The sequence below is a fragment of the Mytilus edulis genome, chromosome 12 (assembly GCF_963676685.1).
Source record: "Mytilus edulis chromosome 12, xbMytEdul2.2, whole genome shotgun sequence".
Lineage (NCBI taxonomy): Eukaryota > Metazoa > Mollusca > Bivalvia > Mytilida > Mytilidae > Mytilus > Mytilus edulis.
In genome coordinates this window covers 13,211,049-13,496,654 of record NC_092355.1, presented here as the reverse complement: position 1 = coordinate 13,496,654, position 285,606 = coordinate 13,211,049, and the positions used below count along the sequence as shown (strand labels likewise).

At 32.1% G+C, this 285,606-nt stretch overlaps 6 protein-coding genes and 1 long non-coding RNA gene across 13 annotated transcripts in view; 5 read left to right on the top strand and 2 right to left on the bottom strand.

The window, feature by feature from the left end:
• Nucleotides 1-107,320: 107,320 nt before the first annotated feature.
• On the top strand, nt 107,321-175,375 carry LOC139497182 (uncharacterized). 2 transcript variants are annotated; one of them, XM_071285275.1, is made up of 14 exons: nt 107,321-107,426; nt 111,089-111,190; nt 114,453-114,485; nt 116,186-116,233; nt 165,101-165,157; nt 165,953-166,090; nt 166,834-166,908; nt 167,331-167,387; nt 169,985-170,017; nt 171,074-171,121; nt 172,295-172,387; nt 173,053-173,073; nt 174,084-174,155; nt 175,259-175,375. In XM_071285275.1, the coding sequence occupies exons 1-14, from the start codon at nt 107,393-107,395 to the stop codon at nt 175,288-175,290; spliced, it is 843 nt and encodes a 280-aa protein (XP_071141376.1). In that variant the 5' UTR covers nt 107,321-107,392; the 3' UTR covers nt 175,291-175,375. The 2 variants fall into 2 exon arrangements, with proteins under 2 accessions (XP_071141376.1, XP_071141377.1); XM_071285276.1 differs by lacking the exons at nt 165,101-165,157; nt 165,953-166,090; nt 166,834-166,908; ... (5 more) ...; nt 174,084-174,155; nt 175,259-175,375 and adding exons at nt 116,673-116,726; nt 117,522-117,620; nt 118,364-118,438; ... (5 more) ...; nt 124,067-124,138; nt 125,090-125,164.
• Nucleotides 149,454-152,112, bottom strand: LOC139499189 (uncharacterized). The gene is made up of 3 exons (XR_011658144.1): nt 151,987-152,112; nt 150,456-150,612; nt 149,454-150,105 (listed from the first exon to the last, which is right to left on the bottom strand). It is a non-coding gene; the product is annotated as an uncharacterized lncRNA (long non-coding RNA).
• Nucleotides 175,376-179,436: 4,061 nt separating the features above from the next.
• Nucleotides 179,437-224,880, top strand: LOC139497181 (uncharacterized). 2 transcript variants are annotated; one of them, XM_071285273.1, is made up of 12 exons: nt 179,437-179,488; nt 181,467-181,532; nt 216,523-216,552; nt 217,645-217,677; nt 218,217-218,264; nt 218,852-218,911; nt 219,268-219,333; nt 220,388-220,462; nt 221,213-221,431; nt 222,928-223,094; nt 223,684-223,809; nt 224,747-224,880. In XM_071285273.1, the coding sequence occupies exons 1-12, from the start codon at nt 179,452-179,454 to the stop codon at nt 224,849-224,851; spliced, it is 1,032 nt and encodes a 343-aa protein (XP_071141374.1). In that variant the 5' UTR covers nt 179,437-179,451; the 3' UTR covers nt 224,852-224,880. The 2 variants fall into 2 exon arrangements, with proteins under 2 accessions (XP_071141374.1, XP_071141373.1); XM_071285272.1 differs by lacking the exons at nt 179,437-179,488; nt 181,467-181,532 and adding exons at nt 212,581-212,666; nt 215,295-215,360.
• On the top strand, nt 187,163-203,818 carry LOC139499236 (uncharacterized). Its single transcript, XM_071287911.1, has 12 exons — nt 187,163-187,289; nt 187,983-188,030; nt 188,643-188,702; nt 189,662-189,727; nt 191,083-191,157; nt 192,163-192,327; nt 195,703-195,735; nt 197,539-197,586; nt 198,253-198,312; nt 198,820-198,840; nt 199,861-199,932; nt 203,740-203,818. The coding sequence occupies exons 1-12, from the start codon at nt 187,163-187,165 to the stop codon at nt 203,769-203,771; spliced, it is 807 nt and encodes a 268-aa protein (XP_071144012.1). The 3' UTR covers nt 203,772-203,818.
• Nucleotides 224,881-232,384: 7,504 nt separating the features above from the next.
• On the top strand, nt 232,385-244,857 carry LOC139497166 (bone morphogenetic protein 7-like). Its single transcript, XM_071285259.1, has 6 exons — nt 232,385-233,033; nt 236,689-236,872; nt 238,594-238,745; nt 239,931-240,128; nt 241,309-241,385; nt 243,507-244,857. Exons 1-6 carry the CDS (start codon nt 232,607-232,609, stop codon nt 243,765-243,767), a joined length of 1,299 nt encoding a protein of 432 aa, XP_071141360.1. The 5' UTR covers nt 232,385-232,606; the 3' UTR covers nt 243,768-244,857.
• Nucleotides 244,858-251,407: 6,550 nt separating this feature from the next.
• On the top strand, nt 251,408-262,319 carry LOC139497165 (uncharacterized sodium-dependent transporter YocR-like). Its single transcript, XM_071285258.1, has 12 exons — nt 251,408-251,550; nt 253,184-253,307; nt 254,276-254,459; nt 254,853-254,967; nt 255,517-255,718; nt 256,075-256,237; nt 256,756-256,890; nt 257,338-257,477; nt 258,086-258,177; nt 259,696-259,847; nt 261,311-261,440; nt 261,925-262,319. The coding sequence occupies exons 1-12, from the start codon at nt 251,506-251,508 to the stop codon at nt 262,108-262,110; spliced, it is 1,668 nt and encodes a 555-aa protein (XP_071141359.1). The 5' UTR covers nt 251,408-251,505; the 3' UTR covers nt 262,111-262,319.
• A 17,098-nt stretch (nt 262,320-279,417) lies between these two features.
• Nucleotides 279,418-285,606, bottom strand: part of LOC139497163 (fibrinogen-like protein A) — a 14,029-nt gene continuing 7,840 nt past the window's right edge. For 3 of the 5 annotated variants that reach the window (XM_071285252.1, XM_071285257.1, XM_071285256.1), the window contains 4 exons: nt 285,264-285,403; nt 283,616-283,712; nt 280,378-280,542; nt 279,523-279,930 (listed from right to left, as the gene is read on the bottom strand). In XM_071285252.1, the coding sequence (XP_071141353.1) occupies nt 279,713-279,930; nt 280,378-280,542; nt 283,616-283,712; nt 285,264-285,403 (620 nt within the window). In that variant the 3' untranslated portion in view covers nt 279,523-279,712. Of the gene's footprint in view, nt 279,494-279,522; nt 279,931-280,377; nt 280,543-283,615; nt 283,713-285,263; nt 285,404-285,606 lie in introns of those variants that run through there. The other 2 variants (XM_071285255.1, XM_071285253.1) reach the window with 1 other exon arrangement.

Here is a 285,606-nt window from a genome sequence, read left to right as displayed (position 1 = left end):
TAAAGACAAGGAGATAGATAACTTTACGCTAACTGTCATCCAATCAGAATCCTTGATACAAAATAATTGCATTAGAATAAGCTATACACGCTGGCGTCAATAGTAGGCTGATTAGTTTAGGCGAACTATAATCTGAGTATGATTATTTTTTGTTATGTAGTTGTCAGTATGACATTAATACTCTGCAATATATCATATTATTATACATACATACAATTAGGCACAATACTTACGTGCTGTTAGAACGATAACGTTTATTATTAAAGTATATATCAATCAATCAAATATTAATCATCAAAACAGTAAACTTTAGTGTGAAGTGTAGTTTAACTGATAAAACTCGTTTTGATACAGATTAAGTAATCTTATCTTGGTTTTATAAATTGAATTGTATCAAGTACTTATATATCATTTTATTCTGGTATCACCTAAGTTGGACACAGGTATACAGAAAAACACATTAGTTTACATTACATTGCATATATATGTACATTTGTTGAGGAAGCATTACATATGAGTTTTTCACAACGGTATGATCAGTAAAGCCGACAGGTTAACATCAGAGAGAATCCAGTTGGTCATTTATAATTCTAATAAATTGGCACAATTTTCGAAGTTCAGATTTCTGTTTTTGGTTCATAATAGCATTAAATCTTAAAACATTACAGTTCGTTAGGTATTTCTTGTCAATAAGTAGTGTTCTATCTGTCAGGAGACTGCTGCATTCCATTACATAGTGGTATTCGTCACCAATAGCAAATCTGCACAACGGACACTTTCTCTGTTCTTGGGGAATGTTTTGCCATCTACCATTTTCAATCGGCAAACTATGGTTCATTGTCCTAAACTGCGACATTGTTATTACATCTTTATCATCAAGTACGTTAAGGTAGTGTTCGAAATTGTGTGGTGTTTTGTATAGGCGATAATTCAGGGCTTTAGGCGAATCGTTTACCTTTCCTGACCATGACTCTGTGAACTGATCTTCTAGTCTTTGTTTAATTATCGATTTAATGTTAGGTGATGTGTTTTGGAATGACCATAAGTAAGAGAATCCACAATTGTCTAGAATACTTTTCATCTTGTCTAACGATCGCGATCGAACTGTTGTTTCTTGTGCTAACTTGAAAAGGTATCAAAACATTACAGCAGCGAGCTTACTTAGTTTACCGGTACTTTACTTTGTCCAATAAGATACAATTCTAGTTTTTATATTTATTTCTAGGGGATACCGACCCAGTTCTCCATAAATGAAGTCGTTTTGAATAGATGGCTTAAGATGTAAAAGTAGCTTAAAATTTTTAGTTTGAACTCTTTCTAGTATATCTATGTTTTCGTAACCCCATATTTCGCAACCATATAGCAGAATAGGTTTTACCAGTAAGTCAAACAAATCTACATGGCATTTAATTGATAAATTGTGAATTCTTCCCTTCCTTAAAACTTCGTACATTGCACTTGTTGCTTTGTCCTTTAGATGTTGTTTGCATTGTTTACAGCTGCCTGTTTTGTAAGTAATTTCTATGTAGTTAAAGTGTTTTACAGTTTCAATATGATGATTGTTGAATCGGAAAAGTGTAGGGTTTATAGTTCTTCCTTTTGAAAAAATTACGATTTTAATTTTAGCAATATTTACTCGCATTTTCCAGGCTTCGCAATACCTTTTAAATTTGTTAAGTGAATGTTGCAGTTGGTCAGGTGATTCTGCCATGATTACAGTGTCATCTGCGTAGAGAATTATGAATAATTTCATTAAAGTTTCAAGTTTTTCTTCTATATCTTTACTTATTGTTTTCGTACCTAAAACATTTTCCGAGATGAGATAGTCTTCTAGGTCATTCATGTATAAAGAAAATAAAGACGGTGATAGATTTTTTCCCTGTCTGACACCGATTTCACAGCTGAAAGGTTCACAAATTTTACCATTATAGCTCAAGCTGGATTTAATATTCTGGTACATGCTAAAAATAGTATTAAACATTTCCCCCTTTATATTGTTGTTCAACATTTAAAACCATAAGAAATTACGATTAACCGTATCAAAGGCCTTTTAAAAGTCTACAAATGCGCAAAATAGTTTCTTTTTTGAATATTGTAAAACTTCAATTAGAGAGTTCAAGAGAAACGCGCAATCAATTGTTGAGTATTTTTCTCGAAAACGATCTTTTATATCTGGGCGTCACTGGTAAGTCTTGTGTGGACGAGGCGCGTTTTTGGCGTAATGAATTCAAACCTGATGTTTTTTGTTATCCATTTATCATGTGTTTCTTTGTCTAATACGTTCTCCATTTATTTGTATTGTAGTCCAGTAATATCATGTTGTCATTTCAATGTTATATTTAACATAGCCATTAAAGTGCGAGGTTTGGCATGCCACAAAACCAGGTTCAACCCACCATTTTTTCCTTTAAAAATGTCCTGTACCAAGTCAGGAATATGGCCATTGTTATATTATTGTTCGTTTCTGTGTGTGTTACATTTTAACGTAGCGTCGTTTGTTTTCTCTTATTTTTGAGTGTAATTTGACATTGCGATAAGACGTGTCACGGTACTTGTCTATCCCAAATTCATGTATTTGGTTTTGATGTTATATTTGTTATTCTCGTGGGATTTTGTCTGATGCTTGATCCGTTTCTGTGTGTGTTACATTTTAGTTTGGTGTCGTTGTTCTCCTCTTATATTTAATGCGTTTCCCTCGGTTTTAGTTTGTTACCCCGATTTTGTCTTTTGTCCATGGATTTATGAGTTTTGAACAGCGGTATACTACTGTTGCCTTTATTTGATTTTCTTTAAGAAGAGATGTTTGTTCTGAGAAAATTGTTTAAGGCGTTCATTTAAAACCGTTGTACAGACTTTTCCGAAACAGCTCACAATAGTTATTGGTCTGTAATTTTTGGGGTTGCGTTTGTCACCTTTGTTCCTGTGGACAGGTTTTATCATTCCTTAGACCCATTGTTTAGGGATTTTTCCAGAGTCGAAAACTATTTTCACATATATGTCTATAAGAACATGAGCGGATGCTTTTAAATATTCATTAATCAGTTTGTCTTTGGCGCATGCTTTGTTATTTTTCAGATTTTTTAGCGCTTTAAGAATTTCATCTTTTGTAATTCTGCAATTAAACTCATCGTTTATTTCTTCGTGGGACATATTACTTTCAATTTGTTGCTCTTCTGTATCATCTCTAAGATCACTGTTTAACTCTTTGAAATATGAGACCAATTTGTCGAAATCAATCTTAGGCTGAGCTGTACTTTTGTTTTCATTAAGAAGTCGCCAAAATTCCTCAGCATCCTTTTGCTTTAGATCATCCATTTTCTTTCGGAAATCGCGTCTGTATTTCTTATGAGCTTTGTTCATTGTATTTGTATATCTCTTCTCGGCATCTGACACAAGTGCTCTGTTGAACGGTGACTTATTTTTATTTCGTTTCATCTTACGGAATTCTGACCTAGCGGCTGTGCAGTCATGGTCAAACCATGGTTTATTGTTTCTATGTTCTGACTTCTTTCCTGCACTGACTTTAAACCCCAATGTGTTTCCCGCTGAATTTATTAACACTTTGGCTATTTTACTGATTATCATATCTACTGTTTCTTGCGTCACTACTGTTGTACCATCAATTTCAGAATTAATATTTTCTATTTCTGTAAGGTTCAAGCATACTATATATAAGAATTTGTGTGATTTTTCATTAGTCTAATTGTTTATTTTTTGTTCATTTGTTCTAGTATCATCGCTACATTTGGTACTAACTTCTTGATCTGTTTGTTTCAGCGATATCTCGATTCGGGAATGAACATCTGAATAGAGACTTGAAAAATCGATTACTTTAAAATCGGTAAAATTTTTAAAAAGTTCTGCGCTGCATAGGCAATAATCATGATCAACACCGCTTGAATTACGGCATGTGAATTTTCCATCTATGTCACCTAGATTTCTCCCATTCATAATGAAGAAGTTATTTCCCTTGCAAAATTCTAGTAGTTGATTTCCAAACCTTTTCTTGTTTTTATCTCTACTGTTCCTTTTGCGAGAGAAGTCATACTGGTCTAAATTGCAAACACCATTTATTTGTATATTTTCTATATCTACGACATGAGATTCACTATCGAGAACAAATATAAAATCATCCTCGGACCCGGTTCTTGCGTTAAAATCACCAACAAGTAAACATTTTGAAAACCTATGTGATAGTTCAAATAATTCTATTTCAATTTCGTTTATTGCATCAATGGATGAATATGAAGTATATTCAGGGGGGATGTAAATAATTCCCAAAAGAATTTCATCTGATCTATTTATTACTTTTGGTATTTTACACCACAAACCAAATTACTTTCAGTTTTGATATATTTAATATTATCTTTGAGATGGTTTTTGTACGCTACAGCTAAACCCCCGACCTTCTTTTGCCAAATTTATTTCTGATTTTATAAATCAATTCATATCCCTGTAATTGTATATCATCGATATCGTCTAGTTTTTTTTCTACAATGCCAGCAATATCCGTTTTATACAGCAGTTCCGTAAATTCAGGATATTTGAGTTTTGATTTAATTCCACAACAATTAATACAAGTAAGATTTAAATAATTTAACTGATCATTCTGATTTTTCGAGGACTCTCTCGACTCGTCCTACATCGGCGTGGTTATGGTTTCCTCATTAATGGCGTAATTGTTTCCAGATTCCTGTCGGGACCTTTTAAAAGGGCGTTCATTCACAGTTTTGTTTCTATACGAATTTTGTTGGGCTTGACGTAGTAGAACATCCTTATATTCAGTGCTGTTTGCTTTTGTGTCGAGTGATACATGCGGTTTTCCATGATATATAATTTATCTCTTACCAGTTTAACTTTTTGACCCTTATTCTTAGCCTTCTTCATTACAGAGAAGAGTTCTTTCCGTTTTCTTTCAATTTCAATCGGGAATTGTTCGCTTATCCCAAATTGTTTCCCTTTCAGCTTGAATGTATTTTTAAGTACATCTTCAAGCTCATCTCTGTGGATAAATTTGGCTACAGTAGGACGGGCTCCGTTCAGTCCGGGTTTTCCAAATCGATGAACGCTACCGAGATTTACTATATACGGTATGTCCAGTTCGTTTATTAAAAAGTTCTGAATTTTCAATGATACGCTAACCCGGAGAATACTAGGTTATCGCTCATGCTTCTGCATTTTAGATCTAACACATCGGCTTTTAATTCCTTAATGGCTATGTTTGAGAATGTTCCATTATCCTCCCCTATCGTCTCCATCTTGTCTTTTATCTGAGATATCTCTTCAGCATTTGCTGAATATTTGTCAACTATAGTATGAACGATCTGACCCATTTTTTCAACACTTTCTTCAACTTTCCCATTTCGGTCTTGGATTTCGACAATTGTTTCCTCATTTGTCTGTACTCTTGTAGAGAAATTTGACAGGCCTTCCTTTATACCATCGATTTTCTGTACTTCTTTATCTATTTTCTCGATCCTATCCGTTAGAATCGTAGCGACTTCAGGATTTCCATAAGGATAACTTAGGCATCTTTGTCATATAAGAGGTTTCCCGATAATTCATTGTCGGTTTGTTGGGTATTTGCGGCCATTTTACTAGGAGGGGGGAAGTTGAGTCATATAGCTGGGTGATAACACTATCCACGTTATAGAACAATACCCGAGCTGTAATCCAGACAATAAGCAAATTGATCCAGACAACGAAGTTAATAACTTCATCTTCTGTTTTCATCTTTAGACCAACCGAGATCATTACCAACAACGACAACCACACACATTTTGAGTAATTAATATTGATTCAATATTAATTAAACCAATTCCTTATTTTGAGATCTTGTGAGGATGAGCTCATACCAACGCTATATGTAGAAAATTCCGAATACACGTTATCGTCATAGCTAAGTATATGTTGCACATTGTTCCAGAGTTCTCCTATAATGAAGTTATAATTTTGATTTTTAATTATAATTTTAGGTATATATGTACATTTCTATTTATAGATATACAACAAAACCCATCGTTTTTCTTATCTTCGTAAATTCCTCCGCAATGGGGGTTACACTAAAGACCTGAAAGTGGACCTGAAAAGACCTGAACAGACCTGAAAATATACGACTAAAACCATTCAAATTGCAATAACTTTTTTATTACTGGGTGGAATTTCTTCAAGTTGGAATTTTATAAATTGAAAATATCCAAATTTCATTAAAATTTCAATGTTTTAAATTAAAAACATTTTTTTTATGCTAAAAGTTGGACATTTAGTTTCACAAAATCTAAAGTTGAAAGATAACCAGTGAATATTAAAAAAAGTTATTGAAGTTAGAAATAGTCCGACCATAGATTTTCAGGTCCCTTCAGGTCTTTTCCTTTCTCCGTTCAGGTCCAACTTTTAGCATACAAATTTGTTTTTTCTTATTTAAAACAATCAAGTTTCAATGAAATATGGATATTTACAATTAATAAAATTCCAATTTGAAGAAATTCCATCCAATAATAAAAAAGTAATTGCAATTTAAATAATTTCAGTCGTATACTTTCAGGCCTTTTCAGGTCCTTTCATGTCCACTTTCTGGTCTTTAGTGTAACCCCGCAACGGAGCACCCGTGTCACACGGTAGTGAAATATAGACCTTATATTTATATTAAATGTTGATATAAAAAAGAAGGTGGTGAAGGGATATATTTACAGGCCATTATTTATCTTTTTAGTAAACTTTAAAAACTCTAAAAAACATTAGCTATGTTAAAAAAGATTTAAAAAGGATATTGATAAAAAGATTAAAATACGTAAAATTGGTGCTCAAGAATTTACAGTGTAAATATTTACATCAGTTTAAATAATTGCATTAATTGCATGTATATAGTACCTCATAAAATTTTAAAGTGACTTATTTCAATTGACTAAACCCTTAAAAATTGTTACGAATTTTAATGGATGTAAAAAATTATAATATTGTTTATGATATCTGTAATAGTGTCCTTAATATGTGTTCCTTATCAAGCCTAATATTATATGATTTATAATTTTTTTAAATAATTAAATTCAATGAAATTGAAAATGAAATTTAAAATATAAAATTTAAAGCCATTAGAGTTTGTGTTCATTGGTTGAGGATCAATTTACAAGTCTTAATCTTCTTTTGGAACAGTATTCGATCTGTATGTAGTACATATATAGCATAGATCTCTGCTAAGATGTTCTATTTGAACAGTCGTTTCTGGACTAAAGTTCATTTCCTTGGCTACTGTTTTGCAGTCTATAATTATTTGAATAATTAAGGACTGGTTCCCTTTGAAAGTGTCATTCAATTTGTTATCTCCAACAGACTGTATGATGATTTTTTTTTCAAATCTGAGAAACGTTTTTGCCGTTTATCATGAAGAGCTGGGCACTTAAGTAGGAAGTGTTCTAATGTTTCTATTTCCAGCTGATACAGAGTACAATGTTCTTTTCTTGTCCCCTTTTGAATTTCTGCATTTCACATTCTAAAATGATTTGTGCCTTTTTTACCTCCAAGCTGAGTGAGTCTGGTATATTTTGAGCTCTGTTGTATTGCAGAATTTCAAAGTGAATTTTTCCTATATTTTGGTTTGTAGCTTATTTGTCCATTTATCGGCTATGGCTGTATTAATTTGCTTTTCCATTGAAATTTTGTTGGAAGATTTTCTTTCAGCTCGTGAATTGGCATTAGACTGTAATATTGTAATATTTCTTGCACCCTTGGAAAGAAACTGAGTTGACAATCAGTTGTCGTTTTATTAAAGTTCTAAGTTTGGTGTTTTCACTTGCTAGGATAGAATATAGCAGGCTAAGTTGTCTCTTGTTATGTTCTGCTTCAATTGGTATTGCGCCAATAAGCATATATACAGCAGATGTTGAAGTTATTATTGGAAGGGATTAGAAGCATCTGATAGTTTTGATGTGGAATTGCCTTAATTCTTCTATTTGTGTCAAATTCAGAGGCAGTATTTCAAATTCGTATAGAAGTATAGAAGTCTTGGAAGTACGTAAGCTCGATAGATCGTGTAAGCTGTTTTGGGGTTAAGACCCATCATACTCATTGTTGTATTAAAAAACTAATTTGAACTTGCCAATTATCCGGTTCAAACTAGAAAAAATCTTTCGAAAGAAACACAGAAAGAAACTAGAGGCTCTAAAGAGCCTGTGTCGGTCACCTGTATTTACTGATGCTTTGGAAATCATGTAAAATAAGGTTAAAATCAGAATTTATAGTATAAGATATTATTAGATACTATAATAATATCTAAGATAATAGCAAAGCAGACGATCCAAAGGGCGCAGCTTTATACGACCGCAGAGTTTGGGCAAGTATGGACATAACATTCAAGCTGGATACAGCTCTGAATTTGGTTTGTGATTAAATAGTTGACACAGCATAGGTTTCTGACACAGAATGAATGTGGTCTAATGAACTTATTTTTTTTTGCTTTTGAGCAATTCACTATGCTGTTGAATATTAATCCTAACCCCCCCCCCCAATTTTATTTTGCATCTCTTCCTTCTCCTTCTTCCAAAAATGATCTCAATTCAAATTTCTAATTGAGTTTGCAACAATAACTACTCATTTAAATACATCATAAAATATCAAAATATAAAATGTCATATTAATTAATAGTAACTTCTAAAAAAATAAATGGGGAATGTGTCCAAAGGGACACAGATGATGTCCTCGTTAGCATATAACATTATAAAGGAACATAACTCAAGAACTATAAAAGTGAAGCTGCCAAAAATTGAACTTAAACTGAGTTAAGAGGTAACAAACATTATATACACATTTCATTAAATTGAAATTAAAGTTGAGACAAACTTAAGTTAAGAGAACAGAAACTAAAAAAATCTTAAATGTTTCCACTTGACTTGTAAAGGGGCATAACCCTAGAATGATAATCAAAGCGCATGTAATCATGAATGGTACATATTGCTTTAATTCATCAGTTGGTAGTAAAGTGAATATTGCATTGTATATTGTATATAGCATTGATTTAAGTTGATTCAAATAATATTCTGGACAAAGAAACAAAGCTTGTTTTGGCCCCTTTTTGGCCCTTCATTCCTAGACTGTTTACCCCGTAGCCCTAAAAACTTATCCCAACGTTCTGCTTATGGTATTAAACATTGTGGTACAATTTCAGAACAATTGAAATACTTATACACAACTTATTGTCCTGACACTACATAAATACTTGTTTTGGGCCCCTATGGGCTCATAATTCCTAAACCTTAGGGACCATTACCCCCGAAATCAATCTCAAGCTTCCTTTTGTGATTATTATTTTATTGTGTGTTAAAATTTTATTGATTTATGTTTACTTTTACTAAAGTTATTATCCGGAAACCATCCGTTTTCGGACGACGCTGAAAAATACAGCAAATTTTCAATAAATTACGAACTCACGGGCAGCAAGCCAACAACATTTTGTCGGATTTGTCTGAAAAATTAAGGGTAGATATATCTTAATTTGATGAACATTTTGGCCACCTGTCAGACTTGCTCTAAATGCTTCAGTTTCAGAGATATAAACCAAAAACTGCATTTTACCCTATGTACTATTTTTAGCTATGTCTGCCAACTTCGTTTGCGGTTAGGGTCATCAGGCACATGTTTTAAACTTGATTATCTTATGATGATTGTGGACAAGTTTGGTTACATTTTGACTTGAGAAGAAGATTTTTATAAAAGATTACAAAAATATAAGAAAAATTGGTAAAATTTACTTTAAAGGGCAATAACTTCTGAAGGAGTCAACTGACCATTTTGGTCATTTGACTTACATGTAGATCTTACTTTGCTGAACATTATTGCTGTTTACATTTTATCTCTATCTACAATAATATTCAAGATAATAATAAAAAAACGGCAAAATTTCCTTAAAATTACCAATTAAGGGGTAACAACCCAACAACCGGTTGTCCGATTCATCTGAAAGTTTCAGAGATGATAGATTTTGACTTGATAAACAATTTTAACCCATATCAGATTTGCTCTGAATGCTTTGGTTTTACAGATATAAGCCAAAATCAACATTTTACCCCTATGTTCTATTTTTAGCCAAGACGGCCATCTTGGTTGGTTGTCCGGGTCACTGGACACTATTTTTAAACTAGATACCCCAATGATGATTGCGGCCAAGTTGAGTTTGATTTGGCCCAGTAGTTTAAGAGGATAAGATTTTTGTAAAAGTTACCGACGACAGACGACGACGGATGACGGACGCAAAGTGATGAGAAAAGCTCACTTGGCCCTTCGGGCCAGGTGAGCTAAAAAGGAGGGTCATATACCGAGGTTTATAGAAAAATAATTTTTCTGATGTGTTTTCCTGAACATACTTGTCTTTTGCATCTTCAGATGCCCATCTTCCATGTTTCTTAAATAACCTGTCATTTATACCAGCAGCGGCTGCAGCCGTCGCACCACCTGCTCTCAAACTGTGTTAACCAAAATTAGTTTTTCTAGACCTAAAGATCCAAGATCGTCTAACAACAACAACTCTCTAAGCCCTTGAGCAATTCCTCTTAATACATAAGTGTTTGTATTCTTACTAAAAGATACTGCTCTAAAAATGAATACGTTATAATCGATTGCTATGTTAGTTTGTGATAAATATGTGTGAAACATATATACCAGACATGTTATAGAACAAGTCTTCGCAATCAATCCACTACTACAATGTACCTTATTTGTGTTGGTCAGTCTTACTTATAGTCAAGAGACATATACGTAGGATAACGCTGTATATCTGATCGTTTCAAATTTATGAGTTCGGAAAATCTTAAAAATCGTGATAAACTACTTTTGACGCCTTTGGCAGATTTGAAAATAATATTCATGTAACAAATAATCATCTACAACATTATGATACTTATCTTTCATCTTTTACTGCTGGGTTGTTCCTTGGTGTTAATTGCTTGATGCTTCTGTGGGGACAGTTTGTCCCCCAGTGTTCAAATTGGTGGCATTCATTACACATTTCATAGGAAGTCGCCTCACGGCGACTGTTCCTCCTAAAGGGCGGCTGGTTGTACTGTCATATCTGTAGTATTAGAAGGAGGTCTGAAAACAGTAGCTGAAGGCTTAGTGTAAGGTTTTGTACGACTCTTCTTCTCCTTGATGGTTGTGAGTGCTCTGCTTCACCTTGGCGTAGTCTTTTCTCGTCATCAGAATCTGATGCTTTTTCTTCACTCTTGTACTCATGAACTGTGGTCCAACCAGCAGGAGTTTAATTGGCTATTCTAATGAGCTTATTTCTTTTGTTCGACTTTAAGATTAGTCCAGAAATTAGATTTATAGAAACAAAAGCTTCCTTCGAAAAACGTTTTTGCAGCCTACAAAAATGTATGTAGGTCAGCAAGGACTTCGAAATTGAAAGTAAATTGGATTTAGTTACCTGCATTCTTTAGTTTCACCGACGCTTCCTTTTCCAACTCAGTGGCTAAAGAGTCGTTACCCGACTCTAACTCTTTCTTCTGTGCAGATATTTTAAAATCGAGGTAAGACGTAAACAGTAGAAAGGTGCTGTCACTTAAGTATGGCTGTGGCGCTCTTAAATTTAATTTATATCAAACAAGTAGCACAAAAAACACGAGCCAAAATCAGACGATGCCTAGAATACCTGTTTTAAAGTCGCAATACAACAAATATCGTCCAACGGAATATATTTTAAACATTACACTGTCAGGTAATCTAAAAACATTTGTTGATGTAAAAAAAACACATGTGTTTAATCAAATCAAATGCATGTGCTTCCGTCGTTTTATTTAATATAGTTCGCATTTCTCCTTTTTTCACAGCATATATACAGCTATTCCAGTCATAATTACGTTCAACAACTCTGCATAGAACTGGTTTTATAGTCCAGTTGTCAATTTTATAATTGACACTGTAATTAGAGACCTTTTTTAGTTGTCTCCCTTAAGAGGGACATACATTTTTATTAACAATGAAGAGCTAGCAGAAAGAGGAAATTTACCTGTGCATAATGTGATTAATCTTTAAGGCTTTGAAATTTTTGGATTATACTAATTTGTGGTTTAGTTAAATACTTACGACATCAGAAATTATTTTTGATGAAAAATTAGTTAAACCGCCGATACATCATTTTCAATTCATCATACTTTGCATTGGGAAAAGCCAATGATATATTGTCCGGTATAGAACTAGTCTAAGATTGTTAAAGGGAAGTAATTTGTTTAAAAAGTGTGTAATAACAGAATCAAATCGGTAATTTGCAAATGGACTATTTGAAAAGTGTAATTTGTACTGGTTACCCGTGTGATTATTTAAAAAATTAAAAAATATAGATATTTCATTCATATAAAGTAATACATGTATCACAGTATCATACAATGTTGAAATATAATACCATATATTATTGATCAATCTCTTTATACAAATTATAATAGATTATTTGATAAAATATTTGTAGGAAATTAGTAAAACTTATATGGTCAATATGGTTCCGTACATGACCATGTATTTTTTAAACAAACAATAATAACAGTGGATGTGTAAAAATGATGAAAAAATCCTAATTAGGTCTTTCCACTTTTCCGTGGAAAGACCTATTGGATTTCTTCTGATTATTATTATTAGGTCTTTCAACCTTTCGGGTGAAAGACCTATTGCTTTTGTTCTGATTATTAGGTCTTTCAACCTTTCAGTTGAAAGACCTATAGGTTTTGTTCTGATTATTATTATTATTAGGTCTTTCCACTTTTCCGTGGAAAAGACCTATTGGTTTTCTTCTGATTATTAGGTCTTTCCACTTTTCCGTGGAAAGACCTATTGGTTTTCTTGTTATTATTAGGTCTTTCCACCTTTCGCCTAATTTTTTTCTTGCGGTGTAAAAATGTTTCAAAAGATGTCGCTTTTTTTTTTGTATATGAGATCATACAGTCTATACGCTTTTGAAACTCACCCTGTTTAACCGAACACTTTTCTTTGTAAGAGTTATCTCCCCAAACACTGTTTTTCTTGTATCAGATCTCCTCCGCAACCGTAAAAGAAAGCGACAAATTTATTTTTCCAAATTGCTCGTTATATCCTCAGGATGTTACGTTTTATTTGACCGAAGCTTTACGAAGACCCCATATGAGAGTAATTTCCCCTTTTGTATTGAAATAAGTGAAATAAATTTATAACTTGAAAACCATAAGTGATAGAGTCCTAGGGTCTTTTGATTTGAGGCCCTTGCTCAAAAAGTATGAAAATGAGGTCAAGGTCAAAGGTCAAGGTCATGTTCAAATTTTTGATTTTGGCTTGTTATCTCTTATTTTCAGAAATCATACAAGATATCGACAAAATATTTTCACACAATTGTTAGTTACGACATGTCGTAACACATAAATTTTAGTCGAAAGGGTACGTAGACATTTGACGCGAGTTTCCCCCCTTTTTATATCTAATATCATACGTATGGTAATATAACTCATTAACAATATAAAGTAGAGGACTAGAGTCTTTTGATTTGAGGTCCTTGGTTTATGACCTTGAAATTGAGCTCAAGGTCATATGCTAATTAAACGTTCTAGATTTTGACCTTTGTTTTACCTCATATGGACACATGATAAAGCCATTAGACTTTTTGCATTAAGTTGTAAGCGATGTGACCTTAAAAAACACAACCGGAAGTGACCTTTTGGAAACCGGAAGTAGCTATTTTTTGTACTTAATCAATGTAAAAGTATATAGAACCATATATTTTTGGAATCAGTGTCAAGTAAACTATCAAACAATACCGGAAGTAAACTTTTTAAATCGGAAGTAAAAGATTATCTCCCTTTAATATATATTTTTTTTAAAGAAACCATATATTTTTTTAATAAGCTTTCAAAAGGCTGTCATTTGGCGCTAAAATTGACATTTAAAACCAAATTTTAATATTTTCACATAAAAAAAGGTCTTAACTGGTGGAAAGACCATCAATGGTTCTCTGAACAATTGGTTTTTAATTATTTTTTTTTTCTTCCGCCTAATTTTTTTTCCTTCCCTGTTTTTTTGTTTCGCAAGATGTCGCTTAGATAAAAGAAATATGATATCGAACAGTTTATGCGCTTTTGAAACTGACCCTGCTAAACCGAATACTTTCTCATATAAGAGTTATCTCCCCGAACACTGTTTTTCTTGTTATCGCTTAATCTTCGCAACCGTATAAGAAACCGACAAATTTATTTTACCAAATTGCTCGTTACATCCTCAGGATGATTTGATTCATTTTGACTGAAGCTATCTGGAGACTCCATATGAGAGTTATTTCCCCTTTTATATTTGATATAAGTGATATGCATTTTTAACTGGAAAACCATAAGTGGTAGAGGCCTAGGGTCTTTTGATTTGAGGTCCTTGGTCCAAAAAAATGAAAATGAGGTCAAGGTCAAAGGTCAAGGTCATGATTAAAATTTTGATTTTGGCTTGTTATCTCTAATTTTCAGAAATCATACAAGATATCGACAAAATATTTTCACACAATTGTTAGTTACGACATGTCGTAACACATAAATTTTAGTCGAAAGGCTACGTAGACATTTGACGCGAGTTTTCCCCCTTTTTATATCTAGTATCATAAGTATGGTAATATAACTCATTAACAATATAAAGTAGAGGACTGGAGTCTTTTGATTTGAGGTCCTTGGTTTATGACCTTGAAATTGAGCTCAAGGTCATATGCTAATAAAACGTTCTAGATTTTGACCTTTGCTTTTACCTCATATGTACACATGATAAAGCCATGGGACTTTTTGCATTAAGTTGTAAGCAATGTGACCTTAAAAACACAACCGGAAGTGACCTTTTGTAAACTTAGTAAACCGGAAGTAGCTATTTTTTGTACTAAATCAATGTAAAAGTATATAGAACCATATATTTTTGGAATCAGTGTCAAGTAAACTATCAAACAATACCGGAAGTACACTTTTTAAACCGGAAGTAAAAGATTATCTCCCTTTTCTATATTTTTTTTTATAGAAACCATATATTTTTTGAATAAGCGTTCATTAAGCTGTCATTGGGCGCTAAAATTGACATTAACAACCAAATTTTAATATTTTTATATAAAAAAAGGTCTTAACTGGTGGAAAGACCATCAATGGTTCTCTGAACAATTGGTTTTTAATTATTAGGTCTTTCCACTTTTCCGTGGAAAGACCTATTGGATTTCTTCTGATTATTAGGTCTTTCCACTTTTCCGTGGAAAGACCTATTGGATTTCTTCTGATTATTATTATTTTTTTTTTTTTTTTTTTCTTCCGCCTAATTTTTTTCCTTCGCTGTTTTTTTGTTTCGCAAGTTGTCGCTTAGATTTTTGGAATATGATATCGAACAGTTTATACGCTTTTGAAACCAACTCTGCTTAACCGAATACTTTCCCATATAAGAGTTATCTCCCCAAACACTGTTTTTCTTGTTATCTCTAAGGCTTTGTAACCGTATTAGAAACCGACAAATTTATTTTTCCAAATTGCTCGTTATATCCTCAGGATGTTCTGTTTTATTTTGACCGAAGCCGTATATAGATTCCATATTAGAGTTTTCCTTCCTTTTATGCATTTGATGCCAGTTTTGACCCCTTTTATATTTTATATTTGTTGTTAGGTAATACAACTCATTAACAATATATTGTAGAGGCCTAGAGTCTTTTGATTTGAGGTCCTTGGTTGATGACCTCGAAATTGAGCTCAAGGTCATAGGTAAATGTAACGTTCTAGATTTTGACCTTTGCTTTTACCTCATATGTATACATGTTTAAGACATGGGACTTTTTAAATTAGGTTGCAAGCAATGTGATCTAGAAAAAGACAACCGGAAGTGACCTTTTGTAAACCGGAAGTAGCTATATTTTATACTTAATTAATGAAAAAGTATATAGAACCATATATTTTTGGAATCAGTGCTAAGTAAACAATAAAAAATTACCGGAAGTAACATATTTTAAACCGGAAGTAAAAAATGGTCTCCCTAATTTATATCTTTTTGTATAGAAACCATATATTTTTGGAATAAGCGTTCAATAAGCTGTCATTTGACTCTAAAATAGACATTTAAAATCAAATTTTAATATTTTCATATAAAAAAGGTCTTAACTGGTGGAAAGACCATCAATGGTTTTTAATTAGGTCTTTCCACTTTTCTGTGGAAAGACCTATTGTTTTTCTTCTGATTATTTTTTTTTTTCCGCCTAATTTTGTTCTTGCGATAAACATTTGTTTCGCAATATGTCTCTTAGATATTTGGTATATGATATCGAACAGTTTATGCGCTTTTGAAATTTACCCTGCGTAAACGAATACTTTTCTTTGTAGGAGTTATCTCCCCAAACACTGTTTTCCTTGTTAGCGCATCTCCTTCGCAATTTCTATCTTGTAAACCATAAGTGCTAAAGACCAAGGATCTTTTGATTTGAGGTCCTTGGTCCAAAAAAATAAAAATTAGGTCAAGGTCAAAGGTCAAGGTCATATTCCAATTTTTGAATTTGGCTTATTTCCACTAATTTCCAGAAACTGTATAAGATATCGACAAATTATTTTTTCTAAATTGTTAGTTGCGACATGTCGTAACACGTAAATTTTGATTGCAAGGGTACGTTGAACGTAAAAGTGAGTTTTCTCCCCTCTTGTATTTCATACATGTGACAGAGTTGTCAAGCCACAACCGGAGATTTGGAAATTTTCAGCTGGAGTTTGGGCCTCAAAACTGGAGATTTTTTATCGACCTTTTTATCGACATACGCAAGATTTTTTCGTGTGTGTTTAAACTGCATATCTACCTTTTTTTTTGTTAAAACACAACAATGATTCCATACCTTCAAGCACCTACATAGCCATTTTTAATTAGTAAAATAGAAGATAAGGGGGGTTCAAATATTTATTCATCATAATTTTATATAGTTCAAGATAAAGTGATCAGCCATCATACATAGTTGGCAAAAATTACATATGCTTTAGTTTAGCCACATTGTCAACTTTTGTACCACTACTGAACATGTTTGTAACAGAAGGTGTTGAATTGATAAAGTTGTGGGCTTTCTGGTGGGTAGCTGTCTCCATATTTTTGGTCAAGTAATTAGGGCCACCATAATCAGCTTTGCCTGAAGTGTAGTAAGCATGGTCTTGACCCTTGGCACTTGGCTTGCACCATTTTTTTTAATTTGGCTAGATACTGTGTCTTCTTTAATTTGATGCTGGGGTACAAGTATTTGGTGATAACATACAGTTTGCATTTTGTCAAATTATAAGACAAACATACTTATTTAGGTATTTCATTGGACCAGATAGAAGACATATCATATTTGAGTTGATTTTATTGTCTTTGAGGTTTAGTATAAACTAAGTCTGTTCCATGTTTTCAACAGCATCAAAATTAATTAAAGTCGATGTTTATACAACTGTTCCATTGTCAGTATCACTTTTAATCATCCAGACATGTTTATTTAACTAGCTAGTTGATTACTAGGTAGCCAGTCATCTTTTATTGTTGTATATACAGTCTAATCCTTAGCACCTTCATTGATTACTCGAGGCTATTTTCTATTTACCTTTTTGACACAAATTCCATTACAGGAAACTTCCGATTTTCTCGGACTTTTCCCATATCAATTTAGAGTTTCTCGGACTTTTTCCCTGTCTGTATCTATTTTGTAAACAGAAATGTCTACTGAAATTTTTTCGATTGACATTTTGAAAAAGCGGAAGATTTCAAATTTTAACGGGAGGGACGGAAGAGGGTCTTAAAAGCGGGAGATTTTAACTCCCGCCGGAAGAATCACATGTATGTGTATTTAAAAATACGTGTATGGTGATATAACTGATTAACCAAATATAATTAAGTCCTATGGTCTTTTGATTTGAGGTCCTTGGTTTATGACCTTGAAATTGATCTCAAGGTCATAGATTAATTTGACGTTCTAGTTTTTGACCTTTGCTCTCAGCTCATATTTATACATGATATATCCATGAGACTTTTGGCGAAAGGTATCAAACCATTTAACCTTGAAAAAAAAAACCGGAAGTGACCTTGTGTAAACCGGAAGTAGCTACTTTTGTACTTTATTAATAAAAAAGTATATAGAACCAGATCTTTTTGGAATCAGTGTCAATTAAATATTCAAATATTATCGGAAGTAACATTTTTCAAACCGAAAGTAACAAATTATCTCCCTTATTTAAAAAATATTGTATAGAAACCATATATTTCTGGAATCAGCGTACAATAACCTATCAGTTGACGATTGAAATGACATTTTAAACTTAATTTTACAACTTTCATATTAAAATACATTGTTTTCAGTGGAAAGACCTTCAATTGTTCTCTGAACAATTGGTTTTTAATTAGGTCTTTCCACTTTTCTGTGGAAAGACCTATTGTTTTTCTTCTGATTATTCTTTTTTTTTTTTCTTCCGCCTAATTTTGTTCTTGCGATAAACATTTGTTTCGCAATATGTCGCTTAGATATTTTGTATATGATATCGAATAGTTTATGCGCTTTTGAAATTTACCCTGCGTAAACAAATACTTTTCTTTGTAGGAGTTATCTCCCCAAACACTGTTTTCCTTGTTAGCGAATCTCCTTCGCAACCGTAAAAGATTATGACAAATTTATTTTACAAAATTGCTCGTTATATCCTTGGCATGATTTGTCCTATTTTGGACCGAAGCGATATGACCGCTCAATATGAGAGTTATTTCCCCTTATGCATCTGATATAAGTGATATGAATTTCTATCTTATAAACCATAAGTGATAGAGACCTAGGATCTTTTGATTTGAGGTCCTTGGTCCCAAAAAATGAAAATTAGGTCAAGGTCAAAGGTCAAGGTCATAATTTAATATTTGAATTTGGCTTATTTTCACTTATATCCAAAGACTGTATAAGATATCAACAAATTATTTTTACTAAATTGTTAGTTGCGACATGTCGTAAGATGTAAATTTTGATTGCAAGCGAACGTTAAATGTGAAAGGGAGTTTTCTCCCCTCTTGTATTAAAAAATACGCGTTTGGTGATATAACTCATTAACTAAATATAATTAAGACCTATGGCCTTTTGATTTGAGGTCCTTGGTTTATGACCTTGAAATTGATCTCAAGGTCATAGCTTAATTTGACGTTCTAGATTTTGACCTTTGCTTTTACCCCATCTGTATACATAATAAAGTCATGAGACTTTTTGACAAACGGTATCAAACCATTTAAACTTAAAAAACAACCGGAAGTGACCTTGTGTAAACCGGAAGTAGCTATTTATTGTACTTTATTACATAAAAGTATAAAAGACAAGATATTTTTGGAATCAGTGTCAAGTAAATAGTCAAATATTATCGGAAATAGAGTTTTTCAAACCGGAAGTAAGAAATTATCTCCCTTATCTAAAAAAGTATTGTTTAGAAACCATATATTTTTGGAATCAGCGTACAATAAGCTATCATTTGACGATTGAAATGACATTTTAAACCTATTTTTACACCTTTCATATTAAAATACATTGTTTTGGTTGAAAGACCTTCAATTGTTCTCTGAACAATTGGTTTTTAATTATTATTTTTTTTCTTCCGCCAACTTTTTGTTCCTTCGCAATTTTTCTGTTTCGCAAGATGTCGCTTAGATATATGGTATATGATATCGAACAATTAATACGTTTCTGAAACTGACACTGCGTAACAAAAAACTTTACCTTGTAAGAGTTATCTCCCCGAACACTGTTTTTCTTGTTATCTCTAAGGCTTCACAACCGTATAAGAAACCGACAAATTTATTTTTCCAAATTGTTCGTTAAATCCTCAGGATGTTCTGTTTTATTTTGACCGAAGCTATCCGGAGACTCCATATGAGAGTTATTCCCCCTTTTGTATATGATATAAGTGAAATGCATTTCTAACTGGTAAACCATAAGTGATAGAGACCTAGGGTCTTTTGATTTAAGATCCTTGGTCCAAAAAAATGAAAATTAGGTCAAGGTCAAAGGTCAAGGTCAAATTTTAAATTTTGATTTTGGCTTATTTTCACTTATTTTCATTAACCTTATAAGATATCGACAAATTATTTTTACTAAATTGTTAGTTGCGACATGTCGTAACTTATAAATTTTGGTTGCAAGGGTGCGTAGACAATAAATGGGAGTTTTCGCCCCTCTTATATTTAGAATTATGCGTAAAGTGATATTACTCATGAACCATACATATTAAGGAACTAGTGTCTTTTGATTCGAGATGTTTAGTCTATGACCTTGAAATTGAGGTCAAGGTCAACGGTTAATTGGACGTTCTAGATTTTGACCTTTGCTTAAATTCATATTTATACATCATAAAGCCATAGGAACTGACATTTTCAACTGAATTTTAATATTTTCATATCAAAATAGATCTTTATTAGTTGAAAGACCTTCAATTGTTCTTTGAACAATTGGTTTTTAATTAGGTCTTTCCACTTTTCTGTGGAAAGACCTATTGTTTTTCTTCTGATTATTTTTTTTTTTTCTTCCGCCTAATTTTGTTCTTGCGATAAACATTTGTTTCGCAATATGTCGCTTAGATATTTTGTATATGATATCGAACAGTTTATGCGCTTTTGAAATTTACCCTGCGTAACCGAATACTTTTCTTTGTAGGAGTTATCTCCCCAAACACTGTTTTCCTTGTTAGCGCATCTCCTTCGCAACCGTTAAAGATTATGACAAATTTATTTTACAAAATTGCTCGTTATATCCTTGGCATGATTTGTCCTGTTTTGACCGAAGCGATATGACCGCTCCATATGAGAGTTATTTCCCCTTATGCATCTGATATAAGTGATATGAATTTCTATCTTATAAATCATAAGTGATAGAGACCTAGGATCTTTTGATTTGAGGTCCTTGGTCCCAAAAAATAAAAATTAGGTCAAGGTCAAAGGTCAAGGTCATATTCTAATATTTGAATTTGGCTTATTTTCACTTATATCCAAAGACTGTATAAGATATCAACAAATTATTTTTACTAAATTGTTAGTTGCGACATGTCGTAAGATGTAAATTTTGATTGCAAGCGTACGTTGAATGTAAAAGGGAGTTTTCTCCCCTCTTGTATTTAAAAATACGCGTTTGGTGATATAACACATTAACTAAATATAATTAAAAACCAATTGTTCAGAGAACAATTGAAGGTCTTTCCATCAAAACAATGTATTTTGATATGAAAAGTTGTGAAACTAAGTTTAAAATGTCATTTCAATCGTCAAATGATAGCTCCTGGTAAGCTGATTCCAAAAATATATTGTTTCCATACATTTTTTTTTAAATAAGGGAGATAATTTGTTACTTCCGGTTTGAAAAATGTTACTTCCGATTATATTTGAATATTTACTTGACACTGATTCCAAAAATATCTGGTTCTATATACTTTTATATTAATAAAGTACAAAAAATTAGCTATTTCCGGTTTACAAAAGGTCACTTCCGGTTGTTTTTTACAAGGTTAAATGGTTTGATACCTTTTTCTAAAAGTTGTATATCTTTATCATGTATACATATAGAATAAAAGCAAAGGTCAAAATCTAGAACGTCAAATTAAGCTATGACCTTGAGATCAATTTCAAGGTCATAAACCAAGGACCTCAAATCAAAAGACCATAGGTCTTTATTATATTTAGTTAATGAGTTATATCACCAAACGCGTATTTTTAATACAAGAGGGGAGAAAACTCCCTTTTACATTCAACGTACGCTTGCAATCAAAATTTACATCTTACGACATGTCGCAACTAACAATTTAGTAAAAATAATTTGTTGATATCTTATACAGTCTTTGGATATAAGTGAAAATAAGCCAAATTCAAATATTAGAATATGACCTTGACCTTTGACCTTGACCTAATTTTCATTTTTTGGGACCAAGGACCTCAAATCAAAAAATCCTAGGTCTCTATCACTTATGATTTATAAGATAGAAATTCATATCACTTATATCAGATGCAAAAGGGGAAATAACTCTCATATGGAGCGGTCATATCGCTTCGGTCAAAATAGGACAAATCATGCGAAGGATATAACGAGCAATTTTGTAAAATAAATTTGTCATAATCTTTTACGGTTGCGAAGGAGATGCGCTAACTAGGAAAACAGTGTTTGGGGAGATAACTCCTACAAAGAAAAGTATTCGTTTACGCAGGGTAAATTTCAAAAGCGCATAAACTGTTCGATATCATATACCAAATATCTAAGCGACATATTGCGAAACAAATGTTTATCGCAAGAACAAAATTAGGCGGAAGAAAAAAAAAAAAAAAAAAAAAATAATCAGAAGAAAAACAATAGGTCTTTCCACAGAAAAGTGGAAAAACCTAATTAAGGCCTATGGTCTTTTGATTTGAGGTCCTTGGTTTATGACCTTGAAATTGATCTCAAGGTCATAGCTTAATTTGGCGTTCTAGATTTTGACCTTTGCTTTTATTCTATATGTATACATGATAAAGATATACAACTTTTAGAAAAAGGTATCAAACCATTTAACCTTGAAAAAAACAACCGGAAGTGACCTTTTGTAAACCGGAAGTAGCTATTTTTTTGTACTTTATTAATATAAAAGTATATAGAACCAGATATTTTTGGAATTAGTGTCAAGTAAATATTCAAATATAATCGGAAGTAACATTTTTCAAACCGGAAGTAACAAATTATCTCCCTTATTTAAAAAAAATGTATGGAAACAATATATTTTTGGAATCAGCTTACTAGGAGCTATCATTTGACGATTGAAATGACATTTTAAACTTAGTTTCACAACTTTTCATATCAAAATACATTGTTTTGATGGAAAGACCTTCAATTGTTCTCTGAACAATTGGTTTTTAATTATTATTTTTTTTCTTCCGCCAACTTTTTTTTCCTTCGCAGTTTTTTTGTTTCGCAAGATGTCGCTTAGACATATGGTACATGATATCGAACACTTATTACGCTTTTGTAACTGACACCGCGTAACCAAAATCTTTTCAATGTAAGAGTTATCTACCCGAACACTGTTTTTCTTCTGATCGGTTAATATTCGCAACCGTATAAGAAACCAACAAAGGAGAAGGTCCGGTAAGACCCCTTTTTGGCCCCAAAATATAACAGTTTTACAAAATTGTTAAAATGTAAACTTTTAGTTATTTATTGGACAGTTGAATGCTCCTGCTACATAAATATGGGCTGTTTTTGACAATACAATGCACATATATCGGGTTGTAGCACCATTAAGTCATGCTAAATTACTGAAATCTTCAAAATTCTAGCATTTTATGTAAATTTTAGACGGTTTCCGTGTGAAACGAAAGTGGCCGCATTCGTGTTCATCCTTAATATTGAAATGCAAGTTGTATTTTATGATAATGCATAACATATATAAAGGTTGTGGATGAACACGGATGCGGCCACTTTCATTTTTGACAAAAACCATCTGTAAAGTGACATTTTTCAGCATATTTGGTAGATTTTTCATATTTGAGCTTGAATCGGATCGTTTTTAATGACTAAATCAGTTAAAATCTTTCACATTAACTAATTGAATCAAGTGAAATAGACACTTAAGTGTCTAAAAAGTGGTCAAAATCTTTCGTCAGATGAAACTGAAATTTGAGGCCAAAATGAGTCCTTACCGGATCTACTCCTTTATTTTACCAAATTGCCCGATATATCCTCAGGATGATTTTATTTATTTTGACCGAAGCTATCTGGAGACTCCATATGAGAGTTATTTCCCCTTTTATATTTGATATAAGTGATATGCATTTTAACAGGAAAACCATAAGTGTTAGAGGCCTAGAGTCTTTTGTTTTGAGGTCCTTGGTCCCAAAAAATGAAAATGAGGTCAAGGTCAAAGGTCAAGGTCATGATTAAAATTTTGATTTTGGCTTGTGATCTCTTATTTTCAGAAATCATATAAGATATTGACAAAATATTTTCATAAAATTGTTAGTTACGACATGTAGTAACACATAAATTTTAGTCGAAATGGTACGTAGACATTTGACGCGAGTTTTCCCCCTTTTTATATCTAATATCATACGTATGGTAATATAACTCGTGAACAATATGAGGTAGAGGACTAGAGTCTTTTGATTCGAGGTCCTTGGTTTATGACCTTGAAATTGAGCTCAAGGTCATATGCTAATTCAACGTTCTAGATTTTGACAATACCGGAAGTAAACTTTTTAAACCGGAAGTAAAAGATTATCTCCCTTTTTTATTTTTATTTTTTTATAGAAACCATATATTTTTGGAATAAGCGAACAATAAGCTGTCATTTGACACTAGAATTGACATTTAAAACCAAATTTTAATATTTTAATATAAAAAAAAGGTCTTTACTGGTGGAAAGACCATCAATGGTTCTCTGAACGATTGGTTTTTAATTAGGTCTTTCCACTTTTCCGTGGAAAGACCTATTGGTTTTCTTCTGATTATTATTAGGTCTTTCCACTTTTCCGTGGAAAGACCTATTGGATTTCTTCTGATTATTATTATTATTATTTTTTTTTTTTTTTTTTCTTCCGCCTAATTCTTTTCCTTCGCTGTTTTTTTGTTTCGCAAGATGTCGCTTAGATTTTTGGAATATGATATCGATCAGTTTATACGTTTTTGAAACCAACTCTGCTTAACCCAATACTTTCCCAAATAAGAGTTATCTCCCCGAACACTGTTTTTCTTGTTATCTCTAAGGCTTCGCAACCGTATAAGAAACCGACAAATTTATTTTTCCAAATTGCTCCTTATATCCTCAGGATGTTCTGTTTTAATTTGACCGAAGCCATATATAGATTCCATATGAGAGTTATTCCCCCTTTTATGTTTGATATAAGAATTTGCAGTTCTAACTGGTAAACCATAAGTGATAGAGACCTAGGGTCTTTTGATTTGAGGTCCTTGGTCTAAAAAAATGAAAATAAGGTCAAGGTCAAAGGTCAAGGTCATATTATAAATTTTGATTTTGGCTTATTTTCACTTATTTTCAAAAGCCGTATAACTTATCAACAAATTATTTTTACTAAATTGTTAGTTGCGACATGTCTTAATTTATAAATTTTGGTTGATAGGGTGCGTAGACAATAATGGGAGTTTTCGCCCCTCTTATGTTAAGAAGTATGCGTAAAAGGATATTACTCATGAACCATACATATTAAGCAACTAGTGTCTTTAGGTTTGAGATCCTTAGTCTATGACCTTGAAATTGAGGTCAAGGTCATAGGTTAATTGGACGTTCTAGATTTTGACCTTTGCTCCAAATTCATATTTAAACATCATAAAGTCAAAGGAACTGACATATCAACTGAATTTTTAGTATTTTCACATCAAAATATGTTGTAAGTGGTGGAAAGACCATCAATGGTTCTCTGAACAATTGGTTTTTAATTATTATTATTATTATTATTTTTTTTTTTTTTTTCTTCCGCCTAATTTTTTTCCTTTGCTGTTTTTTTGTTTCGCAAGATGTCGCTTAGATATTTGGAATATGATATCGAACAGTTTATACGCTTTTGAAACATACTCTGCTTAACCGAATACTTTCCCAAAAAAGAGTTATCTCCCCGAACACTGTTTTTCTTGTTATCTGTAAGGCTTCGCAACCGTATAAGAAACCGACAAATTTATTTTTCCAAATTGCTCGTTATATCCTCAGGATGTTCTGTTTTATTTTGACCGAAGCCGTATATAGATTCCATATGAGAGTTATCCCCCCTTTAATGTTTGATATAAGAATTTGCATTTCAAACTGGTAAACCATAAGTGATAGAGACCTAGGGTCTTTTGATTTGAGGTCCTTGGTCCAAAAAAATGAAAATAAGGTCAAGGTCAAAGGTCAAGGTCATATTATAAATTTTGATTTTGGCTTATTTTCACTTATTTTCAAAAGCCGTATAACTTATCGACAAATTATTTTTACTAAATTGTTAGTATCGACATGTCATAACTCATAAATTTTGGTTGAAAGGGTGCGAAGACAATAAATGGGAGTTTTCGCCCTTCTTATGTTTAGAATTATGCGTAAAGTGATATTACTCATAAACCATACATATTAAGGAACTAGTGTCTTAAGGTTTGAGATCCTTAGTCTATGACCTTGAAATTGAGGTCAAGGTCATAGGTTAATGACGTACTAGATTTTGACCTTTGCTCCAAATTCATATTTAGACATCATAAAGTCATAGGAACTGACATATCAACTGAATTTTTAATATTTTCATATCAAAATATGTTGAAAGTGGTGGAAAGACCATCAATGGTTCTCTGAACAATTGGTTTTTAATTTTTTTTTTTTTTCTTCCGCCAAATTTTTTTCCTTCGCTGTTTTTTTGTTTCACAAGATGTCGATTTGATATTTGGAATATGATATCGAACAGTTTATACGCTTTTGAAACCAACTCTGCTTAACCGAATACTTTCCCATATAAGACTTATCTCCCTGAACACTGTTTTTCTTGTTATCGCTAAGGCTTCGCAACCGTATAAGAAACCGACAAATTTATTTTTCCAAATTGCTCGTTATATCCTAAGGATGTTCTGTTTTATTTTGACCAAAGCCGTATTGAGATTCCATATGAGAGTTATTTCCCCTTTTGTATTTGAAATTTTGAAATGTATTTTAAACTGGAAAACCATAAGTGATAGAGACCTAGGGTCTTTTGATTTGAGATCCTTGGTCCAAAATAATGAAAATTAGGTCAAGGTCAAAGGTCAAGGTCATATTCTAAATTTTGATTTTGGCTTATTTTCACTCATTTTCATTAACCTTATAAGATATCGACAAATTATTTTTACTAAATTGTTAGTTGCGGCATGTCATAACTTAATAATTTTGATTGAAAGGGTGCGTAGTCAATAAATGGGAGTTTTAGCCCCTATCATATCTAAAATTATGCGTAAAGTGATATAACTTATTAAGCATACATATTAGAGACCTAGGGTCTTTTGATTTGAGATCCTTGGTCCAAAAAAATGAAAATTAGGTCAAGGTCAAAGGTCAAGGTCATATTCTAAATTTTGATTTTGGCTTATTTTCACTCATTTTCATTAACCTTATAAGATATCGACAAATTATTTTTACTAAATTGTTAGTTGCGGCATGTCATAACTTAATAATTTTGGTTGAAAGGGTGCGTAGTCAATAAATGGGAGTTTTAGCCCCTATCATATCTAAAATTATGCGTAAAGTGATATAACTTATTTACCATACATATTAGAGACCTATGGTCTTTTGATTTAAGATCCTTGGTCCAAAAAAAGTAAAATTCGGTCAAGGTCAAAGGTCAAGGTCATTTTTTTCAATTTTTTGGATTTTGGCTTATTTTCACTCATTTTCATTAACCTTATAAGATATCAACAAATTATTTTTAATAAATTGTTAGTTGCGACATGTAGTAACTTAATAATTTTGGTTGAAAGGGTGCGTAGTCAATAAACGGGAGTTTTAGCCCCTATCATATCTAAAATTATGCGTAAAGTGATATAACTTATTTACCATACATATTAGAGACCTAGGGTCTTTTGATTTGAGATCCTCAGTTTTTGACCTTGAAATTGAGGTCAAGTTCATAGGTAAATTTGACGTTCTAGATTATGACCTTTGCTTAAAATTCATATCTATACATCACAATGCCATAGGAACTGACATTTTAGACTGATTTTTAATAATTTAATATCAAAATAGGTATTTACAGGTGGAAAGACCTTCAATTGTTCTCTGAACAATTGGTTTTTAATTTATATTGAATTTCGTTGGAAATCGCCACATCCATATTTCTACAAATGTTCAACGTTGGTTTAACGTTGTGGTGTTGAGTGCCCGTGTGCATCAAGTAATTACATCTCTCACTGACACTACACCTGGCATACCGAAATTTTTTACATAAAATCATTCAACACAAAGCCAGTGGCCTATGCAACTTCATGCAGGGATAGTATATTTAACAACTTTAAAATATTACAGCTCCTATTCCTACCAGAACTTTTCAGAGATTACTCACAACTTGCTATATTCTATCTGAATATAAACATCCAAATGTCGCACTAGCATACAAGAAAAAAATTCAAGATACATTAATCGTCTTTGTATCAGTAATAAACTTCTGCAAAATGTCATAACAAAACAGTTGTAGTTTACCATTTAAAAAAAACATAATGGTATCAAATATTTTTATCAAACCAAGCTGATACTGCTGAGAAGTAAGTAACAAACTGACTGATGGTTTTCATCCTGGCAAATTATTTCTCATTTCTGTAACGAAGAAATTCAAATATACTGAGTGCCAATGAAAACGCAACACTTGCAAATTTCAAATATTTTTTTTAAATGATTACCTATATCGGTTTGAAAATGAATCGTCAGACTTCTTTCGGCAACTTTACACTTGAATAATTTTAGAAAAAAAAGTTACGTGCAGGCTTATGGAAAAGGGGGATGAGTCGAGTGCACCGCTATTTTACGCACGAGTGATTTTCTCATTGTGTGTTTTGAAAAGCCTCGCTTAAGAATTGAACTTTCCCATCCTTTTTTGTAAGTCACTGCAATAAACTAAGGCGAAGATACCAAAACTTTCAGACAACCAGAGACATGAAGTTTTGGGCATGGTGCAAGGAGGCATTCCAAGTTGTGAAATTGCATGCAAAATGCAATGTTTAGCTTCAACAATTACCAGACTTATCCAAAAACTAAATTAAACTGGGTTTTTGAATGATAGACCATGTATGGGAAGACAGAGAGCAAGTAATGCCCAACAGGACCGATACATTCGTCTTCAGCATCTGGGAGATCGCTTCTGTACGGCTGTACAAACAGCACGGGAGACTGTCCATAAGCGACACATTGGAGCAAACACGGTAAAACGCCGTTTGCGCTGAAGTGGATTAAGGGCATGGAGTCCTTTCGTGGTAACATGCTGACAGCAGTATGACGCCAACATCGCTTTAGATGGACACAACAGCGTCAGAGATGGTCACACAGTCAATGGACAACTGTCTTATAGACGGACGAATCAAGATCCATCTTCGCCGTAGTGATAGACGACCTCGTGTGTGGAGACGAAGAAAACGCTATGCAGATTCGTGTATTCATGAAACAGATCATTGGGGTGGTGGTAGTGTCATGATATGGGGAGGAATATCATTTAACCACAAAACTACGCGCATCACTATCAATGGCAATTTAAAAGCTGAACGCTACATTGATGAGGTTTTACAGCCGACCGTTATACCGTTTATGGCTAGGCATCAAGATTTTAATATTTGACAGCAAGATAACGCTCGTGCACACTCCGCACGACTCGGAACTGCATTCTTCAACAACAACCATGTTCAGACATTACCATGGTCAGCCTTTTCGCCAGATTTGAGTCCAATTGAACATTTATGGGATCAAATTGGACAAGCCGTAAAACTACGACAGCCTCCACCAGTTACGCTGCGCCAACTTGAAATTCATTACGGGAAGAATGGACAAACATTCCACAACACCGTATCCGACGTCTAGTCAAGTCAATGCCACGTCGTTTTGGAAATTGCGTTGCAGCACGCGCTTGACACATTCGTTATTGAGACTGTGAGTTAGTGAATTGTAGCGTTGTGTTGCATACAAGTATTGCATTCGAATCGTGGTAATTGAACATTTGTGTTCGACTTTTATCTTTAGACAAACCCTTTAACTGTCATTAACAATTACTGTATAGCAATTTGTGTTTTGTATAAAAATGATATTTCTAAAAAAATTAGTGTTGCGTTTTCATTGGCACTCAGTTTACTATTAAAAAGTAAATTGGTCATGAACAATTGAAAGGTCTTTCCTTTTTTTCTTTTTCTTGATAGCCTTCTTAGTTCAAAAATACATGGTTGCTAAAGACTTTTATGTTCATAATAAGTGGTTTCTAAGGACAAAATTCAATCATAGGATAAAAATATAACTTCCAGTTTTAAAAATGTCATATGTACTATTCATATTCTGTAAAGTTAAAAAAGTAAGTGATTTCTTAGGACTTATATGTCGTTGTTAGGGACAAAATTGTCATTTCCAGTATTAAAAATTTCATATCTATATTATTCATAACCTTCTAAATTCAAAAGTATATGCTTGCTAAGGTGTTTTATGTCGTTACTAGGGACTTTGACCTCTGACCTTGACCTAAATTTGTAGATCCTATTATGCTGAATAGATTTTGCAATTCAAAGTTTCCTTTTATCTATTACCTCTTTTGAGTTATAAGGAAAAAATCATCATTTCGGGCCCCGAAACACAGTTTTGGTTCCCTGTGTCCATAATAGTTGGTTTATTAATTTTGGACCCAACATAACAAACGTAGATCCCATCAAGACACACATATCCTTCACTACATTTCATCAGCCATCTTTTGACGGTTTTTGAGTTAATCCAATAACAAGCTACAATCAAAATCTAGGTCATGACCTTGACCTTTGACCTTAAGTCAATTTTCTTGGTCACGTAAATTAATAATCATTGGTGAAGATCCTAGGTGGCTACAACTTACGGTTTCTGAGTTTTAGTGCCCAACCGACATCGGTTAATTTTCGAAGGGGAATAATCCTACCAATGACGTTGAATCTTTTCAGTTAACGAAGAACCAGGGTTTACTCTTGAACGAATTCCACCCTTCGTTTTTTTCTATCTAATATGGTTATGAAGTAAGAATGATAACAAGGTGTTTAGTATTAGGGGAGATAAGCACTAGAAAAGCTATGTAACTGGGTCGTGCCCTAACCAAAAGATAGCTTTTGGTCAACCGATACTAGATACCTAATATCATTTTAATATGTCGCGTACTATTATCGGGAAATGTCGTTAAAAATTGGCGGAAATAATAATGATAATAAATCAAAAAAAAAATTCTTCAGAGAACAATTGAAGGCCTTTCCACCTCGATAATAAAAATTGAATTTAAAAAGATGTTAGAAAATGTCACTACTTGTTTATGTAATTTGGTACTTATTTGGTACTTCAAACTGATATGAAAAAATAAGATTAATAGGTGTATGCAGAAGACATAATTGTTTTATAATGAACAAGAAAGAAATTTTAGCAAAGGTCAAAATTTAGAACGTCAAATTGACCATACACCTAGACCTAAATTTCAAGGTCATAGGTCAATGATCTCAAATCAAAAGACCCCAGGTCAATCACTTGTATGGTTGTGGAAAAATACCGATTTCAAATACAAAAGAGAAGGAAATTCATATAAGGGTTAAACCAAAACACTTCGACTATAGGTTGCACTTTGTAAATACAGCTGTTTCTCAAAAACACGCCTCTTTTGGGGAGTAATTGAATATTCATAGAAAATTAATTTTGTTTACATACTGGTTCCCAGTTATGCTCTCTGTGTTCCATATCGCAGAGACAGAACTTGGGAATGTTACCAGTAAATAAACACGTGCATATTGTTTACATTGAAATCTGTGGTAACCTTTCATTCGAGGTAGGGGTAGTTAAGAAAATTAGTGTAAGTTTAAACTCTGAGAAGTTCAGGGCATATAAACGTTGAAAATATGCCGCACAGCCCTATATTTTGACCTTTGAAAAAAATTGTGGTGCATATGAACTTTCAATTCTAGGATAAGATTTTTTTCAAAACTTCATAGTAAAAGTGGTACAGTTTTAGCCGTAAAAGGAGTTCCTATGGGAAATTGCATTGCCAATATTTACAAAAATGCAACCTATATAGGGTGAAAAAGGGGAACATTCAGAATTTAACCAAATTTGCTTTATTTCACAGATTTTAAAGAAATTAACTCAAATAAGAAGTTTTATAAATATTTAATGAAGATTGATAGAATCCTGGACCTTAAATATGATGACTCAGCATAAATTAACAGTTTACAGTATGCATAGTTTACTTAAAGTCCTGGATACAAAATTAAATCATAATATTTGCATATTTGTAAGTTAAATTGTTAAGAAATGCTATATTAACTCTTCGCAGTCATTGAAACTCATAGATCCTTCCGGAATATTATTTATGGGGTATTTGTGTCCTTTCGATAACCCAAAAGTAAGCCGCAACACCTAAATCTGCTTTTTTGTCACCACGGCATAATAAATACAAGCTAGAAAAACAAAAATATCTCAAGAAAACTCACAATAGTGTGTTCTATCCTGAATATGTACTAAATATTCAAAATTGCTAGAAACAGCAGAATGATTTAGGAAATTTAAGGCCCCAGGGGCAAAAAACATAGAAAATTGCCTACCCCCTGGATCATAAAACAAATAATTTAACTTGTAAATGCTATGATTTTATGATTTTAAAGTTTTTGATATAGAAAACAATAACTATGCTTAGAAGTTATGCAAAAATCAGATGTTAGCAGTCATCTCTACAACATTTTAAGTGAATTTATATCTCAGACTGGTATCTGCATACATACAACTATTGCAAATATGGCTTTGTTTGAACACTTCTAGTATATATAGTAGCTAAATTGTGTCAGATATATGGTTATAGATGATACTGTTGTGACAAGAATTCTAAATTGACCATTTGAGGCAGAAAATGTGTTCTTTAATTGACAAATAGGCATACAGTAAGATGTGGACTGGAGATAGAGGCTGGATTGGATACTTTATATAATCTTGAATATTGTAATGCTTGACTGCTAAACATTACATTTATGATATTCTGATATGCTTTCAATATGTTATCAAAACAGTTTTTAACAGGTTCTAGGCATTTTTTATCAGAAAATGTGCAAATAGGGTAAGCTGGCAATAATTAAAGTCTTGTTTTCAAATTCTTTAAAATATTGATACAGGGGAGGGGGTATAAGATGTATAGTAAAGAAAAAATTAGAGCATACACAGTGATTTCTTTAAGACTTTAATTCTGATAAATGAGTATTAATGTGAGAAAAACTGATTTTAGAGAGTTTTCTATTTGAATAAATGTCTGTATAGGTTGCACTTTGTAAATACAGCTGTTTCTCAAAAACACGCCTCTTTTGGGGAGTAATTGAATATTCATAGAAAATTAATTTTGTTTACATACTGGTTCCCAGTTATGCTCTCTGTGTTCCATATCGCAGAGACAGAACTTGGGAATGTTACCAGTAAATAAACACGTGCATATTGTTTACATTGAAATCTGTGGTAACCTTTCATTCGAGGTAGGGGTAGTTAAGAAAATTAGTGTAAGTTTAAACTCTGAGAAGTTCAGGGCATATAAACGTTGAAAATATGCCGCACAGCCCTATATTTTGACCTTTGAAAAAAATTGTGGTGCATATGAACTTTCAATTCTAGGATAAGATTTTTTTCAAAACTTCATAGTAAAAGTGGTACAGTTTTAGCCGTAAAAGGAGTTCCTATGGGAAATTGCATTGCCAATATTTACAAAAATGCAACCTATATTAAGTAGGTTAAAGTTACGCCTTATCTGTTATCATGAACTGTTACGGTTTCTTTTGAATAAAGATAAAAAGCAAAATTCTAAATTTAGAACATGATCTTGACCTTTGACCTTGATCTCAATTTCCGCCAAATGGACCAAGCACTTTATATCAAAAGACTTTAGGCCTCTACAACTTGAATTTATCCAACATATCGCCTATCTTGAATTTTCAAAAGGAAATAACTCCCATAAGATGTTATCCGATCACTCTGTTCAAAATAAACCAACTCATTCTTAAGAGTAGACTAACAAGTTGAAAAAAAGACCTTAATAATAATGATAATAATAAAATTATTCAGAAGAATTCGGAGTACTTCATCTGCCCCCTAAACAAAAATATATACTAGCTCAGTGATAATGTACGTCATACTTAACTCCAACAGCACTATATCAAATAAAGTTAACAAAAAACTTCTACAGACCGATATTCGAATAGATTGCTACATTACATAAGAGGGAAAGGATAACATGCTATAGAAAATTTAGTTTTCTTGTAATTTTTTACTTTATACTGAAACATTTTCTTTTGGACGTATGACTAGTAGCGTGCCCATGGAAAACGAGTAAAACATCGAAGAGTGAAATTTTGCACATTCGGTCAAGTGTTTTGGGTTTGAGAATTAACCTGTATAATTTTTTGTTTGCATTTGTTGACGTCTTATTGTTAACAAAAGTCACATGTTTCAATATTTGTATGTGTCCATAGTTATAAACAGGGGAAATGGACAGTAAATCATAGGGTAAGATAAGTAAAGCATACCAATATTGTAAAGATCAATAGAAATAGGCGGGTTAATCTATTAACTTTTCATGACTGGGTCAGACTATCTATCTGTATTTCAAGTACATGCCTTTTTCAAACAGTATACTCTTTATTTGATAAAATCTGTTAGTTCTGGTCACTCTAACCGATTCTGTCTTTTTGGAGTGATTACATACAGGCGGGTGGGTTTGCTAGAAATGAACAGGGTTAGCCCAACATTTTCTTCCAGGAATGCCTGTGCCAAGCCAGGAATATGTTCCTTTATTTACCCGTTCAGATGGTTGATAATGTTTTCTCATTAATAATTGAAATGAGTTTTTCAAATTGATCCGGATTTTTTTGTTCCGTCTTACACATTAAAGTTGAGTTCGCTTCTTATGAATTTCACAGGCATAGGTTTAATTTAAATACCTTAGCATGGATATTTCAATAATACCACCACCTTACAGGAATTTTTTTGTAAAATGTAGGATACTTAATCTGCATGCAACTGACCACAATCATTTATACTCTGGTGTAGAAATGTCTAAATGGTAATCACCATGCTTTGTAATTGACAGCATACTATATAACATGATCATGAGAAGAATACAAAACAACTTCAAGCCTAACATTTTCGTGTTAGACTATTATTAATCTCCCCTTATTGATTCCAGTTCTATATAGTATTAATGATATGACTACTAACTTCCATAGCTGCAGTGTGACCAAATAAAAAAAAATAATATTGTATTCACATGAATGTATTTCACTATGAGTTCATAAATTTAAATATGAAGATATATGTATTACTTTGTCTATTTTTAGAAATGTACAGTATCATTTTTTTAATTCTCTTATTTATTATTATTATTGGCAGGTTAAAAGAGTCAAAATTGTTGAATGTGGTAAGTTTTTGTAAATTAAATTACAAAACACAGAAAAATTTCAATTTTTTAGGGCAATACATACAGATGTGGGGTAAATTTCACTCATTTATGATAAAAAGTTATTTATTATAGCTGAATGAACCATCCATATTAAAGTTTACTGTCTCCAAGGAGGTTTCATTAAGTAAGACTTAAACTTACGAAGCGTCACGGAGAGGGACATTAAAAGCTTCTCTTTTAATCCAAATTATTTGTTATTACTGCTTTAAAAAAATATCATTTACTTATTACTATATATTCATTAAAGTATTATTTAGGTGTCATGTGTACTATTGTTTGTCTGTTTGTCTTTTTTTGTTTAGCCTTGGCGTTGTCAGTTTATTTTAGATTTTGAGTTTGACTGTCCCTTTGGTATCTTTCGTCCCTCTTTTAGGCACATTCTCCTATTATAACAGAATACAAAACAAAAGGAGAAATTAACTCCCTAAAACACAAAGTATAGCTTGTTATGTGTACTATTATTCATGATAGTGTCCTATTTCAAGGAAATCTTTGCAGAAAATGTGTTTCAGAAAGAATTATTTGATCAACTATTGGTCCTCGCTATAAATTTATCATGATGGGGCTTTATATGGATTTTTCGAAGAAATATTATGAAATCGCTGTAGATATCGTCCGATTATGACAATCCTTGACAGTCAGACATGAAATATACAGTATTCCAAAGTAAAAAAAAGTCTTTTGTTATATATGCATGATATGCATGATATATGTCACTAATAAAGGTATCGGAGGTTTAGCCATGATTTGAATAGAAATTAATTAATTAAATCTTTAAAATTAACAGATATATGGCGTGAAAAAAACAGAGATAAAACTCACTTCACATGGTGTAAAAGAAATAAAACAGAAGCCACTAGAATTGATTACTTCCTTGTTAGTACTGAAATTAAAAAAAATTGCTCCTCTTGTGATATTAGACCAATTGTTATTCAATACACTGACCATAATAGTGTATCTTTAAAATTACAAATATCAAGAAATAATAAAGGACGCGGATACTGGAAATTAAATAGTAGCGTTTTAAACGACGAAATCTACCTAAAAATAATATACAATCTAATTAACAACTATAAAATTAAAGCAAATGATTCAATAAATCTAGCTACTTTATGGGACACTTTTAAAATAGAGGTTCGAGATTGTACAATTCAATTCTGTAAATTAAAAGCCCTCAACAAAAAAGATTCAATCAATGTGTTAGAAAATCAACTTAAGCAACTTAATAATGAAATTCATACAACTAACATCAGAGTTAATGATTATGAAACAAATACCTCCCTGATTGAAAAAATAGAGAAAGTAGAACAAGAGTTAGGAAATCTATATAATGAAAAAATTAAAGGCAATCAAATAAGATCAAGGGTGAAATGGATTGAAGAAGGAGAAAAAAATACTTCTTACTTCTTAGGTCTTGAAAAAGCTAGGCAGTGCAAAAAAACCATTACTAGATTGTATGATGTAAACAATAATATAATTACTGATCAAGAAAAAATACTTAACCTTGAAGTTAACTATTATAAAACATTATATTCCTCAACTAAGCCTGATGTGGAAGATACTAAAAAGTACTTTAACAATATTAAAAAATGTCCAAAATTAAGTGATAGTGAAAGTGATTTATGTGAAGGAAAAATAACAGTGCAGGAATGCACAGATGCAATATTCAAAATGAAACTAAATAAAGCCCCAGGTCTAGATGGACTTAATGTTGAATTTTACAGAAAATTTTGGGAAAAAATAAAAGATTTAATTGTATCAGTATTTAATTTTTGCTATAAAAAAGGAGAATTATCAACTTCACAAAAAATTGGAGCAATATCATTAATATATAAAAAAGAAGATCCACTTTCTTTAAATAATTATCGTCCAATAACTCTGTTAAATTATGATGTAAAATTGTTGGCTTATGCACTTGCTCAAAGATTAAAACAAGTATTACCAAAAATAATTCATACTGATCAAAAAGGCTATATAAAAAATAGATACATAGGCTTCAATATAAGGCAAATACAAGATATTATTAATTACTCAGAGAACTTTAAAGTAGATGGTGCTATACTTTTTGTTGATTTCTCTAAGGCATTTGACTCCCTCGAATGGAAATTTATGTCAGAAACCTTGGTAAAATTTGGCTTTAAAAGTAGTTTTATAAGATGGATTCAAACAATGTACACAGACATAAAAGGTTGTATACTCAACAACGGTTGGGTGTCCAGCAGTTTTAACATTTTTCGTGGAATTCGACAAGGATGTCCAATTTCTTCGTTAGCCTTCGTATTAGTAGTTGAAATTATGGCAATTAAACTAAGAGAAGATAATAATCTCAAAGGTTTGGAGGTGAAACTAGATGGTAGAAATTGCTCACTTAAAATATGTCAACTTGCAGATGATACAACACTATTTCTTAAATCACCAAAAGATGTTAGTTTAGCAATGAATATAATTGAAACTTTTGGAAGTTTATCAGGATTACAGCTAAACAGAAATAAAACAGAGGGATTTTGGTTGGGAAAACTTAAACATAGCAGAGACAAATTTGAAAACATAAATTGGAAAACAGATAATATTAAAAGTCTTGGCTTTTACTTTGGTTATAACAATCAAGACTGTCAAAAACTAAACACTGATAAACAGCTTAAAAAATGTGAACTTATTATATCAAACTGGATGAAAAGAAATTTAACATTAATAGGTAAAATAATAGTAGTAAAATCACTAATTCTTCCAAATTTAACTTATATTGCATCAAATATGTACATATCAAAAGAAATAATACAAAAGTTTAAAACTCTAGTATATAATTTCATATGGAATGGGAAAAAAGATAAAGTCAAACGTGCAACTCTTTGTAAAAACTATCTAGAAGGTGGGTTAAAAATGATCGACATAGACTTATATCTCAAAGCTCTTCAAATACGGTGGATTTTAAAACTTAAACAAAATTCTGGTGATAATTGGTCAATCATACCCCAAGCTTACTTAAACAAATATGGTAAAAACCTCTTAATATTTCGAATGAATATTAAAAATGTTAATATGTTAGACAAAAAAATATTTAAATCCCTTCCCCAGTTCTATCAGCAATTGATTAAAACTTGGATTAATGTTAAGGGAGGACAGACAAAGATCCCACAATCGTTTCTAGACATAAGAAAGCAGATTTTATGGGGCAATCATAACATACAAACAAAAGGAAAACACTTATTATTTACTAAATGGATTGAACATAATATTCTGTATGTAAATGACATACTTGATGAAAGAGGTCATATATCAGAAAAGAAAATATTACTTAAATTAAAAGATAAACGGGATTGGATTAGAGAATTATCATTATTAAAGAAAGCTATTCCAAAACATTGGCAGAATATTTTAAAGCAAGAAAGCTCATTTAAAACAAAAGTAAATATAAAGAAAACAAAAAATCTGCAAATACTACTCAATCATAATATCTATCCAGAAATGGGTAATAAAGAAATATATTCAATACTAATTGCCCCTTATAAGCAAGAAAAACCTGTAGGTATTCTGAAGTGGGAAAGAATTTTTGAAGAAAATTTAAATATGAAATTTAAAAGCACTCTTAATTTTATATTTAATTACCTAGAAAACAACAAATTTAAAATGTTTAAATGGAAATTACTCAACTTTATTCTTCCATGCAACGACTTATTAGCACAGTGGAAAGTATTAGAAAACAATTCTTGCAATTTTTGCAAAGAAATTGACAATTATAAACATTTTTTTATTACATGCCCTTATAATAATACTTACTGGCAAGAAATATACAAGTTATTACTTTATCTTCAAATAGATAGACATATTTTAAGGCTAGAAAATTTAATAACTGGCTATAAAATGGCAGATGTAAAATATTTTGATATAAACACCCTGATAACAGTTATATTCTTCTCAATATATAAGGCACATTTTGTTTCAAACAAAAAAGAAACAAAGATAGAAATCTTTAAAATCTTCAAAAAGGAAATATATGACATTATAAGATTAAATGCGATAAGAAATATAGAAACCGGGAATATGTTATTAAAGACATCAGTATATTGTAACCTGTAAGTAAAGGTATAGTTTGTTTTTAACAAATAAACATATGCTAACTTCCCTTGGCCTTGTATAAATATTTTACCACGTGGGGCCAAAATAAACCCGCATAGCAAATAACCTTTTGATTTGAATTTAAAATAGTTTTATAAACTTACCTAGTTATGTTTTACACTAGCATAGTCAAGCAAATAAGCTTAGACAAAATAAATCCTTCAAAACATAAAAGAATATGAAAGTAACTCCAATACACATACTACACAGGTAACCTGTGAGAAAGTAAACATACATAATAATTACAAAACGAAACGGTGTAGATCCGTTATTTTTCCCGATTTGTAAGCAGACAATTTTTTTTTCATTATTAATGACTGAATCAATGTATATTGATGTTAATTTAATTTAATTTATGTATTATGTCTAATTGTATAATACTAACATTTATATAATATTTTATTATATATTCTCCCTGGATGTATAATAACTGATATACAGGGATACTTAGCCTAATGCTGTAAGCTAGGTAAATTGTTAAACAGCATTTAGTGCAATAAAGATGATTTAATTGTTTCAAAAAAAAAAAAAAAATGATTTGAATAGAATATAATAATATTGAGATGTGGTATCATTGTCACTGAGACAACTCTCCCAGAGACCAAAATGATATAAACGTTATCAGCTTCTAGTCAACATGTGGTCTTGAAAAATACGACACACAGTCTGTTTCACTTTCAACTACAACGTTATCAAATGCATTCATTTATTTAGAATGTGTTTGACAATATGACCTTTTGGATATTTATATGGTAAAACTGATGTTGCAAAAAGTACATCGTCTATGAATAAATGCATACTCAAGTTCACTAATCTAAACTGTTCTGTTGATCTTCAGTTTTTTCGAACTTCGTTTCCATGGCTGTATGACATGCATTTCTTTATGATTTTGATTAAAGCGCATACAAAGTTAAAAGTTCAAATCCAATAAAAATGTGTTAATGGGACACATTTCACCAGTTTCCCAAGTATAACAAACAGTTATAAGGTTAAGTTTGCAACTACATGCAAAGAAGCTAATACTTTTCTTCAAAATATCGAAGAAATAACATTCAGCAATCACACATTATTTGTTAAAATGTTAAAATAAAAGTATAATAATTATATGTTAATTGCATATAAAGCTTGTAAATCTAAATTCTATTAAACCAATAATTCCAAATGATGAAGTTGAAATCATCCCTTCGAATGTTTTACGGATGCCATCACGAGTTTGTTGGCCGTTATGTAATATCCGTTTCACAGTTGATATCAGATATGTTCCTTATGTCATAACTTCAATCCCGTTCCTTTTCCCGAATGTGACCTATTGAATAAGACTATTTACCGGGTTGGTAATAACAATAAGCAACATGACGGGTGCCACATGTGGAGCAGGATCTGCTACCCTTCCGGAGCACCTGGGATCCACCCTTTTTTTGGGGGGGTTCGTGTTGCATAGTCTTTAGTTTTCTTTGTTGTGTCATGTGTACTATTATTTGTCTTTTGTCTTTATTTTTATAGCTATGACGTTGTCAGTTTATTTTCGTTATATGAGTTTGACCGTCCCTCTGGTATCTTTCGTCCCTCTTCTATTACCAATGTTCCACGTAACCCAATTAACAATGGGGCCATGTAACAATTTCCCCAAATACATCTAATTCTCATTTCTAATATTTGAATGCCGTTCTGTTATTGTCATATGTACATTCCTTATAAGATATTGTCTTTTTAGTGAATTTAACAGTTTTTGATGTCGTGCCTGTTCAAAACTTCAAACGTTAAAAATTTTAAGATTGCTGCGTGTCTGTGCAAACTTTCAAAATTTAAAAATTTCAAGATTGCTTTGAAAGTGTTAATCTTTACTACATATTAATCGATTCCTTAGATGTTTTTCACCCGAACGTCTATAATGTACATGTAGCTGTCGATATATAAAAATGATTTACAGGTTGTAGAGAGTTCTGCAATCAGTTTTTTTTTAACTTTGTTCATCCGGAATTTTATTCGAATGCGAACTGTGGCCTTTCGTCTTTTGCTTTTCAAGGGAGGAAATGATATTCAAAAATAGTTTTTTTCAGTTATATTTATTCTTAATATTTGTTATAACGTTTGCCTGTGAATTTACAATATAAAGCATCTTGATAAACGTAAAAACAATTTGAATAGATGAATATTCTGTATATACATAATATGCTCTAATGTATTGTTTCTAGATTTCTAATTGGGTTCCTTCGTTTTACCCCTAATTATTGAGTAGACACAACCTATACATGATAGATCTGCAAAACGTTATTATGATCTCTTGTCACCTCTCTACGCATGACTGTTTGGACTCATTGGCACTCATATCACATCTTCTTTATCTGTTTAAGATACTCTTTTGTAACATCACAAAGAGAACCAAATTTACCTTAGCATGCTGCTGCAAAAGAGGGGCGAAAGATACCAGAGGGACAGTCAAGCTCATAAACCGAAAATAAATTGACAACGCCATGGCTAAAAATGAAAAAGAACCAAATAGACAAACAATGGTACACGTTCTATCTTTTTATAGACACCATCACAAACTTGTTGACCGTTATGTGATATTTTTTCACAGATAACGACAGATATATTTCAATTGTCGTAACCAAAATTCCGTTCTCTTTTCTTCGAATAAGACCTAACGAATTATCAGGGTTGTACATAAATGAGTAACAAGATAGATGCCATATGGGGATCTGTATATGTTTTATTTATCCTGATACCACCACTAGTGCTTGTTTTGATTAATGTAGTTAAGTCTTTTAATTAAGGTCTATTTCCTGTTGTCTGTCGATTTCATTGTCTGACGATCTTATTATTTTTATTGTTTCACCAATAGTGAATCCTTTGAATACAGCTTTAGGATGAGAGAAGGTTTTGTCTAGGTATTGGAAGGTATCTGTAGGTTTCCGGTTTAGTTTAACATCCAAAATGTTGACTTCCAAGAATCTCTTCCCCTTATATATTGTTACGTCTACGAAATGTATTTCCGTATTTAAAATGGTGTGTGTGAACTAAATGAGTGGATGAATGCTTTTAGCAATTTTTATAAATTCCATAAAATGTCTTTCAGATTTATTAAAAATAATAAACCCATCGTCCCTGTAAATTGAAATCATTAAGATGTTCTCCGAATATTGGAATCGATTTAGTGTGTTTTATATTATTTCAAATATTCTCAGATCTGTTACGCATGGTGCGGCTGATAGTCCCATTGGGACACCAACTCTCTGCCGAAAAATATTTTCGTGAAATTCAAAATATTATTTTGAAGAACTATTTTAGTAATTCCAAAATTTATGTTTTAGGTGGAAGTTTGATTTCATATACAGATTTATTTAGTTTTGGCCAATCACTATCCACAGCCTCAATTATATCTTCATGATGCTTCATGTGTACATAGAAGACATATTAAATGAACACATAATTATTTCATGAGGAAGTTTGATTTTTTTCTAGTTTGTTAATAAAGTCAATGGTGTCTTTGGTGTGAGTCCATTGTTGTTTTACCACCGGGTGAATGAAATAATCGAGAATTTTCCCTACTTTTTCAAATGGGCTATTGCATAATGATACAGTAGGTCTTCCCGTAATATTAATATTGTCTAACCACTCTCTGTTAACTTTAAGTTTATCTTCCAAGTCTTGTATTTATAGGAATTGATAGATATTGTAGAGTAGTATCGTCAATGTAAGATTTCCGGTACAGATTGTTTATTTTTCCATTGATAATCTTTAGAAGTTCTTCAAAGTCGGCTTTATCCACCTGTTCATTGTGAATTGGGTCATTCAAATGATCTATGGCTAATTTTTCATATTTATCTTTGTCAAGTATCAATGTCAGTGAATTTTTGTCTGCTTTTTAAATTATGATATTCTACTTATTCCTCAAAGTCGATAATTTTTCATTTTCATTAATGGACATGTTTGATTTGATTTTTTCAGTATTTATTTTTCAATTTCAATCTTAGTAGCAAATATGTAGTCTTCAATTGCATTATTAGTAGGATAAGGATTATATCCTGTTTTCTGTTGAAATGGGTGAGGGATACACTTATTTGATCCATCGTCAAACTGATATTTGCATCGCATTTTTCGGGCTAGTTCTTCAAAATCAATGAGAAGATTAGCTTTTGCATTTTTTATGCGTGGCCTAGGAACGAATTTTAACCCTTTAGCAAGGATTGATATTTCGTTTTCGTTAAATTTTATTTGGTATACATATCAATTTATTTTAAATTATTTATGCTTTTTTTTGCAGTTTCTTTCAGGTTTCTTTTGTGAGATTTCCTACGTTTGTTGTTTTTGTATTTCCTTTGTTTGTTTTTCAAAAGTTTCCTGTTCTTATCCTGTTTTCTCATGCGTCTTCTTTTTCTATTAGGCATATTATGTAAAGTAGCACAGATGCGGAAAAGTCTTTCGCTTTTCAATGCCTTTTATTATATAAATATATTCTATATTTAACTTATCTGTATATTTTGTATATGTACTTCAGTTAATAGATAAAGGAAGGTTTACAATGTATTCTTAAACCCACGTACTCTTTTCTTCAATATTTTCCTTTTAATATCGCTTTGTAAGATTTATACAAATAGCTATATATTTTGATAGCTTAGTGATTGCTTGAGGATTTTTTTTTCTTTTAAAACACCTCTGTCTGTATACAATATTTAGTCCGGGATGTTTTCTGTAGCGCTATATCTAAGAAGATATTAAAATATTGGCAGAGCACCTGATGAAAATGAATGACTTTGGTTCGAGTGTGACCTTAATTGATATCCGAAACACAATGCGGAATAAAAACTATAAAACAATAAAGCCAACAAAATAGAAAAAATACTTAAATGATTATATGACACCAATACACTTGGAAACACACTGATTATATGACACCAATACACTTGGAAACACACTGATTATATGACACCAATACACTTGGAAACAAACTGATTATATGACACCAATACACTTGGAAACAAACTTCCAGTGTCAAAATTAAGCCCTCATTACAAATTATAATGATTAGAAAACTGCCAAATTACTTTAAAAAAACCAAAGACATTAAAGAAATACTTGATTACTCCTTGGATTGGTGTATACACGTGTAATAATTTAATTGTGTAATCAGAAGTGATGACATTAATTAACATGAAATGGAATGTTTGACAGATTACTATAAAGGTGTCAATTGCGCCGAAAACATGTATCTAAAGGCATTTACAGTTGCATAAAATGCTTAGAATTGTAGAATTAATTCTTATCATATAAAAAAGCCAGCCAAATATCAAATGAATAAATGTGTCTTAATTCTGACTACATTTTGTATACGCCCGTCAAATTTGGACGGGACGTATTATGTTATACAAATGTCCGGTGTCCGTCCGTCTGTCTATCCGTCCGTCTGTCCGTCCGTCTATCCGTCTGTCCGTCTATCCGTCCGTCCGTCTGTCTGTCCGGCGTAAACATGTCGCACCGTAACTTGAGAACGACTTATCTAAATTTCATGAAACTTAATATAGTTGTTTCTTATGATGATCAAATGATCTGTATACTTTTTGGTGAAAATAAGATTTAAACTTTTTGAGTTACGGCACTTTGTAACTTAAACAGGGGTGTGTTTTTTTTTCACATGTCGCACCATACCTTAAAAAACGCTTCTTGATTATTGCTTAAAGCTTTACACACTCCTTAGTTATATTAATCTTACTATCTGTATACTTTTTGGTGATGAATCAAAATTTCATTTTTGAGTTATTGAGTATTTTGTCAAAAAGGGGGAGGGTTTTGTTTACATGTCGCGCCGTATCTCAAAAATGATTTATGAGTATTGCTTTAACGTTTACACACTTCTTTGTTTTATTAATCTAAAGATCTGTATACTTTTTGGTGATGATTCAAAATTTCATTTTTGAGTAATGGAGTATTTTGTAAAAAAGGGGGAGGGGTTTTTACATGTCGTGCCATATATCTCAAAAACCATTTATGATTATTGCTTTAAACTTTACACACTTCTTTGTTATATTAATCTAAAGATATGTATACTTTTTGGTATTGACTCAAAATTTTATATTTGAGTTATTGAGTATTTTGTAAAAAAAGGGAGTTTTTTTTTTACATGTCGCGCTGTATCTCAAAAACAATTTATGATTACTGCTTGAAACTGTAAACACGTCTTTTTTATATTAATCTAAAGATCTGTATACTATTTGGTTTCATTCAAAATTTTATTTTAATGATATTTAGTTTTTTGTAAAAAAAAAACAGGGTGGGGAGGGGGGGGGGGGGGGGGTTCACATGTCCCGCCGTGTCTGAAAAACAATAAATGGTTATTTCTAAAAACTTTCTCAGAAACTATTTATGATTATTGCATAAAACTTCCACACAAATCCTCGGGCGTATGATGCGCTCATGACGCAGCTGATCGGCCACTAAAATTCGTGGATACAACCGTCTTCGAAAACCACAATAATTGGTATCCCACGAATAAAAGTCCTTTCACAGTATACCAACGGCGGCACCTATAAATATTGATACATATCAAACACCCATGGGTGGTTCTTCAAATGAAACTTATAATCCTTCGGTTACATTTCCACCAAACTGTATTACATGAACTAAATATGTAGTATACCGCGGTTAATAAGTAATAAATCGATTGAGAGAAAACCGGGTTACAATCTAAAATCAAAGGAAACACATCAACTATAAGAAGAAATCAACGAAACGCCAAAAACAATGAAGTGCAACAATAACAAAAAAAAAAAAAAAAACATCCGACTATGCAAGATACATAGAAAAGAATTACGAGATAACAACTGCCACAGTCCTGATTTGATAAAGGATATTTAAAAAAAAAATGGTGGAAACCCATTTTTTTCGCTAGCCAAACCTCTTGCTTTATCGCAATGTTAAATATTCCGCTTAAATGACTTCAGTGCATGCCATGATTACAGAACAAATAAATACAAGAACTCTCAGGACAGAGAAATAAATAAATAAATAATATAATAGTGCCTTACGATAAGGTTACCACAGAATAACAACGAATTCCTAAAATAAATTTAGGACAGTTAACAAAAGCAGCATAAAAGAATAACAAGCCGTGCCTCACACGAATATATAAACATCACAAAAAGCGTGAAGTTACAGGTAAAATCTTAGAATTGGATATAAATCGCAATTAGGTTTGTAATTATGTTATTTGATGTAATTTATAACATTTACAAAACTATCAATATCGAATTGTGTTAGTAATGTATATATATAGTATTATCTAACTATATCGCTTTGACTTCTAAATCAAACTGTGAAAAACAAATAAATCCTGTGAATATAATTGCTATAAACTAAATTTTATAAATGAAGTGGGTTATTAATTGTCTTTAATTTTATATTCAAATAAACAATAATAGATAGAATTGCAGCTACACACGATAACATATAAAACCAGGTTCAATCCACCATTTTCTACATTAGAAAATGCCTGTACCAAGTCAGGAATATGACAGTTGTTATCCATTCGTTTGATGTGTTTGGACTTTTGATTTTGCCTTTTGATTTTTGATTTTCCTTTTTGAATTTTCCTCGGAGTTCAGTATTTTTGTGTTTTTACTTTTTATCAAGCAATATGTGATCAGAATTAGAAATAACACATCATAAAACAAAAACATGAAAGTTTGATAAATAAATACCGAAACACATATTATAGCAATGCGAATTCAGACTTAGCAAAACTGTCACATTCCAAAATGGGTCACGCTCGGTATTTAAAAAGTAAAATCACAAAAATACTGAATTCTGAGGAAAATTCAATCGGAAAGTTCCTAATCACATGGCAAAATCGAATGACAAAACACATCAAACGAATGGACAACAACTGTATTATTCCTGACTTGGTACAAGCTTTTTCAAATGTAGAAAATGGTGGATTGATCCTGGTTTTATAGCGCAAAATCTCTCACTTTTACGACAGTCTCATCAAATTCCGTTATGTTTACAACGATGCGTGAACAAAAACAGACATAATAAGTAAAATAGTCAAAATATGGGTACAGCAGTTATCACTGTGTTACAATCACTACTAAAGTCTAAAAGTCTGAAAAGACCAATTTTTGTTTTAATCTGCATACACCTTTACTCGACATTCTCGAAAAGTATGACTTGTGTCTTAATTTTCTTGACAAATTATCAATCAAATTAAATTTGTATGAAATCTACTCGACATATTTTTGACATTCTGAATATGGTCTTAACATGTCTTGACAAATTCTTGACATTTGAATACTGTCTTGAAATTTCTCGACATATTCTCGACATTTTTATTTTTTCTCAGTATGGCTTTACATATTCTTAACATTTTGAATTGTGTATTAAATTTACTTGACAATGCTGAGTTTTACAAATCATGACCAATATTCATGATATTACTTTAATCTTTATTTCTCTTCATATAATATACAGCTGTTTCAAGTTGCACTTCTTACAACAACAAAAAAGGTTGTAGAATAATTGAAAATTTTGATATATAAATATTTTTACAAATACAAAAATGGCTATGAAATCTAAAGTAACAACAACAAATGGAAGTGTTTAACGACTTTGACTGGCTATACAGCCTTGCACGGTCGGTCTAAAGTAGTAACAATAAAAATGTGGGTATGTTGTTTTAAAACATTTTTAATGTAGGTTTTAAATAACTACAAATTTTGATTCCTAAATCTTTAAATAACTCCTAAATGATTAAAAACAAATTGAATAATTCCCAAAGATTTAAAAAAGAATAATTTCTACTCCAGGCATAATAAAATAAACTATTTATAAAGGGTCCAATCAAAGATTGCTATAGAAATCAGCGGTCCTTTGAAATGGATCTTAAACAGACATGCATAATATAGATCTAAACATTTTTTTCTTTTCAGGAAGGATTTTAAGAATTATGAAATTTAACACACAAATTTGAATAACAAATGTTTTTGGTTGTTCTAAGAAATGAATAAGGTTTTTGGATGAATATGGGTACAAGTTATTTTACCTAAACGGAAGCCCCCTTTTTTATAACCACACAAACGCAAAAGATGAATTGTGGGGTCCAAAAGAGACACATGGTCACATTTTAAAACTGCCTCATGTCACCTATTCTAGTGAAGCAAATTTGACTGGCAGTTTTGCGAACGGCAAACATCTAAATGCTGTTATCGGTAACTTTGACATATATTCCAAGTGAAAATAATTAATGAAATGTTTAATAAATATAAATCAAAATTAAACAACACGGGGGGAGTATTCAGGGTATTCCAACTTAGTTGCACCCAAAGGGTATCTTACTCGACAAAATTGATCCTTGATTGTTCACAGACAAGTTTAGCCATAATAAAAAGGGGTATATAACAGCAATATAAAGTCATAAACAGTGCAGAACCAGTCTGTTCACATTTCAGGCGAAATTTATACTGTTGAGATAGTGTAAAGACATATTCATATGCTGTTGTCTGCTTTATGGTCGGGTTGTTGTCCCTTTGGCACATTCCCCATTTCCATTTTCAAATTTATCAATAACTGTCAAGAATGTGTCGAGATATATTCAGACAGCTTTAAGACTGTTAAGAATGTGTCAAGACATATTCAGACTTTATTTAGAATGTCAAAAATATGTCAAAACATATTCAGACATTATTAAGAATGTCAAGAATATGTCAAGACTGATCTAGACAAGTTTAAGACAGTCAAGAATTGGTCGAAACTAATCCAGTCTTTTATCAGATATTACAGGAAGTGTCAAGATATTTTTAGACAATGTTCATACTGTCTATACATCTGTCAAGAAAAATCCTGAACCGTATTAGACAAATTCATACTAAATCAAGATTTTTTAAAAGATTATTCAGACAAATAAAGAATGGAGAGTAAATATTCATTCAAATTCTGACATAAAGTGCACTCTTCAGACTTTTGACTTTTGTAGTAAATCTTACAGCAAACAATTTTACAAAAAAGTACAAAAGCATCTATCAGATTAAAAACTCATAAAAGACCAATAAACATCATCTTGTAGAAATATTAATGATTAGTTAAGACACAGGCACATTGTATGATCAACCAATTCATGATGATCTCCATAAAATTTATGAAGCGTCATTTTTAATCTTTCCTTCATATAATTTTGTTGGGGCAGTTTTCGCGAAAGAAGCACACTCATGAATATAAAGTCCGTATATTGTGTATATACGTAAGCACAACGTATCAACTGGAATTTGAAACATTATACGATGAAGCTTAGGGATGTTTCCGACTACGAATGGGAAATTGATTATTGGGAAGTTGAAATAGTCCATCTGTGTCAATATTTGATGTAAGTACTGTCTAAAATATGGATTATTTAGTGATCGGACATCATCGATATATCTGCAATTGAAATTAAAGAATTTTGCAAGGTGCTTTTTCTTTTTGTCTTTTACACATACAGCTTGTACAGTGAGAGTTTAAATGCAAGGCATCTCGAGTCGACCGCTGATTGTTGCCCAGAATAATGATAACATGGATAACAAATGACAAAAATGTGACGAGAAATATTTGTAGAAAATAGAAGGTGATGAATCCACGCTCTTCTGTTATAGAACAGCTGAAATATTAAACGGCACAATTAAAGAGAACGACGATAAACAAGTATTACAATTTGATTTATTTGAAAAATTCACCAAAAGGGAGAACAGTACAATATAAGGTTACAGTCATAAAATAAAGACGAACAAATAGCAATAAGTATACAAATACCAACAAAGACACACATGTTTTTTTCGATGGAATTTATGTGTGTATGCTGTATGTGCCTGTTTTCTCTTTCGAATTTCTGTTAAGTTTTCTTGCACAGATGTATGTTACAACACAATGCAGGAGCATGCTATGGTTTGTTAATTCTTTTTTATATCTTATTGTCAAAAAGTATAGTGAAAAGCATAGAATTAATACAGATAAATTCCTAAGAAATCATTGTCTTTGTCCTCAATGGAGACATGTGATCATGACTGAGAAGAGCAATTGAAAATTCTTTTATTTGAAATACATTTATTTCGCCTCTTAGGTCTGAGGAAGTCTGTATGTTTTTGTGTGAATTTACGTTTGGGGCCCTATACAAAACAATTTGATATTTTTCTAAATTTTTTGTTCGTTTATTAAAGATGACTTTTTTTTAAAGAATCGAAACAGTCTCAGTTATGTCAATTGCATAAAACATCAAATATATAAAGGCCAGGTCGATATATGTACACATTGTCAAAACTTACAACCTTAGAGAATAGTTATGTGATTTAGTATCTCTTTGAAAGAACATGTTTGTCATTTAGTTTTATTCTTTTAAATGTCAAAAGAAAATTACAAAAATCGTTTTAAAAGTCATTTAAACCATTTGTTTGTATGATAAATCAAATGTTCATATTCTTATCTATTCAGAGGCCTTGTGGTTTCCATTGATGATCTGTCATGAACTAATGACAAAATATGCTACATATCTAGTTAATACAATAGTCATGTTCACAACATACGTTTACGACGCCATGACATTATCGCTAAATGGTAATTTTCGCACTGTAAGAAACACAACACCGTTCATTATTCCACCTGCTGCACCAATAATTACTGAAGCATATCGAAGACCCATTGGTGGTTCTTCAACTGAAATCCATAGTCCTGCGATTGCATTTTCACCAAACTGAATTACATGAACTAACACAAACAGAGATAGTTTAAACGCAAGATATCTCGAGTTGACCGCTGATTGTTGGCCAAAAGATATATTTATCGATATTCTCTGTCTTTTGATATATATCACCATCTGATCGAGTATATGGCTATTTCATGACACATGACAAAAAGGTATATTTCACTCAATAATCTTAGATTATCAAAATAAAAATTGCAAAGACCAATTGAATGACATCTTTTTTTCAGATAATTTAAATGTCATATTCTTATATATATATATCCAACTCGTCTAAACATCAACCCAACAATGTTAGATCTGTAAATTTGCTTTCGCAAATTTTTGGTTCTTCCCTCGCCGGGATTCGAACCCATGCTACTGTGATATCGTGACACCAAATCGCCTGCACTGCAGCCGTCCCGCTAGACCACACGACCACCTGGGCTCTCATAAAAGAGCTTTCGCTGGCCGTGTGTTACCTTTCCTCGTCAATTTTAATCTAGCGGCGTACTACAGTACATGATATATAAGGCATGAAGATGTTATTGTTACAGATCAGCTAAATTATCTATAGTAAAGGATCCTACAAATTAATGTAATATACAGTCAGAGAAAATAATTATATTTATAAGTAGTCATATATGCATATGCTTCGTGATGTTAAACGGTCATATGGACTGAAATTTGCTACAAAATCATCGAAGACAACAGTCATATTCACAACAAAGTTTACAAAGCCATGACATTAACCAAATGTTATTTAAGTTTTTCAACGTCAAAAGAGAATTACAAACACCGTTTTAAAGTCATTTAAACCATTTGTTTGTATTATAAATCAAATGTTCATATTTTTATCTATTCATAGGCTTTGTGGTTTCAATTGATGATCAGTCATGAACTAACGACAAAATATGCTACACAACTATTTAATACAACAGTCATGTTCACAACAAAATTTACAAAGCCATGACATTATCGCTAAATCTTTATTTACGCACTGTTAGAAACACAAAACCGTTCATTATTCCACCTGCTGCACCAATAATAACTGATGCATATCGAAGACCCATTGGTGGTTCTTCAACTGAAATCCATAGTCCTTCGATTGCATTTGCACCAAACTGAATTACATGAACTAACACAAACAGGGATAGTTTAAACGCAAGACGTCTCGAGTTGACCGCTGATTGTTGGCCAAAAGATATATTTATCGCTTTTGTCTGTCTTTTGATATAACACCATATGATCAAGTACAGGGTTATTACAATGACAAATGACAAAAATGTAACGAGACATATTTGTAGGAAATGAAAAGTGATGAACCCACGCTCTTCTCTTATAGAACAGCTGAAAAAAATAAACGGGATAAATAAGAAAAAACGAAGATTTGAACGCATTACAATTTGATTTATGAGTAATATATTACGAAAGGGGAAAACAATACAATAATGAAGATGGCAACCACAAAATATAGAAAAATAATTCATCAAAGACACCAATATTTTTTAAACTTCAATATGTGCTTGTATGTTGCATGTGCTTGTTTACTCTTTCCAGACTTCTGGTTTTTTCTTATGTTCAAACACCATAATGATGCATACGATTTCCTGCATACATATATGTTCTTAAACAAGCATGCGATTTTTGCAAAGTTGGTTTATCTAATGGACGAAAAGTATAGTGGAAAACATAAAATTAATAAAAAAAAATAAAGTCGTAACAAATCCCTGTGCTTCTACTCAAATTAAAGGAGGAATATAACTGAGAAAGTGAAATTGGAAATCCTTAATCTACTGAAATGAACGTATTTCACCTCTACTGTCTGAGGAAATAAAACGACAGTTGTGTAATGCCACGATTGGAGCACTACATAGTGAGTCTCATAGGGGTCTTAGTGTGACGTGGGATTGGTCGATTTTTTGTAAGCGTTACTTATGAAAGTCAAATGGTAATGCGTGAAAACGGGAAACGAAGTCGGTCGGGACACGTGCAATTACAAACGTTATTATAACAATGATAAGTTAGATACGGGAATCTGAAAAAACATTAAGCGGGACCCGGGATCAACCCTCCCCCCCACACCCCAAATGAGACCCCCTACTTATAAACTGTTAACATTTGTTTAATTTCCTGATTTCCTGTCTTTTTTTTTCATTACAAAATAACTTTTTTTTCACAAGTGGTTTCTTAAGACATGAATAAGTGTAAGTTAGCAGTGTTATATCAATTGCTTTTAAATACATGATATTTTTGTGAAAGCAGATTCATGAATCGCCGTAACGTCGATCTTCGAAGTTTTCAAATTCTTTGCTTTATAAAATATAATTACATGTTTAACGCCACCGCATTTTTTGCGCCTGTCCCAAGTCAGGAGCCTCTGGCCTTTCTTAATCTTTGTAATTTTTAATTTTAGTTTCTTGTGTATAATTTGGAGTTTAGTATGACGTCCATTATCACTGAACTACTATATATATTGGTTTAGTGGCCAGCTGAAGGCCTCCGGGTGTGGGAGTTGCTCGCTGCATTGAAGACCTATTGGTGACCTTCTGTTGTTGTCTGTTCTATGGTCGGGTTTTTATCTCTTTGACACATTCCCCATTTCCATTCTCAATTGTATAATACTTTCATTCCAGACAAATTTACATTTAGTTGCAAGATATGAACAAACATGACACTACACATATACAAGCTATACAATTGTTGTGAGTGACTTAATTCGTTATGCTTTTTCTTTTTAATTAAGGAGGCTCGCGGGTACAAAAATTTCAGGAAAAAATAAAAAAATTGTTTTGTCATAAAAAATTATATTTATTACACTATTAGCTATTACTTTATGATATGATACAAAAATTAACAAAACAAATCGATTCGGTTTCGCCCCAGATGACTTTTAAAATAAAATGTTTATATCATTGAAAAAGCTCCAAATTATCTCCCTTTGGTGAAAAAAATGCTAATTTTTGGCATTACAATTGAAATATCTTTTTTTACTCATTGGTGACCTATATATTTTATTATTGTTTTCAAATAAGCTTTACATTAACTAAATTACTGTAAAATTTAAGCGATTTCTGTTATTAAGTTCTTTTTTTATTTCGATATTACCTCTTTTGCTCCTATTAGTTCAACAGAAAAAAAGTACCTGTACAAAAATGTATGCTTCTTTCGAAGAAAGATTGTGAGCGTAAATGATCGGTGACCGCTTTTTTTATTTTATTTTTCTATTAGGTATAAGATAAAGTTCATTTATAGAAAAAAAAATAGCGAAATCTTATATTAAATAAAAAAATGATTTAGACCCGCGAGCTCCCTTAAGTGATACTTGTTTTTATAACAATATGTTATGTTTTTATTGTTTACAAAACAGTAAAGTTTGCATTAAGTACAAGTACTACTTACTATACTGGGTTTTTAGAAAACTTGTCGAAGGCTGCTACTGTTGTCAGTTCAACCAAAGGAATTAAAATGGTAGGAAACAGTATAAAAACATCCCACTTGCCTAACGGTAAATTCTGACTTCTTATTACAAGGTTGAAAGCATAAATGGCTATCGTAATGGTTAGAAAAATTTGTGCAAATGCGAACTCCAGTGTTAATACTCCGTAAATTGAACAAGCTAATTGGTTAATGTTCGCATATTTACCAAAACGTTGATGAATTCCAAATGCTGATTGAACGGCATAAAAGAGAAGATCATATACAACCGTATACAGACTGAATCTATCAATGACTTTCCATTTGAAGAAATTTTCACTTTTTGACCTAATGAGGTAAATAATGACGATGGAAGAAACGACGATACTGCACACTGTCACAATGATTATTGGTACACCAATTACTGATGGTAATGTTCTAAAACCATATGGTGATACTGTAGTGGTGATGTTTTCTGTATCATTTGTGTGTGGCTTCATCATTCCTCAATGCGAGTAGAAATTGATGTGTCGACTGTATTTGCACTGGTTATAACCATATTATAGTGCACCAATCGCTGATGATGGTGTTCTAAAACCATATGGTGATACTGACGTGGTGATGTTTTCTGTATCATTTATCTGCGGCTTCATCATCCCTCAATGCAATTCAGAAAATGATATGTTTTCTGTGTTTGCGCTGGTTTATATTACTATATTAAGGATGATGATGATAAGTCAGTGTTTATTACACATTAATCGTGTTTATCAGTAGTACGTGTTTAAAGAATCTAAAGAATTGACTATTTGTCATTATTATTGAACTGTTATTGCGCTCAAATGAGGCTAACCATTAGATCTAGATACGTATTATTAATGGAATGACGACTTGATCGCTAACCAAAACTCATTAATATTTCGATTTGCTTTATCTGTATTTTGGTTCTTTACTTTTACATTATACACAGATAATCACAAACAAATCTGTGTTCATCTTGTTTCTTCATGATTTTTTTCTGTCTACTAAGAAATAACATAAAAAAATGTGGTGCACAATGAATCATCAACGTAGTGCGTTATTTAAAAGTAAAATCACAAAAAAATAATGAACTCCGAGGAAAATTTATAACGGAAAGTCCCTAGAAAAGTGTGAACTAAATTTAATTCGAAATAACAGAAAACAATAACATTCCGTCATTTTGATTTTATTCTGAATTACATTCTTTAGGAGTTAATCATGAAAATTAGTAAGCAAACGTATTCGATATTGACTGCTTATATGTGACCTACCGATTTAGACTTACTATCGGGTTTGTATTCGCATGAGCAACAAGTAATTCTAATGCAATTAGTTCGTAACGATAATTTTCATTGGACGTTGACAAATATTTTGAGGGGTTAGATCTCACGTTCTTCCAGTCCGTAACTAAGAAAGCCACCATTTTGAATTCCGATTTTTTTGGGTGTGTAATTCTCAAAAAATTAACACGATAGTTACATTTTGAGCCTCAAAATCTTCTTTTTGTCTATATTGAAGCCATTCTGAAGTGTACAAAAAGTAAAAATACGTTTAGTATTCATCTTTGACACCCAGAGTATACATATGATGTAACATTGTTTAGATGCTAAAGACGATGCAACAGTTTCGCGGACTTTTTCATTTATGCCATTTCTAAGCCAAAAAATGTGGCATTATAATGGAGATAACTGTATTGTTTTTTTAGCTTGACCTTCGTATAACTTAATTTTACTGTCGCAAATATCCGTTTACCTATGTCGGCTCCGCGTTGATAGCCAGCAAACACACAACATTTTAGACACATTTGGACGTCTCTCACAAAATATTTCAATAAGATATCATTTAAACATCGAAAAAATGTTTATTTTATTGTTTTTGAAATGTTTTTTTTTCTAACATTAAAGTAAAATGTTTTTTTTCTAACATTAAAGTATTATGTTTTTATAACATTAAAGTAAAATGTTTTTATAACATTAAAGTAAAATGTTTTTATAACATTAAAGTAAAATGTTTTTATAACATTAAAGTAACATGTTTTTATAACATTAACGAAATATTATTTGCTTATATCTTTTATTCATGTTCTCAAACATTGTTCTAAAATATCCTGGAGATATTTTTTTAATATAAGAAAATAACATTTTCTTAAATTAACTTTTTATATTATTACAACATTTAAAATATTCTGCAAAAAATGTTATACAGAAAGTGTAGTTTTGCTATTTGCATAAAATGTTTTATAAAGTAAAATTAAAATGTTTTTCATAAAACATCTGAAAAACATCAGCTAAATGTTTTTCTATAAAATATTTTGACATGTACATTATTTAATAGTCTTACTGATGTTTTATTCAACATTTTATGGATATAAGAATAACATTTTATCTAAACTTTGTTCAAAACCCAACACACATCGTTTGGAATTAGCTCGTTTTTTTCAGGATATAAGATATAGTACCTTTCATCATTATCATGACAAGCACGATACATGTACTATACCATTGTAATCCTTGAATGATCGATAGATGGAAGGAGTCAGATTTTATTCCTTCTTACAAATATATATTTAAATTCAACATTTAACATTAAATTAAGCAATAATGTATTAATAAACAATTATATTTCTTTAATATTTTTTTTCTTTTCATTTCGTTCGGGTATATTTCAGAAATTAAAAGAAATGAAAACTCGTAACTGTAGTAATTTCGTTTTCGTATCGTTTATATGCATTACGGAAAACCGATCATTTCCGGAATTATAATATTATAATAAATTATTTTTTGGTGACAAAATAGATGTTATTTGGATAGAGAGTTGTCTCATTGGCAGTCATACCATCATCCTATATCTATAAGTTATTCATTTAATTAAATCTTTTAATCCAAAAGTTTGCTTTCATAAATAACATGTTTGCTTTCCTTTGAAGTATTTAAAATACATATAAACAACTCATTCAATGACATCTGTGTGTTTCTCGGAAGTTGTTATATCATCATTGTGAAAACAATGCGTAACACTTCGATAGGTTATAATTATTATGTGCCTATACTGACTACAGTATACAACTAGGACTGTATCGTATGCCCTTAGATACAAATGACAAATTATAAACTATGTCACTCTGCAGTTAAACACTTTAAAAGGACAATGATATGTTTAATGTAGCAGGGTTTTTAAAGGCCTCTACACATCTACATTATACAATGTAATTAATGAAAACTATAAAATAAGAAAAAACTAAAATAAAACATCAAAATCAACAGCCTAATTTAAACAAAACAATAATAAAAAAAAAATATGATAAACAACAATCAACGAGTATGATGAAATAAGACTCTTGACTGGACACATTTCTAGTTTAAAGTTTTTTATGTTTTTTTTTTTTTTAACTAAACAAGGTTCAGCGTGGCATATTGCTCTTGCATAACAAGGTCAGCCATTTATCGTCCCATTCCGATAGACTAACATTGTTATTTGTTTCAAAACTTTAAAGGGGAGGGGATGTATATCCTTCTGGTAACATGAATCGTTTTCTAATAAAGGAATGCGCAAGAAGTTTATATATATATGAATGTAAGATTGATATTTTTTTTAAAAGCATGACCTAGCAAGAAAAAGATATAAGACACTACAAGAAGATATTCCAAGTGATTTTGAATAAGACAATTGATTGACTTTTTCAATGTACGAATGTATTCTTTAATAAATCAAATAGTTGATGTAAAATGGTGTTTTGTTTTCATCTCTAAATGATAATTGACTCAAGATGTAACCCTATTAGAAGTGTAACGTTTTAGTTTAGAAAGAGAAGGTTATATTGGAAAATCTTAATTTGGGACACACATTTTAGTCAAGGTAACTTCAACTTATAAATTTATGTGTATAATGTTTGTATAATGTCCAATGGCATATATGTCATACATGTTCATGTTGACATATGCATGATATGTATATAAGATAGTAAGTACACGTTGAGAGTGAAAAACTAAAAATTATACCATTGTTGTAGGAATGTAAGCTTTCTAGCACTGTCTGTCGTCTGTCCACCTAAATTTGTTTGATTTTGTCCAACAAATATTTTCATTACTGTGTTTTTCATAACTGCTAATCAAAATGAGTTCAAATATGATGAGCTGCCTGATAGTGATGAACTGTGATGTGTGACCATTTTTGTATCTGGCACCTGTTTCCTGTTTGCTTATGAGTTTTTGTCAAAATGTTGAATGCTCTCAAATTTTTCATTACTTTTATTAGTAATGCTGCTGAACAGAATGACTTCATATTTGGTTAGTGACTTGACCATGATGAGTTGTGTCTGCCATTTTGGACGTGTCAAAATTTGTAGAAACTTCTTGTTTTTAGATACTTTGCATGATGTTTTCAATTGTGAATTTTCATATGCTCAGCAAAACAACTGATTAATTCTTGTTTGTATAATGAATGAATCATTGTATATCAATTAAACTAATGATTTGTTGCTTAAAAAGCAGGAAACTCAATCAAAAGTACAGATATTTTAATATTGATATGATCAAGATATCAACCAAAAACATCATCTTAAAACATTTTTAAAACATTTTTTAGGCACAGTCGCACTTAATAGAAAACATCACAAAAACATTTTTATAACATTATTTGATGTTCATGATGTTTTTAAACGTTCAGAAAATATTTCTAGAAAATATTTTTTAAAAGATTATCAAAATGTTTATACGCCATTGATTTTCACATCATCATGATATTTCTTGACAACATCTTAATAATATTGTGCAAATATTTTAGAAAATATTTTAGAAAACAATTTAATGATATATATTCTACCATACAATTCATGTTTTTCTCATATTTTTTTATGATATTTTCATGACATTAGACACAACATTTTAATATCATTTTAAGGATGTTTTTGTGTTCGCTGGGTAGGTAAACTCAATTTTCGAAAGTAAAATCTACGTTTTACGAAGGCAAACTGAAAATACAATACAGTTATCTCCTAAGTTGGCACATATGGGGCATGATATGACAGTTTTTTTTCTAATACAAGTACTTTATCGATTAGACATGATAAAATCTAAAATATCCCACTAATAATAATCACCAAAAAGAACCCGAAACTATATAACGTAACCTTAACTTTCATTTAAAACTCATCATTAATTTACTGTTAATTACTTATAACCTAATCCAAGATCTTTTTCTATGATATCGGACATATTCCTTATGTCGTAACTACAATCCCGTTCCCTTTTCATGAATTTGACCTACCGAATTATTAAACAGGTTTGTAGTAGCATGAGATACACGGCGGGTGCAACATATGATGCAAGATCTGCCTACCCTTCCTGAGCACCTGAGATGACTTTCAGTTTTTGGTGGAATTCGTGTTGCTCAGTCTTTATCTTTCTATGTAATGTTTTGTGTGCTATTGTTTGTCTGTTTTGGTTTTCTCTTTTGTAGCCATGGCGTTGTCAGTTTGTTTTTGATCTATGACTTTTGATTTCCCTCTGGTATCTCTCGCCCCTCTTTTCTAACGTAGTGTGTTAATTTCACATTGTAAGGTATGATTTTTTTCATGCATGTGATTTTTGCGAGAGAATTTTGTAGCCATGGCATTGTCAGTTCGTTTTTCATCTATGACCTTTGAAGTCCCTCTGGTATTTTTGGCCCCTCTTTTAGAACATAGTGTGTTAATTTCACATTGTGAAGGATGATTTTTTCATGCATGTGATTTTTGCAAGAGAGATTTGTGTATTACTGCAAAAATTATTACAGCAGGGTTTTTTGATATCATAACTAGTCAAAACATTTACTAAACAATATCATCGGTACAAGGACATTAATCAGAAATATATTTCAACATGCAGACATCTTATACGTTCAGGTATTTCAAATCAAATATTTTTATGGTAACATTCTTTACAAAGCACAAAAATGTCGGCATTCATTTCAAAAGCTAACAAAACCTTCAAATAGACTTATTAATATGGAATATAATTATGATACTGTTGTCATGTAAAACAAATTGCATCTTTTGGCTTTAGTATTAATTCACATATAGGTTACAATTTTTAAATACAACTATTTCTCAAACCACGCCTCTTTTGGGGAGCTACATGTATACTATTCATAGAACATAAATTTTGGTTCCATACATGTACTGGTTCCCAGTTCTGATCTGTATGTTACATCTCATAGAGAAATGACTTGGGAATGTTACCAGTAATCCTTCATTCGAGGTAGGGGTAGTTAAGAAAATTAGTGTTAGTTTGAAATCTGAGAAGTTCAGGGCATATAAACGTTAAAAATATGCCGCACAGCACTATATTTTGACCTTTGGAAAAAATTGTAGTGAATATGAACTTTTAATTCTAGGATAAGATTTTTTTCAAAACTTCATAGTAAAAGTGGTGGAGTTTTAGCCGTAAAAGGAGTTCCTATGGGAAATTGCATTGTCAATATTTATTTGTTGCCATGATATAGGTTATGCTCTACTCATATATTTTATGTTGATATAATACTAAACCTTTCACAGGAGGGATTGTACTTGATATGAATATTACAAAGACACAATCTTTCAATCAGTTTAAATGAGGTCTGGAGCTGGCATTTCAGTAACTGTTAGTTGTCCTTTTTATTTTTTATTTTTTATTATCATTGTAATTTTGTTTTGTTTGATTTCTTTTGTTACCTAGATTCTAACATCGGATTCGGACTTCTTAAGAACTGAGATTTACTGTGCGTATAATTGTGAGTTCTTCTACATTGGACAGAGGTATAGGGGAAGGGTTGAGATCTCATAAAACATGTTTAACGCCGCCTCATTTTTGCGCCTGTCCCAAGTCAAGAGCGCCACCGGGTGCGGGAGTTTCTCGCTACATAAACGACCCATGGGTGACCTTCGGCTGTTGTCCGCTCTTTGGTCGGGTTGTTGTCTTTAAGGCACATTCCTCATTTCAATTCCCAATTTTATCGAAATAATAAAAGAAGATTTGGTATAACTGCCAACGAGACAAAACTTCACAAGGGATCTAATGTTCTATAATTTAACAACTTTAGGTTTCCGTACGGCTTTCAAGAATTAGCAAAGCCCTTACCTCATAATCAGCTACAATGTATAACAGGCCCCGAAATTTCAACCGTGACCAATATATCACCAATCCTACAAACGTAGAAAAAGAATATTTGAATGAAGGAACCGATTTGACCAATGAGACAGATCGGACCTCCTTGCAAATTAAACTCTTTTACGACATGATTGACCTTTTGTATATTGTCGTCGCTGCGTCCTGCCATTTCTTTATCACGGCTGTCTGAACAATCACTTAATTTCTGTAAACAGTTATATACAATCCTCATCATCACAAAACAGTCTATACTACGTGAATCCTGCATCTGTACATGCTGTATGAGAAAGCTGACCCACGTATATCTACAAACTGGGGCCATCCATTCCCTTAATACATTGAGACTAGTTTTTGAGTATTTATTTAATCTCGTCATCGTTTTTTATTGTTTACATCAAACTTATATGTTTCTCTAATTTTTTAGTGTAATTTCACATTGTGATAAGACGTGTCACGATACTTGTCTATCCCAAACTCATGTATTTGGTTTTGATGTTATATTTGTTATTCTCGTGGGATTTTGTCTGATGCTTGGTCCGTTTCTGAGTGTGTTACATTTTAGTGTTGTGTCGTTGTTCTCCTCTTATATTTAATGCATTCCCTTGGTTTAAGTTGTGATCTCGATTTTGTTTTTTTGTCCGTGGATTTATGAGTTTTGAACAGCGGTATACCACTGTTGCCTTTATTTATATTTGAAAACACTATCGTATTGTCAAAGATGGTGGATAGTTGTCTATAAATTAATAGTTTGAAACCAAAGTTTTGACATGCAGACTTTGATAATAGAAGGTAGGTAAATTCCTAATTTGTTAAACTTGAGATGTTTGAGAAGTGTCTGTAATTCAGTATCCTCATGATTGTTACCTGGGTTTTCCTTTTGCTTCTTTGTAATAAGTTTCATCAGATCGAGATGTCTTGTACTAGTATTTAATTACGTTTCTTATTTAGAAAGTACGTTATATTTTCCCGTAAAAAGAACCACAACCATTGTCACATGATGTTTGAACTTATATAAATTGAATGAATGGTGGTGTGGTGAACTAAAATTATTGTCTTATGATGTTTGAACTTATGTATAAATTGAACGAATGAAGGTTTAATGAACTTTTCCTTGTAATAGGACGACATTTTCGAGCTACGCAAACAATGAATGCGATAAACATATTATCAAATTAAAAACCAAACTGCGTCATTTAAAATAGATGGCAATAATTTCAGTTGAAAATTATATGTAAATATTAATTATATAACAGATTCAAGAAAAATAAAATAATCACTAATTGTCACCAGCGAAACATCTTACATTTGATATACGTTGTATCAGTATCAACAGACATTAATTACCCATTCTAGTCAGTATCAACAGACATTAAGTACCCACTCTAGACAGTATCTACTTTCTATTCAGCAGCACTTACCATAATATACTAATGTTAGATTTGTTATTGGGGTACGTGTTGTTTAGGTCTCAGTTTTGAATGTTGTGTTTCGTAAAATTGTTTGTCTTTTCGTCCTATTCTGTTGTTATTTTTTGCTAAGTTAGTGTTGGGTTATTTTGTTTACTTTTGAGAGTGAATATCACTTTTGAAAGCAACTTTTGTTTAATTTTAAAACACATATTTAATGCAATTGTAGTTGTTATTTAGAATCTCCGGGGGTATAGGCTTATATTCTCTGGAGTATTTTGTTGTTTTCTCTTATAGCTGATTTGTTTCCATCATTTTTAGTTTGTTACCTGGATTTGTTTTCTCTTATTCGATGTATGTCTGTTGAACAGCGGTATACAGCTGTTGCATTTATTAAATCCCATGTGAAGCCCAGAAAAACTGTATCGCCTGATTTTAGCCTACAATTTAGAATTGGAATCGAGAATATTTCAAAGAGACAACAACCCGACTAAAGAGCAAACGACAGCCGAATGTCACCAATGGGTGTCAGCGAGACAATTCCACCACCGGAGGTGGTCATCAGCTGGCACCTTGAAAACAAATTGTGTACTAATTCAGTTAAAATAGACGTCACACTTAACTCAAAACATAGTAATGAACTAATATAAAAACACATACAAGACTAAAAAAGGCAAGAGATAAAATGCGACAGTGTTAAACATGTTTTGGAGTTTTCAACCCTCTCCTTTTAAATCTATCCAGTGTAGGATGAACACATAGCAATACGCACAGTCAAACTCAGTTTAAAAGAAGTTCAGGTCACATGTCAGAATAGGTAACAAAAGAAACTAAGCAAAATGACAATGATGCGTACATGAACAAAGGACTACTAGCAGTAACTGACATGCCAGCTCAAGACCTCAATTAAACTAAATGAAAATTATGTCTTCATTATGAAAATCAAGTCCGTTTGTATCATTCGAAATAAATATCTGAGAAGAAAATAACTTGTGTCATGCAAATAACCGGTTTTAGAATAAATTCGTTTATTTCCGATGCACCTTTTTTGCTCTACGATTTTTTTGTCGTGTCACAGTCTTGTGTCTGTCGTAATAGTGTCTTACCACAGTCATGCGACTGTCGTGCGATGAACACGTTACGTGGGTACCAACATAAAACATTTATACAAATCAATCGTACGACTGTCGCACGACACCGCTGTTGGTGGGTTAGGCCATGGATCGAACGATGCCTGATGTTTGGGCAGTATAGTACGTACACTGATACAAGAAAGTTAAAGTCATTCCTTTAAGAATATTATGGACGTCAACATGAGTTGATTGACTGTTATGAAATATTCGTTTCACAGATAATGAAGGATATGTTGTTATTGTAGAAACGACACTCCCGTTCCCTTTTCAATCTATTGTATACCGACATAGACTTATTACTTGCTTCGTACTTTAACCATCAACACGACGGATGCCACAGACGGAGTAGTATATCCTGAACCTTTTGGAGCATTTGAAACCGACTCCTGTTCTTGTTGGGTTCGCTTGAATATATTTTAGTTTGCTTAATGATTTGTGGACGGTTGCGTGTTATTTTGGTTGTTTTTCGCTTTTTGCACGGCATTGTCAGTTTGACTTTGACTATTTTGTTTTTCATCTTTCTTTGATCTATATATTGAATAGGCCAAAAATTCAACATAAATGAAAAGGACAAAACAGTTGTACATAGGTACAAGTTGTCTAGAATAAAATTCAATATGGCCTTATAAGAAATTTAAGGCTTATACAGGAAGCAAGTGAAGCTTGAGTTCTGAAATCAATATCATTCACTGACATTCTATTATATTGACAGCTGTTATTTTTGTATTGTATACAAAAAGTGAGAAAAAAAAACCAGTACGTGCGTCGTAAATATATATGAATGTTTTTTTCCATTATTCAGATGTGCTTAAGATTTTAATTTTGTCATGTTATAAAGGACTTTTCGTTTTGAATTTCCCATAAAGTTCAGTATTTTTGTTATTCTACTTATTTTTCAATAGTTCAATTTACAAAATATGGTCAAAGTTATGAATTATACATTATACATGTTCCAAAACAAAACTTACAATTTGAAGAGACTGACCCCCTTTTTTTTCAATATTTCACTGTGATTCCGAATGCAACTATTAACATTTTCAATGCTTCATTATCTTTAAAACAAACTTTTCTACGTGCAATTTTTTTTGCGATCCTCTTGCAGGGAATATTATGCAAACTCAAACACAATGTTAACCTTATTATTTCTCTGTTACTGCAATGGACCATTCCGTTTAATATTTTCAAAGGGGGATGGATATTTTCATTTCTTAAAGGTAGCATAAGTCATTTCTTAAGGGTTTCAATTGGCTCATAAAAAATCTGAGAGGTACACATTTGTTTATTCTGTTTTGTCTTTTCTTGACCAAATATTTAACAATGAGGGGTTGATGACAAAATTTTGAATCTGCGGGTTTTGACCAAGGACCTTAGCGATTCTCAAGTAGGTTTTTGACAAGTAATCATCCACTACCCCTATTAAGTTATTTAATGGAATGCCCCAGTTTTTTTTTAAATAGCTGCTCGACCATGGCTAATTACACACAATCTACTATGAAGATGCATAATTCAGCTGCTGTGAAAGATAAACTGAACATGAAAACGTACCACGATATATCCGAAAATAATCAATTAATTTTATTCTACCTGAAATTAAAGAAACACAAGTTCTAGTAGAATTTTAAGAATTTACACATGAAACGTTTTTAATTTTGTAAATGCACGGGCTACAAAACTAGTTTGACATGTACAACATTGTGTTCATGTAGCTGTTAGATCTTAATACATCAAAGTGTATGGTAGAATAATACATCAATCGACCTTCCGGCTTGTCTTCAATAATTAACAATATACCAAACGGACATTTTCAAAGCATATCCTTACCACTATTTTTTTACAATCCTAAAGGATAATTTTTATTTTTACATTTTGCTGTCTGTTAGGCATATTTTCATGTCATTTTGTTGTATTCAAAAAAGTTATTATGACCTTTATAAGATTATAAAAGGTGTGTATCTGTTTTCAAGTTTCTAATATTTAGCAAAATTATGTCAATTTTGAATTCAATATGGCTACCATGAATATGTTGGCTACCCCTCTAAATTGCTAAAGTACACCCTAAAGAGTGTATGTGCAAATTCCTATGCTTGTATCAACCTTTGCATGCTTTTGCCGAATTTTCGTACTAAGCCGCCCCACTAAATAAAAAGAAATATAATAAACGGTGATAACAGATAGGTTGATATACGACGGCAATTTATCAAAAAAACATTCTTTTCTGCCAGCATTTTTGTAACATACATTTGTATCAACATACACATGACTTTTTTGCCAGATTAACAGAAATTTGGCATTCCTACTACATTTAAAAATGGTCACAACAAAAATATTTTACAACCTCAGTACCTTCACCCTTGCAGGCAGTGATAAGCTTTACACATTTCTTAGGGATGTACTCAGGTGATATTTAAAATAAAATAAAATAAAATCGAAAATTGATATCATAAGTCGGAAGAGTTCTACGTTGTATTTCCATTGATACTATTTGGGTGAAAAATCGAAAAAGTTTGGTAAATTACCAATTATGAACTATTGAAGTCTTATATCTAAAGAACAATATGTGATGTTGGCTAAAATGTTTTACCCTGGAAAAAACAAATGAGTCCGTATATCTGACAAAAATTCCTTGACCTCACATACGTACATCCTAATTTTCTAAAACTAGTTAATGTAAGTGCACGCAACGGAATACTCTTATCTTGTAACAGATATAACATAACAATATGGAAATACTGTAACCGAATTTTAGCTAGAACTTAAGTCCGATTTGAACAAACTAGAACATTCCGCTATATTTTCGTCATTGTCGTGTACATAAAACGGTCAATTGCATGCCTTATCAACTATATGTATAACAGCTATTTGCATATTTGTCCAAGTTGAACAGGTGAAATCTTACACTCGATTTATAAATTGTATATTATTTGGAATTAACAAAAACAGTCTTGATATTTTTAACATCAAGTGAGTACATATTTTCATCGTAAATGTTTGAAATCTGCAATAGTCAAAGTGTCATGACAATGAACACTAAATGATAAAACATCAAAATTACTATACTTGAATTTTCAATGTCCGTAGGATTTCAATACATAAACGTTTGTATAAAGTAACGATAATAGGTATGTGAAAACGATTTTCAATGATATATTTGAAAAATTTTATAAATAAAGATAAATAAAGGCAACAGTAGTATACCGCTGTTCGAAAGTCCTAAATCGATTGAGATAAAACAAATATTGGTAACAACCAAAACCGAGGGAAACACTTTCAACAACAAAAGGGAAACAACGAAACAACAGCAACACTAATGTGCAACAAAAAAAAAACCCAAACAAACGAAAATCTAACACACATAGAAATCAACTATAAGGTAACAACATTTTCCTGACTTGGTACAAGACATTTTAGAAACAAAATGGTGGATTGAACTAGGTTCTGTGGCTGTCCACACCTCGCGCTGTGATTGCAATGTGAAATATAACAATAAAAGGACAACATTACATGACAGGACTACAGTATAAATAAATGCAAGAACATTCAGAACATAGAAATACACATATAAACAATATCCATTAATACATTGTGACAAGCTAATAGTTTTCAAAGGTACCAGGCTTATCATTTAATACGCCAGATGCGCGTGTCATAAGGAAGATCCATTCTAAATTTTACACCCTCAAAAGAAATTAGAAAATGGAAAACAACACAAGGAACTTTAGGAAAAATCAAATAAGGCAACTAATCACATACACTTTATCTAAAATGTCGACCAGAATATACAATAGGGCTGTACTGGTACCTGGATTATTTTCTTTGTGGACAATCATATTTTTGTCACATATGACCAGCTATATGAAGAAAAACAGATCGAAAATCATTCTTTCGACATGACCTAAACGCCGACACCGTAAAGTAAATTTAGTCCATAAGTTGAAAAAAGTATCAACGGAAGTAATCAACGATAGTTTGTTTATAGCACAGCGCGCGTCTGGCGTATATACAAAATTCAGTCCTGGTATCTATGATGAGTTTAATTATACACAAACAATTTATTCTTTGTTGAAAAGCATGCATATATTGACAACAGTATCACTTCAATTGGAAATGTATGCAGAAAACTGGAATGTTGCACAAGCTCATGATGAACATCGACATATAAACAATCAATTAAATAGATCTTACAAAGTAAAAAATCGAATATCTTGTATTAATAAGGTCGGCATATAAGGGAGGCAATAACAAACAAATAAACATTTTAACACACGAGTTTAATACAAACGCCATAAATGCTATTTCGCTGTATAAACATCTTACAATCACTTATTTCCAACAACGTTTATTACTGTTTTAATGAAGGCAACTTGAAAGAGAATGCAACACTATCAAGTAAAATAACAAAAACACCAAGGAAAAAAAAAAATTAAAGTTCATTTTCAAACGGCAAAAAATAAAACTCAAACACATCAAACTAATTAAACCTGGTTTTATGGCTACCCAAAACCTCTAACCTGTATATGAAGGTCTTGTTTTTTCATTTTTTCATTTTTCTTTTTTGGCTTTTTGGGACCAATTTCCAGTTATTATATCACAAATGTTAAGTGAAATGATGGTCCCTTTCGATACAACACTATATGTCAAGGAATATTGCCAATCAAACATCTATAATTGTTATCCAAAACGCGCTATTGGCCATTTAAAGGTATTTTTAATGTAACAGTTTATAAAATTATATAAAAACATCATTAATTCTGGTAAAGTATTCTTTTTTTTTAGCTACTCAGAATGGTATTGTTGTTTCTGTTGTCAATTGTGTTTCTTCTTTCAAATCAATTTTTGATAGAACGTTCGACCAGCGTTCCGTCCAAAAATGCAGCGTTTTTGACCGATACACATTACTACCGGCTATTAGATATGATCAACGAGGAAAGCCATGCACGACAAAAACAAACCACTGCATTTGAGCAGTACATACGTCAACTTCAAAATATTCAACGGGTGGTACTGGAACTAAAAAGTCAGATAACAAATAAAGTTACCGATTCAAAGGAGATAGGGTATTTAAAAAGTGAAACTTCAAGGTTGAAAATTGACAATGAAAATCTCCGTACAATGCTCAACGAATTTAAAGTAGATGTCGACCAACTTAAGATCGATTGTAATATATCAAAGAATCAAACTGGCTTGATTGATAAAATTTCGAAACTGGAGGAATCGAAACATATTCAATATTTAAATGCAATTGCTTCAGTGGAAAACAAAACCATCATTTTGGAAAATGCTATCAAATCAACAAATAGTCGTGTTGATGCAATAACTTCTGAAAATAAAGCGAGAAAAGACGATTTCATAGCACTTTACAACAAAACTTTGTCAGTTGAGTCAAATGCTGTCAAGAAGCAACATGCCATCGAATATCACCACAACACTAGTATGACTATGCTTACACACAAGTTAAAGGATGTGTCGCAAAACTTTACAAACACGTTAATATTGATGGACAAAAATATGAATGACAGAATTGAGGCAGTCCAGGGACATAATAATGGGACACAAGGTGGTTTTAATACAAACACCAAAAATCGTAAGTAGTAACTCTGAGTGTAATACATATGTTTGAACTACGATGAACGGTATCAATAACCAAATTGAAATGTACGTCTTTTAAACTTTGAAAATTTCGGCTAAACTGAAATTGTTATCATGTTTACCCCTTGTAGATTTATGTATCATATAAAACGATAACATTGTCATATTCTGCTGTAATAAGATAGAAAAAACAACTTGTTTAGATAGGTAGGAGTGCCCAATGACATTTTGATTATGATCTTAACTTACATTATAATCCAAACTTTAGTGTATTCATTTGCACATACTTATAACATGTATAAAGATGAACATTATTCGTCCTTTCATATTTTCTATTACTTTCTGTTGCTGTAGTGCATCAATTTGAAGATCCTACACCCGGAGTCGTGATACAGCTGTCCCCTTACAAAAATGTGTACTAGTTAGTGATAATTAATGGCATACTAAACTCCGAAATATATATATATATATATATATATATATATACAACATGTACAAGAAACTAAAATTAAAAATCATACAAGACTAACAGAGATCAGAGGCTCATGACTTGGAACATGAACCAAAATGAAGCGGAGTTAAACATGTGATTCATAGCATGACATTGATATTGTTATGTTATCGTAAAATTAAAATAGTCATGAGATTTTGATGACATTTATGCAAGATATTTGCCTATGAATAATTATAACATTTCTTTTTTATTACTTAAAATACTAGTACATCAAATGTCTTTAAAGTCTGATTAGTAATGCAACATTACTTCAAAAGACAAGTTATTTGTTTGGAATTTAATGACCCCATTGAGCCCGTTTTTGGGGTTGTTCATTGGAGATTTGTAATGTACGCTTGATGGACCTTCATTTGATTTGCAAAAAAAATCTGTGTTAGAAGTTTTTTTTTGCACTAAATGACCTAATTGGGATTAAAGGGGTTCGATATTTTCAGTTTTGAGTAGAACTTTTTTAAACGATCAATTTAATATACCAATTGCCCCATCTGGCAAAGTGCAGAAATTGATGCAAAATCAATTAAATGTATGGACAGAACCTACAAAGTAAATAAAAAACATGAACATTTCAATTTTTTATTTTTAAATCGAATGCTCTCGTTATTTAGTCAAACATGTAACAATTTTATAAATTAGAACGAGTGTAAGAAATGCAGTTCTGGTAAATTAGTAAGTCAGGGATTTCATTACCATATGTTCTTTTCTATAAACAGGAGTAATAGCTCGCTGATGTTTGCATTGCATTTATTTATTAATCTCATACAAATATAGCTGATATTTAAAGATACTAAACAGTTATTGTATGCGTACATAATCTTTGTAGAGAAAGAAAAAATAAAGAATAATGCAAAGCAGTTAAACAGTGAACGTGGTAAACACTTGATTATCCTTTTATCAATCTTTAATTTTTTTTCATTGCAAAATTATTATGTTACATTTTACATTGTCTTAGGACGTTTAAATTTTATCTGAACTTATGTAATAAACTAACTGTAAATGCATGACACCTGGTAGTCGTGTTTCGTCGTCAATTTTAGGAAAATATATATTTTCCATATATTCATTTCAGTTTACTCTACTGTTTGTGCTAATGGGTCGAATGGAATGGACGTTGTGTTTAACTCATCCAATGATGATTATTTCATGGATATGATAAATTTAAAATGCAATATACCTGGATTTTATCTCATGTTTCTGTGGCTAGAAACGATAGACACAGTCAATTATATTGGATTATATAAAAACAACAAGTTGCTCTCTTTTGCTCAACCATGGCTGAGCGTAAACGATATACAAGACCTTACAAATTTCAAAGGACCAAGGTATCAAGTGTCAATAATGGCAGCTGCAGAGCTTCAAACAGGTGATGAAGTTGAAACGGATTCAGTACCGTATGGAAACTCGTTTGATGGAGTTGCAGGTTGTTTAACCATGATAAGAATAAAATGATGATTTATTGGCTTATACTATAAGTATGTTTTGGGATATATTGTTTATGCTCACATCTGTTTTCTGTTTATTTCGTATTTGAATCTATTAATTAGTGTTCTAGTATGCATTGATTTGTTCATGTTTTTGTCTTTTCGCATTCACGTTATTTGGGTTTGTCAGATTGTCTTTGACGTATGATTTTATATTGTCACCTTAGTATGTTTTGCCTCACAACAGTGTTTATTTAAAAGCATACAGTACATTGATTTTATTGTATGGTCACTGTAAAATAGAGAATGGAAATGGGGAATGTGTCAAAGAGACAACGACCCGACCAAAGAGCAGAAAAAAGCTGATGGCAACCTATTGGTCATCAATACAATATTGAAACTCTGCATCTGGAGGCGTGCTTCAACAGAAATATAAAATAGTTTAGTGATAATGGACTTCATACTAAAATTCGAAATATATTAAAGAAATAAGAATAAAAATCATACAAGATTAAAAAAGGCCAGAGACTCCTGAGTTATTATATCTGTATAAAGTATAGCAGAAGAAAATAGCTCGTATCATGACAACAATTGGTTTTAGAATAAATGTGTTTATTTCCGATGCAAATACCCCATAAGTGGATCAATATTAAAGCCAAGATATGCCATCTTTAATGATCTGACAACAATTTCGTAACTATATCATGTATACCCCTTTTTGATAAGTCTGTTTCAAGGTTCTGTTAGCTTATATGGTGATTGCTGGCATGTTTCTGCTTGGTAAAAAATATTACCAGAAAACTATTGAATGTGAAATTCCTGAACGTATAATGTCTACATGTTGATTTATATTTACGAATGATGTTCTTGTACCGATGATAACATTTGGTTAATGTTTTGACAAACCCAGGTGTTATATTTTTTTCGGGGAAACACAGATTTCTATCGCTAAAATCTATTACGTAGTTACACACACGAGTGAATGCATTCATTTCTTTAATAAATAAAGAATTTCTTTAATAACCGAATGGTTTAAAATGCATAACATATTTTTAACACTCCCAAACGTGTCCAATTCCCCAAAACGTGTCTATTCTCCCCAAACGTGTCCATAATATTCAATACTCCCCAAACGTGTCCATAATATTCAATACTCCCCAAACGTGTCTGATTTTATTACCCCCAAACGTGTCCAATAATTCTTATTCGCCCAAACGGGTCCACTTTTAAACGCCAGAACGTCTGGCGTCTTTAAGCGCTACTACATGTCTTAAACGCGACATCAATAACGTTCACGGCAGTTCTATGATAGGGGCCACAGTTAATGAAGTTGAGATTCTGCACACCTTTACTCGAAGATAAGCATACTATTTCATGACCAACAGAACATATGGTAAAGTCCAATACACTTCCAAAACAACTTCAATTGAAAGAGACGAAACATCATTTAATCCATAACTTACTTAGTTATGATATTTCATAATTTACATCATTGTTCAGCAACTCACCAAAACATTAAGAAAGAGAGTGAAACAAATATTTAGAGGTCATCGTATATATATAATGGAGAACAGACCAAGGTATATAACACTAATGAATGACACTCATAACACGAAGATAACTGTTAAAGGGAACTGAATTTATCAAGTGTAAAAGAAAATTGCAAAAAGGCAATATATTGCATGAACCAAATACACTCCAAATATCTAAAAGCAAAATATGATAGACATCGATCGAATGCAATCAATGAATTGCAAGCTTTGCACTAAGTACATACACAAACATACTATGATGGGGTGTTCAGATGATGGATCCTCCGTGGTTTTGTTGGAAATTTGCTCTACACCGATATATGATAGTCAACCAAATCATGATGCCGTCCATAAGACTCAAATTGAGTTTAATGCGTTATATTTTGACATTTGTATAAACGAAATCGTGTAACGTCCCAAATTTTGAATGAACGATTTGACAACCAAATAAAATTGAGAAAGAAAATGGGGAACGTGTCAAAGCGACAACAACCCGACAATGGAGCAGACAACAGCCGAAGGCCACCAATGAGTCTTCAATGTAGCGAGAAACTCCCGCACCCGTAGGCGTCCTTCAGCTGGCCTCTTAAAAATATGTATACCAGTACAGTGATAATGGACGTCATACTTAACTCCGAATTATATACAAGAAACTAAAATTAAAAATCATACAAGACTAACAAAGACCAGAGGCTCCTGACTTAGGACAGGCGCAAAATTGCGGCGGGGTTAGACATGTTAATGAGATCTCAACCCTCCCCATATACCTCTGGCCAATGAAAAAAATTAAACGCATAACAATACGCACATTAAAATTCAGTTCAAGAGAAGTCCGAGTCCGATGTCAGAAGATGTAACAAAGCAAAATAAATAAAATGACAATAATACATAAATAACAATAGACTACTAGCATGCCAGCTTCAGACCTAAATTAAACTGATTGAAAGATTATGTCGTCATCATATGAATATCAGTGTCCAATTCCTTAAAACGTGTCTATTCTCCCCAAACGTGTCCATAATATTCAATATTCCCCAAACGTGTCTGATTTTATTACCCCCAAACGTGTCCGATAATTCTTATTCGCCCAAACGGGTCCACTTTTAAACGCCAGAACGTCTGGCGTCTTTAAGCGCTACTACATGTCTTAAACGCGACATCAATAACGTTCACGGCAGTTCTATGATAGGGGACACAGTTAATGAAGTTGAGATTCTGCACACCTTTACTCGAAGATAAGCATACTATTTCTTGACCAACAGAACATATGGTAAAGTCCAATACACTTCCAAAACAACTTCAATTGAAAGAGACGAAACATCATTTAATTCATAACTTACTTAGTTATGATATTTCATAATTTACATCATTGTTCAGCAACTCACCAAAACATTAAAAAAGAGAGTGAAACAAATATTTAGAGGTCATCGTATATATATAATGGAAAACAGACCAAGGTATATAACACTAATGAATGACACTCATAACACGAAGATAACTGTTAAAGGGAACTGAATTTATCAAGTGTGAAAGAAAATTGCAAAAAGGCAATATATTGCATGAACCAAATACACTCCAAATATCTAAAAGCAAAATATGATAGACATCGATCGAATGCAATCAATGAATTGCAAGCTTTGCACTAAGTACATACACAAACATACTATGACGGGGTGTTCAAATGATGGATCCTCCGTGGTTTTGTTAGAAATTTGCTCTACACCGATATATGATGATCAACCAAATCATGATGCCGTCCATAAGACTCAAATTGAGTTTAATGCGTTATATTTTGACATTTGTATAAACGAAATCGTGTAACGTCCCAAATTTTGAATGAACGATTTGACAACCAAATAAAATTGAGAAAGAAAATGGGGAACGTGTCAAAGCGACAACAACCCGACAATGGAGCAGACAACAGCCGAAGGCCACCAATGAGTCTTCAATGTAGCGGGAAAGTCCCGCACCCGTAGGCGTCCTTTAGCTGGCCTCTTAAAAATATGTATACCAGTACAGTGATAATGGACGTCATACTTAACTCCGAATTATATACAAGAAACTAAAATTAAAAATCATACAAGACTAACAAAGACCAGAGGCTCCTGACTTAGGACAGGCGCAAAATTGCGGCGGGGTTAGACATGTTAATGAGATCTCAACCCTCCCCATATACCTCTGGCCAATGAAAAAAATTAAACGCATAACAATACGCACATTAAAATTCAGTTCAAGAGAAGTCCGAGTCCGATGTCAGAAGATGTAACAAAGCAAAATAAATAAAATGACAATAATACATAAATAACAATAGACTACTAGCATGCCAGCTTCAGACCTAAATTAAACTGATTGAAAGATTATGTCGTCATCATATGAATATCAGGCACAATCCCTGCCGTTAGGGAATTAGTATCATACTATCATAAAACATATGAGAAGAACATAACCCGTGTCATGCCAACAACTGTTTTTTTAAATAAATGTGTTTAGTTCCGATGCAAAGTATGCTTCACGTAGTACATCAAGTGTAACGAGCCTGTTATTCTGACAATAAGAGGATCTTGATTCAAGATCCAGAATACTATCTATTACAACTATGCCACTCTTTTCGAAAACACATGTTTTTGATACACGCAAAACGTTCAAAACGCAAAAAAAGGAAGGGTTTTTCCATATAATCTTAATTTAATTTAATTTTTCTTTTTGTTAAATTAGAACATTTGGAATACCTTTGTTAGAATGCATGCATGTACTTTATGATTCTCGGTTAATACTTTAACGAAGGGTTTTGGAGGATGTTCTATCGTTTAAATATAACAAAGCTGCGCAACTATACTAAATTGTACAAATATGCATCCAATTTTATTCAGATGACGTTTTTTTAATATGCTATATATAGTATAGATTTCTGTCAGTTCGTTTTGGCATACAATGTCTGCTTTTCCTGAACGAAACTTTACTATTGCATGTGCACACTTATTAAACAAAAATAGTGACAAAGTTGGATTGATTGAAGAGGAAAAAGAAAAGTTGGAACAATCGTCAAATATATGTTATGTGTTATGCCTCTTTTGTCCAAAAACAACCAAAGTGAACATATCTTAACATATCTAAATAGGAAGTCCATTGGAGAAAATCTAGCAAAAGCAGTGACAATACTATACGAATAACGTAAGCTTATTTACATTTCAAATTTTTCTGTGTCAAGCCAGGAGCCTTTAATTCAGTGGTTGTCGTTTGTTGATGTTTTACATGTTTTTGTTTGTTAATTTTTTAATTCAAAGACTCGATCATTAGTTTTCTCGTTTGAATTGTTTTTCCTTTTATAGTCATAGCCTTTTATATCTGACTATGCGGTAAGGGGAACATGAATTAGGCCGTAATTTTTCTCGTTTGAATTGTTTTACATTTGTCATGTGGAGGCCTTCTATAGCTGAATATGCGGTATGGGATTTGCTCATTGTTGAAGGCCGCACGAGGAACTATAGTTGTTAAATTATGTGTCATTTGGTCTCTTTTTTATATTTGTCTATATCATACACCTTGATATTTTTAAAATCACCTAAAGTCTATTGTAAAGTTGGTTTTTTTAACACAAAAACGAAAATTGATTCCAGTGAGTTCATCCTTCGAGCAAATGGCAATTGAACTTGAATTTTATGTCATTTATAATGATTGGTTTTATCTAAAATGGTCTCTTTATAATGCCCGGTTGCTAAAAAAAAAACCCATACCGATTTAAGTAAATGTCTAAAAGAGTTTTTAAACAATCATTTACTTAGTTGGTCCATATCAATTCTAAAAAAAAAAAAATGAGAAAGGAAATGGGGAATGCGACAACAACTCAACCATAGAGAAGACACCAGCCGATACTTATATTATAACAAACATGAATGGAATAATAACAGATGCAATAATAAAATGCTGCCAATCCTTAAATCATTACGGTATTAGTGAAAATGCAGATTTGGTCGCAAACAGAAACCCCACATGAATGGATTAGTATGTCAATTTACGGAAACTCCTTTATAGACAATACAATAAAAGAGGGGCAACAGATTCCAGAGGAATAAGAAATACTCCAGAATATGTCAGTTTATTACAAAACAGTATTATCATTCCTTATTAAACTATTATTAAACCTGTTTAAGAAATTTACATGAACACATCAGTCATATCATAGATATAGGAGGATGTGGTGTGAGTGCCAATGAGACAACTCTCCATACAAATAACAATTTAAAAAGTAAACCATTATAGGTTAAAGTACGGCCTTCAACACGGAGCCTTGGCTCACACCGAACAACAAGCTATAAAAGGCCCCAAAATTACTAGTGTAAAACCATTCAAACGGGAAAACCAACGGTCTAATCTATATAAACAAAACGAGAAACGAGAAACACGTATATATTACATAAACAAACGACAACTACTGTACATCAGATTCCTGACTTAGGACAGGTGCAAACATTTGCAGCGGGATTAAACGTTTTAATGGATCCAAACCTTCTCCCTTTTTCTGAAACAATAGCATAACATCACAACAAAGAAAAACATACGATAAAATATCAATTGGCAGACTTAACTCAATCAAAAAACGTATGATTAAACAATGAACGAATAAATTTGATCTGCGATATCTGAATACAAATGCACAGTTAATTAAATATTAGAGACAAACATTCATGACCAAAAAGCTAACAAACAAATTCAAACACAGGACATGACTGAGAAATATTTAACCAATCAATGTTCACTTAGAAAAAAACCGTTTTTTTTTTATAATCTTGAAGTTTATACAAATGTTGTAAGAATAAGTAAAAAATTGAAGATATTACAAATAATCAAAGCTGGTGTACAGACAAGATCCATATAAATAAAAAAAAATAACAAAAAAGCATTATAAACAGTATCAACAGGTCGAATTAACAAGAAAATACGATTTGAGAGTACTCGCAGTTACTGACAGCTAGTTAAAAGCCAAAACCAATTAATAATAAAAAATCATGCATCAGAGACTAAAATCGACTAAAACACATCACAGGGATTTAGTATTTTAACGTCATTAATAGTCAAAGAAGACATGACTTGTGCAATGCCAAAAATAAATGTATCGACAGGTAGTAGTATAGTGAAGAGCGACTTCTATAGAAATAAAAGTTAACGTGTCTGTGTCTCTATACATCTCGCCTCAAAAGATAATGAAATTTAGTTATGTTTTAATTTACTAATGACAATATCAATATTAGTGCCAATGTGAACAGAGATCTTATTACAATATCATGCATACAATAACTGTTTTCATCTTTCAATTGTTATCAATAGAAGTAGTGTTTGTCGGGTTGTATTGTTTAGATTGTTTTATCTGAAAGATATTGATAGAAATACCGATCTTCTGGAATCTAGTTATTGCAATCATGGCTAAACTTTAGAAGTTTCAAGAGCGTAATGTCTTTTACTCTATGAGGTTTTGTGCCTGTAGCCTTCACACTAAATTAAGATAATTACCATGTTTCAGAGAGTGTACAACCATTTTAAAAATGCATTGCTGTTGGTACTACTGGATTTTTTTCTCTCGCTTATAAACATTTTAGACCAATTTCAAACAAATCTCATACGGCATACTGTACTCGTTGTTTGTTTTTGAGAAGAAAAAAATGATAACATTGAATGAAAAAAAAGTTCTTAATTGGATCAATATTTTTCTGAAAAAAAAACAAAGATTTTAACGGATTACAGTTTGTTTCAGGTCTAATCTGATAGGGGACCATGATACAAAAATAATGGTTGCAATCCAAAAATATATAGAGAAAAAAATAAGTAGAATACAAACCATTAATACACAAATCTTTCCTTTCAATTTCAATGAGTGTATATATATTGTATGTGATTGTTAACTCTTTCCGGATTTCAAATACCATACATATGTGCATGTGATATATTATAGTGTGTCTTTCTATGTTGCGATGTTGTACTATAGTTTCAGAAAACGGAGAAGGTTTGGTACCATTAAAACGTTTAATCCTGCTGCTATTGTTTGCACCTGTCCTAAGTCAGGAATCTGATGTTTAGTGGTTGTCGTCTGTTTATGTGGTTCATAAGTGTTTCCTGTTTCTTATTTTTTATATAGATTAGACCGTTGGTTTTCGGGTTTGTATGGTTTTACACTTGTAATTTTAAGGACCCTTTATAGCTTGGTGTTTGGTGTGAGCCTAGGCTTCGTGTTGAAGACCGTACCTTGGCCTATAATGGTTAACTTTAATAAATTGTGACTTGGATGGAGAGTTGTCTCATTGGCACTCCTACCGCATCTTCTCATATGTATGTATACTATTTCCTGCACATATGTTTGATATAGCTCATGCAGTATGGAGCATGCAGTATTTCGCAAAATATGTGTATATCTAGTTTACGAATAGTATAGCGTAAAAGCAATAATAAAAATGGTTGACTATCCGGATCCTGTTAACTAGGTTGTATGTTTGTCCTCTATGAAAACATGTTATTGCAAAAGCGAGAAGAACATGCTTATGGATGTAAATAGGAGAGGTTTTGCAGTTTGTGTCAGATATTCGAACTCCTTGGTTTTTTCCTTCGATATAAGGTAAAATATTTTTGCCCCATAACACCAATTTATCTTTTCATATCAGACTTAATAGCTCATAAAGGTCGTTTACCAAAATTGAAGCAGAATCACGATTTCTTTTTTTTAATTTTAGACCCAAAAAGTACCAATGCAAATACTATCTAAAACGTCTTTTCCCGCAATATTTTAAAAATCTAATATTTCAGAACTATTTTCAGCTTATTTTGTTCCTTAACTGATGCTTTACCGACGTATAGTATAAATTTCAAGTTTTTGATTGTTTTAATTTCATCTAAATACATCCTTTTTTTAAGGGGGCTCGCGGGTATAAATCTTTTTTTTTTAAATATAGGATTTTGCTATATTTTTTTTATAAATGAAATATATCATATACCTAAGAGAAAAATAAAATAAAAAAAATGGGGTCACCGCTCATTTAAGCTCACAATCTGCCTCCGAAAGAAGCATACATTCTGTTAACGTCATTGTTTCTGTTGAACTAAAAGGAGAAATAGAGGTAATATCGAAATAAAAAAAGAAATTAATTACATACATCTCTTTAATTTTACAATTATTTAGTTCATGAACAGCTTATTAGAAAACAATTATAAAAATATAGGTCACCGATGAGTTTAAAAAGATACTTCAATTTTAAAGCAAAAAAATGGCATTTTTTCACCAAAGGGAGATCATTTGGAGCTTTTTCAATGATATAAACATTTATAAGTCATCAGGAGCCAAACCGAATCGATTGTTTTGCTTGTTTTTTTTGTACCATATCATAAAGTTATAACTTATAGTGTAATAGATATAATTTGTAATGGAAAAAAAACCAAATGTTTAATTTTTCGCTCCGATTTTTGTACACGCGATCCTTAATACAAATGCAAGTATTTAACCTATCTGGTCCGAGACAAATTATGAAGGGTTGTGTAAGACTATCCTTCGAATTTCTTGTTTTTGTTTTGTTCATTTCGAAATAAATTTTTCGAAGAAGATTTGAAACCGTATCAGTTAACAGTGTGATACCAATTGCTGAAAACATGAGATTTTAGTGAATACAGATTCATAAAAAAATAAATAAAACGTTGATCTTCGAAGTTTTCATTTTTTTTTTTGCAATATGAAATCTGATCATACTGTGAATGAATATATTCGTTGGATACCAATTTGTGTGGGTTTCGTGGATTTAGGTGTACCACGAATTTAAATATTCAAAGAATTACAAGTATACTATAGGCTTTGTATGCAAAGATTAGCAAAACCACGAAATTAAATATCCACGAAAATGCAAGTTCTACCCATCTACGAAAATTGATACCCACGAAAATAAATGAATCCACGGAATAATACTTTCATTTGAGAACAAAGTTAAATTTAGATATGACAAAAGCTCAATCAGCTAAACAACATCTGTTTACACAAGTATAAGGCCGTGTTCACATTGATCTAAACTCGGTGTTGTGTAAGTGTAACCCACACGTTAAATAAACACAATTACGTTCACATTGATAAAACTCGATGTTTACATGTAGTTTGAATCATGGTTTGTCTACATGCAGTCGATAGCCGATGTAAGCCTTGTGAAGGTTAAGTGTACTCAAAACTAGGCATTTAGAATATTATATTATTTTAACTTTATTTATTTAAGGAAAAACGATTTTTTTAATAAAATTGATATTCATAACAATTATTAATAAAGTTCTTGAAAGAATTATTTGTCTAAACTTGATATATGTATTTGTTTACAAAAAAACTTAAGATATCTTTATCAACCCTTTATCAAGACTCAAAGCATCATTATTGCCGAACACATAATTCATTTGAACAGGTCTCCCGAATCGACTGGACGTACACGGAAATATTTGCCACTGGTGTTTACGCAAACAAAGATTCACTCATAAATACATTACTAAAAAAGTGCGAGGTAAATTGTATTGTTTGTCTAGTATCTCAGATCCGTTTACATACAATTAGAAATAATAATAAAAAAAAAAAAACATTACCCCCTCCCTTTGCCAAATACTTCTTAGAGAAGATATACCATTCAAAACAAATATTAGAATATTTTTAAAGGAAAATCCACCCCTTTTTTGAAGTCAAATAGTCGTACTTTAACTGCTAGACAAGTCGTCCGAAAAAAAAAAGCATTAGGTTGTACGTAATGAACATTTAAATGACATACATTTTACAAATGTGAACAAATCTTATGTACAGGTAATTAAACAAGGTGTATAAATGTGAACAAATTTAATGTGAAACGAGTGTACATTACATTAAACTAATTGTAAACATGTTTACTTTACATGGCGTTTGATGTGAAAACCACCTTAGACATACGATACACTAACTGTTTACAAATAAATTAATGTATGAAGTTATAAGGCTTTTCTACCTCATGAATAGTTGACCCTAGTTGTATTTGGCAAAACCTTTAGACCTTTTGGGTCCTCAATGCTCTTCAACTTTGTACTTTTTTTTGCCGTTTTAACTTATTTTAGATTCAAGTGTCACTAATAAGTCTTTTGTATACGAAACATGCATCTGGTGCAAATACTAGATTTTAAAGCTGGTATCTATGATGAGTTTATTCACACAAGTATGAGACTTAAGATGCGTTTACAATGTTTTATATTTGTTTGTAAACCGGAGCACACACATAACTAAATGTTATACATGCTATACAATTTTTGCAAGTTATTGCATTCTTTATGCTTTTTTTATTGATGACCAAAAAGATTCAGACCTAAGTAACCTTCATTGATGACCAAAAATATTTAGACCTAAGTTACTTTCATTGATGACAAAAAAGATTCAGACCTAATTTACCTTTTTATTTTAGAACAAAAGTTATTGTGATATGTGTGCATGTTATTTATTGCTTTTACTGTTAACAAATCAGAATAGTTTGCCTTAAGTACAAGTACTACTTTCTATTATACTGGGTTTTGAGAAAACTTGTCAAAGACTGCTGCTGTTGTCAGTTCAACCAAATGAATTCCAATGGTAGGGAAAAGTACAAAAATATCCCACTTGCCTAACGGCAAGTTCCGACTTCTTATAAAAAGGTTGAAAGCATAAATGGCTATCGCCGTGGTCAGAAAAATTTGTGCAAATGCGAACTCCAGTGTTAATACTCCGTAAATAGAACAAGCAAATTGGTTAATGTTCGCATATTTGCCAATACTTTGATGAATTCCAAATGCTTATTGAACGGCATAAAAGAGAAGATCACATACAACCGCACAAAGACTGAATCTATCAATGACTTTCCATTTGAAGAAATTTTCACTTTTTGACCTTATGAGGTAAATAACAACAATTGAGGAAACAATGATGATGCACACTGTTATAATGATTATTGGTACACCAATTACTGAAGGTAATGTTCTAAAACCATATGGTGATACTGTAGTGGTGATGTTTTCTGTATCATTTGTGTGTAGCTTCATCCTTCCTCAATGCGATTCAGAAATTGATGTGTCGACTGTGTTTGCACTGGTTATAACCATATTATAGTGCACCAATCGCTGATGATGGTGTTTTAAAACCATATGGTGATACTGACGTGGTGATGTTTTCTGTATCATTTATCTGCGGCTTCATCATCCCTCAATGCAATTCAGAAAATGATATGTTTTCTGTGTTTGCGCTGGTTTATATAACTATATTAAGGATGATTGATGATGATAAGTCAGTGTTTATTACACATTAATCTTGTTTATCAGTAGTACGTGTTTAAAGAAGCTAAAGAATTGACCATTTGTCATTATTAATGAACTGTTATTGCGCTCAAATGAGGCTAACCATTAGATCTAGATACGTATTATTAAATGGAATGACGACTTGATCGCTAACCAAAACTCTGTGTTCATCTTGTTTCTTCATGATTTTTTTCTGTCTACTAAGAAATAACATAAAAAAATGTGGTGCACAATGAATCATCAACGTAGTGCGTTATTTAAAAGTAAAATCACAAAAAATAATGAACTCCGAGGAAAATTTATAACGGAAAGTCCCTAGAAAAGTGTGAACTAAATTTAATTCGAAATAACAGAAAACAATAACATTCCGTCATTTTGATTTTATTCTGAATTACATTCTTTAGGAGTTAATCATGAAAATTAGTAAGCAAACGTATTCGATATTGACTGCATTTTCTGCAGCTTGTTGTACCCATTTGACAAAGCTTATATGTGACCTACCGATTTAGACTTACTACCGGGTTTGTATTCGCATGAGCAACGAGTAATTCTAATGCAATTAGTTTGTAACGATAATTTTCATTGGACGTTGACAAATATTTTGAGGGGTTGAATTCCACGTTCTTCCAGTCCGTAACTAAGAAAGCCACCATTTTGAATTCTAATTTTTTTGGGGTATGTAATTCTCAAAAAATAAACACGATAGTTACATTTTGAGTCCCAAAATCTTCTTTTTGTCTATATTGAAGCCATTTTGAAGCGTACAAAAAGTCAAAATACGTTTAGTATTCATGTTTGACATCCAGAGTATACATATGATGCCATATTGTTTAGATGCTAAAGACGATGCAACAGTTTCGCGGACTTTTTCATTTATGCCATTTCTAAGCCAAAATATTCACTAAATTACATTTATTTTAATATGTGGCATTATAATGGAGATAACTGTATTGTATTTTAAGCTTGGCATTCGTATAACTTGATTTTATTGTCGCAAATATCCGTTTACCTATCTCCGCTCCGCGTCGCTAGCCAGCAAACACACAACATTGTAACAACATTTTTCAAATGTCATATGGACGTCTCTCACAAAATATTTCAATAAGATATCATTTAAACATCGAAAAAGTGTTTATTTTAATGTTTTGAAATGTTTTATTTCTAACATTAAAGTAAAATGGTTTTTGATAACATTAACAAAATATTATTTGCTAATATCTTTTATTCATGTTCTCAAACATTGTTCTAAATTATCCTGGAGATATTTTTTTAATATAAAAAAAAAAAATTTTCTTCAATTGATATTTTATATTATTACAACATTTAAAGTAAATATTTTCCAAATACCCAAAAACATTCTGCAAAAAAATGTTTTACAGAAAATGTAGTTTTGCTATTTGCATAAAATGTTTTATAAAGTAAAATTAAAATGTTTTACGTTATACTTCTGAAAAACATCAGCTAAATGTTTTCTATAAAATATTTTGACATGCACATTATTTAATAGTTTTACTGATATTTTATTCAACATCTTACGGATATATATATAACATTTTATCTAAACTTTATTCAAAACCCCACACACATCGTCTTGTGGAATTAACTCGTTTTTTTTTCAGGATATAAGATATAGTACTACATTTCATCAATACATGTATCATGACAAGCAAGATACATGTACTATACCATTGTTATCCTTGAATGGTATCTGGAAGGAGTTAGATTTTATTCCTTCTTACAAATGTATATTAAAATTCAAAAGATTCAACATTAAATTAAGCAATAATGTATTAATAAACAATTATCTTTCTTTAATATTTTTTCTTTTCATTTCGTTCGTGTATATTTCAGAAATTAAATGAAATGAAAACTCGTAACTGTAGTAATTCCATTTGTGTATCGTTTATATGCATGACGGAAAACCGATCATTTCCGGAATCGACTTTTGTTTTATCACCGGAAATGACACTGAATTTGAATTTTGAAACGAAGAGGAAAGTAAGAGAGCAAAGAAAATTGTTTGTTACGCGATATATACTCACTTGGTAAAAATGATTAATCTTTCAAGACGAAACATGTGCATTCAATTGTGTGTTCAATCATTATCGGAACCAATACATCTGTCTCTAGAACTGCGTTTCGAGGTATTTAAAAAAAGGGGGGCTGTCCGAGGCAAGCAATCGTTTGGTCTTTTTGAGTGATTCTTGTAAATAGTCTATGCATTTGTCTTATATGTAGCTCCATAAGGGGGTCTATGCCCTAAATCCGCCAATGTTCCAGCATTTACATACCCAAATTATGCGATTCAGAGGCACTTGTTTCTATCCATTGGAAGACCCACTATCCACGTTTATTCACAGTTACATGTTTCTATCTATGGGAAGCTCCACTATCACATATATTTATGTATCTACAGACTATACGATAGTGAACCACTTGGTCTTCCCATGAATAGAAACAAGTACATGTGGTTTGATTGCCAATACACCTTATCGCTATTCGTCCGTCAGCACTGGCCATTGACATCACAAAAGTTCCTGTAAAATGTTGACGTCATAATAGAAACTATTTGACACACATTATTGCTATTTGTCCGCCACTAATAGATAACACTCAACTGTCACAACATCCCATACATTTTATGACATAATAAAAATATCTGACGCCAAAATGGAAAAGTGATTGTTGTTTGACATCAAAAGTTAAAGCAGGACAGATTCTCAGGTCAAGCGGGAATAGTGATACGGTGTATTATTGTATGAAGTTAAGCGATAAGGTGTGTGAGACAGCTATCAATCAGAATTCAAATGACTTGGATAAAAGAAATTATAGGTCACTGTACAGCTTTGGACACTGAGAAACACAATAACATATAGTTCACTTTAAATCAGCCTTTAAAAGGCCTTGACAAACAAATGTCAATTTTTTTCTCAACACTATTGAAACATATCAACTAACCGTCTACATTAAATACACATTATGAAAAACAAATATGACAGACTTAAACAAAAAAAAACTATTGCAATAAGCATGACTCAATACCTTGTTCTAAGTCACACAAACAAGTTACAATAACACTAATATAAGCGCCACGTGAATATGGAAATTATTTTCTAGTAAAATCAGTGTACGTATGTATTTGCAAAACAGTAAATTAAATTTCCCTTAACAGCTTAATGAACATGCAAAAAGACTATGTAAGACTTCAGTACAAACAAGATAACATAAACTATTGCTTAAAATTATATTTATTGATTTATATAAGCAATGTACGTATATCTATAATTTTTTAACAGGAGATAAAAGAAAAGCCACAAAGGACAAACTCAATATGCAGGGTTACAATTTAGAAGGTTCTTTGGAATGAAGACAACCTTTCAGGAGGATTTTTTTTAAGTAAGATTTCCATACAGAATTACTGTTATTCCATATTTAATTCAAATATTTAGCATAAACATTACATTGCATTCAAGATTAAGGACACAATACAGAAAAAATATCTGGATATTTGAATAAATTATTTTTTTGGTGACAAAATAGATGTTATTTGGATAGACAGTTGTCTCATTGGCACTCATACCATCATCCTATTCTATAAGTTATTTATTTAAATAAATCTTTTAATCCATAAGTTTGCTTTCATAAATAACATATATTTTGCTTTACTTTGAAGTATTTAAAATACATATAAACAACTCATTTAATGACATATGTGTGTTTCCCGGAAGTTGTTATATCATCATTGTGAAAACAATGCGTAACATTCCGATATGTTATAATTATTATGTGCCTATATACTGACTATAGTATATTACTAGGACTGTATCGTATGCCCTTAGATACAAATGACAAATTATAAACTATGTCACTCTGTAGTTAAACACTTAAAAAGGACAATGATATGTTTATTGTAGCAGGGCTTTTAAAGGACTCTACACATGTACATTATACAATGTATTTAATGAAAACTATAAAATAAGAAAAAACTAAAATAAAACATCAAAATCAACAGCCTAATTTAAACAAAACAATAATAAAAAAAAAATATGATAAACAACAATCAACGAGTATGATGAAATAAGACTCTTGACTGGACACATTTCTAGTTTAAAGTTTTTTATGTTTTTTTTTTTTTTAACTAAACAAGGTTCAGCGTGGCATATTGCTCTTGCATAACAAGGTCAGCCATTTATCGTCCCATTCCGATAGACTAACATTGTTATTTGTTTCAAAACTTTAAAGGGGAGGGGATGTATATATCCTTCTGGCAACATGAATCGTTTTCTAATAAAGGAATGCGCAAGAAGTTTATATATATATGAATGTAAGATTGATATTTTTTTTAAAAGCATGGCCTAGCAAGAAAAAGATATAAGACACTACAAGAAGATATTCCAAGTGATTTTAAATAAGACAATTGATTGACTTTTTCAATGTACAAATGTATTCTTTAATAAATCAAATAGTTGATGTAAAATGGTGTTTTGTTTTCATCTCTTAATGATTATTGACTCAAGATGTAACCCTATCAGAAGTGTTACGTTTTAGTTTAGAAAGAGAAGGTTATATTGGAAAATCTTAATTTGGGACACAAGTTTTAGTCAATGTAACTTCAATTTATAATTGTATATGTATAATGTTTGTACATGTTCATGTTGACATATGCATGATGTGTATATAAGATAGTTGAGAGTGAAAAACTAAACATTATACCATTGTCGTAGGAATGTAAGCTTTCTTGCACTGTCTGTCGTCTGTCCACCTAAATTTGTTTGATTTTGTTCAACAAATATTTCATTACCAAAACTGCTGATGAAGATGAGTTCAAATTTGATGAGCTGCCTGATAGTGATGAACTGTGATGTGTGACCATTTTTGTATCTGGCACCTGTTTCCTGTTTGCTTATGTATTTTTTTCAAAATGTTGAATGTTCTTAAATTTTTCATTACTTTTATTAGTATTGCTGCTGAACAGAATGACTTCATATTTGATAAGTTTTTATAACCTTATTTGATGTTCATGATGTTTTTCAAACGTTCAGAAAATATTTCTAGAAAATATTTTTTAAAAGATTATCAAAATGTTTATACGTCATTGGTTTTCACATTATCATGATATTTCTTGACAACATTTTAATATTGTGGAAATATTTTAGAAAATATTTTAGAAAATATTTTAGAAAACGTATTAAAGATATATATTCTACCATACAATTCATGTTTTTCTCATATGTTTTTATGATATTTTCATGACATTATGCACAACATTTTAATAACATTTTAAGGATGTTTTTGTGTTTGCTGGGTAGGTAAATTCAATTTGCGACAGTAAGATCTACGTTTTACGAAGACCAAGCTTAAAATACAATACAGGTATCTCCTAAGTTGGCACATATGCAGCATAATATGACAGTTTTTTCTAATACAAGTACTTTATCGATTAGTAAGGATAAATTCTAAAATATCCCACTAACAATAATCACCAAAAAAGAACCCGAAACTATATAACGTAACCTTAACTTTCATTTAAAACTCATCATCGATTTATTGTTAGTTACTTATCACCTAATCCAAGATCTTTTCCCATGATATCAGACATATTCCTTATGTCGTAGCTGCAATCCTATTCCCTTTCATGAATTTGACCTACCGAATTATTAAACAGGTTTGTAATAGCATGAGAAACACGGTGGGTGCAACATATGATGCAAGATCTGCTTACCCTTCCTGAGCACCTGAGATCACTTCCAGGTTTTGGTGGAATTCGTGTTGCTCAGTCTTTATCTTTCCATGTAATGTTTTGTTTGCTATTGTTTGTCTGTTTTGGTTTTCCCTTTTGTAGCCATGGCGTTGTCAGTTTGTTTTTGATCTATGACTTTTGATGTCCCTCTGGTATCTCTAGCCCCTCTTTTCTAAGGTAGTGTGTTAATTTCTCATTATGAGGAATGATTTTTGTCATGCATGTGATTTTTGCGAAAGAATTTTGTAGCCATGGCGTTGTCAGTTCGTTTTTGATCTATGACTTTTGAAGTCCCTCTGGTATCTTTGGCTCCTCTTTTATAACATAGTGTGTTAATTTCACATTGTGAGAGATGATATTTTCATGCATGTGACATTTATCCGAAATATATTTCAACATGCAGACATCTAATACCTTCAGGTATTTCAAATCAAATATTTTAATGGTAACATTCTTTACAAAGCACAAAAATGTCGACATTCATTTCAAAAGCTAACAAAACCTTCAAATAGACTGATCAATATGGAATATAGTTATGATACTGTTGTCATGTAAACAAATTGCATCTTTTGCCTTTAATATTGGTTGTAATTTGTAAATACAACTGTTTCTCAAACCACGCCTCTTTTGGGGAGCTATAATATTCATAGAACATAAATTTTGGTTACATACTGGTTCCCAGTTCTGATCTGTATCTTGCATTTCATAGAGACATAACTTGGGAATGTTACCAGTAAATATACATGTGCATATTGTTTATATTGAAATCTCTGTTAATCCTTCATTCGAGGTAGGGGTAGTTAAGAAAATTAGTGTTAGTTTAAAATCTGAAAAGTTCAGGCCATATAAACGTTAAAAATATGCAGCACAGCACTATATTTTGGCCTTTGGAACAAATTGTAGTGAATATGAACTTTCAATTCTAGGATAAGATTTTTTTCAAAACTTCATAGTAAAAGCGGTGGAGTTTTAGCCGAAAAAGGAGTTCCTATGGGAAATTACTTTGTCAATATTTACAGAAATGCAACCTCTAGGGTCTTTGCATCGGAAATTAACACATTTATTTAAAATCCAATTGTTGGCATGATGTAGGTTATGTTCTACTCATTTATTTTATTTTGATATAATACTGAACCCTTCACAGGAGGGATTGTACTTGATATTAATATTATAAAGACACAATCTTTCTATCAGTTTAATTGAGGTCTGGAGCTGGCATTTCAGTAACTGTTAGTTGTCCTTTTTATTTTTTATTTTTTATTATAATTGTAATTTTGTTTTGTTCAGTTTCTTTTGTTACCTATTCTAACATCGGATTCGGACTTCTTAAGAACTGAGTTTTACTGTGCGTATAGTTGTGGGTTTGTTCTTCTACATTGGACAGAGGTACAGGGAAAGGGTTGAGATCTCATAAAACATGTTTAACGCCGCCTCAATTTTGCGCCTGTCCCAAGTTAGGAGCGCCTTCGGGTGCGGGAGTTTCTCACTGCATGAAAGACCCATGGGTAACCTTCGGCTTTTGTCCGCTCTTTGGTCGGGTTGTTGTCTTTATGGCACATTCCTCATTTCCATTCCCAATTTTATCGAAATAATATAAGAAGATATGGTATGAGTTACAATTTATGACTAAAATTAGCAAAGACCCATCAAAACAACATTTGATACAAAAATTTAACAATACTTTTAGATATTTGGATGATATATTGGCTCTAAATAATGACGACTTCAGTATGTATACTAAAGAAATTTATCCTGTAGAACTTACTTTAAATAAAGCTAATGATAACAATGACCACTGCCCTTTCCTCGATCTTGATATATATATCATAAACGGGAAGCTTAATACAAAAATTTATGATAAAAGAGATGATTTTTCATTTCCTATTGTTAATTATCCATTTTTAGATGGTGACGTTCCCTTGTCACCATCTTATGGTGTTTATATATCTCAACTTGTACGATTCGCTCGTGTATGTAACAATGTATTAGATTTTAGCGAGAGAAATTTATGTATTACTGAAAAATTATTACACCAGGGTTTTCGATATCACAAACTGGTCAAAACATTTACTAAATTTTATCACCGGTATAAGGAAATAATTCGTAAATATAACTCAACATGCAGACATCTTATACGTTCAGGTATTTCACATCCAAAATTTTATGGAAATATTCTTTATAAAGCACAAAAATGTCAGTATTCTCCTCAGAAACTAACAAAACCTTTAAATAGACTTATTAAAAGGGGATATAGTTACGATACTGTTGTCAGGTCATTAAAGATTGCATATTTTGGCTTTAACATTGATTCACTGATAGGGTCTTTGCATCGGAACTAAACACATTTATTTCTAAAAAAACAGTTGTTGGCATGACACGGGTTATGTTCTTCTCATATATTTTATGATAGTATGATACTAAACCCCTAACGGGAGGGATTGTACCTGATATTCATATGATGAAGACATAATCTTTCAATCAGTTTAATTGAGGTCTGGAGCTGGCATGTCAGTTAACTGCTAGTAGTCTGTTGTTATTTATGTATTATTGTCATTTTATTTATTTTCTTTTGTTACATCTTTTGATATCAGACTCGGACTTCTCTTGAACTGAATTTTAATGTGCGTATTGTTATTCTTTTACTTTTCTACATTGGCTAGAGGTATAGGGGGAGGGTTGAGATCTCATAAACATGTTTAACCCCGCCGCAATTTTGCGCCTGTCCCAAGTCAGGAGCCTCTGGCCTTTGTTAGTCTTGTATGATTTTAAATTTTAGTTTCTTGTGTATAATTCGGAGTTTAGTATGACGTCCATTATCACTGTACTATTATGCATATTTTAGGGGCCAGCTGAAGGACACCTACGGGTGCGGGAATTCTCGCTACATTGAAGACCCATTGGTTGCCTTCGGCTGTTGTTTGCTCTATGGTCGGGTGGTTGTCGCTTTGACATATTCACCATTTCCTTTCTCAATTTTATAATTGCCAACGAGACAAAACTTCAAAAGGGACCTAATGTTCTATAATTTAACAACTATAGGTTTCCGTACGGCTTTCAAGAATTAGCAAAGCCCATACCTTATAATCAGCTACAATGTATAACAGGCCCCGAAATTTCAACCGTGACCAATATATCACAAATCCGACAAACGTAGAATGAGAATGTTTGAATGATGGAACCGATTTGACCAATGAGACAGGTCGGACCTCCTTGCAAATTGAACTCTTTTACGACATGATTGACCTTTTGTATATTGTCGTCGCTGCGTCCTGCCATTTCTTTATCACGGCTGTCCGAACAATCACTTAATTTCTGTAAACAGTTATATACAATTCTCATAATCACCAAAAAGTCTATACTACGGGAATCCTGCATCTGTATGAGGAAACTGACCCACGTATATCTACAAACTGGGGCCATCCATTCCCTTAATACATTTAGACTAGTTGTTGAGTATTTATTTAATTTCGTCATCGTTTTTTCTTGTTTACATCAAACTTATAATTTGAAAACACTTTCGTATTGTCAAAGATGGTGGATAGTTGTCTGTAAATTAATAGTTTGAAACCAAAGTTTTGACATGCAGACTTTGATAATGGAAGGTAGGGAAATTTCTAATTTGTTAAACTTGAGATGTTTGATAAGTGTCTGTAATTCAGTATCATCATGATTGTTACCATGGTATTCCGTTTGCTTCTTTGTAATAAGTTTCATCAGATCGAGATTTCCTGTACTAGTATTTAATTACGTTTCTTATTAAGAAAGTACGTCATATTTTCCCGAAGAAAGAACTACAGCTATTGTCATATGATGTTTGAACTTATATAAATTGAATGAATGGTGGTGTGGTAAACTAAAATTATTGTCTTATGATGTTTGAACTTATATATAAATTGAACGAATGAAGGTTTAATGAACTATTCCTTGTAATAGGACGACATTTTCGAGCTACGCAAACAATGAATGCGATAAACATATTATCAAATTAAAAACCAAACTGCGTCATTTAAAATAGATGGCAATAATTTCAGTTGGAAATTATATGTAAATATTAATTATATAACAGATTCAAGAAAAATAAAATAATCACTAATTGTCACCAGCGAAACATCTTACATTTGATATACGTTGTATCAGTATCAACAGACATTAATTACCCCTTCTAGTCAGTATCAACAGACATTAGTACCCACTCTAGTCAGTATCTACTTTCTATTCAGCAGCACTTACCTTAATATACTAATGTTAGATTTTTTATTGGGGTACGTGTTGTTTAGTCCTCAGTTTTGAATGATATGTTTTGTAAAATTGTTTGTCTTTTCGTCCTTTTCTGTTTTTATTTTTTGCTAAGTCAGTGTTGGGTTATTTTTTTGACTTTTGAGAGTGAATATCGTTTTTATTTGCTCACTATTTATCTTTCTATGTTGTGTTTGTTGTACTAATGAATGTCTGTTTGGGTTTATTTACCTTTGTAGCCATGGCGTTGTCAGTTTGCTTTTGGTCTTTGACTTTTATGTCCCTCTGGTATATTTCGCCCCTCTTTTTAAACGTAATGTGTAAATTGTATAATGTGAGGGATTATTCTTGTCATACATGTTCGATATAAAAAAAAGAATATTATTGGTTACATAGTGTGCTAGTGACCTAATATGGTATATATAGGGGTCAGTAAATTCCATATGGGGTGAGAGCGAAGCTCGAATCCCCATATGGAATTTACTGACCCCATATATACCGTATTACTTCACTAGCACACTATGTAACGAATTTATCTTACCGACTACCTGAACGTGTGAAATTAAGACTAGTGATTCTCAAAATGAGCAAGTCTTCAATACCATTAAGAAAATACTTCCATTGATCCTACAAAAACAGATGCCAACAATAACGACTTGTAATGTTTAAATGTGTTTAATGAACTTATTTCAATCTTTATCATCAATTTCTTCGTCTGTTGGAACTTTTAAGATTTTTTCTCAGTTTTTATAAAGGGACATAACACCATTACTAACCGTGTATGAAATAAGCCCCGCCCCCTTCTTACCTAATATGGAATAAAAAGGGACGTAACTCCACTACTAACCGTGTATGAGATAAGCCCCGCCTCCCTACTAACCTAATATCAAATATATACGGTTTGCACGCGGACGCTTTTAAGCAATCATATTCCTGGAAATGTATAGGGGGTAAGATAAGTGGTTTTATTGCCAATCTGACAAATTATCATAAGAGACCTAATGTCATATAAATTAACAGCTATAGAAGAAGAAGAAGAAGAAGAAGAAGAAGAAGAAGAAGAAGAAGAAGAAGAAGAAGAAGAAGAAGAAGAAGAAGAAGAAAAAGAAGTGCAACCTGAATATACAAATAAGTACATGTTTTAAAATGCAAAATAACAGGGGCGGATGCAGGAATTTTCGAAAGGGGGGGGGTGCTAACCCAGGGCAAAGGGGGGTGCAGGGGGGTGCAAAACATATGTCCCGATACAAATGCATTGATCGGCAAAAATAAAGGGGGGGTGCGCACCCCCGGAACCCCCCCCCCCCCCCCCCCTGGATCCGCCACTGAATAATCAGCCAGCCAAATAGGCTTATGATGCACTTTCTGATGATAATAATCTATTCTGAATCATAAAAATGATTTTTTAAATCAAAATTTAAATTTGTTTCTAACATGACTGAAACATTTAACGCATTTACAACTATAGGTTTCTGTACGGCTTTTAACAATGGGCAAAGCTCATACCTCATAGTCAGCAATAACAGGCCCCGAAATGTCAACCGTCAACAATATATTACCAATCCAAAAAACGTAGAATGATTAGATTTGAATGATGGAACCAATTGGACCAATGAGACAGTCGGACATCCTAGCAAACTGAACTCGTTTACGACATGATTGACCTTTTGTATATTGTAATCGTTGTTTCCTGTCATATACAATATATGTATGTTGTCGGAAAATATGGAATTTATTTGTATGAGCTTTATACACAAGACGAGCCTTTCTCCTGTTTCGTAACGAGTACAAATACATTTTAAATTTTTCGACAATGTATATACATGTATATTGTGTTTATCCTGAAATAACTCCCAACACTTGAATTTAGTTATTAAAATCTAAATCGTTGTCTCATATTTCTCAAAGAAGTCGACATAGTTGAAACGAGGATCGCAAAAAGGACCCCAAAATGAACTGTTTTTGAAAACAGAAATATGCATATTACCGCTTGCTCAACATGGAAGTGGGTTAACAGGAGAATATTTTGGTAGAAGTACAAATAAAGCAAAAAATTACTCGTATACCTGTTATTTGTACATTAGTAGGCTAATTGCAGGATACATTCGTTATTCACGGCTGTCCGAACAATCACTTTATGGAAACAGTTATATACAAGGCTTTATATAATCAGAAAACGGTCTATTCTACGGGAATCCTGCATCTGTATGAGTAAAATGACTTAGGCATATGTGGTTCAAAGACTAGTTTTTTTGTTTTTTTTCATCGTCTCTTCTTAGTTATTAAAATCAAACCTATGTGTAGAACACACTATCGTATTGTCAACGATGGTGAATTGCTGTCTGTTCACTTATAGCTTGATACTTAAGTTTTGACATGCAGACTTAGATAATAGAAGGTAAGGTAATTCCTTATTTGTTAACCTTGAGATGCACGGTTAGTGTCTGTAATACAGTATAAACATCATGCATGTTACCACGGTTTGTTTTCCGTTTGCTTCTTTGAAATAAGTTTCATCAGATTCGTTTATTTAATTACAATAACTATTTCGAAGGAACGTCATATATTTCCGTAAAATGAACTAAAGCTATTATCATATGATATTTGAACTTATATAAATTGAACGAATAGAGGTTTGATGAACGACGGCTATTGTCATATGATGTTTCAACTTATATATTAATGGAATGAATGGAGGTTTGATGTATTTAAACTATTGTTATATGATGTTGAACTTATATATAAATTGAATGAATGGCGGTTTGATGAACTATTCCTTGTAATCTGATGATATTTTCGTGCTATGCAAACAATGAATCCTAGAAAGATATTATCCGATTAAAGAACCAAACTGCGTCAGTAAAAAAAGATGGCATTAATATGATTTCAGTTGGGATTTATATGTAAATAATAAATTTATTTCTACAAAATAATGCAGTTTATTTTCAAATAATATCAACTTCAACAGAATCAGGAAAAATTTTAAAAAACCCAATTGTTCAGAAAACAAATGAAGGTCTTTCCACATCAATTTTATAAATTATTGATGGGAAGCTATTTTGGTTTAACTCAAAGTTACTTTTGGCATCCAAACATAGGTATTTGCATATTGATTTAATGAGTTAATTTTTCGATATATTTTAGTCTGTTATAAGGGAAATAATTGTCGACTTCCGCTTAAAAAATATCAATTCTGGTCTCAAATGGAAGCTGTATGTACACTGATTTCCAAAAATATATGGTTTCTATATACTGTTGCCTGTAGTACATGTATTGTGGGAGATATCAGGTACTTCCAGTTTAGTAAAATTCATTTCCGGTCTCAAATGATAGGTTCATGTACGCATATATAACAGTTTCTAGGTACTTTTTCCAAGAAATAATTGCACAAACAGCTACTTCCGGTTTACTTAAGGTCACTTCTGGTTGATATTTATCAAGGTCATATAGCAACCAACAGTGTGCAAACGACCCTATGGCTTTATCATGTACGCTTTATTTTACGGTTACGGGGGAGATCTGACCACAACAGTGTTCTGGGAGATAACTCTTACACTAATAAGGGTTAAATTTATTTGTTCATATATAGTGTGTGAATTTACGTTTTTTGATTGAGTTAAGCCAATTGATATTTTATCGTGTGTTTTGTGATGTTATGCTATTGTTTCGGAAAAAGTGAGAAGGTTTGGTACCATTAAAACGTTAAATCCCGCTGCAAATAATTGCACCTGTCCTAAGTCAGGAATCTGATATACAGTAGCTGTTGTTTATTTATGTAATTTATACGTGTTTCTCGTTTCTCGATTTTTATATAGATTAGACCGTTGGTTTTCCCGTTTGAAGGGTTTTACATTAGTTATTTTAGAATCCTTTATAGCTTGTTGTTCGGTGTGAGCCAAGTCTCAATGTTGAAGGCCGTACTTTGACCTATAATGGTTTACTTTTATAAATTGTTATTTGAATGGAGAGTTGTCTCATTGGCACTCACACCACATCTTCCTATATCTAATTAGTCACAAAAAAAAACAATAGCCGTTCGATATAATATGTAAAAAATCAAAGCGAGATCTTGCGAAACCACAACACAAGTTTTAAAATTTGGCGGAACAAGAAAAAAAAAAAAATAATCAGAACAAATACAATATGTTATTCCACAGAAAAAGTGGAGACACCAAATAGAATAATCAATTATTGTCACCAGCAAAACATTTCAACTTGGTGATACTACATTTTATAGACGTTGTATCATTATCAACATAAATATTGTACGCCAACTAGCTAGTATTTACTTACCCTTCCGGAGAACTTACCATAATATCCGATTGTTAGATTTTTTACTGGGGTACGTGTGGTTTAGTCCTCAGTTTTGAATGTTGTGTTTTGTAAAATTGTTTGTCCTTTCTTATTTTTCTGTTTATTTTTTGCTAAGTCATTTTTGGATTTTTTTCGACTATTGAGAGTGAATATCATTTTTGAAAGATGCCTTTGTCTATCTTTTAAAACAGGTACTGAATATAATTGTAATTGTTAGTCCTTGGAAGGTGTTAATTTCTCACTAACAACATACACCATTACACCATTCACCATACCCTGTTACACCTTACACCTTATACCTTACACCTTTGCACCATACACCGTACACATTCTATCTACACCATTAGAAATTAATCATAATGCAAATTTATATCAACGAAAGTGTGCGACTACAAAATTATTTATTGATTAAAAAAAAATGTATTTTGATCACAATATTGTAAATAAATGAATAAAATTAAACATCAGTTCGTATCAATATTTTGTATAGTTTTAGACTTTAATTCTCAAATTGTATATACACGTTACACAATCACACCATTCCTCACTCACAATTTAATTATTTCTCTTACACCATACAACAGGTTGTTTAGTTGTTTTTCTCTTATAGTTGCTGTGTTTCCCTCGGTTTTAGTTTGTAACCGGATTTGTTTTCTCTCAATCGATGTATGACTTACGAACAGCGGTATACTAATGTTGCCTCTATTTAGTACGGTATCCAAACACCAAGTTTTGGAACATGAAACCTACAACCATGCATATATATATTGAGATGGCGTTAATTCATTACACTTAAATGATATGTGCAAAATAACACTGTATTAACGTATTTTCAATAGAAAATTGCTAAAATATATGTATAGGGCAAAATAACAATTACACCTGAGATCACCCCTAGTTTTTTGTGGGTTTCGTGTTGCTTATTCTTTAGTTTTCTATGTTGTGTCATGTGTACTATTGTTTGTCTGTTTGTCGTTTTCGTTTTTAGCCATGCCGTTGTCAGTGTATTTTCGATTTATGAGTTTGACTGTCCCTTTTGGTATCTTTCGTCCCTCTTTGAAATGATAGTTACAACAGCTTCTGAGCTTTTATATGCCAGCGCTAGCTGTATAGGTAAATTTAGGCCTTATTATTGGTTCCAAAAATATTCTCCTTACTCTACTAATTACGTGACCATCACTTTTTATGTTATTGTATCTTTGTACATTTGTATTTATGTAACATTGAATCAAAATTATAAAAAAAGTTTATTAATAAAGCTATATAGTTTGTCAGATTCGTGGTTTGAAGTGTATATAGCTCCAAACCGAAACTTTCTTATCGATAAACTTGAAGCATTGTGAAGCTATCTAGGTGCCTAGTAACAACATCAAGAAGAAGTAGTATAAGAAGCAAGTATTTGGCTTCCTCTACAAATCATGTGAAACTAAAAATGACCTCGAGGACCTCAATATTTGCTGTTCTAAACCAAATACAATATTACAAACAACAACGACCATATCCTGATGATTGTTACGATATTAAGTAAGCATATACCCAGACAAAATGAGTATGTTGGTCCAACATTGGCATAACGTATATCATTACATTGGCCCATCATAGTATTTTAACGTTGGCCCAACGTTTAAGTGCAAAGTGGACCTACGTTGGCCCAACATGATGGCTTCATGTTGGCCCAACATTGTACGGTTATATGCAATACATAGAGCCAACGTTGGCCCATTGTATGAAAAACGAAGTCCATGTTGGCACAACGTTGGTCCAACGTAAATATGTCTTATTTCTGTGTTGGCACTATGTTGGTCCAAGTGTAGATATTTCTCATTTTTATGTTGGCAATACGTTGGTCCATTGTATCAAACAAATCACAATGGATGCTGCATGAGGAGCTAGATATGATAAATACTCCGGAGCACATGATATTTGATCTTGTTATGTGTTCCTTACTGCCAAAGTTTAAGTTAGCAATTCTGTATTTGTGTATTACCCGTTGTTGTTACTGTCCTTGTATTTTCATGATTTTGCCTCTTTAATTTGATTTATTGTGTGACACTAAAATATTTCTTTGACAATGTCTGATGGATCGACCAAATAAACTCTGTGTCATTTGGTCTCTTGTAAAATGTGGTCTCATTAGCAATCATACCACATCTTCTTTTTTCATATCAATTGCATTTATTTCGTTAACAGCAAAAATGACGTATTGCTTATGGTAAGTCGCTCATACAAATAATTTTGTATGAGATGTAATTTTAGTTGTATTGGTTCCAGATCCAGATTGAAAAGCAAATAATTCAGATGATGAAAAATTTATCTTAAATTTGATATCATTGGTCGTCACCACGAGTATTGTCCTCCTCAATTTGAATTTCAACAGTGTCATTATTATTTATGTTATTCTTTCTTTCCCTTCTCTGTTTCCTGTCACCTTCTCTGTCAAGGCTAAACCGCAGCCAATCTTTAGCTGCAGCCTCTATCTCCTTATCTGAAGACTCTTTACAGCTACGTTTATTTCTAACCGAATAAAGTTATAAGTAAACTTGAACTGTATTTGCCTAATGCATGAGTGCGTTATCTCCCTACTAGATATGTCATATGAATTAATGTATATTCTTAATATTTAAAAAAAACTATTTAATATAAAATAAAATCTTAAATAACCAATCTTTTTTTGCAATTTCCTATATAGATTCCAGATGATGGTCAGTTATTGAAATATTTTAATTCTATCTCAATAATTACACAAATTGTGTATCGATATAGTATTTGTTTATACTGTGGATTTGGAAAAGATATGAGATGTGTACTTTTAATACGCATGTAAAAGATTCATAGATAATCTGTACTACACGTACGTTAATTTACAACTGAATTAATGATAACTCTTTTTTTTCGCATACCTGATGATTTTTATTAGTTTTGAACAATTTGTCTCTTTTATTGTTTCAGAGAAATGGTCTGCATTTAGTCAGAGACTCAGACATGTATATATATATGTCTCTGATTTAGTAAAGAAACTTTTAACTTAAGCAATTTTATGATAGTATTACGTTATTGTATTAAAAATAAATAATTCGGAAAGAGAAAAAGCAGATACAAATATATATCTATATACGTACAATTTGCAAACGTTACAAATTATACATTATCATGACTTCGTAATATTGGTACTTTTAAAATACGTTGCTATGATTAGTTTACAACTGTTATTTGCAAAATATATATCACTATGGGTTATATTTTAACTTTCATAAACGTTTTTCTTCTACTTCTGTCATCTTGAAGTAAAATTAACCCCGGTAATAACCACGCTCTCATGAAAACTTCATACAAAAAAAATGTACGATATTAACTTTACGCATACAACGAAAATATAACAATTTTGTATAAATGATAATTGTTTAGAAATAAGTAGAAATTAACAACTCACATGTTTTATTTTCTTTTTTCCTGAAGACAATTCTCTTTTTTGTATTATTACTGCTCTGCAAGGCAGGAAATGAGCACAATTCTGACCATCCCATTAAACTTATATTACCATAGCAACTATCATTTGACAGATTGTTACTTGTATTCAACCTTATCAAAATGTTGCAGCTGTATATATATTGCTTACGTCTCAACTATATACTAATTGATTAATAATAATGTTTAAAGTTATTAAAATCGGTGAATAGTACAAGTAGCAGTGGTAATAGTAATAAAAGTAACATTAATGACACTTTAAATAGCAACTAAAACAAATAATAAGTAATAATTGTAAACAATATAATTTTATCGAGTCACCACATTGCAAAAATTAGGTGTTTTATGGGTAATCAAGATAAGTATACCCAACCGATATCCGAAGTACCATTGACGAAATTGGCGTTTTAGTGTGACATACAGTGTTACGTGGAACAACCAAAGTCATCTTATAATAGATTTTCAACATAGGCCCAACATTGACCCAGCAATGGCCCAACAAACTTTAACAAATGTACAAATATAATTTTTCTTATCATTTTTTCTCATCGTTGATATAGACCAAATTTCCGAGGGAATGGAGCAATAACTTAGACTACAGTAGCCCTAATACGATTCGGAAGGATATAGCAAAGCCACCAACCTTTTCTGACCTGACATTGGGGTAACGTTGGGCCAACGTTGCCATAGAACAGTTGCCAACACCGACGGATGGTCTTGTAAATATCACAATCACAAAAAAATCAAACGAATAGATAACAACGGTCATCTTCCGGCCTTGGTTTTTCTTATGTAAAACATGGTGGATAAACCTTATCTTATAGCTATCTGATGGAAGTACATACATACATGTATGTTTGAACAGATTCTATCTTGGAAAGTCGATTCGAAGTGCAAAGTCTTAGATGTATTTTGTGGATAAAATCTGGTGTTTATTCGTAATTCTATAAACATATATTTCTTTATCTTTATCCCTTTCGAGCAAATTTGAAATTTAAAACACTGTTTTTTGTTTGTTTTCAAAATCATTCTATCAAATGCACACCAAAATTTTAACTAATAACACAATGAAAGTGCAGAGATCGAAAAAGGATTTTTCTGTCGAAACAACTACATAGACATGATAGAAAAAAAGACAACATTATCTTGTATTTGTAACCTTGAAATTTCCATTTGTCTCACCATGTATTTCCTACTGTTGTGTATTATATATTTCTAAAGAAATGTATAGCAGCATACTGACAGATTGATTAATATATGATCTTTCGTGTCGCTTTACAGGTGATTAATATATGATCTTTTGTGTCGTTTTACAGTTGATTAATATATTTCTCTTATTCTTGTCCCATTCATTCTTATCCTAATTCTTATTTAATCAACGTTTGATCTCAGTTTTTCATTTGTCAAAATTTAATAATGACATCAAATGTTCATTAAAAAAAATAATTGTTTCCTTAAAAAATGACTTGTCGTATTATTCTCAACAACTAAAGAAAAGAACATATAGATATGTTAGAAAAAACAAATATGAGATGTGTGGTTTCCAGTGAGACGAGTATAAATAAAACAACGATTTATATGAAGTAGATTCAATGGAAACAGGGGATGGTTAAATGTAAATGAAGATGACACATATGAATTATAACTGTGACTGAATCGAATTAACTTTATTAAGGATATGTTTTTAAACAACGACTAACCGTATAGTGGGTTATGATCGCAAGGTGTAAATTTTCGCTTATTTTCGCGGATAGAACAAAATCGTTAAAGTGAATTCCAACAATTCAAAAGTTCACATGCAAATGTATAAATAAAAGTTTGAAATCCGCCAAAAAAATAAACGCAGAAATATGTCGTATATCTTATTCCATGAAAATCGCGAAATTTTACACCCGCGAAAATAACCCGCTATACGGTATATCAGCTTAACAAACAGATTTATTAGTTGATATTTATTTTCACACTCACTGTTTATACAGATTTTGAGTCGTATTTAATTTTAAAAGTGTTTTATGTTAAAAAAAACCAACCATGATCATTTAGATTAACGATCTATGGAACGCCACAGCTGTCTTATGTGCAACTCTGATATTACGTTATGTTATCTTACTATTACTTGATGATATTTTGTCTTTACTTAATATGGTTTTGACAGTACGTAATGATGTTAAGATATTACACGATATGGTTTCGTATTGACTTGATATAATTTTGTCATTACTCAATATGGTTTTGTCCCTACTCGATGTGGTTTCATCATTATTTAATGTGGTTGTGTCATAAGTCAATTTGGTTTTAACATAACTTGATGTGAATGTAACTTTACGTTATGTAGTTGTTTCATTACATGATGTGTTTTTGTTATTTCGTAATGATGATTTGCCTATTCTTTATGTGTTTTTAATATTACGTGATGATGTTTCAAAATTTTACGATTTTACACTACATGATGTGTTTGCTTTATAATTTGATGTGGTCCTGTCATTCCTTGATGTGGTTATCCCATTACTTGATGAGGTAAAATCACGTGATCATTTCGGAAAAATATGTTCTATTCTTAAACAGATTTAAATATGTCGTTTGTTTTATGTCCTTTTGGATGGGTATCGCTATCCATTGAGTAAAAGTTCAAATTAATGTTCGAATGGTTGTTCATATTATTTGATATGAAAAAAGGGGAATGACAGACAATAATAAGAAAATAGTACTAAAAGTTTACAACATTTTGGACATATCCCCAAACCACTTGGTCCTGCCGTTTTCCTCTTAGTTCTTTAATAGAAGCAGTATTATATAATTTTGTAAAATATTCCGCGGAACACTGTCCCTCGACTGATATTGCTGCTGTCGGTGTAAAACGTAATGTTGACCGGCTGTTCATTTATAGATACATTTATCGGTAAAAACAAAATTAAAATAAAATGTGTTTTTTTTTTTGTAGATGCTTTTTTTGATATTGAGGGCTCGGACTAACCGACAAAGCATCAGTACTATAAAATAAGAAGTCTCCTATTTTTTTGTTTTTACGAAAATGATCATTTGAACATATACGAATGTCAATCTTTTTACAACGGATGACCGTGAGGTCATTCCGATGTATTGCTATCGCCTAGATTTCAATTAAGTAATATTCGTTTTTGGATTTTAACCGATCTATAAACATGATGATACGTAGACATCATCAAGTGCAAACGAATTTTCCTTATCGATTGTTATAAATTAATTTCTTCAATGAATACTCTTCAAATACTTTTTAAAGAAAATAAATTAATACTATTAAAATGTTTTGTTAAATGTATATACATATAAGTGTAAAATCATTAATATATATGCACACACATGCGGAAGTATATCTCAAGAACGTAAGCATATCTCAATGAAACGATAACCCTGCATGGATAGTTAAACATTTTTTGCGGGAAACTGTGAATGCCTACTCAAATTCATTCTATTAGAAAAATCAAATCATAAAGTTCAACTCCAAACTCAATGCTAACTAGAACTTTAATTCTATAATAATGTCTTGAATTCGAAATCGAAGACTAACTCAAAGTTTTAATTGAACAGTAACCCGAACTTTAATTTGAATTTTAATTCGATTGATGGCCACACTCATCCAAGGCATATTGTATACAACATTGAAATCTATCTAAAAATAGAACAGGTTTTTCCGAATTGGTCACGTCGTTTTACCTCATCTAGTAATGGCATAACCACATCAAAGAATGACAGGACCACACCAAATAATGAAACAAACACATTATGTAGTGTAAAATCGTCAAATTGTGAAACATCATTACGTAATGTTAAAACCATATAAAGAATAGGCAAATCATCATTACGAAATAACAAAACCACATCATGTAATGAAACAACTACATAACGTTAAGTCACCTTCACATCAAGTAATGTTAAAACCACATTGACTAATGACACAACCACATTTAATAATGATGAAACCACATTGAATAATGACAAAACCGTATTGAGTAGTGACAAAACTATATCAAGTCAATACGAAACCATGTCGTGTAATATCAAATTATCATTAAGTAATGACTATTCCATATTGAGTTATATCAAAACATCATTACGTAATGTCAAAACCATATTAAGTAAAGACAAAATATAATCAAGTTATAGTAAGACAACATAACGTAATATCAGAGTTCCACATAAGACAGCTGTGGCGTTCCATATCATGACAATGCATTTATTTGATATTTAGCAAATAAATTGTTTTTCCAATTTTCATATTAGCATAATACACTCAACTAAATTTTTTCTCTTTTTATTCTAAAAATGTTTATTTCCAAAATATGATTCAGACGTAAAATTATATTGTTATTTATTCATTTTATCCTCTGATTGCTACAATGTTGTTATTTAGTTGGTTTTTTTCTCGTTTGCTTGATCATCTTTGAGACCACTAGAATCGACTGTATATATAAATGAGTTATGATAAACATGATCGTATATTGAAGTACAACCTACCTTATTTTATCATAAAATTATGTACATACATTTCTTTGAATTCAAAACGATATAATAATAAACACATGATATTCAGATAGCAACAAAAGAGGGGCCCAAGATACCAGAGGGACATTCAAACTCATATATAAGAAAAAACTAGCTGACAATACCATGGCTAAAAAAGAAAAATTCCAGACAAACAGACAAATTAAGGTAGACAAAACACAGCATAGAAAAAAAAGGATGAGCAACACAAATCCCACCAATCACGGAGATGATCACATGTGCTCCGGAAGGGTAGGCAATTTTTGTTTCATATGTGGCAAATTTCGTGTTGTTCATGCTTATAATAACCCAGTAAATAGTATAATTTGGTAGGTCACAGTCGTGAAAAGGGAACGGAATTGTAGTAAAGTCATTAGGAACAATATATATGAACAATTCAAATAAATTTCCTAAAATTTGTTTCAAATCTTTTTTAGTTATAGTCCAACATGTGTACGACGGACTGACGGACGAACAAGCGGGCGAATAAAGGTAGACCATAAAACGTCCAGGAAACGAGCTTATAAACAGAAACGGAAGACACCGATAGAGCAATCAAAATAACGAATTAAAGGGACAACGCCTTTGCAAGAACATAGCAAGTGGACATAAACACACTGCTACACGTATCTTACTAAAATAAAGAGGGTGATCACATATGCTCTTCAAGAGTTAGCCGATCCTGTCCAACAAGTGATGCCAATTATTTTGTTAATTGGAATCACAAGTAACAGATGGAGTCTTTGATATCTGTTAATGACTTAATTATCTCATTCGAAAGGGTATTGCAATAGACGCTCAAACAAGCTAATTCTTCCCTTATTGTGATATTTTTCATTACTGTTTCTTTGCTTCAGAATATTATCAACTGCAAAATTAATAAGCATGAAGCCAAAACATGAATAAAATATCTTTTAGCTAAACTAGCTTAAGTGTTTTTTATATAAATTTCTAATAAGCTATTGAAGAGTTATATCGAACTTTACTTGTTGATTTTGCGACAAAAGAATCTTGAGCTCATGGCGAAGCACTTTCTTGTATACTTTTTGTCGTTTTCTTATATGTTTAATTTTATTTATGTTTTGGCTTCATGCTTATTTGTTTTGTTACACATTAATGTGATCCTAAATTTGGTACTTAATCAGCAGTAATTGTTAAGTTAATCAGAACCATTCATGTTTTCTTTGCTTTTACTTCTCTTGGTCAAGTCGTACCAGAATGTTTGATTTCATAGAAATTAAAACAGTTATGATAAATAGGAACAGTTATATGAAAAAAAACTTAACTAATCCTTAAATAAAAAAAATGCATAGTTTTACTACAGTACAAAGATGTGCTTTCGCTATGTTACGGCATCAGACATGGTCGCTTTTTTTTCACACTAAGAAATTCAGAAAAAAGCAACACAGTTTGACGTCATAATCGAATTTTTACCAATGAAGAACTGAGATTAAACGAACCAAACGTTGATTTAATACAAATTATCAACAGGTTGGGAAATGAAAAAATCGGGTAAGAATTATAGAAAAGATGTTATATCGGGATTATTAGCAACTTTTTATATCGCCTCAAAAGTGTAACATCCCTACAAAAATAACTAGCTCATATGTTCACGATTGAACAAATAACGAGATAGAACGCAGAGATAATTATGAATATTGAAAATGTAATGACTGATATGTCAAGGCCTCATAATTTATCTCATTTACAATCGTGACAATGGTGCATACTATTTAGTTGTTCTACAGACGGAGAATAATGTGTACCGTTCAATTGTGGTTTCTTGTGTCTGGTAAGATTTTGTGCTCTATGCTTATTTGTATTTTAATAACAGGTTTAAACGAAGGTGGAACTAGTCAAAATAGACATTCATTTGATAATTGGCGTTTAAAGTACTGTTTGCAAATTTGTTTACTCGAAAACGTTATATTTATTGTCGTATACAAATCAATCATCTGCAGTAAAAACACATGAATTGGACGATTTGACTCTTATAACATATACGAATGCTACTGCTACTGTTAGTATTGGTTAAAAGTTGTAAATAGAATTATATACACTATAACTGGCCATGGTTTCTTTTACTGTTTCTTCTTGTCCGTCAGGGCCAACATAATCCATTACCCTTTGGCGATTATCGTATATAAGATCGAATGTGATTTTAATTTAAAAAGATAATGGTCAGTTTCTTCCCTGTTAAAAAAAGTCATCAATTTGTAGAAAGTTTATAAAAAGTGATAAGGGAATTGCGTCATTAACCTTGAAACTTTTAAAACTATACTACAACCGACAATATGCAATGATAAGAAATGTGGAACAATGTGGAATGAGGGTCACCGATCGTACTCTGTATATTATAGATAAACCAAGCTTATAAGAATGTAAACCAAGGATTTCTGCATCATTAAATATTTTCTGTAATAAACTAGCGATTGTTTTAAATATAACTCGTTTGCCGCAAGTGCATACAAATGATATGTTCAGAGGTAAACAAACAATACAGAACATATATAGTTAAACAAAAGAAGAGTTATGAGTGTATTCTCTAGCAGATTTAGCATTAATTGAAAAATAAACTAAAGTGATTTCTCTGGAAATCAATAACCAATCAAGACGTAAAGACCTTTTATTTTTTATTTTTAACAATCATAGAAATTACAACATGACATGGAGGCGAAACATTGTGCCTTTGACATCTGCTATCTTTACGAAAAATGTAACGAGTTAACAATTAGTTTATTTTGTTGTTTTTCTGCAAACAATATAAAACAATGGCCGGTTAGCACTTATCACATTATATTGAGCGTTTTATTTTTAGTTATTTCACATGTCTATCAGAACAAGCCTGATTTTCAAACATAAACCGATTAGCAATCACATATGACAGCAATGTATTGTAGTTTGCATATCCCTAATAGTTCATACTTATAAAATGCAGATGCATAATGCTGTACGCAAGACCGGTGTTTCGTGTTTACTAGACCCATGAGTTACGCTCGAATCAACGCATGTAGATTGCCAACTAAAAACATAGCTGATAGCATTGTAGGCAACTTGTTATTGATGGCAGAAAGTGTTACTGCTAAAGAAATGTAATATTAAACGTCAAAAATATAGTTATCCTCCTTTGACTATTTTCTTTTCTCTTTGCTTTGTTTTTAATAATTTATATCAGTAGAAATTTGCATGTTTACTAGCATAGTAATTTGCCTGGGATTGTGTTTGAACATTTGTATATTGTAAGTGTGCAATTGTTGTGTATTGTTGTGTGTATCAGTTAACAAATAGCATGCTCTAAATAGATCAGATTTAATTACTTGACGTTTAGTTCACATTTCCGTATACCGCATAACGATAAGGAAAGATGTATTGTCATTATATTGTGCACAACTTATTCATTTTGACAAATTGACAACGTTATATGAAAAATTAAATGTTATCCTACTATTTTTGATATGAACCAAACTATTACCCCAAAGTGCACGTTAAAAACTTAGAGAACTAACATGACTAGCAAATGCGTAAATCTGCAAGAAGAATTCCAACGTTATGAGTTATACTACAACAATTAACGACACCACGGTATTGGTTATCACATTATATTAAGCCTTTGTCGTGCATGTTCTGGTCGGTACCATTTCGGAAAGCCTTATGGCTGACTGTAGCTAATTACATCCAATTCAGTTAATTTCAGTGGATAGGTTTCTCATTGCCAATCACACCACATCTCCTTCCTTTCATTTTACCATTTTTAATCGAACTCAATCCATAACATGTCCGAAAAATACGTTCAAAAATCTATATCGATTGAAGCTATAATGATTGAGTCGAATTATGATTGACTTTTATGTGAAATTGACTTTCCATCGAGTGTAATGTTTATGGATAACAGTTGGTTCGACATTGCAATGTGAGCAGGAGATTTGTATATTTTCACTTTTTTTCTCACCAGAAGATGTTGATCTCAAAACTAATTCTGTATATTCCAAAAAAATCCATCGATAAATACGTTGCTTTAATCTGATATTATTTAGCTAAATGGAAAAATATAATAGAAGTCAAGTCGGTGTACGATATTTATATTTTGTGTTTTGAAATCGTGTACGGAAATCTATTTGAGTATCTATTTCATTTCTAGAGTTTGCCTATTTAAGATTTGGTAACTTGGCGTTCGTCTTTTGATTTTATCTTATAAAACAGACTTCCTTGTCGTATATTAATTAACAAAGCACCTCATCGTACCTCATTGTTTTAATGAAAGTAATACTCAGTTCCGTCCGTCCAGTAAAAAAATAAAAAAAAATAACGTACCTTTACCTATTATGTCTGTTTATTTGTTTTCGCACCTCGTTGTCAATATCATTGATTTTTTTTTTGGTGATAACCATACAAGTGAGAGGTTTCGTTAGCTATAACACCAAGTTTAGCACACATGAGAAAATGCCTGTGACAAGGCAGTAAAATGCCGGTTGTTATCTGTTCGTTTGAAAAAAAAGTAAAATCACAAAAATACTGAACTCCGAGGAAAATTCAAAAAGGAAAGTCCACAATCAAATGGCAAAATCAAAAGCTCAAACACATCTAACGAGTAGATAACAACTGTCATATTCCTGACTTACTGGCATTTTCTTATGTAGAAAATAATGGATTGAACCTGGTTTTATAGCTAGCTAAACCCTTCACTTGTATGACAGTCGCATCAAATTCCATTATATTGTCAACGATGCGTGAACAAAACAAACAGACACAATAGGTAAATAAGTCAAAAATAGGGGTACAACAGTCAACATTGTGTTATCATCTTAATCACTATAAAAACAACAAATGTAACGAAGAAGCACAAAAGGCATACATTAAATTTAACATCCTCATTTTGTTTATATTAAACGATGTTAATTATCTATTTTAAATCCACCCATAGCGGATGAAAAGTTTAAAGTTCTGGTGTAAAAATTGCGCGTTTGAAATTCGCACAGGTAGACATGAAATAATGTTGTCGTTCAAAGTATGACGGGATACATAAATACATAGTCACGTAAAATATATATAACAAAAAACAGACTTAACAGTAGAAGTAATTTTGAAGTGTTTCAGCGTTTAAATGTGTCATTTGATAAGGGATTTTCACTTTTGAATAGATCAAACTGAGGATGAACAATATTTACAATGAATAAATAACTACAAAAAAAAAGTACGACATTTGGTCAAGAGACAATCAGTATGCACTCATGTTAAGTTTCACAACAAATTGTACGACTAAACTTCATCGAAAGTTACGAACAATTCAGTATACTTACAGAAGTTATGTCGTAAACTTATTTATAAAATTGATTACAGATATTTCTGTTTTGTTTTTCTTGTCAAATATATTCCTGGTTAAAGACATGTTATATCGCTTTGAACGGATTGTAATTTGATGGTGCAATTCAATTTCCTTTTAATAATTTCATTCAGGACTGATTGCTATTTCACCAGCTAAACATCATCACGAAACGACTATCAAGCACACCACAAAGCCTCCTACTACAACCACCCATCGTTCATTTTTTTTTCAAAGTAAGTATGGATATTTTATTTTTAATCTTTATTAACTTGAAGGCTATTAAAATTGTAAAACTAATGATGATTGTTTTGTGCTTATTATATATTATTTCTAATAACTGAGCAAACGTTTTGACTTATACGTAAACTTGTGGTTCAGAAGTGTTTCTTGTTTCTCGTTCTTTATATAGATTAGACCGTTGGTTTTCCCGTTTGAATGGTTTTACACTAGTATTTTGTTAGGCCCTTTAGAGCTTGGTGTTCGGTGTGATCTAAGGCTCCGTGTTGAAGACCGTACTTTGTTTTTTGTCCATGGATTTATGAGTTTTGAACAGCGGTATACTAATGTTGCCTTTATTTGACCTATAATGGTTTACTAATATAACTTGTGACTTGGAGGTAGAGGTGTCTCATTGAAACTCATACCAAATATTCTTATATCTTTCTACTAATTCGTGTTTATCAGTCATTTATTGATGCATAGAGACTTGCTTTTTTATCTAGATTTATTTAATTCTTTAATTTGACATCAATACACCAAACTACGTAACGACTTGTGATTGAGTAAGATCAATTTATTACTAAGATAGTTGCATAGTTTGATGAAAATCCAAGCTGATTTGAAAAAGTTATAAAAGGAATAAAAGTGTACTATCTGAATATAGTCCGAACTGCAAATACACTTTTTTCCCCCTAGATTCCAAATATTCTTATATCTTTCTACTAATTCGTGTTTATCAGTCATTTATTGATGCATAGAGACTTGCTTTTTTATCTAGATTTATTTAATTCTTAAATTTTACAACAATACACCAAACTTCATAACCACCTGGGATTCAGTAAGATCAATATATTACCAAGGTAGCTGTATAGTTTGATGAAAATCCAAGTTGATTTGAAAAAAGCTATAAAAAAAATAAAGTGTACTATCTGAATTTTGTCTGAACTGCAAATCCAAGCTTTTTTTTACCTATATTAATTTTAAATCTTTAATATGACATTAATACATCTGACTACATAATGACCTGGTATTTAGTAAGATTAATATATTACCAAGGTAGCTGTATAGTTTGATTAAATTCCAAGTTGATTTGAAAAAGTTATAAAAAGAATTAAAGTGTACTATCTTATTAATTTTGTCCAAAATTACAAATCCTAGCTTTTTTTGACATAGATTAATTTAATTCTTAAATTTGACAGCAATACACCAAACTACATAGTGACCGGGGATTCAGTACTATCAATATATTACTAAGATAGCTGCATAATTTGATGAAAATCCAAGTTGATTTGAAAAAGTCATAAAAAAACTTAAAGATGCCTATCTGAATTTAATCAGCTTTGTTTACCTAGTAATTGAATTGGATATCTTATACTTAATACTAAAATTTACGATAAAAAAAAATGACTTTTGAATTCATATTGAGAACGCCTAAGAGAGTTAACTTTTAAAAATCAGCTGAACATTTAAATCACATACTATTAGTAAGGAAATATCAAGCTTTTCATCGATCAAAATTAACGTCTGTCAAACTGCTATATATCCAACAAAATTATTCCTATAAATTGTGTGGTTCTAATTTTTATAAATTGTATTTTTGTCAACAGATCAGAGTAAAAATTTTGTTTAAACTTTATAAAAAAAAAAAAACACGACCCAAATCAAATACAGCAAAAGTGTTGGGTACCCTTTAAAATGCTTTCCTGTAAATGAATCAAACATCGGAAATAAAAAATTTTCTTTAAAATTGCTCAAATCATATAATTTTTTTAGTTTATTTTGGTTGTTCGGAATTGAATAGTACCAGGATGTCCTACCACGTATAAGGTAACCTGTCTAACAATTTAAGAACCCGGAGTCAAAAGTCGGTAATATGGAAATGGTCTATTGATGCCATTTAAAGCTTGTTGTTTCGTGTGAGAAAACTTTTACTTGGATGATGAGTTGTCTAAATTGGCATTCATACCAAATCTTCTTATATCTAGCAAAAGCAGACAGTTCAATAACTGCTAGTTGGTCTTTGTTACTAATACATTAAAAAAAAATAAAAATTCGAGTTCAAATTATTGCGATTATAACCCTGTCACAGTTTTCGCAACAATTAAAACATCGCAATAATTTTTGAATAAACAGTAATGAAAATCGACTATAGTATTTACATTGTATCTTCTTTTTACTATTCTAACTCGTATTTCTATGTGCATATCGCTTCATGTTTGTTTATTCTATATGAAATGATTATTTATTTCTTAATTTTATATTTACTAGCAATATGACATGCCTTTTCTGAAGGATAGTATGCAAAACTTTCCCATATATGTAACTTTGAATTTGATGTAGATTATCTAATTAGTTATACTCGCCTTATATTCGGTTATTATTAACTTAATCATAGTGAGGTATGAAGGTTAATCAGTAATGGTAAACTCAGCAAAAAAAAAACCCATAGATTCCTACCAAAAATAATAATAAAACATGCACAAACATATTTGTTGGTACTAGTTGACGAAATATAGGACAATAATCTATAATATTCCTACTTATTTACCAAAGGAAATAGATTTTATTGGCTGATAAAGAAAATTTAAAGCAGTTAGATACCAAAATACAAATTATACACCATAGCACAATTTGAAGAAATTGAGTATTGCAAATGCTAACATTACAGTAAAATTATTAAGACTAGATACGAACATGTATTTCGAATTACCAAAAAAAATGAACAGAGGGTACTATATAACTAGTCAAGTTGTCAGCACTTCTGTGTTGGCATGTATTATCATTGAGATGGTCATAATTGTAAATTAACTGTTTATAAATCTTTACATTTTGAAAATACTAAGGCTTGTCGTTGCCAATAATAGATAAACAAAGCTTTACAATGAGGTATTTGGCTAAACTTTAAGGAATTTGTGGTCCTCATTGCTATTCAACTTCGTACTTTATTTGGACTTTTTAACCTTTTTTTTATTCCAGCATCACTATTCGGTCTTTTGTAGACTACACGCTGGCGCAAATGCAACCTTTCAACCTGGTATCTATGATGAATTAATCTACGATTCAATGTTAAAAAAGACAAAACGACATATTAATTTTAAACCATTATTTGTATTCCCACATTAAGAATTACTTGCAGATTGTTAGATAGCACATACTTGTATGGATGACACATATAAATTAATAGAGTGTATGCACATAAACAAATTATATATAAAATATATAAGTTAACTCCATTTTTTTTTCAATTTTAATAAAGTATAATATTTCTTTTTACAGGTAGCACATGCCATAGTGTTAGACGTAAACAGCGTAAGTAAACATATTGAACTTAATGGTCATGATGTTGTCAAGTATTTAAACGTCAAATAAAACAAATGATTTCTCAGTTGACGATAACATATTTACACTTTGTAAGTGTTTGCTTTTCCTAATTTTTGCAGCAATCATTGTAAAGGTTTATAGAGCTATTGTTACTCACATCCTATAAAATCGAAAGCCTTGTGAAAAGAGATTGTCATGCTCTTTGCATACAAAGAACGCATGCAACAACTCTTTGAGTGGTCTATATGGCCTGTTGCAACTCAAAACTTATGTCCCTTGTCCAATATACCCTCCTTTTACCGTGACAGTCCAAATTTCCCCGACCATCATCCCGGATGGCCGCATTTACTAGACCTACCTGTTGTATTTATTGTTAACCTTTTCTCGTCCTGAGCATGCATGTAATATTTACCACTGGACGTTAACCAACCAACAATCAATCATTCAACCATATCTTATAAATCGTGATATCTTTTGCCGTACTCCCGCGTCTACTTATGCATACAATATAGACTAATAACAAAAAATAACGTACTCAAAACTCATATATTTCTAAAAATGCATTCTGAAATTATCACTGACCAAAGTCATTCTGAGAGTTATCATCTCAAATTGGTGGTTCTTAACAGGCACTTTGGCTTTCTCGACGTAATAACATAAATAATGAATATAATTAGCAATAACCCTACTCTATGTATTACTGTTCAATGTTTTTTTCTCGTAGTAATCACTAAACAATAGCATCATAGAAAACTCTCTAAACTCTGGTTTCATTTGAATCGTCAATGAGCAATGGTCTTTTCAGTGAAAGCATTGAAAACTGACCAATTAGTAGAATTTTTAATTTATCCATAACTTACGTTTATAGTTATACAGTCCATTTACAAATATTTATAGATATTTTTGTGTCGTCTTTAGTCAGATTCAAACCGAATTAGACTAATTACCGGATTTGTAATAACATAAGCTTTTTACGCAATCAAACGTGAATAAAACGTTCAGCTGATTTTACAGACTTATCTCCCTGTAATCTGATGTACCACCTTAGGGTGCAGTAAACCAGCTAAATGTTGTGAGCGATTTATTTTCACGATTTCGCGATAAGAAAAATAACGCGAATTTAAATGGCCGCGACCATGTACTAAACTGCATCAATTAAATTTGAAAATTGCAATTTAGAATCGCCGCAAAATGCGACCAAAATAGCTAAACGGAAATGAGAGTATCTGTTAAAATAAGTGCAAAAAATCGTTAATGTACAGGTTGGATAGATGCAAACGCAAAGTATGGCACACGAAATAAAGATGTATTTACAGAGGAATGGATAACAATTGTCATATTCTTGACTTGGTACAAACATTTTCTTATGTAGAAAATAGTAGATTAAACCTCTTTTTAAACCTAGCTAAACCTCGCCTTTGTATGACAATCGCATCAAATTTAATTATTTAAACACTGATGTGTTAACAAAACGCACAGACATAATTGGTAAAAATATCAAAAATAGGGGTACAGCAGTAAAAATTGTTTTATAATCTTAATCACCATAAAACATTTTGGTGCAAGTCACTCTTGAAAAGCTCTTCTGACGCACGCAATCTATAAAGTGATATTATTATTTTTAAGGATCTTTTAAATTGATAGAAAAGCAAAATAACAATATGACACATATTTTCGTTTATTTATAGATGCAATTCTGTTGTTAGAAGAATGGGTTAAGCACGATAATTATAATGGTATGTTAGTTGTGATATGAATGAGCAGTTTATATAACAAAAATTATCTTAAATGAATTTTACAAACTAGTTTAAATTTTCAATGCATAAGTTATGTATATTTGCCATCTTTGAATTTCGCTTTAATTCATTTCTGTTATCAGACAGCTATATGATGGAATCAGACGTAATAAGTTTTTAAAGGACAGACAAATCATACTTTCAAATGCTACATTTTTTTGTAATTCATTTCGTATAATGCCACGACTATGCAAATTGAAAAAAATCAGGTTGTTTTGTCATACGATACAACAAAGGAACAATGCAAATACTTTTGTCGACTGGTGTATATAAATACATTCTAATCATTGGGAAAAAAATGTTTTAGTCCTTTTCATTTCCAAGTCATGAAAATATGTATGATAATTCTAATGTTTGTTTTTTCCACTATTTCTTTCAGCTGTAGAAAGATTATATCATGATATATACCATAAATCATTACAAGATAGAAAACGTAAGTACGCATAACTATTTTGTAGCCCCTAATTTTTATTGCAAACTAAATTTTTATAAAAATATCATGTAGAAAAAAAATATTATTCTTAGTCATGAGGTTAACAAGTCAAAGTTCCCGTTATTTACTTAACTGACGGAAAACATATTAAATGGAATAGGTGACAATCAAAATTGAAAATTCCTGAGACAGTTAAAACAGATTCTGTCATTTTAGCAATGAGAAAATATATTCGATCAGAAATTCATTATATGTCAAAGTACGTATATATGTACATGTATTGAAACGCGTGAATATCTATATTTCAAAAAGGGTTCTAAAAATGATAGCTATATTCTTCAAACATGTCAAAGGTTTACATTGCGTGAAAGAGTTCCTGTTTAGATATTGAAATATCAACGGACAATCGGAGAAAAAAAGTTAACCATGCCAGTATCTCAACCCTGAAACGTACCTTTTAACTCGGTGTAGCTAAATTCAATCCTTATATGATTTATGAATAGCTTCATTCTTAAGGATGAGCATCTATAAGGAGCCAAAAATTTCAAGAATTAAACTTTTTTTCTTTACCTTATTTTTGGTTGATTTTTATTTTTTAATATACGAACTCCAACTTAAAGCAAAAGATTCAAAATTATGCTTGTTGTTATTTTGCCAACGATAACATCACGTGCATTTAAGACATGTATTATTTGTTAACTATTGGTGTCCCATTCAAATTAAACAAACATATTGTTAAAAAAAATTAAATAAAACAAAACATCTAAAATGGTCTTTTTTCTTCATTTTTTACAGGGTTCTTTCTGGATAATGTTGGAAGTCATCCTTCCAACCAATTAGTTCACAGCTATACGAGTGTTTATGATGAAGCTTTCTTGAATGGAAATCCGGACTGTAATTATGAAAAAATCTATATAAAAGAGTTGTATGACAATTGTGTGCTTATTTCGGTGGTCAATATTTCAAGAATATTATTGTCGATGAATATGAAGAAATTTGGAGCCTTACTTATATAACATGTATAAGACAGTAACCAAACAATTGCAATAATCGAAATTTATATGAGTTAACGTGCAAATTAAACCCAGTCTGAAATTTTGTTTACAAACACAACTTTCTCGGGTCACGTATGTAGGAAAATTCTTACACTACATGTATGTACATCTAAAACAAAATAAGTACGCGTTTTCCCAACCTTTAAGAGAGACATAAATGTTATTTTCTTATATAGCCAACTGTCATACAAGTAAGAAGCTTACCTGGCCATAAAACTAGCTTTAACCCTGCACTTTTTCATAGAAATATGGTATTGTTTTTCGTGTGTTCCGTTGATTGACAGCGTTTGATTTTTCCTAGTTTTTTTTACTTTTTCGTCTTGAAATGTGCTTTAGAGTTGGCTATTTACTAAACCTATTGGAAGTATCAAATTTTTGTAAACTTCACAAATCAAACGTTATACAGTGTATACTTTCTAATCCGACACCTGAGTATTTCAAGATCCTGTTTTAACCAATACATGTACATGGTCCCAAAATATGTATATCCTTACACAGGTTCAACTGTAATTGTAATGCACAATGTACCACATAATGTCATAGATACACATCAAATTTCGTTTTTCATCAATATTTTTGTAGATACTCATGTTGAAAGCTACATAAACACACACATGAATGCAGAATGCCGAAGACAAATCATGATCTGGATTGAAGGTAAGAATGATGTTTGGGGCTAACAGATAGGTTTAGTACCATTAAAATGTTACGTCAGGAATATGATGTTCAGTAGTGTTTTGTTGATGTGGTTCATAATTGTTTCTCGGTTCTCGTTTTCTATAGAGATTATACTGTTGGTTTTCCCGTTTAAATGGTTTGACACCAGTAATATGTAGGGGACCTTTATAGCTTGTTGTTCGGTGTAAGTCAAGGCTCTGTGTTGAAGACCGTACCTTGAACTAGTTTACTTTTATAAATTGTGACTTGGATGGAGAGTTGTCTCATTGACACTCTTACTACATCTTCCCATCTTCTATGCGTTTCCCTCGGTTTTAGTTTGTTATCCCGATTTTGTTTTTTGTCCATGGATTTATGAGTTTTGAACAGCGGTATACTACTGTTGCCTTTATCTATCATGAACGCAGTTATAATACCATATATTCGGGGGAGGGGGAAACCAGTTATAATTAGTATGTAGTATGTGCATCAGTTCAAAGATGTCTATCAAAGTATAATCTTGCTTGATAAATTGAAGAGTTCATGAACTAAATTGTTTTCTAATGTATTGTTTCATGGTATTGTTAGTTTGTTACGACTTATGACTTTAAATGTATCTTTGGTATCGTTCGCACCTCTTTCAGATATATTGCAAAAAAAAAAATAATAATAGGGAACTACATTACATTGAGTAAATTGAATAAGAAGTTACAAAGGATAATATATGCTAGTCTTACTTAAAGTTATATACAGAGCAAAAAAGCACATAAATCTTTTTTTTTTGCATTAGAGGATGTATCAAAATAGTAAGCTAAAATCATCGACTAAGTATGTATTACGATGTGTAAAAATATCTTAAAGCAGACCCGTTATTTGTTGATTACAACATACAGTGCTTATATGATTGTGTCATAATATGTTTAAAATATGTGAAAAATGTTAAAGATATGCGTTAACGTTAAATTTCATATTATTATCTCAGGTCTGAATTTTCGTTAAACCGAAGAACTATGAATACAAAACGACTAAAGCATTGTTAGTGAACTATTAGTAGAAATTGGTACTTACAGGATTAAATTTATATTTTTTATAAATGTTCCAAACATGAGTACATTTTAATTGTCATTAAACTTACTAAACTATTCAAACATTTTTCCTAAAGAGGTTTTGATTTTTAAATATCTGACTTGGGCATCACTGAAGAGACATGTATTGCCCTAAAAAAGTAAAATAAAAAATACCGAACTAGGAAAATTCAAAACGGAAATTCCGCAATGAACATGATGAAATGACAAAATGAAAAAAACTGAAACACATCAAGCGTATGGAAAACAAATATTATTTTTCTAACTTGTAACAGGCATTTTTTGATGTAGAATGGTTGATTTAACCTGGTTTTAATTATAACTAAACCTCTCACATGTATGACATTCGAATACAATTACATTATGATGACAAAGATGGGTGAACAAAACAAACAGACATAATAGTTAAAAATGTCAAAATTAGGGGAACAGCAGTCAACATTGTGTTATAATCTTAATCGCTTTAAAAAAAATGCCAAAAACAAGGGTACGGAAGTCATACAATGTTGATCGCTATAAATAGAAAAACATTGCTAAAAAAGAAATACAAAAAGGCATATAGACAAGACACAGCTGGTGCAGTACAGTGTGTACTGTTTATGTTATTTATGTTATTTACTAGACTTGTGTGATTGATATTTTTATAAATGTAATCAACAGATCTTGCAAAACATGACACGAAAAGTCCTACAGAAACTGGTATGTTATATTATTTGAAGAAATAAAACACATACTGTAACTAAAAGCTTAAAAGTTGTATAGAAATGCGTCTTCGAACAATAGGTGGCGATTTGTTTTTAAATTATTGACCTTATTAACACTGAGCACATCAGACGTTGTATTTTACTCAATGATGTATCATTCATTAACAACCGGTATATATGATTCATCCTAATCATGTTTATTGCCGCATGTGAAGCATAATTTGCTTACACGTACAGACCACTAAAGATCATACCGGGTTTTGATGGAATTTGTTTTGCTGAGTCTTTATTTTTCAATTGTGTTGTCTTTTAGCCTTATTGTTAAGAAATGGCCTTATCAAATAATTTCCAACTAAAACGGTCGAATGTCATTTTACGATCCTTAGATTATTTTCTATAGAAAAACGTAAAAGTGTATTAAACGATGTTTAAGAATTTTCTGATTTAAACCCTAGTTATGTTTAAAAATATTCAAGCGCAAGTGCTTTTGTTTCGCCTTGTTTTATTTTTAGGAGAACACTGTACTGACTTACGAGATGCTAACCGTAAGTAAAGAGAACTCTTATGAAATAAAAAGCTAATTGATAATTCCTTTATTTATTTTATTTCGGTCTTTTAACAAGCATCGTTGACCTATATCATATTGCTTTATTTTGTATATTTTTCTAGTAAAAGGTATGATTACTCTATGTCAGCTTGTATTGATATGTGGCCGACAAAGGCAGACAAGAAGTTTTGTGATTTGTAATGATTTACATTTCCCTTCTCATTTTAGTTCTGTTTCTGTGTTTGTATATCTATTAATCACAATTTTTCTTATCTATATTTTTTTTATAAATATTTATTTATTAGTATGCTTTGTTTTCTTTTGATGGAATATAAAACCTATATTACTCAATTACAAAGTCAAACAGGCGACTTCCGCTACTACATGCCTTGATCATGCTATCAAAAAGAAGCTTTTGATGGAATATAAAACATCTATTACTCAATTACAAAGTCAAACAGGCGACTTCCGCTACTACATGCCTTGATCATACTATCAAAAAGAAGCTTTTGATGGAATATAAAACCTCTATTACGCACTTACAAAGTCAAATAGGCGACTTCCGCTACTACATGCCTTGATCATACTATCAAAAAGAAGCTTTTGATGGAATATAAAACCTCTATTACTCAATTACAAAGTCAAATAGGCGACTTCCGCTACTACATGCCTTTATCATACTATCAAAAAGAAGCTTTTGATGGAATATAAAACCTATATTACTCACTTACAAAGTCAAATAGGCGACTTCCGCTACTACATGCCTTGATCATGCTATCAAAAAGAAGCTTTTGATGGAATATAAAACCTATTTTACTCAATTACAAACTCAAATTGGCGACTTCCGCTACTACATGCCTTGATCATGCTATCAAAAAGAAGCTTCCTTCTTTCTTAATCGAAGTTCTACGGCATCCAAAAATACAAATACTCCATAAATTAGAGTACATAAGTCAGTGTCTAACATATAATCCTGTGAAAATATTGACATCGGGTTTATGTTCTGTGTACATTGTTGTTACTAGACTGGTAAAATTATAACTAATACAGCCAAATCTTATTTTAGATGTCATAAGTTTATTAAACGGATGGGAAAGGCATCATCATTTCGCAGGTAAGTGTGAGTTTAACAAATGTATGGTTCATAATGGAAGAAATATAAAAGAAAGGGTCAGCGTATGTCAATTTTTGGGCAATAACTGATGTCGTCAATATGTTTAGTATGAACATATAATTGTCGATTTAAATTTGCATACGCCGTAAAAGTCATTCCAATCGAGGTTTCATTTTTTTTTATATTCGATTGAAAACATACGTAAACGATTATCAAACACATAAACAAGTCTAAAAACCAAATGTGTTGATAATAATCATGATTTATTATATGTATCAGCTTTAAGTGTGAATTTTAGTCTGAAACACATCTAACTGGTCATCTCTCAAAAATAATAAACCGATGTAAACATAATCATGATAAATCTGTTTTATTTTGTCAGAATTGAACAAAATTGGCTGCCAAAAGCACTATTTTATTTCTTAAATGATTGAACTAAACAAATCATTTTTTATATAAATATCTCGTATATAATACCCCTTTAAACCTACAACAGGTATATTAAAACATATTCTATTATTAAACATAAACATGATAAACATACATTATACATGTATTTGAAATAAAGAAGTCGAGGTGAAAGTATCTGTAAAATCGGCATTTATTGTAAATCGCATTTTGTCTATTTTTAGATGTCCAAAGATTGTACTTAGAAGTAGCCCTGGGTTTCCATGCTTTAACCGAGACGAATGGGGATAAGGAAATGGAACACGATAGGCTACATGGTAAGGTTAAAAAAGAAACAATAAAAAAATCCACTATTTCCAGCAAATAAGTTTTTTTTTAACTACGTAAAAACTAAAAAACCGAAAAGAACACGTAAAAAATGCCAGTCGTCTGAAGCGTTTTTTTTATTAACATTAACAAATAATGCTCAAATCCGAATATTTGAAAGCCATTAACGTGTAAGAACCGATACAATTAAGGGAATATATGATACAAAAATGACATAAAAAAAACTTTGACTGAGGTAATTGAGACATACGTTATATTATAATTGCATAATTCATTTACGGGCAATATAAAAGATGTATTATCAAACATGACATCACCGGAGTACTGACTACTGAGGTGATGATAACCACCGGGGACTGAACAGACGAGCTAAGACTTCATGTATATTCTTTACACGGACAGGTTTATATATGTTTTTTCTGCAGGTTTCAGTTTCGTTTAAAACCATGAAATACAGGAACGTACAATCCGATTCTAAATAACAGCCATGCCATCACAATTTGATTAGAAATTGGGTTGTAAAAATATAAAGCTAAATCTACATGAACTTTTTGAGTCCTTATTCTTTCATAACTTTTTTCAGATGACGATTCGGTCTCGGATTGTAAGTAAATCATTGTATCGTTTATAAATAAATACATTCCACATTTTTTTTCTAAAACATATTGCTGGAAAAAGCTGTCTCCATTACAAACACCAACTTGGTTAGTTTAATATTAACTGATTGGGTTAACCCTACTTACATATTTTGAATTTTCCAAGGTAAATATAAACAGTGTAAAGCCGTAAAAATGACTTTATAAACCAACGTAACGATTGGTACAGCTGTTTTAGATTTGTTTTCCTATCCGTATATAAAAGTGAACTTACATGTATCCCGAACACTCAGGTTACTTAAAAAGAGGGTAGTCCATAAAACACAATTTAACGTTGGATTGTAATAACTTACAAACAAATATAAAGCAACAGCATGTGGTAGGGTACACCTAGTTTATTACTAGCTTAACCTCCCGCTTAAATTACAGTTGTGAGTTATAAGCGATATTTTGTTCATTTGAGTTGCAACAGAACCCCGCCAAATTATTTATGTATGTGTCTGTCCCAAGTAAGGAGCCTGTAATTCAGTGGTTGTCGTTTGTTTATGTGTTACATATTTGTTTTTCTTTCATTTTTTTATATAAATAAGGTCGTTATTCTCGTTTGAATTGTTTTACATTGTCTAATCGGGGCCTTTTATAGCTGACTATGCGGTATGGACTTTGCTCATTGTTGAAGGCCATACGGTGACCTATAGTTGTTAATGTCTGTGTCATTTTGGTGCATTGTGGACAGTTGGCTCATTGGCAATCATATCACATCTTCTTTTTTATATTGTATAGCTTTTTTAAATATACATGTATGTTAATCCGATAGTATTAGTATAGCCTTTTTTCCTGTTCAAAGATACGCATGTACGATTACGTCTGGTGAGACTGAGTAGTTACTGTAGACAGATTGTTTTTGCCTGGATTGAAGGTAGGTAAAGTGTACCAAATATAGTAAAACTCATCAATCGAAAATAAACTGATAATGCCATGGCTAAAAATGAAAAATACAAACAATAGTACAAATGACACAACATATACAACTAAAGAATAAGCAACACAAACCCAACCAAATGGGTGATATCTAGGGCTCCGGAATGGTAAGCAGATCCTGCTCCATATGTGGCACCCGTACCAAATATAGATGATTGTTATGTATGTTCAACTTAATGATCTAAAACGTTTTTTTTTTTTTCGATCGTGTGTTTGTTTTCGTTCGGTATATGGTTGCAGAATTAGTTGCAGACATTTCCCCTTAAGGTCGAGGTCATACTGTAACTTGAAACATAGGATAAATGTCCTAAAAGCATAATTTTTAAAAAAATATATCAAATAAGGGTCTTCATCTAAATTTGCAAATACCTAACATATACAAATAATATTAACGCGATACTGTGTATAAAGCTTTCAATTATTTGCTGATTTCTCATGTTGATTTCAATGTTAATTGTTCATCAGAATGTGATTAAAGTAGGATTTTCTGATTTCTGAAAAGATACTTATGTTCAATCATTTTTATAACCCTATTTGATATGTCTCTGATATGTGGAACGAACTCTTGTTAATGAAATCAGTTAAACATTGCAAAGCTGCTTCAGATCTTTATAGATCTATAATACCATTTTATCTAATATACTGTAAACCATCTTTCATTAGGAAACTTGAGTTCGCGATTTATCCTTTCTAGATTACTTCACGGCTATTATGTTTCGCGATTTTCTGAAAAGTTTAACATTTTCGCGACGATTTATATTCGAGTTATTTTCCTTCTCGCGAAAGTCACAAAAATAAAACGCTCGCGAAAATAAGTTGGTTTACAGTTCTCTATTTCACGAAGTCGTCTCTACCATAACTTCGTAATAACATTTGTGTATTGTTGTAGATGATGCCAGGAAGCACACAGCCCCAGCCTAATCATACATAATGTAGTTGGCATAATAAAAGACGACCAACAAGATCTTTTTTTTTAATACATGACACGTATTTCCATTGCCACTTTCAGACCGAAATACTCTTTTTGGTGTTTACGTAGTAAGGTATATATCATATGGATCAATGATAAAATAATGCAAAATAATATATACTGATATGATATCCAGTATTGAAAATCGTAACTGTGACTTTGAACCAAATCAAAACTCAATGGTGAACAATAATTAAAATTCACCATGATGATAATTTCTTGGTTTAAATATTCCAGATATAACTTAAGATTAACTTTGTTTCAAAGCACCTTTGTCAGTTCATTCAAGATGAAACAAAAAAAGGGTAAAAACTTATAATGATACCAAGCTGTTCTTATTAAATGTTGACCTCCATATATTTTCAAGTTTTTTTTTCTGTAGCTTTAAGTATATTGGAGTATTTTTGGCTCCTTGATGCTTGTAACTGTTTATTACAATATAGATTACCTTAGCTGTATTTGGCAAAACTTTCAGGAATTTTTGTCTCCAATGCTCTTCAACTTCGTTCTTTATTTGGCCTTTTTAACGTTTTTGGATTCGAGCGTCACTGATGAGTCTTTTGAAGACGAATCGCGCGTCTGGCGTATGTATATACAAAATTTAGTCCTGGTATCTATCATTAGTTTATTTATCATACCTTTGACCATTGATCTTAATGGATACCTGTATTATTTAATTAGTATCAGCATCTTCCTATAAATATATCATGCTCGAAATAGTAATACAAATACTTGAAAGGACATATTTTTCTTTAAAATGGGTCTGAAGCACATATCTTTTTTTTATAAGTTGATAACGGCTCGTGGCACATATTGTTTTTGTATTAGACTTGAAATAGATGAAAACGGATCAATGTCATGTGAAGATGCAAATACAAACTATTTGTGTATTGCATTGATTTCATCATTCTCATCAAGCTTGCTTACGATAACTTAGCTTTTGTTCAACTGATCATACTCGGACAAGTTAAGGTCAGTGCTACTTTTCGAATTACTCAATAAGTTGATCCATGACTAATCGTACATATGCAGGCATAACATTTATTCGTTTAGCATGTTCAGTGTATGTATATTTGTTTTTGTTAATTGTCTTTTGATTGAGTTTATTTCCATTTCAATTGATTTTTTATAGTGTGTCTTTCTATGCTGTGATGTTAAACTGTTATGTCAGGTTAGGGTAAATATTGGTTTAAACCCGCTGCATTGTTTTGCACCTATCTTAAGTCAGGAACTCTGTCGTTTGTTGATGTGGTTCATATGTGTTCCTCGTTCCTTGTTTTTATTTCGATTAGACCGTTGGTTTTTCTATTTGAATTATTTACTAGTACACTAGTTATTGTTGGGTACTTTATATTTGTATTTCGGTTTGAGCCAATGTCCCAGTCACGAACGCCGTATTTTGGCTCATGTAGAAGAAGCGTTTGTCTGGCGTATCAATTGAAAGTCAGGTATTTTTCATAGATAATTGCAATTGCAAAAAAATAATGTATATCAATCTGGAATCTATGAAACATAATCCTTGTCCTAGTTTCGTCACTGGCCTAGACAAATTTCCTTAACTTAAAGGAAGAATGATTTCGCCCTGTTTAATGTATAAAATAATATGGAAGCTTGAGTATGTGTGAAATCCGTTTTGAAAGAAACACAAATAATATCCTATCATGTTTAAACTATAGAAAGAGGATTTGTTTATGTTTGGTTAGATTTTACTACCTTAATAGAAGCACAGTTAGGTATATAATCCTATTGTTGTTGTTCCATTTATACGGACAATGAAGAAAAATGATATCATTGAATATCGGTGTGTTAAAAACTATTACATTGAATATATATGTGTTCCTAAGTAATTACATCTGCATAGCAAAAGAATACAGATAAACGGTGGTTAGATAAAAAGAAAATGACCAGCAATGATTTTATTTATTAACAGAAATTTTCGACTTTCGTCTTACGGGCGTTATTACCTTTTATAAAATGATATGATCAAATAATCCCTGATACGGTTAAATGACAAAATATGCAATTATGATGACTTCGCCCGGTTAATATTGATACAGCGTCTCTATCTGGTTGAACACGCGAAAGACGTGTTAGCACATTGGCGTGTTTAAGCAACTACTATTTATCAAATTATGTTTTAAGAGAAAATAATTGAAAAAAACGGAGAAGCAACTGAATATACACATACAAGTTCTGTTGACCACATGGACATGAACGTTTATTTTCTGACTTTGATTGTTACACTCTGCTATTACCATTTTTTTTCATGTTACAGGATGTATAAATAAAATATCAGCATGACCAGGAGCAAAACTCTCGACAAGTCACTTTAAAAGTCGTTGCTATCATCGAATACAAATATGTCGATAAGGTAGCAATACAAGAACGATATCAATTGTTGTAAACATTTTTGAATTGTTGGTTATTATAATAAACTAGGAACCTTATAACCTCGGCTGCCTTGGGAAGTTTCTTATCACACCATTTATCCTAATTCGACACCAAATCGTGATCTCATATACAGATAATTACCTTATTGATAGAAACATGACCTTTAGTACGGTTATACTTATATGTGACGAAATTTAATGTACGTAAATATCAATCGTGAACTTTTTTGTCTGTATCATGTGTATTATGAAGAAACAAATTGTAATGTGCATAACTAACAAATCAAACTGCTATGGCAGAGTTTAAATTGCCGGTGAGGTTATCTACAAAACAAATATATAGCTTGTTTTACATCCAATGAAAAATAATTAAGAATTAGAGGATCGAATTTACCTAGGGGGGAGCCAAAATATTTTCTCCTCCTCATTGAATGCCCTATACCGCTAGCTTAATTTAGCATAGCTCAGTGGTAAACTTTTCAGTTAAGATTGCAATTGAATGAATCACATAAAGAATATTTTATAAATGACTCCTGAAATTAAATGACTTGAAATTGAGATCAAGGTAAAGTAAAACCTGCCAACCTTATAACATGCACATCTTAAAATCATTGCATAGTACATTTGGTCTATTGATTAAAGTGTCTGAGTAGTACCATTACCCATTAACATTTAATGTTGATCAATAAACAATGAAAATAATGTCAAGGTCAAATGCAATCTACAAGACAGACAGGAACGTCTTGTGATCGTAAACCAAATAGGTGGCCTTTTTAATCGTCTCTCCAAAACAAATATAGGTACATTTGTAATACAGTTTGGCATTGATCAATGGAACATGCACATTAGGTAACCGTGACATGTACAATAATTCCTGGCATCCAATATGTAGTGTATCTATTTCTTATAAAAACTATGCAACGATCAAATCGATGAGGACTCAGCATTGATGAATGAACAGTAAAATGATGTATATTTTCCTTACGTAGAAAATGTCAATTTTAACCTGGATTTAACACTCGTTATACCTTTCACTTGCATTAAATTCTAGTAAAATGTGTTACAATGTGCGAACACAGAAAACGAGATAAGAGGTAAAAAATGTGAAAAAAGTTTGTACAGCAGTAAACATTGTATTCTTATCTGAATCACCATACATTTTCTATAAGAACACTACGTCAACTAAAAAAAAAAAAAAACAAATGGCTTGTAAACAATTTATAAACAAAGCACTTACGCAAAAATGAATACCAAAATGACCATACTAAAACAACACAATGGCGGAATTTATAAATACCGCGCCACACCATAATTATATTACCAAAAAAGGCAAGAAATATACAAAGACAAATAAAAGTAGAACTTTAACACGTAATGGGGATGAATAACAACGTCAGTACATATAATCAATACTTCAGGAGTGTTATGTATTTATGTGAAGTTGATACTGACTATTTATCATCCAATGAACTTTGGTGACGCGGGTAACGTTTATTGAAGTTTAAGTAGCCGGTGCAACCTTGAATAACGAATGAGTTTGGAAACATTTATCCCACATGCAGGTGAAATTGTTATATTGCTCTTAAACAAGGGTAAATTTATTAAAATATCGGATTGTGAAATGAAATGATCTGGCTTTTTTGGTCTTCTTGTGTTTTGGCAAGTGTCTGAAGGAACTCCGACTCATATTAAAATAAGTTTACAATTTATTCCAGCATACTGGTCACTTTTTTCTCGGTGTAGCATGTTTTACCTTTTTGATCACTATCAAGAAAATATGTCGTATGGTATCCCACAGCTAAACATTTATAGCATTTTCATATTCTACCATTACTATATTAGAAAGCATTGTGGATTATTTCTCTTAGATTAAGCAATTATAAATGGGGAAGGAAAGGTATACAGGGTTGAATAATCAAAGGTATAAAAGAACATTTCGCAGAAAATCGATATTTAAAACCATCAACAAGTTCTTTAAAGTTCTCGAATCCACATCACATATATAGTTGACCTATAGATATACCTTATAGTATCTCAGAAAGGGACGGAACTGTGAACTCAAAATTCAAAATTCCCAAAAAAACACTACATAAAAGTGAGTTCGAGGTCAGAAAAAAAACTGGCATATTGATTTTTAACTTAGTGCTGATATTATATGACGGGTCTTACCTAGAATACTTAATAATAATTACTCATCCATGAAATATGGTGCAGGTAAGAAAACCTGTGTTTGAAAGAAACGAATACCTCACAAGGATTCAAAACCCATTTTACATTTTGAATAATCTCATATTTTCACAATAAATTCATTTTGGTGATGTAAATTCTTTTAAATTGAATTAATTGACGTGAAAAATTTCTTCAGTTTAAATGAAACTTGTGCGTATACCATGTATACTCATGCGAAATTCAGATAATAGTTTACTTCATTTTTATGTTCCTGTGTTTGATAAGACCGCAGAACTGTCGAACGTTTTTTTCTTAAGTAAACCTCACGTTGTCTGATATGTGATCCACATATATATCGTTATCTACATTCATTCACGTACCTTTCCACAGCCTAGTAAACAATATGAAATGAGTAAGCATACTAATCATATGTGAATTTGGTACGTATTTTGAAAATAAAATAGTATATGTTTTAAAAGCTAACTGTAAACCGACACGATGAATGGCTGTACTCATAACTTCTCATGACTCTCACAGTGTATAAATGCCTCTTGAGACAAATGTGTGTCTTTATACACATTGAAATGGATTACGAGTCTCTAAAACCATTACTGTTGTAAAACACGGGGTTTATTCGAGACATCACAAGACATTGATGATCATTTGCTACGTTGTTTTTATGAAACTAGATTACCTATACCAATATATTCTTTTATGAACAAATTAATGAATATTTTTAGAATCGTACAGTTAGCATGGTTAGTACGATATGGCGTTTCGTTCGCTGTCATCAACACTTTATATGGAATAACATAGAGTAAAGATTCAAATTGAATTAAGACGTTTCGTCAATACTTCGGAGGACCAATGTGAGTTGGTTGAAAGTATTGGAATCTTTGTGTCCATGGACAAGTAGTTGTACTTTAGGAAACCAAATTTCTAATCTGCTACGTCGATTGTGACATAAAGCGATCTATCACTGAAACAGTGCTGGTACGAACATCAATACAGGAATTTAAGAAGAGCAAGATCTGTTCACCTTTCCAGAGCACATAACTTCACCACGGTGCCTTGGAGGTTTTGTATTGCTTAATTCTTAGCTAACTTTAAACTGATTTCCCATAATTGTTTTTGTCGTCGATTTTGATTTTGGTTTTGGCAATGAGGTTCCTGTTTTCTTAGATTCGGGATATTTAGTTGCATCCTAAGACGACATTCCTAGTACACATGTTATCGGTTTTAAGAGATCGCAAACAGGTAATACTATTGCTACATCAGCTGATCACCCCTTATTATGAAAACAAATGTAAATTCTATTTTGAAAATTATATAAACGCTGAAAAGGTCGAAAATGCATGTTAAAATGCAAACGTTCATTTGTACTTAGACAAAACTATTTTCATACACATATCTTTGAACCTGTATAAATGGTATTCAATAAACTTATTTTTTCATTAATCTTGCACATTTTTTTGTATTTTTTTTTCTAAATTGACTGAGAGACAATTTGTCCAATGCTCAACAGTTTCAGGGTTAAGGAATTTTTATAAACACAGTTGTGTTGACATAAATTACCATTGATATGGTCATAAATCTAAATAAACTGTTACAAAAACTTTGATGTTTTTTTTTAATACCAAGACTTTCATGTTTACCTCAGGAATATATAACTTTAGCTGTTTTTGGCAAAACTGTTGGGAATTGTTGATCCTCAATATTTTTCAACTTCGTACTGAAATTGCCTTTTATTTTTTTTTTATTCGAGCGTCACCGATGAGCCTTTTGTAGACGAAACGTTCATCAGGTGTAAATACACATTTTCAATCCTGGTACAAATGATGAGTTTAGTTGCTCGTGTGTGCTCACAAATGCATGCATGTTCCACTATATTGCATTATTTTAAATACAGCTTTTATAGGCTGTGCCTGTTGCTCAATCCTTTTCATATCTTAATCAATAAAATATGTTTAAAATCAAGCATATTTAAAAAACATTTAGTTTCTAGGTACTTTTTCCAAGAAATAATTGCGCAAATAGCTACTTCCGGTTTACTTAGGGTCACTTCCGTTTTCTATTTATTAAGGTCATATAGCAACAAACAGTTTTAAAAAGACCCTATGGTTTTATCATGTACGCTTTATTTTACGGTGACAGGGGAGGAGATAACACTAAAAATCTTCAACTAAACAAGGTCAGTCACAAAAAAAAGCAAACAATCTACGCGACATCTTGCGAAAACACAACACAAGTTTAAAAATTTGGCGGAAGAAGAAAAAAATAATCAGAACAATTACAATAGGTTATTCCACAGAAAAAGTGGAAAGACCTAATCAAATAATCATTTATTGTCACCAGCAAAACATATTTACTTGCTGATACTACATTTGATAGACGTTGCATCAGTATCAACATAAATTAAGTACGACTTCTAGTTAGTATTTACTTACCCTTCCGGAGCACTTACCAGAATATCTTATTGTTCAATTTTTCAGTGGGGTTCGTGTTGTTCAGTCTTCAGTTTTGAATGTTGTGTTTTGTAAAGTTGTTTGTCTTTTCATCATTTTCTGTTTATTTTTTGCTTAGTCATTTAAGGATTATTTGCGACTTATGAGATTGAATATCACTTTTGAAAGATGTCTTTGCCTATCTTTTAAAACACGAACTGAATGTAATTGTAATTGTCAGTCCTTGGAAGGTGTAAATTTCCCACTAACAACATACACCATTACACCATTCACCATACAACGTTTACACCTTACACATTACAACTTTGCACCATACACCTAACACATTCTATGTACCCCATTAGAAATTAATCATAATGCAATTTAATATCAACGAAAACGTGCGACTACAAAACTTTTTATTGATTTAAAAAAATGTATTTTGATCACAATATTGTAAATTAATGTATAAAATTTAACATCAGTTCGTATCAATAATTTGCATAGTTTTAAACTTTGATTCCCACACTTTATATACACGTTACACAATCACACCATTCCTCATTCACAATTACATTATTTCCGTTACACCATACACCAGAGCACCATACACCTCCTACCATTACACCATAGTACCATATACCTTTTACCATTGCACCATACACCTTTACCATCCCACCATATGCCATACGTCTTCTACCATTGCACCATATGCCATACACCTTCTACTATTGCACCATATGCCATACGTTTTCTATCATTGCACCATATGCTATACACCGTCTACCATGCATTGCACCATATGCCATACGTCGTCTACCATTGCACCATATGCCATACACCTTCTACCATTGCACCATATGCCATACACCATTACACCATACACGTTATTTAGGGAAGTTTGCACCATCAAGGGCTATATTCAGGATCTCCACAGGGGGTATATGATCATATTCTACGATAGTGTTTCCGCCTTCCAACTGTTTGAGTTTGTAACCCAAATTAAGTGATACTGTATCGCTTGATTTCAACATAAAATTCAAAATGAAAATCGGGAATTTGTAAAAGAGACAACAACCCGACCAAAGAGCAGACAACATCCGGAGGCGACCAATTGGTCTTCAAAGCAGCAAGAAAATCGTGCCATAGCTGGCCCTTAAAAAAATGTGTACTTAATCAGTAACAATGGATGTATCACTCAACTCCATAACATAATTTAAAAAAAAAAAGATACAAGACTAACAAAGGCCAGAGACTCCTGACGCAAAAATGCGGCGGGGTCAAACATGTTTTGTGAGATCTCAACCCTTTACCTATACCTCTAACCAATGTAGAACAAGGAAACATATAGCAATACGTAGCAGTAAAATTCAGTTGAAAAGTCAAGGTCCGATATTAGAAAAGGTAACAAATGAAATTAAGCAAAATGACAATGATACATAAATGAACAAAGGAATACTAGCAGTGACTGACATGCCAGCTCCAGACTCCAGACAAGTATATCGTAAGTATATTCTTCCCGAAATAGTCTGTGTAAAGGTTTGGTTACCGTTTGAGGTGAATGTCGACATTTGTAAATAATATTACCATAACATATTCGTTGTGAAATACACGGACGTATTAGATGTCTTGCATGCTGATTTATATTTTCGAATGATGTCTTTGTACCGATGATAAAATTTAGTAAATATTTTGACTACTTTGTGATATCGAAAACTCTAGTGAAATGCGATGTTACATACACGACCGAATCGAAGAAGTGGAGATATATAAACACCATAGTATTGTGACAAAGGAATGTCAACATCTAAAAATGGATAATTAACAATAGGAAGTAAAAAAAATCACATGCATAAGAGTATAAATTACCAGTTCGCTATTTTGTGATGCCTCATCATTTTGGAGAACTTTAAAACATATTTAGTTGTGTTGTTCGACTGATGGCACATGTGGAACAAGATCTGGGTACCCTTTCGAAGAACCTTTGATCACCAAAGATGTTTCTTATACGTGTAATTTTTATAATTAAATGATGTGATGCACTAAAATATTATTTATACAGCAGCTAGCTGTGTTTATTTCCTAAATATTGTAACATAGCTATATCTTGTATAATGTTAATTTCATCATAGAACACTTTCTCCACAATCAGGGGTTCATTAAGGGATTACAATAAGTTTGACATTTGTGTTACGATTTAAAAATCTATCAATGTATTAATTTAAGTTGCCGTATAAAAACAATATTAGATCAATATAATAAATATATAATCTTTTTTGTACTGGGCGCAAAATTGAGGAAGGGCCCGGTAGAACCTTGTCCTTCCCCAGTTTCTCAGACTCATACAAAAAAGTTTACCTGACATTTACCCAATATTATATATTCATTTATTTATTTTTCTGTCCTGGCTGTGTTTATTTGTACTATTTTCGTGTCAGGTTATGTTGCAATTTTGGCGGTATTTGTTTAACATTGCCAGAAAACCAAGCCACTAGTGTTTCTTTAACTGTCCTGCACCAAGTTCGGTATATGACAGTTGTAATCAAAAAGTCAGGTTTTATGTATGTTTGCTTTTGTTTTTGTTGCAGTTTAGTGTTCATGTTGTTCCGTTGTTTTCTTCTAATAGTTTATATATATTTCCTCTCTTCAAGTATGCAATCCAGATATAATTTCGCTTAATCGATATATGATATTATATGTTTATACACGTATAAAGTAAAATCACAAAAATACTGAACTCTGAGGAAAATTCAAAACGGAAAGTCCCTAATCAAATGGCAAAATCAACACTCAAACACATTTAACGAATGAATCACAACTGTCATATTCCTGACTTGGTAAATACTACTGTTACAGTTATCAAATATTCAGTTACAATAAATGAATGAACAAAAATGAACAAATTACAACCACTTACTAACAGGTTCCTGACTATAAACAAAAATATAACGAATATGGTGGGGTTTATATATCTGCGGGCGTCCAACCATTTTTCCAACCCGGTTTGACTGTGTAAATCTAAGAGTACTCACAATTGATGCAAGCTAGTTTAACACTACTACATACAAGGTTTGCCAAATTTGTTTCACGGCGAGATAAATAAAGGCAACAGTAGTAAACCGCTGTTCTAAACTCAGAAATCGATAGAGAAAAAAAAGACAAATCCGGGTTACATACTAAAACTGAAGGAAACGCATTAAATATAAGAGGAGAACAACGACACAACAGAAACACACCATTAAAATGTAAGACACACAGCAACGAACTATAATATAACGATGATTATTATCCTGACTGGGCACAGCACATTTTAAGACAAAAATGGTGGGTTGAACCTGGTTTTTTGGCATGCCAAACCTCTCGCTTTTATGGCAATGTTAAATATAACATTAAAATGACAACATTACATGACAAGACTACAATACAAATATATGGGAGAACATATAGGACAGAGAAGCAAACGAATAATAGCTAACAAAAGGTATCAGGTTTAAAATGTAATACGCCAGACGTGCGTTTCGTCCACACAAGACTAACTAGTGACGCTCGGATGAAAACAGTTCGAGAGCCAAAACAAGTAAGAAGATGGTAGCTAGATTTAGTAATTTCTTTAAAGTATCAAGAAATCGATGATAAAGACTTTTGGTATTGATAATCTCAAACAGTTAGTTGGTGACGGGGCTTCTTATTTAATTTTTGAAAACGAAGCTGTAGAATATGTACATGATGATCCATTCAAAGGAAAAGAAATGCGATTTTTACAGCACTTTTGTTCTTGTCCGCAAGAAAACAGGGGACATGAGACCAGTAATAAATATAAAACCCTCAACAAGTATCTCCTAAAATAACAGTTCAAAATGTATTTCCCTTCTACGGTTCAACAAGGAGATTGGGGTTTCTGTTTGGACTTAAAGGATGCATATTTTCACGTCCCAATTTACAAAACGCACAAGAATTGTCTGCGGCTTTGTCTAAAAAACAGAAGAGCTCTTAAAAATAAGGCACTATAATAAGGTTTGAAGACGCGAAATAAATCAATATTTGTAAGGAGGATTGTGCATATTATGAAGCCAGTACATAGTTTCATTGTATTTGGTTCTGCTTGTAAAGAGGTAGCTAAAAGTTAATACAATTGGAAATTGAAATGGGGACTTTTTTGTTACAGATGGCATTTTCCGAAAATGAAGTCAGTTGTTATATTGGTGATATCGTGATTTATAACTTCAATGTACAGTTGTGGTCAAACCATTATGATATTTTTAACAGCATTATCAGCCGGGACAAAAACAGATTCATAGGGCTATTATGGTTGTTGTTATGGGATTAAGATGATATTTAAAATGCTGAATTCGTATATCAACTATGTTCATTGACGAATTAAAAAAGGAATCTAATGATGTCTTATCAGATTTTTATCGTTTTATTCATTAAGAGCAGTAAGTACGGAGTGTGTCGTGGATGGTGTTACCACACTCATTCCAATTAAAAATTGACAAGGGACGGTATTTAGGTCCTTTACTGAGGAATGATTTCAGCTCTCGGTCACAAACAATGTTATGGTATTCTGTTATACCCCTGGAATTTTGGTGTATTACCATTTATATCTTTGTTTGCCCAGACAATGAACCCTGTTTAGTAAATCATTAAACATTTTGCAAGGTTTTCTGTAAAAATAATTTGAAAAAAACAAGGATTCCCAAAAATTGCTTTTTTTTAACTATGTGTAATAAAATAGTGACAAGAAATAATAGGTAAGCGGGATTTTTTTTTTATCAAGGCTACATTGATAAAACCTGAGGATTCCGAATATATGTCAAAACCTGACTATTAGCAGCGAACATCATTAAAAAAGTATTGTACTCCAGTATAATATACGTTTATTCTCATCGGTAATCTGATCATATATATAAAAAAACCAGATCATTTTCTATCGTGCGTTGAAGAATGATGGAGCAACACAATAATGATACATTTCAAATCACCACAACATTATCACCATATGATTTTAAAGGATTACCATTAGAAATTGGTATACCAATAATTTTTATAACATTTTGCAGCATCATTATTTCTTCAATTGTCTTGATTTATCTCATCAGATCAAGCAAGGGTAATTTCTTCAAATGGAAAGTCATCGAAAGATTCAGTCTTTATACGGTGGTATGTGATCTTCTATTTTATGCAGCTCAAACAGCATTTGGAATTCATCAAGGAATTGCTAAATATGTCAGAATTACTAATTTGGCATGTTCAATTTACGGAATGTTAATACTTGAATTTGCATTTTCGCAAGTTTTTCTAAGTACCGTGATAGCAATTAATGCTTTCAATCTTGTGATTAGAAGTCGGAATTTACCGTTAGGCAAGTGGGATGTTTTTCTACTTTGTCCTGCAATTGGATTTCCTGTAATTGAACTGACAACATTAGCCTTCTTTGGGAAGTTTTCACCAAACCCAGCATTGTAAGTAGTATTTGTACTAAATATGATAAAAGCAAACTGCTGTAAACAAGCAAAATACTGAACAAAACGCAGGTAGCACATATAAAAAAAAACTTTATTTGTAATACAAAGTATAAATTTTGTAAAGAAAGGCATTATGACATACATTCAGAATGTTTAAAACAAGAATGTGTCCATAGTACACGGATGCAACACTCGCACTATAACTTTCCATGTTCAGTGGACCGTGAAATTGGGGTCAATACTTTAATTTGAAATTAAATTTAGACAGATCATATCATAGGAAACATGTATACTAAGTTTCAAGTTGGTTGGACTTTAACTTCATAAAAAATTATCTTGACCAAAAACTTTAACCTGAGCTTTGCACTATCATTTTCTATGTTCAGTGGACCGTGAAATTGGGGTCAAAACTATAATTTGGCATTAAAATTAGAAAGATCATATCATGGGGAACATGTGTAGTAAGTTTCAAGTTGATTGAACTTCAACTTCATCAAAAACTACCTTGACTAAAGACTTTAACCTGAGCAGGACGAACGGACACACGGACGGACGAACGGAGGCACAGACCAGAAAACATAATGCCCCTCTACTATCGAAGGTGGGGCATAAAAATTGAGTCATCCGAAACAATTGTATAGATGTATAGTGTGCGTATGTCCATGTATGCTCCTGTATATACTAAATCGTATACTTCTGTATTTATATGTTGCAGAGCTGATTAAGATTTTTAATTCACAGAACTTGTCGTAAGATTGTTTCGAAACTGTTAAAATCATTGAAAAAGTTTTTAAATCATCTGTTATGTATGTGTACATGTGGTATGACACGAAATATGATTCTTTGTGAAATATAAAAGTGAATCATATTAAATAAATTCATGTTTCTGATATGCCAACATATCACCTATTATTTCTGTTTACTTATAACATGACAGCAATTCAATATTACAGGGATAATATAATATAACAAAAAAAACCGAAAGGAGTTTACTTAAACATGCAACATACAAACTTAAACAAAATTGGAACAATATAATTGTGTCTTCGGTAAATATTTGTTCTATCTACTATTCCTTTTTTTATATAATTTTGTGATTGTCACCTTGAATGTTGTATTTTTGTTATTTTTACGTAAAGGCTATACATGTGTCAAACGTTTAATCCGTTTTAATCGTTCTTATTTTCAATTTCAATTTTTCAGTTGTTCGATAAAAGAAGAGCGTGGGTTGATGACCTTCCATTTTCTACAAGTATGTCTCGTTGCATTTTTGTCATTTGCCATCATAATAGCCTTGTACTTGGTCATATGGTGTTATATCAAAAGACAGACAAGAGTTATGAATGAATCTTTTGGGCAACAATCAGCGATCAACTCAAGACGTCTTGCATTTAAACTATCACTGTTTGTGTTGGTTCATGTAATACAGTTTGGTGTAAATGCAATCGAAGGACTATGGATTTCAGTTAATGAACCGCCAATGGGTCTTCGATATGCTTCAATATTTGTTGGTGCAACCGGTGGAATAATGAACGGTGTTGTGTTTCTTACGGTGAACAAATGAACAAAAACGAGAAAGTCGGAACTTTACAGTGTGTGTGCATACTTGTTGTACTTAAAATGTAATAAATGTTGTTCTTAAATGTTATAGCCTATTTCGTTGTTCATACGTATTACCGTTCAACATCCCGATTAACTATTAATATGAATATGAACATTAATTTATCCGAAATAAAAATGTTTCCTTTCACGGACTATTTACGCCTTTAAACTACCATTGCAATTACATGTATGTTGATATTTGTAAGAACAAAGACATGAACAAAATGGAAATAAATTAAACAAATAATTAAAAACATAACATATTTATCCCGACCGGCGGTTTAAAAACGCTTTAAATTGCAGTTGTTATCTTATAGTTCGTTTTTGGGTGTGTTTAATTGTCGATTGGTTTTGTTGTTCTTCAGTGTTTCTGTTGTTTAGTTGTTTCTCTCTTATTGTTGTTGTGTTTCCCTGGTTTTAGTTGGTAAGCCGGATTTGTTTTCTCTAAATCGATTTATGAATTAGGAACAGCGGTATACTAATGTTGCCTATAGTTAGTACGGTATCTAAGTTTTGCAATCATGCATATATAATTGAGCTGGCTTTAGTTCATTTCACTGAAATGATATGTACAAAATAACAGCTTAGTAATGTATTTTCAATACTAAATTGCTAAAATATATGTATGGGGTAAAATAACAATAGCATTTGCTATGATAGTTACAACAGCTTCTGAGCTTTTATATGCCAGCGCTAGCTGTATAGGTAAGTTTAGGCCTTATCATTGGTTCCAACAATATTCTCCTTTCTCTACTATTTTTTTTATGTTATTGTATCTTTCTATACTTGTATTTATGTAACATTGAATCAAACTTATAACAAAGTTTATTAATAAAGCTATATAGTTTGTCAGATTCATGGTTTGAAGCGTATATAGCTCAAAGACGAACTTACCGATAAACGTGAAGCTATCGAGGTGCCAAGTAATAACATCAAGAAGAAGTAGTATAAGAAGCGAGTATTCGACTTCCTTTACAAAACCTGTGAAACCAAAAATTACCACGGCACCTCAATATCTGCTGTTCTAAACCTAATATGATATTACAAACAACAACGACCATTTCGATTGTCTATTAGATTGACTAAAATTCTGTCCGCAGTGAAAGAGGGTCTTCAGAAATACTGTGAAACTGTTTACTCGCGTAGTGGTATTAACCATATGTGGATTCTTAAAAATTCTAAAAAACTTCTAGACATTTTTAAATCTCTGTCTTTTTCTGAAATTAGTTCTATCAAAACTTTTGATTTTTCAACCCTGTATACCACCATTCCCCATGTGAAATTGAAAAATCGGCAATAAAGAAATAATCCATAATGCCTTTCAATATAAAAATGGTAGCATACGCTATAAATTTATTACTTTCGGATTTCATAAGGCATATTTCGTTAATAGTGACAAACAAAAAGGTAAAACATGCTACACAGAAGAACAAGTGGTCAGTACGCTGCAGTTTCTTATCGACAACATATTTGTTGAGTTTGGAGGTAGACTTTTCCAAAAAAATTGTCGGCATTCCTATGGGAACAAACTGTGCGCCTCTTCTTGCCGACCTCTTCTCATTTTCTTATGAATCAGATTTCCTCCAGACACTTGTCAAAAACAAAAGGATCAAAGAAGCCAGATTATTTAATTTCACTTTCAGATATATTGATGATGTACTTTCCATAAACAATCCGAAATTTTCTGATTCGGTTCCATTTAAGGAGGAACAGTACTGTAGTTGAAGAGTTGCCACCGTCAATTGTAGATTTGACGGTCGCAAATGCAGTTTTACTGGCAACGCGTAGCGGAGACAGTAAAACGGAGATTTGCGACCGTCAAATAAAAAATGACGGTGGCAACTCTTCAACTACAGTACTGTTATTCCGAGTCTAATGCATTACAAAAAGAAAAAAATACGATAAAACTTGATAAAATGTCTTAATTTGTCAAATAAAACAAAATCCGCGAAACTTCATGAATGATTTTGGCACAAAGACGTCATGCCTAAACGTGACGTCATACAAATGAAAACTTACAAACTGGAGGTTATTACTTTACCTATACGCTTCAAATTCGGATAAAATTACATTAAAACGGCGAATTCGAGGTAGGTGTTGTTTTATTTTTGATTATATAGTAGTAATCGAACATTTGTTGATTCATCAATACAAAATAGCGGGTCCCTCCTTAGTTACGCCTGGTCAACTGTGCATTTGCCGGCATCTTTTAGCCAATGAAAACAATTGTTACATCCAAATTGCACTAGAATAATATATCCCCCAGAACAAGAGATTAAAGAAACAACAGACACGGCTTTCTCCGCCTCATTTTTAGACTTATATCTCGAATTTGACTTACACAGTCATCTCAGTACCAGAATATATGACAAACGAGACTATTTTAAATTTGAAATTATAAATTTCCCCCACCTTAGTAGCAATATTTCAACTTCACCTGCATATGGGATATATATTTCCCAAATTATTCGATATTCAAGAGCTTGCAGCTCCTACTCAGACTTTGTAAAACGTCATCAGTGTCTGAGTAGAAAGTTGATGAACCAGAGGTATGTCAAAGAACTTCTCGTCCTTTTTCTAAAAAAGTTCATCGGAAGGTGCCAAGACCTTGTTGATAAATATTCCGTATCAACTTCACAAATAATACACGATGGTCTTGATGTATAGATTCTGCGTACTGATGTTGTTTATCAGCTTAACAACGTGTTTTATAGTTCTTTCATTTGTCTTTGTTCTATTAATAATATTACTTTTACTGTTGAATGGTTTTATGTGATATCCGTTTGACGTGGCTCGGTACTTATACATCTCGTCAATGTGTTTGTATTGTCTTTCATTTTTGGTGGTGTGTTTTGTACATGCAACTTTTTATATTTTTTTGGTTCTTATAACGTGACTCTGTACTTTAAAAGATTCCGTCAGTATGGTATTGTTCTAATTCAATGCGTAGTGGAATTAACTAATTGTGGATTCTTATAACCCTGAATGCTAACATTGCCTATGTAAATTTCAAAATTGTTTGTATGCACATTGAACGACAATTTTCTGACGTCAGACACACAAATCAATGTGTTTGTAGATAGATGTTTTTGTGTTCTGTTAAATTGTTCCTTTTAAAATTGTTATACGATGATGACTGATGTATCCATATTTTGACTATTTCATTTATTGTGTCTGTTTAGTTAACGCATCAATGTAAATATAACGGAATTTGATGAGACTGTCATCAAAGTGATAGGATTAGTGCTATAAAACCAGGTTTAAACTACCATTTTCTACATTTGAAAATGCCTGTACCAAGTCAGGAAATGACAGTTCCATTTGTTTCTGATGCGTTTTGTAATTTGACTTTGCCATGTGATCATGGACTTTCCGAATCGATTTTCCTCTAAGTTCAGTATTTTTGTGATTTTACATTTTCCTGATGATTGTGAAGATGTTAAGTAAGTATATAAATACACCAACATTCATGCCATTATCTATTTAAGAAATAATTCATGGAAGCCATAGATTTGTTGGAAATTTACACATGGCCTGGGCCGTGATATTCGAATTTTATCCTGAGCGTTTTTTTTTCTTTCCTGTGTGGCTGTTCTTTTTTACTCCCTGTTAAATAAAGTTCAAACATTCTAATAGATATGTATCTAGCGTTGAAAATTTCTTGAATAGCCGCTAGAATATCTGTTTAATGATTCTTTTTAATTCTCAAAACCAGCGTTTGTCATTCTTAATTTACATATTGTTTTTTTCGTCAGCTTCCGTCAAATCCAAAGTTGACGTTTCGTAAATAAGGAGCCGTCATGTTGACTTGCTGAAATCAGTAAATATGCGAATAATGCAATAGAATAGAAAATAAAACAAAACCTACCTCAAAAATCAATTTTAAGACAATATTATACAAATTTCGATGGTCCACGCTACGGAAAACCTTCAACTCTAGTGTTTTCATTTGTATGACTTCATGTTTTGAAATGACAAAAATCCGCCAAAAAAAAAAAAATAATAGACTTTCGCGGAATATTATTTTATTTTGATTTTGTTGATTTTTCCGAACTCTTGTGCATTATTTCTTTTTAATATGCATCCGAGTTAAAATAAAAGTTTGTTTGTCTTTTCTTAAATGCTATTTTAAAACAATAAAATCGGCAAAGCGTTTGAAAATTAATTCCAATACGGATTTACGTGGGAGGTATATTGTAACATCCAGTATTATGTTTATCTCTGAGTCTGCGCTAAGTATAGACATATCGATAATTTTATCACGGTGTTGTTTACAAAGCGAATGAAGCACGTCATGTGAGAATCTATTATAAATCCACCCATTAACCCATTTAGATCAGACGACATATTTCAACGATCATCGAACATATTTATCACATAGCGAACATTATAATATAATCCAATTTGATGCGACTGTCATACAAGTGAATGGTTTAGCTATATAGCTAGCTTTAAAACCAGGTTTATTCCATAAAATTCGACTTAAGAAAATGCCTGTACCAAGTCAAGAGTATGGCAGTTGTTGTCCATTCGTTTTGTGTGTTTGAACTTTTGGTATTCAAATTGCCGTTTGTTTATGGACTTTTCGTTTCCTCGAAGTTCAGTAAGTTTTTATTCTAAGACCAATTGTTGTCATGACACAAGTTATGCTTTTCTCATATATTTCTTGTTGGTATAATATTTAACCCCTAACAGGAGGGATTGTGCTTGATACTCATATGATGAAGACATAATATTTCAATCAGTTTAATTCAGGTCTGGAGCTGTCATGTCAGTAGCTGCTAGTAGTCCGTTGTTATTTGTGTATTATTGTCATTTTGTTAATTTTCTTTTGATTCATATTATGACATCGGACTTGGACTTTTCTTACATTGAGCTTTACTGTGCGAATTGTTGTGCGTTTGTATTTTCTTCATTGACTAGAGGTATAGAGAGAGAGTTGAGATCTCAAAAAAACATGTGTAACCTTGCCGCAATTTTGTGCCTGTCCTAAGTCAGGAGCTTCTGGCCTTTGTTAGTCTTGCATGCTTTTCAAATATAGTTTCTTGTGTATAATTCGGAGTTTAGTATGACGTCCATTTGCACTGAACTAGTATACATATTTGTTTAGGGGGCAGCTGAAGGACGTCTCCGGGTGCGAGAGGTTCTCGCTACATTGAAGAGCTTTGATGGCCTTCGGCTGTTGTCTGCTCTGTGGTCGGATTGTTGTCGCTTTGACAAATTCCCCTTTTTCATTCTCAATTTTATTTTGATTTAACTTTAGGTGAAAACAGAGGTGTTTGTTGGTTCAAGTCTCGCAGATTGCTGGTGCTGTATATTCCAATCTGTATTGCCAATTATAGTCAATTTTCTTACAGAAGATCGGTGGTTACCCTACAGAAACTCCGATTTTCACATTCAATAAAAGAACAACTAAACAATAACACAATAGCTTTGAAAGTAGCTCAAAACATCAATCAATCAATTTAACAATCATTTCTTTCTTTTGAAAAGAACAGCACTGATTGCAACGACAAATACACTAATTCAAACGATGACCTCATTTTAGTAATTTAGTGTGTCTTGTTTATCTGATTTGATTGAAGATCAAAGATACTACAGCAGCTAAAACCTTTGCTTTATGTATTAATACTTTCGTTGATGTTAAAAAGATATTCGGCTATATAGCATGTAAGAACTTTTCAACATTCAATAGTATTTTTTTTCAAAAATACAAGAAAATTAATCAGACTTACGATCCCAATATATGCCATCATTTGAAAAAGATAGAGCGCAGCTTTAAAATGATAAAATGATTTAATAATATAAAAAAAAAAGTAAAATAATAAAAATAGAAAGCTCCGTCGTGTTGCTTATGAGATAACAAATCCGCTAAATAGTCTAACTTGGCAGGTCACATTTATGAAAGGGAAAGGGACTATAGTTACGCCGTACAAAACATATCCTATATCATTTGTGAAGCAGTAATAACCGTTTCAAAAATGATATCGGATATGTTCCTTACGTCGTAACTACAATTCCCTTCCCTTTCATGAATGTGACCTACCGAATTAGACTATTTACTGGATTAAAATTTTGTAATCACATAAGCAACACGACGGGTGCCACATGTGGAGCAGGATCTGCTTACCCTTCCGGAGCACCTGAGATCACCCCTAGTTTTTGGTGGGGTTCGTGTTGTTTATTCTTTAGTTTTCTATTTTGTGTCATGTTTACTATTGTTTTTCTGTTTGTCTTTTTCATTTTTAGCCATGGCGTTGTCAGTTTGTTTTAGATTTATGAGTTTGACTGTCTCTTTGGTATCTTTCGTCCCTCTTTTATTCGATAACGGTCAACCAATTTCGTGATGGCGTCCGTAAAATTGACGAAGATATGATTTCAACTTCACCATTTGGAACTCTAAATTTTTAAGCATCCTTGTAAACAATAACCCTCTATCAAGAAAATCATGATGGGAAATGCATGCACGGGAATATCGTTTCAATTGGGAGATATATACACCGTATGCAGGTGCTGCTGGAATGATGATTTTTAGAAATGAAAAGTTCACAATTAGAAAGCTGAAATCATCTCTTTTGTCGTAAAGTTTTGTTTTCAATCGACCCTTATTGTCAATTTCTAGATGTAAGTCAAGATATGAGGCCGACTTAACTGTATCTGTTGTATCCTTTATCCCTAGTTCAATGGGATAAATGCATTCGACATAGTCACCAAATTTTGAATTATTCAGTGAAAGAACATCATCTATATAGCGGAAAGTAGAGTTAAAGAATAAGGTAGATTAACCTTGTTTTATAGCTTTCTGACTGAAGCACATGCATACATGTATGTTTGAACATATGCACTCTTGGAAAGTCGCAGTGCAAAGGCTTAGATGATTTTTTTGGATAAAATCTGGTGTTTATTCGTAATTCTATAAACACATATATCTTTATCTTTATCCCTTCCAAGCAATTTTTAAATTTAAAAGTCTTTTTTTTTTTAAATCATTCTATCAAATGCACACCAAATTTTTAACTAATAACATAATAAAAGTGCAGAGATCGAAAAAGGATTTGTTTTTGTCAAAACAACTATATAGAAAAAAGACAACATTATCTTGTATTTGTAACCTTGAAATTTTCATTTGTCTCTTCATTTGTCTCCTATTGTTGTGTTTATTTCTTAAGAAATGTATAACAGCATACTGACAGAGTGATTAATATATGATCTTTCGTGTCGTGTCATAGGTATTAATATACTTCTCTTATTCTTATCCCATTCATTATCATCCTTATTCTTATTTCATCAACGATTGATCTTAGTTTTTCATTTGTCAAAATTTAATATTGACATCAAATGTTCATAAAAAAAATAATTGTTTCCTCTAAAAATGACGTGTCGTATTATTCTAAAAACAACAATGTATTGATATGTTAGAGGAAACAAATAGGATATGTATGGTTACCGATGAAACAAATAAAAATAAAACAACAATTTAATTAATGGAATTGACATTTTTCAAGAACATTGTGATCAACTTATATTTCTGCATTGACCTTGGTATATATTGTGACTGAATTAACGTTATTTAGGATATGTTTTCAAACAAGGACATACTGTATAGAGGGTTATAATCGCGGGGAGTAAATTTTCGCGGATAGAACAAAATCGCAAACTTTTAGGTAAATTACGCGAATTCCAAAGTTTACATGCAAAGGTATTGATAACGAATTCCAAAGTTTACATACAAAGGTATTGATAACGAATTCCAAAGTTTACATACAAAGGTATTGATAACGAATTCCAAAGTTTACATACAAAGGTATTGATAAAAGTTTTAAATCTGCCAAAATAATAAACGCCAAAATAAATTCGTATACCTGCTGTACGGTATATCAGCTTAAAAAAAGACAGATTAGTTGATATTGATTTTCACTGTTTATACCGATTTTGAGTAGTTTTTAATTTTTCAGTTTTTATCTTAAAAATACAACAATGAAGATTTAGATACACGAAGGCTATCATTTGCATGTCAGTATTTGATACTTAGCAACATAGTGTTTTTTTTTACTTTACATATAAGCATAATAAACTCCACGAAATTTTACTCTTTTTTCTTAAAAAGTATATTACCAAAATATAATGCAGATGTACATTTATATCGTTGTTCATTCATTTAATCCTGTAATTGCGACAATGTTGTTATATAGTTTTTTCAGTAGTTCGATCAGCTTTAAACGACCACTAGAATCGACTCAATATATATATGAGTTGTGATAAACATGATCGTATATTGAAGTACTACCTACCTCATTTTATAATATAACTATCGACCCCAATTTCTTTGAATTCAAAACGCTGTTTAATAATTATCTAAACAGTACACATATTATTCTGATACAAGTAGCAAAAAAAAAAAAAAAGGATCGAAAGATACCAAAGGGACATTCAAACTCATATATAGAAAATAAACTGACAATACCATGGCTAAAAAAGAAAGAAAAAAATAAAGACAAACAGACACACAATAGTACACAAAACACAACATAGAAACAAAAATGAGCAACACGCACTCCACCAAACACTAGGGGGTGATATTATATGCATCGGAAGTGTAAGCAGATTATGTTTCATATCTGACAAACGTCGAATTGCTCGTGCTATTACCAACCCGGTAAATATTCTAATGTGGTAGGTCACAGTCGGGAAAAGGATACGGGATTGTAGTAACGTCATTAGGAACATATCCGATATCATCTGTGAAACGGATATTCCATAGTGGTAAACCAACTCGTGAAGGCCTTTGTAATAACATGTATGTTCAGGTTAAACGCAGGTTTACCAGGATGTTATTTGAAGGAAGCAAGTGTCTGATTGCTGTTTTGTGTGATGGCCTAGCTATTATTACTAGCTGTTCTTGTCAAATTGAAAATAAAATACATTAACCTTACACGTATGAGGCCAAATAAGATGATATATTACAAACATTTTTTTTGCAGTATATCGTTAACACTATTCTCACATATTTGTTTGGAATACGTTGAGTTTTGTCATATTGCTGCTCAGTGCAAATAACCGGAGACTATATGGGGCTCCCATGCTATATTACAGAGGTATAATCGAAATGCTATACTATGGAGAAAAAAGCAAAACCAAACAAAGAAACACAAATTGAAAGCAAATAAACAAATTATTTTTCCATCTTATTATTAACCGTTTATTATGTTTTTCGTTTCAATGTCGTTAGCCATGATAAATATATCATATCGTGGAATTTTCCGTATCGGCTCTTGTATCATTCCTCGACCCATATCTTGCATGTGGGCTTAAGCACTCAGTCCGATATATAGCTGAATCTCTAATGATACCAGAGCTGATATTGACAACAATAAGAGCAGGATTTGCCTACCCTTCCGGAACATATAAGATCACATAAAGGATCTGATGTGGTTTGTTTTGTTTAGTCTTTAACTTTCTATGTTGTGTCATAGTACAATGATTTGTCTGTTTGTCTTTTTATATCTTAGCCATGGCGTTGTCAGATTATATTCGATCTATGAGTTTGATTGTCCCTCTGGTATCTTTCACCCCTCTTTTGGACAGTTCCATGTACAAATCTATGATTATTTAATAGTGTTTTGAATATAAAGAAATTGTTGTTGATGATTGTAAATAAAATTGGGAATGCAATTTACCATCAAGTTTATCGTTGCTGATTTCGTAAAATATACTGTTAATTTTAATGATCTATTTTGAGAAAATAAACACGATATATAACAACATTTAAAAATTAACAGGATTGAATACAATGAAAAATTGTATAATTTAACAGCCAACTGACAGTAATTTCCTAATGGTTAATCGCTAAACGGAACTTGTTTTTAGTTTAAAATTAATTTTGTGCTAAATTTGCAATATCTATTTTTCACTGAACAATGTTGAATTGACGGCGTAAACACAGCAGTCAATCACGTAGAACATACACTAATTTACATTTGTAAGTGTTTTAACTGACGTCATTTACAAGGACGAGTTTTTGATTATTAAAACAACGAAAAAAACCATCTCCGAGGACATTTCAAAACAGAAAGATTGTTATCAAGTAACAAAATTAAAAGCTCAAACACATCAAACGAATAGAATAACATCTGTCATATTACTGACTAGGAACATGCATTGTTTGCCTACATGCATCATTTACTCTCCAGAAAGGATCTATGAACAGACATAATTGTAATCTAAATTTTATTCGCTCGTGTGCTGCAACATTAAATACATCTAATACGCCTTTTGCTTTGCTACTTGTTCTCCCCATCAGAACAGCTTCCATTTAGGCACGCTCGTGTTTGCAGGTGGTGGTGGACAAACAGTTGTATTACAATCCTTACATTGGCATCTATCGGTACACGGTGTAGTGGTGTAATTCATAGGAACGAATGTTTTATTTCCAACTCGAACAAAAGGTTTATCTGTTTCTTTAAAAGATATATCATACGTAACAAGCCTGTTTGACTTTGATCCTACGAACTTAAGAAAGTTTTCTGGGGTGCATGCTGATGCTGTCTCACCACACATGCGACTAATTGCTTTTTCGTTTGAATAAGGCGTTCTAACATTGGCACATGAATTAAACATTCCATCCACATAATCACGTGCTACGTAATAATCGACTGACGTCACTACTTTTTGCTTAGTAAAACTATCGATTGTGACATTGGCACTTGCTAAGGTACTCTGATATGAACTGCATACTAATAGACAAAACATGCTGATGAAGTTATCGAAACATACCGGACATCTTGTAAATTCTTCTTTTACGAACCCGAAGATTTTGTTAAAAGTAAACACTTGATCCGCGTTACAACATGTTGAAGGCTGATCCCCTGAAATTATTTTAGAAAAATAGTGTCAAATGCAAACACTGATTTGAAATAGAGATGTGCAAGAGTTTCCGTTTATATACAAAATCGATAAACATTTGGTTTTCCTCAGCTATGCAGTATTTAACCCATCTGATGTGGATTAAATAAGGATTGAATGGGTTTGGGCAAAACTAGTGGTTGGATAACCTGCAGTCAATACACGAATTATGAGTTCCATACCTCAATTACGTACGGTATACCTTATCGTTGTATGACTGCAGTTGTTTTTCTTTTACGACATCGCATGCGAGGTGACTACTTATACGACAATGAATGTCTATGCTTTGTTGGAGAACAATAAGTTAACCTACCTGGGACCATGAAAGGACAGTATTGATTTAAAATACCAACAGCCTCTGGATTGATAAGTGGGGAAGGTGGTCCATCATAAGCACAGCTTAACTTATCATTTCCACATTCACCTCTCATCATACACCATCCACCATTCTTATCAGTAATGTCTGGCAACTAGAATTTTAAACAGCAATATGACGGGGTTGGATATGAGCAAAAACCAAGATAAAACACATGGAAAGGTGTATAAACAATATGGTAACTTGTGATAAATCAAGAACACATTTGTGAATTACACAATCGAACTGAAAATGCAGTATACAAAATGAATCTCAGGAATGATAGCAGGCTTACTATTTAGTTATCAATGTTCGATACAGTTGGATTATATCAATAACAAAGTTGAAGAACTTTAGAAAAAAAAATGGAACAACTGTACCATAAGAATTTAATATATATATATGTCATGGGACAAAAATTATATCTGATTTTGATCATTTTAATATCTAATGATCAATAAAATGTTCAAACAGTGGTCTTATTCTTGATGTATTAGGTCATGCTTGATATTATATACTGTTATGCAATGAGAGTATAATACATTTTATTATTTCGCTTACTTATACACACATAAAGATTAAATCGGCTACGGTTTATTTCATAAATATGTAGATCTAGATATTTTTCAAGGGAAGATAACTCGGAAAAAACATACATGCCCATAATATTGTATTTATATTCAATGTGGGAAAAAGACTCCTTATTGTTACACTGTTCCTTTTACGAATTATTTATAAAAAACTGATTACTCCGTAGATGACACACCTATTTCATTATATCAAATTTAAATGAAAAATGGATGATACAAAAGCGGTTTTCAAAATCATAAAACAGAAACAATGTTCAATTCTAACTTAAGTGATTTGACGACATATTTCTTTTTCCGAATAATCTTGTATGTAAGGAACATTTCAAACATTTCAGACAATGATGTTATTAATGATATAAAAATGAGATATCGAGTCAACACAAAACACACCAAGAGGGTGTTGCGAGTGCTGTACGTGCGAGTCCTGAGTCAGGAGCCTATGCATTGTAGTGTATTAAACCCAATGTAATTATTTTCGATGAATTGTTTTACATTTGTCCTTTCGGGGTCTTTTATTGCTGACTTTCCGGTATGGTCTTAGATAATTGTTGAAGACAACACAGTGGTCTTTAATTGTTTACTTCCTTGTCTAAATTTGTGACTTTGGGAGAGATATTTCTCACTGACATCAATAACGCATATTGATCAATAATGAAAGAGAACGTGTCGTAGTTTTCTTCTTATTTTTTATGTGTTTCCCTCAGTTTTAGTTTGTAACCCGGATTTGTTTTCTTCTCAATCGATTTATGAATTTTAGAACAGCGGTAAACTACCGTTGCCTTTATTTATAACTTAAAACAAAGAAAAAAAAAACGATTATTAACATGATTAATGACATTTCTACGGAACTGAATGCGCAAATAATGTTTTATTTTTAAAATGAAAATTTAAATGCAAACCGTTTTAGAGGAATGCTGAGCCAATACAATTCCACAGGCATATCCAAATATAAATACTGTTAAATAAGAAGACATTGTTCTTATCATTTCTAACAGGTGACACATGTGTTACCTTATCAGGTTGGGTCACCTAAATCTGAATCTAAATAAAGTTTAGACAGATACGTCATTCATACGAACGATAAATTCAGATTTGCAAATGTCTTAGAGTGCAAGTTATTTCTGACTTAAAACTTGAAATTTCCCAGTTCCACCTTGATATTTCTATTTTAAAGATTGAGGTTTCTTGTTTCAAATTTTACATTTAAATTTGTACATTTTACAAATAGTAGCTGTCATGTCTTTATTTTAACTTGACATTTTGCAATAATTTCAGATCTGACAACTGTATATTACATGATGAAAAAAAAATCCACAAATGTTTTTAACTGATACAAAAAATGTACTTTTTTTTATTTATTTCATAGTTGATAATATTCTGAAGCAATGAAACAGCAATGAAAAATATCACAATGAGGGAAGAATTAGCCTCTTTGAGCGTCTCTTGCAATACCCTTTCGGTTGAAATAATTAAGTCATTAACAGAGATCAAAGACTCTATCTGTTACTTGTGATTCCAATTTTAAAACAAAATAATTGGCGTCACTTATTTGACAGGATCGACTTACTCTTGAAGAGCATATGTGATCATCCTCTTTTAAGTAAGATAGGTGTTGCTCAGATGTATGTTTTGATTTATTTTTTGTCCAAGTGATAGGTTTTTTGCAAAGGCGTTGTCCCTTAAACTCGTTATTTTGATTGCCCTCTTGGTATCTTTTTTTTTCTGTTTATAAGCCCGTTTGCGGCATGTTTTATGGTCTACCTTTTTTCGCCTGTTTGTCCGTCCGTCAGTCCGTCGTAAACATGTTGGAATATAACTCAAAAAGGTTTGAAACAAATGTTGTTGAATTGTTCATATCTATTGACGTAAGCTCCATTTCGATTTTTATAAATGTAAGATTGTACGCTTTCAAGTTATGGAATTGTATTCTAGAAAGAGTCATTTTTCTAGTTTTTGGACAATAACAATTCATATTGCGACAAACGTATCTTGAGCTCATGGCGCAGCGCTTTCTTTTATACCTCTTGGCGTTTTCTTATATGTTTACTCTTATTTTCGTTTCATGTAATTTTTTTTGTTACACATAAATTTAATTCTTTGCTTTTACTTTTCTGGATCAAGTCATACCAGCATGTTTGATTTTCAAAATCATAGAAATGTCAACTGTTATGATAAATCTGTACAGTGATGATGAAGAAACACCCGATAAATCCTTAAATAAAAATATTGCACAGTTTTACCTCAGCTAGCATGTGCCAATTAATTGTCAGTTAAGTATTAACTTTTATTTATTAAAGTATGCATGTTATATTTACTATTGCAAATGTATTTAAATAATTGATTCGAAAATCCATAATAGTTATCAAAAGTACCAGGATTATAATTTAGTACGCCAGACGCGCGTTTCGTATTCATCAGACTCATCAGTGACGCTCATATCCAAATATTTATAAAGCAAAACGAGTACAAAGTTGAAGAGCATTGATGACCCAAAATTCCCAAAAATTGTGCCAAATACGGCTAAGGAAAATCCTTATTTTTTCGAAAAATTCAAAGTTTCGTTAAATGACCACATTATTGATATTCATGTTAACATCGGAGTGTTGACTACTGGGCTGGTGATACCCTCGGGGACGAAATGTCCACCAGCATTGGCATCGACCCAGTGGTGTAAATACTTACCAAAAGTTCCAGGATTATAATTTAGTACGCCAGACGCGCGTTTCGTCTACATAAGACTTACCAGTGAAACTTTATAACGGATTTTTTTATGTGTTTGTGTTTACTTTTCTTATTTTCCTTTAATTTAAGGCATCATACATTTGGGCAAAATATGAAACTCTCATTATCGCATAGTTATGAAAACAAATAAAGTCGTTCAACAATCAGCGTTTTAAGTTGCCGACGAATATAATTGCTTTAAACATGCCACAATTATATGAGATGTAATATACACCTAAACTCTATAAGGTATATTATATATTTTCTAAACTATATACATAATTCATATAAGACATCATATATAGCTTATGAGTTATCTTGCAGTAAGAATGTTTTGAGCAATTGTAACTTATACGTGTAATGCTAACAAATCATAGTACATCACTTGCGGTTTCATACCAAAAATGGTCGAACAAATATTCCTTTGAAATCGGGTAAGAATTTAAAAAAAAAAAGTTAAATCGGGATTATTAGCAACTGTTTATATCGTCTCAAGTGTGAATTATTTGTGCATACTTTTAATCTTAATCTATCGTATATACTTTTCTATGCCGAAATTATAGTATGACTTATTAGATACTTGTAAACGAGATAATTTTTTTTTTAATATACTGCTAATTATAGGATACGCAAATATTTTTTTTCTCTTTTAGATATATTACCATTATTTCCACTAAATAAATCCATATAGAAAGATTCACGATCAATCTATCTGCTAGTACCAAATGTTCAAATTGATAAAATTGAGAAATATTATAGGGCATGTGTTAAAGACACAACAACCCGATCGTAGAGCAGAAATGGGTAGAATTCAACCAATGGGTCTTATACACAACGAGAAAATCCCACAAAAAGAAGTATGCTTCAGCTGCTATATATAAAACTAGTGTATTCCTATTTATGCTCATTCATTTTTCACTTAAAATTAAGGCATACGTTTAATTTTTTAGTCAAGAAATGTTCAACGCCTAAAGATTGACATACAGTTAACCTTTTTATTGCAAAAAAATATTTCCTTATTTTAAACACAGCTTTATTTATTGATCTTAATTCTTAAGTTATATATTTACCAAACTAATTATTTTTTTTTGTTTTTATGTGGTAATTTGTCTTCAAACTTCTAAAACTTGTAGTGTGTACTTTCTTGAAAAAAATGAATAATAATTAAGTGCTATTTAAATTTCGAATATTCCCATCACTAACCAAATCACATAATAATAATTATTGTAATTTCGAAAAATCTTTTAAAACATTATGTGATGTTTCATAGCTAGTACAAACATTTTTCTGACGACATAAATTTATCATTTACGGGTCGTAATAAAACCATTTCGACAAAATGTATCCGTTTTCAAGAGCTATATTGACAGTGCTTCATCCCTACAAATAATTACAAGCTAATATATTCACGGTTGAAGAAATAACGTGAAAGAATGCAGATATAATTTTGCATATTGCAAATGTATTGATTGATATGTCAAGGCTTCATAATTTATCTCATTTACAATCGTGACCATGGTGCATACTATTTAGTTGTTCTGCAGATAGATAATGATGTGCACCGTTCAATTATGATTTCTTGTGTCTGGTAAGGTTTTGTGCTCTTTGCTTTTTTGTTATTTAATTCATGGTTTAAACGAATGTAGAATCCGACGATGACTGGCGTTTGCAGTAGTTTTTGCAGATGTAGTTGGTCAAAAACTATGTGTATTGTCATATTATACAAATTAATCAACTGAAAAAGGATAATTTTTGTTAATGATGTAATTGATGATAAAGGAGAAATTTCTCATAAAATAATAGATAAACTTAAAAAGAAACAAAACTAGATCGCTGAATTAATTTCTCTTCGAAAAGCTTTACCCAAAATTTGGATCCAAAAATTAAAGAGCAATATATCAAAACATACTAAAATCAACATAACACAAGACATTAAAATGTTTTGTAATGGATTGTATTACAATTTAGATAAAATTAAGTTTAAAGAAATTTATTATATTATAATCAGGTCAAATAAAGAGCTCCCAGTAGGTTTTTGCTCATGGAAAAAACAACTTTCAGGCGAAAATGTCATACATTTCATTAAGAAAAATCTATCTTTTACCTGTCTTTTTTTAAAAGATAAAAGATTAAAAATGTTTAGATGGAAACTACTGCATAATATTTTAGCTATTAACCATAATCTGTATTGCTGGAAGGTAATTAATAGTGAAAACTGTGAGCTATGTTTCAAATCTGATAGCTATAATCATTTTTTCTTTGAATGCACATGGGTAAAAAATTATTGGAAATTATTACACCAAATATTTATGGATCTTAATATTGGTCAACATGTTTTTTGTCTGAAAAATCTTGTAACAGGGTACAAAATTGAAGATGTGGAATATTATGTACTTAATGCTTTTATGCAGAAAATTGGGTTTTCCATACATAATCTTTACAAAATCTGTCAATTTTGAACACCGAGTAGCGTGAAAATAAGCCCCGTGATCCATTCTTTTTTATTCTACATTTTGGCAAATTATTAAAAAAATCTATAGATTATAGTTTAGACACCCCATCTACCTTAGGTACTATACAGTACATATTTGTTGATGTATAAAATAAGAAATAAAACTTTTATAAAATGTAAATCAATAAACGCTATAATGATTGAGTCGAATTTTGATTTGTGAAGTTGACTTTATATAAATCAAGTTAATATTAACGGAGCATGAATTGATAACAATTCCTAAGACATAGCAATGTGAGCAGGAGTCGTGTGTTATATTATTTTTCTTACCAGAAGATGTTGATCTCAAACTTATTATGTATATTCCAAAAAATCTGTCGATGAATCTGTTGTTTTTTTCTGTTATTCATCACCTATGACAAATATTATAGAAATACAGTCGGCTTCATCCGCCTCATTTTAAGATTAATATCTCGAATTTGACATACACAGTCAATTCAGTACCATAATCTATGACAAACGAGACGAGACGATTTTTAAATGATAAATTTCCCCCACCTTTCTAGCAATATACCAACTTCATCTGCATATAGGGTATACATTTCCCAACTTATTTGATATTCAAGAGCTTGCAGCTCCTACTCAGACTTTGTAAAACGTCACCAATGTCTGAGCAGAAAGTTGATAAACTAAGGGTATGTCAAATAACTTTTTGTCCTTTTTCTGAAAAAAAACCATCGGAAAGTACCAAAACCTTGTTGATAAATATTCCGTATCAACTTCACAAATAATACCTGATGGTCTTGATGTCTAGATACTGCGTACTGACGTTTGTTATCATCTCAACAACGTGTTATACTGTTCTTTAATTTGTCTTGGTTCTATTATGTATATTACTTTTACCGTTTGATTTGTTTTCTGTGATATCAATTTGACGTGGCTCTGAACTTATACATCCCGTCAATGTGTTTGTAGTATCTTAAATTTTTGCTGGTGTGTTTTGTATATGCGACTTTCTGTATATCTTTGGTTCTTATGACGTGACTCTGTACTTCAAAAGATCCCGTCATTATGTTATTGTTCTATTATATGACATTATGTTATTGTTCTATTATAATTTTGAAAACAATTTAAACGAAAAACGACCAAAGTATTTTACTCGCGTAATGGTATTAATCATATGCGGATTTAAAAAAATTCTAAACAACTTGCTTGACGATTTTAAATCTCGGTCTATTTCTGAAATTAATTCTAACATAACTTTAGATTTTTTTTATTTATACCTATATACCAGCATTCCACTGTGAAATTGTAATTGTTCTGAATTAACATTCAACGACAAAATATCGACAAACGACAAACGACAAAAGTATTTTACTCGCGTAATGGTATTACGAGTGGATAATCACATGGTATCACAAGTGGATAACAGAATCAGAGACCTTGAGCGTGAAATGTCAAATTTGAGACTGCAACACCTTGAAAATCAATTCTTCACACTTAGGCAACAAAGTCAAAACCTAGTCAACCTGCAAGCCACAGCACATATGAACCAACAAGGCCCTGTACATACAATACACTCTCAACATGTTGTTCAACCTTCTCCAACTTCAGTGCAAAACCATTGGTTACAACAACCAGTTCATCCTTTATTCCAGCAGACAGTTCCAGCTCCACCACCTTATATGTTTAGACAACCAAGCAGAACTCAAATGGTACCGTCACAAAACATACCAAATAGTCACATGCAAGCCCAGCATCCACAAATGATATATCATAGAGCTGCAGTTGCAACACAATTATCTCCCTTGGATAGTAATAACAGTATTGCTGTCACTCCATCAATTCATCCTCATTCTCAAACTCACCACATGTCCTCTACTCAAGGAAAGGTACAGATAAACACATCTGGTAATAAAATTGTACCAGAGCTTATCACAAAATCTTACGTTTCTAATGACATAAGTAACAGTTCATCAGGAGATAGTAAAAACAGTTTTGCTGTCACTCCATCTACTCATCTTCATTCTCAAATTCACCACATGTCATCTACTCAAGGAAAGGTACAGATAAACACATCTACTGATAAAAATGTACCAGAGCATATCACAAATTCTTATTCCTATGTTCCTAATGTCTTAATTAGTAACAGTTCTACAGGAGATAGTAAAAACAGTTTTGCTGTCAGAAAAGGAAATGAAATGAAAGCAAACCTGAATGTTCCTTCACAAAGTGGTCCTCCTAGAGATTCACCAAAACCATATGTTTACCCTGAAAATCCTGATCCCAATACCATATTAAATTCCTCAAACTCAAATAGTAAAAACTGTTTTGCTGTTGAACAAAGGAGTGAGACAATGATATCAGAAAATTGTTCTGACACAGTAGGATTGCCAAACAAGAATGTTCAACACATATACAATCCTTTTTTAGACAAAGGTCAAACATTCCTCCTGGACCCAGATATAGCAGCCCCTGTGACAAGAATGATATAACCTTAGGAAAATCAAGTCCGCTCCGAATTGTCTCTTTCAACATAAAGGCTTTAATTCCAATAAAAACTACTTTGATGATATTCTTGATAAACATGATATTGTACTGATACAAGAACATTGGCTTTTTAATTATGAAAAAGAATTATTGAAACAACATCATTCAGATTTCTCGAGACAAATTGATGATAATGAACCCTTATCTCCAATCAGTAGACCAAGAGGAGGTATTGCAATTTTGTATAGAAAGTCCATGTCAACTATGTTTTCTCAACTTCCTGATGGAGATAACAGAATCCAGGCTATCGAAATTTCAACCACAAAAGACCCAATATGTCTTATAAATGTATATCTCCCCTCAAGAGGTACCGACAAAGGTCATGATGCTTATAGAGCAGCTTTGGACATCTTAAAAGAATTACTATTGAAATATCAAAGAACTCATTCAATTATTATCGCTGGCGATTTTAATGCTTCATTCCATAGACAATACAAGGACACCCAAGATGAACTATTTAAAAACTTTTGCTAATTTTTACAAGTTTCTTGTTTTATTCGTATCCCTTACCATTTTATCTTTTAATTACATATATTTAAACTTATTAAGAAACCATACTAGTCCATACATTTAACCAATTACTAGTACAGATTAGTAGTTCCTTTCACTTTCCTTTGCTAAGAGAATTTAAACAACTGATAAGATTACTTTTGTCCATTTTATAATTTTAAATGTATAGTGTACATACAAGTTCCTGTTTTAACTAATTTTTAGTTTTATCCTATTCTAACTCTGTTAATATTATTTTAAATTTTAACCAGTAGATAGAATTTTAAATAACGCAATTTTAAAAATAAACAGTTTTTTTAAATGCGGTGACCCTGCAGATAGGGTGGACTTTCAGAAGAAGAAGAAGAAGAAGAAGAGGGATTAATCATATGTGGATTTTTAAAAATTCTAAACAACTTGCATGACGATTTTAAATCTCGGTCTATTTCTGAAATTAATTCTAACATAACTTTTTTTTTATATATTCCTATCAACCAGCATTCCACTGTGAAATTATAATTGTTCTGAATTAACATTCAACGACAAAATATCTTCCTATGTGACTTTTAAATTTTCTGACGCCAGACACGCCAGGCAACGAATGTTTTTTTTTTTTAATATGATAGATGCTTTTGTCCCTTTTTTAAATGATTAGTTTTGTTGAGATAGTAACACAGTGATGACGGCTGTACCAATATTTTGACTATTTTATTTGTTATGTCTGTTTGGTTCACGCATCGTTGTAAATATAACGGAATTTGATACGACTGTCATACAAGTTAGAGGTTTAGCGCTATAAAACCAGGTTCAATCAACCATTTGCTACATTTGAAAAGACCTGTACTAAGTCAGGAATATGACAGTTGTTGTCCAGTCATTTGATGTGTTTTTATGACATTTGATTTTGCCATTTGATTAGGGATTTTGCGATTGAATTTTCCTCGGAGCTCAGTTGAAAAATACTATAGAAATCAAGTCGGTGTACGATATCTGTATTTTGCGTTTAAGTGTACGGAAATCTCTTTGAGTTTCTATTTTATTTTCGAAGTTTGTCTTATTGGGTTTAGTTACTTGACGTTTATCCTTGGCTTACATCTTGTATAATAGACTTTCTGTCCTGTATAATTAAAAAAGTACCTCATCGTACCTCATTGTTTTAATGAAAGTAGAACCCAGTTTCGACCAATAAAAAAAAAGAACGTGTCTGAACCTATTCTGTCTGTTTGGTTTTTTTCGCACATTGTTGTCAGTATCATGGAATTCTGTGCAATACCATACAAGTGAGAGGTTTAGTTAGCAATAAGTTGAATCCACATAAGAAAATGCTTGTACCAAGTCACGAATATCACAACTGGTATCCAATTGTTTGGCGTTTGAGCGTTTTTGCCATTTGCTAGGGAATTTTGACTTTTGATAATATTTAATACCATACAGTGATACATGTAAGTTTGACAAAACAAATCGTAAGACTAAAGTTCATCATAAGTTAGGAACAATTCAGTATACTTTTTATTCGTCGTAAGTTTTTTGTTAAAATTGAATACAGATCTTTGTGGTTTTCTTCCTTGTCAAATATAATTATAGACGTGTCGCTTTGGTCGGATTGTGATTTTGATTGTGCAATTCAATTTCCTATTAATAATTGCTGATGATATTTAATTTCTTTCTGGGCTGATTGCTATTTTTTCAGCTGCCCAACAGCTCGAAACGACTATCAAGCATACCATTGTCGGGCACGGTAATCACCATGACCATGATCACCATACTGCAAAACCTCCTACTACAACCACTCGTCGTTCAATTCGTTTTCAAAGTGAGTATCGGTATTTTTGTTTTTTTAATCTTTATTAAGGTTATCATTAAGGAATATTTTAGGAATGAAGTTAATAAGTTAGCCGCAACCTTTAACTTTACGTTCCGCTATATAGATAATGTTCTCTCACTAAATAATACAGAATTTGGCGACTATGTTGAACGAATCTATCCCATCGATACTACAGATACAGATAAGTCTGCTTCATATGAAATTAAAAGCTGAAATCATGTCTTCTGTTTTAAAGTTTTGTTTTCAACAGACCCTCATTGTTAATTTCTAGTTGTAAGTCAAGATAGGAGGCAGACTTAACTGTATCTGTATTATATAAACCTCTGACACATCTTTTTAATATTACATTATCAATTACATGTCAGTAACTACTATTATGTCTTGGTTTGTATATAGAAAAAAAAAAATTTCGGCGTCACTGCTGGGTCTTTTGTAATTTGTCACAAAATTTCAATCATGATGTATATGATGAGTAATTAACGATTCAAAGATAAAGATAATAAAACTTAATATTGATTTTAAAATATTGTTTAAAGCATAATTCTTCAATAAGCATTTCGAATTAAAATTAATGATGGTAAGATAGCAAAGGTTTGCGTGGATGACACAAATAAAATCAATAGAGTGTATGCACATAGACAATTTCTATATCACATGCATAAGTTTACTTCATTTTTCTTTTTCAATTTTGATAAAGTATATTATTTCATTTTACAGGTACAACATGCAATAGTGTTTCACGTAAACATCGTAAGTAAACATATTGTATAAAATATTGTCGAGTATTTAAAAGTCAAATAAAACAAATGATTTTAAGTGGATGATACAATATTTACAATTGAATGGTGTTTGTTTTTCCTAATTTTTGCAGCAATCATCGTAAATGTTGATAGAGATATTATTACTCACATCTTATAAAATCTAAAGCCTCCTGTGAAGAAATTTTCACGTTCTTTGCACGCAATGAACCCTTGCAAAAACCCTTTAAGTGGTCCACAGGTGGCCTGTTGCAAGTCAAAATATCTGTCTCTATCCAATATACCATCATTTTCCAGTGGCAGCCCAAATTTCCCCAATCATCATACCGGATGGCCGCTTTTACAATTTTTCGAAAAACGAAGGATTTTTTTAACCCAGGAATAGATTACCTTATCCGTATAAAAGTATCAGGATTTTGTATCCCAGGAATAGATTACCTTAGTCGTATTTGGCATAACTTTTGGGAATTTTGGGTCCTCAATGCTCTTCCACTTTGTACTTGTTTGGCTTTATAACTAGTTTGATCTGAGCGTCACTGATGAGTCTTAAGTAGACGAAACACGCGTCTGGCGTATTTAATTATAATCCTGGTACCTGTGATAACTATTTACAAGACCTACCTATTGCACTTATTGTTAACCTGTTCACGACCTGGACATGCATGAAATATTTACCACTGGAAGTTAAGTAACCAACAATTAATCAATCAATCACATCTAAATCGTGATATCTTTTCCCGCACCTAACCATGTTTTCACCGCGATCGAGGCATCTTTCTTTAACCATCTATCGCGACTACTTATGCATACAATATAGGCAAATTTCAAATAAAAAAAAGTTCTCTAAACTCATATATTGATAAAAATTCATTCTCGAAATAATCACTGACCAAAGTCCTTCTGAGAGTTATCCTCTTTAATGGGTGGTTCTCAACAGGCACTTAAGGGCATACGATACAGTTACAGGGAAGTAAATGACGTTGCTAACGTAAAATGTTATTTTCGCGACGTAAAACTGTGACAAATCGGGAAAAGATGCATTTTTCGACTGATTTTTATCATTCAAACTGATTTAATTTGAAAACGAGTGCATGGACCCCTATTTTTTAAAACAGCAATTTGTTTCATTTTGCAAGGAGATTATGTGACCCAAATTTTATAAAACTGTAAATAGCGCAATTTTTTTAATTTTGATAAACATGCAGCAAAAAATGACGTTTTTTCCTCTATTCATGAACGTTTGATAAATATAGAGTTATTTCGGAATAAAAATGGCATAATTTTTAATGATACTTATAAAATACAGAAGTTACCGATTATTTAACAAAAACCATTTTGTGTTTATCTTTTGAAACAAAAAAGTTATGTCTTTCTTTCGAAAAAGAAAATACGGACACAAATCTGAATTTTGAGCAAATATACAAAATTTCGAACTCATTTTACTCAAAAAGTAGCACATGAAGGTATATTTTTTATTACATATTTGATTTAATGAGGTACAAAATAGCCTTTATGCAAATTTTCATCAACTTGTAAATACAGGTTCAAAACTGTATCGTATGCCCTTAAGCTTTCTTGACGTAAAACAATAAATAAATAAACAAAATTACCAATAACCCTACTATATGTTTTACTGTTCAATGTCTTTCTCATAGTAGCCACTAAACAATGGTCTCACATAAATCTCTTTAAACTCTATTGTTTTTGAGTCGTCAATGAACAATGGTCTTTTCAAAGAAAGCATTGAAAGCTGACCATTCAGTAGAATTTGTGATTTATCAATAACTTACGTTTATAGTTATGCAGTTTATTTTCAAATAGTTATTGAAATTTAGTGTCGTCTTTAGTCAAAATCAAACCGAATTAGACTAATTACCGGATTTGGTATAATATAAGCAACACGGAAAATACGATAAGATTAAAATGTAGATAGTAGTTTGACAAACGCGAATTTGCATCATAGAGAAGCTTTCTACACAATCAAACGTGATTAAAACGTTTAGCTGTTTTACAGACTAATCTCCCTGTAGTCTTATGTACCACCCTAGGGTGCTGTAAACCAGCTAAATTTTGTGAGCAATTTATTTTCGCGATTTCCGCGATAAAAGAAATAACGCGAATTTAAAAGGCTGTACTAATCTGCATCAATTGAATTTGAAACTACAATTTAGAATCGCCGCAAAATGCGATCAAAAGAGCAAAACGCGAAGAAGAGTATCAGTGTAAATAAGTGTGTTTACCACATCGGAGCAAAATTCGTCAATGTGCAGGTTAAATCGCTGCAAACGCAAAGTATGGCACACGAAATAAAGATGTATTTACATTGACGAACACGCATTCAGACGTACTGTTGGTCATCGTGTGAATAATCACTTCAGTAGTCAGTGCTATAAAATTGATAATACGTTTTGTCTACAATATCCCGTTTATCAATGAACATTTTTTTAGAATGTTAAGCTTCCAATTCCTAAAACAATTTGGCCGTATATTATTTAGATTTTCAGTATTGATCCCTCTTGGCCATACACATCCTGAGGTATGCATGTATCATAAAGTAAAAACACAAAAATACTGAACTCCAAGGAAAATTCAAATAATCTTAATCACCATAAAAAGTGATGATGCAGGTCACTCTTGAAAAGCTCTTCTGACGCACGCAATATATAAAGTGCGAATATAATTTTGACGGATCTTTTAAGTTGATAGAAAAGCCAAATAACATATGAGAAATATTTTTCGTTTATTTATAGATGCAATTCTGTTGATAGAAGAATGGGTTAAGCACGATAATTATAATGGTATGTTATTATTGATAGGTATGAGCGGTTTGGCGATCGCTGATTTATCGTACCAACAATTATCGTTAATTGGTTTTAATTTGCAATGTACAACTCATGGTATATTTCCGAGCTTTGAATGCAGCCTTAATTTATTTCTATTACCATACCGTTATATGAAGGGATCAGATATAGTAGTTTAAAAAAAGGACAAAACATCCTTTCGGAAGTCAATTAATTTCGTATTATGCCATGAATTAACAAATTGAAAAAATAGATTGTTTTGTCATACTGTACAATAAAGGAAAACTGCAAAGACTTTTGCCGACTCGTGCAAAAAAGTCCATATAATACATTCTTACAACAGGGAAATAAATGTTTTCAGTTTCATCTCAAAGTCATGAAAATATGTATGATTATTCTAATGTTCCTTTTTTTTAGCTGTAGAAAGATTATATCATGATATATACCATAAAATGTTACAAAATGACAGAAAACGTAAGTACACATCACTTTTTTGTAGCAATCATTTTTTTATTGACGACCATATTGTTACAAAAATATCTTGTAGACATAAGGAATGTTGTATATATTATTCTGAGCCATTTAGTGAACTCGTCCATAATTTTCCGTCGTACATGTTATAAACTTAATTGACAAAAAAAAAACATATTGTATAAAACAGATGACTTTCAAGATCGAAAAAAAAAAAGTCCTATCATTTTAGCCCAGGAAAAACAAATTCGACCAGAAAATCATTATATGTCAGAGTACGTTTTTTATTTGGCCTTTTGACCTTTTTTTGACTGAGCGTCACTGATGAGTCTTTTATAGCCTAAACACGTGGCTGGCGCAAATACAAAACTGTAACTCTAGTATCTATAACGCGTTTATATATGTATACGTATTGGTACAAGTGAATACTTATATTTAAAAAAAACTCATCATAGATACCAGGATTAAATTTTGTGATTACGCCTACCGCGCGTTTCGTCTACAAAAAAACTCATTATTGATGCTCGAATCACAAAAAGTTACAAAGGCCATAAAAAGTACGAAGTTGAAGAGCATTGAGGATCAAAATTCCCAAAGGTTTTGTCAAATAAAGTTTAACAAACAAACAAAATAAAAAGTATACTTGTAGTTTTTGCTCGCTTTGAACGCCGTGATAACATCATGTACATTTAGGGCATAAACTATTTGTTAATCGAGTTGTATACCAGGTTTTCATCCAATTCGGATTAAACAAACAGACTGTTAAGAGAATAATCAAAGTTTTCTTTATTTCTTCAGGTTTCTTGTTTGGTTTTATCGATACACTCGTTGGGCAACATCCTTCTTCTGGACATGGTGGAAGTACTTCCATCAAAAATCCATCTCACAGCTATACGAGTGTTTATGATGAAGCTTTCTTGAAGGGAATTCCAGACTGTAATTATAATGTAAAATCACAAAAATACTAAACTCAGAGGAAAATCATTATTAAGGCCTACATTAAACGGTTGTTTGACAATTTGGTGCTTACTTTATGTCGGTGGTCAATATTAAAAGAATATCGATGTCGATGAATTTAAAGACTTTCGGAGAATACCTTATATAATACAGCAACCGAACATCTACAAGAATCAAAGTTTATCTGATTGAAACATGCAATTGAGTTCTAATTCTGCATCTAGTCTGAAGGTTTCTTAACATACACCAATTGCTCGGGTCTGGTTTGTAAGAACATACCAACAATGAGTACATTTAAAAAATAAATCATTTATACGTATTTGTGTAACATTCCAAATATATATAATATGTTCATTTAGGTATCAAATATAAAATCTTTGTAGACTACACCAATAAAACGTTATGCAGTGTAACCTTTCTTTTGTGGATAGTTATCTCATTGGCAATCATACCACATCTTCTTTTTTTATCTAATCCGACACCTGAGTATTCCAACATCCTGCATAAACCGACACTTTTGCATGGTCCCAAAATAGGCATATCCTTACAGAAAAAACCTTAGTATTCTGACACCCTGCTTAATCCGACATTTTTGTCTGGTCCTCCAGCGTTTCGGATAACACAGGTTCCATGATTTTTATTGTAAAACACAATTTATCACATGATGTTTAAGAGACACATCAATAATTGTCAAATTTCTTTTTCAATCAATAATTTTGTAGATGATCATGTTGAAGGTTACATAAAAACACACATAAATGCAGAATGCCGAAGAGAAATCATGATCTGGATTGAAGGTGAGAATGATGTTTGGGGCTAACAGATAGGTTTATGGGTGAAAGAAAGTTTGCCTAAGAGGATGTGCCAATTAAGTCAGCTAAAACCATCGACCGAGTATATATAACAATGTATACAAAACTATTAATGCACATTTGTGATTTGCTGATTACAACACAGTTTGAAATGATCAGCAGTGTTTATGTGAAGGTGTCAACTAAAAATGTTGTACTGAAAAAAAGACCAAATAGTCGTCTTAGTAAACTATTATTACAACTACATGTAATAAGATTGATGTTAATCTGAAAAGAATGTTATGAACATAAGTATAGTTTAAAATAAACTGAACTGTCTAAACTATAGAATACTTGTCATAATACTAGTTAGGATTTTATTTTTAAATGTCTCTATATATATATACATTTATATATGTTACTAATAGATCTTGCGAAACATCACAAGACAAGTCCTACAACTAATGCCACAATGACAGAAACTGGTATGTTATATTAATTAATTATATACCTATATGGAGTTATTCTCTTTCGGAACCATAGGTCATTCTTGTTCAGAATCAACCCGGACGATACCATGTTTCAATGAAATATGCTCCAAGGCATAAAATAATGACCTGTGTGAGGTCATTCTTTTCCTTGATAAAAAGCAATCTATAATTTACTTTAAAATTATATTCGTCTGATAATTTATTGTTACCGATTTGGGAACGTCTTTGCATGCATTTTGATTTTAAAAACAAATATAACGTTAAGTTTTGTTAATTGATCGCTACAATACAGAAACATTTTCATATGAGTCGGATGAATTTTAATGTAGAATTTCATAAAAGAAAGCCAGATTTAACATATTCGTGTGTAAGATTTTGAAATCTAATTGAGTCACACTCGATATGTTGATTGATTGTTGGTTGTCTGTGCTTTACGTCCAGTTCAGGACGATACACACCGAATAGGAATTCATACTGTGACTTACATGCATTTATATTCGTCTGCGTGTCAGTTCTTAACTTTTTGAAATTTATGTTTACCTTTTACTCTATCAATTGATCAACTAATAAGAAATTCGTATATTCTATTGAAAATCATTCACGTAACTCCCAATAGTGTCGGGTGGGAAGGGTATATGACTATATCCTGATTATCTGTTAAAAATGTAATGCTATTCAAAAGACAATCTTTCTGAAAATTTCTTTGATTCAATTAAAATTGTAGAAAAATTAGAAATGTCATTACAAATAGAAAAAAACCACATACCCTCCCCCCTTTTTCCCACAAACTAAGTTGTTACAATAAATCACTTACACTGTGTCTTGTATTTGTCATATATCCGTTATTGGATGATAAAATTCATTTGTTTCTTTCTTCATGCAGTTACAGTAGTATTTGTATTGTGTAAGGATAGTAATTTTTAAAAGGTTTATATCTAGATTAATTAGTGAATTTTATTTCACATTCTAAATGATCCGAAGGCCGTATTAAAACATTAACGCATTAGACAGAAAAATACCAATTTAGTGTGATCGGTAAAATAGGATACTAAATTTTGCAAATTTTAATAAAAATGATGGTATATATGTCAGATAATGCATATTTTAAGGTTTCTCTTGTCGTAGAACATACCTCGCGGTGTCAGGATTGCTCAAAGACAGACCTCCCTACGATCAGTCTTTCATTTCATCAATCCTGACACCCCTCGGTGTGTTCTACGACAAGAAAAACCTTAAAATATGCATTATCTATAACAGAGCACATAATGTTTCAAAATGCTTTACACACTGGTATACATATTTCCTTCGTTTTTATGAGTGTTGTTTTACATTTAAAAATGTGAGTTAGGATGTCCTTACTCTTCCAGGGCATATAACGTCATTCCTGTGTTAATATGGGGGTTCGTGTTGCTTAGTCTGCTATGTTATGTCTAGTTCACTATTATTTGAACTGTAGTCTTTTCTATGCCATGGCGTTGTCTGTTTATTATCAATTAGTAAGTTTGAATTTCCCCTTAATATGTTTCAACTCTTTCATCAGGTTGTAAATGATTTTGACCGATCTCGCTTTTGGAAGGGAGACTCGTCAGCTCTTCATATGTAAATAATTTATTTTTTGATGTTACGCGTGTTCTGATAGGCTAATGTTGTTTTGTTTATCAGCTTAAAGGCATAATTTTATCATGTGACTGTGACGTCATCAAAGTTTTTTAAGGTTTACTTTGGTTTAAAATGGAATTTAGAAATTAATTATATGGATTGACTGTAGTATTTTGTCTGTCTATTCGAAATAACATAAAAAAAAAATGTGATGCACAGTTGAAATTAACCTGCTACGCGGATTATTCAGTGTGCACCACATTTTTTTAAATTATTTATTCATAGTCAGACAAAATATTAAAGTCATTCCTTAAATAAATGTTTAAGGCAACGCTAAAAAGAAACCCCGCATATTTAGATTTGCGATTTACATTTTAAGCCGAAACAAATACAAACGATTTTCCTATGAACGCTGATTGAGAAGCGACACCTGCCAAACTCACGAATTGAATCAAGAAACAGCTTATTCTATAATAAAACCTAAGAGTTGTCATTCTTCCTATGCATTCTGGCAAAGTATCAAACTGCTGATATAAAGGTTACTTATACAGTACCAAATAAAGGCAACAGTAGTATACCGCTGTTAAAAACTCATAAATCCATGGACAAAAACCAAAATCGGGATAACAAACTAAAACCGAGGGAAACGCATTAAATATAAGAGGAGAATAACGACACAACACTAAAATGTAACACACACAGAAACGGACCAAGCATCAGACAAAATCCCACGAGAATAACAAATATAACATCAAAACAAAAAACATGAATTTGGGATAGACAAGTACCGTGACACGTCTTATCGAAATGTGAATTTACACTAAAAAATAAGAGAAAACAAACGACGCAACGTTAATGTGATATCAATTGCTTATTGAAGCACTCTTCCTGTTATCATTTATTCATGCTTATGTAACTTTTAACTTACATAAACGTATTTTAAAAAACAATTTCTAGTACATTTATATCAATTTGCCTTATTTAATTTACAGGAGAACACTGTACTCACTTGCGAGATGCTAATCGTAAGTAAACTGAACACTTACTAAATAAAGAACTAATTGACCATTCCTTTATTTTGTTTATCTTTCTTGTATAAAACATTTGAACGCTATATCAGGTTGCGTCGATAACTGACCAACGAAGGCAAAAATAAAAAAAGGGTGGTTTTGAAATGATTTTTACTTTTTTCTCATTTTTGTTTCGTCCAATTGTATGTTTGTCCATCTAATGAGTTAAGCCTTTTTCAACTGATTTTTATAGTTCGTTCTTGTGTTTTACTGTTATACGACTGTCCCAGGTTAGGGGAGGGTTGGGATCCCGCTAAATGTTTATTTATATTATTTATGTATGTGCCTGTACCAATTCATTCTGGTTGTCGTTTGTTTATGTGTTACATAATTGTTTATCGTTAATTTTTTTACATAACTTAGGCCGTTAGTTTTCTCGTTTGCATTGTTTTACATTGTTTTACATTGTCATATTTCAGGCCTTGTATAGCTGACTATGCGGTATGGGCTTTGCTCATTGTTGAAGGCCGTACGGTGACCTATAGTTGTTAATGTCTGTGTCATTTCTGTCTCTTGTGGAGAGTTGTCTCATTGGCAATCATACCACATCTTCTTTTTTATAATTAATATATATTTTTGAAGACCGTACCTTGATATATCATGGTTAAATTTTATAAATTGTGACTTGGATGGAGAGGTGTGTTATCGGCACTCATACCACATCTTCCTATATCTATTTGTATATCTCATCATCACTATTTTCCTCATCTGCATTTTCTTATTTTTATTAAAAAAAAATATACCTCTTTGATTCAATGACGACTCCCGCGGCTAAAGGCCTTGGTCTTTCCATAAAAAGAAGCTGTCGTCTTTCTTATCGTGGTTCTACTACATCCAAAAGGGAACTACATGTATCCATTTAATAAATATAAGTACTCGATCAATTTGAGTACATAAATCAAAGTATTTGATATAATCGTGAGAAGATATTGACATCGGGTGCATGTTTTGTGTACATTGTTGTTATTAAACTTCTGAAATTATAACTATTAAAGGCAAATCTTATTTTAGATGTCATTAGTTTATTAGACGCATGGGAAAGGCATAATCATTTCGCAGGTAAGTGATACAAACTTATGGTTAAAAAATGGTCAGGATATGTCATTGGGTAAATTACTGACTAATATTTTGCCTTTTTATGCCCCATTTATGGGCATTATGTTTTCTGGTCTGTGAATCTATTCGTCAATCCTTTCGTTCGTCCGTTCGTTCGTCCGTCCGTACGTTCATCCATTCGTTCGTTTGTTCGTCTGTCTGTCCCGCTTCAGGTTAAAGTTTTTAGTCGAGGTAGTTTTTGATTAAGCTGAAGTTAAATCAACTTGAAATTTAGTATACATGTTTCCTATGAAATGATCTTTCTTATATTATGCCAAATTACATTTTTAACCAGATTGCACGGTTCACTGAACATAAAACAATGATAGTGCTGATAGAGCATCCGTGTACTATGGACATATTCTTGTTATATATAAATGTATATATATTAACTCTTAAATCAAATTAATCTAAAAAATTTTGCTTACTACAACATGTTAAAAGATAACAACACCAATGTGTCGTCCAGTTGCGTAGCATACATTGTCGATTTTAAGTTGCATACGAAGTCAAATTCATGCTCACCGATTTAACTCAAATTCTTATATTTGATTGAAAAGGTACTAATACGATTATCCAAAAAAAAAAGGCTAAAAAATAATAATTGACAATGCTCAGGATTGATAATATATATCAGCACTTAGTGTGCATTGTATTCTAAAAGACATATAGTTAACCATCGATTTGACATCTGGAGACTGCCGAAAGTCATTTAATATGATATTAGCATAAAAATTATCAATCTTTTTTCTGTCTAGTTTAATTCATATTTTAGATAAAATATATATTACTTTTCGCATTACCAGTATTAGACTGAGTGTTTTTGCATCGAATCAGCCAATAATAATATTTACCCCATCCACTGTCACTGTTGACATTCTATTCATTTTAATAACTGATCACGCCTAATTTATGCGTTACTCATCTCTAGCCAAGGGATTAAATTGAAGGTCGGATTATTGACTTATATATATATCTCGTTAATAGTGCCCAATTAAAAACTACAACAGTTAAGTTAAAACATATTATATCATTCAACATACTTATACATTATATGTTTATGTGAAATAAACAATTCCAGATGAAAGTTTCTGTAAAATCAGCATTTATTGTAAATCGCATTTGGTCTATTTTTAGATGTCCAAAGATTGTACTTAGACGTAGCCTTGGGTTTCCATGATTTAACTGAGACGAATGAAGATAAGGAAAGGGATCACGATGGGCTACATGGTAACGTTTTAAAAGACATAATAAAACACACTTTCCAGGAAAGAAGAATTTTTTAAACCTACGTAATAACTAAAAAAACGAAAACAACACGTAAAAAATGCCATGCGTCTGAAGCAGATTTCTCGATTAACATTCACAAATAATGCTCAAAACCGAATTTTTTAAAGCCAATAATTTAGAACCGACACAACTACGAGAATATATGATATAAAAAGGACATATAAAAAACTTTGACTGAGGTAATTGAGACATTAGTTTTATTATAATTTCATAATTCATTTACGGTCATTATAGAACGATTTGTTATTAAGCATTTCAGCACCGAATTACTGACTACTGAGGTGATGATACCCACCGTGGACTGAACATATGAGCTAGGCTTCATGTATATTGTGTACAGGGACAGGTTTATATATGTTTTTATCTGCATGTTTCAGTTCAGATTTAACTATGAAATACAGGAACGTACAATCCGATACTAAACAACAACCAGGCCATCAGGAAATACAGCCTTCCTATAAATGAGAGAGTGCGAAGTATTTTTTATCTATTTGATTGACATTTCTAAAAGGTTTATCAATTTGATTAGAAAATATATTGTAAACATATAAAGCTAAATCTATGTCAAGTTTTTAAGTCCTTATTCACTCATAAATATTTTTCAGGTGACGATTCGGTTTCAGATTGTAAGTAAAACATGAATTCATTGTATTTTTCCAAATTTTATACATATATACATTTCCGCTTTGTTTTCTAAACATATTATTGAAAAAGCTGTCTGCGTTACACATACCAAATAGGTTAGTTTAATATGTTAACTAATTGGGTAAAACCCATTTACATATTTTGAATTAGAACTCCAATGTTAATATAAACAGTAAAAACGACTTTATAAACCTAGGAAATGATTGGTACAGCTGTTTTAGATTTTTTTCTATCCGTATATGAAAGAGAACTTACAAACATTCCGAACACTCAGGTCAATTTAAAAGAGGGAAGTCCGTAAAACCTTATCAAATTTAACGTTGGATTCTAATAGCTTACAAAACAAATATAAAGCAACAGCATATGTTAGGGTACACCTGGTTTTATTACTAGATTAACCTCCCATTTAAATGACAGTTGTGAGATATTGTTCTGTTTTCTTTTTTTAAATTGCAAAAGCTTGTATAGCATTGTTTTTAATTTACGTTAAGCAGATAGTATAGCCTGTTTCATCGTTTCGGTGTAAAAACAGAAGTATCGTTACTTTATTTATCTTTAATAAGAATTCTGTTCTATTGTGTTTATGCCGTCTCTGAAATTTAGATTTTGATATTTTTTGTGTCACAAAGGTAGCTAAAATAGTAATTGTTTTCCACATTTAGCAGATAGTCTGGTATGGTCTATCATGATAAGTTTAAAGAAAGATCTATCATAAATATATGTATCTTAACTTAAAATTGTGTGTCACAGGGTCTTTTCCCGAGTTATTAATTTTAGCACACCTGTTAAGATTCAAGACGAATAAGACCTCAATGAAAGTGTATATATGAACAAATATTTATTTAGAGACATCACAGACCACTGATCAATACTCTTGTAACTATTCCTGTTATCGTATTATTGGAGTAACCAATTGGTTGTTCGTGTATTGTAAATGTACAAGTAATATTGAGTTATATCTTAGAAGTAATATTTTGTTTTCTGTTCAAAGATAAGCATGTACACTTAAGACTGGTGAAACTGAGTAGTTACTGTAGACAGATTGTATTTGCCTGGATTGAAGGTAGGTAAGGCGTACCGCATATAACTTACGCTTATGTATAAAAAGTAAAATAAAAAAAATACTGAACTCCGAAGACAATTCAATCGGAAAGCTCCTAATCACATGGCAAACTCAAATGACAAAACACATAAAAAACGAATGGACAACCACTGTCATATTCCTGACTTGGTACAGGCATTTTCAAATGTAGAAAATGGTGGATGGCATTGGTTTGGTAGCGGTAAACCTCTAACTTGTACGACAGTCTCATCAAAGTCCGTTATATTTAAAACGTATGTTCCACCTACATGATCTACAACGTTTTTTATTTGTTTTTTGACCGTTCGTTTGTTCGTTTGGTCGTTCAGTATATGGTTGCATATTTAGTTGAAGACTTCCCAACTTAAAACCAAGGTCATTTTATATGTTATAATTTGAAACATAGAATACGTGTCCAAAAAGGTTTACTTTTAAAAATGTATATCTAAAAAGGGTCTTCATCTTGATTTGCAAATACCTAATATATGCAAGTAATATGAATTTGGCACTGTTCCCAATTTTTTTTTAATATAATATAATGTGTTTTCTCTTAATTCTGCCCTCACATTCAGATTGACATACTTGGGAACAGCATTGATTTATTCGCTGATTTCTTAAGTTGATTTAAATGCTAATTTTTCATCACAAGAATGTGATTTCAATAACATTCAGAAACTACAAGTTTTCTGAAAAGATACTTATGTTCTATCGTTTAATATGACTCTGATGTGAGTAATACAATATTGTTAAAGACATATGTTGAACATTGTAAAGCTGCTTCAGATCTTTATAGATCTGTTATAACATTTCATTTAATATACTTTAAACCAACCTTTTGTATGATACTTGATTTCGCGTTTTATCCTTTCTAGACCACTTTACGGCTATTAAGTTTCGCGATTTTCTGACAACTTGATGTAGTTTAATGAGGATAGTTTCAATTTGAACATATTCGCGAAGTTTTATATTCGAGTTATTTTTCTTAAAGTCGCAAAAATAAATCGAAAATAAGTTGGTTTACAGTTCTCAATTTCACGAAGTCCTCTCTACCATAACTTCGTCATAACATGTTTGTATTGTTGTAGATGATGCCAGGAAACACACAGCCCACACCTAATCATACATGATGTTGTTGGCATAATAAAAAACGTCCACTAAGATTTTTTTTTTATCAAATAAACAGGGCTTTTTTTGTCAGCACACACCTGGTTCTATATCTATATTAATTTATATTAAATCATGACAATCAGGGTCGGTTGAAAACAATACATTGAGTCAACACCGATGATTTGTCCTTCCCAATTGTTTATACTTTTAATTTTATTGAACCAAAATTCCAGCTGCACTTGCATCAAAAAAGACTCAGATCCCGATAGAAACGATATTCCAGAGCTCAAAGGTTATATATATCATTATGTACCTGATAGCGTGTTGCTTCTTAAATGTACAGGAATAAACAAAACAAAAAAGTTCAATTAAGTGCATTTGAAATCTTCCCTTCGATTTATGCCAAATTGATTACTTTAAACTTCCAAGGTTAATATATTGACAGTTCAATACCAATTAGATAGGTTGAAAATGTTAATCAAATGATGTGTGTATGAAATTTTTTCTCTTTGCAATGTGTACATGTTGTTTGTCTCATTTACGCTGAACTATAGATGTCAATTTCTGTGACATCTGGTCTTCTGTGTTATGTTGTCTCAATGGCAATCATACCACATCTTCTTATTTTCAAAATCACAGTCTAGAATATAGTATAACAATAAGTTGCAACTCGTCTGGCGTATCAAATTATAAGCCTGATATTTTTTATAAATATTTACACCACTGGGTCGATGCCACTGCTGGTGGACGTTATGTTCCCGGTGGTATCACCAGAAGTCAGCACTTTGGTGTTGTCATGAATATCAATTATATACTCTTTTTTTTTAGATTTTCTTGTTTGCAAAATTGCAAATTATTCAACAAAATAAGGATTTTCTTATTCAGGCAAAGATAACTTTAGCCGTATTTGGTACAACTGTTTTTAGAATTTTAGGTGATCAATGCTCTCCATCTTTATACTTGTTTTGCTTTTTTTTAATTATCTTGGTCTGAGCGTCATAATGAGACTTATGAAGACGAAAGGCGCGTCTGGCGTATCAAATTAAAAGCCTGGTACTTTTGAAAAAAATTCCAATTGCAAATGTATGTTAATCTGTAATCTATGAACAGAATCATTATCCTTGTTTTGCCATATTAGGGACAATGGGTTGACACATTTTCTGAACTTAAAGGAAGAATGTTTTCGTACAGTTTAATGTTTAAAATAATGTGGAAGCTAGAGAATGTTCGAAATCCGTTTTGAAAGAATCAAAGACTATCATATTTAAACCAAAAAATAAGACGATTGTTTTATGTTTGATAAGATTTTACTGCCTTATAATAGAAGCACAGTTAAGTCTGAAACCCTATCTCTTTGTTCCATTTATACGTGACAATGAAGACATAACGATAACATATCATATATATGTGTTCCAAACGACAACATTAGAAATTTATGTATTCCAAAATAATGACATCTGCATAGCTAAATAATGGTAACTTCGCCCGGTTGATATTAATACAGCGTTTCTGTCAGGTTCAACACGGTTTATACGTATAAGCATATTGGCATGTTTAAGTATTTACCGGAAAACTAAGGATTTTCTTATCCCAGGCATATAGATTACCTGATGAAGGTAAATCCAGAAAAGCGCTGGTGGACTATCAGTCCCCGAGGGTATCATCAGCTCAGTAGTCAGTGCTTCGGTACTGACAAGATTTTACAAAGTTTACTAAAATTGTCCGTTTATAAATTTTGAAATTATTATGAAACTAAGGTTTCAACTCCCTCAGGCAAAGTTGGCTTTAGATGAATTTGGCTATTTATTTTAGATATTTTTTACACATAGCTCTTCAACAGTTTTCGGTACTTATACATCTTCGGATTTCAAATGTTTGGCTTTGAGCGTTCCTGATGAAGGTAAATAGTTCATAAAAGGGCATTAGACGCAAAAACTTATTAAACGTTTGTTTTCAATTTTTTACCTTAGCCGTATTTGGCACAACTTTCTGGAATTTAGGATCCTCAATGCTCTTCAACTTTATACTTGTTTGGCTTTATAAATATTTAGATATGAGAGTCACTGATGAGTCTTATGTAGACGAAACGCGCGTCGATCGTACTAAATTATAATCCTGGTACATTATGTACCTGATAACTATATAAGTAACTGTTTTATTTCAAATTATGTATAGAAAAAAAATCTGAAAAACGGACAAGCAACCGAAGAAACACATACAAGAACACATGGACATACACGTTTATTTTGTGACTTTGATTGTAACAACCTGCACTTTCGATTTTTTTAGGCTACAGGATTTTTTTCTTAATATTAGCATGATCAGGAGCAATTTCTCAAGTCACCTTGAAAATAATTGCTTTATTCGTACGCATACATTTCGATAAGCTAGCAATAAAAGACTGGTGTGTACAGTTTCGAATTGTTGGTTATATCTATAAATAAGAAACATTGTGACCTCGGTTACCTTTAGAAGTTTCTAAACACACCATTGATCCCCATGTGACACCAACTCGTGATCGTATGCCGATAGTAACATATATAATAGAAAAACAACCTTAAGTACAGTTCTACTTATATGTGACGGATTTCATTTAAGTAAATAACAATCGTGAACCTTTTTGTCGGTATTATGAAGAAACAAATTGTTATTTGCATAATGTCAAACAGCTATGACAGGGAAGTTTTCTACGAAACAAATATATGGCTAGCTTTACATCCAATGAAACATAATTAAGAGTTAGAGGAAAGCATTTTACAAAATGCATGGAAGACAACATTTTATTTCACCACATAATCAAGCATAACTGAGTGAGAATATTTTCAGGTAGGATTACAATTTCCTACATGAATCACATAACGAATATTTTATAAATGACTCTTGAAATTGAGGTCAAGGTCAAATAAAACCTGCCAACCTTATGACATGTACATCTAAAATCATTGCATGCATACAGTATATTTGATTATTTGATATATTGATTATATTATCTGAGTAGCACCATAACCCATTAAAATTTCATGTTGATAAATAAACAATGAAAAGGGTGCCAAGGTCATATGAAACCTACAAGACAGATAAGAACGTCTTGTGATCACCCAGTACACTAAATATAGTTAATTTTTCTAATAGTCTCTGAGAAACAAATCTAACTACATTTGTTATACAGTGTGGCATTGATCAATTAACCATGCAAAAAGGTAACCGTGACATGTAAATCTTACAATCATACCTGACATTCAATATATAATTGACATATTGCTTACAATAAAAATGTAGCGATTCAATCACTGAGAACTAATCATTGGTGAATGGACAGTAGTAATGAAGTTATGTATTTTTTCCTTACGTAGAAAATGTCAAATTAAACCTTGATTTATAACTAGCTATACCTTTCACTTGTATGCAATTCTAGTAAAATTTGTTATCTTGTCCACAATGTTAGAACAAAACAAAAAGGCATAACAGGTAAAAATGTAAAAACAGTTGGTACAGTAGTTACTATTGTGTTTTTATCTGAATCACTATACATTTTCTATAAGAACATACAACTATTTCAACTAAGAAAAACCAAATGGCTTGTAAACAAGTAATATACAAAGCACTTATGCAAAAATGAAAGTCAAGAAAACAAAAATTACCATAGTACAACAATACAATGGCGGAATGTATAAATACCGCGCCACACCATAACTATACTACCACAAAAAGGCATGAAATTTTTAAAGACAAAGAAAAGTAGCACTTTAACACGTAATGGGGATGAATAACAACGTCAGTACATGAGGAACTCCGACTCATATTAAAATAAGTTTACAATTCACTCGAGCATACTGGTAACTTTTTCCCTGTGAAGCATTTTTAACCTTTTGTATTACTATCAACAAAATATGTCGTATGGTATCTTAAATCTATCATTTATAACATTTTTATATGCTACCATTATTCAAAAAATTAAATACAGTTGAAATGAAACTTTTGCAAATTCACATGCACAAACTAGATAATAGTTTACTTCATTTGTAAGTTCCTGTATTTGATAAGACCGTGGAATTTTCGGTCACGACTTTTTATTAAGTCAACTGAACGTTGTCTGATATGTAGGTCACTTATTCATGCATATCTAACTCTTAATTCATTAACATAACGTTCCACAGCCTAGTAAACAAATATGAAAGGAGGAAGTCTTCTAGTCATATGTGCATTCGGTACGTATTTAATTTTTTTTTCAATTGAAATATGATATGTTTTGCTATGGAGTACTTTGACAATTTTAAAGCTTTCTGGTAATATGTTTTCAGAGTATTGGTTTATGTACCTGTTTTGATTGATTGCTGATGAACTTTATTTAAATGGGGTCCTGTTTTTTTTTATCATGTACGTATACATGTATATATAAATATATATATACATAGGCAGATGTGGTATAAGTGCCAATGAGACAATTCTTCATCCAGGTAACAATTTATAGGTCAAGGTACGGCCTTCAACACGCAGCCTCGGCTCACACCTAATAGCAAGTTATAAAGGACCCAGGAATTACTGGTGTAAAACGATTCAAACGAGAACATCAACGTTCTAATCTATATAAAAACCAGAAACGTGAAACATGTATGAACTACATAAACAGACGACAACTACTGTACATCAGATTCCTGACTTAGAACAAGTGCAAACATTTGAAGGGATTATGCTCATTTAATATCTGTCCGTTCTATAGGAATGTGTGTATTCATAACCCCTGCAACTTCTTTATCTATACGACAAGACTATCAGTGTAAACAGACATATTGTGAAATGTGTCACTATTACTTGTCTTAAGACACGATATGTATTCAAGATATCCAAAGGCATCAGGCATCATTTGCTACGTTGTTTTATTTATGAAAGTAGGTTGCCGGTACCAATACTATCTTTTATGATCAAATTAGTGAATATTTGTAGATTCGAACAACTGGTACAGTAATATTTTACATTTGCTGGCATAGGCTCCCTTTTAGAGGAATTCACAGATTACCCGGATTCAAGATTCGAATTGATGTTTAGAAGTTTCGTCAACGCTTAGGACGACAATTATTTGATTTGGTTGAAAAAAATGAATATGTGTGTCGCATATAAGTCCATGGACAAATAGTTGCACTTGTAGATGCCACATTTCTAATTTGTTACGTCGATTGTGACATGAAAAACATAATATATCGCTGGATAATTGCTGGCACTAGGTACACCACAGGTGTCATATGCAGATCAAGAACTGTTGGCTATTTCATAGCTCATAAGTTCACCACGGTGTCTTGAGGGGTTTTGTGTTGCTTAACGTTTATCTAACTGTGAAATGCTTCCTCGTTATTGTTTTGTCGTCGATTTTGATTTTGGCAATGATATTTCTGTTTTATTGGATTCGGGATATTTAGTTGCATCTTAAGACAACATACCCAGTACACATGTTATCGGCTATAAGTCATCGCACACATGTTATACTATTGCTGCATAAGTAGATCACTTTTTATGATGAAAACAAATGTTGAAAATTCTATCTTGAAAATTATATAAACGCTGAACAGTTCGAAATTGCATTTAAATAAGCAAACATTCATTTGTATTTAGAAAAAAAAACTATTTGCATACATATATCTTTGAACCTGTATAGATGGTGTCCAATAAACCTATATTTTCATTAATCTTTAACATTATACTTTTGTTTTTTCTAAAAACAAAATGACTTATCCCTGCAACAAACGAAAAGACAATTTGTCAAATGCTTAAAAATTTCAGGGGTCAGGAGTTCTTATAAACCAAAAAACCAGTATAGTCTGTATATTGAATTATTAAAAGTACTGTTACACATCTGTGTTGAAATGAATTATCATTGATATGGTGATAGTTCTAAATTAACTGTTACAAAATCTTTGATGTTTTTTTAAATACTAAGACTTTTTTACCATGTCTACCTCAGGAATATATTACTTTATCTGTATGTTGCAAAACTTCTGGAAATTGTTGGTTCTCAGTGTTCTTAAAATTCGTACTTTATTTGGCCTTTTAACTTTTTTTCATGGGAGCGTCACTGAATGAGTCTTTTGTAGAGAAAACGTGCATTTGGCGTTAATACTTATTTTCAATTCTGGTATAAATGGTGAGTTTATTTGCTATAAATTAACTGTCAATTTTTACGTTTTTCTATAGGCCTGGTCGTCGTTAGTTCACTAGACTGGCAGACAAACTGGAACAATCTATTGTCTAGTATTGCAAGTATGTTGACATTTGTTTTACTTGTTGTTATCAAACATATCAGACTAAGCTGTAATGAACCCAAATCATCATTGTTATGTTGGGATTAAAGCAGTGTAGACGTACACGTGCATGTGAAAAGTAAAAAAAAAAAATACTGAACTCCGAGGAAAGTTCAAAACAGAAAGTCCCTAACTAAATGACAAAATCAAATGATAAAACACATCAAACGTATAAACAAAAACTGACTTTTCAATGTCTATTATCATAGTTTAAACAGCTGTAATGAACACGAGTCTATACTGTTATGTCCAAATATTGTAGACGTGCAAGTGCGTTTGAAATTACCTTTGATACCATAGTTTGATACTATGTAAGCTGTAGGTATCACACTGTTGTCTTCAATGGAATATTACTTCAAACTTTGTTTGTTTAAACTATAAAACAATGAGCCTTTGCCACAAACTAATGCTATTCACATCACCAGCAATAACAATAATGATAATAGTGATTATTGTTATAAAAAGGTTATCATATACAGTAAAACATGTATAAACTGAATATTGCAGAAACAGTTCACATGGCTAAACAAAGCATTGTTTAATTGCAGTTATATCAATATCAAATGTTACCCTTTGTGAATCTGATGACACAGAATATATATATATAAAAAAACAACATTACGTCCCGAAGAAGTTTCGTTTGGTTATGTATAAAAGAGGGACTAAAGATACCAAAGGGACAGTCAAACTCATAAATCTAAAACAAACTGACAACGCCATGGCTAAAAATGAAAAAGACAAACAAACAACAGCACACACGACACAACATAGAAAACTAAAGAATAAACAACACGAACCCCACCAAAAAACTAGGGGTGATCTCAGGTGCTCCGGAAAGGTAAGCAGATCCTGCTCCACATGCGGCACCGTCATGTTGCTTATGTGATAACAAATCCGGTAAATAGTCTAATTCGGTAGGTCACATTCAGGAAAGGGAAGGGGATTGTAGTTACGACGACGTAAGGAACATATCCGATATCACCGTTATAATATATAAAGGATGAATACAAACGGCAACAACAATGTTAATGATAAAAATATATCTTTATGAAAATATTGATATTCAAAGGGACGTTGATAATGATAAGGGTGATGAGGGTTGTGGTGTTTTTAATGTTTAGCGGGTCACTTGCAAGTTACTAAATCATGTAACAGATGTTTTATTTATATATTGGTGACCACGTGGTCAATAACGTCACGGGTTATTTGGTTGATTATTTTTTTTCAGGACGAGGTTCCATAAAAATGCAACAATAACAAACAAAAATCAGCATCAACACCTTCATCAACAACAAAAACACAATAATTATGATTAACGGCATGATTATTCTAATCCTGGTCAGCATAATAGTCATCATTATCAGCAGCAGCAGTAGCAGCAGCAGTAGAAGCAGAAGCACAATTCTTTACAAAAGAAATGTCAATTATAATACAAATCATAATACTATCTATAATACATTTGTGATAGAAACGATTATAATCGTACCAATATTTATTTTGATTATTGTTTTAGATCAACACAGTAATAGTACACAACACGGTAAGTCAGTCATTACAATACATATCGTACTGTACGTAAGTATTTGTCTACCATCCAAGCGCACCTGAAATCATTTCTGTTTTAGTGAGGCTCGTGTGCTTTAGTGTCTTTTGTTTTCTATATAGTATTTTGACTATCTCTCTGGCATCTTTTGTCCCTCTTTTAAAAGGAGCTTTTGGTTAAATCGTAATTATATTTTGTTCTTGTTTTGAATATTTATTTTATGCATCAACAATGTATTTATGCTTGAACACTTCTATCGTGATACCAGTTTAACTTGTTTATATTCGTTCGATCGTCTAACGAGCAATTTTATAAGCATGCAAAATAATATCAATACTAAATGTTGCAGGTCTCTTTTTACCTTAATTTTATATTATATGATTTGCATATTCGGCAATAAGTTTATATGATTGGTACAGAGGGCTTCCAGTGGTGGCTACTGACGTAATTATATTAATTTCCGATAGACGATTTTGAAGGAGTACTTTTTGCAACATATGTAAACAAGATGGCGATGATAAAAACACAAACCGATTCGACGTCAAAAATATTTGATTTCACTTCGCGTTCATCTTATAGTAAACAGGTTTAAGCTTTCGAAAAGGTTAAGAACTGTTTCGCTCTATCCTTATTTAAGTAATATGTGTGCATGTGGTTTTTGATTTAGTATAATTTAAATGTGATTAGATCTTGATCGACATCAAATGAATTTTATTTAACAGTGTGCCTTAAAAATTTTGATGACTTAACATGTTGAAATTAAAACATTTACAAATAAACACGACTCTGAAGATATGCCTCGTTGGAGGTGTACCTAGATTGTCAGAAAGAATAAAACGAACACGATTGAACGATTGACCGTTGATCGGAAATGAAATACACGTAGTTAACTTTCCGGCATTTGATGTGTCATCCTGAGATGAGAGGTGTCTGTAATTCTTTCTCTCATTTAAGTCAATTATTATTTTGTTTCCAATAGCTGTTGCTATATCTCTGTCGTAACCAATCAGAATATATATGTGATAAGTTAGTATTTCAGGATGGCGTGTATGTCGACTGAATATATTGGCTCCGCATCATGATGCTAAGCAAAAAAAATATAACTATGTACTAAATTGTATCATCGGTATAAGGACATCATTCGTAAATATAGCTCAACATGCAGACTTCTTATACGTTCAGGTATTTCACATCCATTTTTTTATCGAAATATTCTTTATAAAGCACAAAGGTGTCAGTATTCACCTCAAAAACTAACAAAACCTTTGAATAGACTTATTAAGAAGGGATATAGTTACGATACTGTTGTCAGGTCATTAAAGATTGCATATTTTGGCGTTAATATTGATTCACGTATGGGGTCTTTGCATCTGAACTAAACACATTTATTCAAAAACCAGTTGTTGGCATGACACGGGTTATGTTCTTCTCATATATGTTATGATGGTATGATACTAAACCCCTAACGGGAAGGATTGTGCCTGATGTTCATATGATGATTCATAATCTTTCAGTCAGTTTAATTGAAGTCTGGAGCTGGCATGTCAGTTAACTGCTAGTAGTCTGTTGTTATTTATGTATTATTGTCATTTTGTTTATTTTCTTTGGTTACATCTTCTGACATCAGACTCGGACTTCTCTTGAACTGAATTTTAATGTGCGTATTGTTATGCGTTTACTTTTCTACATTGGCTAGAGTTATATGGGGAGGGTTGAGATCTCACACACATGTTTAACCCCGCCGCATTTTTGCGCCTGTCCCAAGTCAGGAGCCTCTGGCCTTTATTAGTCTTGTATTATTTTAATTTTAGTTTCTTGTGTACAATTTGGAAATTAGTATGGCGTTCATTATCACTGAACTAGTATATATTTGTTTAGGGGCCAGTTCAAAGACGCCTCCGGGTGCGGGAATTTCTCGCTACATTGAAGACCTGTTGGTGACCTCCTGCTGTTGTTTTTTTCTATGGTCGGGTAGTTGTCTCTTTGGCACATTCCCCATTTTCATTCTCAATTTTACTAGTAGACAATCACATTTAAATTGAATAATGATCACATTTTAAAATTTGTATTTTTGTAACAGGAGGAAACTGTGATCATGAAGACAGGAAAAATCGTAAGTTCTAAATATATTTTCTAGACATCGCCTGACAAAACATTATAGTTTAGAAAAAAAGGTAAACGTTTTGCTAAATAAAATACAGTTTACAATTTTGAGATTTTTTTTACAGAATTTTATACCTTTAAGAGAATCTTAACCATGGATCATTTAATCGCAAATCATTGTTTTTTTTTAATCATCCATATTGTTTCAATAGTGGACACGAAAATGTGGTGACCGGTTATTATAGTAATTTTTTTTTGCTACTTGATTCTAAAGCCCCTGTCACAATAGATCGTACGATTTTTGTCGTGGAAGATCTATAAAATAGTTTTCGTGGCAATTGCGTGCAAAATGTAAAAAAAATATATTTCGAGTGGTCACATTATCTACTACATGTCCACGATGGTTCTACGATAGGTACACGACAGAACAAAATTGCAATTGTACTGTCGTGGGTTTGTTGCAAGTTGGTAGTGCAACAGACGTACGGCAATTGCAAGTGGGTTTTTTCTTCAGGTTTTCATGACATGGGATGCGCAAGTTACTATCGTGTAACTATCGTGCCACTGTCGTGCGATTCGATTGTCTATTCTTGTGCTTAAAACAGTTAAATTAAGTGGTCCTTTTTTGTTACATGTATTTTAGGAACCGCCGTTTATGTGAATTCATATTATTGATCATTAATCTTCCTATCAAAGACATAAGACTGCTTCTAAAGTAATCAAAACATTTAATTTACAATCATCAGTTTAAAATTGACAAGTATAGTTAACATTTAATAGTCAAGTGTTCAGATTATAGCGTTCTGCCATGGAAGTCTTTCTTCCTCACTGTTAGACAAGTTTTTTGGTTTATATAAACATGAATCTGTTTCCTTTTTTTTTTTTTTTTTGTTATTTGAGGCCTGGTTGACCTTGTGCATGGCTTTAACAAAGAAATAACACGACGGGTGCCGTATACGGTGCAAGAAATACCTACCCTTCTGGAGCACCTGATTTCACTCCCGGTTTTTAGTGGAGTTCGTGTCGTTTCTTAATTATTATGTATAACTGGTTATGTAAATATCCTTTGGTTTTGTGAGTCTTTGTTTACTCCTTGGTTTTGATTGTTATTGTCTTTTGGCGCCAGGCACCCGGAAAAATATTTTTATGCTCATCAACCCAGTCATGGTCACCCGTGTGGAAGCCGGGATAGTGATGTCATGTAACACTATGCATCAACAAGTGACCTTCTGTGCACGTCTCGGAAACAATTGAATGGGGATGAGTAGAAAACACCAAAGGTGAGCCAGGATCTAAACAGGTTTTCCACGATTCGGCGGGCCTTGAGATTCTATAATTAAATATACGCTCGTCATGGTCGAGCACCCTTCATCCGAAAGGTTTCATCATATATTTTAAAGATTGCACAGGAGGTGTTCCCCCTACCGCTCTCTATGTACACGACGTAACCGTTGTTGTGACGTTATCTATTCAGAGTTCCAATATAAATATCATTGCAAGCAGACGTTCTTATTTCCAAGCCTTAATTGCATCAATGTACTAAACTGCTCAAACTTCAGACGTCGTTCGATTCGTGGTTAAACCCAACAACGTCCGGCGTTTTGCTGGTTTCTATACTGTTCACGGAATCGAACGAACGTAAAGAGGATACTACTTTGCATTCATATCTTGTTTGAGTCAGGCAAGGCGCCTATTTAGCAGGGCCAAGTGTAATCGTTCTGGTGAATAGCCATCCTCTTTAAACGGCAGACGGTATGTTTTTACAAACATTCATTCCCGCCGAATTGTATTCTTCTATATCAAAAAAGTAAATATGTTGCACAACTAACGTACCACTGTCGTACGACAGACAATCAATGTTGTGCGAGCATCGTATGAAATTTAGTATTAACTAGACAATCGTGCGACTTTAAAACAAGTGTCTTGCGACAGCCGTGCTACAGATGTACGATTGTTGTAATAAGATTGTTCATGTTGGTACCCACGACAATGTGTTTATCGCACGACAGTCGCATGACTGTGTTAAGACACTCTCACGACAGCCACAAGACACTGACAAGACAAAAAATCGTAGAGCAACACATGCATGTCCACTTTTTGTCTCCCGACACACAAGTGCGCCACGATGTTCAAAATATCTTGCGACTGTCCTGTGACTGTCATACGACGATAACAGATGACCCGTGATTTCACCAAATGTTATTTCGTGGCGCTGCATAAATGTGTCACGGGTTCGTTGTGGCCAGGGCTTAATTAACATATGTCAATTGAAGTGAACGTTGTACTTTTATTTGTCTCTTTTTATTTTAGCCATGGCCTTGTCAGTTTATTTTCAATCTATAGGTTTATCTCTCCCTTTGGTATCTTTCGTCCCTCATTTATACAAAAGAAGGGAAATTATGTTAAATGCTAAAAATATATATAAAAATGTTTGGTTATACAATGCAAGCAGAAAACATCAGCATAATGCAAAAGTATTCGATGTACTTAAATTATAAAATGTGTTGCTGAGGACACTCTGACAAGAACTAATCACATACTTGTAGTTTACCAAACAGAATTCACAGATATAAATATTTTTAAAATCATTGATTTCCATTCATTTTTTTTAATTTTTATTTTGAGCAAATTCAGTTCAAATTCAGTTTTTTATCCTTTTCATCAACTTTTTCTGCAATTTTTTACATTTGGTTTTTGATTTTTAAATTCAAGTTTCATTAGACCACACGTTTCTATTGTTTGTGTTTTTGTTTGTTTTAACAGATGCTATCGACCTGTTAAATGAATGGATTAAACATAATCACTATGACGGTGAGTGTTGTGTGTTTAAATTGCTTGAATTTTTGTTCGTCCATGATTTTTTTAATATGTTAAAGATTATAAATAGTAATCGATGTCCATTTTCAAATATTTTTAAGCTCAATGCAACAAATCTGATACACAACTTGGTATTGTTTTTCAAGTACATTGCAGTGTTTAAATAAACATTTAATCTACATGTGTATCGTATTTGAATTAGGTTTGGGCAAATTATCTTCTACTTGATTTATACAAAAAACAAGACTACGCGTTGTTGCGTATCCGTAGCATTACCAAAATTTTGATATCTTGTAAACATGGTAAAAAACCTAAGAAAAATACACAATTTAACATGTACATCTATGATATAAAAAAAAGATCAAAATTGCAGCAGTATTCTAGTTCTATAGACATATAGATTGGTTATCTGTAGGAGTAATATACCCCTAAAGAAGGGTAGCATACCTAACCTAATAATGACTTCATGGTTCAGCTAAAAAACAATCTAAACAAAGATATTACTTTTACATTCACACTCATTGCATTTTGCTTCAATATTAATTACAAAATTAAGCTTCTTGATTGACGAAGAGAACACTTTCTGTACAATTGTTTCTCTTTCAGCTGTTGACAAACTCTATCATGATATAAATCATAAAGATCTATCTGCAGCTAAGAGGAAAAGTCAGTATTATATTCTGTTTCTGGGGGGGGATCTTTAAATTACGTTACAGGAGTTATCATTTTTTTGAAACGGATTGTTAAAATGTACAATGTTTAATTTCTTGTGTTTTCAAATATCATAAGTAAGGTTTGCAGAGTGTTATATAAAGTAAAATAAATAAACAGAATAAATTATTGATTATATATGAATCTCCTTGGCGAATTCGAAAGAACAAGCAGTTACCATCAATTTTTATTTCATATTGTAAGTGCTATCAAATTTTGAGAGTGATATAGTTTTGCATTTAAACAAATGAAATCTACATTTTAGAGTAAAAGCTTCCTGTAACACGCTATTTTATGATGATATGATACATCAGAATTGTATACAGCTGAAACAAACAACATATATCACGAACTCACCGCGATATCATATTTGCAAAAGTTTTTACATTTTTATCTTCAATGTCTAGTCTGTTACGGAAATACAGATATTCTGGTTCCAGATCTGTCCCAATACCGTAAAGTGTTAAATTTTAAAAACAATAATATGATTGATAACGACAAAAACTAAAAGATAAGTTCGCATTTTGCGCGATAAATTTTAACTCTATACACTAGACTTAAGTATATACATATGAATGGTAGTTATTTCCTAATAGACTATTTCCCTGGTTATGTTATATTATAATATTAATTACAATCATTATGAATTTCCCATCTTCCATTACATATATAAACGGTACATCAAGCAAAGCAAGGACCGATGCTTAAAATACATTGTGCAAACGCAGGACTCTGGAAAAGTATGAACAGCTGACAACCTTGCAAGTCATGCAAGTTGTGTATTAAAATAAACGCTCGTCTCTAATTTGTTCTTATTTCTTTTTACATATAGTTTTGTGCTTTTCTAACGAAGCGAAGTAGGTGCACACGCACATTAACACACATACAAACTCATACATATCTGTATTTTTTAGGACAGTGGCACCACTATGCCAGTAATTTTGACGAAGCTTTTACTCATAGCAACAGAGATCCAGATTGTAAGTAGTTTGACTAATCTTTATAATGTTTAGGCGCATATCAAACCATTTTGAAATAGTGAAAGAGAGGGTTACCCCCGAAACACCATGTTAGTTGAAAAAATAATAATTGATTTTGCTATTATTAAAATGGGGGTCCCGTCTAGTTTTAATAGTTTTAAGATATTTTTATCTTAGGTTTTCTTAGAAAATTTGGCTGATGGGTGGGTTTTTTTCAAGCACATTCTGTTTTTGCTAGTTATGTTAAAGACATAATTTGACATAAATTCATCTGGACTTCGACATTTCTTGAAAGCAAATCAAAATAAATTTCTTTATTATTTAAATGAAATTATTCGAATCTTTGAATTTAGTTATGAACTAGTGAAAAATCTGTTAAGCATTCTGATGTGTGTCTATGCGGGTTTCTTGTTTTTTAAAGCATGACAAGACAACATTAAGACTTGAACATGTAAAAAATATATGCACATTTTCATTTCATTTTAATAATGCTATGCTATGCATTTGCTAATGGTCATCGTGGATTAAAAAAATAGAAACATATGAAATGTCTACGGTTTTTTTTTCTTTTCAATTTTGTACATAGGGTGTAACCGCTGAACATGAGTTCATAGTTAGGGTATGATTACAATTTGAGTTTGATATAACTGTTTATTGTTAATTTTAGTACAAGGTTAGATTGAAAGGTGCATGCCCGAGTCACAACGTACGGACCACCTCCCTTCGTGAATTAAAAGCAGATGTCCATTAGAAATTAAGTGCAGTGCTAGCTCAATCACTTCTAAGTTGTTATGGTCTAATATTTAGACCTTTGGAAGCAAGGGGCACGTTTTATTAAAATAAAATTAAACTCAAACGTAGAAATGGTTAATCCACTTCAGGAATTCAACATTTCAGTTAGGCCTACTTATGATTGGGACAAAATAACATATATACATGTATTCTGATCATCCAATGGAACTTTATTTTCTGTAGGATAATGTTATGTTGTGAATTTGAACAAAATGTCAACAGGAGGAATCACAACGAGTTGACTTACGAATGCCTGTGAATACTCGTAAGTTTACGATCAAACTCACGATAAAATTCTACTTACAATTGTTTATGAAACAGTCGCAATCGTACGATTTACGATGTGACGTACGAAGGACGTACGATCTAAGATGGTCGTACGATATCATGTGACTTTTCGCACAGAGCTTTCGTTGTGTGTCATAGGGATGTGATGCAACTATCAAAATACGTGTCGCTACATCTGAATCATTCGAGCGCGAATGAAAATATAAATTACAAGTTGCTTTATATGAATATTGGACATGTAACTATTTACCTTTTATCTTCTTTCATGTTTATAGATCGTCATGTTGAGGGTTATATCATGATAAACATGAACCAGGCATGCAGAGTGGAAATAATGAAATGGATTGAAAGTAAGATTTTGAATTAAATTCACGCTCGCCTTGCTAGGCATTTCTTTACCCTTGGTATAAATAAAACAGAATTAAATAGTAAATTTGATTGCTAGACGAAAACTTCGTTTTTTACCCTAGCAAACGATGTTTGATAACGTAATAACCAAAACTATTGTATAACAACATTTTTGCAAATATTCCATACAAGAAAATGTCCAATGCATTTGAATTAACTGATATCACACTAATTCATACTTGAATAACTCAATGTACAATATTTTTCAATTTCAACATTTAATACTATCGAAGTAATTAAGTTCACGAAAAAAAATGTGGCCACCATTTTTTAACAATAAAAAAGATTCAGCTAAAAAAAAAAGATAAACATCTGAGAGGTATATATGGGTGTTACCTCAAACTTATATTCCTGCGTGCATACAAGAATATGTTAATCAGAAAAGTACTTTTGGAAACTGTCATTAATTACGGGTTGACTGTATACATGTATTTGTCTATGTCTTTGATGTCTCAACGGACATGCGTAATAAACATTCAAATCACACAATATTTAACATAAGGCACATTTTTCCTAGCGACTTTTATTCAGAAATGTATTTATAGAAATTAAATTGTCGAGTACTTCGGTCGTGAAGCAAAAAGTAAAATCGCAAAAATACTGAACTCAGAGGAAAAATCAAATCGGAAAATCCCTAATCACATGGCAAATTCAAATGACAAAACACATAAAAAACGAATGGACAAGAACTGTCATATTCCCGACTTGGTACCGGTATTTTCAAATGTAGAAAATGATGAATTTAACCAGGTTATATAGCGCTAAACCTCTCACTTTGTACAACAGTTTCGTCAAATTCCGTTATATTTACAATGATGCGTCAACTAAACAGACATAAAATATCTATAAAAGATCTCTAATCTAATCTTGCTTGTATAAAGCTTTGACCAGTTAAAAGTGTCGTGGAATATAATCTGAATTAAATGAGTTACTATATTTTTCTCTAGATCTTGCACATCAGCATAATCCGCATGCAGCAACAACTGCAAAACCGATGCATGTTCATGTACGAACTACCGCAAAACCTACACATGCTCATGTACGAACTACCGCTAAACCGACACATGCTCATGTACGAACTCCTTCAACACAAGCAACGACAATATCAGTCAGTAAGTATATTGTTTACAATTATTATATAATATCTGAATCAGAGTCTGTTAAGGTCAAGCACAAAAGTATCTATGTATACTGTTACATACTGAAAAAAGGGTAGGTAGGTAGGGATTTTTATTTATTTATTAATATTTTTAGCATTGCGTCTATGTGATCAACATTGTGACCTTATAGTAGGGAATAAAAGTAAGGGTAGGTACATGTAGGGGTAAAGTTAACACACATACTTTTTTGTTTGGCCTAACATTAAACAAGTGTTATATCATATACAGTGTTGCAGAATCCAACATAAATGTTAGGAATGTATCATTTTCACCAAAGTGGAAGGTTATGGATAGCTGTAAACCAGGTATATAAATTGTGACTTGGATGGCGAGTTCTCCCGTTGGTACTTATACCACATCTTCCTATATCTATATAACTTTTTTTTTCGGAAGGTACCAGTACCAAGTCAGGGATATAATAGTTATTTTTTCCTCTTACATTTGGTTGATTAATTTCTATTTTGTCTGTTTATATGAACTCTCCTCTATTCTATAACCATGGAGTTTGGTTGTTTTTAATGCATTAAATCTTACCCAGGAAAATACAACTAGACTAAATTATTATTTCTTTTTTTAATAATATTTATACTTATAACATATTTTCTATCAAATAGATATCCAGTTTTGTGTGGATCTAGTTTATCTAAAAGAGATGCTATCACCCATTTATATGTCATTTGTTTTGAAAGTGTTTGCTAAACGACTAGTGTCAAATATTTCATCCATGTCAGAACTAGAAAATACATTAATATAACTGATATGTAGGGTGACCACAAAAGGAAGGTCCGGAAATGTTCACTGCCAAGGGAAAGTGATGGTACATTTTATATCAAAATAAAGATAGAAATTTTGCTTTGCAATAGGACATCGAAAGACAACTCAACAAATTGTTGTAAGGGTTATTAAAAACGTGACTGTGGATTTGTAAATCTCGTAAAGGCAAACTTACAACCCACATTTGCATGAGTTTTACTTACGGTTGGAATAAACCAAAGTGACCATATTCCTATTCCTCAGTTAGTTGTTACTAAAAAATATGCATACACTGAATGGTTTTGATAAAAAATAAAGTGCAGTGTAGAGTATACGTCAATTACAAGACAATGCAATTACTTAAAATCTAAAGAGCAAAACATGCATTCTTCACACTGCATCACTGGCTTAGCTGTATATAACTCCAGTCACTACGTCTTCAACTGGAAAAAAGTAGAAACGCCTATAGTATGTATCAAAGACGAAAAAACAATAAAAAAAAACACACACCAGAAAACAATAAAAAAAAGATAACTCCATGAAGGGTAAATTAAAAGATATATGTCATGAAACGTAAGGAAATCAGATATCAAATCTCAATGACCAGAGATTTGCATTCGCTTTGGAGCAATATTCATTTTAATTGCTCCCTGTCGTCATCTTATTGCGGAGTCCAAAAAATTTCAAATAATAATAAACATGTATAGTAAACTATATTTTATGTTGATATATAAAGCAACATCATAGGTGTATTTCCAAAACTTACGGAATATGATGATTCAATGCAGTCTGCATGAGTTTTGGTGCATTTCCGAAAGACTAGTTCTTCTGATGCCTTAGTTAATAAGTTGATACATGACTTATCTGAGTAGGGACTTTCCATTTTCAATTTTCCTCGAAGTTCAGTATTTTTATGAATTTACTTTATACACATGTAGGCATCAAATGCATTCGTTCAGCATGATTAGTGAATGTTTACTTGATTTTGTCAATTTTTATTTCTATTAAGTTTATTGCCATCTCAATTGATAAATTTTAAAGTCTTTATATGCTGTGGTGTTACACTTTTATTTCAGGTAAGGTTGTATTCGTGCCTGTTAAAATGGAAAAACCCATTTTTTTGCTATCTATTCTAAGACAGAGTCCTATTGTTCAGTGGATTTCGTTTGTTTATGTGGTTCATACGTGTTCCTTGTTTCTCGTTTTTATATAAATTAGACCGTTCTTTTTTTTCTTAGAATTTGTTTAACTATGCATTTGTGGGTCCCTGTGTAGCTAGCAGTTCGGTGTGACTTGGATGAAGAGTTGTCTCATTGGCACTCATACTATATCTTCTTATATTATCTAGTAAAGCATCTGCTTTGGAGCTTTGAATTAAGAAAAAAGGAAAATAAAGATTCTTGTTATGTCAGCTTAAATTGTCGATTTACCTTAGAACTGTTACATACAAAATATGAGAGGAATTGACAACCCTCCATTAATTTGATAATAATCAAATACAAAACAACGATTCACAAACAACAAGAAATTGGTACAGGAGTATAATGTGAACAGTTCGAATATCTAAATTTCCAAAAGCAGCTGAGGCAACAATATTAATTTATAAGAAGATGTGATATGAGTGCCAATAATACAACTATCCATCCAAGTCAAAACTGGTAAAAGTAAACCAGTATATATAGGTCAAATACAGTAAGAAACAAACTTAAAATTAACGTTCATAATTTTTAAATAACTCTTCCCCTTCCTTTCTAACAGTATGATGCTTAATATTTGTATTATGCATGTGTATATCTATGGAAAGAGATTTTTCACAAATTTGATTAACAAAAGTTAAAATTGTAAAATATGATTTCTTTTTGGTGTCACCATGGAAGCAATCTGTATTTATTTAATACAAAATATAACAAATAAAGTAAAAGCCGGTATATAATTTTATCTTAACCACTTGTATTACCGCATGTGTAGCATAATCTGCTAACACGTACATTTAAACACTAACAATACTTCCCGGTTTTTGGTGGAACTCATGTTGCTCAGTTTTTATCTTTTACTGGTTTGTCTTTTTGTTATGTAATGGCCTAAACAAGTTATTTCCAAATAATACGTTTGTTTATCCCTTTACTATCCTTATATTATTTTCTATAGAGTTGTTAAAGGAAGTGACCCAGCACGCATGTTGGAGTGAGTCCAGTAAGCTCTTCCTAAGGTATCTGTGTCAGTCAACGCTTAAACCACAAAGATTTAAGATTGACATGTCAAAAAGAAACAATTATAACCGATTGTCCTGAAAGAAACCTGACAAAAAAAAAAAACGACTTGTAACATACATGATACTTACGAAGTGAAATTAGAAACATATGATATAGTGTTATATGAAAAAAAAAGTTTTCTTTCTTCATATACATGATATACAAATGGCTTTTTCTGGCAAAGATCAAACTTATGCAACAATAACGTAAAATTGTACTAAGTAATGTTTCAATTTTTTTATTTGAGTACTCGTTATCTTGATATATATTCATGATCAAGTGCTTAGTACATTTATATCAATTCGACTTGTTTTATTTACAGAGGAACACTGTACTCACTTACGAGATGCTAATAGTAAGTTACCATTATTACTCTTATTAAATAAAGAGCTAATTGACATTTCCTTTTTATATTTTCTTTCTTTTTTTTAACAAACATTTTTGACATATTTCATATAGCATTGATATGTGACTAACGAATTCGAATGAAGTACAACAATACTGTTTGTTTTGCAATTATTTATTCATAAAAAATATTTTTTTTCTAATTTAAGGTCGGTTTATTTGTTTAGTATTTAATTACTAATCCTTTTTTTCTAGATCTTTTTGCTTGTTTAATGTTATTTTTTTTTAAATGTTTTCAATAGCAAAAAAAAAAAAAACTAAAAAATATAAATATAATAATAATAGTTTATAAGTCCACAGACTTCAGCAAAATCGAGACAAGTACATACAGTTGATATTTTGAATCCTTCTATAAACGTATAATATTAATAATAATAATCTTAGTCTCAGGTAGCATGGATTGCAATGGTTTATTTTTATAAAATATTATTTTTTTAATAAACAAATTTTCTTTAAGATAATTTTTTAAGGCTACAATATTTACTTGTCCAGATTGCATTTTTGTTTTGTATATATTACAGTTAGTAAATAGTATTATGAGATTTCCTACGTATTTTTTTTCCTGTGTTTTCTAATATCCCAAATAAGACAATATCGAAATTAAGTGGTAGTTAAATTGATACTTTTGCATATATCCATTTATTAAGTTCTTCCCAAACGTCAAAAACTTTAAGACATGTCCAGAATTTGTGTCCTATCGTTTCTATTGAGTCCTGTCAGAAAGTGCATTTATTGTTTTGTGAGACTTTAATTTTGTAGAGTAATTTGATAGTTCCCAAAATTCTGTAATTAATCATGTATTGGAGCCACTGTAATTTTGAATTTTTAGTAAATAAATGTAAAATGGCAGTCTGTATATTTCATTCCAAATAATATTATGTCTATTTAGGATTAAAGACCACCTTTCCTGTGATGTGATATTTGTTATGTTTTCATTTAAAACATTGTACATGTCTTTTGGTCCTTTTGTAGATTTCATAAATATAGAAATAGTAGGTGGTATAATTGGCCAATAAGGCTTTATAAACTGATTACATTTAATATTAAGACTTTTCATATAGGAATAAACAGCTGATATTACTCCTTAAAATATAAAAAGTTGGTATCAATGTTATATGTTTTTTTTTTAATTCCTGCCAATTCATTAAATGTCCATCATTATAAAATATTTTTTTCTTTTTGCTTTATGTTTTTTGCTGGAATAATGACAAACGCAAGCTTTAAGCCTTGGTGTTCATATGGAAAGAAGTCTCCTTCTTTCTAAATAGAAGTTCTACTGCAAACAAATCCACATCGTTCTTCATCTATTCAATACCAGTTCTTACTGTGGATGAAGGTATACTCGTTGGTATCAATTTTCGTGGATTGAGGAAAACTTGCATTTTCGTGGATATTTGATTTCGTTGTTTCTCCGATTCTGTGGAGCGTATAGAAAATTTGTAATTCTTTGGACATTTGAATTCGTGGTTCACCTGTACACACAAAACTAACAAAAGTCGGTATCCAAATAAATAATGAATCCATAATAATGTATTATGACAATAAGTCAAGTATCTGAAATATATACATGTGAAGTTATTAACGTAAGTTGTCTTTTCTACATCTGTGTACATTACTGTTATTAGACTGATTAAACAGTCGTCAATCCTCGGGTGATTCCGCTACTCTCCTTTTATTCGTTATATGAGGTACGGAATCGACCGGGTTATGACGAATGACTGATTAAATAATCATAATTCAAATTTTATTTTAGATGTTATAAGTTTATTACATGAATGGGAAAGACATAATCATTTCTCAGGTAAAATATTAAAGAGTTCATTCATAAAAACTAATGGTAAAATATTGACAAATTGATATACACGTTTAAAAAAAGTGTACTAGACGGGCATGTTAATTCCGTTATTGGGCAATAACTTGAATTATTATAACAATAGTCGTTTATAGCAATGCAGCTTATAGAAGTGGGGCAAAAGATACCAGAGGAACAGTTAAACCCATCAATCGAAAATAAACTGCCAACGCCATGGCTAACATTGAAAAAGACAAACAGACAAATGATAGTTTACAAAAACCAACATAGAAAACTAAATACTGAACAACAAGAACCCAACCAAAAACAGGGGGTGATCTCACATGCTCTGGAAGAGTACGTAGATCCTGCTCCACATGTTGCACCCATGTTTTAAAATGTGTTTTAAAGTTAAAAACTAACCAAACATATTTTGTCTCTTTTATGTGTAAACTCAAAATCATTGCTAAGTAAAAAAGCAACAATATCAAAATTTCTACAGTATATATAACACAGAAACATATAAATGTCAAATTATTAAGCTGAACATTTGAGTAAAACATATGATATAACTCTCCATACATAAAGATGAATCTTTTAAAAGAAATAAAAATGTCATGTTAAAGATATTGTAACATTGACATTTATTGTACATAGTATTTTGCCTGCTTTTAGATGTCCAAAGATTGTACTTAGATGTAGCACTTGGATTCCATGCTTTAACTGAGAAAAATGGTGAGCAGCATTTAAACAAAATGAAGACATTGTTTGTCCAATCTTATCTATTATTTATAATAACGCACCATATAATGATCTAGAAATGCAGCATAGTACAATCTGGTATTACAATCCATTTGTACTATCAGGAGAGCCATACTATGAATAAAGCAAAGAGCTTATAAAGAAAGCAAAGTATTTGTATAACTGCTTCACATAATTGAACAGTTTAATAGATATAGGAAGATGTGGTATGAGTGCCAATGAGAAAAATCTGCATCCAAGTTACAATTTATTAAAGTAAACCATTATAGGTCAAGGTTCGGCCTTCACACGGATTTTATTGACACTGAACAGCAAGTTAGAAAGGGTCCTACAAATAAATAGTGTAAAATCATTCAAACGGGAAAACCAACGGTCTAATCTATAACACTTTTTAAAATAAGCATATATTTAACTAACCATCAAATTACAACTACGTCAATGATTTAATAGGTCAATTTTTTGACAAATTCTACTTTTCAGGTGAAATTTCATCCTCAAATTGTAAGTAAATGGTGTTTTTATTTAATTTCTCGATTTTTGTTTTTCATAATTGTAGGTCCATTTAATTTGTCCTAAAATATCATTGAAAATTAAGTTATTTGTATTTTAAGCATCACACACATAATTTTATTCGGTTAAACCTACTTTAAAAAAAAACATTGGGATTGGTACAGCTGTTTTAAATTGTATTTCTTATCCATGTATTAAAAAAGCATTAACAGACAAACTGCACTCCAAAGTTAAATTAATGAAAAGGGGAAGTACATGAAGATTTAAGCAGACAGTCTGGCCTAGTTAATCTTGCATAGTTTCATTGAAAAGAATTAAGTTTCACAACTAGCTTTAGTTTTGACTTTAAGAATATCTCTATCGAGCAAGAAACATTTGTGCTGTGTTTGAATTATATCACAATTTATTCGTATTCAAGACGATCAAAAATTTAATAACAATGGATATGTTTGATACTTTTTTTGTTAACCTTTAGATAAAATACTTGTTACTGAGTAGTACGTATTATTCAGTACCGAAAACATAATGGTGACTAAACATTTTCTTGAAGTTCCTTTTACCTGTTTGTTTATTTAATAGGTACCCTTGGTACTAGAATTTCAATATAAGGAAGTTCGCTTTACAGTTTCAAAATTACAAGCTTTAAATATACTAGTATATATTAATAGGGGATAACTAAAGGAATTAATAAAGCAAAATACAATATTAAGTCAAAGTGCGAGATATTAGCTTTTTGAATTTTTGGCGGGAACATTTTTTCTCTTGATTTTTCATAGCTTTATTATTGACAAGTTTAAGTTCTCAAAATCTATCAAAATTAACAAAGATGTTATGAGACTTTAACAGATGGCCTATAAATGTACATGTAAAAGATTCATAAAAAAAATGGCGGTCAATGGGCAAAATTTATTAATCCAATCAAATGGATAAAACCAGAGGATTCCGTAAATATGACAAAATTTCCAAAACATGACAAGGAAACATCCATACCTATATGTTTTCTGTTTAAAGATAAGTCTGTTCGACATAGTCTGTTGATAATGAGTAGTAGCTGTAAGAAGATAGTATATGCATGGATTGAAGGTATGTTAATTAAAACTCGATACATTTTTTTTTTATATCAATATTATCATTTGGAACTACAACTTTTCTGCTGTTGTTGCTTGTTACTGATCTAATCATATATGTATGTTCCACCTAAAATTTGAAAATATAAAGATTTAGCAGGACTACAATGAGACAACTATCCGCCAGATATAATGACATGAATACTATCAATTAAGGATGTTCGCTACTCTGTTAAAAAATAACAAGCTTTTTAAAAGACTATTATGAATTGATAGTATATAGATAATGAAACTAAAAAAGTAGAAAAAAATGGAGGATCCGTGTGCTCGTTTAAGAGATATAAGCCATTGAAAATTTGGCGGGAAATTATTCTCTCTAGATTGTTCATATATTTCACATTGGCACCTTATTTGTTTCTAACACCATGAAAAAATAACAAGAATTTTATAAAAGTTTGAAATATGGCTTTTTAAACTTTATGTAATAAAATGATCAAAAGAAAAGTAGGGGTTAGTGGGCAAATTTTTTTAATGACAATACATGGATAAAACCAGAGGATTCCGAAAATCTGGCAAAAAGTAAAAAAATGGAGGAGCAAACATCCTTAAAGTATTTTCTAATGCTTTTGTTTGTCCGTCCGGTATAGGTTAAACATTTGGTTAATGTCATTTGAGCAAGAGAATGCAGTCATATAGCATTACTTCAAACCTATAACGAATGGCCATTAGGATGTACACTTTAATTTTTGCATTTCAATAATGACGAGACTTAGCAACGAAAATCTGAATCTGAAATTATTTGGATGACCATCAATGACCAGATCAATATGTAATGACAAAGCCAAGTCAATAGAAATTGATGACGCAACGTAATTTGTGAGCAAAGTTTACGGCCGCAATTTCAACTGTCAATCAAATCGCCGCATGCCATGGCAGACAATTTCATGTTACAAATATATCCCGTCAACTGAAATACAATACAGTCGGAAACCAGGTTGAAATAGAACAAAAGAATCGAAGCTCTTTGTTAGAGAAGGCGATAAATGCTTACTGTAATGTTTACTATAGTGACAAAAATTTTAAAAGTTAATAGAAACAAACAAAATTACAATTTTCTTCTCAATTACGAAGTGTTTTATTTTAAAAACACCATTTGCATAAGTTTTCAATTTATCTAGTACATAGTTAAGCAGAACAATTAGATATCAAGTCGACGACATGGGTATCTTTCAAGTTGGATGTAGAAAATGCATAACCTCCGATTTTTTTCAAAAATTTACCACTGACGGAAAACATATCAATCTTTTAGTTCAGTAATTTTCGTGTCTGCCCTTCCATTATGTGACTCAAGAAAAAATTCCAAAAAGTGGGTAACAATTGTATCGAAAAGAGAAAATCGAGTGCACCTTTTTATGTTAGGGCGTGTTTAAGTTGAATATTTTGTCTTGATATCGTACAAAGCAAGAATATTTCATTCATCCTCTCGCTTCAGATTCTATCATTTTTATATATCAAAGCTACAGTTTGACTTTATAACATTAAAAAATCACAGTACTAAAAGATGAAATATAAGGGTCAAGTGAAATACCTATCTAATGAATCACAAAAACAGAGTAGGTGTGTTCGAATAGCTATTTTTTTAAACTGAAAGTACTTGACGACAGTCTTTCAAGTTGGATGATGAAAATGCATATCTTCGAAAAATTATAATTTTTTGTGTGTGAAAACTATAGTCTTCAACCACTAAAAAAATCTAGTCTGCCCTTCCACGAAATATTTAATTAGATTTTTTTTTAAATGTTTATGAATTTTCGAAAATTCCATCTGACAACCGATCAGACAATAGTTTTAAGTTGAATGAATGCAGACAAGATCATTAACTGATGCTCATTAGCTAGTTGATACATTTGTCTTTTAAAATACAACTGACATATAAGGATCGTAATGGTGCAATGTGGATAAAATTATCGGTTTCCGAGAGCAAAATTGGCAGCGCATCATCCCTATAATGGCTTCCATTTCTACGATTGTGAAAATGAACTGGCGTAATGGGGAGATAATTTTGACGAAGTAGAATCCTGACTGCAATATAATCGACTGCAGACAAAAATCACTTTAAGCCCTATAGAATAGACGGCATAATTACTATAATTATATTTTTAATCAGAGTGCACGTTGATGAATACAGTTTTGATAATCGCTAGTATTTCATAAATATATTCAATCTTTTCCCCTATTGTTTTTTGACTGTTGACTTTTGGTTTTATTTTTCTATTGTTTGTTATTGATTTGATAAAACAATCACGTCAGAACAGGTTTTTATATAGATTTGATTATATTTGATGTAACAACTCTACTGTCACTGCTTGGGTTGAAATTTGAACGATTATACAGTCTTCAACCCCGTCACGCTTATTAGTTAATATTGAAGCAATTTTCGTCTGATTTTTTTCTTTCTTTTTTTTGCGGGCCCTCAGTGGTCTAAGTATTTACTACTGTAATCACTGGCCAGTCAACACTGAGGTTGTGAGTTCGAATCCTGCTCGTGTGGATGCACTCGACTTCTATTTTAATTGACTAGAATTGTCAGTTTTCCTATCAAAGGTCGATGGTTTTCTCCGGGCACTCCGGCTTTCTCCACAAAAAAGCTGACCGTCACAAAATAGCATAAATACGGCGCTTAAAAGTGGCGTTAAAACACCAAAAATCAAAAATCAAAATCAAATCGTCTGATTTTGACTGCCATATATGTGTACGTATTTATCATTTGTGTCAATAACAATTTGAAGTTGTACTCGTTTGCTCTAACATGTGTCTATATGAATGCATGTAGTTGTATAATGAAAATTTTTGAACATCTTTTTATTTGTATATCGAATGAAAATAGTTGAAACCAAAATATCAAAGAAAATACAAAGAACGATAAATAAACATCCATTGTATTGGTTTTCATCTTACGTTTTTCGACAATACAGATTTGCGTAAATTATAGTATGATAATATATGGATCCAGGAACTGTCATACACGTACATGTCAAACTAAATATATAAAGGGACTAAAATCGAAACAAGGGAAACCTCTTTACGTGAACATTACGAAATAATTACTTTAAATGTATGTTTCCTAGTAAAACGTTATTCTGATTGGCCAACTGCACATCTTGCGTTATTCCTTAATCAACTTTATTACACAATAAAATGTATCATTCATGATGACACTAGGTCCCACAATAAAGTGTACAGGTTAATTAAATAAAAAGTTGATAAAAATCGTGTTTCATGATCCTAGGTAAAAAATGTAATTATAATTATCGAATGCGTCCTTTTGTAACTTCATCGGGTTGTAACAACGTTGACCGTGCGCACATGTTTAGAATGAAACGCTTCCGCGATTCATACAAAATGTACTTCTTGCAACGCTTTTACACCCTAATGAAGTTACAAAAAGAAGCGTTCAATTCTTAATCAATTGTCCGATACAATGTCCTATGTTTGTAATTTAGTAAAAATACGTTTATTGTGGCATTTATGATTGTACGAATATACCAGTAAAATGATAATTTGAAGTTGTACTCAAAACTATAACTGTTCATACATTTGTCATTGCTCTAACATGTGTCTATATGAATATATGTAGTTATATAATGAAAATATTCTACAGAATCATAGTCTAGTCTTTCAAAATATTCCCTATTACAAAATGAAAGTGTAAGCTATATTGTACATGTTGTATTTCATTGCATATAATTCATTTTAGAATACATATAGCTTCCCTCTCCTAACCTCACACTTATATTTATTTTTTTTTTATTTTTTTTTTCAGATGATGCAAGGAAGCATACAGCTGCGGTCTAATCTTAAATTATTAAGTTTGCAACATGACATACAATCACAAAGAATAATATGTTATTGGTCGACACGTCCTTTCAATGAAACTTCCCGGGCCTCAATATTTGTGTTTTGCGTGAATTGGTTAAAATATACACCTTATAGGTCATCAAAAAATTTATTTACAGTTTACTATCAGATAATAATATGTTCATCCAGAATTAAAGATCGTTTCAGTTACTATGACCAAAAACAAAATTCTAAGGTATTAATTAGTTTCCTGCTCTGTATTCTCAGTAAGCAATGGTAAATGTATACCTGACTAAAATTTCAAACAAGATGTAACCGGCGTGAACATATCTATCCTGCTATTGCCTGCTTTTACAGATATGAAAGGGACCTGTCTAGACTAGAAATAACTTCTACAAAGCAAATAATAGTTTAAACACGCTTATCTTTGTGAGTTATTGATTATGTCATTGATGGACTCTTAACTATACCATAGGGGTCTAAACATCTCTGAAAAGTTTCATTTCAATACCAAATACCAAAATATGTGTGCAACTCAAATTATCATAATATCTTTCGTGTAGTTTATAATCACATATGTAATTGACCTACATATGGGTGCGGTCATAACATATACACAAGTTAACTTTAAGTAGTCCTTACGACTGCTCTTTAGGTTAACTTGGGGAAATTTTAGCAGACCTGTCAGTTAACTTTATCCCTAGCAGACCAGACTTCATGTCTGCTTTATAAGGACTGCTGCAGACCAGACCTAATGATTAGTTTGCTAGAGCAGACCTGTTCCTAGGACAGGTCAGTTCGACCAGACCAGACATGTGAACAGGTCTGCTTTACCAGACCAGACCTGAGGACAGGTCTGCTTGACCGGACCAGACCAGACCTGTAAACAGGACTGCTTGACAAGATCAGACCTGTGGACAGGTCTGCTTGACCAGACCAGACCAGAGGACAGGTATGCTTGACCAGAACAGATCTGTGAGTATGTCTGCTTGACCAGACTAGACCTGTGGACAGGTCTGCTTGACCAGACCAGATCATACCAGACGTGTGGACGAGTTTTGTGCTTAACAGAGCAGTCCTGTCAGTCATGCTCTATGGATATTATTTACCACGTTGATGCATACAATACAAGCAGTCCTGTTTACAAGTTAACTTTGTATCATGTTAACTTTATCATGGCCGAAACCAAAGTTAACTGTTATATGAACAGGTCTGGTTTGACTTTTGATAGCAGACCTGGTCATAAGTTAACTTGTGTGTATGACTGCTTGTGGTAAAGTTAACTTCTTCCAATGTTAACTTTAATTCTGGAGATGGACCTGTCCTGAAGTTAACTTTTCGGGCATAGGACCAAGTCTGCTTTTGAAGTAAACACAAATTTTGTCCTAGGACCGGTCACTGCAGTCATAAGAGACGGTGTTAGATCACCGACAACTAGAGACCAAGGTGTCCACTATTATACTAGTTCAATGATAAAAAAAGTACATCAGTTATGGTCACAAAATTGTTTTATCAATAAAATATTTCGGAGCTACTTCAGACATTTGTCAAAAATAAGAAGATTAAGTAAGCCAGATCATTTTGCATTCAGATATATTGATGATGTTCCTTTCGTCATCAATCCAAACTTTTTTGTTATGTTCCATTAATATATACCCAAGAACTTTCAAGAAAAGAAACAACAGGCATGGCTCCATCCAGAGTCTATGCAAACGAGACGATTTTGATTGTAAAATAATCAATTTACCCAACCTTAGTAGCAGTATGTCAACTTCAGCTCCATATGGGAGATACATTTCTCAACTCATTATGTATGCAGAGTTTGCAACTACTACGCAGACTTTGTAAAAGGTCATCAGTGTCTTAGCAGAAAGACGACCAGTCAGGTGTTTGTCGACGAATGTCGCACACATTTTATTAAAAAGTTCATTGGAAGGTATCAAGACCTAGTTGATAAATATTCCTTATTAAATTCACAAATAATACACGATGGTCTTGAAGTATAGATTCTGGGCATGATGTTGTTTATCATCGTAATAACTTGTTATAGTATTCTTTTATTTGACTTTTTGAATACAACTTTTACTGTTTAGTCTATTTTTGGTGATATTCATTTGATGTGGCTAGGTACAAGGTTTAATCCACCATATTCTACATAAGAAAACTGTGTTTTATTACCCAGGAAGATGACAGTTGTTATCCATTCGTTTGATATGTTTGAGCTTACAGACTTTCCGTTTCGAAATTTCCAAGGAGTTCTGTATTTTCTACTTTTTTATACGAATACGAGTATTTTGGTTCATTCATATGTTTCGTAGTTAAGTGTGAAGTCAATTTTCGTTCAACTAGTACACTTTTATGTTAAGTGGTCAGCATGCAGTCCTTTCTCGCTGTGATGAAGGATCCTTTGTGGCCTTCCACTGGTGATTGCTTTTTGGGTTGAAATCAGAACCGATTCCCTCACGCATGAAATAATGAAAATTTGCATTTTTTTAAATTTATTAACACGTCTATCAACTTTGGACAGCGTACACGCCGTCAAAATCGACATACAATCCCATTGACCGAAAAAAAAAACTAAATTTGAAATAGATGGTTTGTTTATAAAACCATCTCAAAACTTGAATTTCACTTTCAATTGGCAATGAATCTTGAGACGATGGATTTTTGGCGTTTTACTCTATACACAACAGTAAATTATACATGTATATCTTTGTTAAAGTATTCACCAACAGCATAGCATTCTCCGATTTTCAATATTTTGATCAGTTGAATTAGAAAATAGCGATTTAGAAAGTACAGACCTTTTGAAGCGGTGAAAATTACTCCACTCCATTACAACCGGAAAATCCTCTCACGATTTTCATAGCAGAACCATTTATTCTACATGTGTAAATTACCAGCCTTGTTCACGAGATTTTCAATTTGACATTCCCATTCTGACCGGACGTTACACAATACTTGTAAATCCAGCATATCTAAACAAACGACCCATTTCGGCAAGGGTTTACTTTCGGTTGGAAGGAGACACAGAGTGATCATAATTATACAGTTAATATTGTATACATTCTTTCATCCTGTGAATATTTATTTTGGAACGTAATTTTTTTCGTTGTCATCCTGGAAGTCCTACATTTATATACATTTGAAGGCATACAGTTTGTTTGATATATGAATTGGTGTTGTTTTATAACAAACATTATATTTAAACAAAAGTAAGATTAAGGCTGGGACTATTATACTAACTTAGTATAATAGTCCCAGATTAAGGTCATATGTAAATGTTATTTCACAACTTATAACAAATAGGCTTATAGCTCCTTTTTCAATAAACTAAGGATTAAATTGTAATGAAACAGGTTCAAAAACTTTTAAGGGAAACAAATACATGAAACAAGAACACTTTGTCTTTTTAGTTATCTGTTAAAATGTGATTTTTAAATTAGAACGCTAAGGCTGATATATAAAAGAAGAATAATTTGTGCAATGCGACTATACATGCAGTAAATTGTAAACATAATTTCGTGTGATTAATGTATTGGTGGGATCTGGCTTATGAAATGTGTAGGTTTTTTTCTTCTAAATCTATATATATGTAGTATATTTCTTTCTTTCCAATAATGGAATTAAATTGAGAATGGAAATGGGGAATGTGCCAAAGAGACAACAACCTGACCATTGAAAAAAAAACAACAGCAGAAGGTTATCAACAGGTCTTCAATGTAGCGAGAAATTCCCGCACCCGGAGGCGTTCTTCAGCTGGCCCCTAAACAAATATATACTAGTTCAGTGATAATGAACGCCATACTAATTTCCAAATTGTACACAAGAAACTAAAATTAAAATAATACAAGAATAACAAAGGCCAGAGGCTCCTGACTTGGGACAGGAGCAGAAATGCGGCGGGGTTAAACATGTTTGTGAGATCTCAACCCTCCCCCTATACCTCTAGCCAATGTAGAAAAGTAAACGCATAACAATACGCATTGCGTATTATACTATTGACAGTGCAGCTTAAGCCTATTTGGCTGGCTTAAAATCACTTGTATATTTGAATATAATTGTTTGTTATAATTAATGTAGCACTTTAAATGAAATATTCCTTCACATACCATTATGAGCTGGTCTACATGATTATTGATACCCTTAATAGTTATTTGAATAAATATATCTTCCTTATTTTTTTCTATTTTAATAAACTTTCTTTCTCAAACCTGCCAACAAGTGCTAATAGTTATCAAAGGTACCAGGATTATAACATTTTTTATTATTTTTTGACAAAAGGTTTCCTCTTCCCTCAAATAAAAAGATTTCAAATTTTTTTTTGTATTGATTAATTGCAATAAAGTTTAATTTACTAAGCTTAAAATTGAGAATGGAAATTAATAATAGGTCAAAGAGATAACAACCGACCAAAGAGCAGAAAACAAGTAAGGACACTAGGTCCAATGGTTCTTCAAAACAGCGAAATTCCGTACCTACACAACTTGTAAAAATTGTGTTTTTTTCTTCTCTTTATTTAAATCAGACACTACATATAAATTTCCTACGTTTATATATATATCTTTTTTAACTATAAGAGAGAGGCTAACTGTACCATTGAGACATTCAAACGCATATGTCGAAAACAAACTGAAAAAGTCATGGCGAAATTGAATTGATCAATAGACAAACAACAGTATACTATATAAAAAAAAAAAAAAAACATCATAGCAAACTAAAATCTGAGCAACATGAACCTCACCAAAAGTCGAAGGGTGATCTCAGTTGCTACGGAATGGTAGCTCGTTATGCATTATTTTTTATTCTATTTGATCATGTTTAATAGGTCTTTGGAAAAACATTTGATTATTATCATTTTCTTCTTCCACCTATTGATGTTGCAATTTGTTTCGCAAGATATCGGATCGACTTTTGACACATGATTTAAAAAAAAATAAAACCAATATGTTATAAACTGCATACGTCCGAATGGCTTTCCTGGATTCACCTCAATCAAGAAATCTCAAATCCGAATATTTACTCTGCATTTTTCACCAAAAGGGTCCGAGTTTTAATCTGAGAGTTATTTCCATTTCTCAGGCGAAAATGGGTACTACATAATTGTACTTGTTTTATTTTATAAGTAGGTTACAACATTTGAGTCGGAGCGCTTTCAATTTGTGTCTGTTTATAATAGTTTTCTAACTGTTACCTTATTATTTACAATAAAGAAGTTTCTTACGACCTCACTTAGTTTATAAAAAATGCATGTGTTGTCTTTTTTTATTACATTAACAGTTAAATGACTATGAAAAGATCAATGAAGGTTAGCTTGTGTAAATTTGAAGTAACAACTTACTGTGGAATCATTATTTTTCGAGGGTCACCAATTTTCGTGGATTTTTTAGGCACAGATAAACCACGAATTCAAATGTTAAAATGTTGAACAAATTCAAAATTTTCCATAAGGTTGTATAAAGACATTGACAAAACCACGAAATCAAATATCAAAGTTTTTCTCCGTGCCAATGGGACAACAGTCCACAACAGTTCCATTTAACTGAATGTTAGCAATCATAGGCAACCGTACGGCCTTCAACGATGAAAAAGCCTAATATATTTTAAATTCACTGTTGAGTAAGACATCAATCATACAAATAATTAGAAGTAACATCGACTACAACGGAACTAGCGTTTTGGTTACCTTATTTTATTGAGGTTTATACCCTTTGTAATTCTTTTATCAGAAGATTCTTTGTGGGTTTTGTTGTGGGTTTTTGGTGGTGGTGGGGAAGGGAGAAACAAGAAAAGGCAAACAAAATGCTGCTCTATTAGTGGCCTTCATTTGTTATGGATTTACATTCCATTAATTTGTTAAATTGTTGTAAAGCGATTTTTTGTCGTTTCAATCAAGTTCATTTCACCGCTCTATGCATATATACTATGGTTTGCTCATAGAGAATATCATTTGGCGTCAGTTGTCAACCGTAGTTCGTTGACTTTTGCAAAAGTCTTCTTCTCTGAAATTACTTACCCAAATTTAACCGAATTTGACCACAATCATCACTTGCGTTATTAGTGTTCGATAACTGCGCTTGGCAACCATCATAGCTTACATGACTTAATTATAACATAATGATCAAAAGCAATTTCGTTCTATTATCTTAAAAACTGCTTGAAAAAGAGAAAATTCTGACAGGAATGTTGGCATCTACCTTAAGTAACTGTGAATGTGTCTATTGACATCAAAACTGTCAGACGATTCTTTTATGAGTTATTACGCATAAATATCGATTTTACCCATTTTGGCGATTTTTTAATACGACTTGAAATTGAACAACTGGGGTGATCTCAGGTTTCGCGGGAAGTATGAAGTTTTTGTTGCACCAATCGTGTCGCTAATGTAACTAATAAAGTACAAACTTGGGGATGTCACTTTCGACGTGAAGAGAAAGGGATTAAAATAACGGCAACTGACGTTGATGCAACTGCCAATCATAAAAACGGCACATTTTAAAGCTGATTGATAATTCAAAAAGGGCTTATCAAACATTGCTTTATGTTAACAGCAAGGGTGTAAGCTCGGAGTATCGAGGACTTTAATCACTTTTTACGTGTGATGAAAATCTCAAACCTTGTTCTGGGAAACAATAAGGGTCAAAAGACGTATATTAATAGCTATGCATTAGTCCGAATAATTATGACGTCTTGAAAGCATATTACATTATTTTGCTTTGATAACTTACACATGTAGACTTTTCGACGGACTGCAACGTAAAAACAATCAAGCTGGAACACTGTTTAAAAAACGACCTCATGTAATGGTTTATTTGAATAAAAGATACCAAAAAGTATGTCATATATCGTGTCTTTAATTTTGGAACAAGTCCTTAGAATAACGCACAACCCACTTACAACAATAAACAGGGTTTAACTAAAGTGTTTGCCTTTACCTGTACCTTAAATGGCATATCAGAAATTAATTTAGAAATTAAGCGGAATAATAACTTTTAAATCTTACGAATTAAGGGGTCGTTATTTTATAATAGGAAAAGAAGAATAGAATAGGAAATAACAGGTGTAACAGGTTTTTTTTTTCTTTCAATTAAATGGAGTTAGTCAAAAATTAAAGAGACGAAGGATGATGAAAAACAAATCAATTTTACAGAAAGTGTTTTAAATTATGTTCCTAAATCCATAAATCTACATTTTATCTTTGGCTTGACAAATACTAAACTAGACACAGACTAATTGTTTGTGTTCTGACATGTTGAGAGATGTCTCAGAAGGCAGGTTTTGTTCCCGTTTCGTCACATTTAAGACGTTTCAGCTTAAGTATACATGTACGAAATTCATTGTGAAGAACATAATACTATTGATTGCTATGAACTATCGATATAATTTCTTATATACTCGTGATTACAATGCAAACCTATATGTATTAGTAGATTTGTACCAAGATTGTGTGTCTCTTATAAAAGTGAAGATCTGAAAATTCGATCACGATCTGGTGTCGAATCCAAATTGATAAGACATTTCCAAGGGCAACCGAGGTTACAAGGTGCCTATTATATAAATATAACCAATATTTTCAAATTAAACACAAAAATGCTTTTACACTATTGTTGCTAGCTTATTGAATGAGCATGGATTTATACGAATATAAAAATCTTATTGAACGTGACATGAAAGATTTGCTCGTAGTATTTTTTAACATATCATGTAACTATAAATAATAGGAAGTACAGGATGTTTTAAAGAATAGTACATTTGGGGAAAAGTAGAATCTACTGCAACTTCAAAGCCTGCATAGCTATATTGTCTTACATTCAAATAAAGTGATAGCCATTTTATGTCTAAACTATATGTTATACTAACTTGTGCTAAACAAACAGCATATCTTGAACTGCACATGAGAGCGCAATGGTTCCCGGAAGTTGGGTGTATAAAAACAGGTATATCTGATCTGAGGTACCGGGAAAATATACCATCCTATTTTAATTTCATATATTTTGTTATTATTCAAAAGAAACTTATGACGAGGTTTACACAGTGACCCCAAATCCCAATGGAATCAAGGAGCTCTGTGGCCGCTTACCCTTCCGGAGAACCTGAGATCAGCCAACTTTTTGGTGGGGTTTGTGTTGCTTAGTCTTAAGTTTCTATGTTGTGTCGTGTGTTCTATTATTTGTCTGTTTGGCGTATTTCTTTTTTTGCCATGGTGTTGTCAGTTTGTTTTCGATCTATGAGTTTAAAAGTCCCTCTTGTGATTTTGCCCCTCTTTTGATACAAAAGTGACCCAAATGTTTTACTAATTGAAAAAGGTAATCAAATCTTCAATCAGACTTAATCACAAGCGATATACTTACGACACTAAAGTACAAAGGATACAAAGCGACTAAACGAACTAGTACATCTTACAATCATTCCATACAACCAATGCAATTGACCAATTAATTTAAGTAACTTAGAAACGGATCAACTCGGACTCTTCCGTATTGACAATGGTCAATAGGAAAATTTTTATTCAGGTCAATTAAACCTTCTAGACAGACTTGTACGCCTAGAATTCATTCCACACAGGTCGGGTGAACTATGTCGAACAGATTGCACACATTTTTAACAATCTCCCTTTTTTCAGAATAAAATTATTTCGTGAAATTCGTATATTTTGTTTAATATTTTATTTACCTGACGTACAAATTAAATAAAACTTGCGCCAATTTGCATGCCAAATTTAGATAATAGTATACTACATTTCTAAGTTCGCAGAATTATTAAACACGATTTTCCTTAAGAAAACCTCACGTTATCTGATATATATATCATTATCTAAATTCATTCACGTACCTTTCCACAGCCTACTAACCAATATGAAAGGAGTAAGCATTCTAATCATATGTGCATTTGGTACGTATTTTTTTTTTTAATTGAAATATTTTATGTTTTGCTACGGAGGACCTTGCTATTTTGATTAGTCTTATGTAGACGAAACGCGCGTCTGGCGTACTGACTTGTAATCCTGATACATTTGTGTTATTTTCCTGTTTCGTGCGATTGGTGGTGATATTTATTTAAAGGGGGTCCTGGGTTTGTTTTATTTTTTAGGTTTTTTTAATGCAACAAAAATATTGAGATAGGGGATTATGCACATTTTATGTCGGTCCATTATATAAACGGACAAGATGAATGTTTTTACTCATATATAAGGCGTGACTATCATTATATGTAAACATCTTGATACACATATGTGTCTTAAAAGACACGCAGTAATGCATTATTCGATATTCAAGAGCTTGCAGCTCCTACTCAGACTTTGTAAAACGTCATCGGTGTCTGAGTAGAAAGTTGATGAACCAGGATTAAGTCAAAGAACGTCTCGTCCTTTTTCTAAAAAAAGTTCATCGGAAGGTACCAAGACCTTGTTGATAAATATTCCGTATCAACTTTACAAATATTACACGATGGTCTTGATGTATAGATTCTGCGCACTGATGTTGTTTATCATCTTAACAACGTGTTTTTAGTTCTTTTATTTGTCTTTATTCTATTATTAATATTACTTTTACTGCCGGTTGAATTGTTTATGTAATATCCGTTTGACGTGGCTCGGTACTTATACATCTCGTCAATGTGTTTGTATTGTCTTTCATTTTTTGATTGCGATTTTTTGTATTTCTTTGGTTCTTATAACATGACTCTGTACTTAAAAAGATCCCGACAGTATGATATTGTTCTATTTTATGTCATTGATATATTTCTATTGTGAATTACAAAATACGTTGAACCATAAACGTCAAAATCATTCATCCGCATAGTGGAATTAACTATTTGTGGATTCTTATAAATTCTATATACTTTTAGACTATTTTCAATCTCGGTCTATTTCTGAAATTTATTCTTACATACTTTTGATTTTTTAACCCTATCTGCTAACATTGCCTATGCAAATTTTAAAATTGTGTGTATGCACATTGAACGACAAATCTATGCGACGTATAAAATTTTCTGACGTCAGACACACAAATCAATAAATGTGTTTGTAGATAGATGTTTTTGTGTTCTATTAAATTGTTTCTTTTAAAATTGTTATACGATGATGACTGATGTATCCATATTTTGACTATGTTTTTTATTGTGTCTGTTTAGTTGACGCATCAATGTAAATATAACGGAATTTGATGAGACTGTCATCAAAGTGAGAGGTTTAGCGCTATAAAACAGGTTTAATCCACCATTTTCCACATTTGAAAATGCCTGTACCAAGTCAGGACTATGGCAGTTCTTGTCCATTCGTTTTTGAGGCGTTTTGTTATTTGATTTTGCCATGTGATTATGGACTTTCCGAATTGATTTTCCTCTAAGTTCAGTATTTTTGTGTTTTTACTTTTTACTTATACCAGTCTCTGCAAACTGTTACTTGTCTAAAGACACTAGGTTTGTTCAAGACACAACAAGCCATCGGTGATCAATTGCTACGTTGTCTTGATGAAACTAAATTGTCGGTATCAATATATTCTTTAAAGAAACTAATTGATGATTATTTGTATTACTAGTATTGAACAGGTTATACGAATCTTCTTTACGTTTTCTGTCATGAATTAATTTTTAGAGGATAACGGATTTCATGGATTAAAGATTCAAATTGAAGTTTATGGGTTTCTTCAACCCTTCGGATGACAACAGTTTGATTTGGTAAACATTAGTTCCCCATGTGGATTCCAAATTCTGTTCCATCAAAAATGCGATCTTTCACTTGATAATTTCTGGCACAAAGAGTAATACAGGTATCAAATGAAGATCAAGAACTATTGACCTTTCACGAGCACTTCAGTTCAGCACAGTGTCTTTGAGGTGTTTCGTCTGGTTTAATCTTTAAGTTTAATGTGAAATCAAATTGACATTTATCAATGGACAACGCAAATGAAGTAAACATAAAGTATACACTACCAAACGGACTTATATCTTACAACCTGTCCATGCATCTGATGAGTCTTATACCTGTGGCGCAATGCATAATAAGATTGGTACCTTTGATATTTAATATTGTTTTTGTCAATTAGTATTTGGCAATAATGTTTTCTGTGTTATTGGAATCGGGATATTTAGCGGCACCCTTAGACACCATCAACAGTACACATGGTATTGGCTATAAATGATCACAAACATGTAATATAATGAATGCGTACAGGTAGATAAGAAAATTTTATACACGTTGAAAAGTCAAAATTGCATTAAAAAATGCAAAAATCCCTTTATTCTTAGAAAAAAACTGTTTTCATTAACATATCTTATAACCTACATAAATGTTATTCGTTAACCCTTTATTTGTCAATAATCTTGCACAGTTCAATTGTGTATTTTTTTCTACAAAAATAGATTCCCTCCTGCCACAAACCCAGATACAATTCAGTTCAATGCTCAATTATTTCATTGGACAGGAATGTTTAGATACGACATACTAACCAGTGTACTTTTTAAATAATTCAAAATAATGCTAATGTTTATTAACTATCAGTGCTTATGTTTTTTTTATAGGACTGGTCGTCGTTAGTTCACAAGACTGGCAAGGAAAATGGAACAATCTATTGACTAGTATTGCAAGTATGTTCACATTATTCTTTACTAGCCGTTATCGCAGAGATCAGGATGAATCGTAATAAACTAAAGTTTACATTATTGTGTCGGAACAGTTTATTGATAATAAATTGTCACTAATATTTAGGACTATGTAGGCTATATGTATAAAACCAATTATCACACAACTGTGATGTAACTAATACATTATATTTGTATGTTTAAACGTTTGCTTCATAATCACAGCAGCAACAACTACGATAACATGTGTATTGATATAACAAAATGAAAAACAGCACGATGAATTGATTGCTGGTATTTTAACGCCACTTCTGGGATGTTTCGTTGCGGTCAGTTTTTATATATTGAGTAAGCCGGAGTGCCCGGTGAAAACTACCGACCTTTGATAAGAAAATTCACAGTCATAGTTAATAACGAGTCGAGTACAAGCGCATGTGCGGGGTTCAAACTCAACTCGAAACACACCCTCAATGTTGACTGGCTAGTGATACAGTAGTGGAACTACTTATACCACTTGGCCACCGAAGCCCCTTTAAAATAATATGAATAATGTTTGCTACGCTCCTTCTTTTCAAAACTGTACGCTTTTTTAATAATGTGTATACCCTTGTCCGAAATTCCGTAATTCCGAAATTCCTTCATTCCGTAATTCCGTAATTCCGCAACAAACCATTATACGAAGTTTTTTTCTAAACGCCTTCAGATATTGGGCTGATGTTTGGTATGTGAGTTAACCATGATGAGTTACAGATCAAGTTGAAGTTTCGTTTCGCTCCACTAATTTTTGCCGAAATTACGGGTATTTGGACTTTGATAAATTATTGAATATCAGAGTTATACAGATTTTTTTTCTATACGCCTCCAGATTTTGTGCAGATTTTTCAACCTTTTGGGACGGAGCCATTCGTGTCGCTTTGACATATTTAGTTTCATAATTATTAGACCGATAGTACATAAATAATGGAACTGAAAAGGTAAAAAATAAATGGCAAGACCATAGTGTCCTTGGTTTTGAGATATAATCAATTGAAAGATTGATAGCTAATTTTTCGCTGGATTTTTCATACATTTTACATTTACATCATTTTCCTATCAAAACAATAAAAAGAAAATTACAAGGATTTTGTAACAGTTTTTTAAAATGGCTCTTTGAATTCTTTTGTTTTAGATCAACACAGTGGTGGTGATGGAAAAGATGGTAAGTGGGCCATTAAATTATCTAGTGTACTGCAGGTAAGTATCTGCCTTCCATCCAATATCATCTGATACAATTTCTGTTTTAGTGAGACTTGCATTTTAGTTTTCTACATAGTATTTAAAAAATGACTTTTGGTTAAATCGTAATTATTTGTTTGTTATTGCTCTGAATATTTGTTTTATGCAACAACAATGTATTTATGTATGCACACAATTCTATCAACAAACCAGTATTGTTTGTTTATATTCGTTTGATGGTCTAACAAGCAATTTTACAAGCGTGCAAACTAATATAAATTACAGTTAATATGGGGACGAAGTCCCCAATAACAGCAGAAAATTCAATAAAAAAAAAATTCGGGAAAATTTTTTTTATGTCATGTTTTGAAATCCCGGACCTGCGCAGAAATGTACAATGTACTTCCTTTTTCCGGTCTCGTTTGTATGAAACTTTGAGTAAAATATATATTTATCAGTCTAGTATAAAATAGGAAGGAACGCGCAATACCAATTTAATTTTTAATAATTCCTTGATATGAAAAACATTACCTGATGACAGCGTTTCTTTGTTTACATTGCATATGACGTCATAATTTAAATAACGTCACAACTAAAATCCCTAACAACAGAACCAAAATCGGAAACGTTACGGTATTTCCGTTTCTTTTTTTTTTAACAAATATTTAAGTTACAAAAAAATAATTCATACAGACTTCGTCCCCATTTACAGGTAATGCCTGCCTCATATTATTAAAGGTATCCTCCTATTTTAATCATATTACATGATTTGCATATTTTGGAATGCGTTTATATAATTGGTTGATATGGATTCCGGTGGTGGCTCTTGTTTGACGATATTTATGTTAATTTTCGATAGACGACGTTGGAAGAACTACTGTTTGCAACATATGTAAACAAGATGGCGACGAAACTAACACTAATCGGCTCGACTTTAAAATATTTTTTTTTTTCACTTTGAGTTCATCGTTAAAGTTGTTTGCATCCCTAATAGTAAAAAAATAAGATGTGAATGTAGCCAAGCAAATTCAAATTGATTGATGATCACATTTGATCATTTGTATTTTTGTAACAGGAGGAACATGTGATCACGAAGACAGGAAAAATCGTAAGTTCTTTTTTAAATACATTTTCTAGATATCGCTTGAAAAATAAATAAAGTTTATGATATATCATAGAACAGTATTGACCATTCTGTCTATTAAGTGACCAAATTTACTAATCAAGACATGTTAATCATGGTTTTTTATCGTCCATATTGTTAAAAAAAAACAAGAAAAAAAAAAACAAGTGGAAACAAATATGCAGTGAGCGGTTAGTTATTATTTTGTTTTTCAACTTGGTGCTAACAACAAACTTTAATTGGAGTGAAAACTTGACAAAAGAAGGAGAATTATGCAAAATGTTAGAATTAGATAAAAAAAAAAAAAAAAAAAAGGTTTGGTTAAACAATGCAAACTCGAAAATATCAGTATAAAACAAAAGTATTTGATGTACTGAAAATATATTCAATAGCTATACATCATTTTTTAAACAAATTCAGTGTGTTTATCCTCTATTATTACTGCAAATTAATATTTGAAGTTTTTATTGTGATATATTATTTTAATTTCATGAGAAATGCAATTTTGCCATTTATTTCAACAGATGCTATTGCCCTGCTACATGAATGGGTTACACATAAGCATTATGACGGTGAGTGTAGTTGTTTCAGTTTCGTGGATATTGGTTCGTCCAGGACTTTTCGAATATGCTTAAGTTTATACATTTTGTAATAGTAATAGATGTCCAGTTTTAAACAATTAAAAGGTCAATAAAAACTGATCGGTTAAAAAAGGCTACGGGTTGAAGACCCCACTTTGACCTTTTTTATTTTACAAATTGTGACTTCGACGAAGAGTTGTCTCTTTGACTCACATAAGACATATTCTTTTATCTATATTAAGTGATAATCAACTTGGTATGCTTTTATCGTGCAGTTATAGTATTTTGGTAAATTGCCTTATTTTTCCTCAGTTATACAACACCGAAGATTGCAGGCTGTTGTGTATGCGTGGTTATGACCAAATGTTTGTTGTCTTGTAAACCCCAAAGAAAATTATATAAATTTGAAAATGTATGTATGTATAATATATGAAAATAAATGATAAAAATAAACATATATGGATTTACAAACTTTAACATCTGGATTTAAGAAGTTAATGAGGCACATAGTGTATACGGTTACTTAAATTTGCAAGGTTCATAATTCATTTACAAACATACCATTGTTTCTATTTCAGCTGTTGAAAAACTTTATCATGATATCTACCATAAAGATTTGTCTGCAGCAAGAAGGAAAAGTAAGTAGTATCTTATGTTTCTTGGTAAACAAAAACTTCTTTAAATGATTTTACATGAGTTATCTTTTCTTTGAATCGGATGGGTAAAATGGACAATTTTATTTTTTTCCGGAAAGTCCGGATAGTTGACAACCTTGCTTCAGGAGTTGGCATTTTGTAAGACTGAAACTTACGTTTAAGCATTTTCATTATGTATAAAAAAAAAAAAAAAAAAGAATATGCGTGCGTCTCTTCAATTGTCACATGATGTACAGATTTATTATCATATATAGGTGTATGCCTTTCTAACGAAGTGAAGTAGAAGCACAGGCACATCAATACACATATAAACTCAAACATCTCTGTATATTTTTTAGGACAGTGGCACCACTATTCCAGTAATTTTGACGAAGCTTTTATCCATAGCAACAGAGATCCAGATTGTAAGTAGTTTGACTTATAATGTTCAGGTGCAGATCCAGCTATTTTAAAATAGGGGTGGAGGTCCAACCTCCGGAACAACATAATATGTTTAAAGAATAGTAATTATTCACTTTAATTGAAAATAAGAGAGTCTAATCGCAGGACCCCCCCCCCCTTTTTACAAAAAAAAATGTATTGGTCCGCCATTGATTAAAATACATTTTTACTTTTTTTTTTAAATTCAACGACACTTGAACGAAGATTTGTACAAATGTGACTTGCTGACCTATGTTTTGGAAATGAATTCATTTTTGAAAAGTCAATGAAATATCTTTATTACTAAATCAATAGTGACCAGTTGAATCTGGATTTAACAAACAAATAGACTTCTTTTATTCATTATCTTTTGTTAGAAACAAGTATTTGCTATTTTTTTTTCTCTTTTGTATGTGTGCATATTTTTTTAGTTTGCAGGAATTGTCGTACAAAACTTTCTCATTTCTCATAACGTGGTAATTTATGTACAAAATAATGAACGGAAAAAACATATTGTAACGCAGCAACAAACGACAACCACTGAATTACAGGCTCATGACTTGGGACATGGCACTTACAGAATGTGGCTGGGGTTAACATGCCAGCAGGCGTCAAACACTCCCCTAACCTTGGACAATGGTGTAATAGTACGACATAAGAACAAACTATAAAAATCAGTTGAAAAATGTTTAACTCATCAGATAGATACAAATAGATATACATCTAACATAAACACAGACTGGAAGTGACCGGGTACTTGTACATCCCAACAACAATAAATACTAGTACAGATCTGAGAGTACTCGCAGTTACTGACAGCTAGTTCAAAGTCAATAACAACTAATAAAAGAAATTATGCACCAAAGACTAAATTAAGCCTTGTCTTCTATGTAATGCAGATGTGTTGCAACTATCAAAATACGTTTCGCCACATCTGACTTATTTTACAATCGAGCGTGAACGAAAATAATAAGTAGCAAATTGCCTCATATGAATGTAACCATTTAAAATTCATTTTATCTTCTGTCATCTTTTTAGATCGTCATGTTGAGGGTTATATCATGATAAACATGAACCAAGCATGCAGAGTGGAAATAATGAGATGGATTGAAAGTAAGATTTGGTTTTAAATCTCGCTCGCCATGCTAGGCATTTCTTTACTATAGCCCATTGTATAAATACAATTTATGTATATATCTGATTGCTGGAAGTAACTTCTTTTTTTCTTTACAAATGATGTTTGATGAAGTAATTATCAATGATATTGCATACCAACACTTTCCAAATATTTCATACAAGAAAATGTCCAACACATTTGAATGAACTGATATAGCACTAATTTATACTTGAATAACTCTATGTTGAACATTTTATAATATTAACATAATATAATAAGATCGTATTAGCAGTTCGCGAATAAAAAGGTGGCCAGCATTTTAATTTTTAGTAAAAAGAAGCAGCTTTAAAAATGGATAAACATTTGAGAGAGGTATAGAAAAGAGGGACGAAAATAAACTGACAACGCCATGGTATAGGTGTTACCTTAGACCTCTATTCCTGCATGCATACAGGAATATGTAAATCAGGAAAATAATTTTGGAATCTGTCATTAACTATGGGTTAACTACATATTTGTCTATGTCTTTGATGTCTCAACAGTCATGCGTAATTACATTCAAATAACACAAAGTCTAACATAAAGCACACGTTTCCTAGCAAGTTTTATTTAGCTTTGCATGTATAAGATTGAATTGTCAAGTACTTTTGTCGTGAATCAAACATATCTCTAATATAATGTGACTTGTCATAAGCAGGGTCGTGAAGTAGAATCTGAATTAATAAAATAACTTTCTTTTTATCCAGATCTTGCACATCGTCATAATCCTCATGCAGCTACAACTGCAAAACCGACGCATGCGCATGTACACACTACCGCTAAACCGACGCATGCTCACGTACGAACTACTGCAAAACCGACACCTGTTCATGTAAGAACGACCGAAGTTTACAAAACACATGTACCAACAACCAGAGCATCATTGACTCTAACTCCGTCAACACAAGCAACGAAAATAACAGTCAGTAAGTATATTGATAACAACTATCATTTAATATCTGAATCAGAGTACTATACTAACATTAATCAAGTTTTATACCATGATATACAGTGTTGCAGAATTTCAAATAATAATTAGGAATATTCTATTTTTATACAAGTGGGAGGTTCAGGCTAGCTGTAAACCAGGATAAACCCACCATTTTCCTCAGAAAATACCAGTACCGAGTCAGGAATATCACAGTTGCTTTTCACTCTTTCAATTTGTTGATAAAGTTTGATTTTGCCAGTTAACATAATCTTTCCTTTTTTTAAGCACATAGGACTTCGGTATTTTTTTTCTCTGCCTTCAATTTTAACTGGGAAAATACAACTAAAAAAATCATCATTGTTAATAAATAATGTTTCTATCAGTTGTTTGCTAAACGCCTAGTGGGAATTTTTTATGCATGTTGAGGATGAGAATATTTAACGAGAATAACAATAATATTATTAATATTGGGAAAAATTCCTGCCACGGACAGTATAATAGATATTAACAGAAAATTGACTTTGCAATAGGTCACCGATAGATAACTTGAAGAGTTATTTCAAGGGTTCTCAATGACCAGACATCATGGCAATTTCTCTACACTACGTATCAAATGTGTATTCCCATTCTGTGCGGACGTGGCAGCGTATTTGTACATCACGTAAAGCCAAACCTTACTACCCCACTTTTTCAAAAAATTTACTTCCGGTCGGAATTAACCAAAGTGACATACTTCTATTCCCCATTCACATGATTGAAATTCTTTTCAGGCATTATTGGTGTGTAAATCTGATCACAAACTTTACTTTTAAGTCTCCCTTAATACGGCATGGTCACTGTCTATCGGAGTAAAAACAATTTAATAGAAAATACAATCGTTCATCGTTTTTGTTGATATGCAAATCATATATTTGAATTAAAGAATTGTTATCATGTAGAACAATAATATGCATTACAGAATTATTTATTAATATCTGTACATATTTGTATCAATGGTATTGATAAAAAAAAAAGGGGGGCAGTGTAGGGTATACATGTACGTCAATTACAAGACAAGACAATAACTTCAAATCAAAAGAGCATACCATGCGGTCTTTACAGTGCAACACAGGGGCGGATGCAGGAATTTTCGAAAGGGGGGGTGCTAACCCAGGGCACCCAGGGCAAAGGGGGGGGGGGGTGCAAAACATATGTCCCGATACAAATGCATTGATCGGCAAAAATAAAGGGGGGGGTGCGCACCCCCGGAACCCCTTCCCCTGGATCCGCCACTGCAACATTTACTTATCTCTAGTCACTACGTTTCAACTGAAAATGAAAAGGAGAAACGCCTATAGTATGTACCAATGAGAAAAGAAAAAAAAAACACACACAAAGAAAAATTGTAGGTGTGAAATGAGTATTATTTTATCAATATTTGGTTATATCACTAAACTTTAAATATGCTACATAACATCGGCACATAAATAGTTTGATTGCGTCATTTCCTAGAAACAACATGTGACGCTGTAACATTCGTAACTGCTTTGGCACGTGGTACAATATTAACCAATGCTAAAGCTGGTATGTGTACAGATGGTACACGCAGCCGCCCTGAGGCTCTAATCATGGATTCATGTATGGCACCTGTCGTAGCTGAATGGTCAGAAGGAGTAAAGGTATCTCATCAACTATTGAACTGATAATTTGTTATTTTTTTTTTTAAATATTAATGTATTTCTTGTTTTAACGTTAAGACGAAACTGTGAAAAGTTGCTTGTTTCAAGCGCTTCGTCTTACTAACTTTGTCGAACGCATCTATCACATTGAACTAGAAAAAAGGATACAACAGAAACAGTTAAGTCGCCCTCATATCTTGACTTACATCTAGAAACTGACAATGAGGGTCGATTGAAAACAAAACTTTACGACAAAAGAGATGATTTCAGCTTTCCAATTGTGAACTTTCCATTTCTAGGTAGCAACATTCCAGCAGTACCTGCGTACGGTGTATATATCTCCCAATTGATACAATAGTTCCGTGCTTGCATTTAAAATATATATCAGATAATTATAGTTTAATCTTTTAAATGGCACCCTTCACATATTTTAAGATAATTAGTCTTGAAATAAATGATCAACTAAAAATGACACAAACATGACGATTTCAGATCTTGTCATCAATATAAGCGCGAAAACCTGTATTTTGCTACAAGATCCCAGCAATCATAATGGCGTTTTTTTTTACTTGATATGTATGTTTCATAGGTAATGGGAAATTGTGATAGAATTCCTGACTATACACCTATTGCAACGTTCGATTTTGGAACATATGTTGAAGATGGAACTGACATTGCCGGAATAATAACTGAGTGCACACCAAATGGATTCAAGGTATGTATTACTCTCCGTATTAATCTCGAAGAACAATTTTTTGATATGCAAATATTTATCTTGAACATAAATCGATATTTATACTGCAGCAAGTACACGTCCTATTGTCTTTTTCTGCCAAATATAGTAATTAGTTATAAAAGATACCAGGATTATAATGTAATACGCCAAGCGCGCATTTCGTCGAAATAAGACTCATCAGTGACGCTCAGATCAAAATAGTTATAAAGCCAAACAAGTTTTCGTTCAATTTTATATAAATAAGGCCGTTATTTTTTTCGTTTGATTGTTTTACATTGTCATTTAGGGGCATTTTATAGCTGACTATGTGGTATGGGCTTTGCTCATTGTTGAAGGCCGTATGGTGACCTATAGTTGTTAATTTCTTTTTTATTTTGGTTTCTTGTGGAGGAGAGTTGTCTCATTGGCAATCATACCACATCTTCTTTTTTATAAGTACAAAGTTGAAGAGCATTAAGGACCCGAAACTCCAAAAAGTTAGTAACAAAGTGATGTTTTGTGCAATATAAAGCAATAGCCAATAACACAACTCTCCACTAGAGTCATTTTCATTTAGGGAACGACCATAATTTATTTGTACACTACTTTGTAATGATTTTCATAGAAAACGTAGCATTGAGGTGTATTTTCCAGAATTTGCCGAGTATCACCGGAATGCCATGCGGTAACGTTACGGAAAGGCATGTGATAACAATCGAAGCATGTGATAAACTTTTCATTTAAGCCCGCTAAGCACCAGTTCGAAAAAAAAATATGGAATTTACGTTAGTTTAATGCTATTTTCATACAGTAAAAATCACATGTTATTTAGTCTAAGTATATGATAAAGCTAGTAATATAAACAAAAAGTAAAGAGATTTGGTATGATATAAAATGTATTAAATATTTATATAACCATATCACTTTACTATTATAGATTGCAATGCAGTTGTGTGGACATCCAGTAGATGTTTATGAAGTGACGTCAGGCCATCCAAATCCAAGACAGAATGCTGACAATTACCACGTTATCAATTGGTGAAAGTAATAAATTAAAAAGGCTGTAAATTACTGATGTATTTTTTTTTCTTCTTTTTCTCAATAGAGACAGGTATATGTGGTCTTCATATTTCTCCATAATGAGAAGCGATAGCTATAGGTATATATAATACATGCAGGCTAAATTGTTTCCCCTTTATTTCGTCAAGAGTTTGTATGGGTCGACATATGTAGAAATGGGGTATACATCAATGGAATATCTGTTATATGATATCGGATATGTTCCTTATGTCGTAACTACAATCCCGTTCCCTTTTCACGACTGTGACCTACCGGATTAGACTGTTTACCTTTATTTGTGACAGTTTTACATATTGTGTCTGTTTTGATCACGCATCATTATCACTATTATTAAATATGATGCGATTGTCGTACAAGTGAGAGGTTTAGTGCTATACAACCAGGTTCAATCCACCATTTTCTACATTTGAAAATGCATTTTCCAAGTCAGGAATATGACAGTTGTTGTCCATTGGTTGGATGTGTTTTATTATTTGATTTTGCCATGTGATTAGGGACTTTCCGATTGAATTTTCCTCGGAGATCAGTATTTTTGAGATTTTACTTTTTATATAACATCCCAACGACACAAAAATAAAACATGCACACTCATGCCCAAATGCAATCTTCAAAGAGAAAGACAATTGTCTGCACAATATGCCAAGTAGTCACTTCATTAAAATTTTGTAATGATTTTAAAAAAATTGAAGCAGAAATACATGTAGTGTGTGCTATCAAAATTAAAGAAATGCCATTTTTAAAGTAATCTAATTTGCATGAAACAATTAGACCCACTGACGGTTATTTGACTGTGAACTGTAAAATATACATGTTTTAATTTTATATACACTCTTTGGAAAAACTGTTGCAAAGGATTTTTTTAATCTTTAAAGCAAATCGTATGGAGTTAAACATTACCGTATAGTGGGTTTGTTACACAGTATCATTTGAAAAGATCAAAACAGACATTGAGCAAGAAACATACATATCTATTTAAAAACACATTTTATAAAAGAAAATTTCTTAATATTTCTATAGTATTAGCGTTAAGCATGTCCAGTTTGCTAAATATGAATCGCATATAGCGATTTTCACCAGTTGTTAGGGATGTACGAGTTCCCGTGTACCCGTGCATTCAATTTTGATCTCCGATATCAGACTTTAATCAATGAATTGTTTTCAATGTTTGAACGAAAATATTTTCTCACTGTCGCTGAAAATTATTTGTGTATACTTTAATGTGTAAAAAAGTAAATATAAAATCCAGTCAAGTAATGACCATTACTCTTTATTGTATGTGTGTCGAATTGTTTATATAAATCAGTATATAATGACTATAGTTTTTCTTACTTAGAAAAATAAGAAAAAAGATGTTAGATGATCTATACCTTAAGTAACAGATTTTTTTCAATATCCATGCTTATACATCGTGCATGCGAGTAAACAAAGTAACAGACAGTGGCCTTCCGTCACAAGTCGGCAGATTCCGTGAAGAAGAGTAGCGTATTTATACCACGGTGGGTATGGTTGTCCTGCGAGAGAACGTTCTGTGCTGGTGATTTGGTCCTGTCAGGTGCTGGTGGGTCCTGATTCTGTGCTGGTGGGTTTGTTTACATTGTATCAGGACGGCAATAAAACGACTGTTTTGTTGCTTAATTTTTCTCTGATTCGTCATAAGTACCATGCAAAGTATATTACAACAATATTATATTGCAAAAGTCGTGCAAGTTCCTTAAACGGAATTGTCCTGACGCTGTGCTGGTGATAAGAAAAACGGTCCTGGTTCTGTGCTTCTATGTCCTGGTTCTGTGCCTTTATATTTTAGTTAAAAATGGCACATATTCAAGATCATTGATACTGTTATTGACTAATTAACTGTTGTCTGCTTTCTTGAAATTGACATTGTTGTGAATCTGTTTACTGTTAATATTATGAGAGAGAAAAAATAGCCCTATTTTTTTTATTTTTTTTTAAATTAACTGTAATCTTATATATTGGCCTGTTAATGGAACCCTTCTTGCCCCCTTTTAAGATAAGAAAATATGTTTACGATTTTCGGGATTACGATCATTTTGCAAGATCACCAAAATACGTTGTAATTTATACAATACTTATATAAAGTAGATGATGTGGTATGTTTGTTGTCAATGGACAAATTTCCATAAGAAACCAAAGGAAGTATGTGTTAACAACCATACGTCATCGTACGACCTTCAACAATAACCCATAAAATAAAAATGTAAAAGGTTTTGCATAAAAATGGAGAGCAAAAATATAGAACAAAGGACTTTCTGAACGTTTGAATCATATGTCTTTAGCAGCTTAAAACACATTTCTTTGTGAACAATTTAGTGCTGACTATAAGAATGACAATAGTATTGCGGGTTTGTTTGGTTTTTTTTTTTTTTTTTGGAGGGGATGGGGGATAAGTTAGAACGAGGTTACAGTGAAAGTTTTAAGCTTGGAATAGTTTCTCGTAAGATTTAAAAGTTGTATTTTAAAAGAAAAATGTATCTTATAGCTATTAAGAATCACTTGCTGTATCTGTAAGATTTTTTCAACATAATTTTTTTGTCTGAACGGTTATAAGGTATTTTTTTTCGAAAGTTCGATAGAACACTAAAAAAAATCACTATTTTATGAAAGGGCAGGCTAGAATATGTCAGAGAATGAAGACGAGATAACCTTTGTACAGAGATTTTTGTTATGTTTAGCATGGGATCAACACAAGGGTACATATAAAGATCTATTTAAAAGTATTTGAAACTACTTTGCTTTGTTAATTGTGCCTTCAATTTCAAATATTTCAAATATCTCGTAGCTTCATACTACCAATTGAGTATAAAACAAGTATATAAGTTTAAAAAAAAGAAATTCTTAGATTAAACACCTACATTTAACTTTTAAAGGTCATAACAGTTTAAAACAATACAAATCTACACACACAAAAAACTGGCTTACTTTCAAATGGTTATCAACCCGAATCGCTATAAGATCATATATAAGCTCACCTGTGTCGAGGGGTCGTGTGAGGTTCGTGTATTGTCTTGGCGTCCGCAATTACAAAAAGATCTTTTCTGAAATTACTTGACCAAATGTTACCAAATGATTTTTCAAGAGTGAATCTAGGAAAAACAATATTCATCAACAAATATGACCACTGCATGTCTATTAAAATGTATTCGAGTTTTTATTTACAGCTGATTCCATTGAGTATGTAGGCAAAGGTAATATCTTTGGTTAGCTTGCTTGTTACCTAAACCGTGAATTCATTGTTAAGTAAGGTATACTACCCTCCTTTCGAAGTAGCCTGGTCCTACATACAGAAAGATGTGTCCTTTGTCGGACTAGTCTACTCGTAAAGTTTACTTAACCCAACAATGACTTTTCTGTTCAGCAAGCAAGATAACTAAAGATATTCCCTTTGTCTACACACTCATTGAAATCGACTTTAATATTGCAAAAGTTCAAGCAATTAGGACAAAACCTACCGAGTAACAAAAAATCAAAAGGCCAAGGTCTATCTACCTTGCACATTTCAGAAAATTCAGATCAGATAACGAAACTGGGTCCAGCAACATTTATAAGCAATTTAAGATTTTGACCCTCACAGTTTCCATTCACCACAAATATTTCGTTACAACGAATCATTTTGAATACAAAAATACCAGTTGCAGCCTTTTGTGTATCTATTTGTGTATCTATTAATATATGTATACGGATAGAGCTATGAAAGATAGCAGGGTCACCAGGGTGAGGAGCCCATTGACACATAAAATGAATTATATAGTATTGTGGAACTTTTAACTTGTGTTCAATTTATTGGTTTCACCTTTTACTATGATAACAATCCTGTCAAGTATGAGCTGGGGAAAATATTTCAGAAAAGAAGATGGAAATGTGAAAGTTTCCGTGTGTCAGGTACAACAGCATACGAACAGCTAACATGCCTCGTCAGGGTAAAAGCTAAAAAGTCCACAAAAATTTGATTTAAAGCCTTTATTCGTTCCAACAAAGTTATTGAGATTTTGTTGAGGATTCATTTTAACCATCTACGACAACAAGATTTTTTTTTTTTTTAGAATTTACAGCTCTTCTATAAATATATGCGGAGCGCTAACAAACATGTCTATGCGGCATATGCTTTGATAATTGTTGAAGCATCAATGTAAGGGGCATTTAATATCTTAATAAAACTATTCTTATTTTAGATACTATATATTGTTATCTGATATAATATCAGATAACAATATATAGTATCTAAAATAAGAATAGTTTTATTAAGATATTAAATGCCTTATCTTAATAAAACTATTCTTATTTTAGATACTATATATTGTTATCTGATATAATATCAGATAACAATATATAGTATCTAAAATAAGAATAGTTTTATTAAGATATTAAATGCCCCTTAAAACTATTCTTATTTTAGATACTATATATTGTTATCTGATATAATATCAGATAACAATATATAGTATCTAAAATAAGAATAGTTTTATTAAGATATTAAATGCCCCTTACATTGATGCTTCAACATTATTGGACGAAAGATGTTGCCCTTTTATGTAATTATGTAATACTAGTTACGATCATTTGAAAACACATATTAAACAGCCAAATGGATGCACAAGAGCTAAAATAGGAGTCATAGATCCTATTGACAACAATTATCTGCCCAATTTTATTGATTTTGTAACATTTGTTTCAAATATGACCAACTTCTTATCCAAAATCACCAGCACCGTATCAGGACCCACCAACACAATGACAGGACCCACCAGCACAGTATCAGGACATGAATAAATTGAGAAAATGCTAAATTTTAATAAATTGCAATGTTTTTCACAAAATAGTTTTGTCGTGTGGATTGCGGTATAGAAAGCGGACTCTATGAGCATTTTTGTTTTATTTTTTCAGTTCTAGATTTTCTGAAAATGAGCATTTTTGTGTTACGCTTACTGAAACAGTTTAGAGGGTCAACTTTTTAATGGTTTACATATGAACCCATAAGAAACAAAATTGAAAAGTCTCAACTGTTTTCTTCCATTTTTTATGAGTGAAAACGTCAAAAATCATCATTTTCGTCTTTGTTTACATTTTTTCATTGATCACCAGCACCCGTCAGGACCGAATCACCAGCACAGAACGTTCTCTCGCAGGGCAACCATACCCACCGTGTATACGAGGATTGACAAATGAGAAAGTGGCAACGCCTCTTTCAGACTGACATATTTACTTAAACATGTAAAATCCTCGCATTCTTATATATATTTACCTTTTCATGTTGATTAAGTTAAAGATAACAAATACGTTTGTATATAATTATTAATTGCATTTACATAACTTTGTCGATGTAACAAAAACATGCATGTCAAACACACTGTAATAGAATATTTAATTCAACAGATCACCAGAATAATTGACGTATAATTCGTACTACGTCATGGGTTTATGCGGTTACTTAATTGCATTAAAACAAAACATCCCCACATCCTCAGACATCAAAAGACAGTTATAAAATAAGATATATCAATGCACTTTGCAGGTTAGATTAATCAATGAGCTGAGTTAATTTCTAGTATTTTGAAATACGTCTGACTTTGTAGTTTAACCAAAAAAAATCTAGTACATCAAAAGTACACGTACATGTAAGTGCGGTGTCTTGGCTGTATGTAACGGAACAACCTGATCACGAATATAAATATAATGTGATTTTATACTACTGTTTCAGAAAAGGGAGAAGGTTTGGTACCATTAAAACGTTAAATCCCGCTGCAATTATTTGCACCTGTCCTAAGTCAGGAATCTGATGTTCAGTGGTTGTCGTTTGTTTATGTGGTTTATATGTGTTTCTCGTTTCCCGTTTTTTTTTTGTTTTTTTTTTTATAGATATCATAAGACCGTTAGTTTTCCCATTTGAATGGTTTTACTAGTATTTTGTAGGGCCCTTTATAGCTTGCTGTTCGGTGTGAACATAGGCTCCGTGTTGAAGACCGTACCTTGATCTATACCACACCTTCCTATATCTATAAGATAACAATTAATCATAGGACAGGACAACAAGGGTTAAGAGAGAGAATTGGTTAGCACAGTTAGGATAAGGAGGTTGTGTTCCACTATTCGGGCCTAACTTGGACACCAATTACTTAACCGTTGGTAGTTAACTTTTTCATTTAAATCATGTCACGGAACTTACATGTAACTTAAAATAAATATTGAAAGATAAACTGTGATATAAGGGGAGATAGTGTAGATTTTTCAACAATTTTTTTAACAAGAAAACAAATAAATTTGTATTTCCTTTTTTTTTTTAATATACACAGCTACTTTTGCATAGGTACTATTTCGGTACTGGAAATTTACTTTTAATATTTAGAACTATTTCTCTAATTGTAATATTTAGGTACTTGTATTTTACAGTACTTGATTTGTACTAAATATTTTGGTACAGAAATAATACAATATTCCATGTTTGAAAATCATAATTTTAAGAGATTTGAAATAGAAAAACTTTCAAAATGCTGAAAATGTAACGATAGCAACCAAGAATCTGTAGTACCTAAATTTCAAGTACAAATTAACGAACGATGGCTTTTATACTACAGTAACTGTTTAATTTGGTTCGACAATTCATTTATCCTGCGGCAAATAGCCAACTATTGTACAAATAACAGGTATACAATTTTTGTCTTGTACACTTGAAATAAATTCTCTTGTTATTCCTGTTGAGCAAGCGGTAACGTGGATATTTCTTTGCGTAACAGTTCATTTTGGGGCCCTCTTCGCGATCCGCGTTTATACATGTACGATGTCGCTTTCTTTCGAAAACTAGAATTTCAAGTGTTGGTGTAATTTACGGGAAGAGTCAATATATTGACAAAAAATATCAAATTTATTTGTACTCGCTACAAACAGTAGAATATAAAAAGCTCGGCGAGCCTCGGTTTTCGTCCTTTTTCTAAAGCTCATAGATAATCCCGTACTTTATTATAACAGGCAATACGTGACATTTCCGCAGTTGCCTTCATTTCTGAATTATATTTTGAACAATATATTTTTGAAATTTGAATTATATAAGTGAAGATTAATTTCAACGTTTGATCGAATTGCAAATAGAGTAAAAATTTAACTGGTTTGATAATAAATATTACATTAATTTTAATTTGTGCATGTGGCAGGTCTAATTCGGCCTTTAAAAAAAAGAAATTACAAAGTCATCAAATATCGATGAAAAGTATTGTTTTTCAGTTATCAGTTCATTTAACCTGTAAATTAAAGTATACTGAAATAAATAAAATAAAATAAATAAGATTGAAAGGGGCTGAGGAAAGGGGAGGGGTGTTATATCACCCTTCAATAGTTTTCTTTTTTCTTTCTATCAACAAATACTTTAAAACAGTTTTAACATATTTGATGTATGTTAAATGAATAACCATACTGCACCTGTCGGGATATTTGTTTATTACTTACCGGTATATCTCACCTGTTTATATGTGTGTAACCTATGTGCAGACAGGGGAACCACTCAATACAAAGAAAACGTAATTAACGCGGTAAAAATAGATTTCATTTGGATAGCTAGAGAAATATAGAGAGAATATAGTTCTAAAACTTATCCTTACGATCTGATAATTAATGGATACATATGGAGATTATATTTAAAATGTGTTCTTAAATCAACGTGTTTACCTGACTAAGTTCTAAAGAATGTATATGTTTGTAAATAACGTGAATGGGGCGAATGTCTGTACAGGTAAATAGGTACACATTTAACATGGTGGTGAACTTACACATTTCTATAGTTGTTGTACTTTTAATATGTTGTGTAGACGATATAGTATGCTGGTCTTCAGGATATTATATAGACAATGGTGTGGATCAGACGGAAAAATTACATGAAATCAACCCGAGGAGTAAGCGAGAGCTCCAACAAGAGATTTTGACACTGCTTGGATTACACCATCGACCAAAGCCAAAGGTGCATACTAATGACTATTCTGCGCCTCGTTTTATGTTAGATTTATACAATACTATTGCGGGTGCGGATGGAATTTTATTAGATGACACGCCATCATTCAGAATAGCAGGGAATATATCTATTGGGGATATTATTGAACCGATACAAGGTGCAGACGTTATCATGAGTTTTGTTAATCGTGGTAGGTATAAACAGATAAATAATGTGAAATGCCTTTTCTGAAAAAGGGGGAATGTGGGAGCGCGAATTGTCTCCCTTTTTGTCATGCCATTGTTTTTGGGTTAAGAGTTTTCAAAATTTAAGATATATTTTCTAGACATCCCGTCCTTATTTGTTTATGTAAATGTATTCTAAGATACAATTTGAGATTACTATTATCACTATGGTTATAAGACTTTAAAAAAGAAGAAATGGACAAATAAATACATGTACCGCCCCCCCCCCCCTTTTAAAGAAAACCCTTTTTCATATTCATTCTCCGTGTAAAACATATTGTAGAGGTGGTATTTATAAATAAGTTTAGAAGAAATGTTTATTTTTCTTTTATATTTTTTTTAGACTGTTAAAAAAGGGGGCTCTCAGTTCAAGATTTTCATACTATTATCGGTTTAATTCGTATTTAAATAACCTGTGTTTCATGCATTTTAGAATCAAACCGTGTTTTTGAAATAATTTCCCTTTATTACAACAATAATGATGATTTGTCGGTGTTAATTTTGTTGACCTCATTTAATGGAGAGAGAAAAAAAATAATCACCAATTTGACCAGCCCACAAATACAACGAAATAATAAGTAAATAATAATATTACTCGCAAATCTACAGAAAAATTAAGGAAAACAAATAGCGAAAGAAAATTAGGGCAAAACATACGGAATTGAGAATAATCATGATAATGAAGAGCGTAAAATATAACATGTATAAGGAAAGAGAACGGGAAAGACATATTAATTAAATAGAAAAACACTTGAATTTATGTTCATACACAGTAATGATCTTCCCTCATACAGACCCTCGTGCAATGTTCATCACCTTAAAAAAAAACTTTACTTGGCTTATAAAGTTAATGGTACTAGAATTTTTCTTTTAATTTCTTTATTATTAATATGAGTTGAAATCCCTGGGCTGGTTTTTCATAGATCTGACATTGTAAATGTTTTCTTTAATATATATATTCGTTAAATATAGTATGTTTGCGCAGTTCATCACGACGATAACAAAAATAAATTGACAACAAAATTTCTATAATTACCGTGATTATAGGGTTTACATTTCAAACAAGATTATTTTTTTTACCTATATTAGACTTGTATATGTCGTTCATTGGTGTACCTTTCACAAACGACAAACCTAAAATGTCAACTGATTTTTACCTTTGTAAAACACAGGTGTTTTGACCATTAAAACGACAAAGTAATTAGTCAATATATCTTTCTTACAAGTAAATTACGTATAATTGTAACATGTACAATGGGTTTCTTTCTAACAGTACAAACCACTTTAGATATAAACTATTTCTTTTAATTCACCCACACTTTTATTTTATTGAAATGTCCTGAAATATTTCAATTTATATTTCCGATAATTGTTGTGTCGTTACTTTTATACAAGTATATTGTAATGTTGATCACTAGACAGTATAAGTTGAAGGTCAAATGTTTATTTTGTAATGTTGATCACTGGGCAGTGAGTTCAATGGTTTATTCCTTGAACTCGGATTTGGTCTGTATTATTCAAACGTAGCGGGAATGGTGAAAGTCACATTAAATCAATTGAGTGTGTCTTCATAATGCTGTAACGTTGCTAAATCTCCCAATCGTGTGTATGGGCTAACAGGGGCGGATCCGTGATTTTTGAAAAGCTTTCTGTAAAAATTCTAAAAAAACGGGTAATTAAGAATGGACGATAATATGCTTTGAAAAATCTTATACCATGATAATTTTCATAATAATTATGTGTATGCCCTCTTCTCCTGGATGGACACTGGCTATTGTACATTTATCAAATATATGTTAAATCACTAAGACACCTGTCTCTCATCTGATATTGGGACTGGGTATGTTTTTTTATTATTATTTATTTAACAATAAAACTGAGAATGGAAAAGGGGAATGTGTCAAAGAGACAACAACCCGACCATAGAACAGACAACAGCAGAAGGTCACCAACAGGTCTTCAATGCAGCCAGAAATTCCCGCACACGAGGGCGTCCTTCAACTGACCCCTAAACAAATATATATACTAGTTCAGTGATAAAGAACGCCATATTTAACTCCAAATTGTAAACAAGAAACTAAAATTAAAAATAATACAAGACTTACAAAGGCCAGAGGCTCCTGACTTGGGACAGGCGTAAAAATGCGGCGGGGTTTAACATGTTTATGAGATCTCAACCCTCACCCTATACGGAATACAGATGTACCTCCGGCCAATGTAGAAAAGTAAAACATGTTTAAATCCAACGAAGTGTGTTGGTAGAGTACAAAAGGGTTCGATAATTTTCACATCATAACACCATGTTCTCGTTCTAAAATACATGAAATATTTGCCACTGAACGTCAAAGTACTAATCCATTCATCTATCGTATGTGGGGGCATGTTTTCGTTTATGTACCAAGCATGTTTAAATCCTAATAAGCGTGTTCGGTATAGTAGAAATAGGTTCGTCACATCCTAGAATACATGATATATTTGCCACAGGACGTCAAAACACTAATCTGTCCATCCAATCCCTATCACATCACAAGCGTTCGATTGCGTGGAATAAAAATATACTAAGGCCAAATTGATATATATATATATACACACGGCCACCGAGATAAAAGTAAATGTTCAAGACGTTTTTGGTGTTACACCATAGTCTACAAAATGTGTTAGGTTAGGTATGACAATACAGAAAAGTTAAGGACACATTAAACATAATTTTATGCTTTGGCCTAAATGAAGATTTTAGGCGTGATTCAAACTTATTCAATACTACATTAAAAAAAAACTTTATATCAAGATCTTAATTTTGTGTAGTCAATGAAGTATTCAGAATTCAAAAACTATTTATACCTTCTTTTTCAAGATTTTGAATTCCCAATCACATGCCGAAGCATTAGTCTAAAAATTCCGTTTTGGCTCAAGGCCGAAACAGTAAATTACTATATTGAATAAACATCCTTCTAATAGGCTACGTATAATTAAATTACAGATGGTTTTACATGTGTTCATCTTGCACTAAATACTAATAAAATAGGGTTAAAGATGTTGGCAGCTCTTTTCTGTTGGAAGTTTTGGCATTTCATTAAATATTATTGCATAGTAAATGCACTCGGGTCATCATAAAAAAGTACTTGCGTTTTGATGAGATTTCAGTATACGCCTTTTGAATGCTTAAACATTGTTACTTTTAAGTGTTATTGTCGAACCGTGTGTCCCTATGTAGTCTATAGGCAAAAGAAAAGAACAGTAGAAATAGACAGAAAAGTGAAATCTAACTCATATCTTAACATACATGTACCTGTACCTTATTTTTCTAACATACAATCGAAAGAATGGGGGTCTTTCGTAAGAAAAGCCCATATGTCCTTCGCCATATACCAGTTTAATGAAAGCGAACATCTAATCTATAGGAATGTATCCCCATTTTATATTTATCTTTGTTTTACAAAACTAGTCGATTAGTCTAAAATTATTCATTTTAAGATGCAAAGAAAGGCAAACCATTAGCCAATAAAAAGAAAATGTTAAGCTAAAAAACAAAATCTACACAACAAAACGTTTAAGCGTACAAAGTTACGAGAATATTTGATTTAATTCAATAATCATGATAAACGACTTTCTATTTTTCAGCCAAAAAAGTTCCACATTTACGCCACGAAAAAGACCGGACGTTTTTCTTTGATTTTAGTGAAGTGACAGTTGAGGAAAAAGTAGTGAAAGCTGAACTTAGGCTTTTTAAAGATAAAGCTAAAAAGTGGAAAAGTAATGATTTTCAGATTCAGATATACATGATAAAACAAGGACCGGATCCCGAGTAAGTTATTTTAGTTTAATAGAAATAAGAAGATGTGTTATGATTGCCAAAAAAAAAAAAAAAAAACGTTCCACCAAAGTTTAAATGACATAGAAGTTGTCATAGACGTAGACATAGACATGTTTATTATTACTAAATACACATGAAATAGTTGTATGAGATTTTTCAAATAACATAAAACTATTAAACCAATTAATTCATCAAAGTTTCTAGTCTCGAATTAAAATTGGTTTTATTGCTCAGACAATGGAAGAAGTTTCGGGGAACATATGTTTAAACAGTATAGGTAACAAAGGTACCAGGATTATAATTGGGTACGCCGGACGCGCGTTTCGTCTACATAAGATCACTCATCAGTGACGCTCATGTCAAAATAGTTATAAAAACCAAACAAGTACAAAGTTGAAGAGCATTGAGGATCCAAATTTTAACTTGTATTGAACGTATACATTGGCAACACCTTTAGTATACATCATTCGGCAATCATCGGTAGAATCCGCTACTCTCCTTCATTCCGTTAGATGAGGGTACGGAATCGGCCGAGTGGAGACGAATGACCTATACATGCGTTTCAGGACAAGAACGTAGTTATCAGCTCTGCGTTTTACAAGACCGACACACTTAACCGGATTTCTAACATACTATATCACACGGTTATAGTCTGCAGGTCCATGCGTATACCCCATTTACACATAACCCTGTCTCCAAGCCGAGTGTTTTTAACTCGTATTTCTTAACATGTCTTAATGTTGCGTATACAACGGATAAACAGCAAACAAGGTTACCAAGTCTATGCCCTAGCCAATTCGAGAAAGGAATATTTTCTACATAAGATCATCAAGAATTTGTGTGTCTCCTACATTCTACAATTTGATTGAGATTGTCATTTAAATATATTATCAGTATATGCAGGACGGATGACACATATATAGAATAGGCGTCTTGTTTACCCTTCTGGAGCGTAAAATTTCACCCATTTTTTCTGGGGTTTGTGTTGCTTAATATTTTGTTTTCTGTGTATTACTATGTGGAATTGTTCGTCGCTTTCATTTGTTTGGCCATGTATTTTTTGGTTTTTCTTTGACTTATGAGTTTTGAATACGGTAAATGGGATTTCGTTTATAGATAGACATTAGTTGACAAATACCTCGTATGGAATACTCAGATATAAAGTGTAAGTAAGTAACTGTAGGTCACGGTACGACCTTCATCATTGAGCCAACTTATAACGTATATTGATGTATATTAACTTAAAGAGACGTGGTATGATTGTCAATGAGACAACTATCAACCAGAGTTTCAATAAGTGATTATCAACAAGTGACGACAACCGTATGGCCTTCAGCAATGTGAAAACCCCGTACCGCATATATAGGCAGGAGATACAAATGTACAAAAATGTACTTGTAAACGAAAAACGTGAATCAATTCTAACGAAAATTAATAACGGTTTAATTTATAAAAAATAATATACAAAACAAATTACAAAAATAAATAGAGGCATGATGAATCAAAAACAATCTTTGAACTACAGGCACATACAGCATATGGCGGGACAGTGTTGTAACAGCACACCATAAGAACAAACTAAAAATACATAGGAATTGCAGTTACCATATGGTTTATAGAAAGACAGTTTCCTAGTTAAATCTGTTGAGCAATGGATTTGTATGGATATGGTTGAACTAATATTGTATTCATTTTAATTATTATAATTTTAGGGATAAGTATTTAGAATCAGTTGGAAACGTGACAACAAAAGCAGACCATGTAGGCTGGTTGACCCTTGATTTGACCAAAGCGGCTGAACTTTGGACTCGATATCCGACCGCAAATCTTGGTCTTTATATGAAAATTAAATTCATTAGAAAAGGTATGTTTCATTCTGAAATTGTGTATAGTTATATATCAATTATTATAACATATCTTTTTTATGCCCCATTTATGGGCATTATCTTTTCTGGTATGTGCGTCCGTTCGTCCGTCCGATCGTTCGTTCGTCTGTCCCGCTTCGGGTTAAAGTTTTTGGTCGAGGTAGTTTTTGAAGTCCAATCAACTTGAAACTTAGTACACATGTTCCCTAGGCTATGATCTTTCTTATTTTATTGCCAAATTAGAGATTTCATCCCATTTTCACGCTCTATCGAACATAGAAAATGATAGTGCGGATGGGACATCCGTGAACTGGGGACACATTATTGTTTAAAACTTATTTCGAAAATACGTGCATATATTACTTGACATGCTTGAGATTAATCTTATGTGTGCTTGTTTGTATAGATGATTTGTCAAAATTTCTGTTCATATCCAAAAGAAAATTTTATCGAAAAAATTTGCAGCGCACACATATTTCATTAACGTATGCGCTATGTTATATATTTCGCCCGTATATCCGTATGTGCTTTGTTATATATTTCGTCCGTATATCCGTATGCGCTATGTTCTATATTTTATCCGTATATCCGTATGCTAGATATAGTCCAATTGAACTTAGTATATGTCTTGTGTATTGTTTCAAATTTGAGCGACCAGAAGTTCAAAAACCCACATAGCATTCCGCATTTAATACAGCATAGCATGCGATATACAAATGATAATGAGAATAAGCCCCGATATAATAATTAACCCCAAGCTCAAAGGGGATAGAGCAGAATGGACCCCCAGAAAACTTGGTCAACCGACGCAAGACAAAATTGACAATGTATTTTTTAAGGAAAATTAACTCTATCTCTTTATAACTTTGTTCTATTTAAATTGTATTATACTGAATGCCATGTTTTACCATCTATTGCAATCCAAATTGAAAGTAATAACAAATTTAATTATAACGTATTGTATACATGTATAACAACCATTTGTATTGCATTAAGCGCACAATTTATCAAACGTCTCCGTGACGGGGATTGAAGTATTTGCCATTTGATAGAGAAAGGTATCAACCTCGTATATGGCATTTTAGCATGTAGTATAATACATGGTTATTCTATAATAGCAATGATCACGACAAGAAATTTAATAAATATCCCAAATGTGGAATACATGTTCCCTATTTTTCTAGGTTCAGAGGTAGATCCGGACAAATTTGGAATCGTTGGGCATAGAGGTGCGAAAAATAGGCAACCGTTTTTAACTGGATTTTTCAAAGCCTCACAAAAAGTGAACCTTAGAAAAACACGTGCAGCTGAACGATATAAGCGACAAGCTATGCAAGATATGAGTGCAGATGAACCCGAAACACCTGCATACAGATACGCAAGTAGGTTTTTATTGTACATAAACTAAAATACATATTATTTTTATTAGAGAATATACATTGTATTCGAGGAAGTATGTTTATATTATCCGTAATATATTTTTTTAAAGTAAATCAAAAATCCTGTTTATCTTTTGAAAGAATTGCAATATTTAATTTATTTATCATGACATCCATTAACAGTATATGATTATAGTTACAATGTATTAAAAAGCGGCACATAGGCGCTGCCAGTTTGTGAAGGCAAGAAGAGACAATTGACAGTTATAAAACTGATGACATATTTATTTTTTTGTCACGTAGCTTCGCACGTTTAAAAGGGGTCTTCACGGCTGTTTTTTTTTCATAGAAAGGATAGAAAGGACAAAATGAATGACCTTACATGTAATTGTCCTGAATATTGATAGTACTGTTATATTTGCTGACGGACGTTGAGCACTTATGCACTTATCCTGAAGAAAATTACTTTGTGTTATATTTGCCGACGGACGTTGAGCACGTCTGTACTTGTCCTGAATAGTATTACTTTGTGTTGTATTTACTGACGGACGTTGAGCACTTCTATACTTGACCAGAATATTATTATTCTTTGCTATATTTACAAACGGACGTTGAGCCCTTTTGTTCTTGTCCTGAATATTATTACTTTTTGTTATATTTACCGACGGAAGTTGAGCGCTTATTTTCTTGTCCTGAATATTATAACCTTTTGTAATATTTTTACGAACATTGAGCACTTGTGTATCTGTCCTGAATATAATTACTTTTTTGTTATATTTGCCGACGAACGTTGAAATTTTATTTACTTGTCCAGAATATTTTGGAATATTTGCTGACGGACGTTGAACAATTTTGAATCTGTCCTGAATATAATAACTTTGTGTTATATTTGCCGACGGGCGTTGAGCACTTTTGTATCTGTTCTGAATATTTATTATTTTTCTTTATATTTGCTGACAGACGTTGAGCACTTATGTCTCTGTCCTGAATATTATTACTTTGTGTGATATTTGCCGACAGATGTTGAACCTTTATATACTTGTCCTGAATATTATATCTTTGTGTTATATTTGTCGACAGAAGTTAAGCACTTATTTATCTGTCCAGAATATTGTTACTTTTGTTATATTTGCCAAATGACGTTGAACACTTATGAGCTATTTAATCATTTTTTTCAATTTAGGATATCCAAGACGGATACGGAGGTGGCCCTGTCAAAGGAAACAGATGTTTGTAAAGTTTAAAGATTTAGGTTGGCAGGTAAGCTGTATGGACTGGTTAATTTCTAATGCACTGTGATTGAAAACATAACAGACCAGGACGTCGCATGTGTATCTATATTTCGTTTTTCACTCCTATATCTAAATTTAGAATTGTTCCTTTTATTGATACAACCGAGAGTTTGGTTTGCGAGACATCTTCTTTATGAATTTATCTAGGTTTCGGTATTTTTATAACTTTTAATGACCCACATAGGGGCATTAGGTTTTTCGGTCTCTGCGTCTGTTCGTTCGTTCGTTCGTTCATTCGTCTGTCCCACTTCAGGTTAAATATTTTAGTCAAGTCAGGTTAAACTTTTTGGTCAATGCAGTTTTTGCTGAAGTTGAAGTCCAATCAACTTGAAAACAATTTTACGTTCTACGGAACATAGAAAATGACAGTGCGAGTAGGGTATACGTGTACGATGGACACATTCTTGTTTTAAAATGCGTTTCTTTTTTTCTAGTTTCTGCTTATATAGATGACTGATTTCAGGACCTCGTCCAGTGTCGCATTGAGAAGTTGAGACAATATGTTAAATGAAGCTATTTTGATACGTCAGAAGTAGTTTAAGTGGTTGCGATGGCCGTGATACTTAACATGGTACTCATTTGAATAGCTATATATTATAGAAGTATAATGACCACGGTGCTGTGTTTAGCATAGTTACGCTAAAAGTAAATATTCATTGAACTTAGATACATATTTGCGAATATGGCAATATAGCGTGACGAAAAACGGTGTGGTTGAGTTAAAACAACATTAATGCGTCCAGAATACGTAAACTTTTGGTGTGCAATCAGCGCTTGTAATGTAAATTTGTTACGAGTACGCGTACATATGTGTCAATAAAACGCTGGAAGTGTTTTCAGAGTCCGTTGGGTTCCAATTAGGCTCCGGTAATGTGTCCAGAGTAAGCTAGGTTCCGATATTAGGCACTGGCAATGTGTCTTGAGTATGTAATGTTCAGATGATGCGGCGGCTATGTGTCTATAAGACGTTAGGTGGCGATAGTGCGATAGGAGCAAGTTATATGCCTTAAGGCTATGGTAACCGTGTCGGGAGTCCTTCAGGCGAAGATAAGGCTCAGTCTGTAATGTGTCGGGAGTACGTATATATCTAGGTGGCTATAAGATAAATTTTATTTTTCCAAATTAGGTCCCTAGGGGGGAATATACACATAATATATACAATTGATACAACATACAGTCTATTACATAACATTATAAATTAAACTATTGAAATGAAGTGATAAAGGTGTTACATGTACATGTAGTTGTTAAATAAATAAAAAAATATTTAAGAGTTGCTACTCCAGAGATGCGGCAAACTTTTTTTTTGATTTGAAGTCATAAGAAACGAGTGCCCGGTGAAAAATAATGTTCTTCCAATTCTTGAACCAATGCATACAAACATCATAAACTTAGTCTTCTGCATGTTCTGTGTACGAATTTTATATTTTTTTAGCATAAATTTCGTATAATCGTCAATTTTTTTTTTCAAACGGTCAGTGTTGTTGTGAAAATATGGCAGGTAATTAAAGTTCGTGTTTTGAAGCCGAAGTTTAACGATTGCCCCCTGTTTGTCAACAATCAACAAAAAATCAACAAAAAAGCATAGAAATTGAGCACGTATTTACCATGTAAATTTAGATAATAGTTTATTTTAAGGACATCCATGCGTATTGCGATCACCGGATTTTTACGAGATGGGTCACACTAAGGTCACTTTGGATACGGAAAATGTGTCGGGGGAATTGCTTCCAGTAAACTTCTTCTAAATATGAATAAATTAAAGAATTTTCTTCAGAAAAAAGTATATGTACATAAGTTTTATAATGAAAACTATCCATTGAGTTATAAAAAAAAACATATGCATTATTTTTTTAATTTGAGGTTTCTTCTGACTTCAAGGCTATAAGGTAATGTGTCGAAATCTCGTTATGTGGCTATAATCAATATGGCGTTCTGAGTAAAACCTATGAACAACATGCACAACACGAACATTCGACAACTACTAAATAATAAACTCTTGACTTAGGAGATGTGCATTTATATCTAATTTGTTAGAATCTTGATGAAATTATTTATTGTATGACATAAAATATTTGTATATTTTCAGAGTTGGATAATTGCACCAGATGGGTTTCAAGCTTTTTACTGTGAAGGTGAATGTCAGTTTCCTTTGGCAGCACACATGAACGCCACTAACCATGCTATAGTACAGACACTGGTTCATTTAATGAACCCCAAACAGGCACCCAGTCCGGGGTGTGCTCCTACTAAATTAGGAGCACAGTCTGTTTTGTACTTTGATGACAATTTGAATGTAGTTTTACAGAAGTTTCCCATGATGATCGTCAAATCATGTGGCTGCCATTAAAAGATCGTCAAGTCGTGTGGTTGCCATAAAATGATCGCCAAGATGTGGTTGCCATTAAATGATTGTTTTATTCATGTGGTTGCCATTAAATGATTGGTAAGTCACGTGGTTGTCATTAAGTGATCGTCAAGTCATGTGGCTGCCATTAAGTGCCTTGTGTTCTTTCAAAGTCAAGTACCTCCGAGATGTGATCTGCAAATCAAAATGACATTATTTTATTCACTATTTGTCTTCCATAAAGGTGTATATACCTGATTCGAACAAACATTTTGCTGATGTAGATGACAGTCTATGTAAATGTCAAAGGTTACCGCATTGTTAAAAACATTATTATTAGTAATGTACTTATAGTGTTTTATTGTGTAAAAAGTGATAGCATAAAACGAGTGTCAAGTGCCATGATTTAATATTTTAAAATCCAAATTAACAAACACCATCAGATCAATAAATTTATCTTTAAAACTTACATCTGCTAAAATGAAACACATGTTTAACATGCTGATTGACACATGTTAGTTAATTGAAGTTTCATTTAATGCTTCACTAGAATATGAAAGTACATAATTACGTAGGTTTAAATGTTTGAATCAAGTGCAGATTGTATTATCATATATTGAGCAGTTCATAGGTTGTGAAATTATTTATTATTCTCTTTATGTCATAAGCACATGTAGATTCATTTATTTTCATGGGTACCAATTTTCGTGGAATTTGGAAACTTGCCTTTTCCTGGATACGTGGTTTTGACCAAGTCTCCTGAACCAACGGAATCCACGAAAATTTGTATCTAACGAATATTAATGAATCCGTATATTTTGTATTTCATGCATGGCAGGGACAGTGAACAACGAATTGTATATGTAATTTTATTTTGTGTTCTTCATTTGTTTATAGATTTCACTTTCAGTTAAGTTTTCTTAATCTTGAATTATCGTATTTGTACTAAAAGAGCGCTGCCAAACATGTGAAGTGACAATTTCTAAGCAACATGGTTGGCGGTGTCTCAAATGTTAAGGCAGTAAATAGTAGATTTATTATAAGAATGTAACGTAAACTACTGTTCATCATAAACGTCGCTTTAAATCTTGAAGGTCATATTTTTATTAATGATCCTGAGATACAGTCAAGGCATATTGACTCTTCCTCTTTGTTATCGAATATTGCAAAACGTAATAGTAAAAATGCACAAAGATATCTCTCCCAGTCTGCATTCATTGGAACACAAAGATACATGTATCTCTCCCAGTCTGCATTCATTGGAACACAAAGATACCTCTCCCAGTCTGCATTCATTAGAACACAAAGATATCTCTCCCAGTCTGCATTCATTGAAACACAAAGATATCTTTCCCAGTCTGCATTCATTGGAACACAAAGATATCTCTCCCAGTCTGCATTCATTGGAACACAAAGATATCTCTCCCAGTCTGCATTCATTGGAACACAAAGATATCTCTCCCAGTCTGCATTCATTGGAACACAAAGATATCTCTCCCAGTCTGCATTCATTGGAACACAAAGATATCTCTCCCAGTCTGCATTCATTGGAACACAAAGATATCTTTCCCAGTCTGCATTCATTGGAACACAAAGATATCTCTCCCAGTCTGCATTCATTGGAACACAAAGATATCTCTCCCAGTCTGCATTCATTGGAACACAAAGATATCTCTCCCAGTCTGCATTCATTGGAACACAAAGATATCTCTCCCAGTCTGCATTCATTGGAATGCTTAAAAGATTATATATAAGAAAAACGCAAAGTGTTGTATGTCTTTTTTTCTGTCAACGATGATGCGATTACATTAACTGTCAATTTGGTTTTTTTAGGTCCCACGCTGAATTAAAATTTTGATTTAAATCATGTAACGCTTACAATTGATATTAAATGGAAGGTTAGATTTTAAAACTTTAAGGTAAAACCAACAACAATCTCTTATACACCAGTAGTTCATGCTTACATATCATTTATATACCTTTATAAACATATCATCAAGATGAACTCCTATATGAGGTTCTGGACGGGGTTTTCAGAATGTAAAACTATGGGCCAAATGTACACAATAAATGGCTAAAAAGATAAAGAATGGAAAAAATTGGGCATTAGAAATATATAATATGGGGTGGGGTGTGGCCAAATATAACAAATAGAGAATAATGAGTAAAAATATGAAGAAATATGACTTAAACAATGAATGAGTACAGAAATGAAGAACCCCAATCCAGACCCTCATATATACGGTTGAAAATGGCGCATTTCGTCCGGGTATTTGGTTTATATACTTTATGTATTATTGTTTTTTCTTCTGTCTCATATTTGTGTTCAACTTTTTAATTTGTTATTTACTGTATAACATTAATACTGACTGACACGGAAGGGGCCAATATGTCCAAAGTTACTGACAATTACGTCTGTTGGTTTCTAGTTGATAGTTAGTTGTCTTATATATATAGGCAATCAAACCACATCTCTTTATTTTCTCTAGAAAAAAAAGTTGATTACAGCAACTGGATAGGGGCTTTCTACTTCTTGCAGAGGGGGAACTTTGATTTTTATACGGTGGCATAATTTAATGCAACCATTGGGAATTGTTTCTCTTTGTCCATAAGTACTATAAATTATGATTATATAAGCACATCTGTTAAACATTTGTTATGCACGATTTTCTGTTCGTATATATACATACGTTTACATTAAATAATTGAATAAACTGTTTGAATTGATAGTTTGTGTCTGTATCTTGTATAACATAAGAAAACTTCGTTTTAACAAGCATTGAAAAACATACAAAATGTATCATATGATTAAAGATTGGATCAACTAACTGAGCAATCGGGCCTCGTTCTCGCAGTCAGATTGAAGGAGTATCTTTTTTTTTTACTTTAGTACGTAATAACTATGTTCTTTCGAACCTTAATTATTAAGATTGCATAAAATAAGACATTCAAACAAGCATCGCTGTCGGTATATACAAGACAATTGCGAACATAAGCGCTTCAAAGCTTTAAACAACGACAAAACAAAAGCACACCAAGCAACATTTAGAAATTGTTTTAAATAAATTATACTTACGTTTTAGAAAATCAAGTACCAGTAGATAGTGTGGCGAAAAGTACAACTAAAGGTTGATATTTTGGAATCTGGTTATGAATTTATGTTCAACTGTATTTTTAAACGCAGTTTACAATATGTAAAATTTGACTTCATGTATTTGACGACTAACACGGGTATAAAGTATTTACTGTGTATTTGCTAGATTTAATATAACTATAATTTCAAGTTTGTTTAAACTCAAATGAATCCCACGTTCATTTTTTTATCGTCCGCAAACTTTACTAAATCTTTTGTATGTCCTCACTTTACTTTAGTTTAGACATAAAGAGACGAGGTACGACAGCCGATGAGACATTACACAATGTATTCACATAACAAAAAATACACGAAACGGTAATGGATACAGCCAGTAACTGAGCATTTCAACAATGAATCAGTATTAGTTGTATACATAGACAATAACTGTTTAGTGTCTTTAAATATCAGCTGTATTTGTACGAGGCTAGGAAACAAGGTGTATGCGAGCTTTTAGCGAGCTACTACACCTGTTTCGAGCCGAGTACAAATCCAGCTGATATTTAAAGACACTAAACAGCTATTGTCTTTATCCTGCAATTAATTAAGGTCTTTCCTCTCCGCGAGGAAAGACCTTATTGTTTTTCTCCTGTTTTTTTTTCATCCAGCATTTGTTTGACATGGCCTCCCCTCGTTTCTATTGGAGTTATCAAGACCAAATATGGACCATCGGTAGCCCTCATCATGAAGTATAACCAGATGAGGCTGTGTAGGATTTCATCATCCCCTTTAGAAGTAATCTCCCTTTTATTGGTTTTTTTCGACATGCCCCCCTCGTTGTTTTTAAAGATATCATGACCTTATTTGGACAAAAGTTAGATCTCATCATGATGTGTTACCATATGAGGCTGCTAAGAATTTCATCATTCCCTATGAGAGTTACGTCCCCTTGACGCAATTTCTTTCTTTTACATTTTTCTCAAAAAGTATTCAAGATAGAATCGATTTGAAAACGGCAACATGTACAAGACCAGATGGCAATGATAATAAACATATACAATCAATTTGTTGTTAACCCTTATAAGGAGTTATTTCCCTTGAAAAAATATACACAATTTTTGAAAAATTGTATCTCGAGAACCGGAAGTCGTAAAGACTTGGGACCTAGACCAATATGCACCCAAGGTCAAAGGTCACAGAGTGCAAAAAAAAATTACGCTGCAATTTCAAGCTTTCATATTAAGAAAACGATAAGAGTTTGCTGCATACTTACAGCATATAAAATGTTCCTCTCGACGAGCTCTACTTTTTATACACTGAGCTCAAAAGAGTTCGACTGTCTGTTCAAAAGTTACGACGGGATGATTCTTAAAAGTATAGTATTGTGTGTATATCTTTTTAAAGGTAACATATATCAACCTACTATAAACAGCAAAGATGATCAGTAGTGCAAGACCTTCAATTTGAGGTCGATGTCAGGTCATGATGAAATTTCACCTTGACCTTCACATTATACTATGACCTTGACCTTGAGATATTTGAAAGGTCAAGTGGTCCTGAGTTGAATGGTGATAGTCCCATGTATCTACGACTTCCGGTTCTCAAGTTTGGTATTGCATCATATATTTGATGATTAATTGTGACCTTGGTGAACCTTGAAATTGTCCAAATTCTTTTTCTATAATGTTGAACCCCAAGGGTGACTGGGGTATAGAAATATGGTCACTTGGTCTTCTCCCGACCGGCAGTAAAACGCTTGCTGAAGTGGGGCGTCCGTTTGGCTGTGCGGGATGTATCAAGTTCGCAGTCACGTCCGTCAGAAGGGGACGTTAAATCCGATGCCTCGTGTAAAGAGAGAGCCACGCTCTTTGCACGTTAAGAACCCTTGCAACAACTCTTTGAGGGGTCCGTAGGTGGCCTGTTGCAAGGCAAAATTTCTGTCCCTATCCAATATACCCTCATTTTCCAGTGGCAGTCCAAATTTCCACGACCATCATCCTAGATGGCCTCTATTACAACAACCTACCTATTGTTTTTATTGTGAACTTGTTCTCGTCCTGAATATGCATGAAATATTTGCCACTGGACGTTAAGCAACCAACAATCAATCAATCAATCTATAATGTTGTCCTTTAACTGTAGATCATTTATCATTTAACAGATTTGAGATATCTTATGTCGTTTTAGAGATAATGCAGTTTGAAATTTTGCGAGCGGCGGCATGTATTTCTGAATCAACAACAGCTTACCACTTAAAATGTTTAAGAAATTGAAAAAGTTAACATAGTTATATGTTTGACCAAATACCAAAAAAATTCCATTGAAAAAAAAAACACCAAAAATCATTTTGAAATTTTCATGTTTTCCATTGACTTTGTAAGTTTCATAACTTCTATTTATATAGTTGATATTGCATCATTTTTGGCACATTGTCAAATGGGGTCATCTGATATATCAAATTGACGGTCTCAATAAACTTTACTTAAAAATGAAAATTTTAAACATCTTTTTCATCCCAGGTGGAAGGGTGGGGTCATTTAGTGCAAACATTCAAATTTCTCAGATGGTAAGGTTGTCGCATATCAAATGAAAGAACATAAAGCGTACATTTCAAATTTCAAATTGACGTCCCCCAAAAATTGGTTAAATGGGGTCATTGAGTGCAAAAAATAAATTTTATTTTACGATAGGGTTGTTGTATATCAAATGAAAGGTAATGATGTGTACATTTAAAATATCAAATTCCCAACCTCCAAAAATTGGTTGGATGGGGTTATCAAGTGCTAAAATCAAACTTTTTAGAACATGGCGTTGTCGCATATCAAATGAAAGCTCATCTACCCTGTGTTACATATATCATACTTCCGATCTCAAAAATGTAGGCGGATGAGGTCATTTAGTGTAAAAAGCGAAAAGTTTCAAAAGGTATGCTTGTCGTATATCAAACGAAAGGTCGTACAAAGTACAATACGAAAACATCACTTTTACAGGAAAGACCTTTCAATTGTTTTACAAACAATTGAGATACTAGTTCTGTATATTGTTTGTGTTTTGAAAGACACAAAAACTAACTTATTTAGCATTTATTTTCAATTTGTAATCCCTTGAGGCCCGCGTAGTAATATCAAAATCACACATTACGCTGAAGACGGGTCCGCAAAAAAAGAATCTCGAATAGTCAACAATAATACATCGCTCAAGGTGAATAATTATCTATTTTAACATAACAACTAATTTCAACAGTAAAAACAATTAACAAAACATTGTCAAATTTGAAACAGAAGTGTACGAGTTGTCCTACGCTTCAGACTTGACATTCACTATAAACATGCATGCTGAAATTGGTTGATTTTGTAACACAATCATACACATTCAAGTTTTGAAATCGACAATTGTCATCGTCATTGGAATGCAACTGGAATACACATTCTGAGGTAACACAGGTTCAAACAATACTCAGTCCGGCAGTGGGCGGAGCTTTTAAGCGATATCTGTATAGTATACAGATACAGCATAGCGATATCTGTAGGGCTGTATCTGTATAGTAGGACACCCAATTGCAGGATAAAGCCTTTTATCCTGCAATTGGGTGTCCTACTGTAGGGCTATACAGATACAGCCCTACAGATATCGCTATGCTGTATCTGTATACTCCGCCCACTGCCGGACTGAGTATTGTTTGAACCTGTGTGACCTCAGAATGTGTATTCCAGTTGCATTCCATGACGATGACAATTGTCGATTTCAAAACTTGAATGTGTATGATTGTGTTACAAAATCAACCATGTCAATTTCAGCATGCATGTTTAGTGAATGTCAAGTCTGAAGCGTAGGACAACTCGTACACTTCTGTTTCAAATTTGACAATGTTTTGTTATTTGTTTTTACTGTTGAAATTAGTTGTTATGTTAAAATAGATAATTATTCACCTTGGGCGATGTATTATTGTTGACCATTCGAGATTCCTTTTGCGAACCCGTCTTCAGCGTAATGTGTGATTTTGATATTACTACGCGGGCCTCAAGGGATTACAAATCGAAAATAAATGCTTAAATATGTTAGTTTTTGTGTCTTTCAAAACACAAGCAATATACAGAATTAATTGCAGGATAAAGACAATAACTGTTTAGTGTCTTGAAATATCAGCTGTTTTTGTACGAGGCTAGGAAACAAGGTGTATGCGAGCTTTTGAAGACACTAAACAGTTATTGTCTATTTACACACCATCCATTATCGAAACATGACTGTGTTCACTGAAAATGAAAAAGTATATATCATTCGATCTTATATTGTAATATCTGCGGCTGCCGTTCGGAGCTGATTTTATATTTCATATTTTATATACATATAGTGACGTCTCAAAGATACCCGACTATTTCAAGTTTTATATATATGCAAGCTCTCCCCCAGTTTAAAAACAAACAAATATATAAATATAGCTAAACATGATTGTCTTTATCATTTAGACATATTTCACAATTATCTTATATCGTTTTATCTAACCGTGTAATAATTACAAATCTCAGTCATATTTATCAACAATTTATTTGTTTATCATATGATTTATATATGTGTGTCTCATGTGATAACAAGTTGAACGAGAAAAGGATGACGAACACAAAATTACAGAAGTTCTGTTTTATTTGAACATTTTAACTGTACCAACACATGACACATTATCAAACATTTAGTATGGAACTCAAACCATCAGAGGTAGGACAAAAATTGGTTATTATATGAAAGAAGATGTGGCATAAGTGCCAATGAGACAACTATTTACAAAGTCACAATTTGTAAAATGAACAATTATAGGTCAAAGCACTTTCTTCAATATGGAGCCTGGCTCACACCGAACAGTAAGCTTTAAAGGACTCTACAAATTACTAGTGTGAAACAATTCAAATGGAAAACCAACGGTCTAAACCGTATTAAAAACGAGAAACGTGGTATAGAGCGGGTTTAAACGTTTGTATATGTACCAACCTTCACCCTTGTCTGATACAGTAGTGTAACATCCGTGACAACATTGAAAGCCACACTGGTATATCTTACTTTATAACATTTCGAGGAAGAAAAAAAAGACAAAGCATGAAAAGGAAGGATTCAACCTTTGCCCTTCATACATGGATATATCGTTTTAAATACCGAGTTCAGTGCATGTAGATATGGTTTGATTGCCAATGAGACAACTCTCTGTAACAGACCAAATGACACAGCAATTAACAACTATAGGTCACCGTACGACTTTCAACAATAAATAAAAGCAGTTACGCATAGTCAGCTATGAAAGGCCCCGAAAGGACAAATGTAAAACAATTCAAACAAGAAAAAAGATATAAAAATAAAAAGCAAAAAACAAATGTGTACAGCAACAAAAAGCAACCACTGAATTACAGGTTCCTGACTTGGGTGACACTTGTATGCATAACAAATTTCAAAACAGTTGTAATGGTTGTCTTAAAATAATATCAAGAACATGTCAAATTGACACGCGTTCAAATAAATGTTCTAAGGTAGATTATATCACTGATAATTCTGATCAAAATATAGATAATGTATCCATGCGTTACTTATAAGACTCTTATAAGGATCTGACAATGCTGTCTGTTTTGGTAAATTATTATATCAGTCATTTGAAATTCCAGTCTTTTAAGGTGTGATTTTATGTTGATAAAATCAGAGAATCCCGAATGGTCTTTGGAAGCTTTTTCAGAGCCTCAAAGCAAAGCGTGTATAGAGGATCTTTATACTGTATTTAATCGGATTAACTAAAACAGGAGCCGGGGACAAAACTGTAGTTTTTCCATCCCCCCCTCGTTTTCACTTTAGGCAAACACATATATATTGAAAGTACAAACGCGAAAATGAAAGACGATGTTGGCTTAATACCCCTAGACATTTAGATGAATTGTTCTGTGTTTTATTCTCATTAGCTTGCCTCTCCCCCCTTTTTCTCCATTTTACATCAGCCTTTTCGCGGCGGATTTTTTAATTGATTCGTCTGAGCTACCATTTGATGTTAGGGGGTAGGGGCGGGATTTAGGGTGGGGTGGGGTGGGGTGGTAGGATGAATATTGAAAAGAAAGGCAGGAAAAAAGTTTTGAGTATTTGAAAGGCAGAATGGGACACTTAGCAAACAAAGAAAAGACAAGATGACAAATAATGTAAAAAAAAAGTCATGATAAACTAATAAAAAAACGCAGGACAGAGATTGCTTCAAAAATAAATTGCCGGACAAAATTCTTCATCCTAGTCCTCCCTCTAACAATCAAATGGTATTTCCCTAACGTCATATGACAACGATATATTTATATGATTTGTACTTGTTGCTTTTCTTTTCTTTTAGAACTCAGAACAACAGTATTTTAAGACCCGTATTGGTTTGATATTTTCATGCCTGGGTTGTGTTGTCGGAACAGGAAACATATGGAGATTCCCGAGAATTGTTGCAAATAATAGCGACGAAAAAGGTATTATAACCTAGCGAACAAAAAGGATAATTTGCTTAAATCAACCTGAATTAGAAGTTTATGCTTATTTATACATTTTCCTTTGATGGATTTTTTTATCAAATCAAAAGGTATGCTAATTGTTTTTTGTTTTTTTTTTTAAATAAAGATGACTTTAAAAGATACTTTTTATTTTGCAAATGTTGCATGTATAATGGGTAAGATTTCATGTGTTTATATATGTATATGCCATACGGATAAACCCTGCCTTATTCTAGATCAGATTTGCAAAGAGCAAACAAATTACTAGGATTCAGGTAGATTTTGCGTCCTACTCGGGAAGCAGCAAATATCAATTTAAAAAAATCGTTTTGACCTGTCAGGAACTGAAACTCTACAACGACACCCCTTTTCCCCGAGGCTACTGTATGACTTTACAACAATGTTAAATGTACACTGCATTTTATTTGAATTATAAGAAATACATAAAAATGAAAGGAAAAAATTATTAGATGCACGAGGATGTTGATTTGGTTTACAGAATAAAGAATGTTTAACAAAAATACAAAGAAAAGAAGAGAAATGTGCCAAAAAAATAAAAAAATAAGGATCTCGATTAAGAGGTGCTAAAATAGAGAATTATTGGGAAAATGTGTAACAAATATAGAAAAATGCCATAAACCTAAACAAATCATAAATATAGAAATGAATGACCGCTGGCATTTAGACTCTTGTACACTCCCAAACCAGCTCTATTTTAGGGACGACATCAAAAGTTCAATGTAGGAAAAAAAAAACTTAGTTCATATAACTTTTTTCCACTGGCCCCCTACCCCAAACTATTTGAATTAAGTTTTTTGTCCTTCATTGATTTTTTGATGTCGTCCCTTAATGCTATCTGTTATTACTGGTTGCTCAGATGACTTAATATTTATTTAGTAATACATTAATGTTGCATATTACTCTTAATTATTTTATCCATATCGCAGGAGGTCTTGTATTTTTGATTGTATGGTCTTTATTCCTGTTTCTATGGTCCATACCCATGTTACTGATAGAGTATGGTACAGGCCGGTACACAAAGAAAGCTATCATTGGCTCATTCCAACAATTCCTGGGGGAGAAAGGATCCTGGTGTGGAGCATGGATCTCAATGGTTACATTTTTCATATCGTAAGTTTTAATATACAACAAGACGAGTACGCCGTAGTTTTGTTACGAACATATTGCTTGTCACATGTTTACTACATGTTAATCGTTCTTAAAATGAATTTAGAAAACTTCATACATTCGAGAAAGTCGGCTATTAAAAATCATCTTTTTAAACATAGAAAAAATAAATAATGACATTGGTAAAAATTGACCCTCCTTTTTTTCCATTTCTTCATTTTTAGTATCTCATTCTTTAAATTATCAGTCCATTTTCTGAATTCTCTAATTATTTGCCAATTATTCTTAAATCCTTAAATTTTGATCCGATTATTTTCAAAACTTTGTCTATTATTCACTCTTACTTAAACCCTATCCAAACCTTTATACTAATAAACGTATTATTTTCTTCTATAGATGTTACTATTCAGTAGTGTTAGGGTGGTGTTTCTACTATGTTGTTTACTGTATAGCCAATGAACTTCCAGACAACGTAGAAGATAGTCGTGCAATATTCAGGGACTATGCCGAGGTATAAATTATAGAATAGTTGAAAACAATGATATCTATTTCAATAGCAAGCCTAGTTGACTCTACATTGTTTGTGTATTGGCTTCCGTAAATCATCGTTGTCCTCTATGGAAAAACATAGTTATATAGTCTTTACAATATTAGAAAGAAATTTTACTTTAAAGATAGAGCAAAATGGGTCACACCAAATCGGCAAGTATCGGGTGATTCCGCTTTCCTGCATGTTAGCTCTGCCGAGGTTTGCCGAATGTTATCTCATCATCACGCAGCTACAGTTGCAGGTTGTCTGAAAAGATCAACATATTTTGCTTCACAAGCGATATCCGTTGTTTATCTTGTGACAAAAAGTGCATTATTAGTGTTATCCTATGGTCATTTATAAAAAGAATGTTTTTAACGGGATGGTGGTTGTGATTGTAACAAATGTGAGATATCCGTGTCAAAAAGATAAAACAGATAGGAGTAGAAGTAGTTAATTGCAATGATGCACATAATCATAACAATACACATTTTGAATTGTACCATTTCAAACTGAACATTTTTATTTCAGGAAAGTAAATGGCCCTTATTGACTCATGCTATAGCGTTGATGGTAGCAGGACTGTCGGTTATCAAGGGAGTTAAAACAATTGAAAAAGTCAATTTGTTCCTGGTTCCCATCCTACTGGCAATCTTATTGTTTACGTTCATCTGGTCCCTAACAAGAGAATATGCTGATTATGGTATCAAGTACCTCTTCACACCAAACTGGGGTAAGTAATCTTTTAATTTTTGATGTTTTGAACAAAATTGGCCACTAGTTTCTTAAATCTACGTCCTTTTTTGTAAAATTGTGTTTTCAGTGTGAAACTAAAATGTTTAAATCAACTGAAGGACAAGTATTGGTGTATGTCTAGTTATTTAAAGAAATTTACTGTAAGTAAAGTTTCCGCAGTAATGTTTATTATTTAGAACTCAAATTTCATCAAGGTAATTGTGTGGTTATTTTTGAAGTGTTCTGCTTTAATTTCTTTTTGTGTCAGTTTTTTTGTTGTTGCTTACGTTGGTATATACATTAAATTATGTACTACTCAGACGAATAGTTTGTACAACGTTTCTTATTTTACAGAATCCTTCAAGGAGCCCCGACTTTGGGTCGATGCAATCAGCCAAAATGCATTTGATACTGGAGCAGGTATGGGAATTTTTATTCCCTATTCATCGTTTATGAGTGTGGACAATGCTATTGTCAAATATGGAATTTTTATTCCTTCGTTAAATAACCTTATCAGGTAAGATTTGGTGACCAACTACGAAACAGCGGTAACATTGTCTCTGCTACGAGACGTTGACTAAGGTTTAGTAATGCGTCTTCTCCTTTGTTTCGGAGTTTGATATCGTAGTTTAATCTTTATTTATCTCGTTTTAATTCTTCCAAACTATTTACAGAAGATAGCAAAATACACGAAAAAATTAACATACAAATTTTATGTCTGTCCCATTCTATAAGACTTTTTAAACAATATGTAATAAAATTATGAAAATAAAAGTAGGGGTGATGTTGGCAATACGTGGATAAGACTAGGGGATTTCGTATATCTGACAAAAAGTCAAAAATGAAACTAGTGAAAACACATAATTTGAGAAATATATCGGGTTTTCGATATGTGTTCGTAGTTGATCGCAATTATATCTCTTTTTCTTCATTTTTACATGTATCTATGTGTAAGAAGATGTGTTGCATACACGTACATGTATGTCGATGCAACGGCAACCCCAAAACATACAGTATACATGTTGTTTCTTTCAGTTTGATTTGCGGAATGATGATATATGCTGCCGTGTTTTCTATACTGATAGTTAGCCGTGGTGTTCTGGCTAAGGACGAGTACCTGACCATCCTTAAAGACAGTGGTCCTGCTAGTACCGGACTTACTTTTATTTGGTAGGTATGTGTCAGATGGATGAATCATTTTTAAAATTGTTTTCAGAGATCAGTTTGCCACCAATATTTTAAATGTAAAAATCTCTTGTTAATTAACCCCTACAGACAAATACGTCTTTGATGGGATGTGACTTATTTTTGTGCATGGATTCCTTTTTTGTCATATATACCAATGGCATGAATTTGTTGTATTTTAATACAGATATACTTGTTAGACACCAATAAGAACGTAATACCATTGATAATGAGCCTCAATTTCATGTTGCAAACCAAAAGTTTGTATTCCGAGTACTGTGATTTGTTTTGCCAAGAGCAACAGTACAGTATCATAAAGTAACTGCCTTGTATTTGTACTTTTATGAACACATGTTGGAAGATTCGTGTCAAAGCTTTTTATTTACACATTTCATTTTCATTGCCGAAAATACATATTCCTATTCTTTTTAGGATACCTGTACTATTTTCTACTTTGGGCACTTTTGGTCGAGTTTTGTCCATTCTATTTTTCACCTGTCTGTCATTCGCTGGGATAACATCACTCATATCAAATATGGAGTTAGTCACCCATACACTACAGGATTTTGGAGGTAATATATTAATTTCAGTAGTCTGTATATTTATTATTGCCTTAAAGGACACATGGACCAGACATACATGTACGCACTTCAACAGAGTGACGTCTTTACCAATGCATATATATTGTCTGTAAAAAATGGACCAGAATTACGTTTTTCAACTTAGTTACGTCTTTACCAATGCATATATATTGTCTGTAAACAATATGCTTTCCACATTGCGATATTATTTATTTTTCTGTAAGATATTCACTGCCGCGCACGTTGGTCATTGAGGTGTCGGTACTGTAAGCAGCCGACAGTGCAAGGTGCAAGATATAGGAGGAAAAACTAGAAAACACATTCTAGACTAATATTTTTAAAGAGCAAATGGTTTGATGAGAAACAAAATATTCCAATTAAATCAATTATATTGATCGATTCATTCATTGTTGGTTGCTTAACGTCCAGTAGCAAATATGTCATGCATGTTCAGGACGAGAACGTATTGTAAAATAGCGGGTCACTTAAATTAACGTTATGGACGGCCTTTATTTTGTTTAATTTTATGGTCTTTGTGAATGATATGTATTTTCAATGACAAACTCAGAGAGTGCACACTTAAAGGTAGTCTTTTTCAGTTCCTAGAAAGTTTGGTACACCTGCCACAGTAATAGTAACTTTTTTGGTTGGTATGATGTCAGCATTGGATATAAATATTTTAACAAATCAGGTATATTTTATAAAATATATAGCATTTATATCTGCATCAATAGAGAAAGCAACGTCTCAATTTGTTTGACTTCGTATACACTTTTCAGAAATTTAATATGAATAGTTAAAAGCGAGTTTATTAAGGAATGACTAATATTTTTTCTGTCTATAAAGAAATAACATAAAAAATGTGGTGTACACAGAATAACCCGCGTAGCGTGTTCTTTCAAAGGGCCGAAACCACAATTTTTTTTTAATCTTATTTCGAACAGACAGAAAAAAATATTACAGTCATTTCTTATAATTTAATTCTAAATTCCATTTGAAACTTAATTAAACCATGACAAAACGTCGATGACGTCAAGGTAACATGATACAATTATGTCTATGAGCTGATAAACATAACAACGTCAGCGTATAAGAAGCCTTACATCCACATGACAAGCACACGGACCCTTCATTTGTTTCTGTTTTTTAAGTTCCTATTTTCATATTCTACTAATGTATTGCAGTCTTTTAAAAAAACTTGTAACTTTGAAAAAGAGTAGCTAACAAAATTGAGAATGGAAATTGGGAATGGAAATTGAGAATGGAAATTGAGAATGGAAATTGAGAATGGAAATGGGGAATGTGTCAAAGAGACAACAACCCGACCATAGAACAGACAAACAACAGAAGGTCACCAACAGGTCTTCAATGCAACGAGAAATTCTCGCACCCGGAGGCGTCCTTCAGCTGGCCACTAAACAAACATATACTAGTTCAGTGATAATGAACACCATACTAAACTCCAAATTATACACAAGCAACTAAAAGTAAAAATAATACAAGACTAACAAAGGCCAGAGGCTCCTGACTTGGGACAGGCGCAAAAATGCGGCGGGGTTAAACACGTTTGTGAGATCTCAACCCTCCCCTATACCTCTAGCCAATGCAGAAAAGTAAACGCATAACAATACGCACATTAAAATTCAGTTCAAGAGAAGTCCGAGTCCGATGTCAAAAGATGTAACCAAAGAAAATAAACAAAATGATAATAATACATGATAAATAACATCAGAATTCTAGCAGTTAAATGACATGCCAGCTCTAGACTTCAATTAAATTGATTGAAAAAATATGTCTTCATCATATGAATATCAGACACAATCCTCCCCGTGAGGGGTTTAGTATCATACCATCATAACATATATGAGAAGAACATAACCCGTGTCATGCCAACAACTGGTTGATTAATAATAATTGTGTTTAGTTCCGATGCAAAGACCCTATAAGTGAATCAATATTAACGCCAAAATATGTACTAGTAATCTTTAATGACCTGACAACATTATCGTAACTATATCCCTTCTTAATAAGTCCATTTAAAGGTTTTTTTAGCTTCTGAGGTGAATACTGACATTTTTGTGCTTTATAAAGAATATTTCCATAAAATATTGGATGTGAAATACCTGAACGTGTAAAAAGTCTGCATGTTGAGCTATATTTACAAATGATTGTATGTTATTTAGTTACCTAGATTTTGATTTAATTCTAGGATTTTGTTTGGGGATTTGCATTAGTTATTAATGGAATGATGCTACAAGCTATGGTAATTTTTTACGGAACTGAAAACTTTAGAAAGAATCTTTTCAACAGATTTAGTTTGGACGATTGGAAACTTCCTAGAATTTGGGGATGGATGATTAAGTAAGACTTAGCACATATAGGTTAAGGCACATTACTCTTGAACACCAATCTAATAAATTAAAATTGTGTCAACTATTTTGAAAAAAAAATTTGGTTAGCCTCAATGATATACATGTATTTTGTTTTGTATTCACGTGCATGCTTAGAAATCGACTATAACAATTGCGTTTCTGATTTAAGATCTAAGACCAGATCTAAGATGTGGTATGATTGGCAATGAGACAACTGTCCACAAGAGACCAAAATGACACAGACATTAACAACTACAGGTCACCGTACGGCCTTCGGCATGTCTACTTGAAACCATGTGTACCTCTTTAAGGGTTTCATTTACGAATTTAATGCTTCTGTACTGATGAGTGTTTTTATATAATTAATTTCTGATTTTGACTTTGACTTTTTAATCAAAATGTTTTAAAATATAGATTTAATTATTCCCATATTTGAATTCAGGGAATTTGCCAAAAAAAATGTTTTTAAATTAATAAACTTCTTTTAAAAAAGACTATACAACTGCTCATAACAGAAAAGCTTCCGTCAAAGTAATGATACGGAAACGGTCATCGTAATGAACGCGAAAACGCATTAAATGGAAAACAAGTCAATCGTATGTTACATGTACATGTAGGTCGATCTCACAAAGTTTTATAATTCGATATTGGATGTAATGTTGTTAGTTTTAATGATATTTATTAATAGTGGATTAGGAAACAAGTTTCGCAACATATATTTAATCCCTTTCCACTTTGCGGGTGCGAGTTCTGCCTTGTAGCGGCTTTACCCTGCTCTTTTTCGAAATCTACAAGGTTGTCTTTTACGTGCAAGAGATATGGCTTTCTCTTAGCATGGGTCAGCCATTTATCGTCCCCTTCCGACGTCTTATTATCGTTTCCTCAAGACCATACTCGCAAATATTGTGAATCCAATCTCAGTTGTTCATCGTAGAAATAATGCGCTCCAAGAAAAAATAAGGCTACAGTACATGGAAAGTCAGAGAAAAGTTATCGTCTTACTATCAAACATGGCCTTCCGTACTTATTTTATCCAATTTATTCTCTTATTTTTTTATTATGTCAGCTGTATCTATTTACAATTTCATCTTTGCGACAAACAGATGAACTGTCTTCCATTTGTGATGGATCAGCATTATTTTCCTTTGTAACATTATTTCTTTTAAGCGCGTTGTCATACTTACTCTGGCGCGCGTAACCTTATTTTATTTAAGCGCATAACTGTATTCTCTTCAATCATTAAAATGTTTACCATAAATTAGAAATTAAATTATTTTTAGTTACTAGTAGTTATATTATTTACATTTAGTTAGTTATATTATTTACCTTTAGTTTGTAATATCATTTACCTATAAATAGTTAGTACTATTATTTACTTTTAGTTATTATTTATTTTTAACTTTAGTTAGTAACATTATTTATCTGTCATTGTCCTCATTCATGTTCTTACAGGTTCGTTTTGCCAGTTGAAGCTGTAGCTATCATTGCATGGTGGGCCATTGACTTGATTGATGGCGAAACCGGCGATGGAGAAAAGTGGTATGAATTTGGACGAGAAACATTTGTTATGACAATTCTTCAGGTAACAGCAAAATATATTCCCGACCTTTTTGAAGAAGAAAAACTTCGATTTTGGTTTCAAATCACATAGAAAAATTGCCACATTGCATGAATTAAAAGAGGCTACAAAGTTACAGTGATTTCCCGTCGAATATATAAATTAAAGATGTGGCATATGACTGCCAATGAGACTACTCTCAACCAAAGTCAGGCTTTTAATATGGAGAGTTGGCTCACACCGAACAGGTTGTTATAAAGAGCCACACAATGACTGGTGTATTTAATAAGAAAACCAAATGTCTAATTTATATGAAGAACGAAAAACAAGAAAAACTTTGGAACCACATCAACAAACGACAACCTCTGAACAAAAGGAGTCGGTTTTCTGTGTGGAAATGACATGTCATTTTTTTAGTAAAAAAAACGCGCGTTTGGGCTGTGGCGTACACAATTATAAGCATAGTATATTTGATAAGTTTTGTTATGTTTCACTTATTTGTTTTCAGTGGGGCAGCTTAATGTTATTAGTGATCCTAGTAAACTGTGTAGTTTATTTTTACCGACACAAGGAACCAGCATTAGACAAACGACCGATTCTAGATGACGTAGACACAGTGATGACTGATACCAAAACTCCCGAGAAGCAAGGATTATCGGGACTCACCGAGTCATACAAATCAATTCGTTTGTAAACATTCCTAAACATTGATACTTGCATATATATTCATATGAATTATATTGAGGAAATATAAATAAGACACTCTTACCGAAATGGTAATTATATTAATACATTTAAATGCTTTATATTAAACGAAAGAACTTTTACCATAAATAGGTTTTTATTTATATTGAACTTTTATGTGTTGTATCATATTTTGCACACCATAAAGATGATTTGTTATTTCTTTTCAATTATTGGACCTAAGGGCATACAGATTACATCATCAATAATTTTCATAATACAATACAAACAATGAGATAACAAAAATAATGAAAACAATTTAAATTCTTAAAGAATATGTAGATATAAAGTATCTATATTAGTTTTTAAACATCTATTGCATTTCAATTTTTCATTCGTAAATATAAATCATTCAACATGCAGACATCTTATACGTTCAGGTATTTCCTATTCATTTTCGGGGGGTTAATATTCTTTACAAAGCACAAAATGTCTGCATTCACCTCAAAAGCTTACATACTTTTGTACCTTAAAACAGACGTATTTGGAAGAGATAATATAATTACGATACTTTGGGCAAGTCATTAAAGATGCTTGCATATTTTGGTATTAACATTGATTCACTAATAGGGACATCTGATACAATAGTGTGAACATATCAATAAAACTTGTTAATATAGTGAAGCATTTGGTTTCGAAGGGTTGCGGGGGTATATTTATTTATCCTTTTGTATAAACCTAGGAGAATGATATGTTTGTTCTTTTTTTCAAGAGAATCATTACAGTACCATTTTACGTATTCCTTGTACATTTCAACACAATGCTAAGAAACACCAAATATAGGTCACAAACGTTTGTTTTTCTTCAAATACTTGGTCACTATATCACTTTATTCTTAAATAATTCAATTTTGAATGTAACGCGTTTTCTGATTGACTAACATTGGTTTGTTTATCAGCTCATAGACATAATTTAGTCATGTGATCGTGTGTCATCAACGTTTTTAATGGTTAATTCCGGTTTAAAAAGGATATGTCTGTAATATATTTTTCTGTCTATTCGAAATAACATACAAATGTTGTGCACACTTTAAAATAACCGCCTACAAAGTTGTACCACTTCATCAGTGCCAGACTGAGTGGTACTGAAAAAGTTAGAGATTGCAACAGTCATAATGACTTGTAGTTTCTTATGATGTTGAATGTTCGATCTGACCTTAATTAGGATAGTTGCATGGACATCGAAGCTAGCACAGTTCATAGACGAAGAACATACCGACTTTGTGCGGTTTATTATTATCGCGAAATAGGTATAAATTCATTCTGGACTGCGTATACAAATCCAGTTTTTATCTCAATGTTTTATAAGATTGTACCCGGACCAATGTTATCTCAAAATCACTGTATTCCATTTAAAGACAGATAACCTGGATCCGTCATATATTGGTAACAAAAAAATTGTCTGCAGTTATAATGTCATGGATTAAAAAAAAAACACAATCACGTGAAAACTTATTCAGTTACTGAAAATTGAGAGTTGATGGAAATCATTCTTATTCTTTTTTGGGAAATGATAGTGCGAATAATATATATTTATTCATGTTTTCAATTGGCCTGCATCAATTTCAGTTACACTGTTCTCTTTTCAAACCTCTTTAAACACTTTCTTTAAATCGTTCTCAGTTTCAAGATTTAGCAAACGTTCCTTGGGCAAAGAAAATGAAGATAAACCTATCTTTGGGTCAGAACCAAACAGAGCATGATAATGCAATTGGTCAATAACTCTGTGTTTTGATCTTTTTTTCTATAGTTGCACAAAGCACAAACCTTCAGACCACTGTTGTGAGTCATTCTCATTCATCCATGATATGAACATTTCTTTAATGTCTGCATTTGCTCTTTCTACAGACCCTTGCCTTTGGGGATATCTTAGTCGTCCATGAACTATTACTAATTCTGACCATAATGATTTCAGACAGTAATTATATGTGCAGTTAACTCCCTCCCATTATCGCTTTGGAGGATATTGGGTGCACCAAAGAAAAAGAAAAATGTCACGTAATTGATATGCAACTTTAGCAGCTCTATTAGATTTTAGAACTCTAATCACGCTGAATTTGATAAGACGATCTTGATAGTGCATTATCCATTTAAATTCATGGTCGGGGACAGATTGAAGGTCTACATGATCATTCTGCCCTCTACAGTTAAATTCAGCAGAAATTATAGTCTAGCAACAAGTTTTGATATATCAGTACGTTTTCGTTTCAAGATACATTGTTCGCATTTGGTTGTAAATATGCGTATTGCTTCCCGGCTAATGTTAGACAAATGTTTGTTTTTTTTGGATTTCTATAGAATATTTTGTAAACTTGAGGTTCACAGATTAAATAAGGGGAGCAATTCCATTGTGTTACGGCCAGAAATCGCATTTAAATTGTAGCCAACAAAAGACACAAATCAATAAGAAAATTTAACAATATTTATTATACAAAAGTTTACAAGAAGTATTACACAAATATTACTGTCAACTTAACTGTCAAAAATATGAGACTCAGTCCAATCGTTTATCTTTATCTGTATCCGGATATATTTCGGAATCCAATCTGAATATTACGTTCACTACTAAGGTCACAATCCAGTATGATGTTGTTTGTAGAATAAAAGTGTCAATCCAAATGCTGTGAATGCTAATGTCTATCGATGTCTAAGTCCAAGTCCAAGAGTAAGTCCAAGCGTGAGTTTAACTTTAGTGTCTGTATATATATATATTTGTCATGGAAGATTCTAGAACAGTCTATAATGGAACATCCTAGAAAGTTACTACAGAAGTTTCTGGTATAATGCAGAAGTTTATATAATGCATCTTTTATTAGGATCATTCTGGAAAGTTCCAATCATTCTGTAATTGTTCCAGAGATTTCTAAACTGCACAATTCTAAAATTATTTTGTAAACAACTATCAGGCCACACAATACAAATCAGGCCAACATAAATAAATACAATAATAACAATATCATAACAATTGGTAAAATTCCAGCGATGGTTATTTTCTTATATGCAATGACATGATATGTGAAAGTTTTTCTATAGTACTGGACAGGATAAAACTTTCCTCATGCCAAGTACTTCTGTGTTTGAAACAAAGATGAATTCTGCACATTATTTTGAAAAGTGGAAATTTAACAAAGGCAAATAAGGGAAAATCAATGGAGATTCATGTATAACACCAACATGTACTGTTTTTTTTTTTAATAAATTGATTTTAAATGACAGTTTGATGAATTTTTACTTCATTTAACTATTTGTACAACAGATTAACTGACACATTAGGTAATGACGCGCTAATGACAATTTAATGAAACGTTCGTACAACCGGCAGCTGGTCAATATGTGATTCGTTGTATGTAGAGATATATATAGGAAGATGTGGTATGCGTGCCACTGAGACAACTCTCGGTCCAAATAACAATTTATAAAAGGAAACCATTATAGGTTAAACGCTAGTCAGTATGTCTCCATGACTTTCGTTGTTATTCCTTTCTCAGGCCAGGCGGGTATAATTTGGTGGATGTTTGGAACTGTCACGTCGTGGCCTTGAACAATCTGCTTATAATACCTGCATGTTATTTTGTCTGTGGTTTATCACTGTCTATATTGCAGTAATACTGCGTCTTATTGTTTTATATAAATGTGTACATGGTTTATTGGAAGTAATTATTGGAAATGGTGTATTCGTTTACAATTGGAGATACCTACCCATAACGACACACCAGATGTACTTGTTTTTTAGCTCACCTGGCCCAAGGGGGCCAAGTGAGCTTTTCCCGACACTTGGCGTCCGACGTCCGTCGTCCGTCGTCCGTCGTCGTCGTCCGTCGTCGTTAACTTTTACAAAAATCTTCTCCTCTGAAACTACTGGGCCAAATTAAACCAAACTTGGCCTCAATTATCATTGGGTATCTAGTTTAAAAAAATGTGTGGCGTGACCCGGCCAACAAACCAAGATGGCCGCCATGGCAAAAAATAGAACATAGGGGTAAAACGCATTTTTTGGCTTATAACTCAAAACCAAAGCATTTAGAGCAAATCTGACATGGGGGTAAAATTGTTTATCAGGCCAAGATCTTTCTGCCCTCAAATTTTTAGATAGATCCGACAACCCGTTGTTGGGATGCTGCCCCTGAATTGGTAATTTTAGGGATTTTTTGCTGTTTTTGGTTATTATCTTGAATATTATTAAAGATAGAGATAAACTGTAAACAGCAATAATGTTCAGATAAATTAGATTTACAAATAAGTCAACATGACCAAAATGGTCAGTTGACCCCTCTAGGAGTTATTGAACTTTATAGTCAATTTTTAACCATTTTTCGTAAATCTTAGAAATCTTTTACAAAAATCTTCTTCTCTGAAACTACTGGGCCAAATTAATCCAAACTTGGCCACAATCATCTTTGGGGTATCTAGTTTAAAAAATTGTGTGGCGTGACCCGGCCAACAAACCAAGATGGCCGACATGGCTAAAAATAGAACATAGGGGTAAAATGCAGTGTTTGGCTCATAACTCAAAAACTAAAGCATTTAGAGCAATCTGACATGTGTTAAAAGTGTTTATCAGGTCAAGATCTATCTGTGCTGAAATTTTCAGACGAATCGGACAATCTGATGTTGGATTGCTGCCCTTGAATTGGTATTTTTAAGGAAATTTTGCTGTTTTTGGTTATTATCTTGAATATTATTATAGATAGAGATAAACTGTAAACAGCAATAATGTTCAGCAAAGTTAGATTTACAAATAAGTCAACATGACTAAAATGGTCAGTTGACCCCTTTAGAAGTTATTGACCTTTATAGTCAATTTTTAACCATTTTTCGTAAATCTTAGAAATCTTTTACAAAAATCTTCTCCTCTGAAACTACTGGGCCAAATTAATCCAACAAACTTGGCCACAATCATCTTTGGGGTATTTAATTGAAAAAAATGTGTCCGGTGACCCGGCCATCCAACCAAAATGGCTGCCACGGCTAAAAATAGAACATAGGGGTAAAATGCAGTTTTTGGCTTATAACTCAAAAACCAAGGCATTTAGAGAAAATCTGACAGGATTAAATTGTCTATCAGGTCAAGATCTATCTGCCCTGATATTTTCACATGGATCGGACAACCCGTTGTTAGGTAATTGCCCTGAGTTGGTAGTTTTAAGGAAATTTTGCCGTTTTTTTATTATTATCTTAAATATTATTATAGATAGAGATAAACTGTAAACAGCAATAATATTCAGCAAAACAAGATCTACAAATAAGTTCAAATGACCAAAATAGTCAATTGACCCCCTAAGAAGTTATTGTCCTTTATAGTTAATTCTTAGCATTTTTCATAAATTTTTGTAAATTTTTAGAAAATATTTTCCACTGTAATTACTGGGCCAAGTTTATTATAGATAGAGATAATTGTAGCAACAAGAATGTTCAGTAAAGTAATATCTACAAACACATCACCATCACCAAAACACAATTATGTTATGAATTTATCTGTGTCCATTGCTTAATATGCACATAGTCCAAGGTGAGCGACACAGGCTCTTGGGAGCCCCTAGTTTAATTATGCGATTCATGAAGTGTGTTTTTGTAACCTTCGTTTGTGATTTTCTTTATCTTAATTAGAATCATAGTGTTTTAAGACATAGTAAAGTGTATACCACATCCGACTGTTATACATCACCATGTTGTTTATATTAGGTCATTTTGGTCGTTTTGCTCTTTCTTACATTATACATGTTGTGTCTTAAATAAGATATTCTTTCATGAAAAAAAACAAAAATACAACTATTTGAATAAAAAAATCAATAAAATAAAAGGAAAAAAGAATGTTGTTTTGTTCGAACTTTGAATTCAGTTTTAAAATATTCTATATTATTCCGTTAATTAATTTTTCGTAACATCATTACTGATGTTTTGGCTGAGTGGAGGCTAAATTTAAACCAATACAGGTTCTTGTCAAATTTCTTGTTCAGACTACTCTCGCAGCAAGATTTATGCCACCATGCTCCATAACTTTTTGCACAGCTATTACCATCGTCTATCGTTGAAAACCTCATTCCATTGTGATAATCCATGCGATCACCTAAACCAAAGATTAATATGATTGTAATTACTCATCAATCCTGATATAAAGTTAATAGATTTTTCAAATGTTCAATGTAAATTGATACTAAAACATTTAGAAATCGTCTTTACTTTTTGTCTCCCTTCTGAATTCTTCTTCCCTTTTTGACCTCTTTGCATGAAATTGAGTACAACATGTGCAACAATTGTACTATTCAAAATGTTTGATATACTTACAATAAATTATTGGGCAAATAATTATAACATTTTCTAAGAAATTGTATATATGAAACATTAAAAAGCATGTCCATCCTCCGAACGAGTTTAATTCCCTCAAACGTGTCCCCCATATGTGTCCTTGATGTTCAAAATCACCCAAAATGTGTCCAATGTCATTTCCACTAAACGTGTTCGATCATTTTTATTCGACAAAACGCCTCACGTCATTTAGCGCGCTAAAACATTTATGTCCTCTAAAACGCGAAATTGTTGACAGCAATTCCATGATGGGGAACACAGTTTATTAAGTGATCATTTGTTAGCATTAGTATGTTCAACGCCGGTTGTTAATGATTATCATAATTGCAAATTTAATCTGTAACATATGAATCATTACTTATTTTTCAATTGCAAGTATTTCATGCATTTTTACATCAAACATACCAATAGTTTTAGTAGAGTTGAATCAAGCGTTTACTTAGTGAATTATTGTGTAATTAAAAACTCCGATGATGCCTTTTTATACCAATTTTGTCTGCGATTAATGCACGGAAGGCTTTCAATAATATTGAACACTCTTTTTCAACATTTCAGATGAAAAATGGTTTTCATTTTTTGTTTTAATACGTGTTAGATTTAGAGCATCACTATAAATACACAAACGAGAGACATGTCGTCCAGTGCGTAATATGCCATGCATTATTCGAACGACATCATGTTAACAATAAACAAACTGGAGTTGGGGTCTTATGACTTCAGTAAGACACTACATCAACATCCATTTTGTAATAGAAGCCGTTTTAAATAAAAGGTGTTGAAATTTAAACTGCCAGTAGAAACAAAAAATGAACCAGGAAAAAATGTAGCCTTCCGAAATACAAATGATGGCACCATGAAAAAGTTGTTGAAAGTTTGTTGTTCTGAAGAGAAAGGGATATTCTACGCACACGAGGTATATCATTTAATCACTTATTAATAAGCACTTAGATCCGAAAATTCCAACATTTTTTTAGATTTTAACAACGCCTCGTGTAAGAACTAAAACATATTGCCATGTGTAAGAACTAAACATATTGCCACGTGTAAGAACTAAAACATATTGTGAAGGAAGATTCGACAAAGCCGCATCTGTTCTATGGTATGATTATCCAAGTTATCTACGAAACATCCATTGTCTGAACGTTCTTAAGAAAAACTTGAAAACTCATTTATTCAGACATGCTTTTCATAGTTTTTAAAAAAAATTTTAATATCATTGTAATTTTTGAATTTTAAAGCAAGTGCTTTTTTTAAGCTTTTAACTTACTTTTATTGGTACGGATTCAATATCTCCTTAATTTTAGCATGCCCATTTTATATAAATTTTTCTTGTATTATCAATGCTATATTCAAATATTTTTGTTTCAGAAATTTTAAATATGGGCTTTCATATTTTATTGTTATTACTAATATATGTGTATGGATATATATTCTAAATCGTTTAGGGTAATTGTAGTATTACATAATGCGCTTATATAAATACTGTATAATAATAAAAGATAATATCCACAATGTAACTCAACGTGAATGCTTACATTTACATTCGATATAGCTGAACGGACGCTTCACTTAAACCCATGTTATGCCGCCGGTTTAAAAAAAAAAGACCTAAAGTACTTTATTTCTATTTTTTAATAATGAACTTGTGAATGTAACGCATCTTCTAATTTTCTATCAGATCATAGATAAAATTTTGTCATCTGACAGTGAAGTCATTAACGTTTTTGCATTATTTATTCAGGCTTAAAATTGAAATTAGAATTTAGTATTTAGAATGTCTATGACATTTATTTTTCTATTTATTCAAAATAACATACGAACAAAATGTGGTGCGTACTTTAAAATAACACTATAATTTTTTTTGTAAGTAATGTCATATGGACACGTTTCAGAGAATCGGACACGTTTGGGAGATGCACATGCTTCTGAATGTAACATATAGCTTGATGATCTTTAAATCTAAATGGAATTATTTACCCCCAACAAAGAAATACAATTTTGCAAGCCCGATTTTTATATTTTGCAGATAGATAAATACAATAACCATATAGTCATTTATACATGTGTATGGCATACGCACTGAAGGTAATGTATATGTGACAAATTTAAGAATTGTTAGGAAATGATTGCCGACAATAATAAAAAAAAACAGATGCTCCACAGGGCGCAGCTTTATACGACCGCAGAGGTTGACCCCTGAACGGTTTGGGCAAGTATGGACACAACATTCAAGCTGGATTCAGCTCTAAATTTGGATTGTGATTAAATAGTTAACACAGCATAGGTTTCTGACACACAATGAATGTGGTCTAATGAACTTAAAATATTTTTTTTGCCTTTGAGCAATTCAATATGCTGTTGAATATTAATCCTCTCAAAAAAATGTTTGAAGAAATTTTCATTTTATTTATGAAATCTGAAATGAGAAAAATTTACCGACCCCAGCCCCCAATTTTTTTTCATACCCCCTTTCCCTTTTTCAAAAACTAATCTCAATTCAAATTTCTAATGGAGTTTGCAACAATAACTACTCATTTAAATACATCATAAAATATTAAAATGTAAAATAAAGTGCTTGTTATCACTGAATGGTAAAGATTGTTTAATTTATCAGTTGGTAGTAAAAGTGACTATACATTGTATATTGTATAAAACAAGGATTTAAGTTGATTCAACTACTATTCTGGACAAAGAAAGATAACTCCAATTGAAAATTTCTTGCTATTGTACAATATTGTGCAATTAGATATTTCTTGCTATTGCGCAATACTGTACAATTAAAAATATTTGCTATTGCACAATACTGTGCAATTGAAAAATTTCTTGCTATTGCACAATACTGTGCAATTGAAGATTTCTTGCTATTGCACAATACTTAATATAATGATTGTGGATCCTGATTTGAACCAACTTGAAAACTGGGCCCATAATCAAAAATCGAAGTACATGTTTAGATTCAGCATATAAAAAAGCCCAAGAATTCAATTTTTGTTAAAATCAAACTTACATGTGTAGTTTAATTTTGGACCCTTTGGACTTTAATGTAGACCAATTTGAAAACGGGACCAAAAATTAAGAATCTACATACACAGTTAAATTTGGCATATCAAAGAACCCCCAATTATTTCAATTTTTGATGAAATCAAACAAAGTTTAATTTTGGACCCTTTGGACCTTAATGTAGAACAATTTGAAAACGAGACCAAAAATTAAGAATCTACATACACAGTTAGATTCTGCATATCAAAGAACCCCAATTATTCAATTTTTGATGAAATCAAACAAAGTTCAATTTTGGACCCTTTGGGCCCCTTATTCCTAAACTGTTGGGACCAAAACTCCCAAAATCACACCCGACCTTCCTTTTATGGTCATAAACCTTGTGTTTTAATTTCATAGATTTCTATTTACTTATTCTAAAGTTATTGTGCGAAAACCAAGAATAATGCTTATTTGGGCCTCTTTTTGGCCCCTAATTCCTAAACTGTTAAGACCTTAACTCCCAAAATCAATCCCAACATTCCTTTTTGTGGTCATAAACCTTGTGTTTAAATTTCATTGATTACTATTTACTTATACTAAAGTTATTGTGCGTAAACCAAGAATAATGCTTATTTGGGCCCTTTTTTGGCCCCTAATTCCTAAACTGTTAGAACCAAAACTCCCAAAATCAATCTCAACCTTCCTTTTATGGTCATTAAGCTTATGTCAAAATTTCATAGATTTCTATTTACTTAAACTAAAGTTATAGTGCGAAAACCAATAAAATGCTTATTTGGGCCCTTTTTTGCCCCTAATTCCTAAAATGTTAGGACCAAAACTCCCAAAATCAATCCCAAGTTTCCTTTTGTGGTCATAAACCTTGTGTTAAAATGTCATAGATTTATATTCACTTTTACTAAAGTTAGAGTGTGAAGACTAAAAGTATATATTCGGACAACGTGATACCAATACACGACCAAACAATTGTCGTATAAAAACTTGAAACCATACAGAAAGAATATTATGCACCAGTTTATGCAATTTCAAACATATTCTGTTGACGATTGGTTGGAATTGTTTGACCACCATTTGAATATGCTACAGTAAGGTTAGTAAGAGTCTTGTTCTTTAATTTTATAAACCAAACGTCTCAATTTATAGATATTTTCATTTTCTTTGTAGTGGCCTTTGTTACCACATGTCAACTTTTGTGGATCTGTGGAACTATTTGGAACATCCATTAACGCTGTGTTTTAAGTTATAACGATGCATTAATGATCGGAAGGTTTACAGTACTGTAGTAATAATATAATACTTAATAAATGTCGCGAAGTAAGATATGAGTGTATGTTTTAATGTACAAGGCACAGACAAAAAATCACTAATTCTATATTTTGGTTTGCATTGTAAGTAATCACAGTACAGTTAGAGATTAAGATATTATATAAAGCGAGCAACCGCAATTCAAGTATTTGTGAGTAACATGGTACAAGTTTTACTTAATTTAATATAACGGATTGCATCCGAAGAAAAATCAGTACATCATGTACAAAGCGTAGTTATTATTACCTGCATTCCAACTATAATCCCCAATAGTCAGTTTGTACTTAGACTCTGCATCTCCAACTACAAACGTTTTATACACAGCATACTTCTTTGTATTAGACAGATCCGTTAAGTCTATTCTAAGTTCATATTTACCACTGGATGTCAGGCTGTGGATGCGTTTGTTACCTTGTAATACATATGATATAGCAGCGTTACATCAAAATGTAACATATCTTAAAACAATAAAAAGGAAGAGATAAACAGAAAGCCGTTAGTAATTAGTACAACGCAATATATCAAAATGTAACATATCTTAAAACAATAAAAAGGAAGAGATAAACAGAAAGCCGTTAGTAATTAGTACAACGCAATATATTCATCCATAATTATAATACTTCATTTTCGTCATTTGTAACGTTCGTCTTTCGATTCATTTGAAAATCAGTATATTTTATATTCAGTCCTGAATACATTTTCTTTTCACAATGATAGTAATTAATAATTTCCAATAGCTAAGTCGAGAATTCAAACAATATTATTCAATTATCCAACTGTTGGTTCTAAATGTAATTCTTTATATGAAATATAACAATACACAAGTTATATTTCATTAATATAGATGCACCTTGAACATGTCATATCATGTCGACATTGTTTTCAAGGGATTGTGTAAACAGGCTTTTGTGAAAGAGGGTCAAAAGATACCAGAGGAACCATCACACTCATAGATTGAAAATAAACTGACAACGCCATGGCTAAAAAATAAAAAGACAAACAGACAAATAATAGTACACAAGACACAACATAGAAAACTAAAGCATAAGCAACTCGAACCCCATGAAATTGGGGTGATCTTAGGTGCTCCGGAAGGGCTAGCAGATCCACTTCCACATGTGGGACCCGTTGTGTTACTCATGTAATTACGATTCCGGTAAATAGTCTAATGCGGTAGGTAACATTCGTGAAACGGAAGGGTATGGTGTTACGACATAAGGATCATATTCGATATCATCTGTGAAACGGTTATTCTATAACTGTACACCAAATCGTGATGGCGTCCTAAAAATTTGCAAAGGGATGATTTCAGTTTCACCTTACGGAATTCATGGTTTAGTAGCATCCTTGTAAGTAGCAACCTTTTTTCAAGGAAATCATGAGAGGAAATAAAAGCCTGGGAATATCGCATCAATTGGGAGATATATAATCCGTAGATAGGCGCTGCTGGAATGATCCTACAAATAAAAGGAAAGTTCACAATTGGGAAGCTTTTGTCTTAAAGTTTTGTTTTCAACCGACCCTCGTTGTCAATTTCTAGATGTAAGTCAAGATATGAGGCAAACTTAACTGTATCTGTAGTATTATTTATCTCTAGTTTGTTTGGATAGATTCGTTCAACATAATCACCAAAGTTTTTATTATTTAGTGAGAGAACATCATCTTTATACATGTAACCATGCTAGCGGAACGTAAAGTAAAAGGATATTTCTAACTTCTTATCTTTCTTCCTAAGAAGTTTCTATATAAAGTCAACATCATAATAATAAAGAAACAAGTCTACAAGAAGAGGGGCACAATTGGTTCCCATTGGAAATCCGACAGTCTGCTGAAAAAACACGTCCGCCAAACGAAACAAATATGTTGTCAATCCCGAAGTTGAGCATCTTGATAATGTCATTTTCAGAGAAATTTTTTTTTTGAATCAGAATGATTCTTTGCAAAGTAGGATGTATCCCTCCCTAAGACAAGATACTTGTACTTACGTTCGCTATTTTTTTTTTAACAAAGATATACAAACTCTTTCAATTTGTCTTTTAGTTGATAAGGATATTTAAGATTTAATGATTTGCTTGTTATCTGTTATGAGACTCTTTTGTCTTAAAGTTTTGTTTTCAACTGACCCTCATTGTCAATTTCTAGATGTAAGTCAAGATATGAGGCAAACTTAACTGTATCTGTAGCATTATTTATCTCTAGTTTGTTTGTATAGATTCGTGCAACATAGTTACCAAAGTTTGTATTATTAAGGGAGAGAACATCATCTATATAGCCATGCTAGCGGAACGTAAAGTAAAAGGATATTTCTAACTTCTTATCTTTCTTCCTAAGAAGTTTCTATATAAAGTCAACATCATAATAATAAAGAAACAAGTCTACAAGAAGAGGGACACAATTGGTTCCCATTGGAAATCCAACAGTCTGCTGAAAAAAAACGTCCGCCAAACGAAACAAATATGTTGTCAATCCCGAAGTAAAGCATCTTGATAATGTCATTTTCAGAGAAATTTTTGTTTGAATCAGAGTGATTCTTTGCAAAGTAGGATGTATCCCTCCCTAAGACAAGATACCTGTACCTACGTTCGCTATTTTTTTTTTAAACAAAGATATACAAACTCTTTCAATTTGTCTTTTAGTTGATAAGGGTATTTAAGAGTTAATGATTTGCTTGTTATCTGTTATGAGACTTTACAAAAACTAGTTTGAAAAATGACAAATGATTGTTTTTGTAATTCATTTGTATTTTTCATCGGGTACTGTATACACACAAAGTAACAGTTTACAAGTCGTAACTAAAGAGATAGCAGATAGTTAATAAACAGTCATGGATCAAATTAATTCGTTCAGTATATGTTTACTTTGTTAATATTTCTTTTTAGACAAATTGTTTTTTAAATTCATAGTATTTTGGGTCCTCAATGCTCTTCAACTTTGTACTTGTTTGGCTTTACAACTATTTTGATCTGAGCGTCACTGATGAGTCTTATGTAGACGAAACGCGCGTCTGGCGTAATAAATTATAATCCTGGTAACTTTGATAACTATTAACACCACTGGGTCGATGCCACTGCTGGTGGACGTTTCGTCCCCGAGGGTATCACCAGCCCAGTAGTCAGCACTTCGGTGTTGACATGAATATCAATTATGTGATCATTTTAAAAATTTTCTGTTACAAAACTTTGAATTTTTTTTTAAAAACTAAGGATTTTCTTATCCCGCGAATAGATTACCTTAGCCGTATTTGGCACAACTTTTTGGAATTTTTGGTCCTCAATGCTCTTCAACTTCGTACTTGTTTGGCTTTACAACTATTTTGATCTGAGCGTCACTGATGAGTCTTATGTAGACGAAACGCGCGTCTGGCGTAATAAATTATAATCCTGGTAACTTTGATAACTATTTACACCACTGGGTCGATGCCACTGCTGGTGGACGTTTCGTCCCCGAGGGTATCACCAGCCCAGTAGTCAGCACTTCGGTGTTGACATGAATATCAAGTATGTGATCATTTTTATAAATTTTCTGTTACAAAACTTTGAATTTAAAAAAAAAAAACTAAGGATTTTCTTATCCCAGGAATAGATTACCTTAGCCGTATTTGGCACACCTTTTTGGAATTTTGGGTCCTCAATGCTCTTCAACTTTGTACTTGTTTGGCTTTACAACTATTTTGATCTGAGCGTCACTGATGAGTCTTATGTAGACGAAACGCGCGTCTGGCGTAATAAATTATAATCCTGGTAACTTTGATAACTATTTACACCACTGGATCGATGCCACTGCTGGTGGACGTTTCGTCCTCGAGGGTATCACCAGCCCAGTAGTCAGCACTTCGGTGTTGACATGAATATCAATTATGTGATCATTTTTATAAATTTTCTGTTACAAAACTGTGAATTTTTAAAAAAAAAACTAAGGATTTTCTTATCCCAGGAATAGATTACCTTAGCCGTATTTGTCACAACTTTTTGGAATTTTTGGTCCTCAATGCTCTTCAACTTTGTACTTGTTTGGCTTTACAACTATTTTGATCTGAGCGTCACTGATGAGTCTTATGTAGACGAAACGCGCGTCTGGCGTAATAAATTATAATCCTGGTAACTTTGATAACTATTTACAATGTTACTTCTATTTCATGTTAAGGTGAAAGTTGGCGCCTGTTAAAATGTTAAAGTTTAAATACACTGTATTGGTTTGAACCTGTCTTACATGACAGCAATCTTATTAAAATAAGTTCTCATCATTTGCTCCTCGATTTTTTATATGTCGTTGTATGTTAGTAAGATTGACATGACAGGAACCTTGTGTACAGTAGTTGTCCTTTCTTATGAGATGGTTGATTGGTGTTTCTCTAAGGACAAGGATGAGACCGTTAGTTTTCAGTTTGAATGTTTTTACCCCAGTCATGTATGGGATCCTATAGCTTTCTTTTCGGTGTAAGCCACTGCTCCGTGATGATGTCCGTATTTTGATCGATAATATAGTTTACTTTTTCAGATTATGACCTGAATTGCGAGTTGATTCATTGCCATTCATACTACAGTGTTTGAGTCTACTTCACAAGAAAAAAAAAAAAAAATACCGGAAAAACGAGTTCAATACATTTGATTAGATAAAATGATAAAAAATTTAATACAAAATAACACATCGAACAACTAGAAAAAAAAATCTGTTGATGCATAATTGTGATTAAAAATCTCCTCATCTATCAGATGCAAAACCCGAACTATTGTTTTTCGTAGCGTTGATTGTTCTTCCAAGGAGTTCAAACATGATTTAATACCAGCAAGTGTATTATTTGTTATCGGTAACGGTGACCATTTTTTACGCGACATTCTATTAAGAAAAAATTCATGGAAGCCATAGATTTGTTGGAAATTTACACATGACATGGACCGTGATTTTCAAATTTTATCCTGAGCGTTAGCGAGGGATAAAGTTAACGAATATCACGGACAAGACATTGTTTAAATTTGCAACAAATCTATGGCTTCCATGCATTATTTAGATTCTAATAGGACAAATACCATGAATACTGTCATTACAAATGTATAGAGAGTGGATGTGCCGTTAAATAAAGCTAAAAGATATTGATAAATCTGTAGCTTGCATCAATTATGTCGTAAATAACAGCTAGAAAAATTGGTTTTAATTCTCTAAATTTTCAAATCCAACATTTGCCATTTTTGATTTACATGTTTTTCTCATAAGCTACTGTCAAATCCAAAGTTGACATTTCGTAGCTAACGAGCCGTCATATTGACCTGTTGAAATCAATAAATATACGAATAATGCTATAAAATAGAAAACAGAACAAAATCATCCTCAAAAATGCGTTTTAATGCAATATTATGCGAATTTCGATGGTTCCCCAAACGAGAAAAACTTCAGCTTTATCGTTTTCATTTGTATGACGTCATGTTTGAACGGACTTAAATGCACCAACAGCATTAATGGACTTTCGCGGATGTTAATTATGGCACCCTCAACGGAGTGGGGGGGGGGGGACGTATTATTATTCTACGTTTCTTTTTTTTCTTATTTTTTTTTCTTCCACAATTTAATTTTATATAGATTAGATCGTTGGTTTTCCCGTTTGAATGGTTTCACACTAGTTATTTTGGGGCCCTTTATAGCTTGTTGTTCGTTGTGAGCCAAGGCTCCGTGTTGAAGGCCGTACATTGATCTATAATGGTTTACTTTTTTCTAAATTTTTATTTTGGATGGAGAGTTGTCTCATTGACACTTAAACCACATCTTCCTATGTCTAATCAATGTACATGACGTTTGCAAATTGGGTTAGGATTATGGTTAGGGTTAGAGTTACATGTGGATTTACGTAGGAGGTATAATGTAACACCCATTATTATGTATATCTGTGAGTCTACACTAAGTATAGATATATCGAGAATTTTTATCAGGGTGTTGTTTACAAGGCGAAAGAATCATTTCAATTAGAATTGTTTATTGATGTACATATTTGTAATTTTTTTCCGTGTACTATGTAACAGTGTAGGTTGTTTCTTCTTTTTTCTCTTTTGTTTACGTTAACTGAACGAAATTGGTAAGGTGTAGGATAAATGGAAAATTAAGATCAGCCTATTTAAAATGTGTATGTCGCTACTCGTTTATAGTGAGGACTGTGTTTTATTTATTTTTTAAATTCGTAGAGTTATGGCAAATTTATTATTTTTTTTATGATAATTTATTTACACCTGAATTGTCTAGACACATGTATGTTGATCTCTAGATGTCCTTTAATTGTGTTTTGTCATACTACGATCTGTCCACCTGTTTTTTTTCTTGGACATGTTGGACGAGAAGCTAAATCAAAGGTATTTTGAATTATTAACCAAAAATTAGTACATAATTCATAAATTAAACAGGCACACATGTATATTTAAGCATGTAATAAATGAAATGTCTTCTTTTTCCGAAATGAAATTAATATTTCAAATATTTCTTTATTCATCCAACACATTAATCAACAACTTTAAATTATTTCAAACCATGCAAGCTTAAAAACTGAATTTAAGTATTATAGTTTTCTTATCATCGTAACTGACGTTTTGGCTGATCTGCTACTGAAATAAAACCAGTACAGGTTGCTTTTGAATTCCTTGTTTAGACCACTGTAATATGTCTTTCAATTGTTTTTTGTGAGACTACGATCTGACAGGCAATCTTATCTTGTCCACCAGGACTTGTATCGACCCAAATTTACTTTTCTTGGTTGGACAAAAAGCAAAAAACAGAGATAATTTTGATTTATTTACCAAATAATATGTACATAATTCATAATATTAAAGAGGGATATTTTAAGGAAACAATAAATACAATGTCTTTTATCAGAAATGTAGTTAACATTTCAGATATTTATCCAATCACATTATTTCAGAAAAGGAAATTATTTCAAAGATAGATTTGCCACTGTTTTATCTATTATAGTTCTCTTATCATCATCACTGACGTTTTGGCTGAGTTGCTGCTACTGAACGAAGCCCAGTACAGGTTGCTTTTGAATGCCTTGTTAAGGCCACTGTGACAACAGCCTTTGTGCCACCATGGTCCAAAGTTGTCTACACATTTACCACTGTCTTGATCATTATCTTGGTCAGTCGTTGAGAACTTCATTCCATTATGGTAAGCCATTTGATCACCTATATAAATAAAAAAAAAATTATTGATTAATCACAACCACTGATATTGGGTTTGTTGCCACTCACATATAGAGAAACAAATATCTTTTTATTTTTTTCATATCGTCCAATCATGAAAAAAAAATTCTGTTTTAGCACGTTTTTTTTTATTCTCTATTGATTTTAAATCGAGTCTAAATTCGTCTTCTCTATCATTTACTATGTGTATTTTATCTTGGTTGGGTTATTCCAAGTAGTATTTTGATTTTTAGCATCAGTCAACAACTTCCACCTCAAACATGTCAAATGTAGATCTACTGTTGTTCGTTGATATTCTAACCATATTCATTCAAAGTACTGTACGTTAAATAATATTGAAGACTAAATAAACACCCATAACTCATTATACTGCATGGTACATAATTATTTGTACTGTTATATATTTTCACATAGATGTACTATTATTACCTGCATTTCCACTATAATCCCCAATAGTCAGTTTGTACTTAGACGCTGCATCTCCAACAACAAACGTTTTATACACAACATACTTCTTTGTAGTGGGCTGGTCCGTTAGATCTATTCTCAGTTCATATTTACCACTGGATGTCAGGCTGTGAATATGTTTGTTTCCTTATAATGCATACAAAACGATAACATTACAAGAAAATACAACATGTCGAAATTCAATAAAAAGAAGATATAGGCAGAAAGCCTCAAGTGAATGAATTATGCACTGCAACATATTCATCCACACTTATAAATGTTATTTTAACATGACGTTCTTCAAACGTTTTGAGTACACACCTATGGTAAAATATGAATATATTGTATGAGCTGTTCCAATCGTACTCCCTCGTCATATGTTTTTTTCATGAATGAGCTATCCATCGTCATAGAACGATGACGTAGGAATATAAGCGTTCTACAGGTAAATAAACCGACGATCACAACAACAGGGAAACATAAACAAACGATGATAAAATGTGTTACAGAAGACATTTTTCATACATAGAATACATATAAGTACACTTATCATTTAGATTAATCCAAACCTATCTAAACATGTTATTTTAAAAAGTTTAAGCATGTCACTTACTCAGTTTGCTGCGTTTTTTTTTACGTCAATTGAATAGTGCGTTGATTTATGGGTACGGCAAATAATGCCTTCACCTAGAGCGCTTTGATCCGAAACAGTTGCCGTATTTATTCTATTATAATCGAAACCATTCATACGACAAAGCAGCCAACAATGTGGTGGTGGTATGCCGTAAATACTACACGGACGTTCTTAAGAATGAAATTTTAAATGCATCTACATTCACGTCCATCCACTCCACAGAGAGTCATACAGTAAACAGGCATATCACAACCACATCAAAGCTTAAGGCTTCTTCTGAACATTTGATTGTCCCTACTATGTATTGACTACCTAAACTACACAAAAAACCATTTAAATATCGTTTCATCTCGGCCTCTAGTAAGTGTTCTACAACTAATCTGTCAGTGCTCTTAACTAGTTCATTAACTACTATTAAAGAGCTTATCATAAACTATTGTAATAAAATATATGAACAGAGTGGTATAAACCATTTTTGGAGTGTAAAAAATTCTTTGGATGTTTTAGATAAATTACGTGCTTTTGATGGTCCTTTTGATTCTGTTAATAGTTCTGATTTTTCTACTCTTTACACTACACTTCCACACTATCTTATTAAACAAAAGTTTTCCTTTTTAAATAAATGGTCGTTTGGTAAAGCTGAATGTAGATTTATTTGCTGCAACTCATTTAAAGCCTTCTTCTCAAATTAGAAAGGTAAATATGATAGATATACTTACTGGAGGTGTGATGAGATGATTGAAGCTGTTTATTTTCTCCTTGATAATATTTATGTACGTTTCGGCAACAAAGTTTATCGACAGGTTGTAGGTATCCCCATGGGAACTAATTGTGTCCCTTTAATAGCAAACTTGTTTTTGTACTGTTACGAATCACAGTGTATGAATAAACTCAGTAAAGACCCGTCGAAATTGCATTTAATTGATAAATTCAACAACACTTACCGTTATCTTGATGATAGTTTTTCGTTAAATAATCAAGAATTTTCTCAATTTACTGCAGAAATTTACCCCAAGGAACTTACTTTAAATAAATCAAATTTATTCGGTAATAACTGTCCTTTCCTGGATTGAGATATTTCGGTTTTAAACGGGATACTCCACACTAAAATTTACGACAAAAGAGACCATTTTTCGTTCCCTATTGTTAATTTTCCATTTTTAGATGGTGATGTTCCTTTGGCACCATCTTACGGTGTTTATATTTCACAACTTGTTCGCTATGCCGGTGTCTGTTGTGACGTTTTTGAATTTAACGAACGCAACCTATGTATTACTGGTAAATTATTAAACCAGGGATATCGTTACCATAAATTACTTAAAACCTTTACTAAATTTTTCCATAGATATAAAGATTTGGTTTTGAAGTTTGGTTGTACGTGTAGAAAACTTATTTCAAACGGGATAGCACATCCTCATTTTTACGGAAATGTTGTTAACCGTGCCCGGAAATTTAAAAATGATCCATGTAAACTTGTCGCTCCTTTAAATAAACTTATTCTAAAAGGTTACCTATTCAACACTGTAGTAAGATCATTGAATATTGTTTTTATTGGTATAAATATTGATTTTGTTATCAGTAAATTAAAAGCTAACTAAATATTACTAGTATGTTATATACATATATATATATTCATGGATCTACAATCTGTCGATACCTGTAACTTGGCATTGCACAATGTCATGTTTTTCTCTGGCTGTTTATGACGTCTTTACACTAAATCCATTGGATGTTGGATGTGTACGGATTGATTGTTTAGTCTTAGATGCATGATTTTTTATTAGTTGTTAGTGGCTTTGAACTAGCTGTCAGATAACTGCGAGTACTCTCAGATCTTGTCATTGCGTCTGTTTGTGTCGGGATGTATAAGTACCCGGCCACGTCTACTTGCATTTTTGTCATCTGATGAGTTAAGCCTTTTTCAACTGATTTTTATAGTTTGTTCTTATGTTGTACTGTTATACCACTGTCCCAGGTTAGGGGGAGGGTTGGGATCCCGCTAACATGTTTAACCCAGCCACATTTTTTATGTATGTGCCTGTCCCAAGTCAGGAGCCTGTAATTCAGTGGTTGTCGTTTGTTTATGTGTTACATATTTGTTTTTCGTTCATTTTTTTACATAAATAAGGCCGTTAGTTTTCTCGTTTGAATTGTTTTACATTGTCTTATCGGGGCCTATTGTAGCTGACTATGCGGTATGGGCTTTGCTCATTGTTGAAGGCCATACGGTGATCTATAGTTGTTAATGTCTGTGTCATTTTGGTCTTTTGTGGATAGTTGTCTCATTGGCAATCATACCACATCTTCTTTTTTATATAATTAAGCTTATTTCTTAAGTATACTATAATGTATTTTTTTCCTTAATAACGCTTGCTTTTTGCGTTCCATGCGTTTGAAATTCAGTAATTTTCAGTAGGAACCAACCATATTGCAATAGTTGTGTCGAGAAACTGAAATAAAATTATTCAATTATATGAATTGTAACCAAACAGCCTTTGTGGGTATATTTCACATTTGTCAAGCAATGACGTGATGACATGATATTTCGGAAACTTTTATAATTGTATTTCTCTTTAATGTACATACCTAGCCAGTATTCACCATTAACATTTCCAAATCCATTCTCGTAATCTTTCCAAGTTCTCTGGAAATTAACAGATCCATCTAATCTTCTCTGAATTATCTAAAAAAAAATTATTAACATTACTAATTCATTCAAACAAATCAACTTTACATTGTTAGTTGTAAATGTAGTACTAATGTATCAGCTTGTTTTTATCAATATAGTCAAAATGTCTGAATATCACAAGTTATGCATTGTCAGCGATCATTTTTGTCCGATCTACAATTGACTTTTGAAGTGAGTAACAAAATAAGGAAATATCAACATACATACAGATTATCATGATTTTTATAGATCTTACGTATATTGGTACATTGATAACCTTTAGGAATATGTATACTCAATGTAGAAATAATTGTGAATCACTGTTTAAAAAGTAACGTAAAATCTGTCAGATAAAGCCTTCATCATTTGTTCATCGGCAATTAAAAGGTGAATATATGATATATACATGCTGATAGTAATTAAAATTCATTTTTTTATCATTGTCAACATCTTTACGTTTTAGAGTAGAAGATAAACAATAAGTTATAGGTATAAACTGCAATATGAACTAATAAAGCCCATCAGTAGCAGGTTTGTTCCAGTATTGTTACAAATCAACGTCTACAATCAATTAAAAGATACTTCAAACTAAATTGATAATATCTAAGATTTAAACAGTGAAGAGTTATTTGATAACAATGCAGACATTTCAGTCAAACTCATTGATAGAAAAAAAAACTGACAACGCCATGGCTAAAAATAAAAAAAGTCAAACAGACAAATAATAGTACAGAAGACACAACATTATAAGCAAAAGACTAAGCAACACGAACCACACCAAAAACTTGGGGTGAACTCAGGTGCTCCGGAAGGGTAAGTAGATCCTGCTCCACATGTGGCACCCGTCGTGTTGCTATGTTATAAAACATGAGTTTCATGGTACTTAAATGAACGTGAAACGTAAGCATTTAGTGTTATTTGCATTAACAACTGTTTTACTAATGCTATTAAACAACTCTTAATTGCCGGAATTAACTGAAAGGCAATATGCCAAGATCGTTTTCCGTTGTTCACTACATGTTCAGTACATTTACTACCGAAATCGATTAAGTACCAGTCCGTACTGGTTCAAGTAGGCCATGTAGATAGAGAAAACGCCTTGTAGTAAATTCAGGTATATCAGAGTTTTTCAGTTTAAAATGACCGTTCCAGTAGTAAAATTGTTGCAAGTGTTGTTATATGTCCATATCTTATTTATGCTGGCAATTATTTTTGTTTATATATTTATTTGACGAAAAACAAATATCGTCTAATTAGTATTGAAAAAAGGAAAATATCATAACCTATTTTTTAAGTTATTTATTTGATCACCGATTGAACCACATTTTCTTGTTATTATTTGTTTGTTCTTTATTTTTATTGATCAGATTTATGTTTCACCGACATATGTATTCAGGACAGTCTCCAGAAACATGAGAAAAGTCGGATGACAATTCTACTTACTATCAGTTATCTATTGCTGTTAAAATTATTTGTTGGGCGTTTGTGTTCATTCATTTCATAAAGATCGAGAAAGAAAGACTAGATGTTCAGATAAATCTTTTGAAATATCATTTTTAAACTCACAGTCCATCCTCCACCATCTGTAGTCATATCACAGTACACTTTGACCTCAGATTTAGCGGGACGTATCAAGTAAACATCAGAGGTGGAGACATCATCTCGTAATTCAGTACAGTCCTTCTTTATCGCACAAACCCCCGAAGCTTTGATATCAATACAAACAAAATCATTTTTTTTTTACAATTAAACAAAATTATACAGTCAAGTATATTTATTATTTTTCATTATCTTTATTATACAAAGAGTGCAACAGCATTTTTTTTTTTATTAACTTGTTTTATATAATCTGTTCGATGTCTCATTTTCGGATGTACCAAATATATGTGTCGTTCATATATCACATTGA

Excerpts from the sequence above, each read along its gene's own strand:
- LOC139497181 (XM_071285273.1), top strand. The coding sequence starts at position 179,452 with ATGAAAGGAGGAAGTCTTCTAGTCATATGTGCATTCG. Across the intron at positions 216,553-217,644 it reads TGGTGGTGATGGAAAAGATG|GAGGAACATGTGATCACGAA; the intron begins GTAAGTGGGCCA and ends TTTTTGTAACAG. Across the intron at positions 219,334-220,387 it reads TAGCAACAGAGATCCAGATT|ATCGTCATGTTGAGGGTTAT; the intron begins GTAAGTAGTTTG and ends TCATCTTTTTAG.
- LOC139497166 (XM_071285259.1), top strand. The coding sequence starts at position 232,607 with ATGGGGCGAATGTCTGTACAGGTAAATAGGTACACATTTAACATGGTG. Across the intron at positions 236,873-238,593 it reads AAACAAGGACCGGATCCCGA|GGATAAGTATTTAGAATCAG; the intron begins GTAAGTTATTTT and ends TTATAATTTTAG. Across the intron at positions 241,386-243,506 it reads TTAAAGATTTAGGTTGGCAG|AGTTGGATAATTGCACCAGA; the intron begins GTAAGCTGTATG and ends GTATATTTTCAG.
- LOC139499236 (XM_071287911.1), top strand. The coding sequence starts at position 187,163 with ATGTACGATTGTTGTAATAAGATTGTTCATGTTGGTACCCACGACAAT. Across the intron at positions 187,290-187,982 it reads CACTGACAAGACAAAAAATC|ATGCTATCGACCTGTTAAAT; the intron begins GTAGAGCAACAC and ends TTGTTTTAACAG. Across the intron at positions 199,933-203,739 it reads AGTATATGCATGGATTGAAG|ATGATGCAAGGAAGCATACA; the intron begins GTATGTTAATTA and ends TTTTTTTTTCAG.
- LOC139497182 (XM_071285275.1), top strand. The coding sequence starts at position 107,393 with ATGTGTACCGTTCAATTGTGGTTTCTTGTGTCTG. Across the intron at positions 165,158-165,952 it reads GTTACAAAATGACAGAAAAC|GTTTCTTGTTTGGTTTTATC; the intron begins GTAAGTACACAT and ends TTATTTCTTCAG. Across the intron at positions 171,122-172,294 it reads AAGGCATAATCATTTCGCAG|ATGTCCAAAGATTGTACTTA; the intron begins GTAAGTGATACA and ends GTCTATTTTTAG.
- LOC139497165 (XM_071285258.1), top strand. The coding sequence starts at position 251,506 with ATGACACATTATCAAACATTTAGTATGGAACTCAAACCATCAGAG. Across the intron at positions 253,308-254,275 it reads AAATAATAGCGACGAAAAAG|GAGGTCTTGTATTTTTGATT; the intron begins GTATTATAACCT and ends TCCATATCGCAG. Across the intron at positions 255,719-256,074 it reads CCTCTTCACACCAAACTGGG|AATCCTTCAAGGAGCCCCGA; the intron begins GTAAGTAATCTT and ends CTTATTTTACAG.